Source organism: Amphiura filiformis, chromosome 16, assembly GCF_039555335.1.
Source record: "Amphiura filiformis chromosome 16, Afil_fr2py, whole genome shotgun sequence".
Taxonomy (NCBI): domain Eukaryota; kingdom Metazoa; phylum Echinodermata; class Ophiuroidea; order Amphilepidida; family Amphiuridae; genus Amphiura; species Amphiura filiformis.
Window position 1 is genome coordinate 2,650,534 of NC_092643.1, and position 246,753 is coordinate 2,897,286.

Genomic DNA, 246,753 nt, shown 5'->3' on the forward strand with positions numbered 1-246,753 from the left:
TTCCAAAGTCTAAAAAAATTGAAAAATCTATAAAAAAAAAAAAATCTGACAAATCCCAGAAATTGAGGAGGGCGGGGACGAGAACCAAAATATTAATTTTACACGGCCTAAGGTTGATGGGTTCCAGGTTTTTGCCATCCAATATTGCAGTCATGATTTTCAATTGAAGCATGCTCGGAAAATCTCACATGCCATATGTAATGCAATCAAGCAAAATGAGTCGGATGTCGGGAATATTGATTTTGAGATATAATCAATAATAGTATTCAACTTCCTTTATATTTTTTTGTTCTGAGCAAAACTAAAATGGCCATATCTCTGGAACCATAAATCTAATTATGATGGGATTTTCAGGAAAATAAAGCTCTGAGAATGGCTCATATAATAAGATTAAAAACTGAATTTTGATTTTGATCGACATCAGACTCATTTTGCTTGATTGCATCACATATTCTTTGCATTTGAATTTTTTTTCATTGAAAGAAATGGTGGGAATGTTATTGGGTTAATCTGCTTAAAGTCCACACTCCCCCTGTGGGGAGTATGAATTTAAAATGGAATTAGCACATTAGGCAGCTTGATTTGAATGTCATACACCCTCTGTGAATGATTCAAACTGAATCTTCCACAGAGGGAGGGTAAATTTTGGTTGGTTTGTGGTTAATTCCATTTGGAATTCATATTCCCCCTGCAGAAGATATTTCCAAAATCTTCCACAGGGGGAGTATGTACTTTAGATGGATTAGCCCATTAGTAAGCAACTGTTTATTAGAGAATATTATGTGACATGATCTGGTCCATGGAGGCCAAAGGCAGCAAATTTGAAATTGAGATAAAGGCAAGAATATGGAGTAAAAAACAATAAAATACATAAGAAAATAGACATCACAAAACTTTGTAACTCTAGAACTAAGTGTGCTAGACCTTTGGTGTTTTCAGTGGTAGCCTAATGTTTGTATAATAGTAACTCAATTTTCAAAATTGCCTCCTTTGGCCGCTGTGGACCAGATTGTGTCACATATGGTGTTGATAAAGAAATATATATGTACATTATATGAATCAAAAGATTTACAATACTTGTGTGCCAAATGTTTTTAGATAGCGTCAATTGTATATTGTGATTGTATTACTTATTCAGATTCTATAACATTTTACTCACAGATTACTTCCAGAAAGTAGTCCATCTAGAAGTACCATCGCCATAATGTCATTTGCGCTAGATCTCTTCTTCCCATTGGTTGTTATTGCTAGGATTTGGCTGTTCCATCTCACATCTTCTGACACAAAGTTGTACTCAATGGAGGAAATCACAAAACTTGCCAAAAAATAAATGTCTTTTGAAACAATTCCAAAAGTTTTGAAATTTTGTTAAACCTTTCTTTTTTGTGTTACTTTAATTAAATAATTAGTTATAAGAATGAATCATGTATTTTCCAAAAAAATAGAATGCAAAAATTGAAATTAGACTACGTACAAGTCTTTAGACTTGGTTGTCACAGCATGTGAAAAACACCCTATTAGTAAAATTTAACTTTTATTGCCAGTTAAGAGTATATTAAATGAATAATTAGGGTACGTTTAGCTGTGTTTCATTTGGCAGAAGTTGATAAAAAAATTTTATCTCAAAAAATTAGTGCTGCATTTTTGGAAAAAGGGGAGTAGTCTTCTACAAGTCACCAATTATTGCAATGACCTTGTGCTGGGGGTTCAGAATGAAAAGAGAATCCATCGCACAGTGCTTAGGTTTGGGTGCCAAGAGCGTTGCCGACGATACTTTTTGATGGACTACTTGAAAATACATGTACTGTATTTTCTTTAAGGAAAACCGTTTCATAAATTTACATTTAAGATCATTGATAAATACACAGAAACACATGTTATGTACAAGTTTTCCGTATCTTTTGAACTTACCTATAAAATCTGTTTGGGTATGATGTACATGTTCATGTTGTTGTTATTGTTGTTAGATTATGTTAATAACTTTCCACTCCTCATATGGTGCTTTATACTGTATGTGTATAGAGTAGCATGAATTGTTATTACTTTTGATTTAAATATTTATGTTATTTTGATGTATTTATGGAAAATATATTTTAAAAAGTGCTCAACTTGGATAAACTGAGTGCTCTCTTTGACTAATCTGTGAAAAAGGTACTTCCAGAGTCAGTAACAATGAAAGCAATTAATTTTTGGTATAAATGCTGTAAAATTGGTGCTCCTAATTAAAGGAGGGATATCTGTCAACCATCCTTACCATGGCTTCCCATTTGTGTATGAAAGTTTGAAGTTACTTTACCACTTGAGTATTCTTTGATTTTTGTAGTTAAGTAAAATCGTGGAACAATGATGTAATATTTTATAGGCATGCTCTTTAAAGGCCTATTCAGTGATCCCAGAGAAAGTGTAAAAAAATTAAAATTGCGTATACATAGATTGCCTAAAAGTGAAGGATAAGTCATTAAAATTGTCATCAGTTATTTTTGAAATAAAAACTGGCAAAAAATAAGGAAACCACAGTATTGACAAAATTGAAGTCCAATTCAAGTAGGCCTACATGTAGCTAATGTTTCTACTTTTTTTAAAGTAGATAAATTACAGATTCATGTAAATTGTCTTATTTTGTCTTTAATACAGGGCTTTCCACTTTACCACTAGCGGGCTATGTTAACACATCTAAGACACTAACAAAGATGCCAAAATTTTTAATGATTTTTACAATCTTCGGGATGAGAAAATCACTGAATGAGTCTTTAAAGCAGGCCTGGATATGTCACTACATTTTGCTGACAATTTTGTTTTGTACTAGTACTAGTATATGTGTGTGTGTAGAAAGTCTTGACAATTGAGTCAATATTATTGTCTAAATTATTACATTTATTCTTGAGTAATATATATTTATTTGAAACGCAATTAAGAAGTACAAGTAATAAAATTTCAATTTATAAGTCGATGGGCTATAATTGAAATCCATACACCCCCTTGGGAAGACATGACCTTAATCTTCCACTACAATGGTATAGGTTTCAAATGGAGTTGCTCACTCAGGTAAAGCTATTCTATTTGAAATTTACACTCCCTGTGAGACTTCCATAAGGGTTATAGATTTCAACTGGAATAGCGCAATTTACTTGGACTGCATCTTTTGTCGTCTACTAACTGCATGTCATTGTGTGATGCTTGTTTGGTGATTACGGAGTCGATAATCTATGATTACTGGTCACCAAAAAGCCCAGGGGGAGGGGGATTTGTAGTGGGAAGGTGGATACGGGGATGTGCAGCAGATTTCGGGTGCATTTTCAGGCTTTTTAATATGGACTTGGGTCACAAATTTTCAGAAGACTGCTTTAGAGATTCAAAATTTTGCCAAAAGTTTGTAAAAATATTTTGCAGTGTTTTAGCAAAATTGTACTTTTTTCCCAAAATAATACATTTGTTTACTTGCAATGGAAATGACCAAAACAAGTGACAGGTCGGATGCAAAAGCGGATTAACTTGATTTTCAAACTTTTTAAATCAAGGACCCTATAATCCTGTCTTTAAACCAACACCGTACTTTAAAAAAGTCCCATGGTAAAGTTTCGAAACTATGATCAAAAGAAGCTCATATTTTCTTAATAAATCCTTTATATTTGACCATTTATTTGCCTATATCTCAAAGTGAGAAAAGGGATATATCGGTTTTTGCATGTAATGATGTTGGCATGAACATTTGTATTTACATTTTAGAGTAAACTATTTGTATAAAAAAATACCCAATGGGAATTCCTTCCACCCCACCCCTCCGAAAAACATTTGTTTACAAAAGTCAACCTAGGAGGGTAGGTGTGTATTGTAGATTTGATATAAGTATTGTACATTACATTTAGTACTACAGTCAGTGTAAATATATGATTTATAATAAAGAACAGAATATTATTATGTTATGCTCAATAGTGTCATTTTGTGTATTATGCTGGGTGCATTTGTTTTTACTCATGGCCTTGGGTTAAAGCTAATTAGAGGTTAATAACTGCACATGGGTTATTTGGAGGGCATTGTGAAAAACCTAAATATTTTGCCTTTGGAACCGAGGACTATCCCAAGGTCCAAAGCAAAATGTTTAGATTTTTCACAATGCCCGACATATTACCGATGCAAAGTTATTAACCTCATTCATAACAGTCACTTTCATCTCTTCACTTTAACAAAATAACACACAATTTTCCTCAAAAATTAACAATTTTTACGTTTTGCCTTGCCAAAAATCAATCGGGCTAAATCAGGACGACCAATAACAGAAGTGCGAATAACAATTTGTGCAAATATGGTAGTGTGCAATCCAAATACGGCGGACGGCGCGTGCAGTTTGTTCGACGCACAACACGGTGCGCGCGGAGGTTACTAATATTTACGCTGACGGCGAGGAGGTCCACTGTTGAATATTTATTAATAGTAACCGCGTTCAGCGTTTGCGTTTTGGCAAATAAATAAAAATTATTGGATCGCACTTTCTGCGTATATTAATGAGGTTATGAATATAGATTAATGACCTTTATCAAAGAGAAGTTGATGAATAAGTGATATTGATAATTCAGAACAGTGCATTGTGGGTAATTTTGAAGGGGAGATAAAAAGATCCGAGCTCTCAACATGTGACGTTCAAAATTACTGCGCCAAAACTGTCTAGTGCAATGACGTCATGGTTATTTGTGCTCAATTGTTGTCAGCCTTCATTGCACTTGCACTTGCACTTGACAATTTCGGTGCCCAGGAATTTTGAATATCAAGTATTGAATGATGGCTGCATTAGTTAGCTTTTATAGTCAATATGAGTTTGTTTAAAATAAACCACATGATTTGTGCTTGAAAATTAATTTTCTAACATATAAGGCATAATGTTGTGATTGCCGGAGACTTTAATGTGAAACAGTGAAAGTAATGTCCCTTTTATCAAACCTTAATAGAGTGGTCTCCACTCTTTTAGGAGTGGTTTTCACTCTTTGAGGAGTGATTTTTACTCTTACATTTTACTCTTACATTTTAGAGTATGTTTATGGTCCCGGGGTACATGGCTTTGGATTACGGGTCCTGGTACATGGTTAAGGGTACAGGGTTAGGGTTAAGGGGCTGTGCAACAATTATCTGTCTGGGTAGAGAGGGCAAGCAATATTTGGCAGGGTAAAAGGGGGAAACAATTTTTGGCAGGTAAAAGGGGCAAGAGATTTTTGGCACACATTCTTGGGGTACTCTTTAAATATGACGCTCTAAAAAAGCTTGGGGAAAACAGTAGAAACGTCCTGATAATGCAAAATTTCCTGATTGCTGCACTCGCATTATATATCTCTAGATAGACCATTTAAGATTTGCAAATTAGGTTCCTAAAATTTTGCAGGGGGTGAAGATTTTTTGGTTTTGGCAGGCTGAGAGGAGGGGCAATTAGGGGTTCATTCATAGGATTGAGGGCATGATCGCATAACAAGCCGAGGGCATAAACAGCGACCATGCCCGAAATCCTATGAATGAACCCCGTTCATACATACCCAACATTCTTAGCAATTCAATACAGATGAAAATAATAAGGGTTTACAAGTTTAAATAACATTTCCATACCGTTTTCCTTCATAAATTGGAAGAAAATTAGTAGGCCTACTTGCAGGAAGCAGCTCGGCTCATGAGGTCAGCGGCCGGGAGTCAGCGCGTGATCTGCGTCATCTTTTAGCGCTCCGCGTGAGATGGGCGTGGTGAGCGGCGTGTACGTAACACTAGCAAATCGTGGATCGTGTTAATTGGGTTCCAAAGCTGCGTGGCGCAGCTTGTTTATGCCCTCGCGTACTGGTCATAAACGGAATTTATGACCAGCAAAAAAGGGCCCAAATCCAATCAGAAACGTCGTTATATCGTGAGTATGTATGAATACAGGATTACAGTTATGGTACATGGTTTGCGGTTATTAACTGATTTGCTCATTTGGAAAATCATAAACATTCACATTTTAGCACCTGTGTTAGTATCATAGATGCGCCAAGCCCAAATCTGTGTATTAAAGACAAAATAGGACATTTTACATGAAAATGTAATTAAGGATAGGCATTGGCTTCAACTTTGTCAATACTGCTGTTTTACTCGTTTTTTATTTGTCAAATTTTTCATTTTAAAAATACCAAATGACAAGTTTAATGATGTATCCTTCACTTATACGCAATTCTAATGTTGTGACACTTTTGCTGGGATCACTCATCATCACTGAAAGGGCTTTACAGGATTACAGGGTACATGGTTTAGGGTTAAGGAAGTGGGGTTAGGGTTGGGGGTATTTGATGGTAACTGAGGGTACAGGGATATATGGTAGCTTTGCATCCTTGCATGGGGTGTATTTTCAAGCTTTTTGATATACTGAACTTCAGGGTGCAATATTCATAAAACTGGTTTAGCTAAGGATGGGGTAGATTTTTACAATTTTCTCCAAAAATCTTGAAAAAGTACAGATTCGTCATTGGTTTTGCTGAACCATCGAATGGTCTCAGTCTTTATTAATCTAATTTACTTCCTTAATTACTCAGCAACCTTTGGTACTTAAATGGACATATTTCGAAATGCCAAGAAAGTATGAGCCCCCCCCCCAGTGGTGTCACATGAAAGAGAAAAAAGTAAAGAATATAATAAAATGTTTCCTCACCCGAGGTGATGCAGGGAGAGCGTGGCGCAATGGTTAGGGTACTTGCCTTGAGTGCATGAGGTCCCGGGTTCGATTTCAGCGGTGGCGATTTGCTGGGATATTGACTTGGAAAAAAAAGTCTGAAATTAATTGGCATCATCTGTAGATTAAATTCAGACTCCCTCTCCCCCCATGGTTTATTTAGGATGGGGTAAATGAATCATGAAAGTACTCCGTCCTTCGGAGGGGACGTTAAGCCGTCGGTCCCGTGTACAGAGAGCCATACCTGTACATGTATCTCGCAGCCAGTTTCGAAAAGAGTAGGGTGTTAACCCCTGACTGTTCCCAACCCGTCCCGGTGTTCAAATGGACCCCAATGGAAATAAGCTTCAATAGAGGCTTTCTTGGGTTATCCAGGGTTGTCAAAACCCGAACAAATCAAATCAAATCAAATCAAAAAATACTCATTACAAGACCCGGGTTAATATTCATATGGGTCCTTTTCGTATCTTGAAATGCCAAAAAGGTATGACCCCTGCATGGTGTCAAATGAAAGAGTAAAAAATGTAATAAAAATAATTTCCCCACCGGTGGTGGCACTCCTCATAATGGTTAATATTCATATTTTGGGTCCTTTTCATATCTCGAAATGCCAAGAGGGTATGACCCCAGAGTAGAGTCAAATTTAAGAGAAAAAAGGAAAGAATATAATAAAAATATTTTTCCATCCGGGGGTGACACGCTTCACACGACCCGGTCATTACTCATAATTTGGGTTATTTTCATATCTCATAATGCCAAGAAGGTATGCCCCATGAGTGGTGTCAAATGAAAGAGAAAAAAGTTAAGAAAATAATGAAAATATTTCCCCACCTGGTGGTGGTACTCCTCACAAGACCCTTGACAATATTCATATTTTGAATCCTTTTCATATCTCAAAATGCCAAGAGGGTATTACCCCCAAGTGGGGTCAAATTTAAGAGAAAAAAGGAAATAATATAATAAAAATATATTTTTCCACCATGCACCAGGGAGTGGCACTCCTTTTAAGACCTGGGTCATTACTCATATTTTGGGTTATTTTCATATCTCATAAGTAGTCCTTCAAGAAAGACTATCGGCTGAGGTTTAAAATCTATATATACTTAGCGAGGCTGAAATTCGACCTTGCTGCTCGGCTTTGCCGAGCCCCCCCCTAGTCTTGAAGGACTACTCACAAGGGACTGTGCAATAATTATGAGCCCTGGGGAGGGTAAAATTTGTGGAAGGGGAGACATTTTGGCAAGCTGAAAGGGGGGCAAGCAATTTTGGCCAGCCAAGAGAGGGGGGAGCAAGTGGTTTTGGCACACATTCATGGGCGCCTTCCGGGGCGCCTTTTAAATAAAAAGCTCTAAGTCTTAGGAAAACAGTATGGAAATGCTTTAATATGCAAATTTTCCTGCTCGCTGCGCTAGCAACATATATCTAGACAATTTAAGGTTTGCTAATTTGCTAAAAAATTTGGCATGTGCAAAGGGGAGGGGCAAAGCTTTTTTTGGTAGGCCGAGAGGGGGGAAATTTTACCCGGGGCTCATAATTATTGCACAGCCCCTAATGCCAAGAAGGTATATTGCCCCCCTGAGTGGTGTCAAATGAAAAGTAAATATAATAAAAATATTTCCGCACCTGGGGGTGACACTTACCATAAGACCCGGTTCAATATTCATATTTTGGGTCCTTATCTTGAAATGTCAAAGAGGTATGAGCCCTCATGTCAAATGAACATGATGAAAGAGAAAAAAGAAACGAATGCAATAAAAATATTTTCCACACCAGGGCTTGAGACTCCTCATAAGACCCGGGTCAATATTCGTATTTTGGGTCTTTTTTGCATAAAATGCTTCTAAAACAAATTTACCATAATTTTGAGTGAAAAATGAGAGTGGAAACCATTGTTTCAAGATTATGATGTAAGGAACATTTCTAGTCTATTTCTCCTTTTCGAGTAATGTCCCAGTATTATATTTTTAAAGAGTCGTTTCCACTCTTATGAGGGGTGGTTTTCACTCTTCTCTCAAGTTCGCAGTCTTTTAGAGAGTGAGTTTTTCACTCTTTTATATTGAGAGATAAGGTTTATGGTACATGGCTTAGGCTGGTACATGGTTTAGGGTTAAGGGGCTGTGCAATAATGATCTGTCTGGGAGGGGGGGTAAGCAATATTTGAGGGTAAGCAATATTTAGCAGGGCTAGGGGGGACAATCAATTTTGGCAGGCCAAAGGTGGGGGGGGCAGGGGTCAATAAGACACTCTAAAAGGCTTAGGAAAACAGTAATCGTTCCCATACAAAATAATGTCCTGCTTGCTGAAGAACAAACGAATTCAAAAAAGAAGGAAAGGCAGGAAACATGTGAAGGAGCAGGCCCGTACGCAGGGGGGTGGGAGTGGGATGCACCCCCCCAATTGGGAAAAGTATACAAAAAGTCCCAAAATTTCAGAATTTGCAGCGTGGCGAAAAAAAAAAATCAGGCTTCTTTATGCTTTTTGGACAAAAAGGTCCACATTTTGGGGAGAAAGTCAACTTTTCACAAAACTGCCCCCCCCCCCCGGAAACAAGTCCACTTTTTCAAAATCAGCACCCCCAAATGAAATCCTGCGCACGGGCCTGTGAACATTGGTGAAGGGGTGACAAAGTGTTAGTTAAAGGGAAAAGGGATAGCCTACAACTTTTGGAAGCAAGAATGAATAGACCATATTGAAGAAAAAAAACATAATGAACAAAATCAAAAGAAGAAAAAGAAAGGAATGAAGAAAGAAAGAATAAAGAACATACAGAAGTAAAGAGAATCATAAACAAGTACAAGTTAGAATTGGGGAAAGGTAAAGAGAACAAGTGCATGAATGAAGAACGAATGAATACATGCTATGAATGACTATTAATGAATAGATATGCACCGTATGAATGAATTAATGGATGAATGAATAAATGAAAAAATAAAGGATGAATGAATGAATCATAATGAACGGACCTGAAGAAAGAAACACCGGAAGAGAGAAAAATAAGGGAAGAAGGAGAGAGAAAATAATTTTTTAATTTGGTATTTTCTATAAATCACTGATTTCTAAATGGCACAGGTTAAATATCTTCCAGGGTCTATGGTTACAGGCGCAACTCGTTTCCACAATCATGTCAAATATCCGCATACCATACCAATCTTCTAGCCACCGCCCATTCGTCCAACTACCCGGCCGTGGGGTTCCGCATTGGAATCAGGTTGGAATAAGCCATTTTTACACAGGAAAGTAACATCATCTGACATATATGTTCATCCATTATAGTGCGACACGGCCATGCACTGCACTCGAATTACGCGTAAATTTTATTCTAAGAAAGATAAAAAAGAAACATAAATGGCATGTAACACTACTTTTGTATACAAAAATGTCTAAAAGGGCAAAATATCCCCTTTCATAACTTTTGGAATCGTCCATATGTGGACGATGACCGCGGAGCTCCGCGGCATGCGACAACTTCTGCTTGATATCTGAGCAATTTAAATGCCCACTTATTTCGCTCTTCAAAACAGTGTATGTCAAAACATCATAAACATAACAGATCCCGTCATACATCTATTATCTATATTTTTACATTTATATGTAAAATAAATCAAAATTATTCTATTTAAATATTTTTTAAATGATAATATGTCCTATTTTGTGGTATATACTGATAAAATATTAGTTTTAATATATTATTTAACTCCGCTATATTTTACTAAGCGAACACGGCTCGTGCGTTATTATGGATGATAAGCGCTAAGCTGCTGCAAGCACAAAACAACGAGAGCCTTGGTGCGCTCTCTCGCTAACTCAACCCGCAGGTGAATCCCCAACGAAGACAAACAACAGGAGAAGAGAGCAGATAGCCGTAATTCCATCGATATTTTCACGTGGAAATCATCCGATCTGGAACTTTTTAGCGCAGATCTAGGATTAAAAAAGTGTAAGGAAGCGATTCGTGAAGTTGTGGTGGAAGATCGATGTGGATATTTCGAGTAAAATTGAAGGTAAGATTGCTAATCTTATCGAGGAACTGGTATGTGTGCATGCAGTGAGTGGTATTGAGAACGTAATACGTAGTTGTACTGTGTAGCCGTGTTGTGTGTGTGAGCGACATGTTGGTGAGGCTGTTCATCTTCATGAATAATGGCGTGATGTTTTATTTCGCCTGGCGGAACCAGCTGCGTTTGCGGTTCGCCATCGTCATATATTCAGAGTGCGTGAGTTTCTCTATGAAGATAATTTATTTGTACACAAATCTTGTCTTTCATTTTAAACATTATCTTGATGATGTTCATGAATGTTCAGATATTATTTTGCAAGAATTGGGATGATCTATTTTCTGTAATCCCACGTCCATCATCATTCATTCATCCAGTCAGTGGCCGGGTTCAGCAGCGCCGGCTGGTGCCAGGTACATTTTTTTCTTTCATGAAAGGAAAAAAACTGCTTTGTGGCGTTGTTAACATGTGCATGTGATTTATCTGTCATGCAGGGAATACCCTGAACTGAAATGTGTGTGCTGTGTGCCTGAGTCTGTGAATAATTACAAGATTAAAGGTGTTGTTGAAGTCTATCAATGTAAAATAAGAAGAGGTCTTGTAAATATATATTTCTGATAGAACTTAAAGATATAGAGGGTTTAATCAATTTAAAGCAGTTATTTTACTTGAATGTTTATTGCTAGGAAAGGTCATTCCAATTCAATGTCCATTGCCAGTTGCTGGCAGGAAATATTTTTTGTCCAGGTTTCTTGTTATTGTTTATACAAATTAATTTAGTCTTTCATTTTTTAATCTTTCATTGTTGCACTATATATTTTAATGTATACACAACTGATCAAATTTGTTTGTGCTTTCTTCATAAGAATTCATTTTAACTTGGATGTTTATTTGTCAGGGATGAACTTGAAGAATATTATTTTCAACTGCAATGTAAAATGAACAGCGGTGGTTTGAAGTTAAACAATCCACACCCATTCAACCAAAAATGATCTGTTGAGTACCAAGTATGTCTACTGTACACACTATACGTGTGCAGCAGCACTACAGTGATCTGGCATTCAGACTGTGTTTGTACAGAGCTGTGCCCTTGAAGACAAAATGGCTTCCCTTGCTCAGCTCAGCGCATTGATTGTAGTCACATAGTCAGCTATCAGCAGCAACCCCAATGGCCATCAAATATTCATGCTCAGTGCACACTATGTGCGTACACTGTGCATTATCATGCTGAAGCAAATAGCAGCTGTTGTGTTGTGGCTTTGTGCTGCCATGCAGTGAAGTAAGACATACTCGTTCAAAGTCCAATGAAAATATTGATTACATCTTGGCTTCACAGCCAGTGTAAGCAACCCTGCCCAACCACCCTGTTGTTGCTAACCATTTTATCACAAACTGCCCTATTCAGTCTCAGACAATGCTCGATATTTTTGTTCTGCTGAGAGTGATAGGCAGAGACAGGCATGGCACAATATAAATCTGCAGCTATTCATGGTCAGATAGGTCATAGGGTATTAATGGTTTCAACTTGGCTGTGCCTTGTAATGCAAGACAGGGAAGCCATAGAATATGAGAAAGCAAACTACTGTGGTTTGCTATCTGTAAAGTTTAGTTGAAATCAGGAAGTGTAACAGTGTAATATGTTTTAATGCAAAGGACATGGGTTGATGTTAGTGTGTATAAACTAGTAACACCAGGAAACTTGGCTAGGGAAGAAAAACAACATCCTTTGTTAATTTCTGCATTTATTGAATGACTTCAATGAGTCAATTCTTTCCTGTAAAACTCTTTATTTGATTAGTAAAATATCGATACTGGAGTAATTATTCAGAAGAAGCCAATTCAACAGACCTCCCTCTCTCCTTGAAGCAGAAACTGAAACTTTATCAGGGATCAGGTCTGCGATCAGTTGGGATTGGTAGCTATGTTCCAAGGGTCAAATGGTTTATACCAGCATGCATGGCAACGTCATACCAGTGCTCTCATTGCAATATGACCCAAAGTTTGCCTCGGGTAAACACTGACTGACTGTGCTTGGCTGGTGTTGTCGTTTTAGTGATAAATATAATAGGGAAGCATTCCGGCTTTGTGGGAGATGATGGTGGTTGAATCTTTCCTATAGCATTAGTCCCATCATACTTATCAAATGGTTCAATGCCATCTTTGTCTGAAAAATTGTATGGGGGAAAGATTACATTTTATGATGGGCAAGTGGTATTGATTCAAAATTCAATATTTTATCTGATTTGCATTGGCAAAGTTTGTGGTTGTAAAAGTTTTTGTCAAGTTGCTGATATTGCAATGGCTGTGGCAAATGTCCAAAATATTTGTGTATTTGAAGTTCATGGACTTTACAGTCTAGTACCATACACAGCATAATACAAAATGGGTGACTTATTAACAAGTTTGGTCTCTGACTCCGAGGGAGGGATTTGGGAAAATCCAGATGATGTACTTGTTGAAGAGAAATATCAATTTTGCCAATTGTCTGTAGTCTGCACCACAGTGGAAGAAACAATAGCATATTGTTTACCCAACAGTGTACTGAAGTATTGTGTGTATAGTTAATTGAACCATTGAACCAAAGATCATAAGTGAACAAAGCCTTGTGAAGGTTGCCAATCACTATAGGTGTGTCATGTGATGGCACTCTTTTTGCTGGCTGGCTGGCCTCGTTGGTGGTTGCCTGCCTGGGCAGCCTGCATGCAGGGATCAACAACAGTATTGATATCTTGCATGAATTCATTATGTATGCATTGATGCTCACACATTGCAAAGCAGAATCCATAATAACAATGGTGTAATATCACCAGAAATCCTTCAGGTTTATCTTCCTGTCTTAACAATAGATTAGCCACTGGCCTAGACTTAGAGTACTTGGTTGTTACAATTTGTGTGACCCAGATAAACTGTTTTTGAGGGGGAAGTGTTTCGAGAATGAAACACTAAAAGATTGATTAAATTATGAAAACTTTAAATCCAGAAAATAATCAGGATTAACACTCTGAAAAAGAAACCATTGAATGTTCTACTGTTGCTGTCCAGCAGGGGGGGGTACTAAAGAAATACCGACTGTATTGGGCCTATAACAAGGTTTATGTTTCTTTTACGCAGCATTTCTAAGGGGCTGTATTGCATCAGTTCTTCCTACTTACCAACAATGAGCCATATGCCTCGGGACAATTTGGACCCAAGTTAGTCACTTGGGCCTGCCATTTAGTTAGCGCCCCAAATGTCACATGAGCTTGACCATTAACCAACACTTGTCAAGTTGTTGTGTGTTTGTTTCTTCCCAACTACATATTTGATCGGGGGGGGGGGGCAAGCAAATTTTGGCACACATTCAGGGGGCGCCTTTTAAATAACACCCTAAAAGGGGAAAAGGAAACGTACAGTAAAGAAACGCTTAAAAATACACACATTTTCCTACTTTCTCCACTCGCAGTATACAATGTACTGTATGTCTTAACCATTGAAGGTGGAAATTGAGATCCCTAAAATTTAACATGGGCTGAGGGCGGCAAAGACATTTTGGCAGGCTGAGATGGGGAGACAAGCGATTTTTGGCAGGCCGAGAAAGAGGGGCAAACATTTCTTGGCATACTGTTTGGAAATTTTATCTGGGGGAGGGGGCATAATTATTGCACAGCCCCTTACACTCTACACAGTAGGGTTAGAGATCTGTGTTAGTTCCGGGATTTAGTTCATCTGATCAATCATGTTTAAAGACATGGTGTAACATTTCCATAAGAAATGGATTTGTAATTTCTTTTCCTCAAACTCTCAGAAATGCCCCCCTTTAAATGAGGCAAAACAAAGAAAATCGCTATTTAATTCCAACGCTTAGGGACCGTTGACCGTTCACAAACACTTGTAAGGGGCCTGATGCAAAAAGGGGGCCCTGAAATTTTTATCCCTCTGAAGGAGGGGGGGGCATTAAAAATATCACCTTACTTTTTCTTGTAGAAAGTGAGTTTACACTATTTTCTATGGGGTTGACGTTGATTTATCATGGCCAAAAAGAAGCCCTGAAATAATTTTAGGTTCAAATACATGTTAGACTAGTATTTTGATCGTATAGATGAGGTGACCTCAATGGTTATCAACAAAGGCAAGGGACTGGTATCATCTTTATGCTTGAATGAATCCCATGCAACCACTACACTGTTTAATAGTCTTATTGTGATGTGGCGGGAGATTTAAAAACACGAGCCCTGAACAAAATATGATGCTTGTGCCAGATACTGCCAGGCAAAAAACAATGGAAATTGTGATGATGCGTGCGCATACTGTCAGGCATTGACGTCAGAAGTCACATCATCTATAAGAATGGGACACATCGTTTTATTAGGAATCTCAGATTGTGTCACAACTATACATAGCACCTATAGAGATGTATGTTACAGACATGTAAAAAACATTGAAAGCATCCCCCTCAGCAAATGTTACAATATGGTTTTAAGCAGGCCCATACGCAGGATTTTTTTGGGGGGAGTGCTGATTTGGAAAACAGTGGACCTTTTTTTTTTTCAGGGGGGGGCGATTTTGAGAAAAATGATTTTTTTGCTCGCTACCCTCGCAAATTGTAATATTTTAGGACTTTAAAAAAAATACTTTTGCCAATTTGGGGTGGGTCTCTGGTTTTTAAGTTTTTAAGTTTTAAAACTTGTGTAGCCTGTATTATTGTAACCCAGCAGGCTATTTGGAGCATGCCAACTATTTTTACCCAATCACATAATTAAAACAACTTAGAACATGCTTTGATGTAGTATTACTATTTCAGTTGTCTGTAGAAAGTAAATCTTGGTCCAAGGGTGCATGCACTGAACTTGAGTTTGAATACATAGGGGTCTTTTGGTGAAAGGTCATCCCTCCCCCAACCATGCCAACTCACACCAGACTTCTCTAGTCATATTTGCTAGTTCACGATAAAAAAAAACAACATCAATAATGTGTATACTATGTGTTGTTTTAATTTTTTTCTACTCACAAATGATTTGTTCATCATAAAAAGAGTAAAAAAACAAAAAACATTTTCGGGTATATCCCCTAGCCATTCCCCGACATTCCCCGATCCCTCAATATGTTCGCTAAAGGATTGTGCCCAGAGCCAGCTCTCAACTTGCTAGCTTCAAACTTATCAGAAATGGTTAAAGGCTGACATTGTACATTCCAGCTTCTACCTACCATAGGAATGGCTAACCTTTTGACAGGAAAATATGTCCATGGATTGCTATTGAATCCCTCAGCTGCATCAAAATGTCCTTTCCAGCATTACTGGGGTCAGTGTGTGACTTCTGAAGCTCTGTTTTGGCTTCCGAATTGTTGTTTGTCACCATTGCACAATTTTGTATTTTCATGATCAACAAGCCACTTGAGTTGAAAAAGGAAATATTCTTGTCATATTGTGTGTGTGTGTGCAGTGGCGGCACCAGATATTTTTCCGGTGGGGGCATGGGGCCAAAATGAATTGCAACACAATTTGTGCAAAATTGACATAAAATGTGGTCATTTTTCGTAAATTTTTAGTTTTTGACATAAAATGTGGTCATTTTTCGTAAATTTTAGTTTTTACTTTCTGGGGGGGGCATTTGATAGCCATATGAATTCATGTTGCACTCTCTTTATTTTCTATTGGTAGGGTTTAATTATTTTACCTGAACTCATATTTATGTTCAGGATGGGACTTCAGCAACAACTATTTCTGTCTGTCCGTTTATGTTTTGGTTGATGATGGGTGGGGCATGGTGGCATTGTGGACTCAGGTTGGTGAGGCATAGATCATTTAGATGATCTATGGTTAACGGTTGAGGTTTATAGTTGATTGTTAATTTGTTATTATTTTTTGTTGTTTTAATTTGTATTTAATATTTATAGAATGTTGATGTTAGTTTGGTGATGACCTTATGTGGTTGTTGCTCCCAACCAAAAGTTTCAATATATTAAATACAGAGGCTCCGGCAGATTTTAAATATGGGGGGGGGGGGGCAAAAATTATTGGGGGCAATGGTACTTTAATAGCCATCAAAATTGGGTGGGGCGCTTCCAGAGCCACTGACATACATGACATTGGGCTGATGAACCAATTTTTGTTGATGATGACCAGTTCTGGGGGCTTGAGAGGAGCTCCCCTTCGCAAAAAAATAGGTAAAAAATGGTCATCGGTTTTCCCGTATAAATTAATTGATTATTTTTTTATTCACCTGGAATTATTGGGGCTGATTTGCTGAAGGGTATTTTAGAGCGCCCACACCCAAATTATTGGAGCTGCTTCCCCTGGTTCTGGAGCCTATGATAAATTATTATTCCCATCTCAAATGATGAATCCTTTATAATAAAAAAAGAAAACCTTGCCAAGAAAACCTTGTACACATTTACATGCATCTATAGAAATGCATACATGTACATAGTATACAGTATCTTTAGAGCCAGGATGCTCTATGCACAGATACAGTGAGTAAGCCATTGTCAAGTCTATCTGACTGTCTGAAGTGACATGTTTGGAGCTGAGCGAAATTGACAATATATGCAAAATATTACAACCCTGCTGCTGGCAACGCAATATGCCCACACCTTCACCAGATTGTGTGTGCTGCATGTTGAGCTCGCTGTGAATGCACCAAACGCTAGGAGGTCATTGAATAATAGCGAGTTTTGCGACCTTGTGTGGTATCAATACCAAACATCTAATGACATGAAAGGTGTAGACAAAGACTGTTACAATTGGTCGGACCTCATGGCTGAAGTATTATATAAATAAAAGCTGATGAACAGGGTTTTTGCATGTGGATCCAACTGTTTTTCAGAGGAATATTTGACAATATTTTCTGAAATGATTTCATGAAATCTATGTGGGGCTAATTTTTATTTTGATATATTAAGTACGTACACCTCTATTTTACACCCATCCCTATTCACATAAACAGGCAAACAAGGACCTCAAGGAGTCCATACAATGTATCTTTATCCTATCTAACACTAAAGGACAGGCACATCTGCTAGCTTTTAATCGACATATCATGGACCTAACCCGAAACACACAAGAGACTTTGCCAGTTGGTACTATCCAGATGTGACTCCCAATACACCTCCACACCAGTGGCATCTGCAGTTTTTGAAAAGTGTGGGGGGGGGGGGTGGTTCAGACTGTTCAAAAATGTTTGGCTGGATTTGCTCGCTGAACTAGCTCATTAACCAATTTTTCCCCCCATTGGATGCATTTCCCAAAAGTGGGGGGTATGTGCCCCATCCCTCCCCTTTGTGCATGCCACTACTCTACATACCCCTACTTGTAATATGTGTGAATCTGGGACACCTGTGTGTAGCCAAAAAAACTATATCCGAGAACTGCTAAAACCCACTAACCGCTCCACCCGAAAAAAGTTTTTTTCTGGCCCTCACTAACCTTTGTGGGCCCGAATAAATTAAGCATGGAAAATAAATACATTTCTGGAAAAATAAGCATTTAAAATGAATCTCCATTATGAATTAGTGTCTGGGAAGATTTTTGTATTTTCAGTCCCATTTTTCAGTAAGCTTAAATTTATTTATTTATTTTTTCAGGGGCCAGACGGGCCCCCATGGCACCAGACGGGCCCCCATGGCACATTTTTGTCGGGCCCACATTGATTTTCATGGGCTACGGGCCCCCGGGCCCGCCTTATTTACCACGCTGCATGTTTACACCGAGATATTCCATGTAAAAGTTTCTTCTAAAACAATTTTTTGAACCCAACAAAATAAAGGAAAACAAAGAAATGCATTCTTGTCACAGCATCTAATTGTGTTAGCATTTTTCGCCAGGATATATAGTGCAAGAGAGGTCTACTTTTGGTGACATATTTTTGCAGGAACTTATTAAGGGCACATTGACCCCAGTAGCGGCACGGGGGGGGGGGGGGGGAATACCTCCAGTCAGAACTCTTGTACCCCCCTGTTTCCCCCAGTAAAAATCCAAAATGCAAAAATTTCCCGCTTTATGCGGTAATTTTGCTTATAAAATTTGTTGATTTCCCCCTGAAATTCACTTTGCCCCCTCAATGCCTCCCCACCCCGGAAAAAAATTCCTGGCGCTGCCGCTGATTGGCCACCTTGTTCCACCTCCGGGAAAGAAACAATATTTTGGTGTTTGCTGTCATCGATTGAGTAAACATGTGATACTGTAAAAGTGGAAATTTTTGCGCTCCATTTATTTTCGTGCATATTTGCGTTCCAAGCTGCAACCGTGAAAATAACAATGCGCAAATGTATTCCTTTTGTGTTTAGGTCATTGTAAAGAAATTTAAAATCGCTTAGAACTTAAAAACAAGGGAAACAGTTCAAAATTGGCAAAGATTAATGGCATGAAAATTAAAAATTTCCACTTTTGCAGTATGAGAACTTATTGTACAGCCAGTCACAGAGAAACCTGTATGGTCTTAATAATTGGAACCTGATCATGATTGTACAACAGGTTAAAATGATGGAAATTTTCATGATGCACAGATGATGATAATTGTGATCAATGATCATGTTAATTGTTATGTCTACCTAAGTCACATGCTTCTCATCATTGTAGTTTTGCATATATGTGACATGATCAAGGGGAATGAGTCACATGTCGACCCTGGTCGAAAATGAGTTTTAAATATGTTTCTATTAAAGAGGACATTTAGAGCTTTCAGAAACTGAAAACGCTGTGTTGATACAACTTTTCTTTGCAAAGTTATGTCAATTTATCAACCTCTGAAAACAGTATAAAACAAAGGAATTTTAACACTTTCTTTGTCAATATCTCAAAATCAATATTAGCGACATCCGACTCATTTCCCTTGATCGTGTCACATATGATCTTGATGGATGATGATGAAAGGGTAATACTAAGTCTTGTATACTGATTTGTAGCAGTGGCATATCTAGACTTTCACAATTGAGGTTGCAGTCTGGAGAAAATCATCCACAGGTAGGGGTGGGGGGGGGGGGGCAATGAGGGTCAAAATATAGGTCTCTCACTGGTCAACGCATTTGGTGAAACACAACATTTCTCTAAAGGAGGTTATACTATTTGCTCTTTGCACAGATCACCATCTTGCCTAAACAAGGTTCTCCCTGCAAACGAATACACAAACTGTGTTTTTCTGTTTCACATGATTTTCTAGTAACATGCCAGAAGCTGGGCTTATTGCAAAGTGTACACGCTAATTAAAGCATGCGTATGCACACACAGCACACACTTTGTGGGTAGAACCTTGTTTTCAGATGTCCTTGCGATCTGCGAATAGGCCCATTTGTTTGCCAAAATTCAAAATAGGTTTCCTGATTTATCAGTATCACTAATTGCAGATTTTCCATTCAAAATGTGTTTTTGGCATCAGATAGACAGACACAGATATAGCAGAAATTAAAACTGGACCAGGTCTCTCAGCCTGTATGGGGGGGAGGGGGTGCACACCCCACAAAAAAGTCCCTCTGAAAAAGACTGCTTTACATGGTTAAAATATCCAAGAAGGCAAATTTTAAAACAAAACAACCACTTTTTCTGTTTCATTGTTCAAAATATCTTATATCAATGATTGGACCCGGAGTTACTTTCTTGGTTTCCACAACTGTTTGGAGTAACCTTGATTTTTGTACAGGTATAATTGTCAATTGACTGACTCCACACTAGGAGGAGATCAATAATACTTAAATTCTGTTACCTATTTCAGACAATAGTCGTGGTCCAATGCCCTTTGACCTTTTTCCAAAATTCCAATGTGTTATGAAATCTATTTTATTTCATAGCAGCAGAGGTACATAAATGTTTAAAACCTTGCATCAACCAGTTGCTTTCATGCTTGGATTGTTCGGTGTCATAAAATGGCTATGTGTAATATAAAATGGATATAGGTGTAGCAGGGATTGAATTTTAAAGGTTTCGATCTCACACCATTATACACCTTAAATTTATAGCACACCTCAATTCCTAAACTTCTTACCGAGTGCAATTTAATAGCACACCTGGCAGCCCACCTTAACATTTCCGGAAGTATGATTTGTAGCACGCCTGTTGTAGGGCTGTCACTTTTGAGAGTAAGGGGCATTCGGTGAGAGCAAAATATGAAAAAAAAAAAAATGGGGTCATTGGGTGAGATCATAAATTTTGGCATTGGGTGAGGACAAAATGTACAAAATATGGGGTCATTGAGTGAGAGAGCCCGACCGCTTTGGATCTAAATTGAGGGGGGGGCATTGGGTGAGAATATGGCTTTTTTGTTTTAAATGGGATCTTTGGGTGAGAGCCAAAAGACTTGATCATTGAATTTCTAGATTGTAAATGGTTCCAAATGGCTTTGTTTTTCAAAATACATCATAACAAAATCAGTCATAAAATGAAAGTTGCTGTTCAAATAGAGTCTTTGGGTAACAGGTGGAATGGAAAAGTAAGAGGTTTTTGGGTGACAGAGCATGTGTTTGAAAAAAATATGGGGTTTTTGGGCGACAGCGATATTTAAAAAGGGGGTCTTAACAGCCCTACAGGCTACGCATGCGTCACCTCCAAAGTGATAGCCCCCATCCCCGGTGCAATCACAACTTATCAGGTGTGGCATGTGTCAGGATACAGGTTTTGAAAATTATACCGCTGCCCACCGGGTCAGGAAAACATTCCATCAGTCTGTTATTTTTCAACTGGGGGGGCACATCAAAAATATTTGGTGGGTATGCTCCCCCATAATTTTGAGGTGGTGGGCCTTTGGGAGCTGACGGCGTACCGGTGAAAGGGGGGTCGTTTGGAGCTGCAAACCGGGCTGCGAACAAGTAAAATGGGGACTTTTGGAGCTGCAAACAGTCAAAATCAAGGGTCTTTCTTGGCTTTTGGTTGAAAATCGCCTGAAAAAGACCCAGAAATATGAGGAATGAGCAATTTTGGGGTCTTTTAGAGCTGAAATGATCAAAATCAAGGGTCTTTCGGAGCTCTATTTTGGTCCAATATAGGGGGTCTTTCGGAGCTGCAAAATCCAAAAAGGGGGGTCTTTCCAGGGCAGTATACCCGTATGGTCATTTGTGGGGTTATGTCGGGAGTGAGAAAAACATACCCCCTGCATAAATCAAAATTAAATATATTATCTACTTTATGAAAAGTATTAGAAATGACAGTCGATTCCTTGTTTATTGACTCTTGACCAATATGGGCCTATCTGTGATTCGCTAGAAAACTTATATGGGGAAGTGCCTGTGATACAATGTACCAATCAATTGGAATATCATGTTCAGCAACTTGAGATGGATAAAGAAGCAAAGTGCTACAAATTATTGCGAACTAAAATGCGCCAATATCAATCTGGTGGGTTCTAGGTCTGGTAGCCCTAGCAGGGGGGGGGCACAGCAGACAGACCCAGATACTCCTGATCAGTCCATGATGGAAGGGTCTTTATTTACATGCCCAGGTCTAGATTCAAAATGAATACACTTGTTAAAATAGAGTGCATTTTCCAGCTGTTCTCTCAACTAAATGCCACGCCCCACCACTTGGTGGCCCAATATATGGTATGAATTTGATGCACATATATCTGATGTCTCGTTTAAAGCATGTATACCTGACACAGCATGTATACCTATTATTATACAAATGTATGGTTCTTGATGAGCTGGTGTTGTGATCAATATTGTTGACTCCTTTCAATGTAGTGTATGCAATATAGGTAGCAAATGTGTGTTGAAAAATAAATGATTCAAAGTACACAGTATTATTGGTATGCCTATATAAAGCCCTAGTCCTGTATGATGAAATTGAGAATATGGTAAGGCCAATGGAACTCGATTATTAGTTTCCGATTGGATGTTTGAAAAAAAGGACGAGGTCCCTATTTCATTATTCATTATTTGGTCTCTTTTCATTATCCATTATGTCAACAAAATCAGTGATTTTATGAACAGCTTTCTCCAGACTTAGGTACCCACCAGTACCAAAGTATATATTGTTGATGAAAGACCATCTCAAAACCGGTATTAATGCTTAGACCATCTTTACAGGCATTTTGCAACAGATTGAGAAAAGATTTGAATTTGTTTTCATAAAAATGAAAAGAAATTAGCAATTTTTGTAATCACTAGAAACATGATGAGGTAATCCTTAAATTTCCATTATTTACTACATCCTCTACCCCTACAACTAAGAAAAAGTGCTGATTATGATCAGCAGGGGATGTCAGACATTTTGAGAGTTTCAATTTTGATTATTTCCATTTCAATGTTCACTGTTCAGATAATTGACTTTTTTATGAAAATAATGAAAGTTTTGGTCAAATTGAAAAAGTGATGCGGGCGGTCAATAGGAAACTAACAATCGAGTTCCATTAGCCTAAAAATCATGCCTCTCATCAAACAGGTCATGATAATTGATCGGTAATTATCATTTAATACACACAATTTAATTGTAAGACTTGAATCAAGTATTTCAAATCATAAATCATATTATAAACTCAAACTAGAGGAGTTAAAGAAATAAAGTGACAGTTTTGTTGAAGATGTCTAAATAAAATGCTACCTTCTTTTTATGGTTTAAAATGCCATTGCACATTCAGACACAAAATGCCGTGGGAGTCTTGGAAGGGAAAAACAGCGAGGGAGAGATTTTGTGATTTTTGTACATGTGTCAATAGTGTGTGTGTGGCAAAGAGCTCATTATGCCCTGCCATGGTAGCATGCTTGCCACTTGATCTAATCATAAACTCCTATCATGTGCATTACAGCTGTGCGCAGAACACCATGCAAGAAAAAGCCAAAGCATCAGCAAGCAAGCTCTGACATGGCAGCTCAATTATCATATCCCTGACGTGATTGGGGTCAGAGCGGGATTGTCTGTAGATGTCTCGCTTCTAGCCCACTGCTGCAGTACACCACTGTGTGCATGGCATGGATAGTTTTACACATTTGTTGTAGAAGTGCATGTAAATCAGGCTTCTATTAATGTAAAGCGAGGCAGGCAAAACGACTGAGCAAGTAGGGATGCTGAATGCATGACAAGGACTTGCGTCAAGTCAAGTCTTGTTGTCGTCAAGCAGATTTGCCTGTCTGCTTGCATAGCTATTGCTGTACAGTCTGTGTGCAATACAACAGTATGCATGGATTCCTTGCCAAGATGGCCGCCATATGTCAGGAAGTTCCTTCCCATGCAATCATGGTGACTGGTTTGGATCTTGCTCTTCTGGTTGAGTCATTATACAGGACAACTTGGGTTGTGTCAAGAGTTAAAGCCTGTAGTTCCTGAAGTGATCAGATATTATAAATAAGCTGGAAAAGAAGGAAACTGACCCAGTTGTCAATATGAATGTCCATGTGTATAACTGTAGCTGTTCTAGAGACCTTAGATCCTCTTTATGCATAGAGTCAAGCAGTAAACACATTCAGATAGATTTGAATGTATATGTTTAATGACCTGTTTCCTTTTAAGTAAAGTTTGAACAGGGAAGTGCAGTTTGCACTTCTCCGGTTTGAATGTGCTAATGTTGCAACAAATCTGTAAAGCTTTCAATGTCTAAGGTGGAAGACAGTTTCCCCCATTTTGCTGTGTTTAAATGTGAAGTTAACTTACAATTTCCCAATGTAGCTTCTATATTCGATAACAGATTAACATTCAAGTACACAATGTGATGGTTTGAAATAGTTATTTTTGAGATATTTTACTTGCACCTATGATGGCTTAAAAATGAAGAGCGATCAAAAATTAAAAGAATATGCTACAGAAACAGCAGTTAATGGATTGTAAATAAATGAGGATAGAAATTTAAAGGTGCCACTTCAGATGAGAAGGGTTGATTTAACCATAGATTATCATCTATGATTTAACTTTTGTCAGTATCATATAGCTAGGGTTGATAGATTCTGAATTAGTGTGAGCTGAGAGGCAGCATCTTGTATGACGCATCTATGCATCCAACATATAGGTACACTATCTAGCATATTATACATACATAATGATTGTATGTCTACCTATCTATCAAAGGAGCTTTCTATCTCATCTGTCACCATGTGGCAGACTCAATGAGCGCTATTAAGATGCGAACGAACACGGACTTGGTATAAGTCTAATGACTCACTTGATGTTGAATCTGTGGGTGTTGGCTGGCTGGCTGGCTTTGCTCGCTAGCTAGCTTTGCTGCATGCATGGCCAATAGATACAGTTTGTGCTGCTGCTGCGCGGAGAGAAGATGATCAAAGCGAACAAACGAGCGAGTGAGCTCGTAGCTAGATAGATAGATAGAGAGCTAACGCTTGGGAACTGATGATGCATCATAGTACCCAGGCTTGGCTTCACAGACTTTGTGTTTTAGCTAGTAGTCATACATGTATGACAATATGAGGCCCCTGAACGTCGCTCAAGTGCTGCATGCGAATAGATAGCTTGTTTTGTAATCTTTTGAATTAAGCATCGGTGTACAAGAAGCAGGTTATTTCTGGCTTCCTGGTCTAGTGTAATTAAGGTGTAGCTAACTTGCTGCACTGCTTTATTATATGCGACTGCTTAAATTTAATTTTGATGCCTGGTTCCTGAGTGGTTATTGTGTGCAGGTATCGCAAGTGCACCTAGAAAAGGAAGACATAGAGAGTTGACATTATATTTTCTGTTAAATTGTATGCATAGTGGTAGTCAATAGATAAATTATAAAGATTCTTGGATATATATACTATGGAGCTTGGATTTGATACCGGTACTCAGTGAATTGGAAATTGATGTCTTGTGCTTGCATATCCTGTTTTTACGAGATTGAGTAAATTGTCTGTGTAAGGGTTTGAGGGGACTACATGAATCTTGTTTTAAACATCAAATTGACTCAGGGGATGCATGATGATTGGATGAGGGTAAGTGCTGAGAGTTGACGTATTTGTAGAGTGGTGGTTTATCTCAAAGATGCTGACATTTATAGGATTTCGTTTCAAACACCTCATCTGACAAGACTCAGCTCAATCTTTAACCTCAATACAGTTTATAGAATGACCTTTTGAGTGTGAAATTGTTGAGTAGGTATCACCCTAAAGGAGGATAGCCCAAATTTGTCACTTTTGATTCGAAATGCTTTCTTTTTATATTCAATTCAGTAAAAACATGGGGTAATTAAGTCGCATTGTGTCAAATGATAAACAAAAGTAAACAAAATTATCTTTCTAATGATTTCTTTGTTTGTTACTTTAGGTTGAGGATCTTTAAGATCTTGCTTTTGTTTAAGTATTAATTTGGATACTTTTTGTGCACAGTATATGAAGAGCATAGTTTCAAAACCCCTTACATCCACTTGCCCATTTTTGAGAACACATCAAAAAATCATCAAAAAATCACTGATATATGGGGGTTTGCAACAAAAGCAGTTTTTGGCGGGATGCTTGGGTAGGATGAGCATCCTGCCAAAAACTGCTTTTGTTGAAAAACACCTTATATCAGTAATAATTTTGAAGATCTTTTGATGTGTTCTCAAAATTGGGCAAGAGGATGTAAGGGGTTTTGAAACTAAGCTCTTCATAATTAGAAATGGAAGGATGGTAATAGGATGGTGTTTTCTCTATCAAAATCAAAATCAAAAGTTCAGTATGGTTTTTCTAAAGGTTGGTTTTCACCCTTCTTTCTTTTTTGAATAGGATGTTCAATCTTATTTCATGATCAAGAAACAGACCTGAAACCTTGTTGATACTATTAAGGCACTTGTAACAGTTGTAGCTAGTAATATTATTACAAAATCGCTGTACAAAATTGGTAATTTACCGTATGGTGTACATCATCATGATGAGCTTGATACATCATCTTTGTTGTAATCATAGATCTGTGTTGTAATTAAGCTTTGCGCACATAACACCACCATGACTTATCCTTGCATCCCTTTATTATTTGCATTAGCAGTTTACCATGTGTCAGCTTGTAGCGTGATATGTATTCAGGTGAAGATGGGTGTTAGTACAATACAGTCCTCATTGAGGCATGTGGTTTGCTTGCTATATATGCGTCTGTGTGTGTGACTGTCGGTGTTATTGGTGTGGGTATAGATGTCCAAAGATATTTCCTTATTACGTTGCCTGTGATTGATATTTGCACACAAGCAGTGGCAAAAGAAGTATTTTAGGCATGAGGATAGAAACAAATCTTATTCTGGGTCTAGATTTTGTCTTGGTTTGCGAGAATCAAAATCCATCATAGTCACTGCACTTACTGTATGATACAATGAGAGAAGTTGATTCTCGCAACCGAGTCTTATGAGAATCATTACGAGAATCGATTCTGTGATTCTCGTCGAAATCAAGGCCCTAGCTGTTGTTGGTTTTGAGCTTGATGTGTGGGGTTGGTTGTGCATTTGTTAAGACCTGCCCATGTCGGAACACATCATACCCCAAAATACCCAGAAAAATGTGAACAACCAGTGACCTTTGATGTCTGTGGACCTTTCCGCTCCCTTACCAGGCTATTGCAAATAATTAATACGTAAACATGCATGTAAGACACTGTCTTTGTTTGCCAGTGAAGGGTTGGGTCTCGGTTGGTTTGTAACAAGTCAAGTGGGTCCACGGTTTGGTGCTCACCTTTGGGCTGGCAAAGTCCTCAGTTAGATAGGAACAAGTCACAGGTCTACAGTTGTCGAATAGTGTCATTGGTTGCAGGTCTTTATAAATAGGTGGGGTGTGTGTGTGTGGGGGGGGGGGGTACTTGGATGTAAGTGAGGGGAGGTACTCTCGAAATGAATGAGTGAAGTGACATGTGCATAGTGCATTACTTTCAAATAGGATTTTAAGTGGGGAAAAGTGATATGATAGGTCTTTGGGTGACAAAAAAAGCTGTGGGTAATGAGTCTATTTGTGATAGAAAGGCAAGTTCAGGGTCTTTTAGAGAGAACTATCTTTAAAAGGGTCTTTGAAGTTTGAACACCCAGTGCTTCATAATTATAAGGGTATAAGCTGGTTATAATTTTGGAAAAGTATTTGGCGATACCGTTCAGAGCTCTTTTGTGTGAAATTTCATATATTTGAATAATAAATCCCGCTATTTGTCAGCTTTGGTGAAACTTTCTGTTTGTTACTCCCAGAATTAAAGTTTTTTCAAAATTGTTGTTCACCTCTTAATGTCCAATACCTTCATACCCCAATACCAAATTCCCAATGCATTGTGCTTTTGTACTCCCAGCATTGCCAACCATAAAGTTTCAAATCTCTTTCCTTGTTATCATTGGCATCTATTTTCTAGAAGCATATTTCTTTGCACTTTATTTCTAAAACCAATTCAATAATTTACAAGGGAATCCCCTACTAAAAAAACCCAGAAATCTTTAAATGACTCACTACCTACATGCAGAACTTTGTAAACAAAACATGTGTTCTATATTTAGCTCATTTATGTTACCAAGTCATGGTCAAGGTTGGGGGTTCCCTGTCTATGCATGGTGGAGCTATTACTGAACTCTGGCTAACCTTTTGTCATAAACCATAATACAGGGCTACTTGGTGTATTTTTGCAGCAGTGAGTTTTCTTATATGCCACTGGGAAGGGAATGTACCACTTTTCTTTTGTGTTGTGTAAATTGGCAGTTAGACTTGGTTAAGGGAGGTGTAATGAGCGTGAACCTGGTTTGGATGCAGAGGGAGTGTGCCTGTAACAGACACAGCCACCAGAAAAGGACCAGCTCAGATCGCGCGCCAAATAAGTTTGCAGTCCAGAAATTTCATTTTTTTCTCAGCCTTGCAAAAAATAGGCAGAGGTGGGAATCGAACCCGGGACCTCGGTGTTGTAAAACCTACTGCGTTACCACTGAGCCAACTTACAATCAGCTATGAGAAGTTTGATAGTAATCCTTGATATTGCTGAATAGAATAAATCAATACTGATAGGTCTATTTATCTAATGTACGATGTTATTCAAATTGGCCTATAAGGCCAATGAAAGTTAATTCCGAGTTTATCGTCCCCTTTTTTTCCCAGGTTGGTGAGGTGACTTTTTCATTTTTCATTTTTCATTATTTCAACAGATTTCATTATTGACCTAAAATGCGTGTTGATTTAAAGCCACACTCATACATGTTATTTATAAACATGTTTTTATATGGGTAGGGACTAGAAAAGTTAGAAAAGGGCCTCGCTTTGCTTCCAAGTTATGAATTTATGTGTTTCCAATTGCTAAAACTGGTGAAAACACTGATACTTTGAAAATAATGAATTATTTTGGCATTTTTGAAAATTTGACGCGGTGTTTTTGGTTACCAAAAAGTGACGCGGGCGGGGGACGATAAACTCGGAATCGACTTTCACTCGCCTAAACTAGGAATATAATGTGAAATGACTATCAATCGATCAATCAATCAAGTTGTCAAGTTATCAACAATCAATAATAAACCGACGTAGGCCTATCATGGAATATTACTAACTAGGCCTACTATTACTAATATACCAAATAAATAAAATAAATAAATAAGTCAGTAAATAAATAAATAGGCATAGGCCTAAATAAATAAATAAATACATAATGCAGAATGCAGTTAGTATTTTAGTTGCAAAATTCCAAACATTCTATTCACACATTCTATTATAATTTTCTGCTATACACGCAAAGGACCTGTGCCTTTAATATGTCCGCGCCTAATCAATAATGAGTCTTTCACCATGCTCACACACCATGTTAAACTATTGTATCCCTGCAAGTATCAAGTCCTAACACCTCAATGAAATGGATGCTATAACGTACCCAATCAAGCGAACATATCAAGGTCATATCAGGGCGTTATACAAAGAATGGTCAAAGGTCAACGCTTCCAAAGAAGTCTCGTAATAGATGTAGACACAAGCTTTCTTGCCGGAAACATAAACACATAGTCGCCAGTCGTGTGGTTTTTATGAGATTTGATACGGAGCTGAAGTCTATTGGCTGTCCCAAAATCAGTACCAGACCCGGTTTCCAGACGACAATGTGTGTGTTGTTACAAGGAATGCAAACTCATTTTATCAATGAGTGAACCACATAGAGGAATACGACATCTATCGTGAGCCAATCTGCATTCTGTTGCCTGCAAAAGCCGACGATCAGGTAAAATTTCTAAAAGCAGCGTGACTAGATATTTGCGTTAATTTCATGATACGTGTAAAACGCATTGAAAACGCCAAATTGCAGTCATAAAATATATAATATTAGTAAATCACCCAATCGAATGTTAACGTAGGTATGTGGAAAAGAACTGCAATAACAATAACAAACTATGTGCCCAAAGAGTTGTCTTTGGCATGTCGCTTTTGAAATATGACCAAAAATATCAAATTTTGGAAAAACGCCCCAAAATTTAAAACAAACACGAACCTTCCAAAATAAATATATATTAGCACTCGGCGGCCCAGTCACTACCTGCCGCTGTGATTTGGGGGTAACTCATTGCTTCCCTCTCCAGATACCGGAACTTCAAGGTCGCTCATACCCCAGCCCTTAATGCTTGCAATTCTTTTTCCATGGTCTCACAAGGAGGATCTAAAAATGGTTATGACTATGCACCAAAATTTACTGGTAGACAAAACAAGCTTGCTTAATATGGGAGTGAACACACAGACCCGTGTTTTAAATGGGAGTGTACTGTTGCTCAGTGTTAAAATTAAAGAGCCAAATATTTAAAACAGCTGACAAACACCTGTTAAAGAGATTGGTATGAGATTGTTGTAACATTTTGTGACGTTCTAATAAGAAAATAGATATCTATTGATGATTATGTGCCTATATTACATCTTTTATTGGCTGATATTCTGACTAAAAAATGTATGCCTTAGTTTGTGGGTAACCTAAAACCAAAGAAATTGTCACCAATTTTATCCGAAGATTCAAGAAAGAGTGTGTCTGGAAAATATTAATAGCCAACACATTGAAGTTTCAAATGTCATTTTGGCCCTCAAATGCCCCAGTGGGGTACTCAGTTTTAATTGTAGTAGAGGTGCCAATCTTTGGGACCTGGGAACTTTGGACAAAAAAAGGGGGTTCTGAACTGAAATTTGCAACATGTTGCTTGATCTAAAAATTGGGCCAAATTTTAGGCTGTGGAACTAAAAAATTCCATTTTTTCCCAAATTTGAGCTAAAGAGTTGAATTGTGGGAGTTAATAAGTTAGAACTGGAGCATAATCCCTAAATGTAGGTCTTTGTAACTGCCAGAGGGCCTGAAAAAGGGACCCTTGATCACTGCCATTGCCCTCTCTGGGTCAAATGGCCCTCGAGTCTGAATTTTTAATGGTTGTCATCAGTTTTTACAGGCTCCAACAATGCCTTTGGCCTATTTATGAATTATCAGGCTTTTGTAAATTTAGGCAAAGTGTTAATTGTGACATGCAACTAGAACTATTTGCCTATTACCAGTCAAAATTGGTTTGTTATTTTACTTATTTCAAGAGCCAGAGCAAAAAAAGTTAAAGCATTGTATATATTTTTGCTTTCATCAGTTATGTAGTTGGAAACATTTTAATTCTGTGAGCCTATAAATATTTGTCATGAATTGATTAACATTGCTGAACCAGACATTCAGAAAGCTTCCCAGGTACATGTTAATACCTCAACCAAATGTCAAATCTAAGCTTTCATCACATTAGAATAGAACTGGAAAAAAACAACTTGCTGGTGGTCACACTATTCAAGCTAACATTCTGTAACCGCAATCAGTGTTTAGTTACCATGGAAAGATGTTGTATGGCTGACACCGACTCCCTCAATAGCAGCACAGCCATACAGCAAGAGACGAACAAAGCAAGCAGACAACAAAATACTTCAGCGTGCAGATCGACTGCTTGATGTAACAATAAGGGTTTCTACATGTAAGCAGGTGATCGGTTACAGACTGAATTGTAATGGGAAGGGATGGTCTTCATATAGCTCTGAAAGATGCATGGGTGATGATATAATGAATCATGATGTTTGGTGTAGATGTGTGCTTGATGATTATTACTGATGGGATGCAGACCTGTTTTAGTCTGTGAATTGTGATTATTATTTTTGTGTAATATTATTGAAAGATTTTGTGTTTAGGGATGTGTAACATGTCAAGCTGTGGTGTAATTAACCAGTAGTAAGACATGGCTTACATTCATGAGATATTATAACAGGATGATAGTCATCAACAGACCTTCAGTGCTGAATACGTTTTGCTGTTATGATATTATATGTCTTAGACTAGAGTACAATTTGACAGTACATAAACCAACAAAGATATATTGTGATCTTCGATCATCATCATTAAAAATGTCAGGACAATATTAAAGTACTATCTAATTTGTTTGAACTTATGTGTCTGCATGCTGCTTTTTGCAATAGCTGTAGACATGGAATATACTTCTGGCATTTGATAGCACATGTTTGTTTGCTTACCTGGTGTTGGTCTGTAAGTGTAAGGGGCTGTGTAATAATTATGATTCCCCCTGGGGGCAAAATTTTCAAATGGCATACCAAAAATTGTTTGACCCCCCCCCCAGCAACTATGAATGGTCTAGATATATGATGCGAGTGTAGCAAGCAGGACACTTTGCATTGTTTCTGTATTGTTTTCCTAAGCCTTTTAGTAGAGTGTGTTACTTAAAAGATGCCCCTTATATGTGTGCCAAAAAGGCCCCCCCCCCCCCCTGGCTTGCCAAAGATTGCTTGCCCCTCTCTTGACTTACTAAAATATCTTTACCCCCCGCCCCTAAGTTTACCCTCCCCAGGGTCCATGATTATTGCACAGCCTAAAGGATGCATTCTTGAATCCATGAAAAATCTTTCAAAGACCAGACCAAGACTTACTCAGATCCTAAAGTAAAAATGCAGTACATTCAAGTAAGCTTGCAAAGAGTATATTTTTACCCCAACTTTGATAGGCAAGAAGGTAATTTGGAATCATGGAATGCAAACCAGTCAGGAACAGACCGTATGCATACATGTGCATGTTTGCATACTTTTGTGGTGTGAGCCTATTTGTTTTTGAGGAGGAAATGATATGCGGTCTTGTTGTCTATCAGCATAGCAAGCTGAAAATGTTTTAAAGAAGCTGTTGCAATTTGACGTGCAATTAGTTCAGTAGACTATTCAGCAAATTCCTTCAGCGGTGTCAGTCTGCTCTGTCTGATTATCATGTAAAAAGAACTAGGTCACACGATGCTATGCAGCTTGACCAGCGAATGAGGTGCTGATGTGATGATGACGTGATTCAATTCACCAATCAGAACCCCACTTCCATATATATGCCATAAACTGCGCCAAATTAGCAGACCGCTGAAGAACCATGCTAAAAACTATAGTAAATTATTGCCATTAGTACCAAAATCTTGAAGTTATTAATCATACCAACATTGTATTTTGTTATATTTGCAGATCAGTGATCAGATACTTTGAAAAATGCATCACTCATCATCAGTATTGAGGGTTTACCAGTCTAGAGGTGATTGAGCCATATGCACCTTCCCTGTCGCTTACAGACGAGCTGGTTGTGAAATTTGTGGTCAAAACTTCTCTAATAGGTAAGAAAACTGACGTAAGATATTCAAAGAAAACTGACATAATATTTTCAGTGGCAGCAACAGGGTGGCATGGGGCAACCCCCCTCTCAAAAATATAACCTGTGCTTTACTCCCTATTGAAAAATCACCCAAAACCCACTATTTTGGACCACATTTTGCTCTCTCCGTGTGAAAAAATTCATGGTGCTGTCACTGAACATAATTAGGCATATTGTTGTGTTGCCCTCAAGTGGAAAAATGAGAAATTTGGGTTGTAAGAACGGATTATTATTTTTTTTTTCTTTTTTTTTTTAAACCTTTAGTTTTTATTTGGAAGGTCATTTGAGGGTCATCCAAGGTCACCCAGGATCATCTGAGGTCAACTTACTAAAAACTGTCGCATTGGCATGAAACTTGGTGGGTACAGTAAACATTTATAGTCAAATTTTTGGAAGGTCCTTTCGGGGCCATCCAAGGTCACTCAGGGATCATCTGAGGTCAAATTTTGGAAGGTCATTTTGGGGTCATCCTAGGTCACCTAGGGGTCATCTGGGGTCAAAATAAAAAAAAGTCGCATTGGCATAAAACTTGGTGGGTACAGTCAACATATAGAGTCAGGTTTTTGGAAGGTCATTACGGGTCATTTCAGGTCACCCGGGGTCATCTGAGGTCAAATGACTAAAAACTGTCGTATGGGCATGGAACTTGGTGGGTACAGTCAACATTTAGAGTCAAGTATTTGGAAGGTCATTTCAGTGTTATCTGAGGTAACTCAGGGGTCATCTGAGGTCAAATTACTATCACTTTCACTGTCCCCAAAAAGCAAAGAGCCACAGCGCCATTGGTGCTCTTGTTAAAAATCCCCTCAAATATTAAATAATGCTTGTTCAATTAGGGGACATTTGTCAATTTTGACTTCTGGATATCTGTTAGACAACAATTAAAGACTAGTCTTACAATAAAATATTAATTTTAAGTGAAAAACATTGAGTTTTTGAACAAATCTGTAAAAATCATCATTCAAAAAAAAACAAAAAAAATTGCGCCCTGATTTTTCCGGATTTAGGGTAGGACGGTTGAGGGCAACACAACAATATTTTTTTTTTTGGCCTTATTTGAATGTTTTACAATGTCAATATTTAATAAGAAGTCAGAATTGTGATTTGTTGATAGAGATAGATATAAATGTCAGAATATGATTTAGAACCAATTTACTGCAAGTGCTATAACTGTAACTCTGTTAGTTCAATGAGGAAGAAGAAATGAGAAGAAAGTAAAGGGTATCCACTACTTTGGGCCATCACTCAATTTTAGAAACTTTTTCATGTTTTTGCCTCTCCCAATTTCACTTGCCCCCCCCCCTGAAAAAAGTTTGTTGCTACCATGTAAAATTTAAATGAAAACCTATTTAACAATTTGTGACTTCAAAACAAACTAATAAAAACACTGCAACTAAATTGGCTTCAATATGCACTGCAAACAGGTACAAAGCTTTCAAATGATGTATGATCGGCATGTTTTCTCACATGGCTCTTTGTGTTGGTATACCTGCAGGGCAATCCAATTTATTTGTGGTGTAAAATGTATTTACTGAAGTCACTTTATTTTGATTGCAAGCATTGTGCACCTTTGTGTTTTTGGTTCCAGATTGGACAACCAGGTACTCTACAGGGGTGGAGGCTCTACACGTGCACACCTCATTTGCTTCATTCCAACTGGGTGTTATGTACTTCAATTAATGATACTGCCTGAGCATTTGAAAGGTGAGGATATGATCAATATTGATTGTCTCCAGTAGCAACTGTTGATATGCAGATCTGGGAAAAATGTGGAATCCTGAAAGCTCAGTCCCGTGAAATTTCGGATTTGGACAAAAATTTTGTAATGTAAGAAATACATAAAAATTTATACCTGTAAATGGGAAGTTGTGCCATCCTGGATATTTGGCTTATAAACATTTTTTATCAGTCCTTGTGATGTGCAAATTATGCTTGTTTCAAAAATGCCAAAATCTGAATTTGGATGAATTGTGATATGTTTTGATTGTGCAAATCACATAAAACATGCTCAATCTGAGGCTATTAACCCTAACACTGACCCATGCTTTTTGGTATCGGAAGTCAGAGAAGATCCGATTTTTCAAGAAGAAGAAGAATTTTGACTTGGCACCCCGGGATTCGAACCTTTGACCCCTCGCATGCCAAGCGAACGAACGCGGACCGGTAGCTGCTCGGGTTATTCCTGCCCGGCCAGCACTTCCGGGATCATATCACCCTTGGGTGATTGCGTCATCGCAGACCCTGGGATGCATGCATGTTATGAATTTTTCATCGTGGTATTCTTGTGGTTTTTACTGGTGTTAGGGGTAAAGGACACTCTAATCTGGAAAAATACATGTATTTTAACCCTAACACTGACCCATGCTTTTTGGTATCGGAAGTCAGAGAAGATCCGATTTTTTCAAGAAGAAGAAGAATTTTGACTTGGCACCCCGGATTCGAACCTTTGACCCCTCGCATGCCAAGCGAACGAACGCGACCGGTAGCTGCTCGGGTTATTGCTGCCCGCCAGCAATTCCGTGATCATATCACACTTCGGGTGATTGCGTCATCGCAGACCCTGGGATGCATGCATGTTATGAATTTTTCATCGTGGTATTTTGTGGTTTTTACTGGTGTTAGGGGTAACGGACATAATACTACTCTTTATTCCGTACAGTACGAGGATTGTTATAGAGGGCCATTCTATGTGCTGTATGCATTGTAATGTGTGACAAAAAGTAGCCTGGGTTCGGAACTGTATTAGTGATGGGTCGGGATACCAGATGGGTCTGATTCAGTTACACTAAGACCTCAGACATGCTCATATGTTGAGGCATAGTTCTTAAAAACAGTTAACACCAGTAGGTTTGTACATGTATAGAATGAACTTTGTATGTGGTGTGTATTGAAACTGATACCCTGCAAGTTGAAGTCAACTTTTGATTGTTAAATTGGTTATTGAATTACATGCCATTGAAAATTAGACCGGTTTGTCTCAATGCAGTACTAGTGGTTGTCTCACTTGGAAGGTTCAGTTGCACTGCATTGGTAAAAATCTATTGAAAATGGCAAACAATATGACACTAGGAGTACTTTTCTATGATACCTCCTCCATCAAGTTTGACATTGATGTTTTTCTATTCATAAACCATTGATTCATTTGACATCAGCATTGAGTGGGCCATGAGAGGGTATTGATGTTTTTTGTGATGGTTCACTCACTGCAGGGTTGCCAAACTTGCAATTTGGTAGCCCAATTGGGCAAATTTAGAAGTTTCATTGCGACTTTTGACAACTTCCTGTCCCTCGGAAACCAATGGTTAAAAAAACTATTGGGTGACTTTTCAACATTGGCTCCTGTGACTTCTGATATATAGATTCCTGTACCATAGAAACCAATGGTTAAGAGAAAAAGTTGCGGACTTTTAGATTATTTGACCTGTGATTTGGGCTGAATTTTTTTGGCATCCCCTGGTTCATTGGTGTTGTTACAGGAAGTTGTTCCAAGGCATAAATGGCTATAGGTTTGCAGAAAATAAGAGTTGCCATAAAGTGCCAATAAAGTTCTCTTCCCAGAAGGTGGAAGTTGGAGGGGGGGGGTGGACACTTGACATTGACAAGGGTGTCTCATCCATAAAAAGCAACCCTAAACAAGCAGTATTATCATATCATCATGCACCTAAAATGGACATAACAGGCAATTTTCTGCCACCAATATTGTCTTGTTTACATCTTGAGTAAAATTCCCATTTTGCTCAGCATTGCCAACAAAGCGATGGCACACTAACATAAACTAAAAATGAAAATAATAACAGCCAGAAGGTGATGGACGAACAATTTTCACATTATAATCTTATAAGCGACTGCCTCTACTATAACTGTTTCCAACCCATGTTGTGGCAAAATGTAACTTTTCTTTCTTGCTTACTCATTTCAGATTTCTTGGGTGCTATGTTTGATGCAGAGATGAAGATGATGATCAGAAGATTCTCATTGCAATGCTGCTAACACACCTGAAGTAAAACTATTGCTTAGTAATAAGTCATCATGGAGGAACCAGTAGACCTGCAGAAAGATGACACAACAGAACCAGCCAATAATGGAAGTCAAGAATCTGAAACCAAATCAAATGACGAACAAGAACACTTCTGTTGTAGTTTTTGTCAGGAACGATTTCTGGCTATTGAAGCGCTCTTGTCGCACATTCGTATTCATACCGGGGGATTAGACTCCGAAGAAGACCAAGATGAGGTACAAGTGCCACAAAAATTGAAACGTCTGTCTGTAAGACTACCATTACTGAAAACAGGAAAGATGGCATCGCTAGATAGCACTGATGAAGGAGGAGAGGATGGACACGGCGAGACAACTCCTAACATTCCCAGTACTAGTCAAGAAGATGAAAAATGCGGCAGCGAGTTTAAAAGAACAAATGCATCACCTGGTTATCAGTGCCCGACGTGTAATCGCAGGTTTAGCCGCATTATTCATCAGCTTAATCACAAGTGCGAACCAACAGATACCGAGAATCGTCTCGATGCGATTAACTCTGGTTTGAAATTATACAAGTGCGTCACGTGTAAGGAGGAGTTTGGGACTCGACAGGAAAAACTCGACCACAAGTGCCTAACGTCGGAGTCCCAAGATCAAGACGAAGACGAATCTCAGAATGCAGTTGACAATGAAGGACAGGATGCTGCTGCTGAAGATCAGGAAGAGTCAGATACTGAGAAAAGTGATGAAGATGATTATGATGATACACCTCCTGAAAGGCCTAAGTTAGTTGTGAAATTCCCAACTAGGAAAGGCTTTGGTAAAGCACGAAGACGAAAATCGAAAGGAACTCATCGTTGTAATATCTGCCATAAATCATTCACAAGAGGTTGGAATCTCAAAGTTCATGTGCAGAAGGCACATCCTCCAGGCAGTCCAGTGCAACCTAAGATTTCTCCAGCAAAAGCATCTCCACGGGCTTCTCCAAGACCAGCTAAGAGAAGCCAGGAACTAGCAGTAGTATCAGAGGCTGATACTGCTGAATCTGATGCAGCGGCTGATTTTCATTTTCGGCCAAGCTACTCGGAAAAGAATATGGTGTTGAGACGATTTGCTTCGTCAAATGCATATGAATGCCCGCTGTGTGGAAAAACAATGGAAAGAAGAGAGGCTATGTTGTCTCATATTAGAGATCATAGAAGTGAAACACCTTACCATTGTGCTCATTGTGACTTCAAATGTGCTCATTCCGCAAGGATCATTAAGCATCTGAGTCACATCCACAAAATTTACCAGCCAAATAACCCCTCCTCAATTTGAGGCTTCCAAAGTAGTAGCCCAAGACTCGGACTGGCAACCTAGAAAAGAACCGTGCAGAAATTTCTACAAAATTGTCCGAAGTGAAAAGAGAGGATGTATAAGCCAAAGAAGGATCCAGAAACTGGTGCTTTTCAGTGTCCTATATGTCACAAGGCATTCGCAAGATTTGGCGTAGCTCAGGTGCACATCAGAATCCACACCGGAGAAGCACCATTCCGTTGTCTACTATGCGATTATCAAGGCAAGCAACAGTCACTAATATTAGCTCATCTTGAACACAATCATAAGGATATCATCTGCAATAGCAACAGCCATCGAGATGAAGAGGTTGACGCGGAGCTTGCTATGGAGGACAGCGACAACGATGTGGATGAGGAAGAATGGGAAAAGAGTATCGATTATGAGGAAGGAGTTGTCAATGAAGAAAGTGAAGAAGCATCACAGGGTAATGAATCTGAAAATACGGAGTCGCCAGAAGATCAACAACCACCTGCAGAAGATCCACCGGAGGTTGGTGATGAATACGATTTCAAGTTCAGACCAACGCAGAATGAGCTTGATAGAGTCCTTTTCCGTTCAAGTCTAACCAAGATGTACCTGTGTTATCTCTGTACCAAAGAAATCAAAGAGAAGGAGATCATGCTGGCACACATCCGCACCCACACGGGAGACAAGGCATACTACTGTTGTCATTGCGATTTTGGCTCAGCTCATGATGCAGCAATGCGTAAGCATCTGTTGAATGTTCACGGCATCAAGCACGCTAAAAGACCTGAGAATACCATACAGACTAACATCAGATTAACATCTAAAAGGCCTCCCTCTAAACCAGTAATGGTCACAAATTCCAAAGCTCCTGAATTACCAAAGACATCTACTAAAACAACCTCAAAGAAACCAGTTAAACTTAAAATCAAACAAGAGCCTGTGGAACCGAAGACACCCAGCGAGAATACTCAGCTAAAAGTTGTTAAAAAGCAGCCAAAGAAAGAATCATCAACATCAGCTCCAAAGCAATCTGAAGGACCATCTTATGCCGATTTTTACACTGTAAACAAGAGTGAGAAAGAAGAGGAAAGTAAACCAAAAAGGAATGAGACAACAGGGTTGTATAAGTGCCACTTTTGTAAGCTGGAATCGTATTCATACAAAACAGTTGTGATCCACACAAGGTCCCACACAGGTGAAAAGCCTTACAAATGTCGTCTTTGTACCTTTATTGCCGGACAGAGTTCTCACGTCATTCGTCATCTCAAGAATACTCACAGAGTATCACTAGATGGCGCCGATGAGTCTGATGATGCCGACGAGGAACCACCAGAGTTGAGGGAAGAGGGAGAAGGCAAGCCGGAAGAGAGTGAAAAGAAAGAGCCAGAGGAAGGTGCTGAAGAACAGACGTCCAACAAAGATGATTCCGAGTTTCACGAGGAGGTTGATGAGAATGTTGATCTGGACCCTGTGGACTATTTTGCCCCATCTATCCCTGAAGAACCAATTGATCCTCCTCCTCCTCCTCCTCCAAAGTTGGTCTACAAAGATGAGGATAGTTTAGATGAAACTGTTGAAGAGGGAAGTCAGGAAGGAGGAGATAATGATCCAGACTGGGAGACATGGATGGACAGGAGAAATCTAACGACAGAGGTGAGGTCAGCATATAAAGGTAAAGGCAAAGGAAAGATTACATCGCCAAGGAATGCACAGGTGAACTACATCTTTGCTCCCAGCGATGCGGAGAAACAACTCGACTTGCAGAAGGGAAAAGATAAGCAGTATGAGTGCCCAACTTGCGGAAAGAAGATGCGTGAATTGGAGATCATATTAGCCCATATCCGGACACATTCAGGCGATAAACCGTATTTGTGTTGTCATTGTGATTTTGTATCGGCTCACATTGCTTCCATTCGGAAACATGTCGTCAGAGTACATCACGTGAAGAGACCCATAGCAGGTTCAGATCATAAAACACCTTTGGTAGCATCTGGAAAGGTACAGATACCATCTGCTAAAGCACGAGTAACTCCAGTACGACAGGAACCAAAGAAAGTAACCGTGTCCCCTGAAGCAAAGGGGTTGTCAGATGGAGATTTTGAAGCTATTGGTGAAGCTGGTTTAGATATGGAGGAAAGACCGTACTCTGAAGGGACTCATGATGGTGTCATCAATAATTTCTTCAAAGTTGCAAAGCGGGTCAAACCGAGAGAGAAGAAATACATTCCGACACGTGATCCACTCTCAGGGCGTGCACAGTGTCGAATATGCAAGGGCACGTTTAGTTCTTACGGAAAAGCCGTGGTTCATATAAGATCTCACACAGGGGAGAAACCGTACGAATGTGTGTTGTGTGATTATAAAAGCTCTCAGAATCCCAACATGAAACGCCATATCCGTAACCAGCATAAAGACGTCATGTACGGTGAGCCGCAGGATGCATCGAAAAAGCCTAAAGATTCAAATAACCCCGAAGCTGCTAATGATGATGCATTCGTAGATCTACCAGACATGGACGATGATGACGATCATGATTTATCAGGGCCAAGTATGGTACAAAGAGCTGATTTCCTAAGTCAAGCTGCTGTTGCTGAGCAAGGATCTAGTCAACCAGGAAGACCAGATTACCTCTATGAGCCGACAGAGAGGATGAGAACTTTCGAGCCGAAACGTTGCGCCACTACTGGAATGTTTGAATGTACGTTCTGCAGTAGTCAGTTTTACGGGTTGAAAAAAATTGAGACGCATGTGCTGAAACATACAGGAGAGAAACCATATCTATGTATGCATTGTGATTTCAAATCGGCGTATAGTTTTGTCATGTATAGACATTTGCTGAAGCGACATAACATTCAAACACCAAAGCATCCTGGTGGTGCCGAGGACCAAATGGATGAAATCAAGGAGTCGGAGCTTGATGGTGAACCTTCATCTTTTAGCGAAGCACAGGAGAGTGATTCAGCGTATACGACGTCAAAACCCGCAACTCCCGAACAATTGCCTTCAGCTAGTGTGGAGAAAGCAACTCCAAGTTATCCAGTTGGACAGTTTGATTTTGTTTTTAGACCGAGTGATTTTGAGATGAATCAAGTGATCGAGTCAGTTGGAGGGGGAAGGTTCAAGTGCCCCCATTGCAAGAAATTTATGTCAAATAGGAAAAAGATGATCACCCATATACGCACACATACCGGATCAAAACCATTCCATTGTTGTCACTGCGACTTCAAAACGGCGTACAAATTTGTCATCCAGACGCACATGAAAGGTATACATAAGGTCTTTGAACCCAAAGGTGACGATGAGCTTATTGACGCCCAAAGAGAGCAAGTCAGTGCGGCAAGTGCTGCTCCAACAGATGCCATTGAAAGTACTACTGCTGAAGGTGGAATGGAGCAGATTGTCATCAAACAGGAACCACCAGATGATACAGAAACAGATACCAATATCAAAGGTCCAGATGGAGTTAGCTTTGATGAGATGGTGGCCAACATGGGTGTAGATGCAGGTTCTGGTTTGAAAGATACCACTCAAGATGATGAAAGCTTAGAGGATGATAACCTCAGTGACTACAGTATTCAGAAAGAAGGACAAAAAGCTGATTGTGTCTTCAGGCCAACTGACACAGAGAAGAACCGCAAATTGTACCGTCCAACCCCATCGGGACCATGCCAGTGTCCATTCTGTAGTCGATGGCTTCAAGGATTGGAGAACATGAGAGCTCATATAAGAGGGCATACAGGTGAGAAGCCTTACCTCTGCTGTCATTGCGATCAGAAATCCGCTCACTTTGCTGCCATCAAAAGACATCTCATGAAGGTGCATAAATTGAAGAGACCAGTCATGCCTGGGGATGTTACTCTCCTACCTAAATCCAAGAAGCAGAGTGGTGCACCAAAACTGGTGGTGAAATTCAAGAATGTCGGTTTTCCAAATAATCCGCTGAAACCAACTCAAACTGTTAAGTTCAAACCTGTAAAGCCACTAGGATCATCCTCAGCTGTAAAAAAGTCAATGGTACCTTTTACAGGACGAGACCGATCCTTAACCGCGTTCTATCGAAACTTCTACACAGTGAACAAATCAGACGAGCTGAAAAAATTCACACCGAAAAAGGATCCTGTGACCAAGCTATTCCATTGCAATTTCTGCGTGAAACAATTCAATTACCACACAGAAGCACAGGTACATACTAGGACGCACACAGGAGAGAAACCGTATGCTTGTCTTATCTGCGAGTATAAAGGATCGCAGTGGACCAACATCGTACGACACATCACCTGCGTACATAAGCTTATCCTTGAAGCGAGACAGCGTGAAGAAGGCATCGGAAACTTGCCACCTGCTGAGAGTGAAGATTCACAGTTGAATAGGAGCTCCTTCAGTGGGACTCCAAAACAGGTGATGTCTCCAGAAGCCAACAAGAACTATGATTCTCCACTTGATCTTGCAACTTCTTCCAAATCAGGAGTAGATTATGAGTCACCAAAAGGTCCTGAGATGGCGTCTTCAAAGCAGGAAGCAGATTATATGTTCAACCCCAGTGAAGAGGAACAGAAGCGTGTTATTCTACCCTCGCCAAGGACGGGTCTGTACAGCTGTTTACATTGCAAGAAGAAAGTGCCAAATCTTGGGAAGATTGTGACTCATTTACGAACCCATTCCGGGGATAAGCCTTACATATGTCTCCATTGTAATTTCAAATCTGCTTATAAGTTTGTCATGAAGCAACATTTGAGCGGAAGACATAGCCTGAAGAACCCAAAACAGTTGTCAACTGGTGCCGATGGAAATGGCGGCATGGAGAATTCTCCTGGAGAGATGCAGATGAATATTCCTTCAGCTGCAGCAGCACCAGCAGCTTTGACTACTCCAGGACATCAAACCAGTATGACTGCAATCAAAAGTGATTTCAGGTTTCAGCCAAGCGAGAGAGAAACAACCTCGGATCTCAAAAGACAAGAGAAAACAGGTTGTTTTGAATGCCCATACTGCGGTCGTCAGTTTAGCTCTTCAGAGACGATCAAGGCTCATATCAGAGGACATACCGGAGACAAAGCTTACTACTGTAACCACTGTACTTTCGCATCGGCACATATAAAATCGATTAGAAATCACATTCAGAAAGTACACATGATTACCCATCCCAGACGATCCGAAGATCATGAACCGCCGCCTCTAGCACTTCCACCACCACCACCACCGCTACAGCGCCAACAGCAGCATCAACCGCAACATCAGCAGCAGAGAGTGATATCAGCAGCACAAATACCAAAAGAAATTTATCTGAAGTATGTTGGTGTCAGAAAGACAGGACCTAAGAAATTCCCGCCGAAACGAAATCCACGAACGGGACGATTTAAATGTCATTTCTGTACGATGGAATCAAAGCAGCTGTACACCGTCGAGATTCACACAATGAGACACACAGGCGAAAAACCGTATGAATGCAAGTTGTGTGAATATAAAGCAACCAGACAGTGGCTTGTGACGCAACATCTGCAGACAAATCACAAGCACATCTTAGCTGCAAACGAAGGCCTTACTCTCATTCCAAAGGAGACCATGAAACCTCCAGCACCGACCGCCGTCAAACTACCTCTATCAGAAACCATTGGGGATGGCATAGTTGTGTGTCGTAGCGCCAAATCAGGGTTGTACTACTGCTCCGAGTGCCGCAAGGAATTCATGACGTCGAGCCAGTGTAGAGAACACATCAACACTCATTCTGGCGACAAGCAGTATCAATGCCCGTTTTGCGAGCATCGGTCGGCGCACGGTGGCGCTATGCGGAATCACATGAAGATCCAACATGGTAACGACTCGGATGAACTGAAGAAGTGGTATACGTACACTATGGGTAGCATTGCTTTGAGGCATACTTTTCAGAGGGATCAAGATGGGTTATACATGTGCACGTATTGTAATAAGAAATCAAGTAGTCTGAACAGTGCCAGAAAGCATCTTTGCGTCCACACAGGAGAGAAACCGTGCACAGCTGCAAATTATGCCCTTCAAAGCCATCCATAATATCTCCATAAGACTACATGTTACAGGACATCACAAGCAGATCACTAGTACGTACAGTCAGAGTAAGGCAGCAAGTACAGCAACACAACCCAGTGTGTACGAGGGTAATGTTGGTAGCGAAGGACGTATGGAAGAACAGGACGACGATGAAGATGACTGGGAGGAACAGCAGGCATTGGAAGATCAAATGGCATCTAAGAAACGGCCTAATTTGGGGAAAATGGAGGAAGATTTACAACAATACGCAGCAGCAAGTCCTCCACCGGTAGTCCCACCTGTAGGGCAGGTAGCGGTTAAAGATGCAGATTTCTTATATGTACCAAGTGACGTAGATAAAGAGTTGGTGTTACAACGTTCAGTAGATTCACAGATGTACGAGTGTCCTATTTGTAACAAGCAGATGACTAACACTAGAACGATGAGAGCTCATATTAGGCTTCACAAAGGTGAGAAAGCTTATCACTGCTGCCATTGCGATTACAAGTCTGCTCACTACTCAGTCTTGCGAAAGCATGTGGTGCAAGTCCACAAAATACAACGACCAAGAATGGCGCAGGATTCAGAGGATCAAGAAGGGCCATGGACACAGCAGGTGCAAGAGGGCGCTGTGAAAAACATCCCTAATCAGGAAGAAGAAATCTCTAACATCGATGATCTTCAGCTTGATAATCCAAGTAAGATCCCTACTAACATGAATCCAGATACAGATTCAGGATTTCTTTTCGATGCGAATGAAGACGAGAAGTTGTCGTGGCAGGAACTGCAAAGTTCTGGTAGCTGCCAGTGCCCACAGTGCGGTAAGCAATGTTCGTCGCCGATTCGTACCTTACAACACATGCGAACACATAGCGGTGCAAAGCCGTATCACTGTAGGTATTGCAGTTTTAGGTCTGCTTATGATACGTCTATGAGGAATCATGTCAGAACGATGCATGAAACTGGAGGAGCGTGGGCATCTGCATCGGCTCATAAATCAAATGGGTTAGAGCTTGAAGGGGATGAGGAATTGGAGGCTAATGCGACTCTCTCAGAGATACAAGCACTTGAACAGCAATCATCAGCACGTACGCAAGTCAAAATGAAAAAGAACCACAGGATAATGGTTACGAGAATAAGTCATCGGATGTGGATAGCGAAACGCCGGAAATGGCATGGACTTTCAACGAAGAAGATCAAAGCGCTACTTTGGTTCCACAGTATATGGCACCGCCCATCATAGAGGATGATGGTCCACCATCACTTCAACCTGAATCCTCACCTGGTGGGGAAGATGGAGCTGGTTTAGATTTGTCTGGAATCGAAGGGAAGACGCCTTCAATGATGCCGAAGTATAAGATGATGCAGAAGCCATCACCGTTACAGGGTAATGTAACTGGTGATTTCACTTACACTCCCACACAACAAGAAAAGGATAGAGTGGTTGAAAGATCAACAACAAGCGGACAGTACAAATGCCCATTTTGCCCACAAGAACTTACGAGTGTCGATAAAATCAAAGCACACATTCGTAAACACACAGGTGACCGTCCTTACCAATGTCTTCATTGCAAGTTCAACTCGGCGTACAGATTCGTCATCCGAACGCACATCAAAAATCTACACAAAGTTGCCGTACCTAATCAGTATAAAGGAGTCGTAGCAGGAGAGAGAGAGAGAAGTCTCCCACCAACGTTGGAAAGTTGCATTGATACTATGAAATCCAACAGTCCTTCAAATCTTGGTGGATTAGCTGATGTCTACCGACCTGTACTCGTTGACGAAAAGAGGTCATCTCCGAAGCGTTTCTTGGCAGCCGGTAAAGTGTCTTGGGATGGCCACTTCAAGTATATTCAAAGTGAGATGGAGAAGAGGTTGATTCTTCACAAGTGTAGTTCAACAGGGAAATATCAATGTCCAGATTGTAGCAAAGTTTTGGGTAATATTGATGTGATGAGAGCTCACGTGAGGACACACACCGGTGAAAAACCTTACTACTGCTGTCACTGCGACTTCCAAAGCGCCCACTATGACTCGATCCGTAAGCATCTTATCGTTATACATAAATTGAAGCAAGAAGAAGATCTGAAATCTACCATGGCTGTGGACACAGAGTGGCTGGAGCCATACTTGAAGCCTAAACCTGTGGAACCACAGTCAACCAGTCGGAAAAGTGTGCCCAAACCACAGATTGTCAAGAGGTCGCCACAAAGCGAAGAGAAGTATGAAGTGGATCGCTACAGACACTTGTTTGATGTCGTCAAAGAGACTACTAGTAAGAAAGATCGTAAGGGCCAGACTTTTAAACGTAACCCGTTGACGCGAGCTTACAAGTGCAATTACTGTCCGAAGGAATCGAAGCATCATTATGTTATCCAGATACATGAAAGGCTTCATACGGGTGAGAAACCATATAGATGTCGACTTTGTGAATACAGAGGGGCACAACAAAGTAGGATTGTCTTCCATCTTAAAGCCAAACATGGTGACTACCTTCAAGCTCAAGGGTTACATCAAGAAGAACCTGATCCTGTAGAAGAAACCGAAGATGCTTCCATCGATGATGCCATACATCAGGAACATGGCGATGCGTCAAACCAGGAACATTACGTACCAAAGTTGGGTGTGGATTTCACGATGGATCGTCTCGAGTCGGAAGAAATTCAGCTGGAGAAGATACAACAGAGTAGGATTTACAAGTGTCTTACATGCGGCAAACGCTGTGCCAATGCTGTACGTACTATAGAACATATGAGGCAACATACAGGGGCCAAACCATATGCATGTACGAGGTGCAGCACTAGATCAGCGTACGACAGGGCGATCAGAAACCATGTGCTGTTACAACATGGCAGGAATGCAAAAGAAAAGGAGAAATTATACACGTTTCATGTAGGAAAGATCGAGAGAAGAATGGAGCTTCGCAAACATCCGACAACGGATCGTTTTATGTGTCCTTTCTGCGGGAAAACATTTCGAGATGTCAATTTGGCAAAAAGCCATGTTCGGATGCACACTGGAGAGACTCCATATCGATGCAAACTTTGCAAATTTAAAGGGGCCAATACCAGAGCCATATTGGTACATATTGAACGTGTCCATGGCAACAGGGGTACTGGTGGAACTGGTATCCTTCCCGTAACTCTACCTACTGAAAGTGAAGTTCCTCGAAAGAAATTCAAACTGAGTGAAGAGAATCTTCCTATAAGTGAAGGGTCTTCAAATAACTCATATGCACCGAGTGATGATGATGCTTCCTTCAAGCTTGATGAACAGGCTGTCAAAACAAACAAGGCATACGATGGACCAAAATTAGGCGTTGATTTTACATGCGACAAAATCGAGACGGAGAATATGTATTGCATCGACCCTGCAACTGGTGGCTACAAGTGTCTGTACTGTGACAGAGTTATGAAAAGTCGTCATGTCTCAAAGATCAAGAATCACCTGTTGCTACATACTGGAGCGAAACCGTACAAATGCATCCATTGTGAATTCCGATCTGCCCATGATGGATCAATGCGAACACACGTACTGAGTCGGCATAGGAAAATATCTCGAGCACATGAGAAGCTGTACAAATTCAAGGTAGGAAAGATCGAAAGGAGTCTTCGTTTGGATCAGGAACCAAGCGGGGCGTACGTTTGTCCGTACTGTCCAAAGAGATGTCGAGATTTGACCGTAGCAAAGAAACACATCAGATGTCATACTGGAGAGAAACCATTCCGATGCCGAAAGTGTAGCTACATGGCGACGATGAAATGGTCTGTGATACTGCACGCTCAACGTCAGCACAAAATCAAGAAGAACAAATCCAAGTCTGGTGAGAAACCAGTTAATAAGGCAGAGGTAGAAGATGATCAGAAGTTGTCAGGAATTGATGAGGAAGGTAACAAGATAAGTACAATGAAAGATAGTGAGAGACTCGCTACAGAGCAGCATCAGAAAGTGTTGAAGCAAAGTCAATTGAAACAAAGAATGGCGGTGAACAATCAGAGGAAGCCACAGTTGAGAAGGTAGAAGACAAGATGGTTAAAGAGGGATCTGATACAATGGAGGTGGATGAAGTTGTCAATAGTGAGGAATCAAACAAAGAAAGCAAAGTTGGAGAACAATCCAACAACAATGTCCCATTGTCAAATGCTCCATCTTGTGAGAATAACAATGAGAGTGATAAACCTATGGATGACCTAGAAGTCAATGATAAAACTAAGACCTTGGAAAATACAACATGTGAGGAAGCCAATGAGCAATCAGGCAGTGATAGTAAAACTGTTGGAAGGCTGGAAATAGATGGTGCTGAAGGAATGATTACGGAAACAATAGATCACAAAGATAAGGCTAACAATGAAACCACACCGATTCCTAAACCATCAGAGAATGGAGATGCTGGGAAGCTTGAAACTGATGGTGCCCCTATGGAGGATTCAAATGATGCAGAGCAACAGGTACCTGGAGATGGTTCCGAGAAAAGAGAAGCTGAAGCTGCTGAGAATAGAGATCAGGAACAAATGGAAGACAAAGCAGACAGTGGCATTGATGAAGAGTCATCTGTCAATGGGACTAAGAAAGAGAAAGACAATACGGATCAAGATGGACTTGAAAAGACCGATGGACAACAGGATGAAGAAAAGAGTAATAACCTCCAGGAAACTGTCAAAAATGAGATGGAAGATGTATCGAAAAGTCAACCTCCTCCTGAGAGATCAGGTGAACCTGATTACATCTTTAAACAAAGTGAAGAAGAAAAGAGTTTCTTCAAATCAAACGCCAGTGGTTCGTTCGATTGTCCTCACTGCACAAAACAATTCCGAGACATCATTGTGATGCAGACTCACTGGCGGAACCACACAGGGGAAATGCCATATCATTGTATGCATTGCGACTTCAAATCTGCTCGCTTTCCCAACATCCGTCAACATCTACTGCTCGTGCACAAGATACACCGACCCAAGAGTGGACCAAAACAGTGCGAAGAAGTACCAAAGACAGTTCCGAAGACGACAAATCCATCGTCAAATGAAGTAATGGTTGATAAATTCCGCAGTCTATTCACCTTTGTGCCGTCCAAAACCAGCAATTTCAAGCCAATACGCAATACTGCAAGCGGATTATTCGAATGCCCTATTTGTGGCAGTACGTCAAAAAGGAGCAACGGTGCCAGAGTTCATTATAGAACTCATACAGGAGAGAAACCTTATCGATGTTTGTTATGTCCGTACAAAGGGGCTCAACAGTCCAGGGTGGTAACACACATTAAATATAATCATCAAGACGAGGTGATGGGAAAGAGCATCCCCGTACTTGATCGAGGCGATGAATCGGATCAAGCTGAAGAGAAAGAGGAGTATGAAGATGAAGATACAATGATGGAGGATGATGATGAAGAAGGTAGTTTGGTTATAGATGAGGCAAGTTTAGATGAAGAGAAAGGAGTGAAGAGGAAGATGATGGACGAATCTAGTACTGGTTCAGGTGCGGCGAAATCAGCACATGAACCGATGTGGAAGAAGGGATATGAATATAGACCTTCGAAAGCTGAAAGTGAGTTGGTTTTGAAACAGGATAGCAGTGGGGTCTTCATGTGCCCAATATGTCCACATAAACACAAATTGAAGAACGTCGTTCGGAATCACATTAGAAAGCATACCGGAGAGAAACCATATTTCTGCTGTCACTGTGATTTCACAACCGCTAATTTCTCGTCCATCCGAACCCATCTCATCCAAGCGCATAAGTCGATGCCGCACAGACCAGACGGGTCACCTGGACAAGACAACGATGCAAAGAAAATCAGATTGGATGATGAGGAAGAACCACCTATGGTTGAAGAATCTCCTACAGAAGGGTATACCTTCACCAGAAGTCTGTTGGAAAAAAGTTTGCGATTGCAACGCACCGTAAAGGGTAAATACCAATGCCCGTATTGCGTGTATGAGTATGGCGCCCTCGCAATCGTCATGGCTCACGTAAGGACACACACAGGGGACAAGCCTTTCCAGTGCAACTATTGTCCATACAGTGCTGCTGATTATTCAGCAATGAGAAAGCATCTGATTAAGAAACATGATAAGTGGCAGCCAAAAGCAAAGTTGTGGAGTGGTGTAGTCAGTCAAGCAGGCAGAGAAACGCCGCCGGAGTTATCCAAAGAACCAACAATAGAAGATGGCAGACATGGACATCAAGATGGAGAACATGCAGTGCAAGATCAAGTCAGGCAATCAGAGGGGCTTCACTACATATTAACATGGGGTGAAGCAGAAAAGGGTCTTTCATTTCATAAGACTGATGCAGGTGTATACCAATGTCCATATTGTCCACATCAGCACAAAAAGAAGAGCGTTGTAAGAGCCCATGTGAGAACGCACACAGGGGAGACTCCTTATCAGTGCAAACATTGTACGTTCAAGTGCGCAAACTTCTCATGGATGCGAGAACATTTGATCAAACGACACAAACTTAAGGCCGAGCAGTTGAGCAATAAATCAAAGGTAAAGGAAAGCAACACCAGCCTATCGCTTCTACCAGATAATGCCAGCCTTGTAGCACAAAGTAGTGCCATGGCACAAAATAGTGACAGCCCTGTGGCACAAAGTAGTGTCGGCCCTGTGGTACAAGGTGGTGTTGGTCCCCGGCAAAAGCCACCCAAGTGTGATTTTCTCTTTGCACCAAGCGACACAGAGAGACACGTGGAGTTATCACGGACCAACACAGGTTCTTATGTGTGCGTGTTCTGCAATAAGGAGCTTCGGATCATCAACAACATGCGAGCTCACATACGAGGTCATATCGGCGATAAACCATATTACTGCACCCGCTGTCCATTCCAGTCTGCTCACATATCAGCGTTGAGACGGCATTTGTTTTCATTGCACAGAATAAGAAATGCTAAAGGTCAAAAGAGCACCCGACAAATAGCATTGGCAATGACGAATCCACCAAGATCACCGCCTAGAATACAACACCCGGAGCCAATCCCTGTTATTCAGCCGTTGAAGAGCTCCTTAGATGCAGCCAGTAGCCCAATTATTCATAACATTCTTACTTCTCAACCACCTGCTGCAAGTACCCCACCTGTTCATAGAGGGCTCCCTCAACAGCCTCAGCTTCACTCACCACCACAGAGAGCGCCCTCAACCCAACCAAAAGGACCCAAGTATATCTACGAAGAAACCCCAGCAGAAATTGCATTGCTGAAAAGTCTTCAAGCTTCCAACACATTGCAGTGTCCACACTGTGCCCATAAATTCAGTTCAATATCACGAACCATGGAACATGTCAGGAAGCACACGGGAACAAAGCCCTATCGATGTCTTGTGTGCAACTTTAAGTCTGCGTACGAAGGCTGTATCTCACGACACGTGTCTCTTAAGCATGAATTGAGTGCACAACAACTAGCGCAGTTTTTCACCTTCAAGATAGGGGATATAGAGAAGAGCATCGATTTACGTAAAGATGACCAGACCGGTCACTACCAGTGTCCATTTTGTGAGAAATCTTGGCCGGAATCGGCAAAAGTGAAGCGCCACATGTGTATCCATACTGGGGAGAAACCTTACCGCTGTCATTTATGCGGTTTTGGCGCAGTCGATAAAAGTTCAATGGTTCACCATCTGGAGATGTCGCACAAGAAACAAATCACGCAATTAAAAGACGATATTGCAGAAGAGCAACAAGCACAAATGCCCAATCTTCCTCCTATGCAAATTTCTCCGCAACAAGGTAGAACTAATTTCACAGTGGAATCGAAAGAGAGTACCAAATTAGTGCTGCGTCGTGTACCGGAAAGCCAACACAAATTAGCTAGAAAATTGCCTTCTCCACAGCAAACGCACCACCACCAACCAAGCACGTCTTCCGTTTTGAAAGTACCAACTCCAGGCAATTCCGTACCTGATGATACATCTGGATATGATTACAAACCGAGCCAATCGGAGCAAGAGCTGCTTCATAGACTCAATGCAGAAGGTAAGGTGAGATGCCACTACTGCTCAAAAATTTGTCACTCTGCTGCTAGGACTCTGGAACATATCAGGATGCACTCAGGAGAGAAGCCATACTGTTGCTCAAGTTGCAAATTTGCATCAGCTTATGAAGGTGTGATGAAGAAGCATGTTATGGTGAGACACGGCAAAGGTACTGGTTTGTCAGTTTTGTACTCATTTAAGGCAGGAAAGATCTTGAAGAGTATCGAGTTCCAGCAGGAAGAGGGCACTGGAAGGTACAAATGTCCATTTTGTAGAAGAACGATGACATCGCTTACAGGAGCAAAAAGGCATGTATGTACTCACACAGGAGAGAAACCATACAAATGTAAACTGTGTAGCTATTGCGCCAACGAACGATCTACGATTTTGTGGCATATAGATCGCCAACATCAGAATGCTGAGGAACATGTGCCTGATATGAACCAACAACAGCGCCACCACCAAAAGCAGCAGCAGCAGATGCAGCAACAGCGAAAAGTAGATCCAAGGAAAGCTGCAGTCACTCACGCATTAGGTCTTGCTCCAAGTGTTACTCCTGATCAACATGCACGTAGTGTGACTCCTGATCAACATGCACGTAGATCTGTTGTGTCAATCAATAGGCGTGGCCACATAGATTTTAACCCGACTCCACAGTTCAGAAAGGTCAGAGTTCAACCCAATGATACAGATGCTATTTCTAAACTGTTCACCTTTGAACCTGGAAAGATTGAGAGAAGTTTAAATCTGCAACGTGATCCAGAAAATGGTCGGTATTTGTGTCCTTTTTGCGAGCAGACATCGCGTGACCTGACCAACGCCAAAAATCATGTCAGAGTTCACATTGGAGAGAAACCATTCAAATGTAAATTGTGCGATTATGCCTCGGTGCAGAGAAGTTTGGTCATAGCACACATTGAGAAACATCATGTTGTGTATCCTTCAGCTTCTGAATACCTCCCGCAAGAACCGTTAGCAAGAAGACGTGTGTCGTCGGCACCAAGGCAACACAAACAAGTTGCATCTTCAAGTTTTGCGAATCCTCACAGACCTACTCCAGTTTCACAATACACTGCACCAGCTGCAGCAGTCAATGACATGCCACTAGATCTGAGCAAACCATTAGATCTAAGTAGTTCAAGTAAGAATAGACAGCAGGAACCAGAAGCTCCAGTTGCAAAACTGATGAGTAATTACAACGCGATGGCAAGTGATGAGGTTGCCATGGATCTGAGTGCCGGTAGTCGCGTGCAGGAAGAAAGTCAAGAAAGCAGTATGGATGATGAAGAAGAAGCTGCTTTGCTGGAAGCGGAGATGTTGGCTGAAGAGGAGGAGGAGATGATGGGAGATGAAGAGGATGTTGCTGAGGAAGATGAAGAGATGACTGGTGATGATGAGGAGGAAGCCAGGCTTCTTGAGGAAGAAATGCTTGCTGAGGAGGCAGGTGAACACCATGCAGAGCTATCACATATTGATGAGCCAGAGGCTTCCAGCGGCATTGCAACTGTAATGCAAAAACCGGTGAGTTTAGTGAAACCATTGAACCCCAATGAAGCCAACGAAGATGAAGATAGTGCGGAAGGTAAAAGTGAACCAAATGTAACAGTAGGAGTCGTAACCGATGCTAATGTGAATCCTGGTGTTATGAGTCGCTCCAAGAAAAGTGAAAGAAACATCTGGGATATGGCATTCAATTGGTCTTCTGAGAAGAAGGCAGGTGAGGGCTCTGAGAAGCCTTCTACAGCAAGAACTTTAAGGTATCCAGATGCAGAATTAGAGACAGATGATAACATGTTGGAAATGTCAGCAGACAATGAAGAAATGTTAGAGGTAGCAGACGACATTGGTCATGGTGAAGACACTGATGAAGCAGGTGTCTTGCAGAGGTTGCTGCTGAAGGGACGTGCACAAAGAGACGATGGGGATGCAGCTGATGCTGACCTTGAACACGGGGAAGCTGTGCCTGATGCTGCAACTGGTAAGAGGAATTTCCAACAACATTTGTTTTTTAGGCATCAGCATTTTCAGGTTTATAAACCTGAATTCAGGTTTTTATGTCACCAAAAGTTACACATTTTGATTCATTTTCAACTTGTTTTGGGATGTTTTTGCTCAATAAATCATATCATGAACTTACAAAAGACACCTGCAAGTGTAGAAAAACCTCCCAAAACAAGGAGAAATGGTTGCGATAAATGCTATTAATATATGTGCATCATGCATGTCACTACCCTGTTTGTGTTAATCATTTGTTGCTTGGAAAAATAGTTAACATTTGTCAGCCCCTCCCATGCTCCCATGTATATGTTTAAAACCATTGTGAATTGAATCGTAATTGCCAGGGTGCCAGCATTTTAAACTTTTTATTTTTTATAACTTCCATTTACTTGTCAATCCCAAAGCCTCTTCATGAAATGTTAACCCCCTGAGCACTACCTGCCAATCTAACATTGCCTCTGATTGGTCAATTACATGATATCTTCACTTTAATCGCCAATCATAATGGAGCTTTGCAAATAATTCACCCCAATTTTTTTGCGTGGTCAAATTATGTTGTTGATTGGTCCAATTGATAATGAAAACTTCTTTTTGGCCAATCAGCAGGCAGTTCTCATGGGGTTAATAAACGCATTGGCATGTTCACGTGCAATGTATCAGAGCTAACAACATGTTGAACTCCAGCAAAATGGACCCCAGATGGTTGATGTTGTGTTATACCCTTGTCATGTCACCGCAAGCTAGCTAGAATCCCAATTTTAAATACCCGTCGTCACTCAATATTTCTGCATGACTTGTGATCCAACTAAACTGTTTATTTTCAGCATGTGCAAGTGATGAACAAGTAGGCCTATTATATGCAATAGATCTTACTCAGTAGTATTGGTATGTAAATTGTTAATGTTAGTGTGTTGCTCAACCTTTTTTGGCATAGTTGGAAATACATCTCCTTTTCCAAGAGTTGTTGCCTAAGGTGAGATGTATTCAAAACTATGCCAAAAAAGGGCCAATATAATTCAAAACTACTAATTTTTGAAGTTCCATTGCACCATTACCTCTGTTCCACTTGTTTGCAGTGGAATGACATTCATTTCAAGAACCTTTTTTGCATAAACATTACATGTTAGGCTTCACCTTGATACTACATTTCATCACTTCAGCACCTACGGTTGCATGGTATCGGCTTTTAGTAGTTGAATAGAATGCATTCCATATTCATTTAGAGGGGAACCTGTATTTTTATTTTGGTGTTATAATCTTAGCATGACAGTTCATCTGTATTGGTATCCATAGACTTCAGACTTTATTGACTCTCACAGTAACAGAAACTAAATGATTCTCACCTAATATGAGCTGATCATAGTATAAGTGTTGAGTCAATTTGTTTGCATTTTCTAGATATTGCATAAAATTATGTCTTACTTTAAGGGCTGGGGTATGAACGTTTGGACAGTATTTATTGTGGGACATTGGAGCACATCAGACATATCGAATTGCATTCTGAATCTGAAGAATGTCATTCTGATATCAAATAATTTTGATTTTTGAAATTAGCAATTTAATACACATTTTATGGCAAATCATTAAAATTGATATTTTTGATATTTAACAGTACTTGAAGTAAACTTTATAAATCTGATGATTTATATTTAAAGTGTATGTAGGTGGGATGAAAAGCCGACGATCAATTGAAAATTTTGACCTTTCAGTATTGAAGATATGGATTTTTTCCCCAAAACACCAAAAAAAATTAGGTCTTTTTGGGAAAAAATCCATATCTTCAATATGAAAGGTCAAAATTTTCAATTGACCGTCGGCTTTTCCTCCCTGCTACATACACTTTAAGAATATGTCATTAGATTTATATAATTTACTTCCAGGACTGTTATATATCAAAAATTTGAAAAATATCAAATTTTTATAATTTGTCATAAAATTGTGATTTATATTGTGATTTTCAAAAATGAAAATTATTTGATATCAGAAAGACATGCTTCAGATTCAGAATGCAATTCGATAGGTCTGAGGTGCTCTCATGTCCCACAAAAAATACTGTCGAAACGCAATAAACGCTTCATTTTAGATCCCTTAATAGATTTGCATTGAATTTCTTTGGAGCGTTTTAAATGCCATTCAGTGAATACTATAAAAATGTTTTACCTGCTCACAAACTGATTAATTAGTATAAATTGGTTAATTTCATCACAGTAGCTCATTAATTTTTCTTAAATCATAGCAATTAATTCTGACATAAATATTGCATCATTGACTGCTGGTATTCATAATGTAGTTTCTGATTTTGCCTTCTGCATGAATAGATGTATAGTTGTATTTTGCTATGAAAAGGATATAAAACCAAGCCCAATTACTACTGGTAATTACCCCTTTGGTCAATTTCACTCCTAGCTAAAGTTTGTTCAGCTTATATAAGGTGGAAAAAATAAGACCCTTTAATATTGTTTATTGATATAGAATGGCATGCATGCTGTTGGGCGCAATGCTTACGCTAGGTGTGTGTTACGTAATGCGTGACTAGCGCACGCTTATTCGAATTTACGCGAACATGATTTGGGACTTTATTGACGTGCGCAGTAACAAAAGCCGAATAATTTCCGCCTTATATAAACAGAACAAACTTAAGTCAAGCCTATCCAAATGATGAACCACAGTGGATTAAGCAATTAGTAAAACATAGAGCCTGTTGGCACATTTTTCACACCATGTTGACAGATCAATAGGGGATCAGCTGGAGATAATTGGTATGAATAGTGGCTTTAGTTTTATTCCTTTTTCCTGGGGAACTGGACTATACAATGTATTGTATCAGAGAACTCTTTCCATGATTGTAAACTATGTACTTATAAAAAATGTCAGATTGTGTCTTTGTTAGATAAATCCAAAATGCTGATGCATTCCAAGGTGTATTGGTCAGGCTGATCACTCAATGGCATTTTTAAACAAAATACACAGCACCATTTCTTCATTGTAATTTTCTGTTTTAACAAGATTTCTTTTGCAGTTTCACTCACAGAGTTGATAAGCACTGAAAGAATAACAAAACTGATTCTTCTGTACTTAGAAATTCAATTGAATACACACAATATGCGCGTAATTCCATGCATCTGATGCATCCATAATCTCCCCGTGAGCACTCTGTAGTGGTCAAGCTGAAGGAACGCATTGGTTTATGTTGTGTATGTATATTCAACTGAATTTCTGGAGTATAATCTTGTTGTTTTTTAATTTGAATTAATTGCATTGTAACTTCATTTAATTTGGTTGTTGTATACAATATTTTGTCTATATTGGGCTATAGCAGTTGAAATCCATACACCCCCTATGGAAGACATGTCCTTAATCTTCCACACACAGAGTGTGAATTTCAAATGGGGTTACCTGAACAGGTGACTCCATTTGAAATCTAAACCCCTGTGAGGGAGATTAAGGTCATGTCTTCCATAGGGGGTGAATGGATTTCAACTGCTATAGCCCATTCTTATTCTTTCCTTTGTTTTATGTGTTTTAATTACTTACCGTACATAATTTCTGTTGAAATGAATTTATGAAAGCTACTACAGTTTCTTGCTTTAAAGCTCCTCTTCATGGAACAAAAAATACATAGCACTAAATAATTGTCTTGCTTGATATTTTTATAATTTCAGCTGCAGAAGATCCTAGTACAACCATGCAAGGTGAAGTTCTCCTCGCACCAGCCATTACAAGTGATGACCCTACTCCCGCCGTTTACTCTTCAAATGCCTCACCGCTCCATGATGTTACTGCTTCTCAAGAAATGCCCAGCCCTAATACCTGGCAAAGGATCCAAGAGACAACACCGACCAAGCCTCCATCAAGTGCCTCTAGCGCCCTCACACCAGATGGTGATACCAGTGATGGACAGGATGAAATGAGCTCTCCATCATCTGGGGGTTTGCCTATTATAACCAATGTGATGTCTTTGAACCCAAGTCTGTGGAAGAGTCCATAAAAAAAGGCGCTATCATTTATTTGCTAAATCAGATGAAATTTCATCTAAAAATCAAATTGTTGTCTGCATCACATCAAAGAGGCTGCCTTGTGTGATTTTTAATATCATTGTTATTTTATATTTCAACATGCTTCTTTCTTTTATGAATGGACATGAGATAGTAATATTATGATAATACCTCAAAATCAATATATCAAGTTAATTTTACAATGTATCTCATCGCAAATAGATGATAATAATAAATAAATCACACAAGGCAGCCTTTTGAGATACAACAGTATGTGATGCAGACGACGAAATGTGTGCATTGTAATCAGACGTTCAGGTGTTTTAACATGGCTGCAAGTGATCAGACCAAGAGTGACCTAATAAGGGTCAAATTTAATATTTTAGTCAATGTTTGAAGGACCTGTCCTTATGGAGATTTACAGCAACATTTCCAGTACTGCTGGTAAATCCATATCAAAGCAATACCTTGATCTTATCCTTTGCTTTGAAGAAAGCTATGGGTACACAAACTTCAAATAATTGTATGCTTTTGTGGGGATCATATTGGTGGCACATATTAGTATAATAAAGATTACAAAGTTGTTATGTTTGTTATACATGTACCGTAAAAACTTGATAGTTAGCATATATATATGTGCTTACTATTGAGCGCTTACCAACTGAGCTAATGAGGTTGAGACACACATTTGCAGGTTTACTTGTTCATATATAACTATGTGTATCGATGATTTGCTCATAACCCTTTTGTGGATGGGGCTCTTCATGTTTGAGATAAAAGTGGTTTTCCAAGTAAAGTGTTGGATGCGTGCCATAGACCAATAGGCCTATAATGGCACGCATCCAACACTTTACTTGGAAAACCACTTTTATCACTTACTTTGTGTGCCGAAGTAGCAACCTTGTCTTCTAACTCTTCATGTTTGCATGTTTTTAAAGCGCTCAATAGTAAGCACATATGCTAACTGTCAAGTTTTTACGGTATGTGTCAAGCACATAAAAGTATGCTTAATTTTGATGCATCAAGTGCAAATTTGTGAAACAAATAATAATTTTTGGTGGTTTCATTTAGACAAATGTTTTGTCATGTCATTTCTCTTGTGCCAAATCTCATACTTCCACTGTGCCAACATCACAACATAGGACCTCAAGAGTGAATACTGGTCTCAAGACATGAAATGTGAGATTTTAGTAACAATAGAATGTTAACAAGTATTTACTTTAAAAGTCTTCAAACTGACCACTGCATTGTATTAATAATATGGCTTTACATTGTTAGGTTTGAGAAATTCACCATGAAATGACACCAAAACATGCTTACTTTGGTTACATGTAAGAATATAACGGCCACCTCTTTTAATTTCAAAGCTCTTAGGGAAACTATAAGCCTATGCATATGAGTTCTGTCTGTAAATATACTTCTGTAAATTTGTGTCTTTTTTTTTTGTTCTTATAATTTTGGCTGCTGGTAGTGGCCTCTCACTACAATATTCTGACAAAGCTAGTTTGCCATATCATTCCAACAGTACTGAGAGTGTTCATAAGACAGTTTGTGTAAGAGTTTATTGAATGTTGTTGAATTTTGGGTAAAATAAATCATTCTTGGCCACGCTCGAACATACCATGTAGCGCACTAACCGTGTACGCAATGTAAGGCGCATGCATGCTTTCTACCGTATCGCGCTATGTGCGTGTGTGTTTTTCGTGGAGCCACTGCACTGGCGTTTCGAGTGTTCCAGCTTGGCTAAGAACGACTTATTTTACCTCTAGTAGTATTGTTTGTTGAATTGTAACATTAATTTGTATATTTATGAATGTGTCATTTGATTACTTATAATGAAATTTGTTTGATTTGAGTTAACTCCTCGCTATTGGGGAAGTCACAAAGGAAGTTTTGATGTATTTTATAACAAACTATTGTCCGTTTGAATTTTATACAAAATGATTGTGTACCGTATTCATTCCATTAATTGCCGGGGTGCTTAACAAGGTCATTTTGGGTGGGCGCTTATTTTTTATATGTTCAAACGTAATAAGCCAAATCGCTATTGTAACTTCCGGTTTTTTTAGGACACTTTGCCCTTTGACCTATCTGGAAAATTCAGAAAAATTCGGGATTTGTGCGTACAAAATATAATTTAAAACGTGTTACTAGAATAAAAACAAACTTAAAAAATATTATTATTAAATGAATTAATTATTTAAATATTTTTAATGATAACATTATGACAATAATAAATAAATTATTAATAATTACAGCAATTTTCAAAGGACAAAGTGTCCTAAAACTGCAAAAACTGTCCCACAATGCATTGCAAACTTCCAATGCCGATTGGGCTTATTACATACGCAGTAGAAATGGCCCAAAATATGGATTTTATATGGTTTCATATTTGATACAAGTGTAGTTGGACCCTGCACATAATAATTGAGGATCATGTGTAGTTAGCATGGTTAGATCCTGCACATAATGATGGAGGATCATGTGTGGTAAAGTCGCTGGGTGGGCGCTTATATAGGGGCATGGGCGGTTAATGGAACGAATACGGTACTTGATTTGCTAATGTCATCATTCCACTGTGCCATCTTTGCATCTGTATGATGAGCTACAAAACAGCCTATTCCAGTTGAAATACATTCACCCCCTATGGAAGACATGGCCTTAATCTTCCACACAGGGAGTGTGAATTTCAAATAGGGTTACCTGTATGAGTGACTCCATTTGAAATCTAGATTCTTGTGTGGGAAATAAAGATCATATCTTCCACAGGGGGGAGGGGGGTGGTGGTGGATGTATTTCAACTGGAATAGCCCAATGCTCTCCTGGTGATATTTTGCAGAGTTTAAAAGAGAGCGGACAAAAAGGTATTACAAATTGTGTGATACTTGCTGCCATGCTTACCATACCAGTGTTAAGAAGAGCTACATTTATGAAGCCTTGTCTTGAGGAAATGGAAGCTTTTCTTTGCCAATCTCTCAAAATCAATATTAGCAATACCCGACTCATTTCCCTTGATCATGTCAAATATGAACACTTTTGTTTTGATGTAGAGAAACATGTAAGAGAGGGATTTTGAGATTCGGAATTAGCGATCAGAATCTGAAATCTGCCAATCTTAAGCCAAAATAATTTACAAGAAATGTCTTTTAAAAAGACCATCAATGTACAATGCGTGATTTCAAAATTTGTCTCATTACAAATACAAGTGATACAAATGTAAGATTTCATACCACTTCCCAAAAATGTAGTGTTATTTTGTGATTTAACTTTTGTGCCATGTAATTCATTGATTGTAATGACAGTAGATTTTTTAATTCTTCCGCCGCTGGTGATCATTGATCGCGTAGTTGAGGTAAAATCTCCACCTCTTCTACGCACCAATGAGTCGGCCATTCTGCATTTTTGTTTATTATTTCTATGTTCAGGCCCATTATATGCTCGATGCATGGTACATAACTTGGAAGAATTAAAATATTGACTGAATAATGCAGAGAGCATTATATACCAAAATGTGTCACCAAAATTAATACATTTATGTTCTTTTAATCCTGTTATTGGACCAAGCCTTTTGTTGCAAATGAAGATCATTTATATATTGGTAGTAATAATTTAATCATGATTAATTTAATCAACTTTTATACAAAATTCAATTATGTATGTGAAATTTAGATTTATTATTTTGTTGCTTAATTTCATTGTTTGTATTCAGTTGTAGTGTAAGAGAGTAATGGGATACGTTCAAGGAACTTGGACTTGGGTGTACTATTGGTGTGCTGTAGAGAATTTTTGATGTTATTTCTGAAATTATTTGAATGATCTCACACTGAAAGTGTAATATTGCCTCAAAATGTGAACATCTTTTGAAACCTGGACAAAGTCTTGCTTTTGTTTCTTAAAATATGTATTTCATACAAAGTTTCATCTTTTTCACTAAGCTATGTGAAATCTTGTACCTCTTTCAACTATAAATTGTACCTACAACACTTTCTAGTCTAATTTATTGCTCATCTTCAAGACAATTATGCAGTCGAGTTGTGAAGTCTAGTTACGAGTCGAGTCATTTGAGACAAGTTACTATAAGTCTGTTCGAAGAGAATTTACGATTACAGAACAATGCAGTAGGAATTTATAACATAACAGGGTAATGTAACAGAAACCTGTAGTAAAAGTTACAAGGAGTAAAAATTACTCACAACTTCATGATGGGTTGTGTTAGTAAGATAGGTTGTCAGCTTTTATATGTAAAAGGGTCCCAGGGTTTTGTCAGAACTGTTCACAATGTGTCTTTGATTGGAAAAAAGAAGAAAGATGTACAAGAAAAAATTGCTTTGTTTTCTTCCTAGTTCAAATAAATTGTGACCAAGCACTATAAGCCTTTTACAAGCAATGACTTACCAAAATAATATATTTTTGGAATTGTTACCAATGCTTCGCTGCCTTGCAAATTTAATAGAAAAACACAATTTGGTTGTTCATTGCAGAAGTAATCGAGCATGGTCCATTATAATTTTCTATGTTGCTTCACATCAAAATGTGTAACAATTAATTAGCAACAAGGTTATCTCTGAATTTGACAGATGTTTTAATGTTATTGCATCAATTAGCACCTGTCAAATTCAGAGATAAACTTGTCAATGATTAATATGATAACCAGGCAGGCTTGGTTCACCCCAAAAGAACTGCTCTGGTGGAACTTCCTCTTTAATGACTATGATCAAATGTAGGTTTGATTTTAAGTCTTTGTAGAATGGGTCTCCAAGTAAATTGTGAGGTATTGACATGAAGTGACATTTGTAATGCTGTTACACTAGTTAATTCAAATAACTTGATTGTAACATGGATTCCTTTGAAAAATTAAGATAGTAAAAAACATCACTAATTGGATTCCAAAGAAAAAGCCTTTTCATACTGTGACATAATTCTTTCAGGTTATTTTTTCTTTGGGTTTGTTATTTTAAAATGTGTAAAGGGTTGGTAATTTGAGAAGTTGCATTATTGAGAAAAATTCACAGATTATCAAAATATCATACCCTATGCACATTTCACAATTACAACCTTGCTGAATAAGGGACTTTAATGAATACTTGAATACTTCTTTTCCTCCATGTAGTGAAAGTATTAGTGGTCATGTAGGACTGCCGTAACTAAGGTAACAAACAAGTATAATCATGAATTTCAAGATTTACTGTTCACCAAGTGGCTCATGACTGTTTAATCCAGAACTGGGGATGAATTTCACAGAACCCAGTGCACAAAGTGACTGAAACTCTGCTTCTATGATAATTCCATTGATGTAATTTATTTATATTATTAATGAGGACAGTATTATTTTATTGTTATTATTGATATTGTTGTATATACTATAAGTTGCTAAGATTATTGAATATGAATACATTTTTTGAAGAGTACATTTTGAATGACTTGTGTGGCATTATTTATTTGTTGTTATTTTCTTTTATTTCACTCGTACATTAACTAGACAGTTTATTCCTTGAATAAATTCATCAGGACTGTAAGATATCATACTATTTGTAAATTATGTTTTACAAGTACAATAAATTTACTCACGTTTTATCTTCCGATCCGAAGACTTCATCAGTATAATGCGATGAACCAGCAACACTCCTACTCTCATGTCCAGAGTGTACAGTTCTTTGCAGTAGTTGGTCATGTACATGATTTAGTGAGTATGTCCCTTCATCGCGGTTGATAATGTTGCCCCCCCTGTTTCCTGATCCATCTTGTTTGCTTACAAGAGTCTTTGTCGATTGAGCTCCCTCCCAATCAATAACATGGTAGGGAGCTAAAGTAATCGACAAAGACTTGCAAGTAAACAAGATGGATCAGAGAAGCCAAGTGGATCAGGAAATGAGGGCCAAGGTTATCAACCACGATGAAGGGACATACTCAATAAAACATGTATATGACCAACTACTGCAAAGAACTGTACATTCTGGTTATGAGAGTAGGAGTGTTGCTGGTTCATCGCATTACTGATGAAGTCTTCCAATCGGAAGATGAAACATCTAAAACGTGAGTAAATTATTGGACTTGTAAAACATAATTTACCAATAGTAGACAGTTTATTGGTTAATTATAGTTTGGTATTTTTACTCTTGACCACTGCTGTTCTCAACGATGCTTGCATAACAATATATTTATCAAGGCTTTGTGCCATGGACAGACAAATTATGTGTGTCTTGTATATGCAGGGAACAGAGTGCTCCTTAGCACAATTTGTGTGCATGTTACTTCATGGACTCGGCGATTAAATTATGTGTAAATTTGGATAAAGTGACAGAATTTGCTGAAATGTTATTGAATTTATGTACGAGTGATACAAAACAAATATTAAATTTGCATATATAACAGTTGAAATATAATCACCCTGTGATGAATGGATTGTTCCATTTCATTTGCCATACCAGCTCATGGAATGGAACAGTCTGATATTTCACCTTGTGATCATATTTTCAACCATTACATTCATAGACAGATAATATTTGTATACTATTATCTGTACTCCAAACATGATCTCTATCATCTCCAATCTTCAGGAACTTAATTGAAAGCACACGCTACACATGCTGAATCTTCATCAGCCAATTTGCTGTAGAAGTGATGTAATCATTGGATTAACTACCATAGCAATAGATGAATACAATTTTTGAATAGATCGCCCTGCACTACAAGCAGGTTGCACTCATCACCTCTTTATGTCTGCATTCATAGGTTGAACACAATACCACTCTTTTCAAAGATTACAGGGATTAACCATGGGATTAACTATAGTTAATCAATGTCTACTGAAGAAAACAGAAAGTTCATCAATGGCTATCATCAGGTAGTTCATCTCTTCTCAATGCCCTATTATATATTTGGTAGTTTATCAATGCCCTGTATCTACTGCTGATAACCGGTAGTTCATATCAATACTTGATATCAGGTACATGCAGTCCCTTTCTAGTGCTGATATCCAGGTAGTTCATCAACACCCTATAATATATACTATCTACTGCTGATATCAATGTCCTATATATCTACTGCCGATATCAAGTAGTTCATCAATATCCTATACCTTCTGCTGATGTCAGGTAGTTCATCAATATTTGAGGCACAAGTCAGCAAGTTTTAAAAATAAACGACTGATAGAAAAGACTAAACAGATGCTATTTAAACAGAACAAGATGATCCAAGATAATTACGTCACAGTCCACAAGGCCAGTTGACCAGTTGTTATTTAAACAGAACAAGATGATCCAAGATAATTATGTCAGTCCACAAGGCCAGTTGACCAGTTTGACCACCGAAGTGCAGTGTACACGATATGCAGTGATGTCCAATTATTAGTATTTACTAAATCAAAGGTTAAGATTGGTATTCTAGTTCTAGTTTATTTACTTGAATTGGGTGGTCATTATTTGGGTGGTCATTATAAAGCTAACAAACTGCATACTGGCCATGCTGAATTCGAACATAATTGAAGGCAACTTTACTTAAAAGTAGGTCTAATCAACCAGCAGTAAAGAATTCTTGAAGATATTGTCGACAGGCATGGCGTCATCTTGTGACAGTGATCCAAGTTCAGATCTGACCAGGGTGTTCATTTGGTGTGTGCCTCGTACACTAGGAACCGCCCTTACCAAATGCCTGAGTTACGTTGATGGAATTCAAATATTTTATGAGCCTTGTGGAGCTGCATTTCACTTTGGTCCAGAAGGCCGTACGCCACATCCGGATGTTGCCAAGTTCATGGACAATGCGTCTTCAAACCAACAAGCGATATTCGAACATGCCTTCGATGATAGCAAGTGTACCTATGGATGGGTAAGACAACAACTGGAGGCTGATTACCCCGGAAAGAAAGTCCTCTTGGTGAAAGACCAGGCATATGGCTTGGATGCAAAGTACGACACCATTCCACCTGGATTTCGACATGCGTTCCTGATTAGGCTCGAGAGCTAAATGCAATAACTCTGCGGTCAAGTGCGATTATCTTGACGTATGCACTTCTGCGAGGTAATTATCCTGCAGAGTGCAGAAACATTTCAAGTGCATCAGATGTAATAAAACAATGGGCAATTAAATTCTGCATTGATATTTTAGTTTGAAATTTTAGGAAACCGCGAAAGACCCTGACCGCGAAAGACGGGTGACCGCTAGTATCTTAAATTAAAATGCTGTCAGTTCAACGAAGAAAATCAAAATATGAACACCACATACCCAATCTTCACATTAAAGATACATGATACTTCTGGGAAAGTTGACAGTATGAAGTTAAATCAGCACCTTTTACAAATGGGACCATGTTTCAAAAAGTGAGCTGAGGTGTTTTTTTTAACTTAATTCCTGCTTTCAACATTTTTTGGTGGATCCTATTATCTACAGCTGATATCAGGTAGTTCATCAATGCCCTATATCTACTGTTGATAGTAGGTAGTTCATCAATGCCCTATATCTACTGTTGATAGTAGGTAGTTCATCAATGCCCTACATCTACTGTTGATAGTAGATAGTTCATCAATGCCCTATATCTACTGTTGATAGTAGGTAGTTCATCAATGCCCTATATCCACTGCTGATATCAGGTAGTTCACATAGCGGTAATTTTTCACCCGGGTTTTTCACATGGTCATATCTTGAAAATCTGTCCATCAAAATGAACCAAAATAACACACAGGATTACTTCAATACTCTACCCTAATAACATGTCAATATCGAAACTGTTACCTTACTGACACAATTGAAAAATGCACTGACATATGGAACTGCTTGCTGTATCACATGTCACAGCCTGGAAATTTTGGCAACATCAGAGTTTAAGGCAAGTGAAGAAGTCGAAACAGATGAAGGTATTCATTGAATTGAATTGAGAGCGTTGGGGTGCACGGGGCATATGTGTCCGTGTTCACCCATGTCGGGTACTGTGTTTATGTTTGTTGGGTACGAGTGTTACTTTTGTGAGGGAATCCTGAGACAGGAAAGTCCACATTACTGTTACAATTGCTTTACACGCACATCAAATGGGCTGTGATATGTGGTCCAGGAAGCTGTTCCATGTCAGTGCATTGGGTTGTTGTGTTAGTTGGGCAACTGCTTGGTTACTAACATGTGTTAAGAGTGGAGTGTTGAAGTAATCCTGTGTGTAATTTTGGTTCATTTTGATGAACAGGATTTTAATGACCTTGTGAAAAAAAAAATTTTGAGCCCAGTTTATATTTACTGCTGATATCAAGTAGTTCTTCACTGTAGGCCCTACTAGATATCTACTGCCGATATCAGGTAGTTCATTAATGTCCTATTATCTATATACCTACTGCCAGGACTGCTGATATCAGGTTGCTTCATCAATACCCTACAGCTCATAATCGGTAGGCCTTATAACATCAATCAATATATTTTATTTGGCGAATTGTCTTGTGATATCTCGCCAGAAATTTATTTGAAGTCCTATACTTCATATTTCTCTGGGCATGCATACAGAAGCAAAAATGAGCCTGTAGCCATTAGGCTGATCCATTGGACACTGAAGCATGGAAACAAAACCTGGTAGACCCCTCTAACATACAAACAGGACACTGGACTGGATGTTATGGATTTGGGAATGACAATGCAGGACAGATGGATTAGGTGCGCTGTTGCAGTTTGAGGACACAACTCATCTGAAGCAAGTAAATAGCAACATAGACTACTTTCTTTAAGACACAAAATATCGGACCCAACAGGTCAACTATATCACTCTTAACGTTGGTCTACTTTTCGGTGTAGTAGTAAAAGCCTAACAAATCCCGCTGATTATGAGCTGATCAAACTATTGTTCATCAATGTCCTATATCTACTGCCAATATCAGGTAGTTCATCAATACCCTATATCTGCTGCTGATATCAAGTAGTTCATCAATGCCCTGTATCTACTGCTGATATCAAGTAGTTCATCAATGCCCTATATCTGCTGCTGATATCAAGTAGTTAATCAATGCCCTGTATCTACTGCTGATATCAAGTAGTTCATCAATGCCCTGTATCTACTGCTGATATCAGGTAGTTCATCAATGCCCTATATCTGATGCTGATATCAGGTATTTCATCAATGCCCTATATCTACTACTGATATCAAGTAGTTCATCAATTAGAGAATAAATGATAGGATTTTGTCTTTTGCCTATCCAATATCGTGTCATAATGGCTGGGGTGACCAATATTTTGAGTAGTGGATGCCGGCGCCACCAATGCCCTATATCTGATGCTGATATCAGGTAGTTCATCAATGCCCTGTATCTGCTGCTGATATCAGGTAGTTCATCAATGCCATATATCTACTGCCAATATTATCAGGTAGTTCATCAATGCCCTATATCTACTGCTGAGATCAGGTAGTTCATCAATGCCCTATGTCTGATGCTGATATCAGGTATTTCATCAATGCCCTATATCTACTGCTGATATCAGGTAGTTCATCAATGCCCTATATCTGATGCTGATATCAGGTAGTTCATCAATGCCATACATCTACTGCCAATATCAGGTAGTTCATCAATGCCATATATCTGCTGCTGATATCAGGTAGTTCATGCCCTATATCTGCTGTTGATATCAAGTAGTTCATCAATGCCCTATATCTACTGCTGATATCAAGTAGTTCACCAATGCCTCTATCCAGTACTGATATCAGGTAGTTCATCAATGCTCTATACCTGCTGTTGATATCAGGTAGTTCATCAATGCCCTATATCTACTGCTGATATCAAGCAGTTCATCAATGCCTCTATCCAGTACTGATAGCAAGTAGTTCATCAATGACCTATATCAAGTTCATTAATGCCCTTCGTCTGTTGATATTTATGGTTCACGAATGCCCTAAATCTACAGCTGATATCAGTTCAATGCCCTATCGAACTCAAATATCAGGTAGTTTGTCAATATACTATTATCTACAGCTGATATCAGGTATTTCATCAATCCCCCCATCTACTGATATCAAGTAGTTCATTGATGCCTTATATCTACTGCTGCATTTTTTGGACTGAATTTAAATGGTAATACATGTTTTTGATCAAATATGCATTTAATAAATAACATGAGTGAATGACAAATATAAAATGTCCGTGATACTGTTCAAATTTAAGGTTTCTTCTACAAAAAAAGAAAAGACCCATGATTTCTAACTTTTTCGGTCGGTTGCTGAGGGCAACTGAACATTTTTCTTTGGCCTAAGTATTTTTACACTAACAGAGATGTTCAAACGAAACATATTTCCAGTCTAAAATTTCACCAGGGTTAAAAGAAAATATGGGCTGTCACTTGACACAAAAATCCTAATTTTGAGGAGGGTGAATGATGCGGTCAATTGGATTCAGGTCACATACCTGTAAATGTTTCACTGAAATAAAACAGTTTGGAAACAAACAGCACTTTATATTTCAATTTTTATTAATTCTTTACTAACTACTTTCCCATACAGATATAACCTACAATATAATATAATATGTACAATTCTGTATACAATTTTGTATGTATAAATTCTTTATGTTTTTTATGACACTATTTAAATAATAACAAAAGTTGTTTACAAAATCCCTAGATTCTAACCCTTCATTAAAGAATTGCATACACTTTATATTAGATCATTTGTTAATGTTCTGCGTGCTGGCCATGGGTTTCAACATAAAAATTCCCAAGTTTTCAGATATTTTCTCAAAATATCAAGAGTTATCTCAAGAACCACTGAACCAATACTGGGCTTGTTTGTACTCATTTTAATGCATTTGTCATGCTGATTCCAGATATGGTCTTGAACATTTATATTTCTGAAATTTTTAAACAAAATTTGAAACTTGTTGTCTGCAGTTGACACTCATGTGGAGACAGTTACACAGGTCATAATCGCATGATAATAACAAAGCAGTTACAACATTCTTGTATTCAATCATAGATTCATTCTTCTTCTATTCCTGTTACATGCAAAAAAAATCAAAGTGTACAACTGAAAATGTTGCTATTTTCTATAGACCCTTTAGAAGTGTTGTATTCCAAAATGTACCTCAAGAAGTACACTTTATATGCATGACAGTATGCAACAGCAAATATCTACATTTACCATGGAAGGTCCTAAACTTAATGAATAGAAAATACACAATATTATATTAATATTTTGCTTTTTTCACACCAAGTTATATTTTCTGTTTTGATTCACACTCTCATTCAAATGAAAAAGTTTACTTCATTTAAGTGTTATTGCATAATGAAAGCTATATAAATTTTAACCAGTACAAGTTACCAACACTAGAAAGAACACTATGATGTATCAAAAGCCCATAATAATTTATGGATTGTGCGTACAAATGTGATCATTCACCAAAAACCTCTTGTAAAGTCAGCAATGTGATTAAGAGCTACAGGGTAAAATATGGATCAAAGTCATATTCATATGTGCATGAAGTGCAAAGTTTAACAAACCATAACTCAGCTGCTGGGTATCATATGAAGTCAATGATGTATCTTTTTATAGCTTTTGATATACTATTTATATAAATAAAATTAAACAAAATTGACCGGGGACCGACTTTACATGCGTTTTGTGGTGGTAGTTGCCACTACACTAGCTGCATCATCTGAAGCATCCGATGTTAAAGATGATCCTCATAGTGGTGAACCAGGCAAAATTTTCTTGGGGGATAAATTTGCAAAGTGTTCCACTGAAAGATTTACTGGGACTGCTATTAATGTTGCCCTCCCCTGGACAGGTGCACCACTGGTGATCCTACATACAAAGATTTATCTCACTTCTTTTGGTATTGAGCCCAGTATTGAGATTAGCATTAGGGATAGGATTCACATTGGGATTGGAAGTGATGTCACTTATTAATACCTATAATCAACTTCCCCATTCAGGTTGGCTTGCAATTTAAAAGTCATTGTCATCTGTTTATAACCATGAAAGAAAAGGATTTCTTCCATGTTATAACTACACATAAAGGTTTTTGATGTACCATAATAAGTTAATATATTCTCATGTTCCAAAAGTCCTATACATGACCAAAACTAGAAAAAATAAATAAATGGAATTAAAATGTTTTGATTTTTTTAAATGACAAATTATAATGAAAATATTACTTTAAGTAGACTTCAAATTCAGGGCCCTGAAGTAAACTTCCTAATTGTTTTGAGTTCCGGATATATGTGATAGTGATAATCATGCGCATAGAGTAGATAACCAATGGGTCAACCATCTTTTTGTCATGATTAATGATTAGCCAATCAGCGTGATTGTTTATCACTTCTGCATTCATGCTTGTAATAACTCAGTCGCACATCCGGAAACATTGTCCCCTTTGCACAAGAATGCACATAGCAACCAGCTCGACGATGGGGAACTACACATGTGTATACTGGATTTACAAGGCCTTATCCTTTGTGTCACATCAGCCCGACCAAGAGAATATGCTTGATACATGGCACAAAATTCAGAACAATTAGAAAATTAAGTGATTTCTTGTCTATGACATACATTCATTGTCATAACTATCATACAATACATGTAGTTACCTGAATGCATTACGGTTTTGTTAGAGATGCTTCTATCTTAAACCAGAGGACCTCACCTTTTAAGCCCTGGACTACTCAAATACACTACTCAAAAAATTAAAAGGATCAGACTTATCTATTAGCATTAAAAAAAAAGACAGCATTAGGCCTACCCTTGTAAATTAGATCAGTGCCGTTTTTCATTCTGTATAAATGTTTAAGCAACAGAACACTTGTACTACCAAACACTGATGTCTCATGACACTGAAAAACATCTTGGTAAGCACCATAATGAAAAAGAAAGTTTAGGTAATATCAAGATTGTCAGATTTTGATCCTTTAAATTTGTTGAGTATTGTATGTGCTTGAGAACTTCAAAAATATCATTTTGATGTCAAGTTGTTAACAGAGTCTTCAACAATTTATTTTTCCAGCTCTCAAGACAATCACTATATAAGTAGATGATTAGTTTAAACAATGTTTTAAAAAAGAATAGCTGTTTAAGGGTCAGTATATAGTCCAGGGTTCCATTTCACTAAACTTTACGAAGCTTTGTAAGTCTCAAAATCAAACCTTATGGTATATTGTAAGTTCCATTTCGCTAAATTGACTTACAATCGGTACCCGTCGTAAGTAATAGGGCTTTACTACAGGGACCCTTCGTAAGTCTAGAAAAAGGGTATTTGTATCTTGTGAACGGTTACTTGAGCTACGAAGGGTAAATAAGTTTAGTGAAATGGACCCCTGTATACATAGTATGCATTTTCCTGTTGCAGCAAACACACTTTTCTTTGCCACCCAACTGCAATTTTCAGTCCACCCCTGTGATTTTCCATCAAAACTTAGCTCTGTTCTGGGCTATGTCCTTCTTCTCGAAAGCAGCACATTTTTGCAGAGACAGAGCGGAAAAGCGCTGCCTCAAAATTCATTTTTCAAGGGCACTCATTTTCATGGCCATTGAGCAAAGGGCACAAAGGCCACTACATAGCACAGAATGCTTTGAAATTGAGGGCACCAAGGTCAAGTCTAAGGGCCCCAGAGGCCATGACCTTAGTGACCTTACTGAATTTTGAGGCCAGGCTGTGGCGATTATCACCACGACAAAACACATTGAACTATATACCGACCCTTACAGAGTTTTTGTACAAGTCTGGCACATAAAATGTTCTTATTCTCTGAGAGCCTGTAATCTTCTTGACAAGCTGTCTTCTTCTTTCAACGTCCGCGACGAGGAAGAGGCTAGTGATCCCGACGCTACAGGTGCTGCTTCTAAATCGGTGATTACCTCCAGGCCATTCTCATCAGCCACCTGCTGTATCAAGCTGTCCACTTGCTCTGTGGGTGTGGTCAAGGTGGTGGCTTGACCCATGGTGCTTTCTAGAACCTGTGTACGCAAAGAATTGAAAATTTCTATATGTATTGTATTGTGTGAAAAGACATAGGTCATGCCAGGGTGATATGATATTATGTAGCTTGGATAGCTCAGTTGTTAAGAGTGCTAGTTTAGATACACAGGGGTCCCAGGTTCAAATCCTGGTCAACAATGAACTTTTTCTTCCTTGGCCTACCCGAGGGAAAGAATAAATTATGTGTATCATGCAACTTATTTAGCAAAAGATCACCAAGACTAGAAAACATCCACGCACACACACTTCCTGACCGTCTGAATCCAACAGGATTGTTGGCCAGTATTCCAACAAGAACAAGAACAAAAGATGCTGATATATCATGACATGATTCAACTACCCAATCAGTTTAACTTCACATGATATTGATTAACTGAAAATAATGCTAAATGATAAACATATATATCGTAGGCATACTCACAGGCATACCAGTTTTACTGGAATTAATACTAAGCCTGTAGCCAAGCTGATTTATTGGATACCAAAACATGGAAAGAGAAAACCTGGTAAACCTCTCTAACATACGTGGATGTATTGAAGCAAGACACTAGACTAGATGTTATGGATTTGGGAATGGCCAAGCAGGACAGAAGGATATGGCATACTGTTGTATTTTGAGGACACCACTTATAATATTAAGCAAGTAAGCATGTGTGTGGGAGATTGGTGTTGTTAATCAGGTCACACACCTTTCCCAAAATATTCCTGTAGATTGGCTTACAGCAAACATTTATAACAGCTATTTTAAAGGAAAGATGAGGAGTTCACTTGCAATGTGCAAACCTTGAAAAAAAACTGGATTGCAGGAATGATGGATCATTGTCCCCTAAAAGTTCCAGACTTGTTCCAGTTCTTCTTTTAAACCCATTAAATCTTACCTTGCTATGTACATCCAAATCTTCAAATTGAGTTTCAAATTTATCCATAATCTGTGAGACTTTCTGTAAATCCATAGAGTTGAGTGCTTTATCAAGGCCTTTTACTACTCCACCCATTGTCTTGGTCACCTGATGGAAAAAAATGATAAAGTTGAAATATATTTACCAATTTCCACCTTTCAATATTATGTGCTCAGTTATTGGAGTAAAGACATGCAGGCATAACTCTTTCCAAGTTCCCAGCCCGACTGAAAGTTTATCAATTCAATCACTAGTAACTCAAGAATGCGAGGCTCAACAATATGACTATGCAAAATAGAGGATATTTTAATTTTAACAATAAAACCATATGCCAACAATGTATGATGTGCCTAATTCAATCATTTTTAAAACTAGGGCTAATAAATTACTACAATCCTATTATCTGATGAACATAAATCCATAATTCTGGACAAAATTTTACATTATATAAGATGTCTAACTTTGGGGGGGTGGGATATTGGCATATACATGTAGCTAAGAATACCAATCTGTTCTATGAACAAAAGTTGGAAAATAACTGCAATATAAATTCTCTCTCTGTTGTGTGACGAATAAAGCTTATGCATAATAGCTGGGCTGAATACTTTTAATATTCTACCTACTCAACCTGCAAAGTTACCCTCCACTGGCATTTGGGCAGGTGTTTTTAAACACCTGTCTAAAAGAAGACCCCTGCATACAGATGTACACAAATATGCACAGATCTAGAAACATTGCCCCCTAGAAACCTCAGCAGGTAGACCTGAGATGATGTCATTTGATGTCATGCCGATGTGCACACCGTTTAGCGCATATCATTACTGTGCGTATCAAAACCATGAAATGTGCAGTAACAATGTATGCATCAGCGTGACAACAAACTTCACAGGTCTGTAATATCGTGGCGCCCATGCCTAAATGAAATACCACACAACACTACAATCAATGGCCGCTGCCATGAATATACCTCGAGTGAAGCCAGGTGAATAAATACATGTATGAAACGTTATATCTATTGGTTTAGTCCATTTCCTGCAGTTTGCAATACTATTTTACATTGGCGACGAATGCGGAAACTGTAACCTACGCTCCAACATAATGAACAGGTACGATCTTTAAGCGTACCTATACCATGGCATGCAAAGTCAAACAGTGACTACAGTCAAGACAGTCAGAGTCAGAGTGCAGTGACGATCGTCAAATGGAGTGTCAGCTAATATACTAACTACGACCTTGTACATGATTATCGCCAGAAATCTGTTAGACTATTTATCTGATTATTTGAATATTGCCACAAGACTGCTTAACACGTATATTTTAAGCACAAAACTGGAGTTAATTGACACTTTAGCTGGATAAATATAAACAATAAATCATGTCATCGTCAATGCCCACCCTACCAGAATTTGATCCACACTCTGATCCTGCCAGCCTATCCATACGCTGGGATAAGTGGGTCAGCCGGTTTAAGACAGCGATGGTAGGTTTTGATATTAACTCAGAAGCTAGACAGCGTTCTCTCATGCTCCATTATGGTGGCGAAGCTCTACATGATATCTTCGATACACTACCAGACACTGGCACCGCAACCGAGCTCAAGCCAGCAATCGATGCGCTTACCAAATATTTCAATCCCAAAAAAACCATAATATACGAGACAATCATGTTTCGGAGAACGACTCAAGACGCTGATGAGAGCGTCGATCAATTCTGCACTAGTCTGCGCAAGTTGGCCATCCACTGCGACTTTGGCGATAGTACTGAACGAGAACTGAAAACACAAATCATTGCCCATTGTAACTCGGATACCTTAAGAAAAAAAGCACTAGAGAAGGACATTCTCTGGAAAAACTCCTTGAATTGGCTAGAACCCTAGAACTGTCAACAACTAGGGCCCAAAATCTCACATCGTCTCCACCAAGCACAGTGGCTAAGGTTCAATCCGCCACTGCAGCAAGATATACTCAACCCCGCAAACCCATGAACTCATCCAACAAACTCTGCTACTTTTGTGGATACGATTACCCACATAAAGGCCAATGTGCAGCGCAGGGCAAAGAATGCACATCGTGCGGTAAACTTAACCACTTTGCCCATGCTTGTCAAAGTAGTAAACGGACAGATACAAGATCAAGTAACTTTAAATCTAAAGAACCACAAACAGGAGAGACCAGTAGTAACAGAACACAAACACAGAGAGACCGAGTCAAAGCTCTGAATGATAATACAGGTAAACGGGTTGATGAGTATGATGATATCCAAAACATAAAACAATACAGTTCAGAATCAGATGACAACTTTCATGTGTTTTCTCTTAGCAGCATACATACTGTGAACAACATGCACAATGACCATGATGACATATCAATGACAACAGTCAACATCAACAAAACACCAGTACGCATGTGTATAGATTCAGGCAGCAAATGGAACATAATTGATGAAGTAACATACAGCAACATTAAACATAAGACAGCACATAATATACAGCTTCAAGACACAGACATAGAGTTGACACCATATCGCAGTACTGACCCCATTCCTATCATAGGTGTATTTCAATCAACTAATCATACCGGTGAACGAGAACTTGATGCAGACATATACGTTGTGAAAGGTAAAGCTAACAATCTTCTTGGACAATACACATCAAGAGATCTCAACCTTCTTCACATCAACACAGTACATCAATAATGACATTGTTAAACAATATCCAGCAGTCTTCAACGGAGTAGGAAAGTTGAAGGATGTAACTGTTAAACTCCATATAAATGAGCAAGTACAACCTGTTGCTCAGACAACGACTCTCTCAAAAAGAAGGGAGAGATGTAATATCGTGGCGCCCATGCCTAAATGAAATACCACACAACACTACAATCAATGGCCGCTGCCATGAATATACCTCGAGTGAAGCCAGGTGAATAAATACATGTATGAAACGTTATATCTATTGGTTTAGTCCATTTCCTGCAGTTTGCAATACTATTTTACAAGGTCTACCTGCAAAGGCTTATGGGATTTACCGAAAAGGTTGATTTCTGTGTATTTCCCTTCTCATGTCCTCATTTACCAGTGTCTACAAATGCACACATACACACCTACATAATTATTACCTGTTTCATAGCCATAGCTGATTGTACTCTAGATACTACAGCATCTATTCTTGATGCCATTCTCAAATAATTGAGACTCTCATTCTTCTTCCTGATGGCATTCTCTGCATATATCTTAGCACCTTCAATGTTCTTCTGTGTTATCGCCTGGATTTAAACAACAATAAAACAATTATAATAATAATAATATAGTAATATTAAATCATGCATGTTGACACAAAGAACTGGCATGTTTTCATATGTACAGTACATGTGTGAAGTAATTCTGACAAATCAATTACCTAATTAGCACTCCCTACAGAATTTACCAAGCGCCAACTTTTTCAATGCATCTGTACGATTAAATTCCACCAAATACCTGAATCAATTTTGATTACTAAACCTTCCTGGATGTAGATGCACAAATGCCATCAAACTGGAAGCTGGAAGTAAACTTTAGATTTAGTCCTACCAAAAGAATACTGAAATAAGTGGTAATTTATTTATTTTTGCAAATTCTGTGAATAGAGGTTGAGTCTCTAATTTAACAACAAACAAATATTATAATTTTGCGAATAACAATAACATTGGTAAATAAAAAAAACTAAGGCATGAATTTCGTGAAAATATGGCCACACACAGAATTTTTTGTGATTTCTGACAAACAAGTGTTTGTCAGAAATCACAAAAAATTCTGTAAGTAAAAAATAATCACTTATACATTGCATTGGTACCATATGCATACCTTTTTCACTTTGTCTGTTTGAACTTTCTGGTCCTTTTCTGCTTTCTTTGACAGCCGCTCAAGTTGCTTATTAGCAAACTGAAAGAAACAACAAACAAAAATAAAGGTTGTTTATAGTCATTTTTTTTTATTTATATGTTTACATGATAACTATAAATTAAAATGTTTGAATCAGGGCTGATCATAATTTATAAAGCTGATGTCCAGTACACATAAACATGGAGTAATTCTTCTTTATAAATGTTTAATGACATTTCCTGAAGGAGTTTGTAAAACGGTTTTATTGCAATATAATCAATCAAGATTGCATTTTCCAACCCTTTAGAATGAAAATTAATTGACTCTTTGATTTTGGAATCAAAATGTTACTACATGTACATGTATGAATTTTGTAATAGGGAAAGTTTATTACGTTTTTGTTACGGTACTGCAAGTGACAAAAACAATTCCTAACCTATGTTCCTGAAAGTTCATAAAAGTGTGTGTCAGTCACAAACTATGATAAGCGCACTTTGCATAGCTACTGCGCCCAACTGTGGGGCTACAATTCGAGACCGAATTAAAAAGACTAGTTTGCATATACAGCTGTAGGTCCTGTCAATGCTTTATGTACTTCATCCACATAGGCCTTACATGTAAATTAAAATTGTACAAAATGTAAATATTTCCAGATCAACTTACCTTAAGTTGAAACAAAGTTTCTGAAAGAGGAAAAATGACAAAAAAATATTTACAAATTATATAAAATGTATGTACATCAATTATTTCTAAACATTTTAATGTTCAATTAAAAAACCCTCAAGACAAGAGGTATGTTATTTATGATAAGAAAAGTGGTACCACTAGAATGTACCTCATTTCTTAACATATAATATGTAATGAACCACTTGTTTTGAATTACGGTACTGAAATTTCAGTGAAGTAATTGGATTCCTTATACTTTTGTTACCAGTGTGTAGTTATTTTTTGAGAAAAATGCAAAATTAATCACAAAATTAATCAAGGAGTGTAGTACTAGTACCACCTTAAATCATGAGCTTCCTGTACCAGTAATTAATAATATAAATTAATACTTTCTTAAGGTGGTACTACACGGTGTAGTCTACACCCCCTGATAAATTGTGTGACTAATTTTGCATTTTTCTCACAAAATAACTGCACACTTGATAACAAAAGTTATGTATATAGGGGCAAGGAATCCAATTACTTCACTGAAATTCCAGTGAAAGAGGTTCATTCTAGCTAGCGGTACCTCTTTTCTTATCATAAATAACGTACCATACCACTTGTCTTGAGTCACTGAAATTCCAGTGTAGTAACTGTAGATTCCTTGCCCCTATAATATGTTTTTTGTTTTGTTACCAGTGTGTTATTATTTTTTGAGAAAAATGCAAAAATAGTCACAAATTTATCAAGGGGTGTAGTACCACCTTAACCCAAAATATTGTTTGTCAAACCAAAAACATAAAATGACCAAAAACTAGAACAATTAACCAAAAAGTGTAATAAATATTGATCAAAATCAATGGAATCTTTTGGAGGACATGTATGTATGAAAATTGAAAAAACTGTCAAAATTATTTAGCAAGCATTTCAAAACGGAAAGAATATAAAAGACAAGTACTCGGTACTTAAAATCCAGGGCTAGGTCATTTTATCCATCGACTTTGTTATTCCATTAAAAAAAACCATTTAAAAATCATTGCCAGCAAAAGGTGGAATTACAGTGGAATTTTTTATTGAATGAACACAGCTCGACATAGCATGAAGTTTTTTTTTTTTTTTTTCACTGCTTGATGTACATGTATGCCAGCGTGTGCGACTGTGCGTTACTAGTAACGTGGAAGTGAATCCAACCGTGGTCCGTGCCAAACTGCCAACCCACTTGTGATTGGATAGTATTGTATCCCGAGGTCCTGCGTTGCAGCGTTCGCGTTGTAGTTTGAAATCCTCGATATACGATCGCGGTTGGATCGAGTACAGCTGTTGAAAGCTGTGTTCATTCAATTAGAATTCCTCCTGCAGTTTGATACATTTTGTCATCAAAAATAATAAATTATACATTTTTACCATGTTTATACAGATCAGTTGGCTAGTAAAAAAATTAAAATTAAAATTGCTCACCGTCCAATTTTGACATGGTGAAATGAAGACCTTCAAGTCCCTGATCTAGACGTCAGTGCAGAATGCGTAATGTCTGTCTTCTGTTAAATGAATCAATGTCTTTGTGTGTTGATTAACTGTCATGTGTTGCTGCAGTTATTTACAGAAAATGACGTTATATTGGATCACAGAATTGTTGTTAATTCGCTTCCTATTTATTTTCATCAATCAATCACCGGTCAAAGGTTATTTTTTAACAGTGCTGATGAGGTACATTTTTTAGAATGGGCTGGGTATGCTGTCAAAAAATCATCACATAAATCCATATATATCAATTAATTACTATTTATTTATATTATAATAAATATATTACTGTGGTAGATTTAATAAAATTGGGTAGTGTTAAGGATAAATGAAAATATAATATTATTTCACCTTGTAATATTTTGTACAACGAAATTGCATCAACCATGCGGGTTAAATTTTTTCTACTTGCGAAATCTTCGGAAATGGCGAAGTCACAAGTAAAACACGTTGTTGTTGATGCGATTGCCTTTTTCAAGAATATTCAGCTTCAGGTAAGGCTAGTAATTCATGGATTTTGTCTTTCATTTTGTGAAATATTTGTTGACATGTCTGTTATTCTTTGAGATTGCCATACAAATGTGATGGAGCCTACTATTCCCAAGCAGCTGCCTGTCGAATTCGACCACCATGTTATGTACCATCCATGCCTAAACTGTCCATGCACCATGCATGCATGATAGATAGATAGATAGGTTGGACATCCCGCCTATTACTTCAGGCGCACCCCTGATGACAGGGTAAACAACGACATTTAAAGTTTAATACATTACATATGAGTTCACAAAGCAGAACTGCGATAAACGTAAACACATATCATAAAAGATAGGGACAGGCATAAAAATTTCAAATTAATTCTATTAACATGAATTGTTGTTTATTGGAAGAGAGAACTTCTCAGAAACAATTTGACACCAAAACCAATCTTCTACTGTATTGCTAAGTGAAGTTATGACGAAATTACTGTCGGAACATTGGGCCATTTTCTCTGATATAAAGACTTACCGTAGGAGTGCATGGGGGGACTTGATAATTTTTGTGCCCCCCCTGTCAATTTTTTGTTTTCACTGTAATTTAATCTAATTTTTGTTGAATATTATGTATGTTATTATTTTCAACACATCTGTGAAATTTTGTATGAAAATTCAAATTTTAAGGTGGTAAAAAAGTGCAAATAAGTAAACTGGAATTGTTATGTGAAAAGGATGAAAGTTTTTGTCAAACCATGTTTCCCTTTTGTCAGAAGATGAATTTTGGGTCAAAATTGAATATTTTCCCAAAAATGCCCCTTTTTGACCCCTTTTTTGACCAAAACGGTGATTTTCACCAAGGCATATCTCACAGAAAAAAATACTCAAAAGTGAAGTCAATGTTGCATTCTGCTTCCTAAAGCATTGAATCTGTTGTCAATGCAAACTAGAGCATCTGAAACAGATTAATTTTGGTTTTATTCATCATTTTCTCCAAGAATGGTGTTTTCAGTGGCACAAAATGGCACAGATTTACATAGGGCTTTATTATCAAGTAAAATAAATAGCGCCCTCGCTCAGATGTGCCTGTCCCTATAAAAGATAATATGCAAAAGTACATGGCTCCAGTCCCACTTCGTTGACTAAACGCAGTGTTGCCAAAACTTTTCAGCGTCAAGGCGCGGCGCATTGACTCACCAGGCCGCGGTAAAGGATTCTCAAGTAGCCCAATTTTTTAAGCTTCCAAAAAAGCGCCCAATACCGGATATTTGGGCGGATTTACCCTAATTTAGAACGCAAAACACCCAATTGGGCAGAAAAGCACTTGAATTTGAAACTTCCGGTACTTACTGGGAAGTTACTGACCGATCAATAAATGGTCACAAAACCCATTGTAATTTCAATTTGGAGCTTCAAAGACTCAAAAGTCAAAACCTTTATAAATCGGCTAAATTGAAAGGAAAATACATAAAATTAGTGCCGCGGCCTGAGACTGGCAAAAGTAGCCCAATTTTAGACTTGTAAGTAGCGGCATGCTTTTTTGAGTAGCGGCAAGTGATGGCCAAGTAGCCCAATTGTGCGCCTAAGGCGCGGCGTTGGCATCACTGACTAAACGTCAAAGTGTCAAATCAGTAAAAACTGTGACTGTGCAATGAGAGGAGCACATCCATATAATCCGATTAGGCGGCTCACTAGTCGATCCGGGAAATCGATCCGAGTTGGAATTACAAATACAATAAAAAGAAAACAACATAAAATTAAGAGCACGTCCAAATTAGAGGAAGCTCAATTAGCGTACCGGTATACAGTAAATAAACACAAGAATGATATGAGAACAATAATGAAAGACAAAGATTTAGAGAACTATTTATGAAAGACAAAGATAAAGAGAATTTATCGCGCTGACGTCATCTGTCAATCAAACTCGAGCACGGTTTGTTTACAAGTGTCGTGATGATGACTTGCTGAACGCGGATTTATAACCGGGCGCCTTTATTGTTAATTTTGCACCTTTCGACATGCAAACCATCTCAAAAGTTAGGTCTTTATAGTAGGAAACTTTCATAACCGAAGGCACCATGTCCACAATGCCTAGAAAAGCTGCTTTTTGCCTTGTAAAAGTACGTAATTTTTTGCCATTTGCTGCTATTCCTTTTCTCCGATCAGCACCAGATAGATCGGTCTTCCTTTCTGCGCTGATTAACCTGTGTAAACCAATCAAGGATCGTAATTGACAGTGACATCAGACGCGATAAATTCTTTATATCTCTGTCTTTAATTATAGCCTGCAAGGCTGCATAGAGCTGTATAAAGCCCGGTATAAAGCTCTATGTACTGGACCAATCTCTAATAATCTCTAACCATGTCCACAATGCCTAGAAAAGCTGCTTTTTGCCTTGTAAAAGTACATAATTTTTTGCCATTTGCTGCTATTCCTTTTCTCCGATCAGCACCAGATAGATCGGTCTTCTTTTTACGCGCTGATTAACCTGTGTAAACCAATCAAGGATCGTAATTGACAGTGACATCAGACGCGATAAATTCTTTTTATCTCTGTCTTTAATTATAGCCTGCAAGGCTGCATAGAGCTGTATTAAAGCCCGGTATAAAGCTCTATGTACTGGACCAATCTCTAATAATGATTGATACACATGGATAGCAGTGGGTGTGCAGGGGCTGTGCAATAATTATGAGCACTGGGGGAGGGTAACTGTTATTTTCGCGAGGGTTTTATTTTCGCGAATTTCGCCAGTTGTAGGTGTGAAAGCGCGAAAATGACAACACGCGAAAATTTACGTTTTGTATTGAATTATAATCCACGAAATTAACAACTTTAAGCGCAATTTCCTAACAAATCAAAATCAATTGTTTTATTGTTTCCGTGGTCAGGGACTCGGGTACGCGATGTGATATGTGAGTGATCGGCAATTGCGTAGTCTAAACAGACATGACAGAGACTGTTCTAAGCGCCGACGACCAATGCATACATGTACATACATGTATGTACATGGTCAACCGTCTTGTTGTTGTCAAGACCGTTACTTGAGAACTCTAAGCTAAGACTTAAGATTCTGTTAATACTTTACTATTGACATGAAAGTTATTTCGATGAGTCAACTGTATCTTTTGAATAAAGACCGCCCATTTTGAACAGTCCAAAATTTTGTTGAAGTAAAATTTTAGCAACATTTTTGATACGATCGCCCATCGTGATCGGCTTTGTTTACTTCTGAACTTCCATTGCTTTACATGGTTGGGAATATGCTTCAGGGAATCTGACCAGATTTCAAATGCAAGCAGCAACGGTTTCTAGTCTTAAATGTGACCTCATCGGTAAGCAAATTTGTGGCTAGACTTCTCGACCAGCAAGGCCGTTGATCGGCCTCAGCGACAGTGTGATTGTTTAGTGTTCAGGGGTCGATTTAGTCGCTGGCCCTGGCCAGTAGTTGTCTTGTCGGGCCAGGAGATTTTCTGTCTGGATGGGCCCAGTGGGCCAATTGGGATTTTGGCATAATTATGAATTTATGACATGTTACCGTACAAATATTAGAAGCACAATATATGAAGTTGAATCTGGGCCATGTTGTTGTGGTAAACAATGCACACTTACGATTCCAATAAGATCTACATTGTACATGCTCTGGACTGGAGTAATGTTAAATTCAGTCTCCCAACACTTTTTCATCACCTCGAACACATTCAGATGATGGTGGTCAATGTCACCTTAATGCGGCAACAGCAATATCGTTCGTTTCCCATCCTGTCCACCCATGTTGTTAGACCTTGTTCCATACGGAGTGTCAGTTTCTTTAGTTCAGCCATGCTTACCGGTTTGTCGCTTTGCTATATTGACACACTTGCTGGAGCATTGTTAGTACATGTAATGTATGTCTCGAAGTAGTTGTAGTAACTACAAATTTCGAATGTTTAAAGCCATATTATAACATTTGCTGAGGAGAATGCCCTCAAAAAAATGTTAAATTCTGGTTTTACACGATTGTAATAAAGATACTCTGCAAAAATCAAGACTTTAGGTGCTGTAGTTTTGTCAAAATCTGAGATTTTGTAATAAAACGACGGAACCGGCGTTTTATTATTACGATGGAAATATTAGTCGAGCATGTATGCACAGTACGTACACGGCGTGCGGGATACACATACACAAACCCTCCGAGGATCGTACCGTATTACAGCCGCGGGAGTAACATGCATGGGCGCTAGTAGTAAATTTCAATTTTCTATGCTTTACCTCACTTGTTCGGCTCAAAATTAAAAGGGGACATATCTGACAGTAAAAGCTAACATTTTATGGAAAAGAAATACTAATCTATTTTTACAGAAATGTTATAATATGGCTTTAAGGACATGTCGGAGTCGTGAGTTATTGGAACTATTCCCGAAGTATCATCTTGTGATGCTGACTTGGACTCTTTTTGCAATGCAACACCATGACTATTTATGTCCTTCCTTTAGTTTATTTCTGTGTGTACATGTAGTATCTAAGAAAGTAACCAGTTGTCTGCTCTCGTTTGCAAATATTTATGACAAAATAATAATATCGGCGTTTCTAGATAGGATGATCTTGAATTGTGTATGTGAATATAATGGGGTAAGTGGGTTGCGGCATTTGGTGATATGGAGAATCAGAACCTGGCATTTTCCTAGGTAGAATGGAATTCCATTAGCCATCACTACTCTATCATATATTTAATAGAACAGCATATGATTTGTTGTATCATAGTATAAGTTGACTATAACTTTGTTGTTTACTGCAACAAAGCCTAGCTATTTATTGCTAGCTGTCCAAGGTTCTTCCTTGGCTCCCAGGTTGAAACTAAAATACTTGATAATTCCAGTTCGATAAATGCATGCATGATGTGCCAAACAATACCATGCATTACAAGTTAATGCATGCTGTCGCATGTCGCGCTCATCTAAGCTGAAGACGCCAAATAATACTGTGTGTCACTCACGTAGGGTGCCTCTAGCTTTGCATCTCGAGTTATGAGTCTCATTTTTTCGCTAATTATAAGCTGAACAAACTTCTTTAGTGTATGGTAATAACATTTAATAATAATCCTGGCCTGATGTTAAGCAATAATATATTAATGTTTCTCATCATGATCTTCTTTCATTTGAAAGACGGCAAATATACAGGTCCGTTTTAGAGTTTCCAACTTCAACATTATCTAATTATTTATTGTACTTCTCTTACTCCAGGAGATAGCTGAGAATGTGTACACAAGTTATGGAGTAGTGAATGAAATCAGGGATTCTGCCACAAGACAGAGGCTAGCTGTGTTGCCCTATGAACTCAAATGCAAGGAACCATCATCAGAAGCAATCCAATTTGGTAAGCAGGTAGTGATCTATACAATGTTTACTTGAGATCAGATGAGACTAGGAACAGAAATTGAGATTTCTGGAATAGCATTCTTGTCACTTTCAAATCAATGATTAAGTACGGTACAAAATGTATACATGGACTAGTTGGAGCGCAAAACAGTTAATTCCAAAGGCTGCGTGGAGCAGTTATCCCTTTTGTGGCAAGTAGCCTTAGTTGTTCACAGGTCTGTGCTCCAAGCAGCCGACATATCCATGTTTTCATCATGATCCTTACTACAGTACTTGCTGCTGAACCCTGTAAAAATGGAGATTCATATGATCATGTTCATGTAGATAAATTAAGGATTCTCCAGTGATAATGTATATACATGTAAGAGCCATATGTTTGCGTAAATGAAGTTAGTCACATATGGGTGTGAGTGAGTCCTGGGAATTGAAGTCCTGCCCGAGAAGCCAATTACCCGGGCACTTTTTTTAAAAAAGATATTTATTTTTTTGGTTCTATAGTGTCCCTGGACCTAGACCTAGGATCATTCATGGTTGACCATGGTCCAGGGACACTACAAAACCGAAAAAATAAATGACTTAAAAAAAAAATTGCCCGAAAAATGTGCCAGGTACCCGGGTACAAAATTACCCGAGATCACACCCCTAGTCACATTACTCAATGCACAAACAAGGATGTGGTGGTATATCTTGTGTAAGAGAGTGTCTTGTGGAAAAGGTGATGCAAATTGTGTTGTTCTGTAAAAAAAAATTCATATTTTTCGTGATGCGCCCATTTTTGCCAGAGATTGTCCAAATTCATGGCAGTCAATGTGCGCCATATGTACTGAAAATGCCCAGCAACTGTCAATCAAATACAGGGTAGGTCTATTTCACGCACAATGTTTTCGTACACATGTATGTAAATTTAAGGCTAAGTGTTACTATGTGTACTCAACAGCCTAGCAACTGTGCAATCTAAAAGTCCGTGAAGTGCCTTTACTTTTTATACCGTGATTGAAAATGAGTGTCACTATCCTGAATAAATCTAGTAAAAGTCTGCCAATCTATCTTGAAAAGCTTGTTGTAAATTTGATTGTTATTGTTATTCTAATTCACAGTTTCAGACTTTGCACGGAAGACAGGGGACTACTCCACTCTCTCTGCTGTTGATCTGCGTGTGTTAGCATTAGCCTATCAGATCACAAAAGAACAACTCGGTGATGAAGCATTCAAACAAAAGGAAGATAAACAGGTAGGTATCTTTTGTGAAAAAAGTAGAGCCCAGTTGATTAAAAGTCTTGAAAGACTTTTTTGCCATACTAGTGCACTTAAGGTGGTACTATACCCTCTGATCAATTTTTTGACTAATTTTGCATTTTTCTCAAAAAACAACTACATACTGGTTACAGAAGTTATGTATATCATAGGGGCAAGGAATTCAATAACTTCACTGAAAACTTCAGTGATTCAAGACAAGTGGTTCATTATACATGTTAAGAAATGAGGTACATTGTAGCGGTACCTCTTTTCTTATCCAAAGATAGACCTGGTTTAACTTATTTTGTGCATAATTTGAAACTGTTTTTGTCATTTCTATTTGTAGGATGTGTCTGGCAATGATGATGAGAAGCCATTTGGAAAAGCTACAAATGTTGTTGGTTTTGTTTACCCAAAGGTGAGTAATGCAAGCAGAATGGGCTATTCCGGTTGAATTCCATACACCCCTATAAAAGACATGATCTTAATCTTTCACACAGGGAGTATGTATTTTAATTTGAGTTACCTGAATGGGTGACTCCATTTGAAGTGCTATACCCCATGTGTGAAAGATTAAGGCCATGTCTTCCAGAGGGTGTGTATGGATGGATTCAAATGGAATATCTCATTGATTTCATCGAGACAATAGGCACATTATTGTTATGTCGGCAGATAAGCACAGTCATTTTTGGTTGTGGGAATACAGATAAAAATTAGAAATTTGCCTGAATGGCACAGAAAAAAGTGTTTTGGGGCCCAATTTTTTTTTCTTTTAATATTTGTTTTTTACTTTTGCATATATACCATCATATTGCCACACTATGTCTTGAACACCAAATGTTCAGGGCACCGACATATCAAAAAGATCTTGACCTAAATTTGCGTGACTGAGCAACCAAGACACCTGTAGGGTTGACCCTGAATAGAAGGAAATAAATAATTTAATCATTTAATATTTAATTTTTGTATAAATTTTTTCTGGTTGAAGTAAAATATACCCCAATTAGTCCAAATGGTTGTTGTGTATGATGGCATGCTATACAATAATTGGACCTATGGCTTTTTGAGAAGTTATAATCCCTGGTTACATGTTGGGAAGTAAAAAACAGGGTTTTCTGCCGGTTTACTGCCTTTTCACAGGAAATTGTTTATATAAGTTGCGCTTTGAAAATGTTAGTGTCAAGACTCTGTCTTATACTACGGTCAGCCGATCACCTGGCCGGCAGTGTGCTAGTGCCTACTGTGTGATCCTGTGGCCGCTGTCAATTAACAAGCTACAGCGATCTGTTTATTTCTATATCATCTAGTCTCTGATCGTGCAAGAGAGTCTTGTTCAAGTTGTAGCTTATTGGGTTACTGGGGCAGTAACATTCAGTACATGGTGGATACATGCTTGAATCAAGACTATAAAAATGTATGTTTACAAAAACCAGTATTTTAGTAGGCAGGATAAAGAGCAATACAATTGAAACAAACAAGTTATTTTATCTTTAAGATTAAAGACTAATGCACCTTTTCATGTTTTTATACCTATACAGGCCAAACCCAAAGAAGGGAGTTCCAAAGAGGAGGTAGCCACGGAAGAACCTAAAGTTGATGAAGAGCTTACAGAAAGGTTAAACCAGCTCAACACAAGCGATTCAACATCAGCAACAACACCTGCTGATGGTAACATTGAACTCACATTGAGTAGACTTGATGATCAGACCCGTGATCAGCAGGATGTTCAAACAGAATCCACTGCACAAGCGACAAACTCAAGTTTAGGTGAAAGCAGTGAACAAGTTAATTCATCAATATCAAGAACTGCTGATGATCAAAAGGAAAATGTCAATGATGAAAATTTGAGACCAAGTGATCAAGATGAATGTGTGGAGAAGGGTGACCTCGAAGAAACAGAGGAAGATGAAGAACAGGAGGAGGATGAAGAGGAAGATGATGATGATGAGGGATGGATTACCCCTAGCAACTTGGAAGAAGCTCACAAAGGCATGGGAGGTCTTGATGAGGAAGCAGCTGATATCGTTGTGGGTTGTATGACTACTGATTTCGCCATGCAGGTAATTTGCTTACATTTGAGAGGTTGTGATTTTGACAAAATGTCTGTGGCTTAATGCCATGACATTCCTGTGATATCTGGTTATGGCAGAGTTCAAGAGAATGTTAAATAGGATGTGATATAAAGTCAGTCTACTCAGAAGTACAAAGTACCGATGCGGACGTACATGTTGTGTCGACTTTGAAGGCACGCATACCTGTAGCAGGGATGCAGCACCGAGCACTGTTTACACGCAGTATACACACACATTGTCACTTTTTACTTCAGAGTGGACAAACTGTACTGATGAACTCAGTCAAATTGGCTGAATTGAGATTTAAGTTTATTCTTATTTACTAAGAATCTCAATAATGAATTCATGGTTGGCCCTAAAATTGAAGTACAGGTGGGCAACAGAAAATTCAAAATCAACTTTTCTGCAAATGAAATGAAATCAAATGATCCTGTAGTTATGATTGTAATATGTATCAGCAATGTGTACTTTCTGTGATTAATCATGGTAATCTGAGCTTACTTGCTAAGCTGACTTTGTTTCTTTTTCTCGTTAATGTTTCAGAATGTGTTAATTCAGATGGGCATACCAGTCCTCTCTGTGGATGGGTTACGTATAAGGAGAGCCAAGAGTTTTGTACTCAGATGCTATGGATGTTTTAAGTAAGGACTTGGATGCTGGTTTATTGTATGGGGTTGGGTATATGTAAAGAACTGCAAAGGAGGATGCATTGCATACCTGAAAATAGCATAAAACCAAGGACACCCAGTAACTGAGGATGTCCAAGGTTGCCTGCTTCCACTTTCCAGCAAATGACATGAAAATGCATATCGTTATCAGGCAGGGAAACCACCTGAACAGGTTTAAAGCAAAATCTACAGTACCGTAAGCCAAAAAATTAATGTACCAGTTATGTTCACCTCCTGTATATCCTAAACAAAGACATATATGTCATAGTTGGAACCAGCAGCCAATAGCTGCATCTTTTAGCTCGAATTTAAGACCTCATTCGTTGAAATTGTTCAAGAAATAAAGACACGGCAATCCCAAAACCCAAGGAAGATGCCAATGTAAAAGTTGCAGTTTGCTGCATTGCATGCCCTATTGATTTGTACACAAAACGTTTGTGAATAAGAGAACTAGCGCCACGCTTCCATTGATTAGCACGTTAAAACTAGCGTTATGCTTTCATTGATTAGAGCACAAAAGTGCAAATTTTGATTTTGTTTTTTTCATTAGGTTTTAGATCACCGTTTCTTTAATTCTCAACCAATCTCAACAAATAAGGTCTTAAATCAGAGCTAAAGAGTAAAGGTATTGACTGCTTGTTTTAATTTGGGCACATTTGTCTTTATTTAGGATATACAGGGGTGAACACAACTGGTACCTTAATTCTTTGGCTTACTGTATGTAATTTCTTGGCAGTATTGTTTTAAACATGATCACAAACACCCCTACTTGTTCAGATCTCCCAATGGGGACCTGCAAGTTTTTTCCTATCTAACCAAGGACCTTGCTCACTCGAAGCAACGCTCTGAACTGTCAACCAAATTGACCTTGTACTATCCAACCAGACTTTACACTGGCAAATGAGACATTGTCTTCTATTTCTACTTTGTCTTGTAGGACAACCAGTAACACAAACAAGAAGTTTTGCCCGGGATGCGGTAACCAGACATTGACAAAGGTCTCAGTGTCAGTAGACGAGAACACCGGACAACAGCATCTGCACTTCTCCAAACATAAAGTTATCAGTACAAGGGGCATGAAGGTATGCTTCAGATGTAAAATTGAGATTTCAATCTCAGGTCAAGTAAAACTTTGCATCAATTGTCATTTCATTGTGTACTTCACAGTAAAGAAATATCAATATGTATTGAAGTAGATAGACAGCTAGACTCAAATGTGTAGTATGTTGTATTCTCTCCTTTTATTTTGGAAATTGAGAGGTGTAATCATGTTGAACAAATGGTGTCATAGCTGTGACATGTTTGTGTGCTTACTTGCAAATTTCAGCTTTGTTAAGCAAAATTTCGCTCCTGGGAGAGGTGGGTTCTCAACTTTGATTTGGGTGGGGATGTACGACTGGGACTCTGAAAAACTACCGGACTGTGAACCAAATTTGACCCGAAATTATATCAATTTTTTGATTGAAAATTTTGCTAAAGATCAATGAGAAATAGGCACTTTTTCAAAAAAAATTAAAAAATGGCTGAAAATGCACCCTTAATCTGCAAGTTAATCATTTTCATGTTTTGGCAGGTCTATGTTCAAACAAAATAAGTCTTTTCTTATGAAAAATTAATGTAATATTCCTGTGAATTGTAAATTTCATAATGCTGAAATCTAGATTTTAATTGTTTGTGTTTGAATTTCTTTTTTTTTTTGGAACTGTATTAATTTAAATAATGAAATTGATTGATTGTTGACTATTATGCTGGAATGTTCATGACAGCCCACCGCAGAGTTAGTCTTGACAAGTAAAACCTGAATTGTCTTTCATATCACCCATCATGTATTTCAATTGAATTCCACAGAACGTAAACTGCAGCATTCCTAAAACTGCCTCTGGCTGCATGTTTTTCCGTGTTTTTGTTCTATGCCATAGGTGGAAAATGGAGAAAACCCAAGTTTGTAGAACTACACAGATTTTGCTCCAAAACTCCATAGGGTGTTTTGATGGGTATGCTGCCCGAGTTTCAAAACCCTACCCCATTACTTGGGGTAATATTTACTCAAAAAACTGCAAAATTTTGATCTTTTAGGGGTAAAAAACCCACACTGTTCTACGGGTGGATGTTCGATCAAGCTTTTTTTTTTTATAGAAAATGACCTAATGAAATGAGGGAAAAAGTAGCATGAGACCTTAAGGGAAGGGGTATGAACGCTTTGGACAGTATTTATTGTGGGACATTAGAGCACATCAGACATATCGAATTGCATTCTGAATACTGAAGAATGTCCTTCTGATATCAAATAATTTTGATTTTTGAAATTCGCAATGTAATACACATTTTATGGCAAATCATTAAAAATTGATATTTTGATATTTAACAGTACTTGAAGTAAACTTTATAAATCTGATGATTTATACTTAAACTGTATGTAGGTGTGATGAAAAGCCGACGATCAAATGAAAATTTTGACCTTTCAGATTGAAGATATGGATTTTTTCCCAAAACACCAAAAAAAAGTCTTTTGGGAAAAAATCCATATCTTCAATATAAAAGGTCAAAATTTTCAATTGATCGTCGGCTTTTCCTCCCAGCTACATACACTTTAAGAATATATCATTAGATTTATAAAATTTATTTTGAGGACTGTTATATGTCAAAAATTTGAAAAATATCAAATTTTAATAATTTGTCATAAAATTTGTATTATATCGTGAATTTCAAAAATGAAAATTATTTGATATCAGAAAGACATGCTCAGATTCAGAATGCAATTCGACACATCTGAGGTGCTCTCATGTCCCACAAAAAATACTGTCGAAACGCCATAAACGCTCATTCTAGATCCCTTAATGAATTTAATAAAATTGAATTTCCAACCTATCCACTGATGAGCCTGTGGTTGTCTTTTTGGAACTAATTTTTCAATGGGATTGGGGATGTAGGGAGTCCTGTATCCACCATGTTTGAATGTCACTCTTTGAGGGGAATATAGTGGAGTATATCACCATGCGTCTGGTAAACTTTGATGAGAATGCGTGTTTGTATGCGATCTGCGTGTAATTTTTTTTGCATTGATTATATCCTTCATGGAAGCATACACAAAATTAGCCTATTTTCAAGACTTCAGTGAAGGATTAGATGGCTCTATTCCATAAGCTGTATAATCCCTGTCTCCAATTATCGTCTTGATACTAGGCTAATTCTGAGTAGGCTTACATAATCAGTAATACCCATATTTGACTTATTTAGAATGTATACCAGTATGTTGCCCTCTCATGACAAAAAAAAAAACAAGGGTTATCTTCTTTCTGCAGTTTCAGCTTGAAATTGAGTTATTTTCTTTCAAAAAGGAGGTATAATTGAAGACCGAATTAAAAAGACTAGTTTGCTTATGACGTTCTGTCAACCAGACCAAAAATGCTGTACTGCGCAGGTCAGCATCCAATCATACACGGCTTTTACCCTGACGTCAGACGCAAACTATTCTTTTTAATTCAGTCTTTCAATTATGGTTATATTTTTGTGATGCATTTAGTCACGTGACTTGTAAATCAAAGTTGCAGGTGCTATTGATAGATAGAACAAAATAATAAAGGGAGTTTGACAAATGTCCAATTCCGGTTTTGAATACATCAAATCATGCATAACACATGTCTTTTTGTTCAAATTCACAGGCTTGTGTTAGCCTGGATTCAGAGAATTTGTGGACATTAATCCCCATTGCTGCTGTTAACTAATACCCTGGATCAGTCATTCATGAAAATCCTTCATGCATGATATGATAGAGTGTTTTATTATCAAGTTAACCCACTATATGTGGCCACATGTTTTGTTTGTTAGTTTGTTGTTTTTTTACGAAGGAAAATTTGACGTGATTTTTTATGATACTTATAAATCACATGAATAAAGAGAAAGGCACCGTTTTATTAATTCAGTAATTTTGTAGATTTTTGTATTTTGCATCACCTAAAGTTTGGTAGTGACATACCGGTGGATGTGTATTATGCTGGTGGCAGTATAAAATTGTGTACGTTAATCTATTCCTGCAGAGCCTATGCACGCGCATACAAGGGCAGTACGTTGATGCTCTTGCGGCACACATGCATAAAATCACCCACATTGGGCTATTCCATTTGAAGTCCACACTACCCCAGAGGGAGTATGAATTTTAAATGGAATTAGCATATTCGGCAGCTCCATTTGAATTTCATACACTTTTTGAGAGAGATTCAACCTGAATCTTCCACAGAAGGAGGGTGAGTTTCAAATGGAGCTGCCTAATGTGCTAATTACTTTTGAAATTCATACTCCCTCTGTGGAACATATTTCCAAAATCTTCCACAGGGGTAGTGTGGATTTTAAATGGAATAGCCCATTTCCACCAAACTTAAGGCTGCATACAAAGAATTATGCTTCAGTTATTGCTATGCATGAGGCAACATGGAAATTTGACATTCCCAGGGTAATTTTTGTTTTTGTTTCGTTTTCGTAGAAATAGGCGTCAACAAAACTCACAAAGGGAATTGACTTACCTGTCTGGCACACAGTGCAAACTTTCCTATTGTTTTGTTGATTTGAGTTATACCTGCTGATGGGAAATAATTACGTGGCGTGATCATGCAAAATAAGTTGTCTGTTACCGGTACTCAAATATTGATTTTTATTTGTGTCCATTCAAAATACTTCACATATTGTGATGGCAATTCAATTAAATTTTGAGTCATAGTTCCTGACATACCTTTAGGCCTAGGATTTATTTTGGAGTGTGGTGGGCTCAAAAGTGGACCTTTGTGAATTTTTCCTTCAAGAAAGGCTGATTTCAACATTTTTGCTGCAAAAAAAAAAAAAAGATCTTATGTGAATTATTCTTTTAAAAAAGGCCCGATTCTCAATGTTTTTTACCAAAACAAAATTGACCTTTTATATTTGGATTACCTGCCCCTGCATCTTTGCATACCTTTACAGTAATGTTGCTGAAAACAGTGAGATCATAACAGATTAACTTTTCTTTATTATCCTAACTTCAAATTGATTTTTCAATCAATTTTTTTTCATTGCAGTATCCTTTACCTGCACCCAAAGGAGGAAAACATGCAGATAATCCGCTGTTAGTTGAAGACCAACCTCAACCGCTGAATCACCTGCCTCGGAAGGCTCGCAAAGGCACAGACGTCTTTGATCCTGACTTTGTGACAAACGCATCGCCGTTTGCCGTGAATGATGTAACAAGTCGGTCGGCTCAGCTGGGAGTCAGACATTTGTCAAATAACTCGTCACATAGCAGGAGAAATCCCAACGAAAACAAAAGGAAGAGGAAGGGCAAGAAGAAGTAATGAAATCAGTCTGATGGGTGTAATGGGGGAGGACATGGTCTAATGGTTAGGGTACCATAGAAACTCAAATTTATTTTTTCCATTGTATAAACTTGCTAGTTCTTGTGCTGTATTGTACTGAAAACTCCATCAAAATTGGACATGCAGTCCCACAGATATAGCTATTTTTGTGTTGCTTCAATGGAACAGAAATAAAAAAGCGATCGTTCAGAACCAGAAAGCCGTAACTCACTATGACCAGCTCTCACAAAATGAGCATGAATCAAAAATCAATATTTCCTCCACATTGTCTTTTGTTTTCTATTGGATTTTGTCATGATTAATGGACTGTATCTTCTATAGTGTCCTGGTGACTTTATGCTCATTTTTTTAGAGCAGGTGATTGTGAGTTGAGGCTTTCTGTCTCTCAACCCTCGAAAGAAATTTTACAATATTTTAGCTATATCTCGGTATACGGTGCATGAGATCCCAGGTTCGATTCACAGCAGGTGGCAACATGATAGGGCATTGGCTTGGAAAAAAAGTCTGAATTTAATTGGCAATATCTGTAGATTAAATTCAGACTTCCGCTCTCTCCGTGGTTCATTTAACCATGAGAGTTCTCTTGTCCTTCAGAAGAGATTTTAAGCTGCCTGTCCCGTGTATAGAGTTCTGATACCTAGACTGTATATGGCGGCCAGTTTCAAAAAGAGAAGGGTGCAAATCCCTGACTGTCCCATCCATCCCGTTTACATTCAAAGAGGACCCGTATGGACAGCAATACTTGGGCACTGACTAATGACTACCCTCTATATCATTAAAAGCAGTTACCGTACAGAACACCCAACAGGCCCATAGCCAGTGGGAGATCTCGGTTCCCAGGCACCGAAAAATCTGTGAGATCTGAGATCAAACCTGTGCAGCCACCAGAGATCTTTGCTGCTTTTAGATTAAGTGCTTGCTTCAGCAAGGACTAATCACTATCTGGGTGATGATTTGTCAGCTGCTTCTACAAGATGGTAGCTTCTTACTGTTGATGCTTAGATACATTTGATTCTTAAGAAGTGTGTCAATTTAAAGGTATAATGAAAGACAAAGATAAAAAGACTAGTTTTCGTCTGACGTCATCTGTCAATCAAACTTGAGCACGGTTTGTTTACAAGTGTCGTGATGATATGAGTTGCTGAACGTGGCGGTAAAACCGAGCCCCTTATTGTTAATTTTGCACCTTCAAACATACAAACCATCTCAAAAGTTGGGTCTTAATAGTAGGAAACTTTCTCTCATGAAGGCACCATGTCAACAATGCCTAGAAAAGTTGCTTTTTGCCTTGTAAAAGTACGTAGTTTTTCGCCATGTTCTGCTATTCCTTTTCTCCGATGGGCACCAGATAAATCGACCTTCCTTTTACGCGCTATTAACCAATCAAGGATCGTAGGGAATTTGATTGACAGTGACGTCAGACGCAAACTAGTCTTTTTATCTCTGTATTCCAGTATATAGCATTATATTGGCAGATGTTGGTGGCCATAACGCAGAAAGTTTGAAAATGATGTGTATAGTGTTTCTGCATCTAACCTCTTTATTATTTCATCATTTGTATGCAGATAAATCAACTGCTCAGCGCCAGAAGTGGGTAAGTGCAAATTACATGTTACTCATTTCTGCAACAAATGTACAGTTAATTCTGCCCTCATGTAAGTGACTTTGGGGTCTAAGCATGGTCACTTGTATCTAATTGATTAAGTGAACACACATAGGGCCTATACCACAAAATCGCTTGCATTTATTATGGAGGGCAGAATTAACCGTCCAATTGTTGCCGAAATGAGTAACATGTAATTCACACTTACCCACTTCTGGCGCTGAGCAGTTGAAATAAGACATTTTGTGGACTTGGGTGACAACCAGCTGTGCATTGTTTTTGATGTCAAGCCAAATATCTTTTAAAATCTGATAAAAAACAACCAATTTTCTTATTATGTTCTTTATATTTGACATGTTATATTTGCCTATATCTCAAAAATTGATATATTGCTTTCTGCATCAGAACTCTTCAAATGTACCTAACAATGTTTTCTTGACAAACTTTCTTGACGTCAGCCGATGTTGTTAGCTCTGATGATTTTCTTGGAAACCGCTAGAGACCGACCTGATCAGGTGACGTCACACTCAATGACATCACAGAAGTCGGAAATTTCCTGCCATTTCCAAGAAAACCATTAGAGCTAACAGCATCCGCTGAAGACAAGGAAGTTCCTTAAAAGCTCTCCCGGTAAGCGAAATAAACAAGTAGTGTTGAAGTTTAATTTAAATTGCTTTCATTTTATTACCGCTACGTATGAATCTGCAATTCTTTAATTTTTAAGTTATTTGAAATGATTTCTGTATTCTACAGAAACAATTTATTTGCATTAACCCCCTGGACACTACTGGTCATCTAACAGCATTTCTGATTGGTTGATAACTTGAAATGTGCATTTCAATTGCCAATTATGACTAGGCTTTAACTATTTATGGTCAAACTGGTATTTGCAGATGATCTTATTAATACCTCCCTTGATTGGTTCAAAATTGGACACAATATTCATTTTGGCCAATCGGCAGGTAGTTCTCATGGGGTTAAGCAGTCAGCTTGTCATTGATGATTTTAACAATAATTGTTTATAATTCAAATATAAATACTATATCTTCTGAGAGTATGTATACACTCAAATAAATTTTCCCATAAGATGAATAGATACTTTCATATTGTGTGTCATATGTACTGTAAAACAAAGGTTGGGTTGTATGAAAATACCCAGTTTGAATTCCATAACACATTAAGTAAGCACCTACCACACTCTGTAATAAATACCCCCTCTAATAAATGCCTCTGTAATTGTCCCTATGAAACACAGTTTGGAAAGGGGTCTATGAAATGAGCGCTAATGTATATTGGGGTGTGTGTGTGTGTGGCTGTATATCTGAGCATAAAATGTAAACCCTTGGTTAACTGTTAGGGCAGGTCACTATACTTCAAGAACTTTTTTCCAACCCCAACACCCCCATGTCAAAAAGAAATCTATGCCACTGGCGAAAAATAATATTCCGCAAAAATTTCCAGAAAGTTGTTGCTATGGTAATGGCTGTCTGTCTATGTGTTTTTTATGGATCTATATAGATGGGTCTTATCAGACAGTTAAACTAGATAATAGAATAAGGGCTAATACAGAGAAACAAGGAAATCTCAATCAGGTATCATATTTAAAGTTAAAGGAGGATGTCCAATTTTTCCATACAATGTTAACTACCTACCATGAACATGGTGAAGGCCTGTCACCCAAACAATGTGATCTAAGTTTTGAAGTTAAATTGCTCCAGCGGTTTTAATATTAGCAGCAAAACATTCTTCGTGATCACCAAGAGGATAATGGATGGGTGGTATGAGGTCATGGGCATCAATCCTGGCGGGTGGGGCCCAGGGGGCACTCCAACTTTGGAGGTGACGCGTATGTAGGGCTGTTAAGACCCCTTTTTCAGCATCGCTGTCACCCAAAGACCCCATATTTTTTACTTTTTCTTTCTCTCTGTCACCCGAAGACCCCTTATTTTTCCATTTGATCTGTCACCCAAAGACAACTTTTATTTATCACTGATTTTGTTACTTATTTTGAAAAAACAAAGAAATTTGAAGCCATTTAGAACTAGAAATTTGATTTTTGAGGTTTCTGTGGCGCTGTTTCGGTTCTCACCCAAAGATCCATTTAAAAAAAGGTCATGTTCTCACCCAATGACCCCATATTTTTTACATTTTGCTCTCACCGAATGCCAAAAATCATGCTCTCACCCAATGACCCCATATTTTTTACATTTTGCTCTCACCGAATGCCCCTGGGTGCGAAAGTGCCAGCCCTACACCTATATCCATTTCAAATTGAAGTGCCCCCGGTGGGGAGGACTGAGGGATGTGTCCCTTCCCCACCTTTTGGCAAAATTACCCATTTTTTGTTCTTTTCAGCCACCAAACATCACATGTCTGTATAGACACTTGTAGCTACGCTCAACTGAATAGAGCTTGTTTTATGTATCAAGACTGCCGTTTTCTTAATTTTGCCAATATTACAATCAAAACACCTAATGCCTATTTTATGACTTTCCTTCCCCATTAATGCAAGCGTACGGTCACATTATCGACGTCAATTCGATGCCATCGAGGTCATACTTTTGTTGACCTCGATCATTGGTATTGAATCGATGTCGATAATATGCCGAGGCTTGAGGTGGGTAGGTTCAAGCTTCAAATTGATGCTTGCATAAGCCATTCCTAAAAAAGTTCAATATTTGTACTTCTTTGCAGGATCTCTGATAGTGCCTGAAGTGTCTGCAGGTATAAGAGCTAAAAATAATTATTGAAAATATTCTTATATATTATTCGGAACAAACAAATCCATCAAGACTATTTTCCAAGAATGCCTGTTATATTATAATTATTAATGTAAGAGCTTTTATTGCCCAATGGTTATGTTGTAGCCATGATTACCACAAAGTTTAGACTAAAGGGATAAACTGTCAAGATTGCAGGAATCGGGCAACCCATTTGAATATCAAAGGCACCCAAATTCTCAAATCTCACCTGAAATTATTTTTGGGAAAGAATTTTACTGGAGTTATATGAAAAAATATGAGCTTCAGAGGCCAAAATACCAATTTTAATGGGGGGAAGCAGTGGCGACACAGGGGGGCATGCGGGAAATGTCCCCCAGTCGGAACTCTTTTCCCCAGTAAAACCCAAAATTATTAAACTTTCCACTTTTTGAGACAATTTTGAGCAGAACCTGTTGATTTCTCTCCCCCGAAATTGACTTCCCCATGCCCCTCAAAAAATCCTAGTGCAGAGAGTGGTAATAAGATCAAGCATGACCTTATCAAAATAAAACTGAGGTCACATATCCGTAATTGTTAAATATATGTACACTTGTAGCTACACTCAATCGCAGTGGCGCAGTGGCATAGCTAGCACTTTTTCTGAGGGTGGGCAAAGGGGGGCAAGACAACTTTCAAGGGGGAAACTTTGAAAATGGTAAAAAAAATACAAAAAAGGCCTGAAATCTTAAATAAGCATCCCATAAGGGAGGCAAGACTTCTCACAGGGGAATGCCCCCTGCCACCCAGCTAAGCCACTGCTCAACCGAATAGAGCTTTTATTTATAAAAATTTTAGTTTTCTTCATTTTGCCAATATGACAATCAAACCTTTAATAACTATTTTAAGACTTTTCCTTCCCCATTTAACCATCATTCCTAAAAAGTTCAATAATTTGTTCCATTGCACTGATAGTGCCTTTAAAAGTGTCTGCAGGTATAAGAGCTAAAATTAATTATTGAGAAAAAAGTCGTGTTCATAGATTATTTGAAACAAACAAATCCATCGAGACTATTTTCCAAGAATGCTTGTAATTATTTATGTATTAGTACCTAGACCTCTTATTACCCAACGGTTATGTTGTAGCCAGGATTGCCTTTACAGTATCTGCAGGGATAAGAGCTGAAAATAGTTATTGAAAATATTCCTGTTTTAGTTTGGTTGGAACAAACAAATCAAGACTTTTTTCCAAGAATGCTTGTATATTTATATAATACCTAGAGGTTTTTTTAAGAAAACTTATATGTTGTAGCCCTGATTACCACAATTTTTTAGACCCGGAAATGGGAATAAACTGTGTCAAGATGGTAGATGTTGGGACTTATTGGGACAGGAGTCAGGCAGCCCAATTGAATATGGAAGGCACCCAAATCATCAACCTGTTTGCAGCTCCAATAGACAGTGACGTAGCATCATAGGGGTACTGGGGGGCATGTGCCCCAATCGATCTGAAATTTAAAAAAAAAAACATAGGAAAATTGCCAAAAACGGCTTGTGCCCCCAATCAGACCCGCTGCCCCCAAATCCCAATCATGGTCGGTGCCCCCCAATGTGATGACCCACGCTATGCCACTGCCAAAAGACCCTCATACCAGTACACAGTCCGCTCCCAAAGACCCACTACCTCAAACTTTCTTTATTTCATTCAAATAAAATACAACAGCAACAACAGACATAATTGAGAAGAGCAAGTCAGCCTTTTAGATGCACACAAAATATGATTGGAAACTGATGTCATGATACTTGCAAACGCCCATTTTTCTGCAAAGCGCTGCTACATGTTCTGAGAGACTTTGGCCTATTTTGAAAGTAACATGAAAAAAACACCAAAAACAGGGAGGCCAAATAGTCTAGCAAACGTGATGTACTGGTTTGATTTCCAAGTGTAATCACTTTTCCTAGTTCCTACCATCGAAAGTAATTATTTCTTTTTCCTACATTCCTGTACAAATTTGTGACGATTTCATGTCAAAGAAACATGGATTCTCTCCAAAACTTCATGCTTTAGAGTATTTACAGACTGATCTTTGACCATCATTTTTCGGATACAGTGGAATTCTTGCAGACTTTTTCTTCTATTCTATTTGCACTGATCTAGTTGAAAGACTGTTGATAAATTGCTCTAATAAATAGGTCACACAAATATAGCCTGCATGTTTTGCGATATTATCACGATAATAGTGATTTCTGAGAACTAGGCTGTTCCATCAATTGCCAGTAGCCCTTGTGAAAGCTAGGTTACAGCTATTGCAATGTGATTCAAAGCCCATGTTCAAAGCATCTTTGCAATATGGGTTTGCGAGCATTTGCTTGAGCCTGGTCCCATCAGGACCCAAGTGTATGTGGCTGTTATTACCTCAGTCTTAAAATAACCAGTGCATAAATTCCAGAAAAATACAGCACTAATTCTTTTCAATTAAAAAATATTGGATCCTATTTTGCCAAATGAAACCGATGTGTTCTTCTAACTGCAATCTGCCTTTGTGAGCATTTTGCTTGAGCCTGGTCACATCAGGACCCAAGTGTGTGTCCACCCGAACGGACTGGTAAAACAACCAAGCTGTTGTTACCTCAGTCTTAAAATAACTAGTGCATAAATTCCAGAAAAATACAGCACTAATTCTGTTGGATTAAAAAACATTATCCTGGCTTGCCAAATGAAACCGCTAAATCTTAATCCTTTAGTTCTAACTGGCAATAAAAGTCAAATTTTAATAGTTTTGCATATTTTCTTACAATTTCAGTCACAAAATTCGATGACTAGACATGAGTCTAGTCATTCAAAGTTAGAGTATAGGTTTATGAGTTGGCTCATAAAATGAATATTTTAATAATTGGTCATATAAAAGATATTTAGAAAATATGTTTTCCAAAAATTGGAACGCTTAATCTGAAATTAGTCTTTATAGTACAAGTCTTACGGCTTGATTGTCACAACATACAAAAAACACCATAATGTAATGACCCATGTTTTTGGCCCATGTTTTTGGCCCATTATTTTCAAAATTTGGCCTAATTTAAAATTTGACTTTCATTGCCAGTAAAAGACTTACTAAAGGATTGTAAAAAAATTTAGCTGTTTCATTTGGCAAAACAGGATAATGTTTTTTTTTAAATCCCAAAACATTAGTGCTGTATTTTTCTGGAGTAAATAGAATTACAGTAATGCAAAGTTGCAAACAAATAAATATAATTGTCGGTCGCAATACATAGTGGCGTACGTGAAGGACAAAATATGTTTCTGAGAAAAACGTGAAGGATATGTTACTGATAACAAAGTCGATACTCCTCCACTGTTATCTCTTAGTAGCCTGATTCCATTCGAGGTTCAAATGATAGTTAAAAAGGATTTACCATCATTATAGGATATAGCTAGCTCTAAACCTCTACCCCACTAATAATAAATCATGACAAATAATTTTATATATTAGATAAGAGTTTGTCCCTAATGGGGTGGGTATATTGATTAGAAGAGCCAAGTTCTTGGAATCCAGGGTTTGAAATCAGTTAGATAAAGGCAAGAGTGAATTCAATTTATCATGTAAGAAAATAATCAAGTCAGACAAGTTCAGCTGACATTAACGACTTTGGGAATTGGTTTAAGGAATTCGCTTCACTGGATTTAACATTTATGTGGAGCCTGTGTAATAATTAAGAGAAAAACAATGTGGCCGGGATAAAATATTGTCTATTAAAAACTGCAAAAATTTAATGGTATGAAAATTAACATTTGATTTCAATTGTTACCCTGAGACATACCTTGTTTGTGGCAGGTCTCTGCAGATTCCAAGCAATTAACATTTTATGCAATAGAACACATTGCTACAGTTGTACCTTCTGAAGGAGGAATGTGTATCTGCTTTTGCTTAAGGGTATAAGAGGTATTGTTGGTCGAAGCAGCCAAAAAAATCGATTTTCATGATATGAATCAATATATTATTAAAAAATAACACTTTGGTGTTTTGTACAAGTTCATTCTACAAATCATATACTTTGAAAACTTGCTTAATTTATTGTTGTTAATGAGTTACGTACATTTGACAAAAGTGTTGTTGTTTCAGCCCTCTTTACAACATAACTCAAGAACCACATGACCTACAAAAGTATATCTGTGATATTTGAATTCTTCTACACGCTTGCTACGAATTGAGCAATGCAATTTTTGCTAAAGCTCACTACCATTCGCAAGATGCTGGGAACTACTTTTTGTTTTGGCTGCTTCTACCAACAAACCAGTGTATGATCTTTTCAAATGAATTAGGTTTTTTTTTCAAACCTGATCTTTTAGTATATTTGTAATGTTTACACATGTCCTAACTTATACCTAATTGGATTCTGTCAATTTCATTGTGCTTGTAGGATAATAGAGTATAATGTTGAATAAAAAACATTAAATCTCAGTTAATAAGCAAATAAAGTAAATGGGCTTTCTTTTATTTTACCATGTTATTTTTGCTTTATAATTAAAACCAGAATTTTTGAAATAACCAAATACACTTTTAATGTAAAAGAGTGAACAACTTACTCTCCAAAAGAGTGAAAAGTGATAATCACTCCTGAAAATGTGAAACCACTTCTCAGTAAAATGTGACACTTATTAAAAAAGACAACCCCTAGTTTCAAAATGATGGCTGCCCAGTGGCGGCCAGGATTTTGTTCGGGGGGCATTGAGGGGCAAAGTGAATTTCAGGGGGGACAAAATCAAGAAATTTTGTGCAAAATTACTGCAAAAAGGTGAAATTTGTGTAATTTTGGGTTTTTACTGGGGGGAAAACAGGGGGGCAAGAGTTCTGACTGGGGTCATTTGCCCCCTCATCTCCCCCCCCATGGCACTGCCACTGTGGCTGCCCCATTACTTGCCACTTCAAAAGTTTAGTGTCTTCCTCTCATGAGAAAAAAGTTGTGGAGATATGAAGGACCAAGTGCTCAGTGTGTAATAAAATTATGTGCCACATAATAATTTTTACACAGCCCTTAGATCATAAAGTGACCATTTTAATTTATTCAAAAAGGTGTGCAGGAACACACTATCAAACAGATTTTTTGCAGAAATTAATTGTTAAGTAGTACATGAAATTGCTTCTAGCATTGGGGGGGGGGGGGGTGGAATAGGGTCTTCAAAATTGTTTGTACATGGATGTGCCAGACTTTCTTTTAGCTCTTTTTCCTACCCATCAGTATACAATTTTTTACAAAAAAAAAAACACTCAAAATTTGCCCTAATTGGGTGCTTTAGGGGCACTTTTACCAAATGCATATTGGGCGCAGTGGTCACCACTGAAACCCACCCATTGATATACCAAATTTGATGAAAAGGTACTTAAAACTGTGGCACATCCCCACCTTCAATCAGGAAGACCCCCTGCTACCCTTTGCAGTAATGCCCAACGGTGTAATAAAATACCATGTGAAAGAATAAGCCTGAAGTGCTTTAATTTAAACCAGTTTTATTCACCAATTTCCCCATAAAGTAGCCCTACTATAGGGCCTTTTAAACACACTATATCCAAGAACCATTGACTGCTCTGGGAAAGCAGTCAGTGGGTTTTAGCAGTCCTCTCGATATAGCCAGGTGGTTATCCTGGTTTTGGATCACCAGAGCTCAGAGTGTATTAAAGCCATATTATTATAACATTTGCTGAGGAGGACACCCTCACTGATTTTTTCAAATTAATTTTTTTACACGATTATATTGTACTTTATTAAACCAATATACCCTGAAAAAATCAAGACTCTAGATGCTGTAGTTTTGTCAAAATCCGAGATTTTGAATAAAACGCCGGAATCAGCGTTTTATTATTACGATGGAATTATTAGTCGAACGCATACACGATGTTCATAACACACAGTACGTACACGGCATGCGCGACGGTGATCTACACAACAAAGGGCCGCACCATAACATGACCGAAGGAGTGGAAAGTGCGTATTATGCGACATATGCGCTGGTAGTAAATTCCAATTTTCTTTGCTCTGCCGTAGTTGTTCAGCTCAAAAATAAAAGGGGATATAGGCCTATCTGACAGTAAAAACTAACATTTTATGGCAAAGAAAAGCTAAGAAATGCTAATCTATTTTGTATGAAAATGTTATAATATGGCTTTAAAAGAAAAGGCCATATACTCTCATGATACTAAGGCTACCATAAAGCTCCACAGGTAAGCAGAGTTACCTCATTCGGCTTAAAATGATCAGAAAACCTCCTTGACAGTTGTTACTACGGTAATATTATATAAAAAATATTTGGCAAATAGTAACAAAATTACAATTTGACCGAAATCATAAATTATATGGCTTTCACCTGACAGGTGCTGAAAATTAAGCTAAATTAATTTTGCTTGATTTGTTTCATAATTATGTTAGTAATAGCAAACATAACTCCAAAATGACATCCACAGAAAAATGAATAAAAAGATCAGGCCCCTGCATGCCCATAGCCAGGTGGATGCCCCTATTTGCCCCACCAATTAAGTACACTTCTCTGTGTGAACATAAACCCCCCAAGTGTGTAAAGATGTTGCACCAAATTGCAGTCTCAATTGGCACTTCATTTTTAAAAATTATCCTCTTTGATGCAAGTGCAGTGCTAATGGTGCAATCAATTATGTGTCCTGTGGGTGATGAATTATAGGGAAACATTTTTGGCAGGCCAAAGGAGGAGGAAGGGTCAAAGGAAGCATTTTTTTCAGATTGAAGGGGGAGGAAGCAATTTTGGCAGATGTTCTGGGCACATGCCGTTTAGGAACATGTCTGTTCAAATATGCAAATTTTTTGCTTGCTGCGCTCATATAGGCCTATGATAAGACAATTTAAAGTTTTCAGATTGGGTATTGGGTTCCCCAAAATCTTTTGTAAGGTGGGGGGGACAAAGATTTTTTGGCACGGCAAAAGGGGGTAAGCGATTTTGGGCAGACCATTTTGAGAATCATCACCCCCTTGCACCACTCCGGGACACCAGTACGCTATTGCACAGCCATCTCCCCCTCCCCAAATGACTGGCCTGTGGATCCAGTAGTTTAAAAAGGGGATGGACTTTGAGGGAGGAGCCATTAAATATAAGTCTCCATAGTGGACTGTTTGGCATTTCAGCACCCAGGCTCAGATTTAAAGGGGGTGGGGATGTGATGGACTCAAAAGTGCCAGTGGACCTTTTCCTTAAAAATGGGCTCAACATTTTTACTGAAAAATGTGGACCATCATGTGCCTTCAAATAAAGGGCTGATCAATGTTTTTTAATAAAAAACAGAGGTGTAGCATGGGTCATCATATTGGGGGGGGGGGGCACCAGGTCTAATGGGGGGGGGCACAAGCCATTTTGTAGCAATTTTCCTATGGGATTTTCTAAATTATGCAATAGATGGGGCATGTGCCCCTATGACGCCACGCCACCGTAAAGTGGACCCCTGGCTCTACAATTACCCCCCCATCCCCAGCCATGCCTATAGATTTCATTAGGTTTAACATAACTAGGACTAACTGCTCAGCAGCATGGTCAAAAGGTGGGGGCACAACTTCCACTTTTTTTTAGTCAGTTCGGGGAAATGTACCCAATCTGGGGAAAAAATGAAAATTTGAAAACAGTCGGCGGAATCCGAGACTTGTCCCCCTATTTTTGAAAACATGTGCATGCCACTGTAGCTCCTCATAATTTCGTAAACCATTTTATCAAGGCACAGTGCCGTTTGTCAGCCTACAACAGAATTTCAGCACAAATGTATGACTATGAGTCATGCATCATAGCTGAATTAATCGCCATAGCCGCTTTTGGAATGATGATCATTTTTCTGCAGTGATACATTTACAGATCATCAGTTCAATAAAAATACACGGTGACTCATTTATTGTAAAACCCTCTGTTTTGGAGCTTGCAAAAAATAATACGACGATCAGGTGAAAATAAACCCAAGACAAAACAGTAAACATGACAATCTAATCTACTGGCCTAAATGGCTTGGATTAGTCTCCTTGCAGTTACGCTCGGAGATCAACGAACTTTCGCAACTCAATGGACTTTGTACTCTGGACTTGGGTAAGAGACTACCAATTTCCTGGAATTATTTTTTCCTAGTCTACGAATTTTGCACGCATTTCACTATACTTTTTCAACATGAATGGAAGATCGTTATGACTGCAGCTCGCTTTCCAACCATTTATGACACTTTGCCCTGAAATAAACAACATCACACTATGTCGACAATTCAAGATGAATTTAAGCGGATCGAAGAAAAGAAAGCATGGGGAGCAGAATTCATTGTAAGTCGCTTCTACGAGATTCATTTATGCTGTGAATTTATTAACCTGTTCGCTAGCTCGCTGTACAAACACTGCACTGCATTGCACTCATGATCGTATGCGTATTTTGTATGGAGCTAGTGATGACAGATGAGATAGTAATACACGCTGTTCTTCGTACTTCACCATGTTCACTGATTTACTTACATGTTTGTAAGCTTCAACTTATCTGACCACCAGGTTCAGGATCGATCTATAATTTGGTTGTACATGTAGGGGCCTACTTGTAATCAGTTGTGTGTTTTGTTGAACTTCTTGAATTGTACTTATTTGTAGTTTTCAACATGTTCAAATCTAGCTCGAGTGGTGATGCTGCTAAAACATACTGGCTGCTATGACTGCATAAACTTGAATGATAAACGATATTGTGCATGTGCGATTATAATTGAAGACCGAATTAAAAAGACTATAAAATAATAGTTTCTCGATTGTGAGAGAATGAATGTACTGCGTGCACTGCGTAATGTCACAAGTTTAGTGGAATAACACAATAGCGCGATCAATTGTGCGGTAGGCGTTGTACGCCGACGCAATTGTCATTGTGTGCCTATTGAGCTCTCATGATCGAGAAACTATTATTTTAGCTATAGTTTGCGTATGTATGACGAATGACGATTGACATTCTGTCAACCAGACTAAAATTGCCATACTGCGCAGGTCAGCACTCAGCAACCAATCATATCGCGCCTTTGGCTTTGCCCTGACGTCGAATGCAAACTACAATGTAGTCTTTAAATTCGGTCTTCAATTATATGAGCCAGTAGTAGAAATTTCATTTGAATGAACACAGCTGCCAACAGTGGGACGATTGGCGGTATGAAATCTCTGTGTATGTGCGAGCGTGGAAATCGAAGTGAATCAAAATCGCTCTTGATTGGTATAGAACCGTACTTTCATATTTTTACTTACAAGTTACAGCAGCAAGGTTGAAATTAAAGATCGCGATCAGATCGCATGTACAGTTGATAGTGACTGTTCTTTTGCTGCTGTGCCATTTGCAAAACTATGCTATGTGCTGCCTGGCCCTGGGTACATGCATGCTAACTTGAGAACTTTTATAGTCCTGCTGCAAATTTACACACGATATTAATATTTTATGAGCCATGGCGGAGTGTAAAATGGGGGAGGGGGCAGAATTTTTGGGCAGGTGAAATTAGGGGGGGGGGGGGAAAGTAATTTTTGGCATTATTCATAGAGGACACCTTTAAATTAAATGTGCTTGCATTGTAGAAGGCTTTCAAGGAAAACTACAGAAAATACTTAAAAAATATATGCAAATTAGCAATGTATATCCCTAGTCTTGCCAGCAAGACTTCAGTCTTTATCATAAACATAATGACATCTACCGACCATAGAGAGTATGGTTACAGTTACTGGAACTATGTATATCCCATGCAAATATGCCAAATCGGCATTGGAAGTTTGCAGTTCTGGGACACTTTGCCCTTTGACATATATATCGGAAAATTCAGAAAAATTGTTTTTTGTGCATACAAAATATATAATTTTCGCCAGCCCATCGGGCTGGTACCTATTTCTGGGATGGGGTCAGTTTGCTCAAGAGATTATTTTTTATTGGTATTGGAATGACTTTTGTTTAAAACTTTTTGTGGTTGAATTTTTTTAAAAATATTTTAATTCGATTTGTAAGGAAAAAGTAAGTATGTTTTGCCGTTTCAACGAACGAAAACGAGTGAGTATTACCAAAGTTATGTTTGAACTAATTATGACTTTAAGGTATAGGCCTAAATGTAACAATAATAGTTAATATATATAGCATCATGGTCAGCAGAAGAAAATCTGACATCACCTATGATGTCATATCAGTGTCCTTGACCGGGGTCCTTACTCCTTGACCACTGAACAGCGTGATATCATGTTGATAACAGATCTATAGAATCAAAATCTTCATCATATCCCGGATCATATCACAGATTCTCAACAATCTGTGATCATATGGACCATATTGATGTGAAAGTAGTTATCTATCATATCCTGTGTCGTTTTATAGCTAAAAATTATTTTTATTGATGTAATGGTTGCTATCATAAACATCAGTTTTGTCTTTTCAACGGAAAAAATCCGATGCAAAATAAAGTTTTTAGGGCCTAGCTATAATATGGGCATAATTTATGCATGTAGGCCTATAGTATTGAACAATGTACCCCATTTGACATGCACTTATAGATAAATAAATTGTCTTACTTTATTAATTTAATAACTTCTTGATTATAAATAAAATGACACATAATTATTTGATTCATAAAATTACATTCAACAAAATGATTGAAGAGAAAACACACAAGGCACTATAGGCAAATTGTTATAGAATGGAGTATGTAAGATGCCATGTCCATAGCTTCATGAGGAGTTTCCGACTAGCAATCAACATGATCAGCACATTCAGAAAAACACAGTTTAAGAGTGAAGATTGTAGTGAGTAACCAGTCCTTTATAAATGTGCTGGCCACTATCTATTATAATATAGTAGGCTTAAACTATACATTGCGAATTAATTAAGTTATTTTAAAATAAAATGTACATGTAAGTTAACTCAAACCGGCAGTGTATTTGTGAAGTGGTATATCGAAAGCAGTGAAATCGGACATTCCTAAGCGAAGATATTGAGTTCGTAAGTTCTGGTATTACAAAATTGGAAATTGAGATATCGTGGGTAAAAAGCTGAAAAGACAAAAAAAACAAAAAAAACAACAACAACAACAACAACAAACAACAACAAAAAAAACAGACCAGAACAATTTGGAGTAATGAATTAAAAGAGTTGACATGAGATTAGGAATTAATGTTTTCTGCTGTTTCAGTGTGCATGTTCTCATCGTTGATGGTTTGGTGGACTGTCATGTAGATGTAAGCGTGATCCTAAAAATGCCTTTCACATTGACCAAAACTAATTACAAGACCTCTTCTACATTGAGGCTGGCTTTCCCTTTTAAAGGGAATTTTTATATGTTTTACAATGAAAACAAACCCAAAAAACATGTTTATTTTATATAATGGTATTGGTAACATTATTACAATAAGAAATTAATTAATAAAAATTACAGCAATTCCCCGATATGTCAGAGGTCAAAGTGCCCCAAAACTGCTCTCAAAAACCGGAAGTTACAATGTCAATTTGGCTTATTGGGATCCCAGAAATTGGGATCCCACTAATAAAATTCAATATGGTATGTCCCTGGCTGTTCAATAGCAATAATTCATACATATGCAACATTATCCAGCTTGGAAAAAAAATTAAAGCATGTATTATAATTTTTAACTTTTTTTAAAAGTTAAAACCTTGATAACAAGTAATTTCGAAGTAAGTAATGGTGTCTCCAATGGAAGAAGTACAAATTACACCATATTAAGGATCAAAAGATGATTTATTAGGTGAAGTGGAGGTATGGTACGGGAAATTATTGTGTCCGAAGTGTCATACTGGGTGAAGTATAGCATACCCTAGACTAGCAACAAATCGCAATTATGGACTTACATGTAAATACAGTGAAGTGTGCAAATGTAATAAAAAATCTTACACATTTTACATGTAAGTACATATATATCAATTGTAAATTATACCTTTAATTGGTCGTTACCACCGCAAATTTTTGAAAATTAGTTTTGTTTCATTGGATAGGGATGAATAAATTTGCTTTGCAATAGTTTTAATGAAAATCAACCTTATTTTAAAATTGCAGTGCTAATAAATGATACTTTTGGGTTGCGGAATGATACTTTTAATAGTGATAGGCTGTATAAGGGTGTTTACAAACAGCTTAGGGTACCAGCTTATATGATGCAGCTTGTTGTTGAGTAATTTGACACCAATTTCATTGAAATCGGCCAAAAATTGAGACAGTGCCGGCCAAATAACAACACACAAGGGGGGGGGGGCAGATTTGGCCCTTATTTTCTAGTTTTAAGGGAATTTTATCACATTAAGGATTATGTAATGCATTTTTGGTACCTACTTACATAGTTTTAGGTCCAGGAAGGTCATTTATGCACTTTGTGTCAAATGAAATCTTTTAGTGTCCTTAAAATTAACGGTTTGGGTAAAATTAGGCTGTGAGGGCGCTTTACCTTTTAGCGACCCATTTCGCAACCATTTTTGATTTTTAAGTTAATCATACTAGAGATAATTATCAATCATCCATATTCTGAAATTTTCAGCCATTTATCACATTTGGTGTGGCCGTGGCACTAATTTTTAATACAGGGGTAACCTGCCCATAGCAATATACAGGGGTCAACGAACTTTGTATCATATGTAAGTCAATGGAAGCGTCTCTACACATATTCAAATGGGTACCACACACAAGTGAAATAAGGTTGAGAGTTCAAATTTGGACAGAAGATGTTATTTATCAGTAACTTTGATTTGATAATAAGAAATGATAAAATTTTAGTAGGGGGGATACGTAACAGCTATTAGGCTGAACAGCGCCTCACATCCTAAATTGGCTCTTAAGCGTGCATCAAAACATACGATTTGTGTGAAAATTGCATAAATATATCCAGGGGACCCAAAATCATGTAAATAATCATTAGAATCCAACAAACAGCAAAGAAAATGCCCATAATTGTCAAAATAGTGAAAAATAGGGGGGGTCCCAAGAAATCCCCCTTATGCGTCGTTTTTTGACCGGCACTGTCTCATTTTCAACCGATTTTTTTTTTAAAGGTGTCAAAATGCTCAGGAGGACTAGCTGCTTCAATTCAGCTGGTACCCTAAGCTTTTTGAAACATCACCCTTTTTTGGGGGCTGTACAGCCTATCGCTACTTTTAATCATAAAATTAGTACTCAAACCAGTGTCATTTGACACCTTAAGGATGTAATCAATCATAATCATTATCCAAGTTTGTTTGGTCTAATAAAGAAAATAATTATAAAGTAAATAATTATTATTAAAGATTATTCTGATGCACTCTCATCAAAATCTGAGAGGGACACACTGTGAAAAGGAAGTACGGTACCTCATTTTGGACAAACCACCTCGTTTTAAAGCTCCCCTGAACAATGGTTGATTAGCACCGTAATTTGTGAATTTCAGTAGCAGTACCACTGTAACATAGCAAAACAGTACAAATCGAGTACTTATTCCACCCAAAGTAATAAAAAAGTGTGCAAAATGAGTACATGATTGTAAAGAGAGAGAGACCTCATACGTACATGTACATGTATGCTACCTAGTCATCAAATACAAATTAAAGCCCTGGCTAGCTATTGTAACCAAGACTTTTCAGAAACCATATTTACCGATGTGCTAAATTTAACTCTCAGGCTTTTCATAATTGGCTGAAGAGTCAAGAAAAGAAAACCACAACTGACTTGAGAATTGAAAAAAAGGGTGGCAAATAATGATTTGATGCCAATCTTTGTTCATCCTCGGATGTAAACTGTCCACGTACTGGTGTTTTCCTTTCGGCTCTTGTGTGAAAATCAAATATGTTTCCATTTTCAAAAGAGACAATATAGTTCACCTTATGTAACTGGGTCATTCCAAGAACTTAGTTATGACAAACATACATTATATATAATCAATTATCTTAAAAGTTGTTTTCTTTATTTTTAGACCAAACAATCCAATGAAACAAACTAATTTTCAAAAATTTGCGGTGGTAACGACCAATTAAAGTTGCATCATTCTGCAGCGTTGATGCATAATTCATAATGTACCAGTTTGAAAAAAAAAAACAGCACTGCCTGATGAACCATTGTAAGTGACATTTCTCCCACAAAACCCCTTGCAGCATTCCGCAACACAATAAGCATTCATGGATTGCAAGGATTTTTTTAAATTTACAATAAAATAAAAACAGTGATGATTATTTCTTGAAAGAAGGTGATAGTTGTTATGTTGTACATCCTGTGGCTATAAACATCCAGTGCCAAATTTCACTTCCAAGAATTTTAGACAAGCAGAATAATGACATATTGGAATGTGACCTTGCAACACTAATTATTGGATAAAAAAAATGTGGTACAGTAATAATAATTTTTGGATAAATATTGATATTTGTCAGCTAACAATAAGCTAAGTACCGGTTTATAAGACACATTTTACTCATTATGTATTGATATTTTTATGTCAAACATGGACTACTTTTCATAATTTCCTATGGGATTTTACACTCAACATCATTCCGCAACGCTCCTTGCATTTCCGCAATGTTACCTACTGTCGAAAAATTTGGCATAAATAGACGATGCTAAAGATTTTTCAAATGGATACTGATAATTGTTAGTTTACATTCTAAGCTTTACATGGAAAATCTAATATCTCAGATTACTAAACTCACAGAGTTCGCCAAAAACTTTCTAGTGAAAAAAATACTGCTATTGTGCGCATCATTTTGCAACGAGAAGTCTGCGTATGTATGCAAATTGGGAATTTAGGGTGGTTTGGAAAAATTTCTCCTAATCATTCACTTGCCAAAAATAGTTTGCCATTATACTATTCACCTTTTCGTGTTAATAAATACATGTTTGCCTACTACATTAAAAAGAAATTTGTACGAAGGCATTTTGCATCATTCCGCAACGCTTGGAATTGCCCATATATTGGTTTGTCTACAAGTCCATTGGAAAAGTACTTTGACACTGGTTTACTCTTAATTAGTAGATTCAGTCTTTGGAACAACAGACACATTACGAATATCAAGCAGAATTCCTTTTCCAAAGATACGTGCGATGGCCGAGAACAGAGAGGGGCTTTTAAGCTGAACTTACACTTGATTGCTTAGCAATATATTAATAGTGGCGGACAACAATTTTCTGCAAATTTCATTTTTTAAGTATTTTAAAAAACACATGACAAAGTACAGTTTTAGGCCATGATATTGTCCTCATGACTCGGGTCAATATTCATATTTTCAAATTAAATATCTCCAAAGTAGACAAGGCATGACAGTGACTCCCGGTTGTATCAAATGAAAGACAAAAGAGTAAATATTTTCCCTACTCAGAGTTGACACTCCTTAAAGACCCAGGTCAATTAACAATATTCATATTGTGAGTCTTTTCCTTACACTAAATATCTTGGGAGGGGGGAAGTGTGACTCCCATGGGTGGTGTCAAATGAAAGAGCAGTGGTGTACACAGGTTTTCAAAAGAGGGGGGGGGGGCGCAGGTCTCTATTCCCCCCGAGTGTTCAAAAATGTTTGTATACTGGGTGCATTACCCTCGACTTCCCAGCAAAAGTGGGAGGAGGGGTGGCCCCTCTTGACGCACACCACTGTGAAAGAGAAAAATGTAAAGAATGCAAGCAAACTGGTGGTGCTACTCTAGTAATAGTTTTGCACCCATTTTAAACATTACGAAAACAAAAAGGTGTGACCCCCAGGTGGTATCAAATGAAAAGAAGGAAAAAAGGTTAAGAATACAAAAATAAAAATTCCTTTAAAAAAGGAATGGGGCGCCCTATGGGAACTTTGATGTGAAATGCAAACCTCCAAACACTAAACTATTATAATAACTGTTGGTTCTACTCAGGACTAAAAGTTTAAAGCATCTAGTATCAATCATCAACCACTTGTGTAATAGAAGTTTAGTTCCAAGTGGTTGAAACATGTTCAGAAACTGTAATATTTCTTTGAATGATTGTGCAATTGGTAACCAAATCGTGAACAGGAAGTTATTTGTTGCTTTTAGTGCATTTTATATCCTATTTTTATGTGTACAACATGTAGGATGATATTACTGGAACTTATATATGGTCATTTTCACAGTAAAGGGTGTAACTTTTGATTTTTAGGGTCAAAATTTCAAACCACTTAAATATGTTTCTGCTTACTGAAATCATGCATAGAAGCAACTTAAATTCCAGTAAAATAATGTTTCAAGGCTTAAACCTTTTGATTTTTAATAAAAAATTTAACATTTCCATAACATTTTGGTTAAAATCTAAGAAAAAATGTATTTTACATAACCTCAGAAAATTATGACATGAAAGCTGGAATACATGTGAAATCCCATTCCAAAGTAAGTCAACAGATATACATGTAAGTTAAATTTTATACCATGTTTTGCTATGTTTGTAATTGCAGTTTTGAAAATTTTTAACATCAAGTGTCATTTACAATGGAAATTTCCAAACCTTAAACATATTTTTTAAGTTTTAATTGGGTTCCTAAAATAATTTGAATGTCTAACTTCATGTACAAATACTACTTGATGAAAGGAACCTCCCAGCCAAGTTTCACAGAAATTGGAGTTATTTTTAGAAATGGCAATTCAAGCGATTTGTGTTTCGGAGGCTTCAGTTAACAACACAGGTGATCATAAAAGTAAAATATTTGGCTAACTACTACAAGTTGACATAAAAAATAGGTAAAAAATATCACAATTACCAATTTTCATGCTTTGCTTCTAAGTATTGAATTTCAGTTGTGACAAAAATTAAATTATCACAGCAAGTCATTTTTTTTTGTTTCGGAGGCTTCATGTTAACAATTGTTAAACATTGCAGAAGTAGTTTTTTGAAAACAACAGTGTTGGGATCATCTAAGCTGTTATTTTCTTGTGTGTATTGAATCAATGATTCTATGCGGCAGATATTGTAGATTTATCACATGTTAATTTTTTCACCCATTTGTTAAGTATGGTGTTTTTTTGCATGTGAAGCCTCCAAAACAGGCTTTTTGGGTATCAGTATATTTTTCAAACATTAACCATAATGTCAAAATTTTTTTAATTTATGACATTCTGCACATATCAAGTAATAATTACAATGCAGATATCAGTATGAAACACACCAATTTAGATATGCATAGATGATAATTAATCTTATTGTTGTTTCGGAGGCTTCATTTGTTTCGGAGGCTTCAATTGTTTTAAACGGAAAGTTTGTATTGGGTCCCATTTTCAAACGGTGATATATATCTCCACGATTTAAAAACATGTGACTTGAGGATCTACTTTGCTACATTTTGATAAATAGATTGGATGAGCTCTTTTATTTATCTTTGCACAAGCTTGCTGAACAGTTTGTTTCGGAGGCTTCAAAAAAGTTAACGGAAAAAATGCTATGTGAAGTCAAGATTTTATAAAAAATTTAAAAGCTTGCAAATCGACTAATTTTTGTTACCCATTTCAAGTTAAGATAACAACTGTTATGAATCAAGAAGAAGTGAAGAAATAACCAAGAATTATGAACCAAAGCTACACCCACAAAGTTTGTTAACAATTGTTAACGGAAAATGAAGCCTCCAAACAACAAATATCAAGTCCGGTTCTCAAAAATACAGGGCTGTTCACAATTAAATCTAATGTGGCAGTGTTTACTGAACATATGACTGTACTTTCAGGATAAGAAAAATTATCCATGAACTAACTGAAGAAAACACAGGGTTTTACAAAAATGTTACTGTTTTTTATAGTTTTTCAAAATGGCAATATTAAGTACATTTAAGCCTTCTAAAACTGAACGCAGTAACTCCCAAAGCTGATTATGCTACCCAAGGTAGCTGCTAACTAGATGACTTATGTGGCCAAAAATCATGGAATTCTGTGGCTTTATTAGAACACTACAGATTAAAATGTTAAAAATCCAAAGTTACACCCTTTACCGTGAAAATGACCATATCTGAAACTAAATCAAAAGCAAATTCAGTTTAGAAAAAAATTATATGTAAAATGAGACAAGTTTGTTTCTTCCATAACTGAGGTCTTTTAAACACCAATGTTTTGTTTGTAAGGAAACAAAATTGCAAACCAAATGCTTGATGTCCAATAAACAAAAGTCCTTCCATTGGGGGAAGAGGAGTCAAAAATTCCAAGTATGTTTCGTAAAATAATAGTCAAATAGTGAAATTTAGTATCTTTTTACACATATGTAATTCAGGGAGGTGGAAAGTGTTAGCCTCCAAATGAAAGCACTTTAGTTTATTAGCGTATCATCAAACTTTAGGTTTTTTCCCTAATATTCTTAAGGAAGAAATTGAATTGAATGCAACAAAATTCACCCCTTGAATGCCTCCGCTTGAGGGGGGGGCAGTGGGGTATGTCCAGTCCACCCAAACCATCCTGGTGGGTGAGGGCTATACAGGCAATCTGTTTCAATCAGACTGGTACCGAAATTTTCAAATCAAAATGTCCACTCTTTTACTGATAACCATAAACCAGAAAAATTTTAAGGCAATCTATCACAGATTTATGATCATTTTATTTCCCAGCCAGACAGAAGGATACACCATGTTAACAACAAGTGTTTATGCGTTGATACGACACAGGTGGCTCTCTTAACCCCCTGGGCACTACCTGATGATGTAACATTGCCTTTGATTGGTCGATTACATGATATCTTCACTTTAATCACCAATCAGAATGGAGCTTTACAAATAATTCACCCCAATTTTTTTGTGTGGTGAAATTATTCTAACAATGTTGCTGATTGGTCCAATTGATAATGAAAACTTCGTTTTGACCAATCGGCACGTAGTTCTCAAGGGGTTAACATGTCATATTACATTTTGCTTGTCTAATGTGTTCTGCTTGTAGGAAATCTCACAGGAAAGGTCCAGTAATGAATTGGCTGCTTTATTGGCTCACCGACTGGATATTATAATTGAAATTGATATGGAACACTCAATATTAGGCAAAAAAAGATTGTTTGCTTGTCAGGCCTGGAAAAACTGTGGAAAGTGGGAAGCTCCTTCCCAGGATATTTGGAGGTTTGGAGGGAAATTAAGGTCCTTAAACAAAGAAATATATAAGAATTCGGAGGGAAATCTGTCTTTTTTAAGGGAAATTTTGATCATCTTCCAGGGAAGTTTTCATGTTTTCCAGCCCTGCTTGTCCAACATGAGCTAAAAAAGAGGTTATTTTCTGTGTCTCAAAATGATGAAAATCATGTTCACCACCGTCGGATATATGCATTATAATGCGACTGCAACATTACATCTCTTCAATTTCCAGTACTATATACCTCAGATGTATTTAACCGGTGGATTTTAGAAAGGAGTTTTGTACAAATAAAAGTGATGTTGACAAGAATAGAAGCGTCAGATCGTGGCTCCTGTCCTTAGGCGAGTTGTAGATCCAAATGATGAATGTAGACATTAGTGGGCTGTTTTGGAGATAAAAAGATGTCTATGGACAAGCAAGTATTTTTTTTTGCTTTATAAATAATGTGGGATGTGTGGGTTGTACAAGGGTGAAGATAAATGTCTTTGCTCTTCATTTTAGACCTGGAACACATGCACTGACCGGCAGGGTTCCCGTTAAGGTTTTAAAAATGTGCGTCCGTAATGACGCAAGTTTGCTGACGAGGTTGCAAAAACTTGCGTCCAGACAGATTTTTGTGCATCCATCTTAAATTCTTTTTTATAATGATACGCAGACAACCGGGATCTACACCTCATCAAATGTTGATTGTTAAAAAAAGTAAAAGTGCATTTTCGCATGATATTCCATCTCCATTCGCTATGATAATTTTTCTCATTTCTGTGTCAGTTTTGGTCCGAAACGTGGTCAAAAACAGGTGCAAAAACATGAGCAAAGTCTCTCAATCTTGAGCAATTTTCGTTCGTACTTTCACTTCCGCATTCTTTTTTTAAATTAACGTGTTGTTGATGCTACAAAAACTAAAACAGCGCGCTGCCACAAATAATACGAAAAAGGGTTATCATTTCGATTTTGTCTTTAAAATTGCTTTTATTCATCGTAACAATAATACTAATAAATGAAACCTAGATTATGTATGAGAAAATGAACTTAAAATATTCAAAATTGAATATTGTCAGGTTGTGATAATTAAATAAACATTAACCGCACGTTAGCGGCACGTGCGTGCTTGTAAACAAATCAATCGGGACTTCCCCAGCCATCAAACATCGATCGTTCGGAAAGCATGCAAAAAGTGCACGATTTCCTGACGTTGCATTTACAAATATTGCAGAATTTACTTCAATTCTCAGCAGGTGGGTCAAAATTTTGGGGCTTTTATTATCTTAAAAATATAAAAGAATAAAAATTTCTTATTTTTATCATCAATTAATGATAAAATTTCGAAGTTTTGTCTGCGTCCACATGCATGTGACATGGACGCAAAATACTTGATTAGCCATGTGAACTCCAAATTTGTAAAATACGCGTCTGGACGCAATGACGCACACTAACGGGAAGCCTGCTGACCGGGGGGGAATCAAATATGAATAAAAATGAGAGACTTTTGAGATAGAAATCTGTAAAAACATGCAGGCTTTTGGTGAGAAATCAACTTTTAGATCTAAATTATGGGGTACATGTAATTGGGTGAGAACATAATTTGACAAAAACAGGATTTCAAAAAGAGGAAGAGAAGTCTAGAAAGTATTGAATTTCTGAACTAAATATAGCCTCAAATGTCATGGCTCTTTGAAAAAATAAGGAGAATGGGGTGTGTGTGTAACCCGGCCGTATGGGTTAAGGTCCGTTCATACTCCGACGCAATTGTTGTGCGTTGCCGATATATCGATTACTTTTTGCCGCAACTCGACGCAACTCATTGCATTCCCAAGTTAAAATGTATTTAACTTTATTGCGATACCGCAGTGTTCAAGTCCGTTCATACTACGTCGCAATTGCGTTGTGATGCGGTGCGTAGCCGCACTACATCGTACTGCAAAACACTGCATTGCGATATCGCAATAAAGTTAAATACATTTTACTTGGAAATGCGACGAGTTGCGTACTTGAGTTGCGGCAAAAAATAATCGATATATCGGCATCGCAAAGCAACGCATCGCAAAAGCGGTGGTAGTATGAACGGACCTTTCTGCGGTAGGCCTACGATGCAGTGCGGCATCGCATCGCAATTGCGGCGTAGTATGAACAGACCTTAAGTTTTGTGGGGTTCATTATCGAACCCCAACGGTTTTAGCTTGTATTTATATTATTTATTAACATAGGCCTATTTGTTTGTGATATTTCAAGCGTTTTAAAATTTCAAAATAATCCCATTTACTTACACGGTTGACGATGGAAATTTACTGAATTTAGAACGCACATCATTCACCACCTGATAGAAAGTGTACACAAAATCCCTCACTTCAACTTTCAATTACTCGCTTTATATATCAGGGGAGCTTACAGTAGACTTATGTTTGAAAAAATATGATCTCTAAAGTATTGTGAAACTATCCATAGCTCTCAATATTTAAGCGATTCTTACATATGTTCTCAGTCTTTGGTTTGAAATAAAATGGGTCTTTGGTGTCAACGGTGCTGAAAATGGGGCCCTCCTCAGCCCAATTTAATACTTTTGCCCCCCCCCCCCCCCGATAGAAGGGGTGGCCTAGAGAGTATTAACAGGGTTGCCAAACCCTACGATTTGGTACAACTTTTGAAGATTTTCCCTGCATCTTTTGACCAATTCTGTCCCATAGAAACCAGTGGCTAAGAAAAAAATTGGCCGACTTTTCAACATTGGCTCCCATGACTTTCGGTAGTTTTCTGTTTCATAGAAACCATGTTAAGGTAAAAAAAATATGAGCGATTCTAGCTGAAATTTTTTTTGCAACCCTAAGTATTAAAAGGGCATTTCGTGATCTACAGCCTCACCCCCCCCACTTTTTTCAAAAAAGTTGAGTTTTTTATATCACTGGAAACCTCTGGGTAGTGGGTACATAATGTTTATGTACCAAAAATTTCTTGTAGATTAATTCGTTTAGCAAAAATATCGTCAAATTTGAATTTCGAAATTACAACACATTGTCTATGGAGCAGTGTAATAATCATAATCATGCGTAACTTCGCAAAACGCAAAAATCGGAATCAACTGAAATTTTGGGAATAAGGTTTTTGTGGATATCTAAAATGTCATAAAAAGAGGCTGCTAGGATCACGAAATACACCTTTAAGCCTAAAGAGAGTATTAAATTTCTTAACTAAAATAGTAAATAATAAATATGACTTCAAATTGATCTGTAAGATGAGTTTATGCCGAGGCTCTAGTTCTTTTAAAACATGGTGATACATAGAACTTAGAAGGCCTTTGAACTTTTAAATTGCCCTAAAATCAACCTTACATGTAAATGTGGGCTTGAAGGCTTTGCTTCTCAGAATTGATCAAATGTATGTTAATGTATGTGGGAGCTCTACATTAATTGTTGTGTGTGGGCATATACACATGTACACAAAACCTATCAGTAAGAAGATTTGGTAAACAATTATTGCTAGCTATACAACTGTACATGGCATGGACGCATGTAAATTTATTATTTTTATTCGGGTGTGCCGTGGGTTAATTCGAGGGCTGATGTTCACAATTGCACAAAATGAGCTCTTGTAAAAAATTGTTTGGATCAAAGTAGTTTGGTTGTATTTGGTGCCACTGCCAGCATCATGGTAGAAGCATCATGTACATGTACTCCATTGCATCACCGAAATGAAAAAGTTATAAGCCAATGAACTCAAAATGATAGGGTGTTAGAGCATGATGTGTTCTGGTGCTCTACTACATTCCAACATAGATCTCGGAAACAATTTTGTCAGCAAACTAGTCATTTTGCTTGATAGAATTGAAGAAATGGTTTATTTCACTCATGCAATCAGTGAGGAGTCCTATTTATTAACTATTTATTTTGTTGATATTTTTGTATAAATTTACTAATTTTGTGACGCTTTTTTAGATGAGGAGCGAAATTAACAAAGTAGTGTTGTACACAAAGTTTCTAATTCTATAATACGATTGAAACTCACTATCAAGCTCATTATCAAAAACACTGTGCATGTGTGCATTCCAAGTGATGCCATGACGCAATCAGCCCAAGTCATATACCCATGGAATCGCTGGCCGGGCCAGTGTAAACCCCGTGGATACAGGTCAGTGATCTTCTGCATGGCATGCATTGCGAGGGGTGGGAGGTTCAAAGTCCGGGGGTACCAAGTGACTTCTATGTTCATCTTTGATCCTTCCGATAGCAAAAAAAAACCATGGGTTGGCTAGTTAGGGTAAATAACCAAAAATGTTGGAACATGACAAACTTTATAATTATTATTTAGCCTAAAACGTAGCTCTATGAAATTGGTCAGAACCTTAAAATCAGGGGTTCTCAACAGGCAGCAGGAGGGAACCACTTTAGAAGTGACAGGGATGTGCGGACAGCAGGTCGAAACTAGGGGTCTTTCGGTGAGAGCCTAGACACTGAAAAAGGGGGGTCTTTCAGTGAGAAGGCCAAAAAAAAGGGGGTCTTTCTGTGCGACAGGGGAAAATCTCACCAAAAAAGGGGGTCATACAGTGAGACTGGGAAAATGTTTGGGTCAAAATATAAAAGTTGATAAAAAGGAAAAAAAAGAAAAAAAAAAAAAGGTCATTCAGTGAGAGATCAGAAATTTCCCAAAAATATTTGGAAAAAGGGGGTCTTTTGGTGACAGAAAAACAAAAAAAGGGGTCATTGGGTGAGCGGGAGTTCAGTAAAACATAAAAGGGGGTCATTGGGTTAGAGGGAGTTGAAAAATGGGGGTCAATGTGACCGCACATCCCCGTCATCCATTTTTAATGAGCAGCACTTGAACACTCTAAAATGTAAAATCATATGTGACCATCCAGCACAACTGAGCCCTGAAGTCGCCAATCATCATTTTTGAGATATTCAACCAAAATATTCTGCTTGAAATTAGCTTTAAAATGATGTATATCATGTCTATAGTACTTGACATTTAAGTACCGGTAGTGAAAAATCAATAAAACAGTCAATAAATCCTTTGTTTCCTATTGTTTATTGTTAAGTTCAATTGAGCATATCTCAATAGTGGCACTGGCGACATCCGGGCTCAGTTGTGGTGGATGGTCACATATATGTACCTGAAATAAGGAAGGTGATGGCACTGAAGCATGTGTGCTATCATCAGTGTTTGCACATCTCCATAGCATATTCATGCTTAAGTTCTTAAAAGAACTTAAAAATATGCAATAAGTAAATCAATATAAATCTGCTTACCAGAATGTTTGTGAGAATGGATTCCTGGAAATTCTAACCCTGGTGCTGGCAATGCAGAAATACAAATGCACTTTATTAAGGAGGATATCATTGGATGGGGAAAAATGAAATAGCCAGAAAATAATATGCTTACAATACAAAATGCCAGAGAAGAGGTGAAGCCCATTTTTAAAACCAACACAATATCCAATCATTATCTAATTCTATTTATGTGCCTTGCAATGCATTTGTATTAAAGCTTTCTTAGTATTTCCAACTTGTCCTTATATTATTCATTTAAGAATTGATAGGCATGGCAGTTTACTTGTACATTGTACTTGTAGCCTGATGAATGGTTTGACGACTCTGCACGACACAGACACAGGCGTAGTGCTATAGGGCACGTTCTTGATGGTAATCGTGATGAGCTTGCGAATTCCTGGAAAATCTGCCTGTTTTACACAAAAAATGTATAGGCTAGCTTCAATATCAAGGTAGCAGCTTGGCAGATGGTTTTCTTAAGGATAAAAAAGATGATGTGATAAGGCGCCAATTCCGTTGAAACATTGTGAACGAAAAGTTAAAACATCATGGGAATATCTATCAATATTCAGGTAAATCAGATAAATCAGGTAAATGTCCTTGTAAATGTCGCAGCTTCGTAGAAGAAGAAATTTTCCCGCAGGTGTGTTTTTTGTTGAGAAAATTCCTGAAACATATGCTGATGAATCTTGTTACAAATCAAGTGAACATGTTACAATCTGAGGTTTTTAAAAGTACTGTGGCTTTATCATGGATCAATGTGCAAACAGGCATTTCTTAAGATTTCTTTTAGTTGATTGGAAACCGATGGTTTGTACCAATATTAAATTTAAGTTTCTATGAAAGTGTTTCTGTGGTGTACCGAGGTTCACACTTAACATTTGTATCAAGTTGCTCATACATGTAATGTAGGTCAAGATAGGACCAGATCTTGCTATTTATAGCTATTAACCCTACCCAATCCATGGTAATTGTTTTGCTATCGGAAGGGAAAGAAGAAACGAAAAAGGAGAGAACGACGAACAAAGAAGTCACTTGGTACTCCTGGGATTCGAACCTCGGACCCCTCGTATGCCATGTAGAAGATCACCGACCTGTAGCCACATGGGTTTCGCTGGCCCAGCCAGTGATTCTGTGGGTATGACTTAACTGATTGCGTAATTGCATCACATGGAATGCATGAATGCGCAGCGTTTTTCATAGTGAACTTGAGTTTCAGTCGGGTTAGGGTTAACCCATGGTCAGCATTTTAACTTGCTTCAAGTTTACAATTGACTCAAAGTGGACAAGTAATAGCCATGTTTCAGCAATCGCTAGGAGCGTAGTATTTTTTGTGGCATAACTTCTATCATTTATCAGAAAATTGATTGTGAATATCTGATCGATAAGTCATTAGCATGCCATAGCGTCAAGTCACAAGCAGTTAACTTGAAGGCAACTTTGTTGCTACATCGTTAACCACAACTAGACGCTGGTAGCGATTGTGAAAATCCTACCAGTGTTTGATTCAGTACTTGTTTAAATCGCACACTGTGACTGCTATCATGATATGCCCTTAACCTTCCCACTCTCAGGGTGGTTTGGAGGGTGGTTTGGTCAGTGGTGCCTATACATACAAGCCCTCAGCCCTCATCTGCTGAAGTGGACGCCACACAGGCTGTATTGTTTTGTAGTACGCATGCAGATGGGTTTAAAATAGGGTTAATAAAATCAAATAGAGTGTGATAGTGGCATTTGGTCTTTTTAGCTCACTTACATGTAACATGTGTAAGTATTATAACGGTGTAAAGTGTTTTGTACATCAGAGCCAGTACTGTGAGCTGTTACAAGAAATTCCATTTGTATGTACCATAATACTTTGTAAGAATCAGGTCAGGTTTGCTGTTTGTATGAACTTGCATGGATTTAGAGGGAATCAACCATGGTTTCTGTCAATCTGTTTTCCAGGAAAAATAATATTCAAGAACTGAATCCTTGATTGTATAAAATTATAAGTATTGTACATAGGTTTAGATGCAGAGTTGTAGAATTCGCTGCCTGTGTAGACCTGGCAGGCTAAAAATCTGTTTTTTTCTATGCGTGTCCCAATGCACTGACCCACAGCAGACGAACACATCTTCCATCATGCTTTGCGAAAATTCTTTCAGTTGCATTGCAGCCACGATGGCGAACAGACCTCAGCACGGCTACAATGACCAACGCTGTAGGTCTATGCACGGTACATGGTACCCATTATGTCCCCCGTCCTTCCTGCGACCATCATCACCCATATTCGGCGCTGAGTTTTGGTGATCACAGATTCAAAATTTTATGAATTGAATAGACTGTAATATGAATTATCTGTGTTCAGCATAGACATAGTTGTTTTTGATGTGTTAATAGGGCAAGGATGTTGAAATAAATGAGGGGCAATTTTGATACGGTGACCTGCTTTATATTATATAATTCATGTAGTTAATGTGTGTGGGTACGTACGTGTACACCGGCAGTGATATCGACTTTAGATAAACAAGATACACACGATTTGTAATGAAACATGTTGGTGTTGACGAATTTCAAAGAAAATCTCAGTAAATTGATTGAGATTTACTCTATTGGCTGTTTCCATTTCACATTGATAGTGATATGCTGTGATACATGTATATATTCCGTATGTTATTCCAGCCAAACTTCCACAGCTAGCTGTCCAGCGTCGATGCCATAATAACATATTTAATTGCACATCCCATGTGCTTCGTAATTCCATCTCTTCTACTGCTGGCTTGATTCCGCTCACACCGCACAAACCACAGTGAGCAGATCAAACTGACTGCGGAAGAGACCGACATTGGAAAAACCCGTTATAATATTTAGCTGGTATCTGTGGACTTTGTTTTTGGTCTAATAATGCTTTAATATGGTGCTCTCTTACATTGAAAAGCGTTATGGTACCCAGTTTAATATGAGGATCAATAATGTGAAGAAAAAACTAAGTGAGCACGTTACAATACGAAGTACGCAGCCCTAAAATATGGGCAACTCGTGTAGGTCTTCAATGGCAGGTTCCATGCGGGATCTACGCACATAGGCTGCATGGGAAGGTACGTTTTTCTGCTGTGGCACTGACCAAAGAAATGATAAAACTTTCACAATCTGGTAGGAAATGTCTTAACAGTTAGGGCAGCAAGAATTTAACCAAGACCCAGTCCACATTAGTTGACTAGTATATTTTTGTGATTGTGTCGTAAATCATAAAATTACCCGATTATGACACGATTATGATAAATGAATGATGATCTATGAGAGCATATAATAAATTCTTGTTATACACATGCCACGGCAATGGCCTGGCAGCCTCATCAGTGTCATGTTTTAGACCATGATTCAGATTTACATGGGCAGTTAATGAACTGATATCAGTTTGCTTGTTGTAAAGTCACTGGGTGGGCATGGGCGGGAATAGTGGAACAAATACGGTACTACATTTAAAATACATTGGATACAATGATATATGAGAATGTTCACTAATTTGATTTCTTTTCCATCTTTTTTTAAACCTCTTTCCACAGAAAATTCGTGTAGCAAGCAGCGAGTATGAGTACACACACAGGGATGCGAAGAAGCCACAGAACAAGGCACTCAACAGATATAGAGATGTTAGTCCATGTAAGTTCAATGAAACAGTCATCCTATTTAGAGACAGAGCTTAATGTCTAGTCCCACGCACACCTTCAAGTTTGCATTGGTTAAAGGTAGTCTATGAATTGTGTTGTAAACATTAGTGTGTGGCATAGTCCGTATGCCTTCCTCGAGGTGGTAAAGTAAAATCAAATTTTGTGCTCAATTTTCTCAAAAACTGCTCTTTTTTTGTAGGAATCAGTTATGCTTGTTAGATTCCTTGCATTGCAACCTTTCTGAAAATATATTCTGTTAGTGTTACATACTTATATTCATTATGAAGATATACAATAAAAAACAATATCTAAATTACTGCCCTGAGGAATGCATAGACTTTTGACCGTAGCAATTCCTGGAAAAAGCACACTAAACCCCAAAAACTGCTATGAAATGAACCCAGTGCTCTACCCATGTGTAGACAGCTTAGAAGTTCAGTACTGTACACGTAAGGCAGGGATCGGAATAATGATTCTCAGAACTGGGGGGGACTTGTTTCTTAATTGAAAATTACCCTTGGTTCTTGTGTCTTTTTCTTGGATCAGGGGCAATTTAACATCAGCCTGGTGGAAATACAGAGCAACAATGAATACTGTTCTGGAGAATTTGCAATAATATAATCTGGGGTAATTCAATAAAAAATTGCCCCTATTTACCCCTGGTTGTGAATTACATGGGAAGCAAGTGGCCTTTGCCGGTTCAGCAGGGGCAACTTGCCCCTACATTGTAGCTCCTGAAGCCTGATGTACATTTGTAATGCATGGCTAATCATTCAACCAGGATGCGGTAAGTGACTTGCAAGTACCTCAATTTTTAATGTGTCCAAAGCCAAGGTCCAATTTTGGGTGGTTTTCACAAATTGGAAAGTGAAGTCTGAATAACTTGGTAAATAATGCAAATATAGCATGTCTTACCTGGCTGGCTTATTTTTAAATACTTTTTTTTTTCATTTAATTAAACACTACCCCTTATTATAGTCCTTACAAACAATTAGGTTCTCATTTATTTAGTGGACTAATGGTTTTCTTCTGATCTTCCCATGAGAAAATATTACAACTTTTGTTTTGCTTGGGTTATCAGCAAGATTCCATGTTTGACAATGACTGTAAAGAGAAATTTGGTGGGAACGACCACGGTAGCAAGACCAAAAAATGTCATGGTCATTTTGGGGTCATTCAGGGTCATCTGGGGTCAAATCATCATAGATTGTTGCAGGTTAATGAAATTTGGTGTGGATGACCACCATAGGGAGGCAAAAAATGTCAAGGTCATTTTGGGGTAATTCAGGGTAAAATCACCGTACATGTAGATTGTTGCAGGTTCATTTACTTCTGCTACCAAAAGTAATCAGGGAAAGCAGGCGGTCGCGAAAGCAAGCGAGATTCGTGGTTCGAGAACTGCCTCAAGTGCTTATTATTAAAATCTGTTGCCAACCAAGTTATCATAACTGACAGGCATAGTGTCGGCCCTGTGTGTGTAATGTGCACTAGGCCATGCGCACGTAAACAATGCAGAGCCACACATTTACGTACCAGAGACCAGTGGACATGATAATACCGAAAGGAAAAAGAAACATGGATAAAAAGGTACATCTATAGACATGCCTAATTTAGTATGTCATCACATTGAAACATATCACATGCCAGAACCCATATTTAAAGAAAACATAAGAAAATTTGTATGATGACCAAAATAGAGAAAATAATAAGAGATTATACTATAAATTGAAAATCAATGCTCTATCTAACATCATGACAAAATATAATGTAAGTTGCATAGGGTCTATTTGTCACGTAAAATCAATTCTCTACGTCCAACATCAAACATGTGGGAAGTGTCATTCTAAAGCAGTAAAAGTAGAACTTTCTTTAACTTTTTAAAGAAATCAAAAATCTCAATTTTCTAAAAAACTTGAGTTTTGATACATGTGATGGGTTATTGCAGTGCTCCTGAACTGATTATTACTTTTAAACAAATTGTTACAAGCCTTAGCATATCATCCTAAATTGAGTATGGAGTGGGCTGTGATTGGCATAGTAACCGTGGTCAAGTAGTGTGCGTCAAACCTGCAACAAAAGTTTTATACTTTGATCGGTTCTAAACAGGCAGAAATTACAAAATACTGCTAGATTTAAAATCTCAACATCCTGGAACTAATTTTAGGTTTTAAAAAAATTGACCTTTAAAACCCCCAATGTTTGGGACTGGAGGTATTGTAGAGAAAGTACATGTTATGGTGAATCCAACTGTACAAAGAAACATTATTTTTTAGACACCAAATTTATTTCAGACAGCCTATTTCAGTGAGACAACCTATCCGGCTAACGTCCGAGACTGTTCCTTCCAACTCCTCCTCCAAGGACATTTATAAATTTGTTTTTAAATTGAAAGAATTGATACGATATGAATTTTGAAATTTATGGTAGAATACCCACTTTCAAATTGAACTAAAAAAACAAAAACATTCAACTTATGAACAACTACTGATTTTTATTTGGGCCTGATGTTAGATTGAGCCAAAGGTTGTTGAGCTACAAATGTAGAGGACAGACAATGTCATAAAGAAAAAAAATTAAGCAAATGCACAAGTGAAACAAGCAAGAAATTCCGGCAATCCGAGAGATGTGGGCGATCCACTTAGTCTATTTCTAAGATTTCTTAGATTTGATATTTCTAAGACGTAGTAGAAAATCTAGCCTTCCCAGATTGCTTTGTGGCAGGGTCTCTTTATTACCAGCGCATCTTACTATAAATAGGGGAATGTTGTGTGTTTGTGGGTGTGTATGTCGACGAACCAGCTCCGTCAGTTTCAATCCAAATGTCGCCAAATTCACACGGGAGATCGAGGAATATACGACAATGTGTTTAAAGTTTATTTTGTTGAAAACGGTCAAGTATTGGCCTCAAAATCAGTAAAAAAGTGATTTTTTCGGGCAAATTTATAGACCCCCCTAGCGGCTGTTTGTTTACGGGCTATGCCAACCAACGCGTCCACTTGCTAGCAGAAATCGCTCCGTTGTTAGCGGGTCGGCGTACCGTCCGCGCACGTGACTCGCACGCGGGTGCGCATAGCCAACTTGCACACGGGTACGGTTTATGGTATACGGGATGGGATAACGTGATTAGGCCTACTAAATAAGGCCATGTGCCTATAAATAGTCTCTATCATCATATAATCTGTTCAGCAATTCTTCTCGTTTTAGTAATCGCTCCCGTTAACTCAACTAGCGGAGGCCCGCGCGGAGCATCCGCTAGTCATTTGTAATTTTGACAGATTTTAAAAGAGAATTATTTATTTTCAGGATTTTTTGTCGCTAAAATTTATTTATCCCTGGGCCCAAACATTCACTTTGTTAGTAGCACTGCTTTTGGGCTCTGTCGCAGTGACACTTACTACCGTATTGTTTCCAATAAGCGCCCATACCCCAATAAGCGCCCACCCAGGGTATGTTCAATTTGCTAAAGGGTACCAATAATTAGAGAATAAACGATAGGAATTTTTATTTTGCCTATCCTTTACCGTGTGATAGATTTGACAGGCAGGTCCAATATTTTGAGTAGTGGATGCCGGCGCAGCCGTATCCACTACGATAAAAATATTGGACCTGCCTGTCGCCTCATCATAGGTAGAGGATAGGCAAAAAAAAATTCTATCGCTTATTCTCATTCTTAATCAGTTAAATATTATTTTAATAACTGTAAACAATTTTTTAAACAAAAACTAAGTTACCGTCATAAAAACTCCCTCATTATAAAATGAACGAAACTTGTTTACAACTTCATGTATTCTGTTGCGTGTACTGCTAGCGCGTTCGCGTATTCCGCACTAGTCTACGCATACAGCGCAACACATACTCGCACCTCTACAAGCGTGTTACGCATTATCAAGATGCATGATGGCGTGGGTCGCGTCTACGGCCTGATAGACGGCACACGAAATCATGCGATTGTCCAATCAGAAATGTGTCTACGAACTAGACCACTCCCACTGACTAAGAATGTTGAAGTGACTGATAGACATTGATACAGTGAAATAGGTTGAGGATTTGAAGTCCTGTGTAAACTTGCAATACATTTACTGCAACAGAAAAGCTACTAGTATGTCTCTGGCCCGGTGGGTTCAGTCTTCACTGACAATGTGTACGCATGATGGTTCCAATTAGGGGTACTTTTCAAGAAATGTCCGCGGAATTTTCGAGGACAAAATTGTTCGCGATTGTCCAAATTAGGGGTGTTTTGGAGCAAAATTGTCCTTGATATGAAAAAAAGGGTGTATTTCTAGGACTTTCGTCCGCGTTTTACCGCTACAGTTTTCGTTATTGTCCTCATTTCCCCGTGAAATAGGGGGGAAAATTCAAAAGCGTCCTTAAAATGGTAAAAATAGGGGTATTTATTTCGGAAAAATGTCCTCGATTCCTCGTGATAAGGGTGAAATGAAAATCGTCCTCAAAATGATAAAAATAGGGGAGGTATTTGGGGCAAATTTTCCTTGATTTCTGGCAAAATAGGGGATAAACTTGCTGTATATGCGTCGATTCCCCGTGAAATAGGGGTCATTTTAAAATCCTGGAACGGTCATACGTCCTACCTTTAAATACAAACTGAACCCACCGGGGTCTCTGGACCCTATTGTAACATAGGTAAATTTGTCTCTATTAAATGTCCCTTACGAAAGAAATTAGGTAACCGAGGTAAAAAATAAGCGCCCACCCGAAATGACTTTTTAAAGCGCCCTGGGCACTTATTGGAATGAATACGCGTATCTAGAGAAGGAGTCAAGTGGACCTGACTCTTGCTACATGCTCGCCAAATTTGAGAGGGTCACAGAAGTGTGTTGGATCACAGACTGGGGCTACATTCATTCATGAACAATAAATCCTATTTGGTGTAGAAGTTACATAAAGCTACCATAGCAATAGATGAATACAATTTTTGACTATATTGCCCTGCACTACAACATTCACACGGTACCTGCATTGAACCATTGCTGATCACTCGCACCTAAAGATTAGTATCTTTGAAAAGAGCGGTATTGTATTTAATCTATGATTACACTGGTGATGAGTGCAACTTGCTTGTAGTGCAGGGCGATATAGTCAAAAATTGTATTCATCTATTGCTATGGTAGTTAATCCGATTATGATGTCACTTCTACAGCGAATAGTTATATAAAGCAAGGATCTATGCATGCTCTATAAAATAGCACTATTTCTTAGAAAGCACTATGGGAAGCCATAATTTTCAGCCATACTGGCGCAATATTCCCTGCAGCTGATAATAAGAATTGGAATCAAAGTGATTACACCTGTCACTAGGTTTTCTTCATAATTCCACAATTTCTCTGTCATCCTCTAAATCATACAAAGTCTATACTAGGTGTGAGTGAGTAATCAGAGTAAGAGGCACTGACTCCAGGGGGGATTTTACCATTTAATTAAGTTTCTTTGACGGATTTTCTCTTCAAAATTCGAACATGTGTTTGAGACATGTTATCAAAAATTGAAAGTATCATTATTTGCTGAGTTTAGGACTGAATTGCATGTACATGTCTGTCCTGCTCACACAAAATGAGCATTTTAATAGTCGCCAGGCCACTGTAGAAGATACAGTCCATTAAACATGACAAAATTTAATAGAAACAAAATAAATCCTCTAGGAAATACTGATTTTGAAGACCAAAGTAAAGAGCAATCCTAACATGTTATGATTTTAAAGGGTATAAAATAAGAATTTATTTTGTCAACTTTAAGCTCATTTTGTGAGAGCAGGTCATTATGTTGTAATATAAAATTGATAAAATTTCAGATATTTCTTGTGTGTTTGTTTGTTAAAGGAGTATTTCGTGATCCTAGCATCCTCTTTTTATGACATTTTTCAGTACATGTCCACGAAAAAAGCATATTCCCAAAATTTCAGTTGATTCCGATATTGCGTTGCGAGTTATGCATGATTATGTGTATTACACTGCTCCATAGACAATACGTTGTAATTTCGTTCTGGTGCACCAGAACAAAATTCAAATTTCACGATATCTTGGCTAAACGAATTAATCTGCAAGAGATATTTTGTACATAAACATTATGTAGCCAGAGGTTTCAGTGATATAAAAATCTCAACTTTTTTTGAGAAAAGTGGGGGATGAGGCTGTGGATCACGAAATGCCCCTTTAATTGTTGTTTAATTTTTGGGGGGAGGGGGTACAGTACACATACATAGAAATCAACCAAATCCACATTTGTAAATAGAGCTCAAAATATATGATCAAGGGGAATGTGTCACATGTCGACCCTGGTCTAGAATGAATTTTACATATTTATGTTTCTAAGAGGATATTTTAGAGCTTTCAGAAACTGAAAACCCGGTGTTGATATGACTTTTCATTGCAAAGTTACGTCAATTTATCAATTGCTGTAAACAATATAAAACCAAAGAATTATAACACTTTCTTTGCCAATATCTTAATATCGATATTAGGGACATCCGACTCGTTTCCCTTGATTGTGTCACATGAAAAGTAGCCCCTCTTGTGTACTCTTTGCTACATATGTAAATGTTGACAAATATTTTTATGGGATTTATTTTGTGAAATTTAGGGGCAAAGTTGCAAGTCTGATCTTCCTAAAAAGTAACAAAATGTTTTTGGGACATCTATAGTCATAATGTCCTCCTCACTTAAGGGGGCTATCATTTTCTTCGGAAGGGGGGTCCCAAATATACGGGGGTGGGGTCATAAAATTTAGGAAAGAAAAATAGGGGGTCATAAAATTTTTGATGGCCAAAATGTTGGCAGTCACAAGATGACCACAGATAGTATGTTTATTTTATTCAAAAAGACTGATTTCAATACAATTTTAGCCTGTTTAGGGGGTAAGGTGTATAGGTGAGGGGGGGGGTCATACAATTGTTTTTGCTGAAATAGGGGGTTTGCAATTTTATTGACACCAACTTTTTGTAAATTTGAGACCCCCCTCTTCAGAAGAAAATGATAGCCACCTAATAGCACCTTGCATATTAAATTACAAGCACAAGAGAAGTGATAACAATGCCTTGTCCACAGAGTAAGCAAAAATATTATTGATATAGGTATTGCTGGAGCATTGAACAAACACAACATAATGCCAGAGACATCCACATGAAATCCGCTATTTTTATTAGCAAAATCTTGAAATGACAATTTATATATTTTCTGGCAGGTTGGAAATGATTTTGTTAATAGTCCAGTGTGAATCATAATAAAGCAGACTTCCTATGTAGTCACCCTTAGGTAGCACATAAATTATTTGACATTTTCATATTTTCCCAGTTTTTCTTAACATAATGCAAGGCAAATAATTTGTTGCTAGGATCAGTTTTTGAGATACATGGTGGAAAGAAGCATTGAAACTCCCTTGAATATTTTTATCCTCCAAATCCAACAAAATCTAACAGCACAAGGCGACTGCATGCCCAAACATCCCACCTGATGGAATTGCGCAATAATTTGATGTACCGTATTCGTTCCAATAAGCGCCCATACCCCAATAAGCGCCAACCCAGGGTATTTTCAATTTGCTAAAGGGTACCAATTAATGTTGAAGTGACTGATAGACATTGATACAGTAAAATACATAGGTCACAGGTCACAGCATAAGCTAAGGCACGTATGCGAAATCAGTGGCAAAATTACAGTATTTTATTGGTATTTAGCGAAATATATTTGGATATTAGCTTTAACCGAAGGAATATTAACATCATAGTGATCATCAAGGTAGACATTTTTGTGCAGAATATTCTCTAATAACTGCCAGAATGGAGGAAAATGACAGCTACGCGGGGGCTTTAAACGCTAGTTCTGCTAACATGGCGAATCAACCAACGCATAAGCGGTACAAGGTCACAGCCTGTTACACGGCCCGCTGAACCACGGCATAATCACCCGGTAGTGTTCTTTAAGAATAGGGACGTGGTTACGGACATTGAATGGAAAGAAAACAAGTATCTAACAAATGAGGAGGTGTACATAGCTATAAGTAAATCAATCAGACAAGAGTACATTGAAGGCGTCCAACGCATTGGTAGTTTATGGCGTCTATATATCAGTGACTTAACATCAAGATGCAAGCTGATGGCAGAGGGTCTGAATATCAGAAGTAAGAACGTTACAATTCATGAAAACAATCCATACGTAATACAACCAGATTCCACGACGGTCCGTGTATGTGACGTTCCTCTGTCAGTGAGTGACAGTTGCATACTCGGTGCTTTGAGAATGGTAGGAGCTGAAATCAGAGGAGAATGTAAGAAAGAACAATTGCGAGTTGGAGGTAAACTAGTCAAGTGCTTAACAGGGAATAGAAGAGTAGAAATAAAGAAACCTAAAGAACCGTTACCCAGATATGTTGCTATACTCGGCTTCAAAGCCAAGTTATACCATCAGGGGCAACCCAAGACAAGCGATGTGACATGTAGTCATTGTCTGCAAAAAGGACACTATGTTGGCACATGTAAGAATGAAATAAAGTGTGCAATATGCCACAAAGAGGGACATGCAAAAGGAACTTGCCCGGATAAAGTATGCAATATACCAGATGTATACATTAGCGCCTACACCAACAGAATCAGAACAAGAAACACAGTTATCACCTTCTGTGTTAAAGACGGCAGAGAACGTGTCAGTTCGTCCAAAGCAACAACAAGGACTTTTAAAACTAAGAGCTGGAAAACTGGAGTTTACTAAGAACCCTAGCATTAGAGACGAGTCTGACTCTTCAGATGATTCGCAGTCAGATGAATCTGTATATGAAGACACAAGTATGAGCGCAGTGACTCCGTCGCCTACCCAGATAGGAGAGAAGAGAAAGCAGAAAAGCAAAAGTAACCATCAAAAGAGAAGGAACAGAGGATCAAGATCAAAAGGAAGAAGAAAGTAGTTGTGTTAAAAGATGTAATGTTGATCAAATGTGAATAAACTCTAATACCTATGAATAGAAATTACGTACACTTTGTATCCCTAAATGTAAGGGGTTACTGAAATAAAGAAAAAACGTAACATTTTATATAATTGGTTAAAAATCAAGATACCGATATTTGCTTCCTTCAGGAAACATATCTTGATAAAAACTTGGAAAATATTATATCCAAAGAATGGAACATGGAAATAATCAGTTCTTTTGGAACCAATAGAAGCAAAGGTGTTACAATACTATATAAAAGTAAGCTTGATATTACAATAGAAAAAATATGTGTAACAGATGATGGTAGAAGAATTTTAGTTAATATGTCTATAGAAAATAAGAAATTCACACTGGTTAATTTGTATGCGCCAACAAAAAAGATGTATAAAGATATGTTTTTCAAAAAGACATTTCACTGGATTAGAAGACATGCAAAATATGCTTTGATTGTAGGAGGCGCTTTTAATTGCGTTCAAAATAAAATTACAGATACTAAAGGTGTCAAAGGAAACTATGAACAATGTAAATACTTGCAAAAAATGATTAAGCGTTTGAAGCTTTTGGATATATGGAGAAAAATATGGCCTGAAAAAAGGCAATTTACCTGGCGTCAGTTATCACTAGGTATAGCTTCAAGATTAGATTGACTCAGTACACCGGTCGATCTTACCGTTTCCGATGTTGATTAAGATACTTCTTGCATCGATCCCGAGATGCGGAAAAACCAATAGTCATTTTGTCCCACATAAATGAATAAATAACAAAACCCCGATCCCCGGTGGACTCACCCAAAAGGTGACGTCACACCATATGATCGTCCCTTATCCTCCTTGGTCTCCGACTGACACAGACGCGTGCCTATCGATTGTTCATAGCACTGTGTATCAATTTCTCGACCAAAGGCGAGATATACGGTTGTAGTTTCACACCTTAGGTAAAACCAAACCGGTATTGTTCGGCTGAGGATAGTTTTGACGGCATTTTCTGGCGAAAAAGTGACAAAAAACGATCCAAAACTTAGCTACATATCGTGCCTCCGTTTGTATACGGGACACACGAGCAATTCAAAATGGCCGCTCGTTGACGCCATTCATTTTGTTTCCCACGTAAAACAACCATTGCAGCCTGTAAGTTACAATAGATGTTTGTACATACACATTGTATTTCATGTACGGTAGGTTATTGTTGCTATGTTAGGGTGATTACTCTATCGTTATGTCTTCATTACCGTCCAATAAAGACGAGTTAATCAGATATTCATACGGTGGGGATTGGTAGGGACCGTCTGACATTTTAGTAATAAAGTTAGCCAGTCCTTACTTTACCACTAACGTTAGCGACCAGCCTCCGTGCTCAGGTTTGCTTTCTGGGCTTGAGTCGCGTGTTGGGGGGTAGTGCCCCCTCCCTTTCTCCTCGCCGCCTCGGCCCTGTCGGGCTTGCCCTTCCCTGGTGACGGAGCGGGACCCACTCCCGCTCTGTTTCACCCACAGGGAGTGCTCACGATCTTCTAGATGTCTTTCTTTTGCTTAGGACTCTCCGAGTTCCAGCTTGACGATTGGGATAGGCTCCGTCATCGCCATAAGACGAAGAAGAAATCTACCAAGGGCACTGGTAAGGTCGATACGGTGGATTCTGCTGTGACAGCCCCTATGGGTCATGGCAGGTCTGCTTAAGGGGCTCCGGTCCCGGACAAGCAGGCGGTTCCTTCGGGACTGCTAAGCGCGTCCAAAGGCTCAGCAGCCAGCGAAAGCACTGACTATACGTCGGAGCAAAGTAGCAGGCAGCAGAGCGGTAACCACCAGCGAAAACCCTAGCGGGTTTTGCAGCAGGAGGATACCAGTCGACACGGTAGATTCTGCTGTGACAGCCCCTATGGGTCATGGCAGGTCTGCTTAAGGGGCTCCGGTCCCCGGACAAGCAGGCGGTTCCTTCGGGACTGCTAAGCGCTGGCCCAAAGGCTCAGCAGCCAGCGAAAGCACTGACTATACGTCCGGAGCAAAGTAGCAGGCAGCAGAGCGGTAACCACCAGCGAAAACCCTAGCGGGTTTTGTAGCAGGAGGATACCAGCCCTCTAGCGAAAATCCTCACGGGTTTTAGCAGGAGGACACCCGTCTGTTGCAGGCATGTCTACGGGCTCAAACAGCCACAGTAGTAGCCAGCGACGGGCAGCATGCAAGGGTACCCGGGCTTGCCTGGGTTGAACCCTAGCATGCATGGGTTCAGCAGAGACGATACCGCTGCTAACGCTGTGGGTGTAGTCTTAGCAGAACCAACTGGGGTTGTCACACGGCAGCGTTCCATGGCGGGACCGCCGAAAGTGATACCCTGGGCCCTAGAATAGCTGCTGGCTGTCCACAGGGACTGGCTGGCGATTATTCAGGGGTTGGGCTCGCAGTCTCTCACGGGACAGCGACCCAGGTGCATTCGGTGGCAGCTACAAAGACGAGCTACGGCTTGACTTCAGTGGTAGCCGCTATGCACCCGCCCATAGCTGCCGTGAGTGGTCCGCCACACACAGCGACCTTGGGCGAAGCTCTAGAGGGTACAGTGAGTAGCTTGAACAGCCTAGCTGATCAACAACCCACTTATGTCCTCGAGAGCCAGCGGAGCGTGGGTGATCCATTACCGTCAATGGGTCAATTACCCTCTCTTGATCGATCACTGTCAAATCAACAGGGCATAGCTCCATTGATTGGCGCTGCCTATTCAGGGGGCGAGGTGATTGATCGGGGGGATGCGCGCTCGGCGACCCGGGGTACTAGGCAATCTCCCTCTAGCCAAGGGACAGCCGGTATAGCGGGTACCCATACACGGCTTGATCCTCCCTTGCGGGGAACGCAGTGAGGCATGGGTACAGTGGTACACAGCCGGAGCCCTCACGGGCACCTACGCTAGTACCGCGCCCGGTACCACGCCAGCACACAGCTTGATCCCCCAAACAGGGAACGCAGTGTGGCGAGGGTACAGCGGTCCACAGTTGGGAACCCTCACGGGTACCCACGCTGATACCGCACCGGTACCGCAGCACCATGGCTTTAGTCGCCACAGTCTCTGTGGCAACAAGGGGGAGGCGGTGCTGGTACTGCAGTACCATGGGGTTACCCGGGTGGCGGATCCTTTCAGGGTCAGCTGCCGGCGGGGTATGCCCCGTGGTACCCGCCGCAGGGTGTTTCTTCCACGGCCTAGCACCGTGGCAAGTGTCGCCTAGCGATGGCCACGCAGTACCAACATCAGCGGTTGACCAGGCCAGCCGGCATGGGGCTAACCCAGATCTTGATCAGGGTAGGCCCCGTGCTGCTAGCGCTAGGACGACGGCTGCGAGAGCACGCGGACCCAGTGGTGCCATGGCGGATACCTCAGGGTCTTGCGGGAGTACTCCCTCTTCTGCTGGCAGGTAGTCGGCGAGCCACACAGTGGTTATGCCTTCTTACCCGCTTTCAGATGCCCGTCCTCAGTTACCGTCATCATCGGAGCATGATACGGATACTGTGGGCGAGGGGAAGGAGTCGGAAGCTGAGTCCGGTAGTGACATCACTACAGTCTCCTTCCCCCGCTGCCCCGCGAGGGGAGCAACAGCACTGATCTTCCTCCGGACACCCCTAAGGGGAGTCCATGGAGGAGGACCAGGGGATCCTTTCAGTAGGATGCTCAGCTGCTGCTTCCTCACAGGGGACGCCTGCACTCTCATTCCCGGCAAACCTCACGGGTAGATATCGTGGGGCTGTCGAGCTCAGTAGAGCTATGGCGCCGCGCGCTTGCACGCTTCCTCTGCGTGTAACGCGGAGGACCACGGACCTACCTGAGGGGATCCGAGAGGGACCCAGATGTCGCAAGCGTATCACGCTCAGACAACATCTGAGCTCTTCCGCGAGGTGAGCCTATTAGCGGTGCTAACAGCTAGCCTCAACGAGAGCTCCATGGGCCTAGCCCATAGGGTGTCCACTCAGCGCCGGGGGGGTGGGGCCTGCCACTCCAATCGCTCGACGCGATGGAAAGGCAGGGTCCTTTTTCTCTGTGGATGCTTCTGCGCTACGGTGGAGGACCGTGCAAAGAAGCTACCAACGGGAGCACTCTGAAGAGGTCGGAAACTGCCCTTACCATGGGTAGGAGCTCCGACTTCAGCAGGCCGTGCACCACCAACAGTACCCGAGCCCACTACCTCTGCAGCACCCATTTCTGGGAGGCGCAAGGGTAGCACAGGAACAGCTGGCAAGCCCGAAGAAGAGCAAGCGCTCTTCCAAGGGAAGCTAGGCAGAGCATTCCTGGGGGCTCAGCGGTTTTTCCACAGGGGATCTCCCAGTGGACGACCGCTTATGGCTTTCACCCAGAGGTGGGAAACCATCTCTTTGAGCGCCTGGGTATGGTCAGTGGTGAGTGGGGGTTACAGACTGGCAACCCAGTCTCCCCACATTCATCTGCACATTTCAGAGGTCCACAGTAGTGCCGTCAGACGGCCCCCAGCGTCGGACACTACTGACAGGGATCACACAGCTTCTCACGCAGCGGGCGATTGTCCCGGTCTACCCCCCGTTCTTCGGGTGATCTTGGAGCCATTGGCTCCAAGGAAGACCGGCGACGGGAGCCCCATCCGGAACCGCAGGCTGTTGAACACGTTCTTCAGGCCCAAGAGGTTCAGAATGGGGACTCTCGCCTCGGTGCTAGCCTGCTCCATTAGGGGCATGGGAACAGCATCGCTAGATCTCTCGGACGCCTATCTGCATATGCCAATCGCCTCTCAAGATCGGAGGCATCTGCGCTTCTAGGTACAGGATCAAAATTACCAGTTTTGATACCGCCATCCGCCTGTCCATCTCTCCCAGGGTGTTTAACACTCTTGGTCAGAGCGGTGGCAGCGTACCTGAAGCACAGGGGTGTCAACATCAGTTGCTACCTGGACGTTTGGCTCATATACGGACGCACTCCACTGAAGACTACGGGTCTCATGGGGTTGATAGTCCGTGGGGTGCGGGACCCTGGATTTTTGATCAGCTCAAAAAGTCCAGCGTGGTCCCGACGCAGACACCACTATTTGTAGGGGCCCAGATCACCCTCACGGAGGGGTTCGCGGTGCTCTCACCCGGCGGGTGATTTAACATGGTGCGGTGTGCCTGACTCTTGGCGAGTCTCGGGCAAAACCCGCTGTGGCATGGATGAAGGTGGTAGGCCTAATGGCCAGTATGGTAGACCTCGTACTGTACTGCCGTTTCTCGTTAGGCTTACCCAACTACACCTTCTAGCCTGCTTGCAGGCCCAGTCGTCACCCAATCTCCCTCGCGGTTCCGTTGTCGGAGATCGCGCGAGAGGAACTCTGGTGGTGGACCCATCAGCCCAATTTGACCCAGGGTGTCAGGTTTCCTGCACCCCCGGTATGTCACGTAGTGACGACCATAGCGTCAAAACGGAGCTGGGGGTCCACATCCACGGAGACTCCGTCTCGGGCCTATGGGGGCCATAGAGACAGAGTTTCACATCAACCTCCCTCGCTTACGAGGAGGTGATCGTGGAATCACATACCGTTGTCCTGACGGATAACACAACCGTGGTAGCCTACCCCAACAGGCAAGGGGACTCCGGGCCACCACGATTGAGCCTGCATGCACGACACCTGATAGGGTGGTGCAAGTTCAGGCAGATTACGATGAGAGCGATACACATCGCGGGCGTCACCAGCATCCTCGCGCACAATCTGTCACGAGGAAGGGTGTCGGGACCAGCAGAATGGTCCCTTGCTCCGCAGGTCGCTCAGACGATCTTCAAGGGGATGTACCACCCCTCGAAAGATCTGTTCGCATCTCATCGCAATCATCCACTGCCGGTGTACTGCTCAAGGGTCGCGGACCCCAAGCATTCACCGTGGGCGCTCTGTCCGTGAGACTGGGGAGGGATGACAGCTTATGCAGTCCCTCCGACCTCACTCCTCATGAGGGTGGTGGCCAAGCTCGGGTGGGAAGACTGCATTGTCATTCTGCTAGCGGCAAGGCCGCTGGCACTCCCAGTACCAGATCTACTCCGGATGCCGGAGCGGAGGTACCAGTCTATCACTAGAGCACCTGCAGTTAGCTGCATGGCCCTTACCAGGAACACGCAGCGGAGGGATACTTTTCATCAGAAGCTGTTTTTCTCATCGCCGGGCTAGACGGAAGTCTACCCTCCGTGCGTATAGCCAGAGTCTGGCTCCATACTACGCTTGGTGCAATGAGACAAATAGCTCTCCCGCTAGAGCCTCTGTGCTGCTAGTTCCGGAGTTTCTGACAGAAAAGTTCCAAGCAAGACTTCAGCGGGCCACTGGGGCCAGCTATAAGTCAGCTGTCCTCTCCATTCACCGAGGTTTCGAGACGGGTCAACTATCATAGCCGATGGTTACCTTATTAGTCTACGCCTCGACGGTATGTTCAACGAGTGTCTACCAAAAAGGAAAGTGATCCTCTTAAGGGATCCCAACACAGTCTTAGATTACTTTAAGGGTCACCTTTTGACCTTCCGTCAAAAGCGGCGCTTAAATCGTAACTCTCAAGATGGCTTTCCGGTTTGGCGTTGGCTTCGGACGGCGGTGCTGAGTTGCACACGGTCTCGAGGTTAGCTTCCGTGTTCACAAACACTGGAGCGACACTGTTTCGGCGCTCTGTTCTCGTGATTACGAACGGCGCGGTGCATACCGACATTCGTCCCTCTCCAATCCCCAGGGTTGGGCAAGGTTCGCTGAAGCCAAAGATAGGCTGGGGTGTCCGATAAGGCGCTACAGCACTATTTCTTCCGAACACAAGCCTTGCGAGGACTCACGACCGCATTCATCACCCTTACAGAGCCTTTCGGTCCAGCCGCTGTCGCAATGGCTGGTCCAGGTGTTGGTGGGGTCCGGGGATCGCGAAGGTTTCGCGTCCCACGACCCACTCGACACGAGCTATCTCATCATCTTGGGTATACCGTTCGGTTGTCCCGTGGGGAGATCTAGCAGGCGGTGTCCCGGAAGCCACCTTCGCCCTTCTCTCACGATACTTCCGCTTACGTTAGTAATCAGAGGCGGGCGGGAGGTTTACCGGGACATTGTTCGGCGATCATAATACGGTGGTGTACGGGTACCAGGTTTTCAGACTATACAGAATACTCAGCATGGTAAGAACCAGTGTCGCTATTCTTAACCACCAAACTTATTAAGTAAGGAGGTTTATGTCTGTGATCGCGTGGTCTTTTTGTTTCCCGACCGTTGGGGAAAATATTTCTGACCTCGCGAAAACCATCGTTCCCCGCTCCCGATCCCTGATCAGATGCTGACCAATCTTGTACCTCCATCCGTCGGTTACTTGCTAGATCGATCTTTCAGATGTTGATGCAAGAAGTATCTTAATCAACATCGAAGCGGTAAGATCGACCGGTACTGAGTCTAGTCCCAAACAAAATGTTTGGTAGACTCATAACCGGTGCGATCTTACCTTTCCGATGTTGATTATCCCGACCCCGCCACCCCTACAAGTTTGGTCCGAGTAGGGGATCCCAAGTCGGATAAGGGATTTATCATATGGTGTGGCGTCACCTTTTGGGTGAGTCCACCGGGGATCGGGGTTTTTGTTATTTATTCATTTATGTGGGACAAAATGACTATTGGTTTTTCCGCATCTCGGGATCGATGCAAGAAGTATCTTAATCAACATCGGAAAGGTAAGATCGCACCGGTTATGAGTCTACCAAACATTTTTGTTTGGGACTAATTGGTTAATTTCTACAAGATTACAAGAATATGTTGAGAAAACTGATATTAGACCCTCCATAAAATCAGATCATAACGCAATTTCATTGAAATTGAAAATTAAAACAATAAAATCAGGTCCTGGTTACTGGAAATTCAATTCATCACTCACTGAAGACCAAAATTACAAACAAGATCTAAGACAGGTAATAAGTAAATGCCAGAAGGACGGTGAACGACAGCAATTGTCCAAACAACTAATATGGGAGTTGTGTAAAAGAAAAATAAGAGATTTCACTATTGATTATTGTAAGAAAAAGTCCAAATGTAAAAGCAATCTTTTGGAAAACTTAGAAAAAGATGTTCAACTATTCAAAATAAAATGGACAAAGATGCTAATTTATACAAAAATGAATATATTGAAGCCAAAGCAAAAATAGAAAAAAGATATAAAGAAATTACAAAAGGGGCAATTATTAGAGCTAGAGTAAAATGGTATGAAGAGGGTGAAACCAATTCAAAATACTTTATGGGCCTAGAAAAACATAAAGTAGTCAAAAATTCAATTACGGAGCTTAAGTCGAAAAAATGGTAAAAGTATTACGAATATAGATGATATACTCAATGAAACAGTAGAATATTACAGTAATTTGTATAAGTCAAAGGAAATTAAAGATGAAGATATTGACTCAGTATGTCAATAATATTCGTAGAAACATTGACAAATGTAGAATCAGATATATGTGAAGGTATGATAACTGTAAATGAGTGTACAAAAGCTGTCCAACAGTTGAAAATAAACCGGTCTCCTGGAAGTGACGGTTTAACTTCAGAATTCTACAAGTGTTTCTGGGAGGATATTAAAGAAATGGTAACTGATTCATTAAATGAAGGTTTTGACAATGGTGAAATGTCTTTTTCTCAAAGAAGGGGGATAATCAATTTACTTTACAAAAAGGGTGATAAAAATAATTTAGATAATTTTCGTCCAATATCTCTGTTAAATTATGACTATAAAATATGTACTAAAGTATTGGCATCACGTGTTCAAAATGTCCTGAACAAAATAATTAGTGTTGATCAATGTGGTTATGTTAAGGGTAGATTTATTGGTCAAAACATAAGAATGATTGAAGATGTTATTGAATATTGTAATGAAATGGATAATGAAAGTGCTGTTCTCTTTATTGATTTTCAAAAAGCTTTCGATTCGTTAGAAATTAACTTCTTGTTAACGTGTCTTAAAAAGTTTGGTTTTGGGGTACAATTTTCAAACTGGGTTAAAACCATATATGCCAATATAAATAGTTGCATTTCTATGAATGGGTGGCTATCAAAGTCGTTTAAACTATACAGAGGTATTCGTCAAGGATGTCCTCTTTCAGCTTTGTTATTTATTATGGCTGCTGAATATATGTCAACATGCATTAGAAATAACGATAATATAAAAGGTGTCACATTTAATAATGATCTTGAATTGCAAATTAAAATTGTCCAGTTAGCTGACGACACTACGGTTTTTGTTAATGACATGGTTTCTGCAAACAATGTCATTAAAGAAATAGAAAGATTTAGTTCTGTATCTGGTGTAATAATGAACAAGGAAAAAACAGAAGCTATATGGCTAGGCAAAAACAAACCACCTGGTTTAAATAAAGAGATCAAATGGACGGAAGATCCAGTAAAATGCCTTGGAATATATTTTGGTAAAAAAAAAAAAAAAAAATCGAGGAACTCAATTGGGAACCAAAAATGAAAAAATTAGAAAAATTACTGAATTGTTGGAAAGCCAGAAAGTTGACATATTACGGTAAAGTCAATATTATTAAATCAGTAGGTATTTCACAAATATTGTTATGCTAGTTGTATACATGTCCCTGATTACGTTTTTAAAACTGTTAATAAACACATATTTACCTTCCTTTGGGGTTCAAGTACAGAAAAAGTAAAGAGAAAAACTATTACTGGTTACATGGAGCAAGGTGGGATGAAAATGATCAATCTTGAACATCAAGTACAGGCACTTAAAATAAAATGGGTATCTAGAATGTTAGATGGAAATGACAATGCGATTTGGAAAAGAATATCGAAATACTGGTTTGAACCACTTGGTGGGCTATCGTTAATACTTGAATTTAATTGTAAGAGTGCTGATGTAAAAAACATGGTGTACAAGGATTTTCCACTTTTCTACAAAGATGTATTGGAAGCTTGGTATTATATGCAGGGAAACAAGATGAAAGATTCTAATGTTAATACAAGCACAATTTTGTGGGGAAATAGCCATGTGAAATGTAAAGGTAAAATATTATTATTCAAAGAGTGGATTAATGCCGGTATTATTTATTTGAAAGATATTATAGTAGAAGATAGATTTCTAAATTTAAAAGAGTTATCACGAATGGTTGTAAGCCCTATGAATATATTTAACCTTCACAAAATAATTGAGGCAATCCCAAGAACTTGGAAGTTACAAATTAAGGAAAAAAGGTTACATTCTTGTGAGAGAATTCCCAGTTCATTAGTTGAGTTAAAAAACAAGAAAGTTAAACATATTTCCTTACTCAAAACAAAAGAAATATATAATATTTTAAGTACATGTTTCGAGAAACCAGTTTGCATCCAATACTGGGATAAACAATTAAAAGTTGTAGACAAGCCGTGGAATAAAATCTTTTATTTAAAATCCGAAATAGACTGATTAATAAATTAGGGCATTTTCAATTCAATGTTCTTTATAATCTCATTCCATGTAGAAGAAATCTCCACAAATGGAAACTTAATGACATTGATATTTGTGACTTTTGTAATTGTACTGACAACTATGAACATTTCTTTATAACATGTTCAAAAAATAAATTGTTTTGGAAGCAATTTTCAGCCTTTATATGCCACATTCAAAATATTAGCGTGTTTAATATATGTTTAGAAAAAGTTATTTGTGGATGGCATATTGACAAATCTGAATACAATTTATCAAATATTTTGATTATTTTAGGCGCTTATTCAATATATAAATCAAAAATCATATATAATGATACGAAAAAAATCATTCCAATTTCGAGTTTATTTATTCAAGAAATTAAAAACATTGACCAAATAATTTCAAACACGAAAAGAAAGTTAAGAATCGACATTGATTCAAATGGTTGGGAGTACGGTAAAGTGTACTGGAATGTTATGTAATCTGGTCTTAAACTATGAGGTTCTAATATGTAGAGACCTGTAAAATGATAATAAGATGTATTGAACATGTAATCCCAATCAAAAATATTGTATGCCCATTATGTAAGATGATAACATGATGTATTGAACATGAAATCCCAATCAAAAAATATTGTATGATAATAATACATGTAGGCCCAATATAGGCCTGTAAGATTATTGAACATGAAATCCCAATCAAAAAGATTGTATGATAATAATACATGTAGGCCCAATATGTAGAGGCCTGTAAAATGATAACATAATGTATTGAACATGAAATCCCAATCAAAAAATATTGTATGATAATAATACATATAGGCCAATATGTATAGGCCTGTAAAATGATAACATGATGTATTGAATATGAAATCCCAAATCAAAAATATTGTATGATAATATGAAAAGAGATAAGAACAAAGAAATAAAGGCAATTTGCCTCACCTCTTTGAGGTTAAAGATAAAAAAAAAGTAAAATACATTTAGCTTGAGGATTTGAAGTCCTGTGTAAACTTGCAATACAATTACTGCATCAGAAAAGCTACTAGAACGTCTCAGGACCCCTTTACAATGTAGGTAAATTTGTCTCTAATAAACGGCCGGTTACGGCCATTACGAAAAAACTGGGTAAACCAGGTAAAAAATAAGCGCCCACCCAAAATGACTTTGTAAAGCTCCTGAAGCGCTTATTGGAATGAATCTGATACATTATAATACACAAAATCACTGTCTGGGCAGTGTTAACACTCATGGCTGGCTAATTGGAAGGGTTATTGGTTAAAAACTACACAGGTGAAAACAAATTGTCTCTTCATCTTTCTTCCTTCCTTCCTTCCTTTCTCCATCCCTCATATCCTTCCTTAATTCCTTCCTTCCTTCCTTCCTTCCTTCCTTCCTTTCCATTAGGCAAAAAACAGAAAGAGAGTTAGATTAAGGGTAGATGAGGTGTTGTTGGTCGAAGCAACCAACAAAATCGATTTTCATTCTCTAGATCAATAAATTATTGACAAATAACACATTGATGTTTTGCAAAAGTTCATTCTACAAATTATATAATTTGAAAACTTGCTTAATTTATTGTTGTTAATGAGTTATGTACATTTTACAAAAGTGTTGTTGTTTCAGCCCTCTTTACAACATAACTCAAGAACCACAGGACCTACAAAATTATTTATGTGATATTTGAATTCTTCTACACGCTCGCAAGGAAATGAGCAATGCAATTTTTGCCAAAACTCATTACCATTCGCAAGATGTTGTGAACTACCAAATCGCAACACTTTAAAATAGTGTATTACCTTAATGCTTGTAAGCATTAAAAATGTATACGTAAAGATGATCTTTAAAAAGATCATCTTTACAGACATTTTGCAACAGGTTGATATATTTGGGTTTGTTTTGATTAAAAAAATTGAGATGGAAATAATTACAAATCATTTGCAGTTTTGGTAGTCAACAGGAACATGAGGAATCCTTAAAGTTTCATTATTGACTACATCCTGTACTGCTACAACTAAGACAATCTGCTGACATTTTGACATTTGTAATTATTTCCATCTCAATTTTCAGATAATTGACTTTTTCATGTAAATTTCGGTCAAAATAATAAAGTCATGCGAGAGACCGACAGGAAACTTTCATTAGCCTATTATATAAAACAACAATATAATAAGTACAATGTGTAAGTTACCAGTTCAGATTTCTTTTTCATTTGCTAATTTCTTGTGGTGTTGTTTTTCTTTGTGCAGATGACCACACTAGAGTGAAGCTACAAGGAGGCATCAGTGACTATATTAATGCTAGTCTAGTCCAATTACCTAATGTTAATAGGAGATATATCCTAACTCAGGTTAGTAGTAAACTAGTATCCTAACTCAGGTTAGTAGTATCCTAACTCAGGTTTGTAGTATCCTAACTCAGGTTTGTATTTGTCTAATCAAGGTATAGGATTACTAAATTTCTGTAAATAGTATCCTTCAGATTAAAAGGTTTTATAACATCTCCGTGGTTATGATGGAAAAAGCTTTTTCTGAACAAAACCAGTGTATACTATGATCAGCTTGTAATAGGCAGGACTCGTAACATTGTGGATTGATTTAGAATTGCGTACACACAATTGGGTACAGCACCTAAGCGAAATACACTTTGCGTATAGCGTGATTGATGTACGCTTTTGTTAATTTATGTGAGCATAAGTTTGGACTTTATTGATGTGTGCAGTAACAAAAACCGATTAATTCTTGCCTATAAAAAAAAATACGAGCTGATCATAGTAAATGTTGGATAAGAAGTGTACTAACTTAGTAGTGAGTATCATCTTATTCCAGGTTAGTTTCCTCCTAACCAAGGTTAATATTTCAACTCATCAAAGCACTTACAGATGTGCCGCTATAGATAGTCGGTGTATCACACGCAGACGCTACTCTCTCAAGGAATCTAACTGGACTATAGTTCGAGGGGGCAGTGACACAAAGACGTAACTCCATATTTTGCGAAAATGAGATTTTAATATCAAAATTTTCAGAAACATGAGTGCTTTCCAAGAAACAAATTGAAGTAACTCCATTAAGCACCCCATTGAAATCAATGGCCAGTGAAACATAGTCAATGTGGACCATTATCTTTAAACTCATTTTTCTCAGAATGGCCAAAATGGAGTTACATCTTTGTGTCACTGACCTTTTGAGTTGTTGTTACCCAAGAATCTTCTAACCAAGAAGCAAAAATGACTGGTAGTAATTACAGGTCTTTTGGTGCAAGCTGGCAAAAAGTACCAAACATGTTAAATTAAGGTGCTTGTACATTTGGGCAGAGCTAAAAAAAGTACAAGCGTGCGAAGTGTTCTGCCTGGGCCAAGTATTACACATTGTACTTGAAATATCTAGGAGAGGAGTGTTTTGGGTGACATCATTTAAAAATGGAAAAATAGGAAGAGTATTCATGGGGGGTCTTTGGGTGAGAGTAATATTGGATCTCAAAGGGTCATTTTGTGATCCACAGTCTCATCCTCCCACTTTTCTGAAGAAAAAAAGTTGAGATTTTTATACCACTAGAATTAAAAATGGAAAAATAAGAATCTTGAGTTCATGGGGGGGGGGCGCTTTGGGTGAGAGTAATATTGGATCTCAAAGGGTCATTTTGTGATCAACAGTCTCATCCTCCCACTTTTCTGAAGAAAAAAAGTTGAGATTTTTATACCACTAGAATTAAAAATGGAAAAATAAGAATCTGGAGTTCATGGGCGGGTCTTTGGGTGAGAGTAATATTGGATCTTAAAGGGGCATTTTGTGATCCACAGTCTCATCCTCCCACTTTTCTGAAAAAAAAAGTTGAGATTTTTTATACCACCAGAAACCTCTGGCTACATAATTATATTCAGTCATTTAATAAAAATATTGTCAAATTTGTATGCGTTCTGTCAACAGAACAACAGCAGGGTATATCCGCATGGAGCAATTTACTAATATACTTAATCATGCATATCACGCAAGTTTACGCAAAATCAAAATTAACTGCCGCAAACTTTTGGAATAAGCTTTTTTGCGGATATCTGCTAGTCTACAACATACCATAAAGAGAGGATGCTACAATTACAAAATACTCCTTTAAAATTGCTCTTTGTAAACAAATGGAGAAACATGTCTGTGACTTAAGTGAGGAATTGTATCGAGTAACATATCATCATAATCTTGTATGGAGCTTGAAACAGCTTTGCCTGAAATGCAATGTTCGGTACATCTCCTCCCACAAGAAGCTTGGATGACTTGGCTGGTTTATGTTTTGTGTAACTGAAGCCATGCACATGACTGGTCATAAGTAAACCTAGGGACACTCAATTTGGCTACCCAGAGGTAAAAATAGACATATTTTGCTTTAATTTTGAACAGAAAAGGCACTTGTGGTTGGTGGTGGTTAGCCACAAGATTAATGCCACTGGCTGCATGTGATGCAATTGAAGTGTCTTCATTTCTGTGGAACTACAGGCAGCTTTGTCATGGGTGAAATGTTGGTATGTCTCTGTGGTTATAGCCAGAAAGGATGTTTGTCAATCATTTGCCTGTGACCTCCCAGAATTTCAACACATTTTTAGATCATTTGGAAATGTGATTTTATAAATTTATATTTTGGGATGATACATATTGTACACAGAAAGATATCTGACACTTCCCATTATGCATTTCTTCCATTTCAATTTTCTGTACTGATTTTGATATAAATGCAACATGGGTTGATACTTGATAGTGACAAAAAGTACCTCAATGAACAGAGCACATCCAGATCTTTCAAAATATGTTTATTTTTTGACTAGTGACCCATGTTTAACCAGTCAATTCTCAACATGAAAACAAAAGGAACATGTACAAAGTAATTGGAAGTGTTATTTGATGTAGTGAGGTAATGCATCATGTTGCAAAGGATTCTGGGAAGGGTATTAAAGATATCTTCTCTGGATACATATTGTTTTACTAGAAATTTCTCTTGCATTATTATTATGATTTTGCCATCTAGACACTTGAACATTGTCTCATTGATAGATCAATGCAAGAAGGATCATACACATTAAGGTCGTATAAAATTAATGTTTTGGTTCTCATCCACTCCCGCCTCAATTTCTGGGATTTGTCCGATTTTTTTTCAGATTTTTCAAAACTTGTTAGACTTTGGAATACTTTAGGAAAACTTCATACATATAAAATGTAAGTTTATTAGAGAGAACATGGATCACTTACAAGACTTTCTGTAGTACTCTAAGGGGTTTATCCCTTCGAACTCACATTAAAAAAAGGACCTCCTCCTTTCCTCGAGCACTGTTGGAAAAGACCAAAAACTACTAACAATGCTAATTTTACATTGAAAAAAAACTCCCTCCCTCATCAATTTTATGGAAATCATCTGGACAAGAACCAAAACATTAATTTTATACAGCCTAACAGAAGCAATTACACTCTTACATCAAACAGTCAATATGTTATGAAGAGATTTTGAAGGCTTTCGCTTTCATAAATATGACTTAAAAGGAAACTCAGCAGTAAAAAATTATACATTTTATTTATTATTTTGAGAAAAAGACTGATAGAAAGAAGGAAGGGTGGAGAGGGGCTGAGAGAGAGAGAGAAAGAGAGAAAGAAATGGGGGAAAGTCAGCAAATGGTAGGCCTATATAGTATAAGAATGACTATATCTATAAAAGAATGACTATTGGCCATTAAAATAGTTATACACATCAATTTATTTGTATAGAAGGTAGGGCCTGTTATTTTCCTGATTTAAATCGGGTTTCCTGATATTTTAGGAAATTGTAAAAAAAAATTGTAAAAAAAGAATTTTTTTTTTAAAGTTCTTTATGTTTTTGGATTTTTGAGTGTCCTTACAACATTTGGCTACAGGATTTAGCTTGAGTTTAGATGCACTGGCCATATAGGGAAAAAAACCCACAAAATTGTGCCTCAGAAACCCAATTTTTACCCTCTGATAGATCTAAAACCCTGGATCTCCCGGCCATGAGGGGCGAGACTCTGGTCGCTTCACTCTCTCCATTCACCAAAAACAGATATTTTTTCAAAGACACACTCTCAGGCCTGATAGAAGGTATCCCACCTGCTTTTGTGGCTGACCTCTGTCCAAAGAGTGATGAGCAGGGTTCGAAATTTTGGTTGTCCGGTTGCCCGGGACAACTAAAAAAGTCGCCGGACAACCAAAAATACTGATTCGGTTGTCCGCCGGACAACCATAAATCTAGCAAAAAGTCACATTTGTAGGCCTACGGACAACCAAAAACTTAGACGGACAACCAGAAATTGTAATCTGGTTGTCCGTGGGACAACCATTTATTTTTCCTAAATTCGATCACTGGTGATGAGCCTCTATAATTAGAACTTGAATGGACAAATGCATTCATGTTATCTTGGAAATTCGTAGAATGACACACTTGAACTGATGTGAACTCAAGATAGGGGTGTGTTTGCTTGTGTCAGACAAACCTGTATAATGTCACAAAATATGCAGGTGGTGAACGCTGTGCATTCTCTAAATTCAGTAAATTTCCTTTGTCAGCTGTGTAATTGAATGGGATTATTTTGAAATTTAAAAACACTTAAAATATCACAAACAAGTAGGCCTATATGTTAATAAATAATATTAATACAAGCTAAAACCTTTGGGGTTCGATAATGAACCCCACAAAACTAACCTTCAAATTAATTAAATACTGTAAAATTTGATTATTACTGGGTGAGAGTCACTCTGACGGTTTTAAATTCGCTGTGTTGGTTAGGCTCCGATCACTCAGTGATCACGGCAGCTGCGAAATTCAGTCCCGATTTACTTCCGTGTTCCGATTGTGTGGAAAGTGCCATACGGCTGAGCAGTTTTCACGTCTCTCTCTATCATGTCATCTGCCGCCTGAAAAAAATGTAAAAGATGATTGCATGGTATCAGTCAATTATTGAAAAAAAAAATGCTTTAAACCAGTGATACGCTTGAACCATTTTTGTCCAGGGGTTTTGTCTCTTTTGGAGATTTAGGTTTGAAGGTTATTAATTGAAGGAAGCAGCTTTTCTCTTTGGCCACAGCTGTCACTGTCCTTGCACAGATGGTTAGACCGTACATGCATAGCCAGTTTAGCTATATATTACTTGCTGGGGAAAACAATTCTTTTTCATAGCAACTTCCTCTCTTCAAAACAAACATGTCTGCTTTGGAGGAGTAGGTCATTTTCTACCTCAACATGTCTGCCATGAAACCATATTCGATAGCCGCAAAATTAAAAGGAAAAGTATTTTTTCACACATTGAGTCGGACACTGAGTCTTTCTAAGAACATGCAAAATTGTGAAAATGACAACTAAGCAGTTGTTGAACAATAATTGTGTATTTTTTTTCAAATATTTTGTCATTTTATTTTGTTAAGAGGAAAGATGGTTTATTCGTTGTCTGCCAGGTGTGGTTTAGAACATGAGCCACTCAGCTTTGCAGAGTAAAACACATGCATGCATTAGCTCTGATTTGAAATATCAGATTACATGAAGAATATCAGATTTTGGTAATAATAAAGATGTTTCTTCAACACAACATAACCTTTGTGTAAATCCCTTAAACTTAATGTTCCTGAGTGGAGCAACTTGCTTTAAATATCAATCTATTATTTATGCAGAACAATCATGCTAGGAAAATTAGGCATGATTCGAACAGGTGTATTAATGGCAATGATATCCTTGTAGCCTGTACCAAAATTAAGGTCTGTGATATTTCCATTTCTACTACATTTATTCTGGTTTGTTTAATGGAAAAATGACTTTATAGGGTCTGTAACATATCAAGTTTCAAGAGATCTTACAGATCTGGTATATAAGGACTATGCTGAACTTCACTAATGATCCCTGCTCTTATCAAATTTGTTGACAAATTCTTATACACCCTGTGTTTTCAATGTTTTACACAAATATTTTAATGTTATTCCTAAGGCCATAAAAAATAAATTGTTGTGTTGCCCTTCAATGAGAAAAAAATCGGATTGGGCAGTCTATTTTTTTCCTTTGAAGATGGTAACATCCCTGAAAAATATAGTGCATCTACAGCCAAATGTCATCATGAGTAGTGTTATTTCACTGCATTGGAATAGGAATAGAATTTGATTTCGGCCATTTTTCATTTCAATCAGTGAATTGAATCGAAATGTTTTTATTCTTTCATTTCAATTCAATGCATTGAACAGGGTTCGCAGGTTTTTGCCGCAGGTGGAAAAAACCGCGGTTTAAACCATGGTTTTAACCGCTTGGCAAAAACAGTTTTTGCCGGCAAAAATGGCAAAAACTAATAAAGTGATTTAAAGTTCAGATTTTTGATCTCAAAATGAATTATTAAATTAAAAAAATTAATTTCCTGAGTGTTACAAGGCCAGATTTTGTAATTATAAGTAACATATTAAGAAATTAAAGGCATGCGTTTTCATTGCTCAATGACGCATAACTGAAATGTGGCACATCAAATTCAAAACTTTTTCATTTTAAGGACTTGATGAGACAAAAAGAATGTGAAATGATTCATTAAAAGTTGTTTGTTTACTGTTTATGAGCTTTCTGTGTACTTGTTAATATTTGAGTGACTATATATGAGTTTTTACCAGTTTTTGCCATTTTTGCCGGTTTAAACCAGGCAAAAACTGGCAAAAACAGGTTTTTGCCAGTTATTGCCACTTTGCCGGCAAAAACCGAACCCTGGCATTGAATCGAAATGTGTTTTTTGTTCATTTCAATTCAATTCATTGAATCGAAAATGCATACATGTGTTTTGATTCTGCCATTTCACCTGTATTTTCAGCTTATCAGTTACAATAAACTTTCTCCCTGAACTGCTTTTAGGCAAATGTCCGGTAAAATCTAGCAGTGTTGGTAATAAGAATTGAATTCAAATGCTATGAATTCGAATTGAAATTGGTTAGCAATTAATTTCAATGCATTGAATTGGAATTGAATCAAAATGAAAAACCAGAGAAAAATTGAATTGAAATTGCATCAAAATGATTTTATAAAATAAGAATTGAATTTGAATTGAATTGAAATTCATTTTCTGAATCGAAATAACACTAATCATGAGTTTGATAATTGGCACTTTAATACTGTGTACAAAATGTATATACCATTGGACAGGAGCTTTACGACAATTCTTTCAATAAAATTTTGAGTTTTCAGTGGAAAGCAGCAAGATTTTGACAACTTCTAAAAAGTTACAAAGTTACAAAACAGCAACACCTCCACAACCAACATTTGCAAGTTTTTAGAGTTGGTTGCTGAGGGCACTACAGCAATTGTTTTTGGCCTAACATTCTTTTTATCCCCATGGCTTTGCGATGGTGTATTCCTTCTGCGTTCGCTGAGCCATTCAAAGCGAGGACAAGCTATCGTTTCCTACATTCAAAGCGAGGACAAGCTATCGTTTCCCACATTCAAAGTGAGGACATTTTGACAAAATGAGGTCAAAATCTGAGTCCTTGCTTTGTGAGTATATGTGCATTGGATAACACTCTTCCTATAGGGGGTATGGGGGTATAGGCTATTATCTCACTTTGTATACGTGTTTACAGACAAAGCGAGGTGACCTCACTTTGAATGTGTTGTTCGTAAAAATGTCCTCACTTTGAATGCCATTTCAAACCCCATTTACACACAGGTCTGTGTATCACAAGTCCATGCTTTGAATGCCCGCGCACATGGGGTGTGTGTGTTGGTGTGTATATGATGGATGTACAGGGGTGTAGGTGTAAACAGCGGACCTCTCTGAAACAGGGGACCCTCCTTGGTTCAAGGAGGTCTGTGATCGTCCACAATTGCTTGTAATACATAATTGCAAGGTATGTCCTCTATTGTATGTTAGATACATGTATACCAGGTAAAATTTCATATTTATACACATGCACACAAAATTACAGAAAACATCCTTAGTATGTTTATATAATGTATATTTTATTGTGTGCCTAATGTTTGTCATTCTGTTTGTTTGTTTTCAGGGACCTCTACCTCATACTATTAGTCATTTCTGGCAGATGGTATGGGAACAAAACAGCAAGGCAGTTATTATGCTCAACAATGTCATTGAAAAAGGAACAGTAAGTGCATTCATTGATTGTCTAACAAGGAATTAATCTGAGTAGAAGGCATACTGCCATGTTTTCATGTTGCTCATTGGTTTCAAGCAAGCAATTAATCTGAGTAGAAGGCAGACTGCCATGTTTTGATGTTGCTCATTGGTTTCAAGCAAGCAATTAATCTGAGTAGAAGGCATACCCCGGGAGGCATACTGCCATGTTTTCATGTTGCTCATTGATTTCAAGCAATGAATTAATCTGAGTAGAAGGCAGACTGCCATGTTTTCATGTTGCTTATTGGTTTCAAGCAAGGAATTAAGCTGAGTAGAAGGTAGACTGCCATATTTTCTTTGTTATGTTGCTCAGCCCTCAAATTAAGGATCTGAAGGGGTACAGCAACTTTTTAGGCAAGTTGATAATTGCCCTGGATTTCCATTGGAAAGGCGAGGCGACACAGCAATTTGTAATATAATATTCAAAAGGGCATTCACAGCAACTGTTCAAAATTTGAGAAGGGCACCAAGGCAGTTTCTCAAAAGTGAAGAAAACTCACACTCTTCAGAGGGCACGGCAAGTGACTGCCATCGGTAAAGGCCATATTTTTAGGGTATTACGGCAGTGGGGGAGGGCACCGACGGCATTATGGTGCCGTGGATTAATTTGAGGGCTGATGTTGCTCATTCGTTTCAAGCAAGGAATTAAGCTGAGTAGAAGGCAGACTGCTATGTTTTCATACCTATAGATTTAAATTTGTTCATCCTATCAACCCATAACCAAGTATTTTAATACTTATTAAAATAGGTTTCAATACGGTAGCTTATTGTTAGATTGTTGTTTTTTTTAGGTACCTTTCATTGAACTGGTTACTAATTAAACTTTTTTCTCATCCCTGAAATCAATGGGCTAGAAGCAATATATCAAGTTTAAAAGAATAACAAATCTAGGAACTTGTTTGACATCCTGGCACCAGTAATGATATGTCTAATAACAAGTCAATACAGGACATACAAGAAGATATAAAGAATCGTTTTCAACAGACATCCTTACCATTCTAGATTGAGCACTGGATAAACACAGTCATGAAATTGATAATAAAATGAAGCTACTATTAAAGTGACCCTTTAGAAGTATTCTAGCAAATGAAATCAGGGCTTGAAGGAACTGCAATATTAATATTAATAATTGGGCTTAATTTACTTCAAGTTGATCAAGTTTGATTGACACTGTTACTGTTCTCAACAAATTTTCAGCATAGTTACTGCTAAATGCATTCATTTATTTATTCATTCATGCATTTTCACACAATGGAAAGGCAAACGTGTGTAGATTTCAATTTTGGATTTTGGCTTGGTGCCTGAAAACGTACCCTACAAATATATACCAATTTTCTGGAGTTCTTTAAAAAATATTTATATGAACTTGCCAAATTATGGAATTTTTGTAAAAAAAGGAATGAAAAATTGGCTCTTTTTCCTGAGTTTTGCAGGAAATTTTGAAAATTATAAAACACTTACTTGAAAATCTACACGGATTTGAACTAAATTTGAGAATGACGATCAAGTACCCACATTTCCAAAAATTACAGATGACCACATAAAGATTTAAATCATTCAGTAATTTCCTGCAACCAACTGCTTAGACATGCAGAGTGGGAAGTAAAAGTATTTAAATTCAAAACCACTACTGATTATGTATGTGGTTCTTCAGACTGCTTACATATGCACAAGATTAGCAACCAAATTGAAATGTCTATATGAACTGTTAGTGCCAACTTCCTTGTTTTCAAGAAACTATTGCATGAAAACATCACATGAAGCTTATTCTTGAATTATATTGTATAAATCAGAAATGTGTTTGTTATTCTTTACTCCGAAAAAGAAGATGCGAAATGAGTTGATTTCATTTGATTTATTTACTTTATTATAATATATGCAGTGACTGCACCTCAGAGGGTAGACCCTCCCTCGGGTCCATGGAGAACGACTGGTAATGTAGATTACATAGCATTAAAAATCAACACAATACATGGACCCTCCCAGTCTGTAAGCAATTTGCCTTCCAGCTCCCACAAAATGCTGGGAGTTCACTTTTACGGATTTGGAGTCACGCAATCTTTCTATATACCACGTCCATGTTTTCACTACATTAACGTTTGTGTAGCGACTAAACAATGATATTGTATCCGACCAATCAACGCAGCTTGGCAGCGCGGGATATTTGAAAAGGCTTCCTAGCTAAATAATGTGCAAACATTTGCAAACCGCACGCGATAATATACGCAATATGGACAATAGGCCTAAGTCCGAGTCGAGTGGTTGCCTTTTATTATTGAGCGTACCATGGGTCTATCAGACGCGTGCCACTTGAGCTCAATACCTCTCAGTTGTTGACAAGTGTCCCATCCGATCTTCGCGTCACATCCCGCGCATAGCTTTGTGCTACCATATTTGAATTGAAACTGGGGCGGGGCTTTCGTAATTGACATCAGAAACAACGTGCTTCGTTGAACGAATATTTGGAAGGGAGATCTCTAACACATTGGACCAGTCTCGGAATCAGCGTTCAATGGACTTTCGCGTTCACTTATAATACGAGTATATTTCTATATTGCTGCATGGTTGACTGTGGTGGGTGTAATTAGTGGCGTCGATTTGTGGATGAAGAGGAATGGGTTTTTGGCATTGAAGAAAATAAGGGGGGGGGTATTACAGGACTTTGGCATTTTTTTCATAGGGCATTATGTAATTATTTATTGTTACATTATCCAGAGATGGAACCGAACCGAGACTGGGGGCCAGTCTACTCAGAGGGATGCATGGGGGCATTTTCACTCAGTTGGGACAAAAAATCATCAGAAATTCCACTATCTTGTCAATCTTTGTCAAAGACTACTTGTGATTGAGGGGGAACGAGCGGCAGCGCCAAAGGTGCAACCGCGACATCGAGCTGTGAAGCGGTCCAAGAGTGTGTGGTTCCTAGTAGTTTCTCTCCCTATGGGTACCTGTGCACTGCACAGTGTGCAGTCTTTTCGCAAAAATGGTAAATTATAGATTTGTTTGGATATATTGGGGGGAAACTGGTTGGAGGCAGTGGCGTAGCTGCCGGGGGGGGGGGCAGCCTGTTTGGGCCTGGGCCCTAGCGCAAGGAAAAAAGAGGAAAAAGAAGAGAGAGAGAGGAAAAAATGTGAGAGGAGGGGAAAAATGGTACTATATAATCAAAATGTGTCGCTTTTAGGGTGCTAGCGCCTATAATCCTTTTTTTTTTTTTTTTTTTTTTCTTCACTTTTTCAAACCATCGGAAAAAAAATTGGGGCTGTTGAGGAAGGGGCGGCAAAATTTTTGTTTGATGGATTTGGCCCCCGCCCCATACAGGCTTGCGACCCCACCCTGGAAAAAATCCCAGCTACGCCACTGGTGGGAGGGGCAAGATTTCTGAATAGAGCCAGGGGATATACCTGCCACTGTATGTATCTTGAGGGCAAGATGCCAAATTTTGAGCAAAACACCCCCGTCCCAGCAAAAAATCCTGGTGCAGCAACTGTTTTATATAATATGTAGTATACTTTTGTTCACCAATGCAGTATCATAAATTAGCTGTGCAAATTTGCCCCACTTCACACTTACTGAGGTTGGCTTGAAATTTCTTGCACAGTATTTTGTGGGGTTTATTACCCAATGAAACAGAGGTGAAAATGTTTTGAATATTGCACTTATTGTCGTCAGTAATGAGGCCTCTGCTGCCAATTTCAATACAAAATAACTTGGCGTCATAACTCTGTCCCTGGAGATCCATGATTAAACTTGAGTATTTGTTTACCTTGCGGTCGTGAGAATTTCTGATGTTTTGTTCGAACGGAATAGTTAGCTCGAAGACAATGATCTTTTTTGAGTCGCGGTTGACGAGGACCAGGTCTGGTCTCTGTTGAGTTGCCAAAATATCAGGAGGGATAGTGGTCCCCGCAACTTTGGTTGTACCAGCTAGGTCACAATAGAAGGTCCATGATGGGGCAGCAATTTCCTGAAGAGTGTCATGGATGATACGAAGGACAGAGTCATGGCGCCAAGTTGAATTCATTTAACATTTAAAGTATATTTGCTCATATTAGGTTGGATAGTGTGCTTGAGTAACCTAAATTGGAATATACTGTGATAACTATCATTAAAGTATTATTTTTAATTACCATTATTCAAGTCGTGGTTTCTGTATAATATTCATCATAGTCACATTGTGCTATTTTAAGAAACAGCTCTCTTTCAAGTAAAACAGAAAGCTATTACTTGTATTATTGTGTCAAGTGTAGTATTCCTGGTACATGCTTGCTTACCCTGTATTGTAATGACAGTCACTCATTATGCACTATGGGTTTTGCATTTCCGAGAATTTCTCAAGATGTAATAAGGTCTGTCCAAATACCTGACACGGCCTCAGTCGGTGCACAAGAGCGGAATAATTTTTCATTTGGATATATTTGTTTTCATCCTTTATTGCGTTAATGACACTGATATACTTTATAAACTTGATCAAAATAATGTTTTTGTATGCTTTAGAATATGAGTGGCAAACTCAGGATAGCATCAAAACGAAATGCAAAGAAAAAAAAATTACAAATCTAATTTACAAATCTTGAAATATTGACATGGCCAAAAAATATCTGACATCACATGTCAGCATTGTATGGTCATGTGGGCAGTATTCGCAATACAAAAATTATCTGATAAAAGTCATCTGATATTTATAAGGCTTTTCAAAGAATTTCTTCTGCTTGTTCACAAAGTGAGCGATGACGACACTTGCCAACATATCCGCTTGAAAAGGCTATCTTTTAGAATATTTGCATAATTCTGCAAAATGATTAATGATCCGTGGGTTTGTCTGAATAATTTGCCCTATCAACGTCATTTTAACACATTTTCAAATACTGTTTGAATACTGCTTTACCTTGCTCTGAGCTTTAGCGCTAGGATATGTAGACGTCATATTTTTTTTCTATCTTGTCTTTTAACAAATTCTTTATATAACATTGACCTCAGATTGTGACTTCTTTTTTGTGCAGCTTGCCCTGTTGGCCATTTACAGCTTGGGATATCTTTACAGTAGTAATAATAGTAAATGTTAACAGTATTTGTCATCAGAAAAATATACGGGCATCTGTGGAATCAATACGAAAAATATATAACTATTCGGATATCTGTAATTCTGTGGAGCAATATAAAAAAATGTAAATAGCTTGGAAGTTTAAAGGCACTCTACAAAATTAAAATGTGTATTTATAGGAGTAGCTTAAAGTGAAGTACTATAAGTCAATAAAATTGTCATTAGGTAATTCTTTCATAAAAGGAAGAAAACAGCAGTGTTGATAATAGCTCCATTCAATTGCATGAAGCTGCATTCATTCAATTGCATGTAGTTACAAGTGCTACATGTGTCAAACTCCCCAAACATTGCCAAAATGTGATATTTTGCTCATATAATTTATAATTAATACGGCCACTTGCAGGATAGGTGAGCAAACCCATTCACTTTAATACAAAAATGCACACATATCGAATTGCATTCTGAATATGAAGAATGTCTTTCTGATATCAAATAATTTTCATTTTTTGAAATTCACGATATAATACAAATTTTATGACAAATTATTAAAATTTGATATTTGTTACATTTTTGATATATAACAGTCCTCGAAGTAAATTTTATAAATCCAATGATATATTCTTAAAGTGTATGTAGCTGGGAGGAAAAGCCGATGATCAATTGAAAATTTTGACCTTTCATATTGAAGATATGGATTTTTTTTTTAAAAAGACCTAATTTTATTTGGTGTTTTGGGAAAAAAATCCATATCTTCAATACGAAAGGTCAAAATTTTCAATTGATCGTCGGCTTTTCATCCCACCTACATACACTTTAAGTATAAATCATCAGATTTATAAAGTTTATCTCGAGTACTGTTAAATATCAAAAATATCAATTTTTAATCATTACATTGCGAATTTCAAAAAATCAAAATTATTTGATATCAGAAGGTCATTCTTCGTATTCAGAATGCAATTCGATATGTCTGATGTGCTCTAATGTCCCACAATAAATACTGTCCAAACGTTCATACCCCATCCCTTAAGATTGTCTGATTTTGCACATCACTGACACTGCCTTTTTTAGGTATTTCAAAAGTAAGGTTTACTTTAAGGGCTCGGATAGTGATGTTTGCACAGTGTGAAACTGAGAACACATGAGACACACCAAATTGCATTCTGAATATGATTAATAATCCATCTGATATCAAATATTTTGTTTTGAAATGCACGATATAATACAAATTTTATGACAAATTATTAAAAATTGATATTTTTGACATTTAACAGTCCTTGCAGTAAACTTTATAAATCTAATGATATGTACTTAATTAAAGAAGGAAGGAGGAAAAGCCGACCATCATTTGAACATTTTGAATTTTCATAATGAAGGTATATACATTTTTTCCCAAAACACCTAAAATTATTAGGTCTTTGGGGAAAAAATGTACATCTTCAATACGAAAGGTCAAATTTTTCAAATGATGGTCGGCTTTTCCCCCATGAATGCGAACAAAACTTTTGACTACACCTGCTTTTAATAATACATGTCATTCCTTCTGCCTTCAGGGATGCCAGTGGTCTGAAGTGACTTTGCAGGAAAAATCATGAAAAAGTGCGCAAATTTGAGGTATAAAGCCTCAAAACAGAAAATAAGTCAAAGTGCAGAAATTTGGAGTTACAAAAAGTAGGAAATTAGGGCAAGTTGCGAAAAATTGTTTCAGTTAGCGTGCACTGTAAATGTTGAATTATCAATGATTAAGTTTGTGTTGTTAACCCACTCACCCAAACTAAATACCACGAAACTATGCAAATGTAGCAATGAATGGAAAACGAAAGCAAATCGGTAACTAGTTTTCTTGGCTCTTTAGGCATAATTCACTGACAAATATTTTATAGAGTTAATTTGTACGTAGACCAGGGCATGAGTTACATGTACATTTCTAAAACTTGGAAACAGTGTATGCATGCATGTCAGGAAGAGTCAAATAGGTGTTGATGAACTTTCGCCTTGGGAATGAGAATGTTTGGACTTATTTGAAATAAGTGTTAGCCTAAGTTAAGTATCAAGAATTGAAATGGACCTTTTCAATGCTCAAGCATACCTGTATATTTTGTATAATTAACAATTTAAATGGTATTTGTGCAAAATCCCAACAAAACAAGGATTTTGCATTTTTGTACATATAAGAAGATTTTATATGATTAATTCGTTTGACATTTCTGCCAAATTAAGTGTTTCTAGCAATGTTCAGACATTTTCAATATATAGCTAATTATGACAGAGTACGGTGACGTAGTATTGACAAAATGTATTGTTCTAACAAATTAATATGAATGTTTCCTGTAGTGAAGACGTCAATAAAAAGGAAGCAAAATCAAAATAGATTGATAGTAAGAACATCAACATCCTCATAAAACAATTTCTTTTTGATTGAGATGGATGTGTAGCCTGTACTTTATAGTAATTGTGAGCGTCATTGGATTGTTATAAAGGAGACACTATACGTTGCTAAGGTCGTGAAAACAAGGTCAAACAACACAATGACGTGGGTGTGATGACAATTTCCGGTTCTCCCCTGCATGTGCGGTCTCTCGGAACGATGTCAGTTTCTATTGGGGTTACCTGGATAATTTCTCCGCCATTATCCTACCAAAAGAAGGATAAATTCCCCGGAAAACTCTCGCTGCTATTATCCGGAGAATAGCGGAGAAGGCCAGTTTCTATTGGGCACAATTTATCTCTTCGCCGGTATTATCCGGATAATGGACCTCAATAGAAACACACTATTAGTGACCAATCTGCTCCGGGGCAAATTAAACAAGGAATTATTGGCTCCCATAACAATGTGTTGTGTGGGGCTAACGTTATGTTACAGATGGTTGGTTGTTCGGCTGTCCGGGCGGAAACAAAATCATAGGATTCATAAAGTAATGATGTTTTTCTGATTATTTTTCATCAATTTCAGGTAAAATGTGCACAGTACTTCCCAAAGGGCGAGGATAGTGGCGGGGATGATGTGTTAAATTGTGAAGAAAGCAATCTTCATGTAAATTTGCTGAAAGAAGAAGACTTTGGTTATTACCTAGTACGGACATTGGTAGTTGAAGATGTTAAGGTAAGTCAGGATAGGGTGCAGATTTGGTTGATGCTGCAGGAATGGTGATACATACCAAAGGCTATTTTTGTAGTCATATAAGCTTTTAAATAACGACATACAGTTCTCGAAAAATTTCTGACATTTGCTTGTTATACCATTTTTCACCCTGATGTGGCAGTGAAGTCAGTGCGCATTTCATTGGGAACAGCTTTAAATTGCTAGCGTTCGTTCATAGCATTGGCGTACACACACACACATGCTTAAAGACGCAGCATAGATGTGCGAGCGAAATAGCTGCTTCAACGCGTTGATGTCACTGTTACATCAGGATGAAAAATGGTATAGTACCAGAAAGGCATAATTGTTGCTATGACCTGCAGCCCTGCGTCAGACTAATATTAACCCCATGAGAACTACCTGCCGAAAAAAAGGTTTTCATTATCAATTGACCCAATCAGCAGGATTGTTAGATTAATTTCACCATGGAAAAAAATTGGGGTGAATTATTTGCAAAGCTCCATTCTGATCGGAGATTAAAGTGAAAATATCATGTAATTGACCAATCAGAGGCAATGTTAGATGGATTTCTGTTGATTTTTGCATTACAGTCTGGTGAAGCCAAGGAAGTGTTACAATTCCATTACAACAGGTGGTCAGATTTCAGTGTGCCCAAATCTCCCGATGCATTCCTCAGATTCCTACATCACATCCGAAAGTCAGGGTCATTAGACGACAATGTGGGACCACCGGTTATACACTGTAGCGCTGGCATCGGCAGGTCTGGTACTCTGTGCTTAGTCGACACATGTTTATTAATGGTAAGTCAAGGTGATTATAGGAGGCCGGTCGAGTGCAGATCCGTCGGAACACGCTTTTCAATATGGAATAAATGCTAACCTCATTGTGACAGCATCCAAGCAGCAAAGTTCATTTCCCATTGAAAAAGCGTTATCTGACGAATCTGCAGTTGACTATTCTGATAGGCAAAATATCTAATTCTCGATCATGAGAGCCAACTTGGGTACGCACAGATATTTGCGTCGAGCGTACTACGTAAAGCCGCACGCTTACGCCGCAAGCACATGTTTTGAGAATTTACCAATCATGGTCTTTGGTTGCATGATTGTATTGTTCTACGAATAGTACGCCAGATGCTACAGTACGCAGAAGGTACATCCTCTCATGATCGAGAATTGAATATTTTGCCTATAGTTGAGAAGGACACCCTTAATGTTTTTCAAATTCTGATTTTTACACGATTGTAATGTAATTTAGTTAACTAACATACCCTGAAAAAAATCAAGACTCTAGATGCTGTAGTTGTGATCAAATCTGAGATTTTGAATAAAATGACAAGTGTATGTGGTTTTAATAACTACAATAGAAATATCAAATGAGTATGTTATGCCCATAACAATGTGGTAAAGCACATCAAAAGAACTGAAGTCAGTCACATATTACGTCTGGTATTAAATAGCGATTTTCTTTGTTTTGCCTAAATCTGGTTGTGTCAAAATTAAAAGGGGGCATATAATGACAATGAAAGCTAAAATTTTGTGGAGAAGAAATACAAATCTATTCTTTATGGAAATGTTACAACATGGCTTTAACTCCTGCAATGAATACCCTACTCTGATTTTAATGTGGACAAGAAACAGGACCTCTCTCGCCACCCGTAAGAAAACTAAATATCTTCCCTCAAAACCCCTAAAGGCATAGGAAGAGGACACAAATCAAATAAATAGGATCTTGTGAAGGTGATCAAAGAGGAAATCTTGGTAGGAACCTAATTTGTGGGAATTCTTGAAATTTTTTTTCTCCATTTTTAATGTGATGGAGTACATACAGCTGTAGGATGACATTACAAATGTATAATAAGTATAATTACTCACAATTATCATTATTATTTTATAGATTGAGAAACAAGGCAGCACAGACGGTGTGAACGTACATCAAGTGTTACTTGAGATGAGGCGGTGTCGTATGGGTTTAATACAGACGCCAGACCAGCTACGATTCTCATATCTTGCCATTATGGAGGGCGCTAAAGCTGTCCTAGATGGCAAGGGTTTGGAATCCTTCCATGTTGAGGTAAAAACTGTAACTATTCTATAGATTTATGGTGACCTCATGTGCTGTATAGTTTTGTGTCAGGTTTTTTTTTGCATATTTCTGAATATTAATTACCTTATTTTGCATATTTTACCTAAATGCCATTACTCCAGTCTGATGCTTACATTTGTGATATTAATGACTTCAATTGTATATTATATGCAGGGTTGTAGCTACAGTGGGCGGTGGTGGACGGTAGAGCCCACCATTCAGTATTAGATCCATCACTCAGCTACAATTTTAGCATTGGATCCCACCACTCACGAGTCCACAATTGCACAATTTTATTGAATTAGTCAAGAATTCTCTCAATTTTGACAACAAATTGCCAAATATACAATATTTTCATCAAATGCCACCAAGCACTAAAAATATCCTAGCTACAACCCTTATGTGTATATACAAAACTTTGTTATTTACAATTCTTTATTGTGTGGGCAACCATAATTACGAACCACATGTTCTAGTTTTCTCATGGCAGCACAATGTTCCAACCAAATGATATTGGGATCAGAGAAACAATGTGTGTGAACCACACCTGCATGTAACGTTAGGCACGTAATATGCGCTGACTGCAGCCGTGTCAGTACTGTTTGTTTTCTTCATGGTCTTACCTACTTTCACTTTAGTTTTCACACCACTGTGGTTAAAGCTTGAATTGTTTTGCTCTCATCCTACAAAATACGAAAGAATGAAGGAAAATATGCAATTGGAAAGTTAATCCTCATCATGTTTGCAATGGACTGTTCCATATGAAATCCTTCACCCCCTGTGGAAGACATAACCTTGATCTTACACACAGAGGGCATGAATTTCAAATGGGTGACTCTGTTTGAAATCTACCTCCCTCTGTGTAAGGTCGTAAGGGGTGTATGGATTTCAAATTGAATTGCCCAATTGGCGACTACACACTGTGTCAAAGCAACAGTGATTGCCTTCATTGGCATGGTATTTTGCATTCACATATGAAGTACTTCCATCCCAATCTCAACATTATTTGATGAGCGATGTCGGGGGGGGGGGGGATAAAGAAATATTTCTTCTTCTAAGAAAGTTCAGTCTGCCACTGCAATAGAAGACACGGTTGCAATGTAGGCACACGTAGTAAAAGTTAAATAAGTAAGGTTCCAAGTAAGTGTCGGAGATGTACGACCTATAATTATAGCCTACCACTATAATTATATAGCCTGCCACCGGCATGTTGTCCTACTTGGCATGGTGGGTACAGGAAAAATTACAGTCCTGAACTAAGAAAAATTCAATTGTAGAAAAAGTGGCGACAGTCTAGCAAAGCTTGATGTACTGATTACCAAAGCTCATACAATCAGAATAAAAAAATTTGTCTTGAACCTTGTTCATGAAACAACATTTTGTATAGATGAATCCAATTTCACACATTCCTACACCTCAATGACAGCCATAGCTGGGTCCCCGTCGAGTCCATCCCACCTAAAATGTGAAATGATGCGGCCTTGGCGGGGCTTTTATACTGCATTCCATCACCCTTGTTATACGTAGTCAATAGAAGGATGAAAGTTTGCAACACAATACAATATAACATTGATTTTTTAAGCGGTTTTAATCCACCCAATTGGGCGGGGACCCAGTAATAGCCAAATGAATTTTGACCATCACTTGGCTCATTGGATTTATCTATAGTATTGTATTTAGCAAATGTTCAAAGTTCCAAACATTGTTCAAATTGGTGGACTTGAGAAGTGAAATCTACCTAAACAAGACATTTTGAAAAAAAAAAAACTCACAATAAAATGCTGTTTCTGGCAGCCTGAACAAGATTATTTCCTAACATGCAATTTCCATATATGATTTTCCATTCAGCAAGTAGAAACCATCCCAGAGAACCCTCCACCATTACCGCCAAGGCAAATCAAGCGCCCTCACTCACCAGATGACGAAGTAGAAGGACACATTAAGCATCCGAAGGAAGATGACGGAAGTGGAGATGGGGAAACGATATGTCAAGAAAACAGGTGGGTGCAGTGTGCGATGGTGTCTGCCCAGTTTGGCGGCCAGGATGGACAGTGTTGTGTTTTTTGTTTGTTTTGTCAAATGTCAAATTAGACATACTTTACAGGTAAAGTAGGTAATTCTTGGCCGAGCTTGAACACTCAGAATGCTAATGGCTCCGCGATAAACACACACGCACATAGCGTGGTACAGAAGAAAGCATACATGTGCCTTACCTTGCGTATACGTTTAGTACGCTACATGGACGCAACAGGTATGTTCGAGCTTGGCCAAGAAATACTTAATTTACTGCAGTTGTCAGACATTATTCAGTATAACCATGGTTTATGGATGGGGTCTTGTTCCGCCTTTATACTGGACACTATAGTGTTGGTAATTGGGTTTTGAATTCAAAATGGTGATTATGTTTCTCGGTTACTCCTAAAACACCTTTATTAATCTGATGTGCTTCAGTTCAGGTTTTCATTATGGGGACATGATCAGTTTTATAATTAAACCCATTTTAAAGGGCTCTAATTATGGTTTGTTCTCTTATAATTGATAGAGTTTAAAAAGGTTTGCGTTGGTTGGCAGTTTTTGTTAAGGTTGCATGAGTTTTTTGTAGTGCACTACTTAACACCATGTTTGCAGCTACAACTATCTATCATGGTGGCTATTAAAGGTGGAAATTAGAAGAGGAAGTTCAATCAAATTAATTTTATTGTCTAAATTGTTACACAGGAAAAGTTCATGTTCATAATTGTCTCATTGTCCGTAAGATAATCACATGAATTGCACATTGAACACAAGTGCATGTTAGGTGACTGCTATAATCAAGTATATACCCCAGTCGTAAAATTATCCCACCATATGGCCTAATATTGAACACAGTTAAGCCTCAACAAATAAATAGTTTGATTGGCGTAACATAAAAAAAATAGGGTAGGTTGGTCAGGATTTTTTTTGTACTTTTTAAGCTGTAAATTGCATTCGATTTAGGCATTGGAACTTTTTTTCTTTTTTTTTAATTTATTTTAATTTTTTAAATTTTTCTTTTATTATTTTTTTTGAAAAAAAAAAGAAAGTCTAGGAGCGGGTCTACTTTTAGGGTCGGTCAGGTTACTCAAACTATTTTTTTTGAGACCTTATTTAATTGACCAATGAGATGTTATCCTTACATAGGCATTGCTTCCACACTCAACCACAGGTTGACTGCCAATTACCCTTGGCATTCTATTGTTCCGAACATTAGAAATCAGGCCCAACCAGTGGTTCTACCATGGCGTTGGTGGTTGACCTGTGGTTGGCTTTTGAAGTCATCCCTTAAATTAATAAATATTTATGATGTTGTATAGTGAATATTAATGTTTCTTTTAACAGATCATAGTCATCACTACCTCTAATACATGTAGTCCCTAGACCTTATAGCCTAAAGTTTGTTTGGCTTATAATTGGCAATGGTTATTTGGTTTTTGTTAATGCGCACATCAGTAAAGTTCAAATTTATGCTTGTGTAAACTTGCATAAGCGAGTGCCAGCCACACAGTACAGATTGCACAACTATCGCAAGTGCTACGCCCAACTGTGTGCAGACCATTTTATATCAATGCACAGTAGTATGACTTTTTTGCCAAATATAAGCCGAACAAACTTATTATAGCCTAGTATTGTTATCAACAATGATTTTTTTTTTCAACGTTAATGTGCACTGGCTACTCCGGGGAAAGATTAAAATTTGTTCATCCTATTAACCCAGAGAACTAAGTATAATAACTTTCAATGAATATTTCCTCTTTATCATTTAAAACTTTCCGATTGCTCCACAGTAGCAGCACAAACGACTCAAGCGAGCAGGCGGAACTACGACGGAGGAAACGACAAGAGAAGAACAAAGCCTTGGCTGATAAGGTAGCTGAAATGAAGAAGAAGCAGCGCGATAGCGAAGATTGGAATGACAAAAAGTCCATGTATCAGTATCTGGGTATAGGTGTAGGCCTGTGTGTGGGTGCCTTCTTGTTATATCGCTGGTTTATCGGGGGTGGCGGGGGCATGGAACCTAGCTTAGCACAGTGAGCTCTTTCTACAATTTATAATCTTTGTTTATTTACACTGTACAGGGAATATTTGTTAAATGTGATGAGAGCAGGTTTCGGATTGGTTGTTAGTTGTATGTTAAGGTGACTGCACCTTATGTTATCGGTGTCTGTTCCACTTGTGATCGGTGAGGTGATCATGTGATGGTGAGAGTGTGAATCCTGTCCAGAAGGTGTGTGTCCAATTGTCATCTAATTCATCCACAGATTACAATATTTTTATGAGTGTTTGGTTACAGATGACCAAAACATCATATTGTTTCAGGACAATTAGTTATAAATATGGAGTAAAAGTCCTACATATCACACTGATTTGACATGCGCAACTGTGATCACATGTGACACAGGAATGTCATGTGATTTCGTCATACGTGAACACACCAACTATCTGTCCATGCTAGTAACCAGATAGATCCCTAATACAAACATGACAAGTGCGTTTTGCATGCATCAGTTTACACATTAGGTCCAACCATCAAGCAGTGACGTAAGGCAAGGTTCTGCACTGTGATCGGAGTGACGAAATGAGTCGGTATTCTGGTGAGAGCAATGTGTATGGCAGTGTTGCTCTGCATCCCAGACCATGCCACAAGGTGGTCCAGGGAATTGTCACAGTCATGTGTTATTGATCAGGCGATCAAGTGATCATCTCCACAAATGAACTATTCCATTTGAAATTCACATCCCCCTGTAGAAGATGATATTACTACTCAGTTCCAGTTGAACTGTACATACAAACAAGGGAAGGGGCTTACGCATCGTACACAAAATACACTGTTGTGTTGTTTGTATTGTTTACCATGACTGCTTATATTCCATAAATACCAGACTTGAGCCCTGTATATCAGGGACAGTCTGTGTGTGTAGCTCAGTGGATAGAGCGTTCACCCGGCAAGTGAAAGGTCTTCAGGATCTAGTGCCCGCAAAGGCAGGTATATCCAGAGTTTTTTATCTGGTGTATCTGCCTATGCATGTTATGTTTCCAGTGTAATTTCATGTTAAATTGTGCTAGTGTGCGATGCGTGGTCCTTCTTTCCCTTGTGAACTGTACCTAATTAATCCAGGTGGAAAGTTTGCACATTTCATGTTGAAATCAAGCTGAAAAGATGGAAAATAATGAAATGCAGTTGGATTTCGAGAAAATTTGTTTGGAATTCCAAAATGGTCACACAGCTTTCACAGTGTTGGAATGGCAGAAACTGTTGAATTGGGCTATTCCATTAAAACCCACACTACCCCTGTGGAAGATTTTGGAAATATCTGCCACAGAGGGAGTATGAATTTCAAATGGAATGAGCATATTAGCAACTGCATTTGAAACTCACCCTCCTGCTGTGGAAGATTCAGGTTGAATCTTTCTCACGAGGGGTATGAAATTCAAATAGAGCTGCCTAACATGTTCCTTCCATTTGAAATTCATACCCCCTGTGGCAGATATTTCCAAAATCTTCCACAGGGGGAGTGTGAATTTTAAATGGAACAGCCCATTTGTTTGGAATTCTAAAATCTTACTCAAGGGATTAAGGCCGTGGTTTTCAAATAGAATACCCTAACATGCGAGTGTATTGTGTCTGTGTCATTTCAGACTTGCCTGGGTTGGGTATATTTTTAAAACATAATATAAAATGAATTGAACCTTGCCAGTATTTTATGTAATCATATTCTTTCTTTCGTACTCTGAAAGGACTATTTAATTATGGAATACACCTTGTACATGTACAGCAATTGTTGATGTTTAACATATTCAGCCAAGTATTGCACCACGCATCTTTCATACACCCAAGCATCTCTTGTAAGAACTGTGGTCACTGTTCCCTATCTACAGGATAGCTTAAGAGTGAGAAGTGCTTTGCTGGACTGCTCGGCGCCCCGCTCTCACTCTGGGTTCACTATCCGGGCTTTGCGTGGATTTGCGTTCGAAGGAACCAAGCAAGCTCTAACACCCAAGTAATATGGTCTCTACAGGATAGCTTAAGAGTGAGAAGTGCTTTGCTGGACTGCTCGGCGCCCCGCTCTCACTCTGGGTTCACTATCCGGGCTTTGCGTGGATTTGCGTTCGAAGGAACCAAGCAAGCTCTAACACCCAAGTAATATGGTCTCTACACCTTATATATTGACTGCTCGCTGCCAGAAGTGGGTAAGTACAATAGCTGCCCTGTGAACATATGGCAATTTACACACAGTATATTGTACTCATCTACACATGGCAGCGATTACTCACTTCTGGCACTGAGCAGTCGATATGTGTTGATAACCCCATGACTACCACCTGCTGATTGGTTACAACTTGAATAATGTGATTTATTGAGCCAATCAGCAGCATGCTAAGAGTGGTGGTAGGGTTGATGAGAATTGAGCTTAAATATTCAGAAGCTGTCTTTTAATTAGTTACTCAGATGAATATATCGCATAATTAACCAATTAGAAATCCTGTAGGAAAGGCAATAGTTCTCAGAGAAGTGGTGGCTCAGAAAAGAGCTGTTTAAATTTATTTGACCCTTTCCTTATAAAACTCTGAACAAGTCATGTGTTATTTGCTTTATACCAAATTTTGCCTCCAAAACATCTTTAAAATAGACAAAAGGAAATGCAAATTTTTATACCGATTTGCATATTTTATGAATATTACACTTAACAAGTTCAACTTGTTACACTTGCCAAGTTGAAATTGAAAAGATCCATTCTATTTTCACATTTTTTATACTGTGCTCAAGATCACCTCTGGAACTGTATCTGTTGTAAAAATTTCATTTGACTGAATGCAACTGACAAAAGCGTGACACATGTCTGCGTACACTGTAATGAATGCCCATGTTAGTGAATCCAACTCATTTGTGATTGGATAGTATTTCATTAAGTATTCAAGATTGTGCGTTTGTGTTGTATTTGAAATACAATCGCAGTCCGATCATGTGATGCAGCTGTTGTTGCCAGCTGTGTTTATTTAAATGAAATTTGTACTACAGTTTGCCACTCCAAAGATGATAGCTCAATAACATCAACAAATTATTCTTTGAGACGAGCCAGAAATAAGACAGGAAAACTGTCTTGATTCAAGTCTGAAAATATATCAGTTCAACTTTTTGATTTACCCCTGGTGTGTACGGGACAGTTCAGCTATTTGATATGGATGATGTCGAAATGGGTAACTAATCTATGGTAAGCACCTTTGAGGACATAGTTATATTATTTGTAGATGACAGTAGCAGCACCAGGAATTTTTTTCGGGGTGGTTAAGGGGTAAAGGGAATTTCAGGTGGGGGCAAAATCAACCAATTTTGCGCAAAATTGCCGCAAAAAGTGGAAATTTTTGTTATTTTGGGTTTTCACTGGGGGCAATTACAGGAGGGGCAAGAGTTCTGACTGGGGGCATTTTCCCCCCATGGCCTGTGGCCGCCATTGTGGATGACACCATATTGTATGTAATCACCTTCTATCCCAATGCTCTGTGGCGATTTACTGTACGATATTTATTATTGTTGTAAAAATATGTTTTGTTTTTTTACCTAATGCAGTAATGTTACCTGTGTACAAATCCTGCTCTTAAAAAGGGTAAAGAATATTGTGAGTGGAAGGTGACTTTTTTAGCACAAAATTGAATGAAATGTAAATGAAATGTGCATAATGGTTCTGCCTTTGCTGTTTTGAACTTTTTAGTAAGATTTTTCATTGCACTGATCCACTAGTGGGCTGCATCGCATAGGGAATAATGCCAATTTCGCTGCATACAGAGTGCTTTGTGGTCATCATGCACACAACATGGTTGTTCCAGGTTGAGTGGGCTTTAATCCAATTGGTTTAATCAATGGCATTCTGTGCATGACAAGCACCCATATCCCTTCGCATTCACCATTTACCTACAAATCCTTCCAGACATCCTTATGTGTTGAAGTCTGCAACATCAAAAGTTTGACTAGCTGATTAATACAATTTGCAATGGTACAAAGTGCTGGGGTATGAATGCATTTGGATTGTGAACTACTATAAAAAGGTCTTCTGTGAAGATCTTGCACTTGCCTACTCAGTTATGAAGTGGAAGCCACAGAATTGGAGAAGGAAAACCAGGACTCAACCGCTATCTTGATACAGGCATGGAGCAAAAATTGGGAGTATTCCTCAATGCAGTCGTTGTCGTGCCAGCGCGACATGGATGATTGGCGCATTCGAGAGACGCACTTGATGCAACCTGCACGCGATACTAAGATGCTTCAGATGAGATGCAAAATTTTTTTTTTTCATCAGCAAGGACCCAAATACCCCTAATTTTCTCCCCATAGCTGACGGCGCTAAATTGTATGTGGCAGTATAGCGGGTCCGGGTTCTCCTTCTCTAATTCTGTGGTGAAAGCCCATCTACCTGTACAGTAGTCCTTCCTTGATATTTGATGCAGCCTGATATTAACATTCCAAAGCTACTTGACTTGGCTCAAGTCCTTAGTGATTTGCCCTATTAAAATATCAACAGCTTTTCGTAAAAGCGAGTTGTCAATAAATTTAAGCATTAAGCTTTAACATAACATTAAGCCCAGGTTTATCCATAATATATTAACTGTAATTTAAAATCGGACCTCTTCTCTTATCCCAGTCCCAGTCCCATCATATTCTGTTGGTATCAATTTAATTTAGTAGCTGTGAGCTCAATTGGGCTTTGCCTGGCTTCAGCCGAATGTTATAAACAAACGAACAAACAAACAAACAAAATATTCTGTTTTTCACAACTGAGACGTTTGATGCATCCAAGCACTTCAGTGGGACCTGTCTAGCAATTCTGGAACCTAACAGGAATAACAAAATCTGACAATTTGAATTTCTTGAACTTACTTTTACAACTTGCTACATTACGACTGATACCATCAGACGTCATCAGGCAACTGACCATGTGACAACTAAGGATCTTCTTGATGGTCCAGTCCCATGCGTGATATAAGTTGTGTCTCAGTCCCCCTCTTGTTTAGTGACGGTTGCTCCACTATCTCTCAGGTGGCTTCTTTGACACCTCCTATGCTGCTGCTGCACTTCATCGAGAATCACTACATCCTTGGTGACAATGTTTTGACCTGTGGCATTACACAGCAGATTCTGAGACTCCTTTGAACTAGAAGATTCCTAGTCGTCATCAAGTGTCACATGATCAGCCCAGCTGGTCAGTTGACTGATGAATTCTGATGGTACCAGATGCAACGTAACAAGTTGTAATTTCCAATTAAAGATTTTAATTCAAATCTTTGGGATTTTAATGACTGGATGACAAAGAATATTCACTATCTTAATAATAAAATCTTTTACAAAAACCTATGAAAAACATATGAAATAGAAAATATTTAAACAACAGTGTGGCAAGATGAATTGAAAATGCAAATATGATTTCTTAGCAAATAAATTACATGAGCACCAGTAAGGGAGTAGAAATCCAATTATTTTGACTCTACGTTCTTCAATACGGGCTTAATGTTACTTGGTTCAATTCGGTTGTATAAACAGTCTGTCCGGCAAACACAGCAATGTTTTTAAACATTTTTTAAATCATTTGTCAAAATTGGTAAATTTTTTTTAATAATATATAAATGTCTGGTTATATAACGGTCATGGAAAAGTTTAAAACGTTTTGTTTGAAAAACACCAGCATTTTTGGTTTAAATGTCGCAATTTTTTTTTTTTTTTTTAAAGAAAAAAATTTGTCAGCACCTACTGTAATAACGTTTATATGTTACAATGTTTTGGAGCATCTGTAAAAAATGTTTTTGAAATGTTACAAAACGTTTTATAGCCTTTATATAACTTGACATTTCAAAGGTTTACTGGCAACGTTTTCCGCGCTTTAAGAAAACATTTTGTGTTTGATAGGATGGTGCTGGATGAGTAACATGCAATAAATGTAATCATAATCAGTCACTTACCTTGGAATTCACTCCTTGCACAGTCATCAACTTTTGAGAGTAAAGCCTCGAACCAACGGCATACATGAATGGGAATTGAACCAATCATAATGTTGTGTATAATTAAATAATTCTTCCTTTCATGGCTGTTGCTATATAGTTCACAGGTTCTATCCAATATAGGGGAAACCATGCAAAGGGTGACTACTTCAAAATCACCTTGTTATATGAGTAGAAATAGGAACACCAGAGCAATGCTGACAGCAAACTTTGATGATGGTATCTCAGGGCTCAAAGTACATGGTGACTAAGGGTAATTTACCCTCAAATCTTACAAAATAAACCCTATTTCAGTGCTCAAATTGGCACAAAACGCACTTTAACGTAGCAATCAAATGCATGTGTTATGAATTGATAGGATGTATGTGGAGCTCCAGGTTGAATTTCAAGCGCATATGTGTATATTTTTTATGTAATAATGTAATGACAGTGTGATCAAGAAGGCACCCCACACTAAATCATGTAAGATTTTAAGAGTGCAGCGCTATTGGGAGCACAAATTATATGTTGTGTATAAACTTTCTTATAAGCAAAGGAAGAGTGTGTTTCTATTTCGATCCAATCCAGTGTTTTTATTATCATGGTTTCCCGTCATAATTTGGCCAGCTATCGTAACATTGCATCACTGCATTATATCAAAGACTGGTAGTAAACAAATATGAGCTGTGATTTATTTTCATAGGAAAAGTTCACATCCCACCTTGAAAATGTCATTGTAAGATACCTTACCCTTCCCAGAATCCTTTGCAACAGGATGTATCACCTCATTCTCATTACAGCAAATTTATGACACTCCTATTACTTAGTACAGGTTCCCTTTGTTTTCATGTTGAGAATAGACTGGCCAAACATGGATCGACAGTCACTGAGAACAGAAAGGATAACATGAAACTTATTATTTCACAAGGTATTTTCATTGAGGTACTTTTTGTCACTATCGATCCATGTTGCACTAGATATCAAGTCGGCACAGAAAATTGAAATGGAAGAAATGCATTGTGGGAAGTGCAAGGTATCTTTTCTGATGTGTAGCCCTCTCGTAACACTCTGTAGCTCCTGGAAAGAACCTTATTAAAAAGCACCCCTTCTTGGAATATTTTGATTTGCGACAAAATTATCTGATAATTGTCTAATAAAAAGTCTAATACTGTATTTTGAATGTGTACAGCCAACATCACTGCACCTTGACCAAACTTGAACCACTTATTTTTGGATATTTTTTTCGATCAGATCGTAGTTTTCAATTACCATAAACGCATTCAAACTTTTAAGCATTAAAAAATTCACCACCTCTTGAAATACCACACCAGTTGCACTATTTCTTTAATCCCCATTCCAGAAAAATACAGCACTAATTTTTTGAGATTAAAAAATATTAACCTCTGCCAAATGAAACGCTGCTCAATCCTAATTATTCATTTAGTACTAACGGGCACTAAAAGTTCAATTTCACTATTTGGTCAAATTTATGCATGTGTTGTGCTCCTTTTTAGTATAATAGTGAACTTTTTCTCCAGTTCGTACTAATTGAATGATTTATAGGATTGAGCTATGTTTCATTTGGCAAAACTTGGTAATATTTTTTTAAATCCCAACAAATTAGCGCTGTATTTTTCTTGAATGGGAAGTATTCCCTCACAGTGCACTAACATGTGACAACAGCATGGTAATAGTATGGAGACAGAGAGGGCAGTATTGTGGCAATCAGGAGGCCACTTCAAAACATGACATTTTTTCATTACCACATTTTCTACATGTAGCCTTGTAATAAAAAAAACTTGTTTACCAAATTTCAAAAGCTCATGCAATGACTGTGTTACCATAGTTACAGACAGAAATATTTTGCTTACTTTTAAAGAAGAGCAGCTGACACACAGAACAGTCTATAGGCGAGAAATAAACAGTATTAATTTGACCAACTCAATAATACTGAGTTGAGTGGTGTAAATGTATGCGTAGGTATTCATTGAAATACCTGCAAGCGCCCTCTGTTGGTTTTCAAGGCCCTAAATTCAGTTTGAAATCCAAATTCTTAAAAGAATAAAAAGTATTTGTACAGATGAATCAATTATGTTCTTCTCGTATCTTGTTATATGAAGTGTTACAATGTAAATATGAATCCATCCACTTGTTACGGCCATAGTCCTCTGTCCTTTCCTAGGTTTATTGAAAGTTTCACATTTTATTTAACTTAAAGCTTAAGTTTTAAGGCAAGTATAACGAAAGCTCTGTGCAACACTCATGTCCATTAGATCCCCTATGCAATGCTGTGTATAAAGGCAATGGTGCTTATGAATAACATTATTCAGGGCAGCTATTGGACATAAGGCAGTGTTGCACTGAGCCCTCAATATTCGCCGATTGCACAGTCATCTTAAAACAAGATTCTCCCCCCAAAGTGTGAGTTGCGTGTGCGTACACCTGTCAAACGTGTGCTTTAATTGCTGCATGCGCTTTGCAAAAGCCTTCTGGCACGTTGCTAAAAAAGCGTGAGAAACAAAAATGCACTTTGTGCGTTTGCAGGGAGAACCTTGTTTTGGTAGCAAGATGGCGGATCTGTGCATAGGGCGAAGAGTACTAGTCTTGAAGCCCTTTTTCTGTTGCTACAGACGCAGTGATTACCACAGAGTCTTTCGCTGCAGAAAATTTGAGGAAGAAAACACAAAGTCCTGAATGAAGCATATTATCAGCAGAGATGCAAAGCTGGCAGTAGAGAAACAAAAATTTCTGTGGAGAACAGAAAGCACAGCATGACTAAGCCACAGTCTGTGGCACTAAAGGACTTACTGAGCATGTAGCTTTGAGGCTAGTTGCTCTGGATAATATACTAAAGCAGCAGAGGCCGAAAGTAGTGCTAAACATGACTAGACTGTCAAAATGCCCTTGAATGCATTTATGTGAATAATGATTTAGCATCAAATTTCCTCTGAAACTAATTTTCAAATTATTTTTCAAAGACAGAGTACTATGGCCTTAACCCTGTAAAAAATGGCCCAAATATAAATTCTGTATATAGCATTTGTAAACAACACTGGCAGTGGTTGGTAGAAATGACTTAATTACAGCATGCAGGTGATCTCATGCCATAAATTTTTACATAATTTTTTCAAATTTTAAGCGTCATACCATGCTTCACTGCATTGTCGGCCTTGACTTGTCCGACTTTGTCAGATTCTGGTAATGTTTTGTTATTCATGAAATCTAATCTTGTATGGAATGCAATGGGCCCACAAATAAAGTCAGAAGCATAAAAGTATGAAAGTTTGGAATAATTCTGGTAATATTATGATACCACATTGTATGAAAGTCACATACACAAGTTTGTATAGAAAAAAACATTGTCTCGTTTGACGGTAACAATGAATGGTTTGCATTGTTCATAGTTGGTGTCATATTTTGGAGATCATACTTAGTGAAAATTTATGGCAAGAGTTCTGAACAAAAAAGTTTGTTGTGTGGAAATTGCAAGCATGAACCAATCAGTGATTTTGTTTTTTATTTATTTTTTTTGTTTCTGTTTCTCCCATGCGCAGGGTGCTAGGAATACAAACAATAGTGAAAAGCAAGATCAACAAGCCCCTTCTAAATTGTAGACAAATCCAATTGGGATCCTACATGTGCATGAGGCTTTAAAAAACAATTGCCCAAATCCGGCCGGCCTTGCAAGCTAGATATCTTGTGTCTCTAGATTAGGTCCAGTTATTCAGTAATGTGTGTGCATTTATTGGTATAACTTTTTTTATCAAACATGTCTATATAGTTACAAAAATTGACAATATATGGTATCAGGATATTGGTGTCATTGTGTATACTTGTCGTGATTTGCACCACCAGTCGGTGTTACCGCAACGGTAGTTGGGAGATGTGATATGTGGGCACTACCATGGCAACTCATAAGTTTTAAAACATTTAGCTTTACTGTTTTAAAATGATTTTGCTCATTCATATTGGCAATGGGTCAAATTGCAGTGCCTCTCAATTTGTTGATGATCTTGTTGATTATGTGCGAAGATCTTGGCATCATGGAGATCATCTAATGAGCTTACTGCTACTATTTCAACCATATGTGGCTCAAATGGAATTGACACAAATATGTTGTCATGGTACACAAATCGGTGCTGGTATTTTTGGTGCAAAACAAAAGTATATCACAAAGCTGTCAAATGCATTCGTTTTACAATGTACATTTACATTTGTATCTCGAAGAAATTGGACAATTTAATTTATTTTCAAAAAAAATATTGTTAAAAATATGTTTTATAAGCATTTGTTGGAAGAATGTTTGACTAAAACTTAAATTAGTGACAATATATCATTATAGTTTTGAAAATTCCAAGCATCTCAAGCGTATTTTGACCGAGTTTGAGGTGGAGGAAAAGAGGGGGGGGGGGGACCACATGCCACATTGGATATGAAAATCTGGAATTGAATGTCAAAAAGCTTTGAGAGAAACTTCTTTAAATGTGTTTTACAGGCAGGTGATCAAAGTTAGCAAGAAATTTAGAGAAATTGTTTAGAGGCATTGAAAATGACATTGTGTTTGATATTGTAATATATGGAAAAATTCATGTATGAAATGTAATTCATGTGAGATATGCAATGCATTTTATTGTTTTACTTACTCAACATGCACACACATCACTGAGTGTTAGACATATGCAACTCGTGTCTTGTAGATGCTGCAAAAATTTTGCCAAAGCTTAAAAAAAATTTCGATGTTTTCATTCTAGCTGTAAAGCTGTTTCTTTTATTCTATCCATTTAAATAGACATCTACATTGGGCTATTCCATTTAAAATCCACACTGCCCCTGTGGAAGATTTAGCTAATGTCTTCCACAGAGGGAGTATGAGTTTGAAATAGAAGAGACAATTGGGTAACTTCCATCTGAAATACTCACTCCAGTTGTGGAAGATATAGGTAAAGCCATAATACAGGGGGAGTATTGGTTTCAAAATGATTAACCCTGACCAATTACATTTCAAAAACATACTCCCCTGTGGAAGATATTTCTATAATTTTCCACAGGGGTAGTGTTGATTTTAATTGGAATAGCCCATTGCTAAAAAATGCTCTTGATTTAAAAAAAAAAATAGCATAATGCATGGGGGAAACACTACTTTGCGCTGTAAGTGCATGCCCTGCAGGCCACTACCATATTGTTTACATGCTTATACTATCAGCACTACCTTTTCATGCACGCCATGCATTTCACATTTAAAAAGGACACAATTAATCAAATGTTTTATTTTGAAAAGTTTAGTGCAAACTCTTTCTAAGCCTCATGCACAGTAGCTGTGCGTTGGCACAGGTCCAGCCAGCCTGCTAGTACGGATCCAAGGGATGGCCATGTAGCCTGCTAGTAAGGATACCGTGGAAGGTCATCTAGCCTGCTAGTACGGATCCAAGGGATGACCATCTAGCCTGCTAGTACGGATCCACGGGATGGATGGATGGATACACCTGAAGACCAGGAGGATGTGATTTGCTGTGGATGTGGAACCAGCTTCTTGATGAGCCTATTATTAATTAACCACCTTGAACAATATATCTAGTTGTTGTGTCATTGTTGTGAGTGTTTGACACAAAATTGTAAGGAATATGTGAAATTTTATCAGTGTTTGTTTTTATTTCTTGAGTTTTATTAGCTTCTCTGTTTGTTTTAAGGGCTCAGATAGCCACATTTTCAAGTTTTTTTGTGGGACCTGAGAGCACATCAGATATATTGAATTGGATTTTGAATACGATTATTGTCCTGATATCAAATAATTGTGATTTTTTGAAATACGAGATATAATACACATGTTATGGCAAATGGTTAAAAATTGATATTTTTTTTAATTTAACAGTTCTCAAAGTAAATTATATAAATCTAATGATATGTACTTAAAGTGTATGTAGCTGGGATGAAAAGCTGTCCATTATATTAAAATTTTGACCTTTTGTATTGAAGTTATACATTTTTTTCCAAAAATACCAAAAAAAATGTAGGTCTTTTGGGGAAAACAATGTATATCTTCAATATGAAGATCAAATTTTAATAATTTGCCATACAATTTGTATTACAGTGGAAACTCATTATAACAAAGTTGTCAGGGACAGAGAAATTAGTTCTTTATAATATCCAAATGTTGTTATATCAGGGTTGTAAAAGCAATAAATAACAAAAGAATTTTGTATCTTGGTTCTGGAAAAATACTTTATAACAGGGTTTTTCTTGTATCAGATTTCGTTATAATGAGGTTTTACTGTATACCGCCAATTTCAAAAAATCAATTTGATATGTCTGATGTGCTTTTAGGTCCCACAAAAAATGCTTTGCAAATGTTGATATTCGATTCCTGAATGTTATAGTACCTAAAATTTGAGTTTTAAAGGGGTATGCACATGCAGTCATTTTTTCGGGTACATGAATTTGAATGTTGCTATATTCAAATGAAATGCAAACTATTTCACAACAAAAGTTTTACAAGTTGAGTAGGCTATTCCAGTTGAAATTCATACACCCCCTGTGGAAAACATGACCTCGATCTTCCACACGTGCACACAGGGAGTGTGAATTACAAATGTGGTTACTTGATACTCATTTTAAAGCTTACATCCACTGTATGGGGGGATGTTTTCCATAGGGGGTGTATGGATTTCAACAGGAATAGCCCTTCTCAAAAAGAAAGGTAAATAGAGTTTCCTTTGTATAATGGCAGCCCTAAAGCAGTGTTTGAAATAAGCCCCGGAAAATACATGTAAAATTGCGATACCACATTATACTGACTTTATGTGTTGATTGTCTAAAGACTACACCACAAATTGCTCTGCATCAGATGAAATTGCACCATTTGAAGACTGTCCTAAACTATATGACTGAATAAATGGCACTCTATTTTACTTTTGAATACATGAAAGAAACAGTTTGAGTTCTATTCAGTTGGGGTGTTTAGCAATCACAACATAATACATACTTTTTCAAGATATTTTAAGTTGGTATATGTTTTGGCTGTCTGAATTAAATGACTAACCAGCAAACATAAAAATGTTTGTAAAACGTTATAAACATGTTATAAACGTAATAATAGAATTTTCTTATTTCTAGTCCAATAAACTCACTGTGGACGTTTCGATGTCTACCAGACATCTTTTTCTACACTATTGTTGTTGTGACGAACTTCTGTGTACCACTGATGCTGATGGTTGCTTAGCAACATGGTTGCCAGTTCTCTTTCCAAGAAGATCGTCAAACACATTACTGTATTGCCCCAACAATAGTGTAGAAAAAGATGTCTGGTAGACATCGAAACGTCCACAGTGAGTACTGTTTATTGGACTAGAAATAAGAAAATTCTACTATTATGTTTCATAACAGTCCTGATGAACATGATCAGTAATGATATAAACATGTTCTGGTTTTGGTCAAAATGTTTTAATTACATGTAAATGTCAGATAATAACTAATATAAGGTTCATGAAAACAATTTGAAACATTTTATTTGAAAAAACACCAAATGTCAAATGTTAGTGCAAAATATATTTGCAAAATATTTCAACATTAAATAATATTTTGTTAGTTTTCATGTTTTCTGAATATTATCAAAACTTATATACCTTTTATATAATTTGACATTGAAATGCTTTCTGCAAATCATTTTTGTGTTTGCTGGGTATCACTTGGAGAAAAAAAGAAGGAAAGTGTGTGCAACTTTCTCTAAAAACATTCAAGTTAAAAAAGGAACTCTGCAGGAGTTAAAAGAGGTGTGTTAAAATAAGGATATTTTGTGAATGAAGAGATTTATACGTGTTGGGAATAGACATCAAAGGTAGATTTAAAACTGGTCAACAACACTTACTTTTCCCGGGCAGAGAACTTTCTAGAAAATATGATTCTATTCAAGAAACACCATCATAAAGGACAAAAAGGACATTGTCAACATCTAAAAACACTGGAGAATCATCAGTAAGTCTACCAACAGCATTACACTGCTGAGGACGGGAAATGGTTTCTCTGAAATATTCGGTTCAAAAAGTTAGTGTTGCTGACCAGTTTTAAATCTACCTTTGAAGGATATTTTGATTTTATGTTAGTATAAAAAGTCATTTAATTTTTATATTCTTTTTAGTGAGTTACAAGCAAAGTTATTGTTGGTTCTTGCATTGTTTGAAACTTCTGAAAATGTGAAAAACCACAGTTTCAACAACCAGGGGGCGCCCACTATTGATAAAGAGAGTAACTTGCCCTCTTCGAGTCACAATTACGGTGACAATCAAGTATCAAGCAAGAGTGTGGCAGTGTTTAAGGTCATTGACTCTTGTACATGAAGACCCTGGTTTGATCCCTGGTGGAGACAAAAATGAGTAAAGCTGAATTTATACTTGATCACTTTTGCAGAAAATCAATCTTCATGCATGCTCTTTGTTTACATTTGTTTTTAGGGCATCTAGCATCAATCAAATGATACAGGTCGCTGAAGAAATTTCAACTCCCAAGTGTTGTCGTTTGTCACATGAACTGCAGTGATCAGTCATTGTGTACCGCCGGGTTTAATTATTTTTCTAATTAATTAAATGTTCTTGATTATTATGAACTTTTGTAAATGCTTTATTTCAAGGCAACAATTATCAACACATATGTTTTTAGAAATTAATTTGTTTGATTTTGAACAAATAAAGTTGTCTGCAATAATTGCTGCAATTTGTGTGCTAGTATAAATGCAAAAGCGACAGGCGATGCATCACAATATCTTGCGATTGCCCATCACTTTTCAAAAGTGATGCATCGCAATCACTCGGCGATCGAGTATAAATTCAGCTTAACTGCAACCATAATCTCACTGCTTTACTACATTTGAATTGTGGGGCAAATGCAATGGATGAAAACTAGTCACAACCAGGCAGTTCATTCAGAGCAAACGCCTGACCCTTGACATCATGGGAGAACGCTGAATGAATCATTCACCCAGGTACTTCAATGCAATTTGAAAAATAAGTGTGTAGCATGTACTTTGCATGAACATCCACTACTCAAAGAATTAGAGGTTCAGACTTTTGCCCTGAAACTTTTAACCCTGTGTAAGAGATATGGTAGACACAGTAGGATGGCGCTTCACGAAGTGGGTAAAGTCTTTTCAATTTGCCAGGTTTTACCCAGATTGAAGCCTGCCTTCCTTGATGATTGTACACTGCATGGTATCTTCATGCTTGGTTAAACACCAAACAATAAGAGCTTTTGCAATTGTCAAGGGCAAAAGTCTTGAGTTGTGTTTAATGTAAAATGTCTAAATTCGTCGGTCGAAACACATAGTGGCGTACGTGAAGGACAAACATTTTTGAAGGATATGCTACTAGTAACGGAGTTGATACTCGTCCACTGTTATATCTCAGTGGCCCGATTCTATTTGAAATTGAAGTTTAAAGTTCAAACTATTACACTGTATCTTTAATAGTTAACAAGAAATAACTATTATAGGATAAAAGCTAGCTTGAAACCTATACGCCACTATGTGAAACGGAAAGTTTGAAAAATCACTCTACACCACTATGTGTTGCGACCGACGAATTATAAGTACTTTTTGGACTTGTACAACATCATTTTGCCAATTTTTTACCCTTGTACCAGTCCTGATGAGCCTATTCCAAAAATTACCTTCTTATTTTCCCAATAATGATGTAAATACTCCTTATTTTTTGCATGGATTTGTCACCAAAACAGAGGACCAGATCCAGCCTGCCAACTATTGATATTTGCCCTAAAATAAATCAGAAGATATTGGAGTGTATGGCCATCAAGCATGTTTGTAAAACATTGCCCCCCCCCCCTTGTGGCCCTCAAACAAGTACAAGTTGTGAACCCTTTGTCCATTTAGGAATAGCTCCGGTGCACCCAGTGTGCAGCCCTTTGAATGTGTATCCAGTGTGCCCTTAGTACAAATGAATTGACTATCTGTTTAAAAAAAATCAAAGTTGAATCATGTTGATTCATCTGAAAGCCATTATACATGTTTGCCAACCATGATGATGATCTATGACTGGGAGGGGGGGGTCTTGATTTTGGATTGGGTAGGGATGTAAGACTGGGATTTCAGAAACACCCCTAAATATCAAATTTGACAAACAAGAGACCCAAATATATTATAATGAAAGACAGAGATAAAAAGACTATCGCGTCTGACGTCATCAAACTCGAGCAGGGTTTGTTTACAATTGCTGTGATGACGACTTGTTGAACGCGGCGGTATAACCGGTTGCCTTATTGTTAATTTTGCACCTTCAAACATACAAACCATCTCAAAAGTTCGGTCTTTATAGTACTAGTAGGAAACTTTCAACAATGCCCAGAAAAGTTGCTTTTTGCCTTGAAAAAGTACGTAATTTTTCACCATTTTCTGCTATTCCTTTTCTCCAAGCGGTACCAGAAAATCGGCCTTCCTTTTACGCGCCATTAACCAATCAAGGATCATAGGGAACTTGATTGACAGTGACATCAGACGCGATAGAGGTTTTTTTTTATCTCTATTTTTTTATCTCTATCTTTCATTACAATTTTGTATTATTTCTGTTCAAAATTTTGTAAATTCTGGTGGAAAATTTCCCAAATTTTGCTATAAAGCAATGATGAATTTGCTCTTCTCCCAGATCTCTGAACCGATTTTTCTGAAAATCGCAACCGAATGTGACACCTGTAAGCCTGAAAACGCACCCCATCTCTGTAGCACATCCCATACCCACCTTTACACCAGGCTACATGTATGAACATTTATACAGTTCTAAAGGAAAGCACATTTTTGAAGATGAATTTTGAATGATGTGCCTCCAATAGTCCCTGGTTTTTTATAGTGTTAATGTAATATTAGTGAAGTATAAATTTTGGTATTTTAACTTTACATAGCCCCAAAATTTCCCCTGTGTGTGTTTTACAAATATTTATAATGGTTGCCCATAGTTTTCCACCCAGCAATGAATAACTGGAAACAATTACGTTTTTGCTAACACAACCTAAAATTTACTCATTTAGTCACTTTCTAGTTACCTGTAAAGACATTTTACTTAAAAAGTGAAATATAGGGTCCACAACTTCCCCCCTAATACTTTTTAAGTCGTAAAATAGTTTACAAAATGTAAGAATGTAAAAAGATAAGTATAACTCGATTTGTTTTACTCCTGTGTACCAATTTATAGCGTCACACATCATTGCGTTCAGTGACAATGTTAATTGTGTAAAAAAGAGGCCGTTTTAAAAGTCCATAGCAGTCAGGTTTTCTTTAACAAACACATGAATAAGTCTGGCCTTCTGTATTGTTTGAGAGTTGACTCCTATGGACTCAGATGCAACTTTTAACACTGTTTAAAATGGTGTCTTTTTTTACATAATGAACCATTGTGACTGAACGCAATGACGTGTGACGCTATAATTTGAGTCCATATGTGTAAAACAAATAGGGCTACACATCTTTTTACACATTTGCATTTCATCAAACATTTTTCGATTTATTTAAAAAAGTATTTGGGGGAGGGGGAAGTTGTGAACCCTATAGTTATTAACCTGGCAAAAATAACTACTTTATGTGTCAAACTTCTATATCCCCAGCAACTTATGCTCATATCTTTGTGATTGCAGCATATTGCCGAATAGACATCCAGCCATAAACCTGTTGTTTTATTTTGTCAACAGAGGGTGATGTTACCAATTTTTTTACAGTGAAAAGCTGTGTTTGCCTTGGTCAATACTCATGCTCAGTGAATCATGTAAAGCATTTCACGTTTTTATATAAACTGTTATTTGGCATTGGGATATTCCACTTGAAATCCATACACCTATGGAAGATATTACCTTAATTTCCTTCCCAGGGGGTGCAGATTTCAATGGAGTTACCCATTCAGGTAACCCTGTTTGGAATTTACACTGTATGTATGGTAATGTCTATGTCTTCCATAGGGGGTATAATAGATTTCAAGTGGAATATCCCATTCAACAAAAATCACAATATATGCAGAGTTGTAGCAACATTGGGTAGCCCCATTTAAGGAGACGCACTACAATGCCCAGCACACCGCTTCATTGGGTAGCGGTGGGCTGCAGAGCCCAACACCCACCCACCCACTAAATATTAATTTCAGTGCTGTCATTTGGTACTCGTATCTAGCTTATGTCAAAAGAACACATTGATATTACTGAAGTGGCCAAACAATTAATGCACATTTTAGGTAAATGGGGAATGAGACTCATGTCGACCCTGATCGAAAATTAGTTTTACATATTTATGTTTCTAAAGAGGACATTTAGAGCTTTCAGAAACTGAAAACCCCATGTTGATACGACTTTGCAAAGTGATGTCACTTTATCAAGCGCTGACAAAAAAATAATGCAAAAGAATTTTAACAATTTCTTTGCCAATATCTCAAAATCAATATAAGGGACATCCAACTTATTTCCCTTGATCATGTCACATATGAATTTTCCACCAAACACCACCCAGCACTAATAAAGGCTGGAACAAAGTACATAATAAGCACCCTCCCCCTTAAAATGATGTGCTTATACACCCCAGGTGCTAATTAGGGCAAATTATTTCACCTGGCTTGGTTGAATTCGCTGTAGAAGTAATGATGTAATTACCATAGCGATAGGTGAAAACAGTTTTTGAATGTATTGCCCTGCACTAGAAGTACATGTATGTACGCTGTAACTCTGCATCGCACCATTGATTATCAAAGAATAGGCATAAAGACCAGGATATCGTAATTGTATGGAAATTTCACATTATTCAGAGTCCATGTACTTTTCACTCGCACATGTACGATTAGTGTCTTTGAAAAGAGTGGCACTTAATTCAATCTACATGATTGTACACATAAACAAACATGATATGTGATGAGTGCAGCCTACTTAGCAATACATTCAAAAATTGTTTTCATCTATTGGTACGGTAATTAATCCTATTACATCACTAAGTTCTACAGTTAACAGCATTCTGTATCAATTTTTGTATTTTAATGTCATTTATGGAATTTTTTGTATAAAGAATGTGACAAGATGAGACAAATTAATGGTATAATAATAAAATAAACATTGTGTACATAAATGATGTGTAGCTATTCATATATGATTTCATGTGTGCACTCACTTCATATCAGGTGCTTGGAGCACACAAATGTTAACTGCTTTTCAAACATTAGCTTGCCCTTGACTATGGATTGTCATGTGTAAGGCTAAAAGGACATGGTATATTTCAGAACACTTATTACTTATTCCCCATTCCAGAAAAATACTGCACTATAAACTTTTGAGATTAAAAAGATCATTATCAACTTCTGTCAAATGAAACAGCTCATTCATTATTCAGTTCAGTTTCACTATTTAGTCAAATTTATTATAATTGAGGGTCAAAAACGTGCAATTTTAGAGTAAAAAATTATGAGAGTTTCCACTTTTTTCAGCAATTTTGTGCAAAATTTGTTGATTTTTCCCCACCATGAAATTCACGTTGCTCCCCCTCCCATGCCAACCACTGTCTTCTACACAAGGAGTGTAAATTTCAAATTGGATTACCCCAATGAGTGATTCCATATGAAATCTACACCCCTATGCAAGATATTAAGGTCATGTCTTCCATAGGGGTGTATGAATTTCAACTGGAATAGCCCATATTATGTACAAGTATGGGATTGAAACCAAATCCAAGAACCCCCCCATCTTTAGCTAAGATTAGTGCCACTGACATTCCAACCCATCACCGTGATAGAGAACTGATATGGCCAAGCTCATCACAGTTTAGTGTAACTTGTAGTTCTAAGTTAAAGGTCAGAGTGTGCCCAGTTCAATGTTTTTCATTGTTTGACACATACGTCAGGAATCACAAGACTTGTAATGTATATTTGTGCTCATCGAAATTTCAATCTACATAGTATGAGATGCAATCAAGGTTGTTGAGTTATAAGAGGGGTGATTGATAAGTTCACAGCCTGGAAGTAGGAGGAGATGAGCTATACAGTATTGACTGATACCTTGTGCAGTTCGACTTTGTGTTCCAATATCTGTGATTACACATTATCTTTTCTTCTGTTTGAGCACATGTGGTTTGAGATAATTATATATATTCCTGGCAATTGTAAATTTAGTCTCATGTGTGGTGACGGTGACTGGCCTTCCCGGACAGGTCGTCTTCAGGCTGCCTTTGCCATGTTTGACCTCAGCAGACCACTTCTTACCAAGTTGTAGGAAGGGACATCCTCCCCAAATGTGCTAAAAAATGTTAAAAGCCATTGATCTTGAGCCCAAAGCAGCAAAGTTTTATTTAATTCTCAGAAACAGCTCAGTGAATGCCAAGGTTTTTATGTATCTCAAACAGAAAAACATGAAAATATAATTACTTGAAACTTTCTGCGTCATCAATTAATCATACAATTAGTTGAACTGCACAGAATATTAGTCAAAACTGTATAGCTTATCTACCTTAGGCTATGAACTTTCAATATCAATCACCCCTTGTATGCTGGAAACTTGATTTCTAAGATACTAAATATCAACACCTGGGATGAGCACAAGTTTACACAATGATCCCTCCACAGAGAAGGTATCTTACCCTTCCCAGAATCCTTTGCAACATGAGGTTAAATACCACTAATAGGCCTGGGCGATACATTGAAATACGACGAGTAACTATTTGTTTTCCTGGCATCTGAAGACTGCATTAAAATTGCTGAAATTGATCAAGTTAAATATAGCCTAAAAAGTACTTTTTAGGGTTTGATGCTTCAAAATGGTACATTTTCTCTCATTATATGACATTTTTGTTGTAATAATACCAAAATTCATACGCACGGCTTTGGTTTTTAGTAAATATACGCCCTACCATATTGTAACTTTCAGCTTCGAGGGCGCACTGTCATTTTAAGGTGTTTACGGTTCAGTGCGTTAAAACAAGAAAAGTCTCGGGTCAACCTATGTTGAATTTTTGATAATTTGGCATCTAAATCATATAGTTTCACCTGATATTAGTGGCATTTAACTGTGAGAGTTCTGAATATGAGAAAATTCCACCCGAAATTAGCCATTTTCCCATTGAAACCTGTGTAACACATAATTAGTGGTATTTAACCATGATGCATCACCTCACTACATCAGCAAATGCAGGGATCAAATGACACTCCTATTACTTTGTACGGGTTCCCTTTGTTCTCATGTTGAGAATAGACTGGCTAAACATGAGTCAATAGTCATGAAATAAACACATTTCCGAGATCTGGAGCCGGGATCTTGATGTGCTCTGCTCATTGAGTTACTTTTGTCACTAATAGTCTATAGACCCATGTTGCACTAGATTCAAATCAGTACAGAAAATTGAAATGGAAGACATGTATTATGAGATCCCCTCCATATATATGAATGAACTAGAGCGATAACCGCACTATAGCTGAACCATGTGGCTTCGGCAGTATATTGTGGTAGGCCTATACCACTGTCACCCGGAGTCTGTAATGGACATAATCTCGAAATGCTACGAAGGTATGACCACCCGAGTGGTGTTAATGAAAGAGGAAAAGTAAAGAATATAAAATAAACTAGAGCAACTGTGCCCTTTGCAAGGGCACGAGGTAAGTTAGGCGGATGACTGTGACGATCTGATCAAGCAGCAATACTGTGCAGGATAGTATTAATTTTAATAAGACTGTTTCATTAATTGCCGTTTTAATATACCTTGATCGTGAGAAGCTGGCATTTTGAAAACTTGATTTTTGACCTCTGTATGACCCCCTTAATGACCTTAAATGAATTTTAAAATATTTTCAACATGTTTAGAATGTCATAAGGATCATTGCGTTTAAATTTCAGCTCAATCGGAGCATTTTGGAAAACTTGACCTTTGACCCCTTTATGACCCCTTAATGACCTTAAATGAATCTTAAAATATTTTTTAAATGTTTAGAATGTCATAAGGATCATTGCATTTAAATTTCAGCTCAATTGGAGCATTTTGAGAACCTTGACCGTTGACCCCTTTATGACCCCTTAATGACCTTAAATAAATTTTTGATCTACAATTCTATAGTCATGCACAGGGGTGGAAATTACACCCCTTATATCAAGTCTGGGGATTTGCTTTTATAGAACCTATATCATTCCTCTTGTGTCAGTGTGTCAGCTTTACTTGTCTCAATATTTGAGTGCAAATACCACTAGGTCATGCTCTCTCCGAGCTGCCAGATATATAACTTCTGTCTTTATTTATATATTCAGGAATATTTAAAATACAATGTAAACAATAAATTCAATAAGCATCATAATCAATGAGCTGTTTTATACCATTTGTACGAGTTCCGGACCAGGTTTATTGGATGTTGCAGGTGTCACTTCTCTACAAACTATTGATGTTAAAAAATCCAGTTAGGCTATGGCTCTTATAAGAGATTGGTAAGTCTTTAGGGGGCTGGCATTTTCTTCGGAAGCGGGGTCCCAAATATACTTAGGGGCATAAATTTTTGGAAAGAAAAATAAGAGGGATCATAAAATTTTTGATGACCAAAATGTAGGGAGTCACAAGATGACCACAGATAGTGTGTTTATTTTGTTCAAAAAGACTGATTTCAATACAAATTTTAGCCTGTTTAAGGGGTAAGGTGTATCAGTGGTGGTGGGGGTGGGTGTCATACAATTTTTGTTGCCGAAAGGGGGTGCAATTTTATTGACTCTGACTTTATGTAAATTTGGGACCCCCTCTTCCCAAGAAAATGCCAGCCCCCTTAATTGTTTATTGATTCCATGGGCAAAAACTTTTGATCATTCTTGGCTCAAGGTATACATGTAGTTTAATGCAGCACAATGGTGTGGGTTCGAATCTTAAAGTTTTTGGGAATGACAATACTGGTTTAGACAGGCACTTTGTATTTGGTGGGGGAGAATTGCTCTGAACAAAGTTAAAATTAGGGTTTGAGTCATTTCAGGATTAGTGTTGGCATTTTGAGACTTTTTTTAAAGCCTTACATGTGATATTTATGATTTACACTTAGCATTGGAGAAATACAAAGTAAAGTTCCAATCATGATGTCATAAAAACTACTGACTATGCAATCAAATACCAACTTTAACTTCCTGTCACTACATCTTGCTGTCATCCTCACATGATTGAGTAGGATGATTGACTCAGGATTCCAGGTTTTGCCATCTTCTATTTTCCAAGATTTAGATTTATAGAGCAATGATGTCTTGGTAACATAAAGCGTAACTTTAAATAACTAACAAAAGTAGGATGTCTGGATAAGGATTATAATTATTACATCACTTGAGCCCAGGAATCCAGGTTGATGTCATAATAATCTCTTTCCAAGAATTGACCCAAAGGACAAGAAATGTCATCACTTGGAGTATATGCCACTGAATTATGCCAGTTTGGTCACAGTTGTATGCTGTCATAATTAAAGGTATTTGGTCAGATTTTTTGTATGGTGTTTTGTACCTCATAATGAGGTCTGTACCGAAATAATTCAATTGCCAAATTTTGAGGTAAATGGCCAAATATGAGGTTAATTTGGTAAAAAAAACCAGGTACGTCATAGGCATCAACATTGGGGGACGATTGTGTGGACCATCCCTCATCAAAATATTGAAGGAGGTACACATTTGGTGAGAACATTTTAAAACTTTATTGTCTTTCTATCTTAAAAAGTAACCAAGACCACTGGTGTGTCCAGGATCTGTTCCTCTTGGGGTGGGGGTGCGGGGGTGCGGGGGGGCTCAGAGTTTATGCTTATATTTCTAAAATAATAAAAATTACAGTAATCTAGAGACAAAAAATCGACTGTTTATATTGGTCAAAAATAGGTAAAAATTGAAAATAATGCCACTATTAATTTGTCCATAATTATATTTAAGAATAATCATAATTGCACAAATTTAAGGGGGGTACTACACCCCTGTGGTAAATTTCTGACTATTTTTGCATTTTTCTCAAAAATTAATAACACTCTGGTAATAAATTTTATGAATATTATTGGGGCAAGGAATCCAATTACTACACTGAAATTTCAGTGACTCGAAACAAGCGGTTCAGTAAATATGATAGGAAATGAGGTACATCATAGCGGTAGCTCATTTTCTATCATAAGTATCGAACCGCTTGTCTTGGGTCACTTTGAAATTCCAGTTTAGTAATTGGATTCCTTGCCCCTATAATATACATAACTTTTATTACCAGTGTGTTATTAGTTTTTGAGAAAAATGCAAAAATAGTCACACATTTATTGAGGGGTGTAGTACCCCCTTACGAAAGCAGTAACTATGTTTTTGACCATACTAGTATATAAATATGCATTTTTTTTTTCATTTCGAAGTGCCGTGGAATCACAAGGTAAATTTGCAAATGAGGAATTTTATTATACGTTTCTCTTGACATTCATGATGCAAATATTTATTCAAAAATTATCATGATTATACAAGCAACACACATTTCAAGTGCATATACCAGCTGAGTACAGCTGACATACATTTGATTACGTCATGCATAGTTTAGGTGGGCGTAATGGGGGTGTGTCACAGGTGTGGTGAAATCTGATGCAATCATTGGTTGATATGTCATGCACTACCGAGCATGCAGAATTGTGTTGAAGATGTACGTACGGTACATACATGTACCGTACATGCAATCATAATTTGCAAGTCACAGATTTAATTCATTAATAATTGCTATAATCTCATCGGATATCAGCTGGTAGACCTATTTATGAATCAGTTTATGCATATAGTTTGCCATGATGCAATGATGTTATTTTGCAATTTCAGTTTAGTAGGCCTTGCTTGGTTCTTTTTGATTATCTGTTTGTTTTTTGTTTTTTTTTGTTTTTTAGGCCTATATAGGCCTATTGATTTAGATTTATGTTCAGATTTTTGTTCTTTTTTTGTTTGTTTGTTTTTCTTCCTCTGCTTTTAGTTGTTTTATTTGTCTTTGCTATTTATTCTGTTTTACACCTTTTTTTCTCTTTTTCTCAAACCTTTCACTCTTGTTTCTTTCCTTTCTTACTTTTAAAACAAACAAAACGTAAATGAAACTTCATTTCTTTCTTCCGTATGGAATTTCTTTTATTCTTTTTACTTTCCTTTTCTTTCATGATTATTTCTCTCTCTTACTTGATTAACAAGCAAAACGTTCATCTAATTCAAGAAATAAAACAGCATTTATTTGCAATTTTCTTGATCCAAATACGGGCCTACACTCATATTTCTCCAATGTAAGTTTCCACCATTACACAATACCACGCAATCTATAAACTTTCCACGAAAATGAATGAAAAAAACTGCCCATTCAAAAAAATGAAACTACTGGAAAACTCCAGTCTGACCTATGACTATGACTCTCACAACAGTGAAACATTAATTTTCTACCAGTCACGCATGTGTAAGGGGCTGTGCAATAAATTATAGGCCCGGGGATCGGGAGGGTTACAATGTTTCCAAATGCCCTGCCAAAAATTTTTCTCCCCTCACCAAGATCTCGGTGTGCCAAAAATTGCCCCCCTCGGAGCTGTCAAAAAATCTTGTCTCCACTTTGCAAATGCCATTTTTTGTGGAACCTTGCGTCGGGAACGCAATGTGCCCCTCCCCCTTTCTTTTCGCTTGTCAAAAATAGGATTGCCTACCCCCGCAGGCCCACACACAAACATTTTACCCTCCCCAGGGCTCATTTTTTTTTTTGGCCCCTTCCCCGATCTCCCTCATGACTCATAGTTATTGAACAGCTCCTAAATATGGTGCCACTTAATTACTTGTAAGTTGTGAGTATAAAAACGAGAGTTTCCATGAATTGGTGTCATGTCATAAAGGATCTCATCTCAAGGAATCAGACTGGACCACACCGAGCACCGTATCAGATCATCATTTATTGAGTATAGTGAAACGATTTTTAAGGACTATATTTCAGGGAAATAAACTATATCATCAATCAAAATGCCTCCAACACCAAATAGTGAAAAGATGCTGACAGGAGTTGCAGATGAATTGATCAGGTACGTTGCCATTAATCTCTTTTTAGGCCTACTTTAAATGATAAATTTCTACTTTTTTTTTTTTTTTTTTTTTTAGGCCACAAGTTGAATTTATTGGAGCGTAGCCAGCTTTCTTGGGTGGGGGGGGATAATTCGGGGAGGGGGGGAGACGAAAAAAATCCCTGATTGCAACATTTTGGTCCGGTATTAGCTGGTATTAGGCCTACTGGTAAGATAGACCTGCCCTACATACAGCCTACCGTTTTTTAAAAGAGAGACTAAACTGCATGTAGGCCTAGGCCTTAAGGGGGTACTACACCCCTGCCCAATTTTGTGCCTATTTTTTTTTCTCAAATATCTATAGCGCATTGGTGACAAGTAAGATATGTATATTATAGGGGCAAGGACAACTACTGCACTGGAAATATTATTTCAGCACAGACAACAGTTGTGGAGTTACAGTCAAAAATGAGGGAAAAACAATATTTGATCAATAAATCAATAACTACTTGCCTTGAGTTGCTGAATTTTCAGTGCAGTAGTTGTAGTCCTTGCCCCTATAATAGGCCTATACATATCTTACTTGTCACCAATGTGCTATAATTTTTGAGAAAAATGCAAAAATAGGCACAAAATTGGGTATGGGTGTAGTACCCCCTGAAGTCTTTGAGTTTTCAAAAAAAAAATACAGGAGGGGGCAGTGATGGTATAAAAAAGGCCTAATACTAGCCGTGTTTTGTTTTGTTTTATTTGTTTGCTTGCAGCTAGCGAGTACCCTAATACCGGTAAGGCCATATAAAATTAATGTTTTGGTTCTCGTCCAGAGGATTTTCATGAATTGATGAGGGAGGGAGGTGTTTTTTTTTTTTTTTTTTTTTTTCAATGTAAAATTAGCATTGTCAGTAGTTTTTGGTCTTCTCCAACAGTGCTCGAGGAAACGATGAGGCCCTTTTTTTTTTTTTTTTTTTTTTTCAAATTTGGTTTTTATTCTTTTTTTTTCCATAAAAAGACTTGGAAGTGATGCTTGTTCTCTAATAAACTTATTCATATGTATGAAGATTTCATAAATCATTCCAAAGTCTAAAAAATTGAAAAATCTAAAAAAAAAAAAAAAATCTGACAAATCCCAGAAATTGAGGAGGGAGGGACGAGAACCAAAATATTAATTTTACACGGCCTAATGTTATTATTTTTTTTTTTTCTGTAGGCCTAAATATATAAAGTTCTTCAGCATTGTCAATGATGGCCTATATCATTTTGTAGCTAGGCCTATTTGTACAATAATATTTCTTCAACAAGTAAATATTGGGTAATGTTGTTATAAGCAAAGGACTTTCTCAAAGTTTGTTTACTTTTGTTTGCAAACATGGTAAAATTTTCAACAGAGAAAAATATTCGGAAAATGCAAATTAAAGTCAATCAGATATCATACACAGGAGTTCTTTAAATTTTACTCCTTTGATTCCTTGCTTCAAAACTCGCTTCAACTCATATGGGTGCGGCGAGGCAGGTTTATTTCGGATAATAACTTTTACTTTTCAGGGAAAAATAGTGACATCAAAAATTTGTGGTGTTTGGGATTGCGTCATTCTGATCGTGCCTCCAGTCGATGAACCAATCAGCGTTTCAGAAAACCACCACACCCCTCTATGGAAATTTTTTTCTACCAGCTGATAAAAATATGACCATGATATGACTCTGCAGAAAATGTTTAAAAACGCAGGTGTCAAATTTCTATAAACAAAGTAATTTACTTTGAGCTGTTATTTTATTTTTATTTTGTTTAGTAAAGAAGATATTTCTAAATTTTGATCATTTTTTTAATGGAAAAAACCGAAAATCCAGTTTAGCATCCGTTAATTTTATGCAAATGTGAAAAAGGTCAAGCGCGGGTCGGTGGTCCAGAGGTCACTGAATAATTTTTCTTGTTTCACGATCGCTACGTGCAGACAGAATCAGCTGATATTCGGGCATGCATTTTCTGAACTTTCAAGAATTTGAAAGAAGGAAAAGTATCAAACAATTTTGAGGATTTTTGTTGAATGAAGTGGGGCAACAAAGAAGCGAAACACCATGTCATCTTTAATAAGCTTACGTAATATATTTACGCGGTGAGTAGTACAACTCATGAACTTGTCAATGTGACAATGATCATGAACACCACCTGGCAATGCCGGCATGAACATGAAGTTGAACATGATCATGAATGATTTTGACAACTGCCGATTGTACTGGGCCGGTGGCGGTAATGCCGGTGGTTTCAGCATACAGCACAGACCATGGACGTACTAAATTATTATTTATCTTCTCTATCTATTCTTAGACTTAGTCAGTTAGTACCAGTGTTCGAATTAAGGAAAAATAATTGGTTGTCCCACGGACAACCAGGTTACAATTTCTGGTTGTCCGCCTAAGTTTTTGGTTGTCCGTACTTGGAATATTACCATCGGCTTAAAGATACACATACAAAGGTGAGTTTTGGCTACAGATTTATGGTTGTCCGGCGGACAACCGAATCAGTATTTTTGGTTGTCCAGCGACTTTTTTAGTTGTCCCGGGCAACCGGACAACCAAAATTTCGAACACTGGTTAGTACAATGAGTATGTACGTCCATGCAGACTAAATTTAATTATTAAACTCTATAAAACTGTTGTAGTTTAAACATGTAAAAGTACAGACTATTTAAACCAACAGTCATGACAGTGAAAGTCCTAGTGCATTGTATGCTGTGAATTCTCGCATATATTTGTGATGATGAGAGCGGATCGTTCGTGTCTAACAATCATGGCAGCGTCGGCGTTGCAGTGCCTTCGCATACACGATCATGACGATTATGATGATAGAGCATTCCTACAACCATGGCAACAGACCAATGTGCCTGTCGCATTTTCATGGAACAATTGGCCCTCATTATCATGTTTAACAAGTGATGCTGAGTCTGAGACTTTGATTGTAAACTCAAACTGTTTGTATTATTTGTCTGTATCTCTTTAATCCATGGGAACGACATTCTCTTGGTCGGACCTGTTCCATCAATTCATGAATTGCACTTGGTTTGTACAGGGCCTTTCAGTTCAAGTCAATTTTCTCAGCACAGAAAATACCAATTTGCATTGCCTTATTTTTACATGTACCGGGTATTTAAAGTTGATTTTCCTGATCAAGATTTAGAAATAGAAATCAAACTTTTGGAATTGTTTCATCAAGAGGTTTATGGCATGTTTTGTGATTTCCCCCATTGAGTGCAATGCCAGTAAAAGTGTCCCCTTCGTGTCGGCGGGGGCCAGATGGAACAGCAAAATTTTGACGAAGTAGCCATCTATCGCAAACAGAATGAGTATGAAAGCCAAGTTGCTGCCGGCGCTGTTTTTGTTCTCAAAAGAGCAGCGCCGCTCCTGAGTTGACTTGAATTCACTCCTAGGCAATCGGCTGCTTTGGGTAAAGGCGTTGGAGTGATCGATATATATCGTCTTGCCACTGGTCCACCGCTAGCGTTTCTGGTGGGACTGCACAGTGAAACAAAAACGCTTGTTGTCAAAGTGGCAAGCCGCAGGAAAATTTAAAACCAGCATTTTGTTTTGAGCTTAAAAATTATTATTACACTCGATTTCTGAGAACAGCAGTCCCTTGCTCAGATTGACACAAGTTAATGAGCGACATTCAAAGTCAAGAGCTTTGTGTGCGCCGACCAACGTTTTGATGCGTAAATCCGCCATCAGATTATCGGTCTGTTGTCAGGCAATTGAATCAGCCAGTCAGAACCCCACTTCTGTGTTTACGATATGCACGCTCTCAAAATGAAAACAACTGCCTAGAGTCTTAGCCAGAAATCAGAAACCACCCGTCCAAGCAGATACCAAAATTTGACCCTCAAATATAAAACAACTTGTCTATACCCATGGAGGGGTCACTGGGGTCAAATATGTCCTGATTTGGCCTTTACATGTCACTCTGAATTAAAGACCGTCGATCTATCGATAATTATCAAAAAATCGACTATCCAATAATATCAATATCGGCGATATCACTTTCTGAACAAAATCGATATATCAGAGTTGCCGATATATTGATAAAAGAGTATTTATATCGGCCAGTAGGCCTACTACATGTCAAGCCTTCATAATTTGTCATCTGTCACAACATTACCGTGAAAAATCTCGCCGTATTATAACTTTCCTGGCGACTTTCCCCTACCTGCTTCATATTTTATATAAGAAGTTATATATTTTTCTAAAAACGTTCTTCATTCAAAAAAATAAGGAGCAAAACTATGAAAAACGATAGGATTATATCAAACATTTTTCTCTCATCATTGAAATTCTGTGTGTACGCCGCCATTTTTGTCTTACCATAATCCACACATTTCCTGTTTCCCCACAATCCATTTGTTTTCGAAAGTCATTTTTATAAAGTTTAAGCCCCATCAAATTTTACGTGCATAAAGGCATTTATTAAATGTCTATAACGTTTTTAAGCGACTTAAAATGGTTTTAATTATTTTTGGAATGGAAAAAAAATATATATGTATACATGTACCTCAATTCTCGACACCCCTGTCAGCGGTCATTTTGCTTCTCACATGAGGGCGCACCACCAAATCACTCCACGATTTATGTACCAGTGAAATTCGGTTAAAATAGGCCACCGCTTATTTCAGCTAGTTGCGGCTTTATTTTCTAAAGATAATGTCAAAATTCACACTTTTTCAGCTCATTTGCTTCCGACAAGTGTCTACATGAAGGAATCTGAGAAAAAATCCCAATATTTTATTTCAGAGGTGAAGTTTTGGCGCGAATTTGAACAACGTCCGGTTTCAAAAATTGAGTGATTTTTTAGGGTTAAATTTGCACCTTTTTTCTTTGCGGCCAAATAGCAAAAAAAGTAGATGGTCACCAATATATTCTGTTTAAGAATAATATTCTACACGTGATAAACTTTAATTTGATACCAAACTTTTTATCTATATTACGTTTTTGCAGTGACAAAACGCCATCCAAACGTGCGTATTTCCCTGTGTAATCCAATGGCGCAATCATTGGTGGTGCGCTCTCACATGTGTTAAAATTCCCAGAATGCACTTGTTTTCAAAATTATTCATTTTTCTAAAGTTACAACTCCATCAAAATTGATATTTTACACACATAAATAAGCATATAAATGTCTTCAACATTTGCAAGCAGTTTTAACGATCCTGCATTTCCTGAAGAATAAGATCTGGTCACATGATCATTATCTACTTCCTGTGATTGCGCAATTAACATGGGCGATTTGCTTCTTGCATCGATTTCTAAGGAAATTTTCCCGGAAATTTTACAAAGTTCAGGATAAAGGAAGTAAAGTTTATGGTGTTGCAAATGAAATATAATAGTTTGCAGATCTTTGAAAGGAAAACAAATATGAAAAGTGGTATTTTATAAGCTTAAAACATGTCTTTGGGACAAGTTTGACAATGCAAAAATGATGAATAGAAGGTTGCCAAATTCGGAACCATTGGTGTAAAATACATTCATAGCTATTTGAACATTGAAGTTTGAAAAATCGATTTAGCGATTTATATCGATATTGAATGACCAATAAATCGATATTAATTATTTCCAACATCGACGATGCCTACTCTGAATTAGTCTCAAGTTCATCGTTCCTTAAAATCATCTGTTTTAGAGCTATCACATCTGTAAAATCCATTAAATCCACCCGTCTAAAATTAGATTAGGCCGTTTTAAAGACGTGTGGACGCATGGCTGGCTAAGACCTTGCAACTGCCGTTCTTCTCTGCCAGAAATTGTAAATTTTCCTGATCCCACTTTATACATATATATGTAGATCAGAAATAGGGTTTTGGTTTTACATATTCGTTCCATTAAGCGCCCATGGCCAGTGGACAATGATGCAGCATATAGTACATTTAAATAAGGCCATCTTAAGTTACGGTAATAGTTGTGCGGGGGTTTAGAAGAAAAAATAAAACTGCGGAAAAAATGAAATTTACTCAATCCAGCGGGAAAAAGGGGCTCATTATAAATGTGCATGAATTCCAGACGCTGTTTGAAACAGGCAGAATCTGTGGAGCAGACGATTATAATCTGCGCCTCGGGTCATATTATGGTTTTGAAATCATCTTGGGCCTAACCATGCCCCTCATACTTGTAGCAGTGAATGTGGTGCTGATGTGATGATGACATGATTCAATTAGCCAAACAGAACCCCACTACTGTGTTACGCTATAAACTGTACCAAATCGGCAGACTGCTGAAAGAAAACTAGAGCGCCCATTAATTGCAAAATGTGATTGTTTGGATATATACCAGCAATACCATATGACTTACACCTTTTGTATCTTTACAGCCGGACATACAATGTTGCCAAGAGTTTGGCCGCACAGACCCATCTCCACCATGGGTTACGACACAAATCATCAGCAGCATCAGATGCCATTGCTGCTGCATCTATCAAAGTTGCCAATGGCAACCTTAATGATCTCCAACCACATGTGAGACAGTATGTACTTGAAAAAGCAGGACTTTGTAAACCAGACCAAATTTATATTTGTGATGGGTCAGAAGAAGAAAATCAGTCATTTATTAAGCAACTAGAAAAGGATGGGTTACTGAAGAAACTACCTAAATATGACAACTGGTAAGAATTACGTTTGTTTGTTTGTGTACTACTAATCAAGGGTAGCGCTAGAACTATTACACTCCAGTGTCCGCATGGACCCCCGAATTTGCAGAAAATTAAAAAGTAGGGGGTCCGGAGTAGAGTTTGGTGAGTCCGAGTTGCACAAATGTGCAGCATAAATAGTATGTCTCCAATAGCGCTAGATTGAAAAACTGGGGGTCTGCAGGGACCCCTGAACTTGCAGAAAATTTAAAAATAGGGGGTCCGAAGTCCGAACTCTATTTTGGTGGGTCCAGGACCCCAAAAAGCAACCTAGCGCTACCCCTGCTACTAATTGCACTACTTCACAACAAGATTTTACTCCTTGCAAAAACATGCCAATTAATATCTTTGTTTATTACAAATGTCTATTGCCTGTCTACTTTAGAAAATACCCTAGATGTGACCTGTTAGAGAAAAGGGCACTTTAAGTCCGCCAAACTAGTTCTGAAGTTATTAAACTTTGCAAGATAATATTATATGAAAATTCACTTGTTTTTTCTTTGTTAAAACTTATGAAAACCACAGTGATAACATTGTCTGCAAAATTATATTTAAACCCTGAGGAGAGGGCTGGGTTGAGCCCTAAAAGCATGCCCTCTGGGTGCGCACCACATGATGAAGTCACCACAAGTGCTTAACAAAGGCAGATCTAGTTAACATTGAGACAATCCTCCTTCCTTTCTTTCTGTGCAGTTATCTGGCATTAACAGATCCCAAAGATGTAGCTAGGGTAGAACACAAAACGGTCATCTCAACCAAAAATCAGAGGGATACTATACCTATTGTTGAAGATGGAATCAAAGGTCAAGTGGGCTATTGGATGTCACCACGAAAGCTACAGGAGGAATTGGATGACAGGTTTCCTGGTTGTATGAAAGGTAGGTATCAGGCCTCGGGCTAAGGGGATTGTTTCCAGGCTGTCTCGGAGGCTTAGCTGTTGGTGCACCAGAAAAAAAAGGAAATGTAGAAGGAAAACTGTTGCTGTACATATCAGAGATTTTTGTAATTCCAGTAGTGCTGAAAGCTATGGTAATACACTGTGGAAGCCCTTGTTTACATTCTGACTGGGATTTTCAGGTAATTTTGTGCCCGGGTACCCTATGTGAGTTACGTCCAGGGTATTGAGGACAAAGATTTGAAAGGCATTGCCAATGCTATTAATTCCAAGTTCGCTCATGTGTCTGATTGTTTAGATCCTCTTGACTGTAGCAGGTTACCATCTTATCTTCCTGCTGAAGAGCCAGTTCCTCAGTTATACCCATGGGAAGTTTATGCTGAGTTAAGCAAACTTAAATCTGCCAAATCTTGTGGCCCTGATCAAGTTCCGCCCAAACTGGCCAAAGAGTTTGCATATGAGTTAAGTGTGCCTCTTACCGATATTTTGAATACTTCATATCGTGAGGGTTATGTTCCCGAGCAGTGGAAGAAGGCAATTGTCATCCCTATTCCTAAACAGTACCCACCAAGTATTGATAAGTTGAGACCTGTTTCGCTCACATCAATTTTTGCCAAAATAGCTGAAGGTTTCATTACTGATTGGGTTCTAAATGATATTCAAAATGATATTGACATCGGCCAATATGGTAATGTAAAAGGAGTGTCAACTTCTCATTATTTAGTTTCTCTTGTTCATTTTCTTTTCCAGGGAGCGGAGAGGAATCGCAATATAGGGACAGTGGTACTTACGGATTTCTCGAAAGCGTTCGACCTTGTCGACCACACGCTTCTTATTGGTAAGATCGCGATATGGGGAGTCCGTGGGTCCATTGTTCCTTGGATTTGCGATTTCCTCCGCAACCGTCAACAGTGTGTCAGATACAACAGTGTACTTTCAGATTATTCAACTCTTCATGGTGGTGTACCCCAGGGTACAAAATTTGGCCCAATTGGGTTTCAAATTCTTATAAATGAAGCTGCCCAAGAAGCTGGTAGTCGCTGTTGGAAATATGTTGATGACTTGACATTTGCTGAGAATTTTTCCGGTGGTTGTGCTAGTTCACTTCAGGATGATCTTGATCAGTTCTCAGAGTGGGCTAGTGACAGCCACCTGAAATTGAATCCCAGCAAGTGTCAAGCCATGCAAATTGCTTTTTCTAATCCATTGCCACCGCATCACGACTTAAGAATTGGTACTGAACCACTATCATACGTCACCGAAGCCAAAGTTCTTGGTTTGTGGCTACAGAACAACCTTAAATGGAATGTCCAGATGGACGCAATGTTAAAAAGGCTAATTCCGGTTGTTCATGCTACTTAACCTTGAAACGCTTTTGGTTTCTCCACTCAAGAGCTTGGTGTTGTATATAGTGGATATGTCAGGCCAATTCTTGAGTACGCTGATGTGGTGTGGCATTCTGGTATCTCAGCTAAACAGTGCAATGAAATAGAAGCCATTCAAAAACGTGCATGCAGAACAATCCTGGGTCGGCACTATTTATCCTATAGTGATGCGCTTAAAGTTTGCAAGCTTGACACCCTTTCTGATAGGAGGAGGAGCACTGTCTTAGGTTCGCCGAAGGGCTTGCCAAATCTGATCGAACAAGTTCTCTCATCCCTCCTACCAGAAAGGAGTGTCATGGCCGTTCTTTGCGTAACAGTAATAATTTTTCTCAATTTAGGACTAGGACTAATCGTTTCAGAAATAGTCCTCTTCCCTTTTTTGTTGATATTCTTAATAAATAAGTTTTGCTCTTTCTTTGCCACCCAGAGTTGTTCTGCATGCTATACTTTTACATGTATATGATAATCTTTTCGTGTCATTTTATAATGTTAAAAAGTGCAATATTATGATAAATGTTTTTACTGTGACTTTTATATATGCAATTTTCTTAAATAATGTAATTCAAATTGTGTATTTTTGTGTGTGTCTTATCATGTGCAATTTTTTGCTTAAATATTTAATTCTGATTGTTTTATATGTGTATTTTTATATTGTAATTTATTGTATGTAATTTGGCCCACGGGCCACGAATTTGCAATAAAATAATATCAATCAAAATCTGTATGGCCAGGGATCAAGTCAAAGTGGAGTACAGTTAACAAATTTTATAAAATTGACTTTAATTGAGTCTCCAAATAGAAGATGTGATTAGCAATGATATTTAGTGAGAAATATATACCTGCATGATATTTAATGTTACAAACAACAGCTTTGTTTGACATTAAACTATGGCCTCTCAGCCCTCTTGTCATTGGATTTTGTGGCTAGGGACAAAGTTTATAAACATATTAAAATAATGACCTTCGATTAAGCCCCAGCGTATAAAAATGTGTGTACACATAATTATACTGTTAAACCAGGACTGTGCGTATAACAGCAGAGACCTGGTTCACATTTACAAGCATAGTACACGGTATACTCATCACACACATTGATTGAAGAAGCAAGTCAAGCTCAGAATCGCTCCAGCATGCATAATATAATTATAATTATGATTTTAATATCTATGCTTTTGTTTTAGCCTGGCACAAGCATTTTGTTTGAGCCTGGTCCCATCAGATAGATGCTTAGTACCAACCAGTTTGTGTTATTTGATATAATTATGTTGCCATTGTGTCATCTATCTTCTGAAAAATACATTATGATTCCTGATTGCCAATATCGCCCACGCCTAGCTAGCAAGCACATGAGCAATCATATTCATAATAGCCTCATCCCCTCTGCGCCTCTGGTGCCGACATTCTCGTTCAATTATACAAGTATTAATTTAGCATATAATTACTGTACCTTGTTTGCTCTGATAAAATTTATGTGAAGAAAAAACAATTGTGCAGACAATTTGTAAACAATTTCAGCAACTAAATGTTCAATTTTGGACTTGAGTTGTGTACTACTGATTTTAAAATTTTGATATAAAGATACCGATTAACTCAATTATTGTGAGGCAGCCTCTATAAATGAATTTCACTTGTGTCACAAACACTACAGTAAATTACACTTAATGAAAAATAATAGCCCAGTACTCCTGTCCTTGGGCAATTAAGCCTATTAATTATTCAATTTCATTCAAGTACCATTGTTGTTCACAGTTTGATGAACACATTATGATTTACTAACCATCATCATTCATCATATGGTTTATAAGAAAATATAGAATTTTAATGATGGCTCAAAAAAATTAAATTGATTTTGATCAGCCATTGAATTTCAAGTAATAAAGCTGGATGCATACATTATATGCAGATCCACATGAGCATACTTTTAACAAATTCAAGTACGGTATTTATTTCAAAATTGCTAGATGCAAATGTTTAAATAACAAAGAAAGAAAGTACATTATGTACAAGCCAGAAGATCAGGAAACCATCAGTTGAGTTTATAACCTTTGGTGAGCATACGTATGTCATTTCTCAATTTTTCATTTCCCGCATTCAAATAATAAAGGAAGTAGGCTATTGTGGCATACCAATGACCCATCACTAGGATCCACAACATGCTCATCTATCAGGGCACAGTTCTTTAACCCCAATACATTTGTACATTCATTGAATGACCTTTGAAAATTTGGATACAAAAACTCTTAATTTGAGGTCAAATTTTGTACTACCAGTGTTTAATTGAGGTTATTGAACTATGCCATTGGAATGAGGCCATTGTGGTCCATAGTACATGTATTTACCGGTCAACTGACCAAGTGATATAGATTTGCACCACTATTTTCCTTATTTCTAGCCTGTTTGATAGTTGAGTTTTCACCTCGTTTCATGTGGGCAATTAAAATGTATTGTAGATTTTTAACCTTGCAACAAGTGTCATCTAATTTAACTATCATCAACAAAATATTAAATTATAATTTTAAATTAAAATTCTCATGTAAAAAGGTTTTCATTTCAATACAGTTAGTTGATGAATGATACTGACCTAATTAATTATTCTGTCTCTAGATCTAAAACAGTCTCTTCTGGTTGTAATATGTCAACTGTTTTAAGCTGTTTTCTTCAGAATTTGACCTTGTATTTCAAGGTCAGTGAGCAAGCTGAAAGATGACAATTCTATAATAAATAAATTGATATAATATTATATTGATATAATATTATAATGTTGATTTTTGCACCTGTGCAAAATTGAATTTATATCAATCAAGTTTGAGCAAGCTGCAATCTATTTCCTATCCACATGATTGTATGTTGCTTGTTGCATAGCTCAATTTGAATTTATAATAAATTATATCAAGTTAATAAAAAATGTTTGTTGTTAAAATATAGTGATCAACCTGAGTAAACAACAAGCCAGTAGACTGTGCAACAGTGCATGAAGTTCTGTGAAAAGGTGTTTAATGAATATTATGATCTCTCAGTTCACCATACATTGTAGAAACAAGGTTGAATGCCCTTTACATTACCAGTACTGCCTGTTTTATGGAAAAAATGATGTATAAATTAAATATTAAAATGAATGGAAATTTACATGATTTTGGTTACAATTTAGTTTGGTAATGAGTGTTAAATCCATCAAGTATACCACAGATGTGAGAGATCAAGTTATTTTTAATGATTTCCCGCATTCTGTTTCCTCTTTTCTGTGTAGAAATTTGCATGTTTATTGCATTAGAGAGAATGTAATTCCAAAACATGGCAAATCGTAAACAATATTGCTGGTCAACCTGTTGTTTTTCTTATGTAGTGAAGGGCTCATTACAACACTTATAAGGTTAATGACCAGTACACATATCTATTACAGTAATTACCTACATATGTTAGTCATTTTTTGTAATTTTGAGAACAATGTACAAAATATGAATATGGTTCAAAGATGCATTTAAGGGGGTACTACACCCTGGCCAATTTTGTGCCTATTTTTGCATTTTTCACAAAAATTATAGTGCATTGGTGACAAGTAAGATATGTATATTATAGGGGCAAGGACTACAACTACTGCATTGAAAATTCAGCAACTCAAGGCAAGTAGTTATTGATTTATTGATCAAATATTGCTTTTCCCTCATTTTTGACTGTAACTCCACAACTGTTGTCTGTGCTGAAATAAAATTTCCAGTGCAATAGTTGTAGTCCTTGCCCTATAATATACATATCTTACTTGTCACCAAAGGCTATAATTTTGAGAAAAATGCAAAAATAGGCAAATAAAATTGGGCAGGGTGTAGTACCCCTTAACCCTAACACTGACCCATGCTTTTTGGTATCGGAAGTCAGAGAAGATCCGATTTTTCAAGAAGAAGAAGAATTTTGACTTGGCACCCCGGATTCGAACCTTTGACCCCTCGCATGCCAAGCGAACGAACGCGGACCGGTAGCTGCTCGGTTATTGCTGCCCGCCAGCAATTCCGTGATCATATCACACTTCGGTGATTGCGCCATCGCAGACCCTGGGATGCATGCATGTTATGAATTTTTCATCGTGGTATTTTGTGGTTTTTACTGGTGTTAGGGGTAAAGGACACTCTAATCTGGAAAAATACATGTATTTTAACCCTAACACTGACCCATGCTTTTTGGTATCGGAAGTCAGAGAAGATCCGATTTTTTCAAGAAGAAGAAGAAGAATTTTTCACTTGGCACCCCGGGATTCGAACCTTTGACCCCTCGCATGCCAAGCGAACGAACGCGGACCGGTAGCTGCTCGGGTTATTGCGGCCCGGCCAGCAATTCCGTGATCATATCACACTTCGGGTGATTGCGTCATCGCAGACCCTGGGATGCATGCATGTTATGAATTTTTCATCGTGGTATTTTGTGGTTTTTACTGGTGTTAGGGTTAATCAAACATATTTATTCACCAATCTTTGCACAAGAACAAATGATAATGAAACAAATTAAAGGGAATACTCTGAAATAATTAGGGTGATTACGTAACCGATGCATGATTGAACATTTGGTACTTTGTTCCCAAAATTACAAAAAATAACTAAGGCAATTGTTGTAGTAGGGTGACAATTTGGTAGTTGTGAGATCTTATAGCCCTGGTTATTATTGGCCATTATGTGTAACCAGCTGCTGACCAATTTGTGTTTCCGTTGCACCATATCCTTCTGTCATAATTAATTTGGTATTTTGTATTTGTGATCAATATTCAGAAATGCATTGGCTTTCTTGACTATATAGTCTTACTACACTTACTAGAATTGACAGTGGTTTTAGGCTTGTGAATGCTTTACAAATTAGTTTTACTTGCTCGACATGGTTTTCATAACTTGGTCCTTCTAAAATATAGCAAGCAAGGGTTCTGATCACGAGCTAATCAGTTCCAGAAGAATGGACATAAGGTTTCATTAGTGGGAATTATTTGCGAGTATGGAAACCGAACGACTTGTCAAAAATTGATTTGATCATTTGCCATTTCATTTCAGTTAATAAGAGAAATATACATGTAGTAATCTACAAAAATTTGAATAAACACAGCTGCCACCCGCCTGCGTGTGGGGGTATGCGCGCGTAACATTGGAAGTGAATCCAACCATGCCAACATACTTGTGATGAATTAGTATTTTAAGTATTTGTGTGTTCGCATCGAATTTTAAGATATATGCGATATACATTGTATACGATCGTGGTTGGATCGCATACAGCTGTTGAAAGCTATGTGCAATGTTCATTCAAATGAAATTTCTGGTAGGCTTGTCACTTTCAGTGATACTTTTAAAACATTTTTTATACGGGTAGAAAAAATCTTCTCACCAGCATTACAATTTTGTTGTGAATCCCCAAATCAAATTTGATGTAAGATACTTTCATTTGCATACATTTTCGCTTTTCAAGATTCAAATAATTCACACAAATTCCTTTGCAAAATTGCAAGAATTAGATTACCCATCATACCCCAGCTGACACAATATCTGTACATGTAATAGTCTTTTAAATATGTACAGAGATATTTACATGATTTGAATTTGAAAAAATTGCATTATTTATGGTAAATATCTATTTAACAATTCATAAGATTAACAAAGTCCTTTACTAGCACTTCCAATCAGGCAGCCAAGAAGAAGAAAAATATGGCTAAATATGGAACAATTCATTGTGTTATGTGGTTGCTAGGCAATTGCAGTGACTACGTGACTGCCTGCACAAGGGATAAGTTTCCTCACGTGTGTTTCATGTGTTGGCTGTGTGAATAATGTGATTTTACTACAGGCAGATTAATGTTGGCAGCCTTTGTTCAATTTTCTGTATTTTAGTACTCAGACACATTATAAAAATTTAAGGAGATTCAAAACATTGGACAGTATGTTTTGAACAATGTACTTTACCATTTGATTGACAGGAATATTGTGAAAAAAGTTAAATGAGTGTATGGTTGGATTTTGCAAGTAATATTTTGGCAGTTATATTAAATCAGTTATTAAGATAAATATTGTTTTTGAAAAGCTAGGGTCTAATTAGTTCCTTCCTTTTTATTCATCATTCATAGAACAGGTTACTAGTCATTTTGTGAGTGTATGTGAATACTAAATCCTTTATAAACAACTCGGCCTTCAAAGAAACAATCAAAGAAATACAGGTCTATATTTTTCACAGACAAAATTTCATATTTTGAATGCTTTTTAAAGAACTGATTCTTTTAAATTGCAAATTTTAAGTTTTTTAAAAGGCATGTCCTGAGATACCAGGGTCAAATCTGGGTCAAGATTATGATATAATGCATCCCTTGTAATTTATAAATCTTCAAATTAGAATTTCATATTATAATTTTTTTTTATGTTTCTGTGTTTTTATTTTTACAAGATATCACACAAAAAAGAATTACAAAGCAATAAAAAAAAATCACAAAAGATCACAAAAAACAAAAAATAGCACAAATTTAACATCAATGATACAATCCAGCAACAAATGTTGAAAAATCATAGCATACCTCATATCATAGATCATGCAGCCTTCAAAACTTTATGAAATAGATACAGCTAAAATTACAAATCAAATCTCCATTTACGGAAATGGGCAGAAAGCTTGTCTTTACCCTTAGCAATAAAGTATTCTGTTTCCCTATTAAATTTAACATGGACTCTAAATCCAATAAAAGTTGGCTTTTTATTTTGAAATTTGCAGATATAAATATAATATTTTAAAATCAGGAATAAATGGGTTCAAGGAATTTATCACCTGGGACTTCATATTATAATTTAATAAAATATACCTAATACGCATGGTTTAAAAGTCATAATCTGCCAATTAAATGTACTGTATATGTTGTTATTTCGCGAGGGTTTTATTTTCGTGAATTTCGCGAGTGAATGTGCAGGCGTGAAAATAATAACACACAAAAATACAGATTTTATATAAAGTTACTTTACACTTGCATAAATGACGCTTAAAATCAACTGGCACAATTTCCAAAAATAAGAAAAATTCTTTATGCGCAAATAACAGGTTATACTTAATCAGTTGAAATATTGGAAAAAAAGTAACATGTTTCGGTGAAATAATGTGTGCATGGATGGCAGCCCTTACGCCTTACGGATCAGTTCTACAAGTTCGTTGTACCATCTACCACGTAGTTTTGTGCAAGCAACCGCTAGACTAAATATATATGCCCAGTAGCAATAAGAGTTCTGATAGACTAAAAGTAACCTTGGCCTTATAGCGAATACCTGTTATTTGTCATTAGATACAAAAATACATTGTACGCTGTTCAATATATGATCCAATTCAGCACTTGAAGTTGCAATTAGGTGGAAAAAGATTCTTGGGGCCTTAATATTGACCCAGAGTGTACGGTGTGTGGTTTTTGTTTAGTACATGTAAAACAGCCATTTGGCCATTTGAAGTTGATTGAAATGTTTTGAAAATAATAAAGTTTTCAGTGACTTTTAGAGCCATAGGCTCAGGACCTTCAAAAAAAAAATCCTGACCAACTGACCTTACTTGGCAAGTCCATCCGCCTGCAGTTAGGCTTTTTTTTTTATAGTTTTTTTTTGTGTGTGTCTTCTTGTCTAACCAAAATTTACCATGTGGGTTCTGACTTCTTGGGTTAAATTATTTGACAACTTTCAAAGTTTATCTTGAGTGTTATGCCTCCACATACATCAACCTTAGCGTAAGAAGAGGAATACTGTACTCAATCTATATTGTACATAAACTTTATGATGTAGTTGACACTCTCACATTAAAATTAATTCATTTAATAATCTATGCCGGTATAACAAAACTAACTAACTAACTCTAGATGTTTGCACTATAACCGCACCAAGGACCAGGGCTGGGGCACTTGTCAATACAGGGCACAGACTGGGCACAGTGAATCCCAGGCGACTATGGGTCAAACTTATGCATGATACATGGCATTTATATGTATGGACTTTGGTAACATGTCCTCTTCAGAATACCACTCAACACTATAAAGTCGTCATTATCAATATGATAACATAATCTGTGTAATGTGTAAACATACATTGTAAAAGTAATTGCTATTATGCGACAAGCATTTCTTGCATGTCACATGTATTTGTGACACATTCACTGTGAAACCATAAGTACTCGTTTTGGACAAATCTACTCGTATTCAATCTCTAGCTAACAATGGGCCATAAACCATTGTGATGGCAAAGAAACTAGTAGCAAATACGAGAAGTACAGAGCACCCTAATCGATATGATTTCCACCCAATGCAGTCGACAGTCAAGACCATCCAAAATGAATGCAGTATTCAACACCCTCGCGATCGATACCGGCACGCGACAGCCAGTACTTTGTTTATTTATTTATAGCATCAAACCATCGAGATAAAAATTTAACAGTAGGCTACAATTCGCGTTTATCATATTTTAATATTATTATAAATCGTGATGTCAGGATCATCTAATGATGTAAATTCGCGATGTCAGGTCATGCAGGATCAGCATTTTTTTTATCAAAAAAAAGTTTACCGATGGATCACACATGCATGATTGAAGAACATAAACCTGTCGCGCATATTTATTCATGTTAATAACGGCAAGTTTCCTTGTCTTCTTCTAGTCTTGAGCCTTTGTCCACGGTTTATACAAAGTACTAAACGCTTTGTTTTTTGGTCATTTTGTTTTTATAGAAAAAGCAAACATAAACATACAAATCACCGCAAGTACAAGAGGATTTATCAATTGATAAAAATCCGTAAGACATAAATTAAAATACCGTCGAAAGTTATTCTACTCAGCCACGACTGCCCAGCGATTTATCATTTATGAGCGGGGTGTTGCGCGGCTTATAAAGCCTATTATCCAATTTGCTCTTCTTTGTCGAGCACTTGATAAGTACAAACACATTTGAGAGAGGTACTTCACCAATCCAATCAAATACAGTCGTTTAAAACTCCTTTCTTGACCATGTTCCGAAGTATAAAACAACGTGCTGATTATTCACAAAAAATTCTGAAACATGGTCTAAACCGGTCGTGCGAAATTTCATACCGGGCATGATTAAAATGTTATGTATTATAGGGCGTACTAGTTACATGTTTAAAATTACATTTGTATTCATTTAGTTTCTAATGTATTTTTCATAAAGATGTATTGTAATAGAGTAGCTAACAATTTGTGCAAATGTGTGTATCCAGGAAAGTTGAGAAAGATCATTATCCTGGGTGTGTATCATCATATCATTACTCAATATCTAATTGTAAAAAAGAAATAGATATGAAGAACCACCGAAAAATAAATAACATGTATCGATGGAAGAACATGATGAAAATATACAGTAGGCCTAGGCCCTAGATCATTGGGCTTAAATTTATTCCCTTCGGTTCGTTACAAAATGTCACCGTAGAAAGTAGGATTTCTCTGCTGTGCTCTGGGTCATACCCAGATTATTCTGCTACCAGAGTTGAAGAGAGAAACAAAGAAGCATGAAACCAAACCAAATGACTTCCCGAGCTCCGTCCCATCGCCGGTATCACTCAGATTATCTACATGTAAAAACAACGTCGATAGTCCGAAACACTCAACAGTCTTCATGTGAGGATAGGAAAGAGAAGGTCGTGAGTTTCGGGCTACTTATGAAGCTTTTTCTTCACGTTCTCGTTCTTCACCACAAAATCATCATCACCATTACCGGGCACCATTGATGTTTCTTGCCGAGTCGACAAGTGCCGTGGCCCCGGGCGTGGCCCGTATGCGTCTGTGGGAGCTTGAGGACCCGGCCTTTTTTTTGGCTTAAATATCTTACCTTTAGGCCTATATTAAATCTATCATCGAAAATATAAAAGCTGCAATTATATATTCCAGAAATAATGTCCATGTTCCATTAAATAGAAATGGCCTGACATCGAATGCCTTTCCGTCTTCTTCTTTGAGGCGATAAAATCCTATCATCGAAAATATAAAAGCTGCAATTATATATTCCAGAAATAATGTCCATAGATGTTCCATTAAATAGAAATGGCCCGACATCGAATGCCTTTCCGTCTTCTTCTTTGAGGCGATAAAATCCTGGGATGTATTCACGATTTTCATTTTCCTGAAGAGCTGTTCATTCCTATTTTGATACTTCCTTATTTATTTATTCCAGGTATGTGTGTGTGAGAGAGTGATTAAGAAAGGCACAAGAAAAAGGGTTGATGGAAGAGAAGATCAAAGATTCCTTGGAGAAGATCCCGTATCAACCAAATCATTCAAAACATTTCACCAGTCGTCCGTCCTCATTTGAAACGCACCTGCTGTCGCGCACAATTCAAAACATTCCCACGGCTCCAGATGCAAATCCAGGGTTTTGTAGAATACACAGGGTCGCCGTCTAGGGTATATGTGCTGCGCCGCATTCCATTGTACCAGGTCCATCCACCGTCACCATGGTAACTCACAGTTAAGACGGGATGATACCATAACACGTGTGTGCTTGCTTGTCTTCATAAATCATCGGAAGAGATACGATATACGCCAAGTTTTGAAGTTGTAAACAATTGATAATTTGTCCCAGGCTGTTTGTAATAATAAATGTTTTGCTAATTATCATATCTACGAATCTTTCAAGATGGGACGCACCATTTGATACTCGGGGGGTTGGAAGTTGGGGTTAGGGAAAGAATTTTTTTTTAATTCCATGCATAGGTGGGGAAAATACTTTTTTTGTGTGTGTTTTGGTGGGGAAAGTTTTTTTTTTTGCTCATGTTGTGGGTGAGGTTTTTTTTCAAAAAACTTCCTACCCCCACCCTGAGAAACGTGGGTCACGTGATCAATAATTTATATGATTAATACTGGTAGTCAGGCTGTCTGTGACTCTCACGGTCTGTGAGTCTGTCGGTGCACCTATTTTCTCGGAGACTAGGGGTCGATACGTTCCTCAAACTTGGTGGGTGGGTGCATCTTGACCCAATACAGAACAAGTTTGTATTGGTTAGTGGGTCAAGGTCACCCAAAGTTATCTAGGGGTCATCTAAGGTCAAATGAGCAAAACTGTCGTATGGGTATATGAAACTTGGTGGGTACAGTCAACATTTAGAGCCAAATTTTTGGAAGGTCGTCCAAGGTCATCCAGGGGTCAGCTGAGGTCAAATTAGTAAATACTGTCATATGGGCTTGAAACTTGGTGGGTGTAGGCCCCTACATTCAACATTTTAGAGCCAAATTTTTGGAAGGTCATTTCCGGGTCACCAGGGGTCATCCGAGGTCAATTTTAGTATAAACTGTTGGATGGGCATGAAACTTGGTGGGTACAGTCTGGCGGAAAATGAAACCGAAGTTTGATGGCCTCGTGATTCAAACGGCACATGTACGTGTTCCCGGAGTGATGATGCATATGATGTGGACTGAGACTAGACAAGTATCTATACCGGGACTAGTACCCATGGAACTCTTACTTCCACGGTATTCCCCACATTCGCCTGCCAAAAAATCGTTGTCTCCACCTAAATGAATTCCTATACTCATTTTGTTTCTGATCCCGTAATGACCGAATGAAAAAATCAACTGGTTTTATGCATGAGCGCAAAAATTGTGTTTCAATTCTGCGCTCAATAATGTTTTATCACCTGCTTAGGCCTACTCATGCTATGTTTTATGTTATATAGTCTTGGTGGTATGTAGGGTTTCACCTTGCCCCCCCTCAAACTCTGCATTACCCCCCTACATGACACACACACTTCACGAACCAATTCAAAGAATTGAGCCGGAAATGTAAAATGTTAGTTTTATGCACCTAAATCCGAATTTGTGTTTGTGTTTGCATCTAAAATTATTAACCTATAAATCACATGAGCTTGGGGGTATTTAGGTGAGTGTAGGGTGTGTGTTTGTGTGGGTCGGAGACCGACGGATGTACTTTGTAGGTTCTCCCTACTCATTTGTTTTTGATCCCGGACGCATACGGCGTAATGACTGAATGAAAATCACCGGTTTCATGCATGAGCGCAAAAGTCTTGTTCCCAATTCTGCGCTCATTAATGTTTATCATGTGCTGGGGTGTATTTAGGTGTGTGTCAGCTGGTGTGTATGGGTCGGTGTAGGCCTACACTCTAATATCGCACTATTCTCTTTTTTAATTGAAACCCTACTCATTTTGTTTCTGTTGATCGAATGACAATCACCGGTTTCATGCATGAGCGCAAAAGTCTCATTTCCGAATTGTGCGCTCAATATTAAATGTTTTGTCATAATGCTTAGGTGTATTTGGGCGTGTGTATGATGGGGTTTGGGGTCGGGTATACACTGTAATTTCGTATAGCATTCAATTTAAAATTAATTCCTACTCATTTGTTTCTGATCCCGTAATGACCGAATGAAAATCGCCCAGTTTCTTTATGCATGAGCGCAAAATTCTCATTTCCGAATTCTGCGCTCAATTATGTTTTGTCATAATGCTGGGGTGTATTTGGGTGTGTGTCTGCTGGGGTGTGTGGGTCGGGGGTTCACTCGAATATCGTGCTAGTCAATTTTAGATGAATTCCTACTCATTTGTTACTGATCCGGTGATGACCGAGATCTACTCACTCGGTTTATGCGAGGGTGCTAAGGTCTCGTTGCGGAATGCTGCTCTTAATAATGTTTTAGGTGCTTGAGTGTAGGGGTGGGGTGCGTGTGTGTGTGGGGGGGTGCTGGGGAGGGGTGTTCGTGTGTAAGTGTGGGTCGGATGGACGCTCTAATTTTGTACTATCCATTTTTTTATTAGAATTTTTGATCCCGTAATGACTGAATGAAAATAGGCCTACATGGTATTATGCATGAGCGCAAAACTTGAAGTCTCGTTTCCAAATTATGCGCTCAATACAAGCATGATCTAAGAATTTTATAATTATGTGCTTGTACTTTTTGTTGTACGTGTATAGAATGGGATGAACGTGGGGGGACCTGCTGACCCCAAACAAAATCTACTCCCCCTTGGCATAAAATGGAAAAAAAAACCCAAAACATTGAAATATAATATTACTAGGCGGTTACCCATATTTGGCGGTTCTCGGCTGGGCGCGATTACTTGGCTGATGGTAACTGAAGCCACCAAGTGTCATGCCCATATGATAGTTTTTACTAATTTGACCTCAGATAACCCTGGTGACCCCAAAATGACCTTCCAAAAATTTGGCTCTAAATGTTGACTGTACCCACCAAGTTTCATGCCAATACAACAGTTTTTACTAATTTGACCTCAGATGACCCATGGGTGACCTCAAATGACCCCAAAATGACCTTGCAAAATTTTGGCTCTAAATGTTGTCTGTACCCACCAAGTTTCATGCACATATGATAGGTTTTAGTAGTTTGACCTCAGATGACCCCAAAAATGATCTTCCAAAATTTTAGCTCTAAATGTTGACTGTACCTCACAAGTTTCATGCCCATATGACAGTTTTAGTAATTTGACCTCAGATGACCCCTGGGAGGGGGCCCGAGGTCAGATGATTTACGAACATAACCTTCTTGCCAGGACAGAACTACACCCACCCATCGTGGTTTTTTTTAACGCACTCGGGGAAGAGACGGGGCCCATGGGGCACCCACCCACCCCTTTAACCATAAATCATTGCAGAAAACATTCCACATTTACCGACCCAGTCGGACCCACCACCGCCCTGCATTAACTCTGCCCCCCCAGCCGGTAAACATGCACATGGGCCCTGCACCTCACCATGCTCACCTCAAAAGCACCCCTCCCACCCTCCCACTAAAATTCCCGTGCAAGCCACTGCGCATTTTAATACAAGGTCTGTGGTCTATTTAGGGACGCACCATTAGATTCTAAGGGTGGGGGTAGGAAGTTTTTCAAAAAAAAAACTTCACTACATGAGCAAAAAAAAAAAAAACTTTCCCCACCAACACTAAAAAAAACCAAAAAAAAAACTTCCCCACCTAACTGTGTATAAATGCATGAACCTCCCCCGACCCCAACTTCCTACCCCCGAGTATCAAATGGTGCGTCCCTTATAATGTTTGGATCAGAGCATGGACCAAAAATTGTGACCGCACACACGCACACCTGTGTAGGCGCCATTTAAGTCTGGTATAAAAAAACACTCCTCAAAAACTAAAAAAAATCATCAATTGGTATGTACATGCACTCTGCAGCTATGGTACTAGCTAGGGATTTTCCCATGTTGTCGCAATCATCTGTCGCCACCTAAAAACCTATAAATAGAACCAATAAATAATGACTTGGGAGTCGGAGATTTTATTAGGGTGTTCTATTTGATGTTTCTTCCAGGTTTCCTACAGATCCTTTTAGCGCATGATTTTTATTTATATTCATTATTAGGGGTGGTGCAATAATTATGTGTACTCCTGGGGTGAATTCTCAAAATGGTCTGCCAAAAACGCTTGCCCCCCTTTTGATGCCAAAAATCGTTTCCCCCTTTCGACGTGCCAAAAACCTTTGCCCCCCCTTTTGGCGTGCCAAAAATCTTTGCCCCCCCCTTACAAACCCAAATTTAAAACCTTAAATTGTCTTATCATATATGCGAAAGCCTTGCGAGCAGGAAATTTTGCATATTTGAATGTGTTCCTAACGTTTTCCTGTGCTTTTTTAGGGCGTAATGTAGAAACGGTACCCAAAATATCTGTGCCAAAATTGCTTGCCCCCCCTTCGACCTGCCAAAAATCGCTTGACCCCCTTTTGACCTGCCAAAAAAATGCTTGCCCCCCCCTCTGGCCTGCCAAAAATCTTTGCCCCCCTATAATTCACCCCCTCCGGGTACACATAATTATTGCACCACCCCTTATATGGTCTCAGTATTGGTGTAAATTAAATACAGACTATTGTAATGGTTTGATTTAAAAAAAAATTGAAAATCAGTTAAACAAGTTCGTAAAATTACAAGCACATAATTATACAGATTCTGATGAAATTGAAAATATAATTTCCCCAAATTACACGTTTGTTTACATTTTATGTGCACGCTGTAAATCATGTACTCTCCGACGAAATGTGGTGCTAAAAATAGGTACCATATACCATGTGTTCCCTGGGCATGGATACCCTCATTTAAATAACTAGGGCGGTCACGACCGCTTCCCAGAAATAACATCAATGAGGTTCGCTCATCAAAGTCAGTTAATACACATGGATGAGGGAATTCAACTTTCAATATAAACAACTCAACTGTATCGCAATGAAAATGATAAATTCAGCATGTTCAGTTGGGCTGAAATCGAATCAACTGATCCGGCGGGCGCTGGCCTAATTTTAAATTGCTTAATGGACATTCCCGAGACATTCACGAGTCCGGTCCATTTGCATTATCATATCAGTAAAAAACAAGATGAAGACCGGAGATGAAGATCACGTTGGTGCTTGGCCGGGCTTTCTTCAGATTCGTGGACGACGGAGTACGACTACGAGTAGGCCTACTGCCCGATACTGCAGGATCGACTTTCAATTCAGGACTCAGTTCAATTTTGTTGATGGTTTATCGACTTTCAACTTTAAATTCACAAATGCTCGGCATGTTGCATAAATTTGGTTATTTCACCGGCCGGGAACTGCCGGGCTGGGTGGCCGGTGGGTCTCGGTGCGGTGTGGGTTATCATCCCGGACTGTCCCGGCCTTCATAACTTATGGGCTTGCACTTGGATCCGGACTTAAGTACGTGATTTATTAATTATGTGCAGTGCTTTGGTTCTAAAAAATTGGAAAGGAGCAGAACACGTCCGTCAAACAATACAACTCATGAACTTACAAGGAATATAAATTGAGATGAAACCCGAGATGAAAGAAGTTACAAGCCAAAAATACGGTAGGCATATAAAACTACATACGCAGGTTGGTTTTTTTTCTTTTTGCTTCACGTCCGTGACGATTTATAAACTTTCAAAACAACGGATATAAAAGACTTTGTCATGATCTTAGTTCTCATTTATAGATATTCTTGATCCATTGGTTATTAATTAGTAGGCCTACTCCGGATCCATGGCAGAGCGGGACAACACAATTTATCGCCAGCCAAACAAATATTATTAATTAAAGACGCAAGCAATCTAATTTTAATTGATACATGATTTTCTCCTTCGTAGTTCAAAAAAAAAGTATGAATAAAAAAAACGTATGAGCTCGTAGGCCTATTCCAAGTATAATGTAAATTTTGAGTGATTTATATTTTAACTTGGTGATCAACACGTGTTGCTGTTGTGTTGCAATCAGTGACAGAAATATTAAACGGCAAACTCTAGAGACAAGAAGATGGTCATGCTAAAAGTAATGTTGATAAAATTAGGTTATTTATATTACTGATTTGACATCCAACAATTTGCTACGATCGATCGAACCTTTTATCACTTTCGGCGACGCTGAAGTATGTACGGTACTTATCTCGGCTCAAGTGGGTTTGGAGCTCCCAAAATAACCAATACACCCAAGCTGTGCATTGGGTGCTTTTTGCTGATTTGCTACTCGTTTTTGCTGCTCGTTTCTCAAGTGGCGATGCTCGTTTTTCAAGTGGCGATGCTCGTTTTTTTGCTACTCAGATTAAAGTGGATTGGGTAACATAACAAAGGAGGAACAATGGTTAATTCCTCATTGTTAGGAGGTTTTGAAAACGAGTAGAAGTGTCCAATACGAGTAGTTTTCCATTACCAGTGATTGCATCCCTAATTTTAAAATGTTCACCATATGATATGTGACATGATCAAGGGGAATGAGTCGCATGTTCGCAATTTTCAATTAAAAGTTTTTTACTTCGTTTTCTTGCAGTTTACGAATGCTACATTTTAGATGCTAACCACATCAGTATTGGATGGGGTTACCGAATTATGAGCAATTATTTTATTTATTAATGGCTGACAAAAAAAAATTGAACAGTATTTTTTATAATTGGCAACATCATGCCACATGTATGTAAATTTATCATAAAAATGATTTTATTTTTATTTCATTGATGATGACTAAAATATCAATGGAGGTGTTTATTATATACAATGTAAATGTTTTTGTCAAGATTGCAAACCTAGTTATAATAATATTGACACCCTGTTTTCTTTCCTTATTTCACTTGTCACTTTTCTTGTAGGTCGTACCATGTATGTGATTCCATTTAGTATGGGTCCTATTGGTTCACCGTTGGGCAAGATCGGTATAGAACTTACAGACTCGCTCTACGTCGTGGCTAGTATGCGAATCATGACCAGAATGGGCGCGGCAGCAATGAAAGCAATCGGTAGCGGTGAATTTGTCAAATGTCTGCACTCAATTGGCCAACCTCTTCCCATGGAAAGTAAGTACATGACAGGATATGTTTCTTGGCAACATGATGAAAAAAATCCCTTTCATTTACTCTTCTAGCATACATGTATATATAAAATGAATATTTAATTAATATTCTAGTAAAATATCTTTACTTCTTTATAATCCTCATTCCACCACCACATACCATAAAATTCCATCTACAAGAATTTATGCCTCTAAATTAGTGGGGTTTTTTTTAACAAAAGAGATGAATGGCAGACACCGACCACAAAAACATTACAACTGGTCTAACAATAATACATGTTTGTACAGCCACCTGTATCAGTAATATAGTTTCAAACTCCAAATAATGTTTTGTGGAGGGTGTCAGCCTTTTGTCGCATTTTGTCAAAAGGATACTCATTTAGAGTTACATGTTTATAGATGAAACTCTATGGTACAGTATCTAGATAGTTTTAACTTAGTAGTAATTTTCAAAGGTGCAGGGTCTACTGGTATTTTCATATGATGTTCCCTGCCTTACATGAAAGTCTATCACCCAAACAATACATGATCATGTATTTTGAGTTAAATCGCTTGGGCAGAATGGGTGGATATTAGAAACCAACAGGTGATGCTTACAGTGATCTTGTAACTACATGGTATCAAAAGACCTCAAGAAGGCTTTTGATACCATCAATCATAGTCTTCTAATTAACAAATTAAAGCAATGTGGTATTTCTGGTTCATGTCTAAAGTGGTTTATATTTTATCTTAGTAATAGGTCACAAGCTGTTAATATTTCTTCTACTATGTCTGACTTTAAAGATGTGAATATTGGTATTCCGCAAGGTACAATCTTAGGGCCTTTATTGTTTATCATTTTTGTAAATTCACTTCCAAACTCTGTTAACTGTAAAACTATAATGTATGCAGATGACAATTCATCTAATGATTCATCACTTCTTCAAGCAGAATTAAATGATAATTTGTCTAATGTTGCCTCTTGGTTGAATGAAAACAATCTCACATTGAATATCAAGAAAACAAAACTCATGATTTTTGGCACAAGTTATATGTTGAATACATTTGATGATATTGATGTTTCATACCATGGTAAAAATATTGAAAGAGTTGATAAATTTAAGTATCTTGGGGTTGTATTTGATGAATTATTATATTGGAATGAACATGTAAGCCATATTTCTTCTAATATCTAAGTCCGTAGACTTAGGTATTATCTTCCAAATGATACCCTTAAAATGCTTGCCAATGCCCTTGTCATGCCACACTTTGACTATTGTAGTCCTGTTTGGACAAATTGCATAAACACCCTTTCAACTTCACTTCAAGTGCACCATAATAGACTTGCTCGTACTCTTTTGTCAGCAGATATAAGAACTCCTATTAATGATATGATGGAGTCTCTTAACTGGGATAAACTACATACAAGATGGGAAAAACAACTTCTGATAATTGTGTTCAAGTGCCTTACCCATAATGCACCATCTTACTTATCCTCTCAATTTATTTATATGCAATCTCTTCATACTCATGGTACCAGAAGCCAAACTTTCAATTCTCTTGCCATTCCAAAATGGAACATAAATCCTGGCAAGAGAACTTTTCACTACAGATCATGTTATGCTTGGAATGAACTCCCTCAAGACATCCGCAGAAACTTTTCTTCCATGACCCTTAATACTTTTAAAACCTGTATTTCAGATTTGTGATTAGATTTTATCAATTTCCACAAATGTATTCAACTTTTTGTCTTTTCTTTGTATCTGATTGCCAAACATGTACATTGTTATAATATTATCAGTATTTATTCATGTAACTATTGGTGTTACCAGACCTAATGTAAAAATGAACCTGATGTACAATGTAACTAATGTATCATGTAACTTTTGAGTCCATGCATTGCTTTTAATTTAATTTATATTTCAAAACCTAGTGTTATGAAATTGTACAATGTATATATGTATATTGTGAATTGTCACTCAGGGCCCCCTTGGAGATCAGTACTAGTTACTGAAGGGGCTACCCTGGTTAAAGAAAGATTAAATAAATAAATAATCCGCGAAATTAATAGTTGGCACACTTGCACTAAACAATGGAAATGCATGCCCTATTAAAAGTGGGGAGGGTCAGACTCCCTCCTATATCCCACCCTTGACTCCCCACCTTTCAATGTTAGAGGGTCTCACGGACCTGTTGACAACATGGCTTGGTCCAACATTGAATTGGGGGAGCGGGGGCAGAGATACCAAAACACAGGCAAAGTGTGCCAACCTTTTTTTCGTGGATTGTAGTCCGATTCCTGTGGCTGTCTCAAACTGCGCTGTACAGAATCCAATTTGTAAAACAGTGCTACTCTTGTAGTCACTCCGCTGATGGCTCTCTAAACTGCTCTATTCCAACTTTTTAAAGTTGTAAAATAGTAAAATGTGTAAATAGAACAACATACTGTTGGTGGTGCACCTAGGTTACTTGCATTATAAGAACAAATTATAAACTTTCTTCATATTCCAAAGTACATGTATCAACTTTGATGGGTAAAATTGATTCCATATAGTTATATTTCTTTTCAATGATATCATCATTGTACACATCAATATCGTAATGCAAGTTAAATTTCCATCTTGTTCAGATTGGGTGCCACAAGCTTCACTCTTTGCATCATCCACATCTCTTCACTCGTCATGTTCTTATGGTTTATCTTATGTAGTAATATCATAATGTACTATTCTTGCATTTTCAATTTTTATAACGTTGATGTGAAGTGAGATGAAAACAAATGAACATGAACTTGATTAGGTAGCTAATTAGGTCATTCATCTAAAAATACTGTTTGAATGAATAGTAATATTGTAATATTTATATACCACTTATCATCTTGCTTGATTTATTTGTGTACAGAGAAACCAACAAATCACTGGCCATGTAATCCACCCAAGACATTGATTACCCACATCCCAGACAAGAGAGAGATAGCCTCATTTGGTAGCGGTTATGGCGGCAACTCATTGCTCGGCAAGAAGTGCTTTGCTCTCAGAATAGCATCTAGAATCGCAAAGGACGAGGGCTGGTTAGCAGAACACATGCTGGTAAGAGACTGCAACAAATTGCTAAAGGGATTGGTGATTTGTAGAGCTGCACGTCTTTGGCTTTTTAGTAGTCGCAACATACTGCTCATAAATATAAACATATTGTCATATAGACCAATTTCATGAATATGAACAACATTTAAAAACAATTTTGATTGATTGATTGAATTTATTTGAATTAACAATATTAAAAGATAATAATATTGCACATTATTATGTTTTGATGAGTCAAAGTGTGTGAAAATATTGGATCCAACATAATAATGATAAAATTGGATGCTTTATGCTCCAATATTTATTGGTCTCGCTATGAGTTTAAAATATTGTACTCGACTACGTCTCGTCCAATATTTTAAACTCATAGCTCGACCAATAAATATGGGCTCAAACGATCCAATTTTATATCAAAATTGTACATCTTAAAAAGTACATTGTAAAAAAACATTAAAAACATCTTGAAAAAGAGGCAGATTTACAAAAAAAAGAAGAAAAAAATTTTAAATAAAAGATTACAATTCAAACTTGTTAAAACGGGATCACTTAAGACATGAAAGTCATAAATGAATAAGAACTTATTTCCAATGTGGTCCTTGAAAAGAGGCTAAAATTATCAAATTGAAAGCACAAATTTGAAGGAAAAAATATATGTCATAAAAACTAAATAAAATTGCTCTACTACTGTTGAATTGCATGTACATAGAAATATGTTTTTCTGTATCAAAAGCGGGATCAAAAGATGAAAATTTGCATGTAAACTATTTCATCATGGATTAAATTCTAAAACTAACACAAGGATACCAGTGTTAATGTGATTGTCCTGGATACATTAAGTTTGTTTATCTTATAAGAGATCTTGCAGGATATGTGTGGGTTGTCTGAGTAAATGTGGTAATGGTATCAAGTTTGCATCCTATGTATATCAATCTTTATGCATGTGAGAGTGTGTCATACAGTGGGGTATTCTATTGAAAGTCCACACTACCCCTGGGGAAGATGTAAGAAATATCTTCCACTTGGGGTGTATGATTTTTAAAGGGAATCACCACATTCAGCAGCTCCATTTGAATTTCATACACCCTGTGAAGAAAATTCAACCTTAATCTTCTGATATAGGGAGGGTGAGTTTCAAATATTCATTTAAAATTCATACTCCCCCTGTGGAAGATTGCAAATTCCACAGAGGTAGTATGAATTTTAAATAGAATATCCCAATTATGAGGTTATTTTTGTTGTCTGACTTGGCTATAAAATAAGATGCCGTTTGACCTGAAATTACTCATTCAAAAGCTGCTTACTGTTAATTCATAACCTCATTAATATACGCGATACATGCGATCCGTGGACCTCCACGCTGTCAGCGTAAATATTAGTAACCTCCACGTGCGCTGTGTTGTGCGTCAAACAAATTGCTTTGGACCTTGGAATATCCCTCGGGGCTGCGCCCCTTGGAATATTCCTCGGTTCCAAAGGCAAAATGTTTAGATTTTTCACAATGCCCTCCAAATAACCGATCGCAGTTCTCTCTCTCTCTCTCTCTAGGTGCCATATCCTAAGACGTTGGCGATCATGTCATGCCACAATTCTCTGTTATAAGCCATCTCCAGAAGCTCTGTCGCTTTATGTTCAGCTCCCCTTTCTTTTAGCCAGTCTTTCAGATTTGATAACCACATCACTCTCTTGCTGCCTCTGCTCCTTGTTCCTTCTATTCTTCCTGTCAATACTAGGTTCTCGAAACCATCCTTTCTGAGGATATGACCAAGGAATTTGAGCTGCTTAACTCTGATTTCACGTAACAGCTTCCTGTTCACATTTGCTCTACTTAGGACATCGTCATTAGACACTTTATCAGTCCACGGATCTTCATCATTCTTCTAAGGAACCACATCTCGCAGCTCTCCAATCTTCTTTTAATGTCTGTTGTTATTGACCATGCTTCACTTCCATACATTAATACAGGGATGACATAGCAGTTGAGTACCAATTCTGGTCTTTATACTGAGGGCACTGTTTTTTAGGATCTTGTCTAATTTTGAGAACGCAGACTTAGCCAGTGCAATCCTTCTCTTAACCTCCTTAATACATCTGGCATCTTCTGTAATTAGACTGCCAAGGTAGTTGAAGGAGGAAACTTGCTTAATTCTTTGATCATTCACCTTCAATATGCATGTTGGGCTTTCAGTCTTTGATACCACCATACATTCTGTCTTCTTGCAATTTAACGATAAACCTTTCCTCTCACTTTCCTGAACCACCACATCAAGAAGCCTTTGCAGATCCTCCTCAGACTCAGCTAATAGGACAGTGTCATCTGCATATCTTATGTTCGTGATGTTATGTCCACCTATACCGAGACCATTTTCCTTTTCTAGCTCCCTTAGGATCAGCTCACTGTAATAATTAAAGAGATCTGGTGACATCACACATCCCTGTCTGACTCCTCTCTTAATGCTTGTATATTCACTACAATCTCCATCCACCCTTATGCACGCTGTTTGGTTCCAATAAAGGTTCTGCAACAGTCGTAGGTCATTTCCATGCAGGTCTAGTTTACCAAGATCTTCAAAAAGCTGATCATGTCTCACCTTGTGAACGGCTTTTGAGTAGTCAATGAAACACATGAAAACATCCTTCTGCATCTCTACCGCTCTCTCTGTTATCATTCTCAAGACATAAATCGCATTCCTGGTACCAGCATCTTCTACAAAGCCGAACTGCTCTTTACCAATCTCAGGTTTTATTCTACTTCTTGCACGGAGTAACAGGATTCTTAGAATTATCTTCGTAACATGGCTCATAAGGCTAATTGTGCGGTGTTGTTCACAATCCACAGCGCCAGGTTTCTTGGGAAGAGCAATAAAGATTGATTTGCGCAGTTATTAACCTCTAAATCATGCATAGGACAAGAAAAATTTTAATTCAGGTACACAATGCTGCTTTGTGTTTATAATGCTTATACACCTTACTTTAATGATTTTCTTTTGTATGGGTTTGGGAGCCGCTGTACTAGGAAGTATCAAAAAGGCTCCACTATAGCAAACAAGTAATCGCAGTGAGATAATCAATTCACACATCAGAGTATACAACAAATACTTCTTTAACTCTGTCTAATCTTGAGACTAAACTTAATTTCCAGTGATTAAACTTTTAATCTTTTCCTTTTAGTCAGGACCAAAACCTAACTATTAGGAAAAAAATGAAACATGTATGACCACATTAAATGTTGAAGGACTCACACAGTGAACTATTTATTTACTATAACTCAAGTTGTTCTTCAAGTGCAAATTGCATTAATATGTTCTTACAAATATGCTTATTTTCATATTTAAAAAACAGTTTACAAGATTATTTGATGTTGAAATGTGTACAAAGTGCAGAAAAAATGGTTGGAAGTTACATTTTGATATTTATTCCTCTTTCAAAACAGATTCTTGGTCTCACGAATCCCCAAGGTGAAAAGAGGTATGTTGCTGCAGCGTTCCCCAGCGCATGCGGCAAAACCAACTTGGCCATGATTAACCCTACACTCCCTGGCTGGAAGGCCGAGTGCGTTGGCGACGATATCGCGTGGATGAAATTTGACGAAGAGGGCAGGCTCCGTGCTATCAACCCAGAATATGGGTTCTTTGGTGTCGCACCAGGAACGTCACATGATACCAATCCAAACGCCATGGAAACGATCAAGTCAAACACGGTATTCACAAATGTAGCAGAGACTGGTGATGGTGGCTTCTTCTGGGAAGGACTTGAGAAAGAGGTTGATAAGGTATGTCTGTGATTTAGACAAAGAGTGTGAGAGTATTCAGAAAGTAAGCAAGAAAGTTAGGTTTGACCAGATCGTCAGCGTCATCTCAACACACTATCATATCAAAATGGAGATTTTGGCATCAGAAAGAAGCTCACATATATTTCTAATAATCCCAAAGACATTTTAGGTCCGAAATGTGTTCCATTTAGATGTTATGAACGTAAAAGTGATAGCCTCATCTCCCACATGGTGGTTATCTCCCTTACTGTTTTATGAGCTGCTGTGAAACATGTATTTTCTTCTAATAACTGCTAGTGCAATTTCAGGGATGTAAATCTTCCAGAATTCCAGAAATTTGGTGCCCCCCTCCCACCTCCCCCCCCCAAAAAAAAAAATCTGGAAAAAGAATTTTTTTTTGTTGCATTTTTCGGAATTGGATGATGATAATTTGTCATAAAAAGAGCCAAAACAACCTTTTTAGAAATGGTGATACCCTGCAGCCTATTCCCCAGACAAACCCCTCTAAAATGTTCAATACTGTGCGCAAGCCCTCAGCCATCTGTCCAAGGACCAGATGGATTTTCAGGAAATGGATATGTTACCCATTTACATTCTTGCAATTTAACTCTTGAAAAATTTGGGAATCAGATTATTTTGATACACGCATCTATGTGAGGTACAAAACACAATATGAAAAAGTCTGACCACCGACCTTCAAGTGAAAAAATTTTTATTGGTGCATTGTTAGAACTAAAAGATGTATTTGAGAAAGGTTATGATTCCACAGCTTGTGAGAATCAGGTGTGATCTACACACATTTTGCTTATGAGAATCTAAAGGAATTTTTGCACAATTTCAGCCTGGGAAATTCCCCACTGTTTCAAGCAAAGGATTCAGAATTTACTGTTTGAACTTTTAAAATAAAAATTCAAGTTGAATCACCTGTCAAGTGCATAATTACATTCAAATATTCTCTCACTTGCGACATTATTTTAACAATTTCTGGACCATTTTTCCTCACCTTTTTATTTCTAGAATGTTGATATCACAACATGGTTAGGACACAAGAACTGGCACAAAGACATGCTGTCTGATGCAGGAAAGAAGATCTTGTCGGCTCATCCTAATTCTAGATTCTGTGCACCAGCCAGCCAGTGTCCCGTCATGGACCCAGCATGGGAAGATCCTAGGGGTGTACCCATCGATGCCATCATCTTTGGAGGAAGAAGACCTAAAGGTGATTATAGTTTAAAAAATTAATAATAATAATGTACACTTCATAAAGCGCCGGTATCCGTTGAGAGATGCTCATATCGCAAAAATCAACCAATGTTATACAAATATTGACTGCTTTGAGGGGCACAGTTAAAATTATAGGCCGAGGTGATGTCAAACCCGTGACTATGCCCGAAGCGAAGCTGAGGGCATAGTCATGGGTTTGACATCACCGAGGGCCTATAATTTTAAACTGTGCCCCGAATATTAAGCAGTCAATATTTGTTTTATATACCGAATAATATAGATTCTTCTCATTTGATTGGTTAAAAGATTTCCTGAGCTGACAAGGCCTACAAGATGCTGCATAAGCCTTGACTATGAACTGTAACTGAAGTAAAATGCACAGTGCATTAAAAGACCAAGGGTGCAGAATTTGGACCGATAATATCTACCGATTTCACATTTAAAACCCTACCGTTTCTGTGCTAACATCACACACTGCCGAGTCTTCAGATCGTAGTAATTTGTCTAAAAAGTGACATTTGGCAGGTATAAATCCTTGACATGTAACAGATAGTAAACAAATCACGGCACTCACTACGGCGGTGAAAGGTCATTGTCTGCAAGGAGAGCTGTCAAATTCATTGCGAACTGTGACCCGCTAGTCTCTTTTACAAAACTGTAATCAACACTGACCGTATAGTGGGTGCGCAATGTATACGAGCGATCTGTGTATTCGGGGTTGCGAATATCCAATTATTTAGCGGGCACAGCTGAATCTATGCCCGGAGCACAGCTGTTGCTTATGACGTCATCTTGATAGAAAAAGGGGGCACAGATATTTTAATGACTCCACTTTTAACCAATCAGATGAGAGGGATCTATATATGAGGTATATAAACAATAATATTATAACAATCATATACAAAAAACAGTTCACTAGTATTATATAGTTCATGATGTGCATGGAGTCAATTAAATACAATTTGGAACAAATGTATTTAAACTGTACACACTCAGCATAGCGAACTGAAAATGGCAGATTGTTCCAAATTTTTGCAGCTGCAACATGTCATGATCTGCTGGCCCACTGGTTTCTGGCAACTGTTTCTTGGAGAAATCCTTTTGTAGCAGAACAGAGGTTACCAGCTGGTGAATACAGTTCTACAAGTTCAGTTAAATATGCTGAAGCTGATACATATAAAATCTTGTTGACAAACAAGGCTACTTTGAATATAATTCTTTGCTCAACTGGTAGCCAATGCAAGTCATGTAAAACAGGTGTAATGTGCTCATGTGGTTTTCTGAATGTTACAAGTCTGGCAGTAATGTTTTGAATTCTCTGTAGTCTGTGCAGTTCCTAACTCATTTCCGTGGGTCCATAGACTATTTTGAAATTTGACACCTTCAAATCCAAGATGGCATCCAATATAATATGCAAATTAGGTGAAAAATATTTTTTCCCCTTTAATGACTCAAAGGCCCATAGACAAAATTTGGTAATCATAGCACCTTTATTAAAGAAAAAGTGATTTTGATGAGGGTTTTCCCTTAAACTCTTGATGTGTTTTTAACATCTGTGTATTATCTAGACTGGCCCCCAGTCTCGGTTCGGTTCCATCTCTGGATAATGTACATGTAACAATAAATAATTACATAATGCCCTTTGAAAAAAATGCCAAAGTCCTGTAACCCCCCCTTATTTTCCTCAATGCCAAAAATCCATTCCTCTTTATCCACAAATCGACGCCACTGATTACACACACAGTCAGTGCAGCAATACAGAAACATAGAGCCTACTCGTATTATAAGTGAACGCGAAAGTACATTGAGCGCTGACTCCTTGACTGGTCCAATCTGTTTCAGATCTCCCTTCCAAATATTCGTTCAACGAAGCCCGGTGATTCTGATGTCAATTACGTTTCAATTCAAATATGGTAGCACAAAGCTATGCCGCGGGATGTGACGCAAGATCGGATGGGACACTTGTCAACAACTGAGAGGTATTGAGCTCAAGTGGCACGCATCTGATAGACCCATGGTACGCAGCAATAATAAAAAAGGCAAACACTTTCGACTCGGACTTAGCCTATTGTCCATATTATGTATATTATCGTAGTGCGGTTTGCAAATGTTTGCACATTATTTAGCTAGGAAGCCTTTTCAAATATCCCAGCTGCCAAGCTGCGTTGATTGGTCGGATACAATATTGTTGGTTTAGTCGCTTACACAAACGTTAATGTAGTGAAAACATGGACGTGGTATATAGAAAGATTGTGTGACTCCAAATCCGTAAAAGTGAACTCCCAGCATTTTGTGGGAACTGGAAGGCAAATTGCTTACAGACTGGGAGGGTCCATGTATTGGGTTGATTTTTAATGCTATGTAATCTACATTACCAGTCATTCTCCATGGACCCGAGGGAGGGTCTATGTATCATCATGCATGTATCAATCACACTCAGTTAATCAAACTACTTATTAAGCACAAACTGTCTATAAAAGTTAAAATACTGCCACCACAAAAAATCTTTGAAATCACAGAAAATGAACAAGTTACAACCAAGATGTTGTGGGTTTTACCTGAGAGAACAGTAAGAGATGAATTTGTCTGTGTGGGGAGATTAAGGGATGAATTTTGTCCGTGGTGTAGCTGTGTGCAAGAAGGGAGAACAGCTACACCACAGACAAATTAATCTCTCCGACGAATTCATCTCTTAAGGGCAGAGTAATGGGAGAGAATAAAGACCTTTTCGAGCTTCATTATTTCTGAATTGTATGTCCAAAGTATATAAAACTATACATTTTTGGAAAGGAAATGAGTCAAGGAATCCCATGGTGACGTCAGATTTGTTCAAAAATCTCAAGTTTTTGAAAAAATCACAAAAATTCACTTTTTACCCCAATTTTTTGTGACAACTTAGAAAAAAAAGCCGTTCGAGTAAAAAAAAAGTCAGTTAGCTTTTCATGAAGAAGAGACATGAACTTAGGGAAGGTTTTTTATTTTTTGAAATTAGTCTCTTTTTTTGAAATATTGAAAAAAACATGTGAAAAAAGCCATTTTGTCACTCTATTAAGCTAAAAATTGCACATAATGGTGTATATTTTTGTTTAAAACAAATATTTTAAAAAAATGAAAAACCTTCCCTAGACTTTGATGTACTCTAAAGGATAGTGCAAAAAGTTTACCCTTTGCTTGCATATTTTTCGAAGTTATCTTGTCACAAAAATCGTGCAATATTGTCAACAGTGAACTCTGAGAAATCGATGTTTTAGTAAAAAAAATGTCAAAATTATGCACAAAACGTCCTTAAATTTTAAAACGGTAAGACTTTCACACTTGTAAAAGCTGTATCTGGTGCATGGTCTAAATATGCATCTTTTTGCACCAATGAATCTATAATGTCTGCTTTCAGTGCGCCAAAATTCAAAATAATTAAAAAATCTAAGTGGCATTTGGACTGCAAATTTGTGTTTTGTTTACACCACATTTGCTGGCGTTAACAACATACCGAATGCGCCTTGACTGCGTTGGACATACGCGCGAGAGTTGCGCCACACGTCGACGCTGTGACAGCAGTAATCACAATATTTCGCATTCAAGCATTTCTGACTCATTATTTCCGCCAATTTACTAAGCTGTCTTGAGCCATGTGACTTTTTAGAGTTGAAAAGAGTGAAATAAATCAAGCAAAAATACGAATAAATATTAGCAAGTTGTATTTTATCAGTTTCAAGTGAAAGAATACATCTTAGTGTTGATAAATATCAAAAAATCTCAAATTCGGTCGTGGACGAATGTGTCTTCCATTACTCTGGCCTTAATATCTCTCCTTACACACACTCAACTACTAAAATTAACCAGCACTGAAATTGTATAGCTATAATGCTGGTAATGACCCAGATAAAAACACTTCACTCTTGCTGCTTCTTGTGATCACTTGATAATAGAATCATATGTTTGGTCAAATTATCTATTAAAAGAGAAATAGTAGATAAAACTAGCAATCTTCTGCCAACTTGTAACTTTCATCAGCTGCTTCGGAATTGTGTGCCAAGGGTTTCTCATAAAATACAGCCTTTCCTGCTCTTATAGCTTGTGTGATGATTGTCTGGTGAGTTGACACAGGCGTTCACGCTGCCAAGGGTTTCTCATAAAATACAGCCTTTCTGGCTCTTTTAGCTTGTGTAATGGTTAGTTGACTTTGGCGTTCACACTGTCACTTCTTCATAGGCTTTTCTTTGAATGGATCTATAACTGCATCTTCAAGACCCACTTTGTCAGAATATCTCTGGAGGGCAAGGTCTTCCTCTGCTAGATTTTAGTTGTCGTCTTGGGTGTCGCGCTATTGATTTCAAATGTACAGGACCTATCTGTCTAACACAGAAACTGGGTCTTCAAGACCCACCAGGACAAGGTCTTCCTCTACTAGAATTAAGTTGTCCTCTTGGGTGTCTTGCTATGGATTTCAAATGTACAGGACCTACCCGTCCACTTTGTCAGAATATGTCTGGAGGGCAAGGTCTTCCTCTACTAGAATTAAGTTGTCCTCTTGGGAGTCTTGTTATGGATTTCAATGTACAGGACCTATCCGTCCAACACAGAATAATACTAGTTGTACCTGCTCAGAAACTGGATCTTCAAGACCGACTTTGTCAGAATATGTCTGGAGGGCAAGGTCTTCCTCTACTAGAATTAAGTTGTCCTCTTGGGAGTCTTGTTATGGATTTCAATGTACAGGACCTATCCGTCCAACACAGAATAATACTAGTTGTACCTGCTCAGAAACTGGATCTTCAAGACCGACTTTGTCAGAATATGTCTGGAGGGCAAGGTCTTCCTCTACTAGAATTAAGTTGTTCTCTTGGGAGTCTTGTTATGGATTTCAAATGTACAGGACCTATCCGTCCAACACAGAATAATACTAGTTGTACCTGCTCAGAAACTGGATCTTCAAGACCGACTTTGTCAGAATATGTCTGGAGGGCAAGGTCTTCCTCTACTAGAATTAAGTTGTTCTCTTGGGAGTCTTGTTATGGATTTCAAATGTACAGGACCTATCTGTCTAACACAGAATAATACTAGTTGTACCTTCTCAGTAACACCAGAATGCTCCGTGGGATTTTGCCAATTATCAGTAATTTCTTTTAACTTCATGTGTGGCGGTCGGTGCTTTGTCTCTAAAATAGGTCAATGATCAAGTTTGGTTACTAGAGCTAGCTGTGACTGTGGTTGTCCATAAGAACAGAGTCTGTACTCCCTCATATTCGGTAACAATTTACCAAGTTTACTTTCATACTTTTAATGATTCTGTATTCACACGTACAAAAACCAAGCAGGAAAGTGATTTGCTTGCTCTTTGATATTGCTGCCAATCATATGACATCATTTTAACCCCACCTGCCAAATTTTTTGTCTCATTTTAGGTGTACCACTTGTATATGAATCATTCAACTGGCAACATGGTGTGTTTATTGGTGCATCAATGAGATCAGAGGCAACAGCAGCGGCACAAGATGCTTCAGGTAGGTATCCCACAATGTATTTCTTCCATTTCAATTTTCTGTACTGATTTGCTATCTAGTACAACATGGGTCAAAGCAGAAGACCAAGTGAACTCTTTTCAAAAATATTCTACTGCTATAGCTTTCAGTAAGGTAGTGGTCTGCAGATTTGGCGCTGTTTACAGTGTAAACATGGAAGAGTGGTTCTGATTGGCTAATTAAATCACATCAGCACCTCATTCACTGATGAAGCTGCGTAGCATCGTATGACCCAGGGGGGCCTACAATCTTGGCGGAAAAGGTTACCACACCAAAGTATTAATTGGCCAACATCCATCCCGCCCCCCTATTGCAATGTTGATTTGGACAAAATCGTCATCATGTCTACATTTCAGTCTCCCAACATTGAAAGGGGGTGGGGAAGGGGAGGGTCTAAATTGAGTGTGCATGCATTTTTGCAACTATTATACAAAGATAATGCGGTACTGTGACATATTTAGCTCTGGCGATTGCTTTATTTTACACCAGCACGTGCTGGTGTGGCAACAAATTTCCGCCAAGGTTGTATCTTTTGAAACAATAATCAGGAAGAGCACTTGGACACTGCTGAAGGACCTTGTAATACTCAACCTATTAAGCTGCTTATTTTTTTTATTTACAAACTTACTAAAAAAAAGGGTTTTTTTTAAAATTCTTACAGGCAAAGCTATGCCTAAAGTGGTCATGCACGATCCATTTGCCATGAGACCTTTCTTTGGGTACAACTTCGGCGATTACTTGGCTCACTGGCTCAGCTTCCAGGAAAAGCCCGGCTACAAGCTCCCCAAGATATTCCACGTCAACTGGTTCCGCAAAGACAGCAACGGCAGTTTCATGTGGCCCGGATTCGGTGAGAACACCCGCGTCTTGGAGTGGATCTTCAAGAGATGCAACGAAGACAACGTGGCGGAGAAATCTGCCATCGGGTATGTACCAACGGAAGGAAGCATCAACTTGGATGGACTGAAAGAATCTGTCGATATGCACGGGCTGTACCATCTGCCCAAAGATTTCTGGTTGGAGGAGTGTCAGGCGATTCGTAAATACCTGAAAGAGCAGGTTAACAAAGACTTGCCAGAAGCTATCAAATTAGAACTTGACGCTCTCGAACAGCGTGTGAGGAAGATGTAAAAACAAAGTGTGCACAGCGTGTTTTGCACGCTGTTATTAAAAACAACAAATAATCTAGTTTTTCTGTGAAATGTGGTAGCGAGCATCGATATCTTGGAAACTTGCAAAAATAGCTTGCATATATTCTCTGTACTGATTGTTAACCCACTTGAATATATTATAAATTATCCACCTGAAATTAATTAGGCCTAGTAGAGGATATTATCCAATTTACCTGTGTTTTCATTTTCCTGTCTTTGTATAAAACTCATTTACTTCACTCCAGTGTTTACAAGCTATTTTTGCACATGTGGTACTTGTAGTCATTAAAATAAAGAAGTTTTGTAATTACACCCATGGACATCTTATTTCATTAGTGACTACTGTACAGCGAGGTATTTATGTGGGGTTTAATTTTTGCACAGACAGGCAATCACAAATTTTTAACCCCGCTACATGTAAAATATACATTACAAATAGTACTTAATGTGAATATATTTGGAAACACAAATTAAACACCCACTAAAGGGTCCAGAATTGTTGAATTGTGAATAATTCACCCAGCGAAAATATCCTACCATACAGCACAATGTCAGCATCCACAGCAGCTGAAAGGAGTATCCCATCATGCATTGCAGTATATCTGCTTGCTCCATAGCAAATGTATACAAAATATTAACAAGAGCCGCTTAGATATTGAGAGCTATTGATAGATTCACAATACTCTATGGGTGATATTTTTTCAAACAAAAGTCTAAGCTTCCCAGATTTAAGAGAGTAATTGAAAGTTGAAGTCTGGGATTTTGCCTTCCTTTTTGCTATGGTACAATCAGTTCTGGTACCGCAAAGCATTATGGGATACTCCCTTCAGCTGCTGTGGTCAGCATCATAGGAGTTCATTGTTATAAAATGGAATTAATAAAGGAAGACATGATGTACTCCATGGTGATTTTTATTTGGAAACATAAGTAGACATATTATTTAAACAAATTAAAAAAGTGGGATTTTGTGGCAATATGAACAGCTATAGTTTGATCAGCTCATAATCGACGGGAATTGTTGGGCTTTACCACTACCCCGAAAAGTAGACCCATGTTAAGAGTGATATAGTTGACCTGTATTTTGTGTTTGAGATAAAAGACCAAGTATAGGACTTCAATTACTAATGTGTGATGCTTGTGACTAGTTGTCACAAGACAATTTGCAAAATAAAAATATATATTGCTATTAATCTGCGATGTTATAAGGCCTGCCAATTACGAGCTGATCAAACTATCATTGTAATTACTGAATATAAAAACTATAGAGTATGTTTTTGTGGTTATATTTTCTTGCAATGACAATCTTTTATTTTTCTATTCTGTCCTGCATATTCTGTTGGCTTTTTGTTGGCAGGACCCAACTGTTTTTGTTGACTATCAAAAAGAGATTGGACTTAAGGTCGGTTTTAAAACTGGAATTATGGAAACTTTTGGGCCTCATAATAATAAACTAAAATATATAAAAGTGTATGTATTTAGAATGGCAATGATTTCATGCATCCATCTGTGGGCATCAAATTTGGGCAAAAATGTTAAGTTTTGGTGAAAATCCCCCAAACCCTTTTTTTTTTTGGCCCAAATTTTTTTTGAACAACGCAACCAAAAACAAATTTATTATTGATTTTTAAAAACTATATATTTATAAATGTCTAGGACAGCTTTTTTGATAATTAAAAAAAAAAAAATTTGATGAACTTTGAGAAATTTCACTAAAAATGGCTGCAAATGGTTATAAAATTTCACATTGTTTTGGTGAAGTTGATCAAAATATATTAAAAAAATATACAAAAGTGGTCCTAGATATTTATGTCTTGTTTTTAAAAATGAAAAAATTTGGGCAAAAAAAAAAAGCTTTAAAATTTTTGTCCAAAACTGAGCATTAGCCCAAATTTGACATCACAGATGGATTCATTAAATCTTTGTCATTCTAAATATATATACTTTTTACACTTTAGACCATCAATTTAGCAGTTATGAAGCCCAAAAGTTTCCATAATTCCAGGGTTAAGACCAACCTTAAATATTTGAGTCCAGACTCTGCCATACTTGACGGTGTTGCCTGTGTAAGGCAACATAGTGTACATTGTACCTGCGGATTATTTCGGCATGTGCACGGCAAACTGCAATTTTTAACTGCATTCTTGTTTGCCTCATGCATGTACTTAAAGTTGTGCTGATAATGGGCTATGCCAACCATGGGCTATTCCAATTTAAATCCATACACCCCCTATGGAAGACATGTCCTGAATCTCCCATACAGGGAGTTTGAATTTCAAATGGGGTTACCTGAATGGGTGACTCCATTTGAATCTACACCCCCTGTGTGGGGTATTAAGGAAATGTTGTCATAGGAGGTGTATGTATTTCAACTGGGATAGTCTAATGTGCTGTAAGCACCAAAGACACATACTTTGGCAACACACAACCTTGTTGGTCCATGCGAAAGGTACACCACACTACTCTGATCTCCATGTGTGAGAATTCAGTATGGCAGATATGGCATCACACACTAGGCTATTAAGTCTATTTATGTTTGGTTGTATCACATGCACTGTATGATACTTTTTATTTAATTCTGGTTTTCAACCCAGTAGGTACATCATGTAACTTTTTAATAAATAATAATCTTTTCCTTCTAATTTAAGATGACAATTTAGCCAGCATTAAGTATATTATTATGAAAAATGTTCAATTAATTGTTACTCAGTATTGAGTATTTTGTTTTTGATAATAAGTGACATTGAGGACTTTGGCTCACTCTCCTGAGTGACTAGCGACTGATCAATCAGTATCAAAACACGGACTGCATAAGAGGACTGGAAAAAATATATGCCTGTAAATATTATATTAAAGCTAGGCATGTGTTCAATCTGCTTCAATGTGATGCGTGTACCTCTATACCACAAAATGCTTGCTCTTGTAGCACTGATCCAATTATAGAAAAAAGGCATACAGCCTCTGTGAGGTCTGTGTTTGTCATAGACTTACGAGATGCAGACCATTCACCAACAGGCAAAGTGCTTGTGCTTTGTATGCTGTGAATCCGCGCATATTCATGAGGGCTGATTTTTTATTGTGCGTGTCGAACAAATCACACCAGTGCCTTCGCGTTACGCTATAGAGCGTTGTGTGCGCGAAAGACGGTAAAAATATGCGTAGCAATTTTGTGTGTTGCACTGCTTGGATCGATTGGCCCTCATAACAGATGATGCTGGTACTTAGCCAGTTGGTGAATGGTCTATGTTTTATTAGTTTATGGTGTATGTATAATAGCTGGACTATAAAATATTGATGTTCATAGATAGGAAACATAGATTATAGATAGTGTTGGTTGCAAAAAGGCTGGAAGTATATATACCGATATAAATCATAGTGAAGCACTTGCAATCTTTTTACACTGAAGCATAGAAAGGCTACCCTTGTACATCTTCATCACAAAATATTTTTGTGACCATCCAAAATGGTAGCGTGGCACAATATTTAACTGCTCAAAGCTGAAAACTTTCAGCAGCACTGTGGTGATATATAGTCGGGATGGTTTTGTCTAAAAGAAGAGAGGTACCTTGTCGATCAGAAAGTTGTAATAAACTTTGTAAAAATTGACGACAATTTGGCAGCTGTGTATACCAGGAAAGCATCGGAAGTTATATAATATTTTTTTTCCTGCGCATATCGTAAAGTGAACAGATTTTTTTTAATGTTATCAAATGGAGACCCCAACACAAGTATAGCTCAGAATCTGCTGGTTCTTGTTAGATGTAATTGTCCAAAAGGGGGACTATAAAAATTGACATGACACTCCTAGAACTTACGCACAATTTCATGAATCCATTCCTGCAAAGTTTTTCTTAATCAAGATTTGCATCAATCATAGACGATGCTCTGAAGTTTCCATGGATACAGATATTTGAGAATTTTCTTGCAAAAACTCAGAATTGATTTCTTGCGAAATATTTCTCATATTGTTCAATACAAATTGTACCCTATATGAATGGTACAGGTGAATCAACATAGCTAGATGTAAATAGCACAAAAGAGAAGATGCGTAAGACAATGGCTATTGTTTGGATGACACCTGTAATAGTGGTTGGGTGATATTGACAACATGTGTGCAAAAAATATAATGTACTATGTGTTTGATTTCACATGCTGGCAATGTCGAGAATCAGAGATTGGGCCAATTTTCTGCAAGTTGATAACTTGAGATTCCAAAGTTTTGACAGATTTCAGGGATTCTACCTAGATAGAACCCATTGTGTCCATGTCTAAAGCCCGATCCTGACTCCATTTCGCAGCGCGATGCGATGCTGCGATGATTTTGAAAAGGTTGAACATTGTTCAACTCCATCGCGGACCGAAATTTCCACCGCGCGATGAGAATTTTCGCCGCTGAGCTCATAAAAACCTGGCTCAGATTACAGTTTTTATAGCATCGCATCGCGCTGCGATGTGGAGTCAGGACCGGGCTTAATAATGGATGAAATATGTAGTGTTAATGTTTATATCTGTCAAACAGGTGTACAAATTATTACTTTGTAACATGTAATGTTTCTATAAAAATAATAGCTGTGAAAGGTCTAAGAGAAAATTCGAAGGGTTAACTAGTTTGCGCTTTTCAGTAGTTGCATTCTTCAAAAGAACAATTATTTGCATGTATTTCATGATTTGTGGTGGGTAAGGAACATGTATGAAATGAAACCACATGCAAGCAACAGATTATGTATGTAAGAGGCCGGTCGAGTGCAGATCCCGTAGGAATACGCTTTTCAATACGGAATAAATGCTAACCTCATCGTGACGTCATCCAAGCAGCAAAGTTCATTTCCCATTAAAAAAGCGTTATCCGACGGATCTGCAGTCGACCATTCTGTAAAGTGTGGTCCATAGTCAGAAGTGACGTTGTACCAAGCACTTGCTTAAACGCAATGGGCTACATGTATTTCAGTTGAAATCCACACCCCCTATGGAAGACATGACCTGAATCTCCCACACAAGGGGTATAGATTTCAAATGGAGTCGCCCAGTCAGGTAACCCCATTTGAAATTTACACTCCCTGTGTGGGAGATTAAAAATCTTATTTTCCATAGGGGGTGTATGGATTTCAAGTGGAATGGCCCATTTATCCCAAGTAAATAAGTAGAATCTGATGAATAGACCTTTTCATACTGAGTAATTCGGATAAAATCTGTAAGCATGAAATAATTTCCCCTATCGCGCGCGCATAAAAGTACCTCTTCAGCATCATGTACAGTGCGAAGTTCCAATGTATAACAGGCATCATAAACTATGATGAACTTTCAACGGTCAATTGTGGATGAGAGAGGTACTTTTGCCAAGGATACTCGACGTGCAATCAAGCGTGTGGTGGAAGTGTTGTGTAAGAGACTGACTGTGGAAGAGGTGATGCACATAAACAAAACGTTTTGTAAAAAACTATTTTACTGACGAAAAATGACAGACATTGTCCATTTCTTTCCATTAGTATCTTATTGTGAAAAACCAAGTTGCTGAGGTGTTAGCACAATATGCTGGGAAAATATTTCTCGCGATGATCCCATGTTCACATTGGCTTAATAAGCTGTATTTTTGCGGAAAAGGGTGTCGTAATTCATGACATTTCTTGTCTGCCAGTTTGGGTACAATTTGACCCCCTAGCTTATTGAATGAATAGCGCGGTTTTCCAAACTTTTCTGATCTTGATATGAAAAGGTCTATTACGAGAAGGTGCTGCATTTTACGTTGGAAGTAAATGACTCAAAATTATTCAAAATGGTCTCCCTCCTAAATCACAACTCAGAATCTGCTTTGTAGATATACGACCATTTTACTTATCAACTGCTCAGTGCCAGAAGTGGGTAAATGCAATAGATTAGCTGCCATGTGTGTAAATTGCCAAAGGTTTACAGGACAGCTATTGCACTTGAGCAGTCGATATAGCAGTAAATGTATATGTTTTGTTATCTGTGTACAGGTACTGCAGTTTTATTCAGGAGGAAAAACATTTGAGCGATTTATGCTGTCTGTTTAGGTGGCTGAAAAACCCCTGTTTTATGGGAAGTCTTTTTTTTTACCTTGGGGTGAACTTTTGCACTCCATTTTGAAAATTGTGGTGCAATTTCATCTGATGCAGAACAATTTGACTCTCAGACAATCAGTACATGTTGTATCGCAATTTTGCACCATACTTTTAAAGTTGTGTTGCAACAGACAAATTTAGGGGTGCAAATTGCACTGCGATTAGGGTTATTTCGAAGGCTGTTTACAGGCGGACAGACTTTTCAAGTAAAGGTCGGTCGTTGTGATTTTGAAAAAAATTATTCTGAAGGCTAATATGACTTTAAAAATATCACCAAAAGCTTAAAAAATCTGGCAAAAATTTGATGATTTTTTGCAAACATATTTTGAAAATGCTCTGAATTTTTTGTCAACAATTTTCAGTGGTCGGTCTGTTTTTCGTTTTGTTTTGTTTTATTCATGTAAAGAACTCTTATTTATTATCATTATGATTATTATATGTGGTGTTGATAATATATATATGATTTGGAGATCATCTCATAAAAAATAAGTATATATGGTTTAAAGTAGTATAGAATTATGCTTAAACACTTGAGATGTGTTTTCATCTCGGTAATTCACTGTAATATTAAATTGCACTATGTGTATCTAGTGGTTCCCACTACCTTGCTTAATGGTGTAAAACACAGCAATTGTCTGATTTTAATGAAAGAATTAAAGAAAAAATGTTTTTAAGAAAAATATTGTTTTTATACTCTTGTGTGAAATTACTGTTTATCAAAAGGTCTCCACCTCGAGGCGTACTGTTTTTGCAATGTCCGTCCCTCCATCACATGTATCTTGTGAAACTTTTGTCTCATGTGAACAGTTCAAATCCTATTGCAACCAAATTTGGGCCATAACTTCACTATGGGATCTCACATCTATCATTGGTGTTCAAGGTCATATACTGAGGTCAAAGGTCATTTGAGGTTAATTTGTAAAGTACCATTTTTTAAGACTTGGTTAAAATTTGGTCTCGTATGAACAGTTTAAATATCATATCTGCACTATGGGAACCCTCATCTATAGAGGCTATCCGTGTTCTATAAGTTGCATATCCTATCAGCGACTGCTATACCTTGTTTAGGACTTTCAGAAGAAGTACCTGCATGTTCTACCATGACTGTTTAAATTGCATTATGTGTATCTAGTGGTTCCCACTACCTTATAGCCCACCAAAGTCATGCAAGTAACTCCGAGGTTGTGCATTGAATTGGGTTGAATGAGGAATACTATGGGAACCAGTGCCTTTTGTTAGAAGTCACACATGAGTTAAGTGGATAACCTCTATTGGTGGTATTCAAGGTCATATACTGAGGTCAAAGGTCATTTGAGGTCAACTTGTAAAATACCATTATTTAAGACTTGGTTAAAATTTTGTCTCGTATGAACAGTTAAATCCTTTAGCGGGTTTGCTGTCGGGCAAGTTTAGAACTGTCAAGCTTTCGTCAAGCTATCTTCGGTAGACAGTCAAAATGATAATCATTAAAAAAAATCATTAAACATAAAGAAAAAAATAGAGGTATGAATTATTTTCTTTGTAGGCCCTAAATGCTATCTACAGAAGATAGCAAGCAAAGCAAGAAACATGCAAAATAATGTTCAAAAAAATATTGCCTAACACGCGTTCTAGATGATGATGATTCAGCCTAGTACGCAACATGTGAGGATTCAGTACGCAAAATCCTGGGGATGGTAAAACGGCTATAATTTGCCGCGCGCCTGAAAAAAAATCGGCATTAGGCCGAATACAAAGCTGTAAAGAAATGTTAAAATGAAGAAGCTGGCCAAAATTTAAAACGGCACTTATATAGCAGAGATAATTAGGAACATGAAGGAAACAAAATAAGAAAAAGAAAACAAAAAAACAATGATGATTCAGTACGCAAAAAATTACTTTTTGTCTCATATAAACCCGCCGTGATTGCTATCTTCGGTAGACAGTCAAGATGATAATCATTAAAAAACCCATTAAGAGGTTTGAAAGAAAACACATGAATGTAAAATTAAACAAAAACAAAATGTCGCAACTATTTGATTCTCAGTAGATATAGCACCAGTAGCCCTAATTCGATTCGAAAATATCACTCTAGCCTATCTCACGCAGGGGGCCGGCAAAAATGACAACATAGGCCTGCATTTTATTTCAGCTATATACCTATTAAGTAGATAGATAAAAAAACAACACATGAATTTAAAATTATGAACCAAAACAAAATGTCGCAACGTTTGAAATTTTAATTTGATCTTCAAGGGACACCACCATTACGTTTCCCATTGAAATGCGTTCAAAAAAGCCTCTCGGAAATCTCTTCTAATTATTTCCCAGCAATGGAGCAATGAAATTGGGCATGGTTATGGGATGATCCTTAAAGCCATATTATAACATTTTCATACAGAATAGATTAGCATTTCTTTGCCATAAAATGTTAGTTTTTACTGTTATGGTACGGCCCTTTGT

General features: G+C 37.9%; 6 protein-coding genes across 8 annotated transcripts; 5 read left to right on the top strand and 1 right to left on the bottom strand.

Annotated features, from left to right (window-relative positions):
* Window positions 1-34,745: 34,745 nt before the first annotated feature.
* On the top strand, window positions 34,746-38,443 carry LOC140136444 (uncharacterized). The gene is made up of 2 exons (XM_072158167.1): window positions 34,746-34,852; window positions 37,068-38,443. The coding sequence occupies exon 2, from the start codon at window positions 37,178-37,180 to the stop codon at window positions 38,441-38,443; it is 1,266 nt and encodes a 421-aa protein (XP_072014268.1). The 5' UTR covers window positions 34,746-34,852; window positions 37,068-37,177.
* Window positions 38,444-38,532: 89 nt separating this feature from the next.
* On the top strand, window positions 38,533-60,421 carry LOC140136445 (uncharacterized). Its single transcript, XM_072158168.1, has 5 exons — window positions 38,533-44,418; window positions 44,471-45,327; window positions 45,510-48,323; window positions 48,374-54,379; window positions 58,062-60,421. Exons 1-5 carry the CDS (start codon window positions 38,537-38,539, stop codon window positions 58,385-58,387), a joined length of 15,885 nt encoding a protein of 5,294 aa, XP_072014269.1. The 5' UTR covers window positions 38,533-38,536; the 3' UTR covers window positions 58,388-60,421.
* A 9,393-nt stretch (window positions 60,422-69,814) lies between these two features.
* LOC140135417 (charged multivesicular body protein 1a-like) lies at window positions 69,815-80,388 on the bottom strand. The gene is made up of 6 exons (XM_072156908.1): window positions 80,185-80,388; window positions 78,742-78,761; window positions 78,061-78,138; window positions 77,337-77,483; window positions 74,203-74,331; window positions 69,815-73,302 (listed from the first exon to the last, which is right to left on the bottom strand). The coding sequence occupies exons 1-6, from the start codon at window positions 80,198-80,200 to the stop codon at window positions 73,087-73,089; spliced, it is 606 nt and encodes a 201-aa protein (XP_072013009.1). The 5' UTR covers window positions 80,201-80,388; the 3' UTR covers window positions 69,815-73,086.
* Window positions 80,389-80,649: 261 nt separating this feature from the next.
* Window positions 80,650-98,093, top strand: LOC140135418 (RNA-binding protein NOB1-like). Its single transcript, XM_072156909.1, has 8 exons — window positions 80,650-80,741; window positions 85,938-86,070; window positions 87,170-87,303; window positions 87,655-87,726; window positions 88,847-89,368; window positions 89,924-90,021; window positions 90,986-91,130; window positions 95,097-98,093. The coding sequence occupies exons 1-8, from the start codon at window positions 80,673-80,675 to the stop codon at window positions 95,367-95,369; spliced, it is 1,446 nt and encodes a 481-aa protein (XP_072013010.1). The 5' UTR covers window positions 80,650-80,672; the 3' UTR covers window positions 95,370-98,093.
* A 9,761-nt stretch (window positions 98,094-107,854) lies between these two features.
* Window positions 107,855-190,391, top strand: LOC140135419 (tyrosine-protein phosphatase non-receptor type 1-like). Of its 3 annotated transcripts, XM_072156912.1 has the most exons (10): window positions 107,855-108,005; window positions 127,542-127,638; window positions 149,217-149,317; window positions 156,972-157,070; window positions 165,094-165,243; window positions 165,834-166,043; window positions 167,140-167,316; window positions 169,177-169,328; window positions 171,132-171,213; window positions 180,867-190,391. In XM_072156912.1, exons 1-10 carry the CDS (start codon window positions 107,940-107,942, stop codon window positions 180,924-180,926), a joined length of 1,194 nt encoding a protein of 397 aa, XP_072013013.1. In that variant the 5' UTR covers window positions 107,855-107,939; the 3' UTR covers window positions 180,927-190,391. The 3 variants fall into 3 exon arrangements, with proteins under 3 accessions (XP_072013013.1, XP_072013011.1, XP_072013012.1); XM_072156910.1 differs by lacking the exon at window positions 180,867-190,391 and having other exon boundaries at window positions 171,132-173,857; XM_072156911.1 differs by lacking the exon at window positions 180,867-190,391 and having other exon boundaries at window positions 171,135-173,857.
* Window positions 190,392-199,186: 8,795 nt separating this feature from the next.
* Window positions 199,187-241,925, top strand: LOC140135421 (phosphoenolpyruvate carboxykinase, cytosolic [GTP]-like). The gene is made up of 9 exons (XM_072156915.1): window positions 199,187-199,405; window positions 203,641-203,931; window positions 204,649-204,833; window positions 223,313-223,516; window positions 226,390-226,577; window positions 230,002-230,340; window positions 231,358-231,559; window positions 236,967-237,065; window positions 237,745-241,925. Exons 1-9 carry the CDS (start codon window positions 199,368-199,370, stop codon window positions 238,212-238,214), a joined length of 2,016 nt encoding a protein of 671 aa, XP_072013016.1. The 5' UTR covers window positions 199,187-199,367; the 3' UTR covers window positions 238,215-241,925.
* The last annotated feature ends 4,828 nt before the right edge of the window (window positions 241,926-246,753 follow it).

Bases quoted from the DNA above. Each gene is read 5' to 3' on its own strand.
- LOC140136444 (XM_072158167.1), top strand. From the start codon at position 37,178: ATGGAGGAACCAGTAGACCTGCAGAAAGATGACACAACAGAACCAGCC.
- LOC140136445 (XM_072158168.1), top strand. From the start codon at position 38,537: ATGTATAAGCCAAAGAAGGATCCAGAAACTGGTGCTTTTCAGTGTCCT. The intron at 44,419-44,470 runs GTGCACAGCTGC...TATCTCCATAAG, and splicing joins GTCCACACAGGAGAGAAACC to ACTACATGTTACAGGACATC. The intron at 54,380-58,061 runs GTAAGAGGAATT...TTATAATTTCAG, and splicing joins TGTGCCTGATGCTGCAACTG to CTGCAGAAGATCCTAGTACA.
- LOC140135417 (XM_072156908.1), bottom strand. The intron at 78,139-78,741 runs GTAAGTTGATCT...TGTTTCTTTCAG, and splicing joins AAACTTTGTTTCAACTTAAG to TTTGCTAATAAGCAACTTGA. The intron at 73,303-74,202 runs GTAAGATTTAAT...TTGCGTACACAG, and splicing joins ATTTGGATGTACATAGCAAG to GTTCTAGAAAGCACCATGGG.
- LOC140135418 (XM_072156909.1), top strand. From the start codon at position 80,673: ATGGCGAAGTCACAAGTAAAACACGTTGTTGTTGATGCGATTGCCTTT. The intron at 86,071-87,169 runs GTAAGCAGGTAG...TCTAATTCACAG, and splicing joins ATCAGAAGCAATCCAATTTG to TTTCAGACTTTGCACGGAAG. The intron at 91,131-95,096 runs GTATGCTTCAGA...TTTTCATTGCAG, and splicing joins TCAGTACAAGGGGCATGAAG to TATCCTTTACCTGCACCCAA.
- LOC140135419 (XM_072156910.1), top strand. From the start codon at position 107,940: ATGTCGACAATTCAAGATGAATTTAAGCGGATCGAAGAAAAGAAAGCA. The intron at 167,317-169,176 runs GTAAAAACTGTA...TTTTCCATTCAG, and splicing joins TGGAATCCTTCCATGTTGAG to CAAGTAGAAACCATCCCAGA. The intron at 169,329-171,131 runs GTGGGTGCAGTG...ATTGCTCCACAG, and splicing joins ACGATATGTCAAGAAAACAG to TAGCAGCACAAACGACTCAA.
- LOC140135421 (XM_072156915.1), top strand. From the start codon at position 199,368: ATGTCATCTTTAATAAGCTTACGTAATATATTTACGCG. The intron at 203,932-204,648 runs GTAAGAATTACG...CTTTCTGTGCAG, and splicing joins CTACCTAAATATGACAACTG to TTATCTGGCATTAACAGATC. The intron at 237,066-237,744 runs GTAGGTATCCCA...AAATTCTTACAG, and splicing joins AGCGGCACAAGATGCTTCAG to GCAAAGCTATGCCTAAAGTG.